Genomic DNA, 221,842 nt, shown 5'->3' with positions numbered 1-221,842 from the left:
AATAGTGGGCTGCGATCCGCAATGGACTGTTGCCTGGCATCGAACAGAGAGCCGGAGAGACGGGGTTCTCACCGTATCTAAACCAGTGATATGATTCCCACTGGAATTTGCCACCTGACCTCTGAGTGATTACCAGCTTCACGGTTTTAGTGTTTATGGGAATCATTGAATCATTTTACAGCCTCGCCTTCTTGACTCACCTGGCGCGGAGTGGGAATGGGTCTCTTCCAGTTACACTAAACATCACTACTGTATTCAGACCCGCAGAACTCCTGTCGGCTTTCGGATCCCATAAATCAACCACTCAAAGAGACAATCAAAGCCTGTTTGATCCTGCGGGCCCCAAGATGACCTACATATCACATGACCTATAAAGGTGGTCCATCTCCGGCCCCATGCCATCTCAGACAGCATAAAACCTGTGTTAAGTTTCTCTGACCCCGAGGGACAAGTTCCAATGAAACTCCCGAGTCAGGGAGGGAAAAGTTATGTTGAATTTAAGGTGCGTTATCTGGCTGTGTCCTACAACGCCATACAATTGTCACTGCGAACAAGTGGATTTTTTTTTTCGTACAAGGGACTCACTATATATCCCAAAATCAATCGATCTTGAATCAAAAGCAGGTTTCGGATTATCTTGAATCAATCTTGAACCCCCCCATCCCCCCTTTTCTCCCCAATTGTATTCAGCCAATTACCCCACTCTTCCAAGCCGTCCCGGTCGCTGTTCCACCCCCTCTGCCGAGCCAGGAAGGGCTGCAGACTACCACATGCCTCCTCTGATACATGTGGAGTCACCAGCCGCTTCTTTTCACCTGACAGTTAGGAGTTTCCCCAGGGGGACATAGCACGTGAGAGAATCACACTATCCCCCCCGAACAGGCGCCCCAACTGACCAGTGGAGGCGTTAGTGCAGCGACCAGGACACATACGCACATCCGGATTCTCACCTGCAGACACGACCAGTTGTGTCTGTAAGGGCACCCGACCAAGCCGGAGATAACACGGGGACTTGAACCGGCGATCCCCGTGTTGGTAGGCAACGGGATAGACCGCCACACCACCCGGACGCCCTCAATCTTGAATGGTCTTGACCCAAAAGCAGATCTTGAACCCATCCATCCATCCATTATCCAAACCGCTTATCCTGCTCTCAGGTTCACGGGGATGCTGGAGCCTACCCCAGCAGTCACTGGGCGGCAGGCGGGGAGACACCCTGGACAGGCCGCCAGGCCGCCCCCACACACACACACACACCTTGATATAACTCGCCCGATATGTTTGCCAATATGTTTGCATACAATACAAATATAAAATTACAGAGATGTGTTATGCGGTGCAAACTCATACAAAACAAACCAAAGGTCACCTTCACACACTGAGGTTCTCCGTATCTTCTCACAGCTGGAGGAGGAGAAAAGATAAAGCGTAACAACTCAGCTCGTTTCAGGGACTGATGTTAACCTTATGCACCACTATTTTCTTACTGCTCTGTGGCAAACACATTGGTGACTGAATAAAGATTACACAACCTAAGTGTCAAATAAGGTAAAACGTGTGATTTACAGAGAATAAGATATGCCTGCGGTGATTTCCCAAGGTACTAGAAACATTATGTTGGGGGTCTGAGTGAGTGGACCGCCGGGTCAGGGCAGAAGATGTGGGAAAGTGAAGTTGCCTCCAGACAGACATGAAGCCTGATCCCATGGAGTCTACAATGGAGGCTCAAACTAACATGACTGATCCCTTCAGCTTTAGCGAGAGGCCAAGAGAGGCGAGCATCAGCTCGGGATTTGATTTTCACATTGTTTTTTAGAACAAAAAACAGGAGGCCGAGGCGTGCTTTTCCTGAAAACAGACTGATTCCCTGATGGACGAGTGAACATCGAAAGCGCATTGGCTCTTCGTGAAGATGGGCTTATACTTTGCATGTGCTGCGCCTGTTGTAAGAACAAAAGTCAGACTTGTTTTTTTCACCCCCCCCCCACCGTGTTTCAGTTTCTGCAAACATTCATTCAACTTCACTAACCACTTACCTTTGCTTTCCAAAGACAAAATTGGGACATAAAAAAAATGTAATGTTTGAAATGTTGGAGAGGAAACATCTAATTGATGGATAATATTACCGTAGACTAAACACTGGGTTTTAATAGGGAGAGACAGAACCATGTTAGACAACAGCAGCAGCGTGGCACTCCTCACTACAGCAAACCACACCCACACATTTCACCAACTTCCGAACTGCATAAAAGTAATTGAAAGGAGAAAGAAAGAGAGAGGAAAAAAAAGGCCGAGCTGCACACAGCCATTCTGGGAGCGAGTGAATATGTGGCAGAACCGTGCGGCGTGCTGGATACCAGGTGTCAATCAACGGTCAGTGGTTGATTATGTTGAGCAAGCTGACAGAGCGTGGGGTTGTTGTAGGGATGTACCTGCTTGGCCGCTCACTAATTGGCAGCTTTCTTGAGCTCCGTTGACCTCGCTCTTCCATTTCTCCTCCCTTCTACCTTCTTTGTCTTCGTCAATCTGGCCTTTCGTTTCGCTGTTTCCACACTTTTGGCAGTAGTTTCCCAACATCTCCAACATCGCCGCTCTTAGGGGCAAACTGGCGCCCTCCCACCACACACCCAGCCCTGCTGAAGAGATGGGGGGTCAGATCTCAGTGGGGGTTGAGTTTGTAGAGGACTGAGTGGGGGTCGGCAGTAGTACAGGACTAGTGTCAGACAGCTGGTCCGGGTTACAGGGGTTCATGTTTGGACACATGCAAGGCGGTGCAACCGCCTCAGCGCTCTGTAAATGCTCTAAGACACAGCCTCTCTCTCTTATTACTACTCTAAGTCATTCCAGCATATCATAGTGGGGGAACAACTAGAACAGGGCCACAACTTCATCGAAATCCATCATGGATGTTACGTTCCATCATTTTATTCCTTGGGAGGCAATGAGAGAAATCCCAGCTGGAATCTGCCCTGTTGTGTAGTGGTTGTTTTGTTTGGTGGGACCATATATGTATGTATATGTATATAATCCAGTGATTCAAGTAAATTCTTTATGAGACAGTACAAGCCTGTTTCATGCCATAAGCAATCATCAGCTGTCAATAAAGTAGACAGCTGATGATTGCTTTTGGCATGAAACAGGCTTGTACTGTCTCATAAAGAATTTACTTGAATCACTGGATTATTTTGCTCCTTATTTGTTGAGCACTTTTCTTACCGTTGAGTGTTTCTTTTAACGAAGTTATACATATATATATACATGTATGTGTGTGTGTGTGTGTGTGTGTGTGTGTGTGTGTGTGTGTGTGTATGTGTGTGTTCAATAAATAAATGTGCACAAATCTTTGTTGAAAGGCTAACTGACACTTTTCCATTGAGGACAAGGCTTCATCAGTGAGTAATTCGACCACCCAGCCTAAACCATGTTAAGGCACAATGCTTACGTGGGGACCAAGCTCTAATGACGACTGTTTGCAAATCTGAGCAGGCAGAAATCGGTGATTCGTTGCATATGACACCTTCAACAAAACCACTGTCTGATCTAAGATAGATTGGGGGGGGGGGGGGTAGAGCAAGACAGGGGGGATGCAAAAGGGAGTGAAAAAGAGCGAGAAAATGGGGTTGATAACAAGAAACAGACCACTCCTGCGTCACAGAACTTCAGCAATTACAGTAAACTGATTCCAGCATTGTGGTATCAATTTATTTCTCGAAGCCCACTCTTCTGCTGTAAATAAGTTAATCAACATTTGCATCACCCCTGGGGTCTTGGAATCATATCAAATTAGATTAGGGAAAGTGTCCTATTTGACAACCAAGCACCAAAGGTACGTAAAAATGCCTAGCCCATGAAATATGTTCAGACTGCGGATAAATTTATTGGGTTCCTATGGTATAAAATTGGAAGTGAATGCATGGCTCTAACTGTATTTCAACCACTGCAGGAAAAAAAAAAGAAACTTGGGTGTGCAAGGCAGGCAGCAATTAGGCCTACATGGGAGAAGGCAATGAGGACATTTTGTTAATCCTTTGGTCTCTGACCTAGAGGAAGTCACGATAACGACATAATGTATTCCCAAAGACAGCCAAAACAGCCATGAGAAAAGCCTACTCAGCTGAAGAAAATTACTTTGGCTTGTTTGGTTTCAATTACAATTTTGCATTTTGGCCACATATCAAAAACCTAGGGTGCCATAAGCGTCATTTCAAAGTGCTAAATGGCTGTTTGTTTGTCGCTTTCATTTCCATCTACCGGATACCAATTGTGCAGAGATTTAACAATGTAACACAATGTGCATGTACTCCAACAAAAACTTCATTTGCAAAGGCCAGTTCTTCGCAAGCATTGGAACAAACCTTTAGGTGAGACCACTTTCAAACCTCTCAGCACTATTAACAGAGCAGAAAAAAATAAAAATAAAAATTTGTTGCATTTTGGCACCGATAGTCAAGCTTCTTACATGGGCCTAATATGGGGAGGACGTCGTATTGTAAAAGCTTCGTCTAGATGGACGGGTCTAAGCCATTTACGAGTCTGTGACTGGTTAAAATCTGGGAGGAAAAAACAAGAGAAATTCTCCTTCCAGAACACTCTGCAGCAGGTTGTCATTATCACACACTTAGTGGCCAGCAACCATCTTCAGAAGCCCACCGGATCATTCGGTTTGATTCAGATAACAGCAGGAATCAGTTCACACCAGAGTTTTGGAGAGAAACCACTTGCTAGGGATCAGCAGTTACCCTTTCCATTCGGTCTTGAGCATCGCAGCAAAAGAAAGGCAAGGCACATACAGTACGACTTTCCTAGGTACTAACTCCAATGGGGCTTTGAATTAAGATTCAACATATTCTAGTTTAAAAAGATCAAAGAAGGTTGAATCAGTTCATCTGGATACAACGCTTATTGACAGATATGTTTCTTCACTCAACCAATGGGCATCTTTAGCTCTTCAGTGACATCTTCATCACTCAACTAAGTGACATCAACTAAGTCATCAACTATATCACTCAACTGAGTGATGAAATGTATCGGTCAATAAACGTTGTATCCAGATGAACTGATTCCACCTTCTTTGATCTTCTTAGCTGGATTATTGAGCATGCATCAAGATAGTTTACAAAGAGTTTTCTGCTTTAAAGGATAGCACAAGGCACAAATTACATCTACATCTGTCAAGGGGAAACTGTGAAGCGAGTCTCGCAACCTCTATCCAAAATCAGACATGTAATAATTCCAAGTATTTTGCAACTTTGCAACATGGTCGTAAAAATACTACCAGATAAGGAATTGCGCTGTTTTGGACCAAATACTCAGTAAAAGCCACGGCAATTCAAAGATTGAGTAAAGATAAAAGAATGTGGTTTAGATGACTGTACCATATAATGTACTGTAGAATTATTCTTTCGACATCATCATTAGTCCAACAACATCTGGTGATACTTAACTTGCCAATTGTGGCTTTTTAGTTTTTCAGTGAATGATGCATCAGAAGGTAATATCATCACAGGGTACCGTCATGTCAGGATGTGCACTGCAAATGGTATGAAAAACAGCAATATGTGTGTTGTGTATATACGGGTCTGCTTCCATGTCTGTTTAAACCTATGGTCCTATAGTCTGTTGCTCAGACTCTCGCTCTCTCAAAAGCATGCACATGAAGAGCAGATGCTCACACATTTAGTTCAAAGCGAACCAGCAGGAAGGCACACTGCTGGTTTTGTATTGCCCTGAAATATATTCCTTCAGTTTCTAAGAGCCTGCCCACTGCTTTACTTCCATACATGTGCTGCCCCAAGCATTAACAGCAGTGTAGCCAACTGTGAGCCAAAGGTCTGGCAGGTAATGCAGTCTGACAATGTTGGACTAATAAAAACAATTAAACTCTTAAGAAAAATTAAAAGAAGTGCTGACTCTGAAAGCCCTTTCCCTCCTCTCCTGCTCTTCTGATGATCATTCAACGCCATTTCATGGCATTTTGAAGTCAATGAGCCAGAGATGGACATTAAAATAATGAGGTAAACAGTACTGCAGAATGAACTTCAAACCCCACTGTTTCAAATGTTGGACTGCATCTCTCAACTTCATGTGTTGCGGTTCTCGTATTCAATTATTTCTAGTGTTAGGCTTAGCAAGAACACTGCAGGTGAACACCAATGGTGGGGGAAAAAAATTACAAATGTCTAGGGTGCTAAACTGCAACAGCCTGAACATGTGCAAGGCAAATAAGTTGTCATCTACAATTTCCATGTATGGCTTACTGACTGCTGCAGCCATTTCAGACATTACAGTGCAAAGCAGCAGGCTGTGAGAACACAGTACACCTAGCCAGCATACAAAGGCTGCTCTGTCCAATTCCAACGCTGTGGTGGGGAAAAGAGCCTTGCAGGAAGACTCCCATCATTTCCCTGGATGGAGCAAATCGTACAGGTGCACATTTTAAGTAAATGACGATGATAAGTAAGGGAATGGAGGTTTAATTGAAGGCTGCCATAGCCATCATCGCTCCCTCACTAGTGGTGGTTACGGTTTCAGCAGAGCGCGCTGCTATCCCTTTGACTTGAGATCACCATTGCTTTAAGGCATTGGTTCTCAACCTGGGGTCGAGACCCCCGAGGGGGTCGCGAGATAATTTACGGGGGCCGCAAGATAATTGTGGAGAAAAAAAAACATATTTTAGACTGAGGAATAGTTTTTACATTACGTCGCCTGTACCAGTGATATAACTTGCCTTAGAATAGATTTTATTGAGGGTGTTTATCAGATTCAAAGTGTGTGTGCACGAGACGCCGTTTTTTCAATAAATCTAAAAATACTAATTAAAGCCAAATTTAATTAGTTGTTCCTTTTTTCTTTCTTTTTTTAAAAAACTTTTTCCCCCCTTTTCTCCCCAATTGTATCTGTCCATTAGCCCACTCTTCCAAGCCATCCTGGTCGCTGCTCCACCCCCTCTGCCGATCCGGAGAGGACTGCAGACTACCACATGTCTCCTCCCATACATGAGTCGTCGCCAGCCGCTTCTTTTCACCTGACAGTGAAGAGTTTCACCAGGGGGATGTAGCACGTGGAAGGATCACGCTATTTTTCCCAGTTCCCCCTCACCCCCCAAACAGGCACTCTGACCGACCAGAGGAGGTGCTAGTGCAGCGACCAGGACACATGCTCACATCTGGCTTCCCACCCACAGACACGGCCAATTGTGTCTGTAGGGACACTCGACCCAGCCGGAGGTAACACGGGGATCCGAACCGGCGATCCATGTTGGTAGGCAACGGAATAGACCGCTATGCTAGCCATATAACTGAGAATAAGTTGTTCTGTCTGTGGGCAAAGCAATGATCTTCCTACATGAGTTTGGTAGCGTTCATGTGTTTTACTACAGTAATCCTTGAACAGTCTTGGGCAGACAGTTTATGAGTGATCAATGTGTTTGCATCGGGGTGTTGCAAGTTAAATGTCCCAGTACTGGGGGGGGGGGGGGTCGTGAACACCAACCTGATTATTCTGGGGGGTCGCGACTCAAAAAGGTTGAGGACAACTGATTTAAGGCATAATTTCATTCCCAGCTACCAAAATTAGATGAATGTAGTTTTCGCAGTACTGAAGAGTAAATACACATTTCATAATTTAAATATCTTCTGCAAGAAGTGCCTGAGACATTTATTACCTAATGTGATTAAAATAATTTCAAAAAGCAACTGATGTCATTCATACTGACCATTTTAAGTTGTGTTGGCATACAGTGTAAAAACAACCCTCACTTTCCACATGCTCAGTTACACATTGGTTTGGACAGTCCATTGGTCAGTTGTCTTAACACACAAAAATCCTTCATTAAACTTTGTCCTTAAACTATCACATTTCCTTTTATTGATTTATTTTCAAATAAAGAGACAGCTTGCATGTTTCTAATCCTCAAATACAAACATCGTAATATGGACAACCATCTTGATATGCATATGGTGCATGGGGGGAAAATGGCAGAGTGATACCTGTGTAACAGTTTTTTTACACGTTTTTTTGACTGGGACTATTTCAACTAAGTAAGACCCATGGGACATCTGGGTAGCATAGCGGTCTATTCTGTTGCCTACTAACATGAGGATCGCTGGTTTGAATCCCTGTGTTACCTCTGGCTTGGTCGGGTGTCCCTACAGACATAATCGGCCACGTCTGTGGGCGGGAAGCTGGATGTGGGTATGTGTCCTGGTCACTGCACTAGCGCCTCCTCTGGTTGGTCGGGGCACCTGTTTGGGGGCGGGGGGGACAGCGCGATCCTCTCATGCGCTACATCCCCCTGGTGAAACTCCTCACTCTCAGGGGAAAAGAAGCGGCTGGCGACTCCACATGTATCAGAGGAGGTATGTGGTAGTCTGCAGCCCTCCCCGGATCGGCAGAGGGGGTGGAGCAGCAAGCGGGGCGGCTCGGAAGAGTGGGGTAATTGGCCAGATACAATTGGGGAGATAAAGGGTGGGTGGGTGGGGGGGGGGGAGTAAAAAAAAAACCTAAGTAAAACCCCAGAAGTCCTCATTTGACAAGGTTTCCTCTTGATATTTCAATAGTTCAGAGTCACCGGTTTGTGGACCATGACTATCAACTGTAAAAGTAACGCTCTTTAGATTTTCAAGTAAGAACTTTACTTCTTAGACTGACGTCCAGATGTCGCATCATACTTTGTCAGGAGGTTCTCTATACTGTACATGAAAAACAACTCCAAAATAGCTCAAACTTTTCAAATATCCAAGCTGACCAAAATCCTAGTTTCTTTCCAAAATCATTTTTAAAACACTTGTTAAAAAACATTTCATGAATATGACATGACTTCAAAAATCACTTATTTTCACAGCAGTAACAACACATGTTTTTAATTACATCAGCAGATTAAAACAATGGCAAAAACAGATCAGAGAACAAAAGCACATTTACAGAACATGAATGAACCCAACAGGAGCCAACAGTCCAGCTCTTCACTGACGTCGAGTTTGGGAGATGAGCAGCATGAATGACTGCATTATCATCAAATTCTGAATGAAACTAGATTCAGTACACCTCTGTGAAAAATCTCGCTCTCTATCCCTCCCCCCATTCCCTCACACTTAATCACACGCTTCTCAGAAAATTACTCCAAGATACTGACCTGAACATCCATCCCGTACATGGGGAGACAGAGTGTGACATTCCTACAGGGATTACAAGACTGGGTAGTGTGTCTTAAAGGATTATCCTGGCAGCCGCCCGCTGTCTTTTAGAAGATGTGTGGGTATCATCAGACTCATAATACGCAGCAGGAGTGTCCAGAGGTCAAAGGCGAAATGGTCAAATGAAGAGCATTTCTTAATCTGAGAGGTCTCCTCGGGTTCATTACTGCCGGCGTGAGGACACATCGTGATGACCCCGGGACCTAAAGCTGGTAGCAGAGGTAAAGGAAGAGGTAAAGGGGAAGAGACAATAAGAGACAATATAATCCTATTAACCCTCTACAAGACACATCTCAGGTAGTTCGGGTCCAGGGAATAACTATAGGGAAAACAGGCAGATGAAAGTGAGGGGAAAAAAGGGAGGACAAGCTGCCCTATATGAGATACAAGATTAGAAATTGGGAGTTATAGAAATGATAAATAATATAGCTTAGCATAAACTGACAGACGGAGATAAACGTAAGCAAAGGCGCATGACGAACAAGCAGCTGAAAAACAGCTTCAGGTCTTGGTGGTGACACCCTCTCTTATGGGTGTAGCCCGCCGTCCCTCAGTAGTTGTTACTCGCTCTATGGTCTCGCACGGAGCAGACGGCCAGAAAACTTGGCAGACGCGCTCTTGCTAAGGGCGAAGTCAAGTCTCCAAAAATTGCTTCCATACCCTGGTCCAGATTCCCCACCAAGTACTCCATTTCATTAGCACCGACACCATCCAGTTCCCGAGGAAGTTGCTATCACTCGAACGCTGACATGTCTGTGGAAGGTCTTCACTGCAGCACAGATGTGAGCAAACACCCTGCAGCATTCACTGAAAGATGGTGTCTGTCAATGGACTCTGCCTTCTTTTCATTCATTCGAGGTGTGAGAGACAAAGCAGTGAGTCTCTCTCAAGAGAAAGAGCTGTGGCATCTCATTATTACCAATCCCAAAAAAACAGTTGAAGTAGCAGAATAGATCAGAAAATTTGGACTTGCACATTACACAGTTCTTACTGAAAATGTTAACTGTGCAAGAATATGTTTGTTTTGGAGCATGTACTTTACTGTGCGAGTCCTATTTCTTTGCTCTACTTTGAGTTCATTGACTCTGCACCTGAAGAAGTTTGGTTTTGTTTTTTTGTCTGTGTGAGTCTTTGGGACACTAAGATGTAGCAACATACAACATGCACTGGATTTCATAAATTGCTTCCAAAATCTGGGATGAAGTCCATCATCATCAACAAGAAAGGGCCTCTTCAGGAGGTTGTTGCTTGGTTGTCATTGTTTTTGTTGTGGGTATATGGGAGAGGGTTGACTGGCCCATGGTATTGTGTCATGGTGCTGGAAAGAAATCAACATAAACTTGGGAGATTCATCGCAACAGAACAAAATAGGGCTTTAATCATGCACATGATGATTCCTGGATACCATCCATCCATGGCTGAAGAGGGTGGGGTGAAGACAGAGACAGAGAGAGAGAGGGAGAGAGTGGGAGAGGGAGAGGGAGAGAGAGAGAGAGAGAGAGAGAGAGCGCATAAAAACAATACAGGGAGATCGAGACCAGTGCCAGATGAAGACAAAGTGATAAAACAAAGGGAAAGAAAAGTACAATGAAAGAAAGAGTGATAGAGAGCAGGAGGGTACAGCAACAAATCACTTATGGCATTCTAGTCAGTGTGCAATACACTAGCCAAGGCTGATTCACGTGGTTCTTGTAACCTGCCCCAGAAATGCATGTTTAACTGTTGGGGGGGGGGGTTTGTATAACAAATGAAATGAGGTGGTCTGCAATGGTGCAAATGAAATGAGTGAACAATGTTTTTACTGGAGCTCACATGCTACTGCTGTTAACGCTTGATGTGGCTGGACTACGCTGCACTGTGGAACACTTGTACCAAGTTCTTCAGTGTTTGCCATGTTTGTTTGCCAGCCAACACCCAAATGTAAACTGTGGGAGAAAATCATGAGTTTCTTAGATTCAGGAGGAGTGTCACCATAACAAATTAGAGCAAGGAGGACAGTAACAAACTTTCCAAGTTAGCCTTAGTTGCCTGGTTATATTGAATTAAAATCTGAAAGTGGAAAATAGAAATTGTTGTGCCAGCAAACTTTCCAAGTTATGCCGAGTTGCTTGGTTATATTGAATTAAAATCTGCAAGTGGAAAATAGAAATTGTTGTGTCTCAACAAAAGACACATTGTACGCACATATTTTAAAACTGACTCTTGAATCTTTTTTTTGTTACCAATTCCATAAAAAAAATCCAATAAATTAATAGATTTGTTGATGAACACAAAAGAAAGAGACAAAGAGAGAGAAAGTAAGAAAGAGAGGAGTTAACTGATTAATTTTTATATGCTCTGTATATCTTACATTTACAAACTTACTGTAACTTATTGTTAAGCATCTCTATTAGAATCTGTTGCTTTTTTGCAGGGAAGGGGCGACATGGAAAAAAAAAAACCCAGGCTCCTTTGGGTGTAACAAGGGAACGCAGCTTGTAAGGTTACAGGGAGTTCGACCACAACTCAGAAAGGTAAGTGTCCGGTACTGACTCATTACGTGAGAGCAAGCAGCTGCTTGGATGTGAGAGTTTCACATCAGAGCAACCTTGCACTGGATAACCAACGCTGGACGCACAACTGAAAGCAGAACTAGTTTTGATAAATATAATATAACATGACAGAACTCTGAGGTGAAGGGTATTTTAAGGGAATGGGGGAGGGAGAGAGACATTTGTTTCTTTGTTTTCTTTTTTATGGTCATTTATTATATCAATACCATAAACCAGTGAAGGGGAACAGTTATCATGCAAAGGAGTGCGGGGACTGTGTTTTGGGATCAAGCATGTGGACTCTGTATCAGGAATCAGGAACACTTTACTTGTCATTTCATTTTCCCCAGCTCACAGCAGTGCAACACAAAGACAAAAACACATACCCAAAAACTACAAGAACTTCAAGAACACACATACTAACTAACAAATATATTTAAACTAAGACATACACTCACTGGCCACTTTATTAGACACACCTTGCTAGTACCGGGTTGGACCCCCTTTTGCCTTCAAAACTGCCTTAATCCTTCGTGGCATAGATTCAACAAGGTACTGGAAACATTCCTCAGAGAGTTTGGTCCATATTGACATGACAGCATCACGCAGTTGCTGCAGATTTGTCGGCTGCACATCCATGATACGAATCTCCCGGTCCACCACATGGCAAAGGTGCTCTATTGGATTGCTTTGCTTTCATGTTGTTGACGCCAAATTCTGACCCTACCATCCGAATGTCGCAGCAGAAATCGAGACTCATCAGACCAGGCAACGTTTTTCCAATCTTCTATTGTCCAATTTTGGTGAGCCTGTGCAAATTGTAGCCTCAGTTTCCTGTTCTTAGCTGACAGGAGTGGCACCCGGTGCGGTCTTCTGCTGCTGTAGCCCATCCGCCTCAAGGTTCGACGTGTTGTGCGTTCAGAGATGCTCTTCTGCATACCTCGGTTGTAATGAGTGGTTATTTGAGTTACTGTTGCCTTTCTATCAGCTCGAACCAGTCTGGCCATTCTCCTCTGACCTCTGGCATCAACAAGCCATTTTCGCCCACAGAACTGCCGCTCACTGGATATTTTCTCTTTTTCGGACCATTCTCTGTAAACCCTAGAGATGGTTGTGCGTGAAAATTCCAGTAGATCAGCAGTTTCTGAAATGCTCAGACCAGCCCGTCTGGCACCAACAACCATGCCACGTTCAAAGTCACTTAAATCACTTTTCTTCCCCATTCTGATGCTCGGTTTGAACTGCAGCAGATCGTCTTGACCATGTCTACATGCCTAAATGCATTGAGTTGCTGCCATGTGATTGGCTGATTAGAAATTTGCGTTAACGAGCAGTTGGACAGGTGTGTCTAATAAAGTGGCCGGTGAGTGTATATCCAAACTTAAAAAAAAAACACTGTCCAGGGGATCGAACACCAGCCAGGATGGCTGTCAGAACTGCCGGTCTGCATGGTTAGCAGTTAGCTTAGCATGTATTTGTTTGCATGCATGTATACGTGTGCACATCTGTCAGAGAGTCTGCGTATTTGCTGTGAGCCCATCAAGAGAGATAAAATGATGAAGTGAAATTCGTTAGCAGTAAAAAGTAATTTAAGACAAAGCAGCAATCAATAGCAGTCTTGCATCGATGCTTAATTTTGCTTTGGGCAACGTAGAATAGATTTGTGCTAGACTTTAAAAAAAAAACAAGAAAAAAGGTAAATTATAGAAAAGAACTCTGAGCCAAGCACATTTTTAATGTTAACGGGTGTTGTAATGTTCTTTTTAACTCACCTGTAGCTTATTTCTGACCAAGAGAAGATTCTGGTTTCTGGGTGTGATGCACGCGACGCCTCCGTCTCGGTGGTGCGTCTTCATCATCAAAGATACTTTCCTCCGTGGACTGTCGCTCACACACAAGGCTCCGTCCTGTACAATAATGTGTATGTGTGCACAAGCAAACACACACACACACACACACACACACACATTCATTTTTGAACTTATCTCTTATACGTATATGTATGTTTGTCTTTGTTTTGACTCCAACATCATTAAAAAGTCATTAGACAAAACTTTTTAATCAGCACTTAATTCGTAAATTTTGAGGCGTTGGAGCTTATGCTGACTACAGGAGGGCGGCACGGGGACATGAATTTGAGGTACTGGAGCGCAACGCAGTTAACTTTGCATTATAATTATAAGCCAAATATCCATCCATCCATTATCCGGACCGCTTATCCTGCTCTCAGGGTCGCGGGGATGCTGGAGCCTATCCCAGTAGTTATTGGGTGGCAGGCGGGGAGACACCCTGGACAGGCCGCCAGGCCATCACACAGGGCCCACGCCCACACATACAAACATAGACACACACATTCATGCCTAGGGACAATTTAATATGGCCGATTCACCTGACCTACATGTCTTTGGACTGTGGGAGGAAACCGGAGCACCCGGAGGAAACCCACACAGACACAGGGAGAACATGCAAACTCCACACAGACGACGACCCGGGATGACCGCAAGGTTGGACTATCCCGGGGCTCGAACCCAAGACCTTTTTGCTGTGAGGCAAACGTGTGGAATATATACTTAAAAACAGAATACAAACCATTAGCATTATCAAATTGTAAATGACAACACACATATATTTGCCTATACTTACCTACTAGGGGATTTCCTACCAGGTGTTCTGAATTTCTTTTACCAAAGAAATTTGAGATGTTGGTTTTCCTCTTGGCCATTTTATGGCCTTTTTCAAGCAAACTTGAGATTGTTTTTTTTTTTTGGCAACGTTTTCACTCACTCACTGACCCAACTTTAGTTTCGATTTCCTTGTTTCCAATGTTTTGGAGCCTGTTTTTCCTTTTCACATCAGCAAATGCAAATCAAATAGGAACTTCTACCTCAATTTTATATTGTTTATTTCGAGTTTTATTTAGTTTATGAACTTTAAATAAACAATTACTATAGCCTATAACAAACATTACATATATATATATAAATCCAGTGAGTCAAGTAAATTCTTTATGAGACAGTACACGCCTGTTTCATGCTGGATTATTTTGCTTCCTTATTTGTTGAGCACTTTCCCTACCGTTGAGTGTTTCTTTTAATAATATACAATATACATATGCAATATACAATCATCAGCTGTCAAACTGACAGCTGATGATTGCTTATGGCATGAAACAGGCTTGTAGTGTCTCATAAAGAATTTACTTGAATCACTGGATTATTTTGCTCCTTATTTGTTGAGCACTTTTCCTATCGTTGAGTGTTTCTTTTAACAAAATTTTATATATATATATATTTTTTTTTTTTTTACATGGACCTGGAGCTCCCAGAACGCAGGTTAGAAACCCAGCACAAATTAAGGCCTGCTTTTAATAATGCAATTCATTTAAAATGGGAAAGTTCCCTTGATGGCTATAATATTTAAAAATCAGAACTTTCTGTAAGATTCATTCATGTACATCAAGCGCTCTATGTAACAACTACATGCATTTGCTTTTACTGCACTTTCTTCCACATATTTATCAAAAAATGGTAACTGGGACTTCCGGTGGAGAGAGGAATGGAGTAGATGCATTTGTCACGCTCCTCCGTCACCTTACTAATTATAACTTGTTAAAACCCCAAACTTAATCTCATCTTTTATAGCAAAGACAGACGCCGTCTTCAACTCGCACCATGGCCAGCAAAGCCAAGCAGACTAAGAAAGAAGATACCAAAAAAAACGAACTGTCCACCCAAGCTAACCAGATTAGCAAACCTGTTCTGACTAGCCAGCTAGAGGAGCACAGCAAGTCTATATCATCATCCCTCTCAACCAAATTCAAGTCGCTGTTCGCATCTATCGAAACTAAATTAGATGCAGTACAGGCCAAAGTGACTGATTATGGCAAGCAAATTGCAAGTCTGGGGACCAATGCCAATTTAACTGAGGACCACATCCAGGCCCTCGAGGCATCATGCTCCACCCTAGCTGATGCATGTGCTCAAATCAAAGCCAAGAAAGCCAGTGCGGAGGAACGAAGCTAATGAAATGATATTAGGATTTGTCGGTCTACCAGAGTCTATTGAGAGTCCCTGGCTCACAGCTTACTTCTCTGAAGCCCTGGTACAGAATCAGCGACCAACTGCTACAGACTCCCCCGGACTGTGTCCATTGTACTGTATCTGCTAAGCTGTGACAAGGAGACAAACCCAGACCTGTGACTGTATGCTTCCATCGACATCAAATTAAGGAGTTGGTTGTTTGGGAAGCCCACAAATGAAGGAATGACCTGAAGTACTGTGATACATTGGTCAGCATCTACGAGGACTGTCCTGGAGCAGCGTGTAACTTACTGCGATGTCATGGCTAAGCTCTACAACCTGGGCCTGCAGCAAGCTCTTCTATACCACGCAAAGCTTTCAGAACACTGACAGAGAAGGCAACAAGAAGTGGTTCTCCTCGGTCGAGGAAGCCACCGCTTTTGTGAGATCATGGCCGCATTCAAAATACTGGTATTCTAACCTGTGCCCTGTGCTAGAGGTCTGCAAGCCACTGAGTCAATTCGGGCCGGGCTCGGCCTTTTTTTTTTTTTTTATATAGATCAGGCTCGGGTCAGACTCAGGCTCGTTTAACTTCCCACATGCAGAGCACACATAGGCCACTGTATAAAAGATTGTTATATTGATTACATTATAAACATTATACATACACTTGTACGCATGCATTACACATGACAGATGACAATGCTGTGTGTGTGTTTGTGTGTGTATCAGAGAAAAAGTGCATCAGAGAGAGTGCGCATCAGAGAGAGCTTTAAGTGATATTGGTGTTTTTATGCATTCTCAATAATCCAGGTAAGAAAATCTCAGAAAGTTGAATCAGTTCATCTGGACACGTTTATTGAGAGAGAAACGTTTCATCACCCATCTAAGTGACCTCTTCAGTCTCAACTGACTGCAGGTATCCCCACCCTTATAAACAATACAGTTGCATAACGACCAAAAACTATCGGTTTCATATGCATAAGGGCGGGGATACCTGCAGTTAGTTGAGACTGAAGATGTCACTTAGATGAGTGATGAAACGTTTCTCTCTCAATAAACGTTGTGTCCAGATGAACTGATCCAACTTTCTGTTATACTGGTCTCGGTCTCAGGTCAGGCTAGGGCTTGAACACCATGGGCCAGGGCCGGGCTAGGGCTGGAGTTTGAATGGGGAAGAAAGGTGATTTAAGTGACTTTGAACGTGGCATGGTTGTTGGTGCCAGACGGGCTGGTCTGAGTATTTCAGAAACTGCTGATCTACTGGGATTTTCACGCACAACCATCTCTAGGGTTTACAGAGAATGGTCCGAAAAAGAGAAAATATCCAGTGAGCGGCAGTTCTGTGGGCGAAAATGCCTTGTTGATGCCAGAGGTCAGAGGAGAATGGCCAGACTGGTTCGAGCTGACAGAAAGGCAACAGTAACTCAAATAACCACTCATTACAACCGAGGTATGCAGAAGAGCATCTCTGAACGCACAACACGTCGAACCTTGAGGCAGATGGGCTACAGCAGCAGAAGACCGCACTGGGTGCCACTCCTGTCAGCTAAGAACAGGAAACTGAGGCTACAATTCGCACAGGCTCACCAAAATTGGACAATAGAAGATTGGAAAAACGTTGCCTGGTCTGATGAGTCTCGATTTCTGCTGCGACATTCGGATGGTAGGGTCAGAATTTGCCGTCAACAACATGAAAGCATGGATCCATCCTGCCTTGTATCAACAGTTCAGGCTGGTGGTGGTGGTGTAATGGTGTGGGGGATATTTTCTTGGCACACTTTGGGCCCCTTAGTACCAGTTGAGCATCGTGTCAACGCCACAGCCTACCCGAGTATTGTTGCTGACCATGTCCATCCCTTTATGACCACAGTGTTCCCATCTTCTGATGGCTACTTCCAGCAGGATAACGCGCCATGTCATAAAGCTCGAATCATCTCAGACTGGTTTCTTGAACATGACAATGAGTTCACTGTACTCAAATGGCCTCCACAGTCCAGATCTCAATCCAATAGAGCACCTTTGGGATGTGGTGGACCGGGAGATTCGCATCATGGATGTGCAGCCGACAAATCTGCAGCAACTGCGTGATGCTATCATGTCAATATGGACCAAACTCTCTGAGGAATGTTTCCAGTACCTTGTTGAATCTATGCCACGAAGGATTAAGGCAGTTCTGAAGGCAAAAGGGGGTCCAACCCGGTACTAGCAAGGTGTACCTAATAAAGTGGCCAGTGAGTGTATATATATATATATATATATATATATATATATATATATATATATATATATATATATATATATATATATATATATATATATACTGCCCCCTTTTAGTTTTGTAAGACAGCAAACACTTCACTGGTGTTTTCATAATTCTTATGTGGGTTGTGTTTATGTGGACTCGACACACAACTCAAGCAGCTTAATGGCTGTTTCTGATGTATGACTTTTTCAAGGTGAGCTGTTACACGAGATTTCACCATTATGTAGTGGGGGGTCTTAGTACCTCTTGTGGGAATGATGTTGTCACTCCCAACTTCAACTTCTCCTACAATTGTCTTACAGGCGATGGGACATCTTTAAAAACTGCCTTACTTGCACAAGGTCTTATGTAAACTTGGTCACTTCCCTTCTGGTGAACAATAGGAAAATGTATGAGATTATGTCTTGTTATATTTATTTGCATTAGGTGTGTTTAAGTTTCTTTTTCTGTCTTTTAGTTTATATTATATATTAATATTTAACATACTCTAGAAGGGGAGGCACCCCCCCTTTTTTGTATTGATTTGAATTCATGAAGGGAAGTTGTAAATTGTTTAAAGAAAGAATGTTTATAGTGTAATGCCAGTGCTCTTAACTAAACAGTTTTGTTATCAGGCCTAGTAGTTACTGAGGCGGTTTCAGCTCTTTCCTTCTTTTTGTAATTACTGTCGGTACTTTCAGAAGGTTACATTATGACTAATGGAAATTCCAACCGAAATGGGTTAGTGAGCATAGAAAAAAGAGGAAGCTTTATAAGGGTTTTGGATTTATTAACAGGGTTGGGTTTTTATTTTTTTTCTCTCTCTCTCTTTTTTTTCCTCTGGCTATATTGTTATGTTATGATCCCACCCCCCAGGTGCCATCAGAACACATGTTTCTTCCACGGCGTAGTGTAAGCAACCTCAAGGGCTGCAGGTTTGTCTCATGGAATATTAGGGGAGTCAATAGAGCCATCAAAAGGAGTAAAATGATAGCACGCACCTCGCTCAAAGGGGATATTTTCTTCCTCCAGGAAACCCATCTCAGACCCTCTCATATCTCATGTATTAAGAGACCCTGAATGAGTCACATATTTCACTTGAAGTTTTCTGAAAGGTCGAGAGGGGCAGCCGTTGTAATCGGCAAAAATTTAACATTTGAACCTTCAAAATCTACTGAGGATCCCGATGGTTGCTTTGTTGCTGTCTTGGGCAGGTTGTTCAATATCCCTGTGATTGTAGCATGTATTCATGCCCTCACTTGGGATGATGACAGATTTATTACTTTTTTTCCCACTCTTCCTGACATTGACAGTCATTACCTGATTTTAGGTGGTGATTTCAATCTTATTCTAGACTCTGATTTTGATACATCTTCCTCTAGATCTTTCACTTTGTCTAACTCTGCCACAATACTGAAAACTTTTATGGACCAGCTCAGTGTAAGTGACCCTTGGAGATCCACCCATCTGTCTATAAAAGCTTTCTCCTTTTTCTCCCACATACATCATTTGTATTCAAGAATAGATTCCTTTCTTATTGAAAATAGACTTTTACATTGGACTAATTCCAGTATGTACCATTGCATAGTGATCTCAGATCATGCCCCCACGTCAGTTGACATACGTTTCCCTAATCACAGGTCTTCATCCTGACAGTGCAGGCTTTCTCCCTATTATTAACCAATACGCAATTTAAAAAATTATTTTCTGATGAAATCTCTCACTTTCTCCGGATGAACGATACTCCCAACATTGTGAGAGGCATCCTGTGGGAGGCGTGGAAGGCTTACCTGTGGTGACAAGCTATTTCTTTTGTTTCCCGCTGATGGGGATATAGGATCAGCTCCAGAGGGTTGATATCCAATATACCACTACCCCCAACCCTACAGCCAACACCTAAAACTTCAAGCTGAGATTGAGCTCTTGTCAACAGTTAAGACTGAAAGACAGTTGTTACAATCAAAGAAACTATACTTTGAAATGGGAGAAAAGGCAGGTAAACTTCTCGCTCACCGGGTCAGAAGAGCAGCAATCTCAAGACTGATCCCTAGGATAAAATCGTCACTTGGGACCACTGTCTCTGACCCAAAAGTTATGAATGACATTTTCTTAAACTTTTACTCTGATCTTTATTTCTCAGAGTACCTACCTGAGGTCTGGAGTGGCCATAACCCTCTGGAGCTGATCATATTCCCATAAAATCAGCAACAACCTCACTAACAGTTTAGGAGCCACGATTTCAAACTTCAAGGTACAAGAGGCAGTCAGACTGCTACAAAAAAGTAAATCCCCCAGCCTGGATGGATATATAGTAGAATTTTATAAAGCATATTCTAATTTAATTTCCTCTCTTCTAGCAAACGTTTACAATGAATCCTTCTTCAAGGGCCAATTACCTCGGACTTTATCCTAAGCCGCCATCTATCTCTTGTTAAAAAAAAAGATAAAAGACCCCCTTGAATGTAACAATTATAAGCCCATATCTCTCTTAAATGTCAACCAAAAGATCCTAGCTAGGGTTTTAGTTTCATGTTTACAACAGGCCCTACCAACTCTGATTTCAACAGACCAAAATTGTTTCATGGTTGGAAGGAGCTCCACTTATAAAACTAGAAGGTTCCGCAATATAATCAGCTCCCCCAGTCCTGACAATCCTGAGGCTGAAAAAACATTAATCAGGGTTGAGTGGAAATACCTTTACTATGTCATGGAAAAATGTGGCTTTAGTTCTGATTTTATTGCTTGGGTTAGGTTGCTCTACTAATCTCCTCTTGCTTGTGTTCTCACCAATGGCATGAGGTTTCACCCCTTTTCTCTCCGCTGTGGCAGCAGATAGAGATGCCCTCTCTCCCCCTATTTGCTATGGCCATGGAACCCTTAGCCATTTGGATTCGAGAAGAGGGGAGATTTGAGGGCATCATCAAGATTGGTATCACTCACAAGCTGTCCTTATATACAGATGATCTACTGTTATATGCCTCCAATCCAGTTTCATCCCTCCCAGTTGTCAAATTTTTTTAATTCCATTCGGCAAATACTCTGGACATAGGTTAAATTTCTATAAAAGGGAATTCCTCCCCATCAACGCTCTATCTAAAAAAATACCACGGTCTCTCTTTCTATTCAGAGTTGTCTTTGAAAGTTTTGAATAATTGGCGGTGTTTATTACAACTTTGTTTGATGATCGCTTTTCTAAAAATGTTCACCCTCTTTTTGAGAAATATAAACTTGACGGTCCTCTTTACTCTTGCCCCTAATTGGCTGTGTTAACCTTATAACGACAGTGATTCTTCCAAAAATTCTGTACTTATTCCAATACATTTCAATTTTTATTAGAAAATCTTTTTAGGTCAGCTAGATCAGATGGTGTCATCATTTCAATGCGCCGAAAAACCTCCACACATTAAGAAAACCATTCTACAACTCCCCAGAAAGTCGGGTGGTCTGACATTACCCAAATTTATTCAGTATTACTGGGCGTGCAACATTGACAAATTATGTTATTGGACCGATAGCAGGGTCAAGATATGTATTTCATGGGCCCAAATGGAACTACTGTCTTCAAAGCCCTCCCTCCAGTCTGTGATTACTGTACAACTTCCCTTTAAAATGCACAATATTTCCCAAAACCCAGTTGTTACCAATTCAATTAAGATCTGGATACAATTCAATAAACATTTCGGGCTGGACAAACCCTCTACTTTAGCCCCAGTTTTTAAAAATAATTTATTCTCGCCCTCTTACTACAACCCCACTTTTCATATTTGGCGTTAAAATCGCTTACTTAATATAAAAGATTCCTTTAAAGAAGGAATCTTTACTGATTTCACAGAGCTATCAACTAGATTTGACCTGCCTAAATCCCACTTTTTTTGTTTCCTTTAAATTAGACATTTCATTAAATCCAAATACCCAATTTCAATAATCACCCTCCTGGGTCCCTGATTGTTTCTCCTCTTGCTTTGGATCCTGTCCAAAAATGCTCTACCTCCATTATTTATAACTCCATTGACTCCCTTCACTCTGATCCAACATCCCATCTGAAGCAGATTTGAGAGCAGGAACCAGTGGGACCATATCCTTGGATCTAGTCCACTCATCTTCTGTGTGTGCTAGGCATGGTTGATTGCAGTATAAAGTTCTTTTCAGAGTACATTATACAAATGCCTGATTGGCAAAAATCTATTCAGATACCAGTGATATTTGCAATAGGTGCAAACAGTCTCCTGGTACCCGTACTCACATGTTCTGGTCCTGTCCAAATTTAACAAATTTCTGGTGTCAAATATTTAACACACTTGGGAGAGTTTCTGGTATGAACCTTAACCTTGAACCTCTCACTGCCCTATTTGGAGCCCCATCACCTGTGGCACCCAATTTCCCACTGATTAGATGACGTGTTCTTGCCTTTACAACTCTATTAGCTAGACACCTCATTTTATTTAAACAGAAACACTCTCTTCCCCCCTAATATGATAGTTGGCTCAAAGAGATCCTAAATCACATCACACTTGAAAAGATTAGATTTTCACTTAGACTCCAGTAAATCCTTTGACAAGACTTGGAAGTCTTTTATTGAGTATCTGAATAAGGCTGCCATCAATCTGAATGACAACTAGATGCCGTACCCCCCACACAGTTTTTTTTCCTTCACTAGTGCATAATGAATGTGCTTACTTCCCTCTTGCTTAATATTTGTATTTCCATAGCCAGTGGCAGGGATTTGGGAATTGGGGTTGAAGGGGTTATGGGTATGTGATTCATCATCAAGATGCCGCTACAGACAGTAGCCTCGGTTTTGTGCTCTCTTGTACTTTTTCTGTTTTTGTTAATTTGTTTAATTTCTAGCACACACTCATTTATTACATACAGCAGGGAAGAAATTTTAAGCATCCAACTGTCCACTGGACAAACAGAACAGACGTTTTTACCGACTTTAATTAAACGTTTTAATTAAAGTTTTGCTGAGGTCTTGATTGGTACAGCCCAGTGCAGACTACGGTGAAAAGACACCAAATGGGTAAGCAAGCTGGAGCACTTGTTACACTGCAACAGCAGGAATTTAGAACCGCGCTCCCATCAAGCTATCTGGCGAATGTCCGCTCTCTGGCCAACAAGATTGACAAACCCCCACTCATAAAAGGAAAAGACTCGGACTCTTCCAGATCTGCCGCTCTGTGCCTCACTGAAACCTAGCTTAGTGAGCATACAATGGACAGTACACTTCATCTGCCACAGTTCCAACTCCTCCAGGTGGACCGCAAAACGGAGCTATTGGGGAAAAAACAGGGTTGTGGCATATACTTCTACATAACAAAGGTTGGTGTACGGATATCACAGTGTTGAAGAAATCATGCAGACCTCACTTAGAGACCTTTTTCATTGACTGTAAACCATTCTATTCACTGTGGGAATTTTCATCATTTATTCTGGTCGGTGTCTATATCCCACCCCAGGCCTGTGTTAAAGAGGCGTTAAAACACCTGGCTGATCAAATTACAAACATGAAGCGCAACTATCCAGACTCCCTACTCATTAACCTTGGGGATTTTAACGGAGCAAACGTCACCATGAACTGCCAAAATACAGACAGCATGTTAAATGTCCCACCAGGGACAAAAACACACTGGATCATTGCTACAAAATATTAAATGATGCCTATCTCTCTCTCCCCCGTACAACCCTGGGCCTCTCTGATCACTGTATGATTAATCTTATCCCAACCTACAAGGCAGAAACTAAAACCTGCAAAGCCTGTGGTTAAAACTGTGAAGGAATGGACCAATGAGTCAAAACTGGAGCTCCAGGCTTGCTTCGACTGCACTGACTGGAGTGTTTTTGAGGCTGCATCTACAGACCAGGATGAACTTACTGACACTGTAACATCTTACATTAGCTTTTGTGAGGACATGTGTGTGCCCACCACAACTTTCTGTACTTTTAACAGCAATAAGCCCGCCTTGGTTCATAGCAATTTCAGGCAGCTTCATCAGGCCAAAGAGGAAGCCTACACAGGTGGAGATAGGATCCAGTACAACCAAGCCAGAAACACACTCACAAAGGAGATCAGAGTGGCAAAAAGGTGCTACTCTGAAAAGTTGAAAAACAGGTTTTCTGCCAACGACCCAACATCAGTCTGGAGAGGTTTGAAAGACATTACCATCCCCCCACACTGCAAGGAACCATCAACTGGCTGACGATCTAAATGGGTTTTACTGCAGGTTTGAAAAGCAAACTTTCACACCCCTCACCCTCTCTGGCCACAACACAAAACCAACAGCACTTCCTGCCAGCCATTCTCCCCTCCCCACCGAACCCCCGCCCACACTCAGGATCTGTGTTGAGGATGTGCGCCAGCTCTTCCAGAGACAGAAGACCAGGAAGGCACCGGGCCTGGATGACATTTCACCCTCCTGTCTGAAAGTCTGTGTTGACCAGCTGGCTCCAAGTTTTAACACTAATCTTCAACAGATCACTGGAGCTATGTAAAGTCCCCTCCTGCTTCAAGAGCTCCACTATCATCCCGGTCCCCAAGAAACCCCATATTACAGGAATAAATGACTACAGGCCCATTGCCCTAACATCTGTGGTCATGAAATCCTTCGAGAGACTGGTGTTGGCCCACCCAAAGGAAATCACAGGCCCCCTGCTTAATCCACTGCAGTTTGCCTAACAAGCAAACAGGTCAATGAAGGATGCGGTCAACATGGGATTGCACTACATCTTCCAACACCTCGGGACATACGCAAAGGTCCTCTTTGTGGACTTCAGCTCTGCATTCAACACCATCATCCCAGATATCCTCCACTCCAAATTCATGTGGCACACTGTACCAGCCCCTATCTGCCAGTGGATTAAAAAATTTCTGACAGACAGGAGGCAGCTGGTGAGTTTGGGGGAAGTCACATCCAGCACCCAGACAATCAGCACTGGTGCCCTCCAGGGATGTGTGCTCTCTCCTCTACTCTTCTTCCTCTACAAAAATGACTGTACCTTAGATGACCCATCCATTAAACTCCTTAAGTTTGCAGATGACACGACCATCATTGGCCTTATCCGGGTTGGTGACGAGTCTGCATATACAGTGCTGCTTGAAAGTTTGTGAACCCTCCAGACATGGTCACTGTTTTTGTAAAAAACATTAAAATAAGCTTATTACACATACATCCAAATCCCAATTTGTAAAGCACACCTTCCAAATAATGGACACACACACAAAAAGTGATATATTTTCATTATTTAATTCAACAAAGGTGGTTTATTTCACAAAAACTGAAAATTTAACATGTGCAAAAGTATGTGAACCCTTGTATTAGTAGCTTGTGGCTCCTCCTTTTGCAGCCATTACTTCAACCAAACGTCTTCTGTAACCACTAACCAGTCTCTCGCATCTGCTTATGGGGCTTTTTGCCCACTCCTCCTTGCAGAACTCAGCCAGTTGAGAGAGGTTGGAGGGACATCTGGTATGTACCAACTTCTTCAGGTCTCGCCACAACATTTCAATTGGATTAAGATCCGGACTTTGACTGGGCCAATCCAGAGTACGAATCCTCTTTCTCTGAAGCCATTCCTTTGTAGTTTTGCTGGATTGCTTTGGGTCATTGTCTTGTTGCATAATCCATTTTCGTTCCAGCTTCAACTCCCTGACTGATGGCAGGAGATTCTGGTCAAGAATTTGTTGATATGCCGGAGAATTCATGGTTCCTTGGATAGTATGGAGTCGTCCAGGTCCAGAAGCAGAAAAGCAGACCCAGACCTTCACATTTCCACCACCATGCTTCACTGTTGGGAGGAGCTTCTTTTCTTCATATGCAGTGTTGGCTTTTCTCCAAACATGTTGGTTTTGATTGTGACCAAATAATTCTATTTTGGACTCGTCTGTCCAGAGAATGGACTTCCAGAAGGCCTCTGGTTTGTCCAAGTGCTCTCTGGCAAAGTTGAAACGGGCAGCTTTCTTCTTTTTTGAGAGCAGAGGCTTCCTTCTAGCAACGCTCCCATGAATGTCATGGCTATTCAATTTTCGTCTGATTGTAGACGCATGCACATTTGTCCCAGATGCTACCAGAGAGGTCTGCAACTCTCTAGAGGTGATGTGTGGGTTGGCCTTTACCTGATTTATTATTTTTCTGGTGCTTCTGGGTGATAGTTTTGATGGGCGTCCACTTCTAGGCAGAGTTGCTGTCATGTTGACGGCCGTCCATTTGTAAATTATTTGTCTTACAGTGGATGGATGGAGCTGGAATCTTTTAGAGATGGTCTTATATCCCTCCCCAGACTGATGGGCTATCACTACCCTCTTCTTCATGTCCTCGGATATCTCCTTTGCTCTCGGCATTGTTGATTTGTATGGGACCACAGTGGTTTGGTTGGTTTCCTCTCTCTTTTAATTAGTGCAGGCCAAACCCTTTCCCAAGGATGTCTCGTTTCATTGGTCTGCTTAAATGATTAATCAAGCACCCAAATGTGTTTCACCCGAGTCTGTTACCTGCTTGACTTAACCAATGCAGCTGGGGGTTCACTTACTTTTGCACATACACTAATTCCATGTTTCATGTAGTTTTTGGGCTACTTAAACAAGTCCCACTAAACAAGTACATGCAACTGATAAACATATATCTGACATTTCATACATAAAAACTGGTGATGATAAAATAAGAAAATCATGGTAAAACAACAGAAACATCTACATTGCTCAAGGGGTTCACATACTTTCAAGCAGCACTGTAGATGGGAGTTGGATCAGCTGGCCCTCTGGTGCGCCCATAACAACCTGGAGCTGAACATGCTCAAAACAGTGGAAATGACAGTGGGCTTCAGGAGGAACCCCCCAACACTGCCCCCCCTCACCATAGTCAACAGCACGGGGTCTATGGTGAAAACATACGTATTTCTGGGTTCCACAATCTCCCAGGACCTAAGCTGGCATCCAACATAGACACAATCATCTAAAAGGCCCAGCGCAGAGGATGTACTTTCTCTGCCAGCTCAAGAAGGTCAACCTGTCTCAGGAACTGCTGATTCAGTTCTACACTGCAATAATCCAGTCTGTCCTCTACACATCCATCACATTGGTGCCAATCTGCCCTCCATTCAGGACTTATACACCTCCAGGGTCAAGAATCAGGCAGGCAACATCACTGCAGATCCATCACACCCTGGTCACAACCTGTTTCAACTTCTCCCCTCTGGTAGGCCGTATAGAGCACTGTACCCCAAAACAACCAGACATAAAAAGACTTTCTTTCCACGGGCTGTCATTCAAATGAACACTTAACACTGTCAATAAATCCAATCATTTTTTATATACTGTACTGTACATTGTACGTATCCGTATACTGGTACGCTCTGTCATGTCCATCTACCTCAGGCATGTATATGTAAGTAACCTGCTAACATCTATTTCAGCACCTCTGATATATTCCCTGCTCAACTGCATTTTATCACCTCTTATTTTGTCTGTATATAGTCAATCCTTGTGTATATATTTGAAGATTGTCATGTTGTTGTGTTGTTATTCTATGTTAAGTACATAGAAAGCCATGGAACCGGAGTCAAATTTCATGTATGTGCAAACCTACATGGCCAATAAACATGATTCTGATTCTGAATGTTGGGTAGGAGTCGACAGCAGTGAGGGTTGGTTAGAATTTTTGTTAATGTTTATGTCTTGTTTGTAAAATCAGAGACCAGTTCATTCAGACATCTTAGCTATGTCACTTTGTCAACAACACTGTTGTAAAAATCAATAAAAAGATTGAAAAAAACAAAACAAAACAAACTGGTAATGGCCATCGAAAACTGGTAACTACGCTCCAATTGAGGTCTTGTCTTACTCCAAATCTTTATTACCAAAATCCAAATCCCTTATCCACAATTCAACACTGACCCCAATTCGCTGGCTAGCAAATTCTTTATCAGAGTCAGTTTTAGGGCATGCTACCTAAGATAACCCCTCGTCACCTTGGCCATCCCTACCCCTGATAGCCAGTGAGGTTTATCTTCAATAGAGATCTAACATTCCTCACAAACCAAATCACACTAAGATTGAGTTCCACATATCAACTTAAAAGGGTCAAAGAGAGACAGTCACAAAAAGACAAACAGACACAAGCCTTAAATATTGTCAAAGGCTTCTTCCAGTTCCAAAATTAAAGATTAAACACTTATGTTATACAAACAGAAATAGTCACTAGCTCCTGATCTGAACTGATAAGGTAGTGAATTAGTTAAAGGGGAGAAAATGAATGCCAGATAATCAACTGTACTCAAATAAATGGATGTACACCTGACACTGCAAAAGTCTGCTGGTGGGCTTGTTGGGTCCAAATCCAAACGTACAATTTATCTGACCGAGAAACAGGAAAACTTTTCATATTTTTTTTCTACTTAGCCTCTATTCGCTCTAGGCAATGACACCTCTCCGGCATTCATGGATTAGTCACACTGCCGCTCGCCTTTCTGCATAGCCGACACCTTTGTCATCATCCGTCTCTTTGTGTTTTATCTTCAAGTCACCCCTCTATGACAGATGTGCTTCCTGTATTGTCGCTATCAGATGCTAACCCAGGAGAGAAAAGGTCATAGAGTGAGAGATTCTCTTCTTCTTTTGTCTCCTCTTTTGCTCTGTCATTATTCTCTCTTATCAGGCCACAGCAATCTAAAAACACAGCCAGAGGCACAAGGGTCAACTGGGGTCAAGTATGTCAACAGCAAGGTATGTAGCCCAAATCATTACAGTACGTTCTCCTATGTAAATAAAAAGAAAAATCCGCACTTGCTTGGAAGCAACACACACACACACACACACACACACACACGTAAATTTCTTCCAATCTGGGTCAAATAATAGTTACATATATTTACAAATGCCAGAAGTTGGGGTTTGTTGCATGGGTCACACTGGAGGGAAAATATATATTACACATAACCTAAACCGTCTGAAAGTCAACTGTAAATACCAAACTACCACACAGCAATGTGCATGAGTAATACTACTGACACACAGACAAATACACAGGCAGATGAACTTTCTCAAGGCTTAAGACTTGAGCGTCACAAATCCATTAGTGAGATGGCAGTAAATTAATAGGTTGCTATGGTTACTCGACCAGGAGCACACACTGTAAACAAATGGGAATAACAATGCAATATACAACCACATACTGTAACAGCCATCAGCAAGGATATATGGCCTGTTTCCACCACAGCGCTCACAGCCAACAGTGAAACGCCCAGAGACTGGATTTGCTGGCAGGATAAGTGTTAACACTGCTAAGATGCACGACAACACACATACACACACACACACACACACACACACACACACACACACACCATGATACTGAGAACACACCCATCAGTTTTAAAGAGCAGCAAGCAAGAAGAAAATACGGGGAAAATTCAAAAAAAAATGTGGGAAATTTGTTCTGACATATCTTAACCTTGGCAAGAACATGTGTCACCCACATTTAAAAGTAAAGATGTGAGAAAATTGCGCTCGATGATATTTTCACTTACATGTGCTGAAAACGCAAGTACGCTATTAAAAAGCCTGTTTTGACAGAAAATCACGCACTCGGGCCAAGACGAGCACAATCTACATTTCTTATACGTCTTCACCAAAGCCAGGGTAGGAAAGAGCACAAGGAACAGGAGAGGAGTGGGTGTGTGTGGATGTGTGTGCGTGTGTGAGTATCTATGAACTGAAAGTGCTGAAAAAAATGGGTAAATAACAGAAAATAACAGACACGCTGGGGGGAGAGATACACAGAAAACCTTTATCAAAACCCCCTGGTGCTACTACAACACCCTTGTGTGTTTTGCAACTAAATTATCCTTTTAGGGGAGCTCGAGTTTGGGGGACTTGAGTTTGGCTTCAAACAAAAAGAGCTATTGAGAAAGGGGATCGTGTGGACACCCCGGTTGATTGCAGTAGTGTAGTAGAAGGGGGGATGATTCAGCAAGTGTGACATCACACCAGCGCTCCATGATGCAGGAAAGGGAAGACCACCTCAGGGCTGCCGTGCTGAAACAATCAGAGTGGGCTCCACTGGGTGGGTTTATGACTCACCGACGAGTGTTTCCCAGAAACCAGCTACCCTCGGGTATATTCTGCATTTGTGTGTCTCTCACAGTTTGGGTTCAAACCCCTTGCCTCCAAATCCATTACACTCTGTCAAGTTTACTGTACAGTTAAATCAGCCTGAGTGATATCACAAGTTCTGAGAGTCTCTCATGGATTCTGCATCACCAGGGAGTCCATAACATTTCCACGAATAGCTGGAATAGGCAAATATTCGCCATGTTTAGTAGTCCCTGATTACTGATGCATTATGGGGCAAAGGGTGGCACGGTGACCCAGTGGTTATTGCTGTCACCTCGCAGCAAGAAGGTCCTGGATTCGAACCCCAGGGTTGTCCAACCTTGGGGGTCGTCCCAGGTCCTTTCTGTGTGGAGTTTGCATGTTCTCCCTGTGTCTGCAGTGGGCTTTCGCCAGGTGCTCTGGTTTTCCCCACCATCAAAAAGACATGCATGTTAGGGTTAATACTCCTGTCTGTGCCCCTGACCGAGGCAATGGTAAGACGAACTGGAGTTGGTCCCTGGACGCTGCACGGCGGCTGCCCACTGCTCCTAGCTACAGAGGTAGGATGGGTTAAATGCAGAGAAAGAATTGCCCCATGGGGGATTAATAAAAGTAGTTAAAAAAAAAGTAATGGAATGGAATACCAGACGTGCATATTCTGTCACTAGATTTATAAACGCCAAAGCTAAACACAAGTGAGTTAGCCTACAGGAAGAGGGACGGCTCCATCCAAAACCCGTGTGATAAAGTCTGCTGTTGGACGACGGGTAGGAGGCTGGACTTCTGTTAGCGTCTCATCGAACTTTAAAGTAACCTTCAGTCTCCTTACACATCATCAGCTGTGAAGCGTTTACAATTTTTGGTTAAAACCACTTTCCCATTTTTAGCTGCATGCATGCTCGTGTTTAGCTTTCTTAGCAACCCATTATGGACATAGGCCCTTATTCATATTGGTGGTAAAATCCTCTATGCTGCAATAATCTGAATATATTCATTAAAATAGTATGGCAGGGGGCATCCAGGTGGTGTGGTGGTCTATTCCATTGCTTACTAACACCGAGATCGCCGGTTTGAATCCCCGCGTTACCTCCAGCTTGGTTGGGCGTCCCTACAGACACAGTCAATCTGTGGGTGAGAAGCCAGACGTGGGTATTTGTCCTGGTCGCTGCACTAAGCGCCTCTTCTGGTCGGTCAGGGCGCCTGTTCAGGGCGCAGGGGGAACTGGGGGGAATAAGGCGATCCTTCCATGAGCTACATCCCCCTGGTGAAACTCCTCACTGTCAGGTGAAAAGAAGCAGCTGGCGACTCCACATGTATCGGAGGAGGCATGTGGTAGTCTGCAGCCCTCCCCAGATCAGCAGAGGGGGTGGAGCAGCAACCGGGATAGCTTGGAAGAGTGGGGTAATTGGCCAAGTACAACTGGGAGAAAAAGGGGGGGGGGCGGGAATAATGCTGCTATAATCTGAGTATAGTCATTAACATAGTAACCCAGCCACTGAGGATGCACAAGCCAGTGCATCCTTAGCGCCGGTCCCAAGCCCGGACAAATGGGGAGGGTTGCGTCAGGAAGGGCATCCGGCGTAAAATCTTTGCCAAATCAAATATGCGGATCATAAATAAGACTTACATACCGGATCGGTTCAGGCCCGGGTTACCAACGAGCGCCACCGGTACTGTTAACCAGCAGGGTGTCGGTGGAAACTATGCTACTGTTGGGCAAAGGAGAAGGAGAGGGGGAAAGCATGTCCAGAGGCAGCTAGAGAGGAGGAAGGGTAGGCATGTGGAGGTGAGAGTTGGAACTTTGAATGTTGGCACTATGACTGGTAAAGGGAGAGAGCTGGCTGACATGATGGAAAGAAGAAAGGTAGGCATACTGTGTGTGCAAGAGACCAGGTGGAAGGGGAGTAAGGCCAGGAGTATCGGAGGTGGGTTCAAACTCTTTTACCATGGTGTGAATGGGAGGAGAAATGGGGTAGGGGTAATTTTGAAGGAAGAGTATGTCAATAGCGTGTTGGAGGTGAAGAGCGTGTCAGACAGAGTGATGAGTATGAAGCTGGAAATTGAAGGTTTATTGCTGAATGTTATCAGCGCATATGCCCCGCAAGTTGGGTGTGAGATGGATGAAAAAGAAGAATTCTGGAGTGAGTTGGATGACATGGTGGAGAGGGTACCCAAGGAGGAGAGAGTGGTGATTGGAGCGGACTTCAATGGACATGTTGGTGAAGGGAACAGAAGTGATGAGGAGGTGATGGGAAGGTATGGAGTCAAGAAAAGAAATGTGGAAGGACAGATGGTGGTCGATTTTGCGAAAAGGATGGAAATGGCTGTGGTGAATACATATTTCAAGAAGAGGGAGGAACACAGGGTGACGTACAAGAGTGGAGGAAAGTGCACACAGGTGGACTATATCTTATGTAGAAGGCACCATCTAAAAGGGATTGGAGACTGCAAGGTGGTGATAGGGGAGAACATAGCTAGGCAGCATAGGATGGTGGTCTGTAGGAGGACTTTGGAGACCAAGAAGAGGAAGCGAGTGAAGACACAGCCGAAGATCAAATGGTGGAAGTTGAAGAAGGAAGACTGTTGTGTGGAGTTCAGGCAGGAGTTAAGACAGGCACTGGGTGGTAGTGAAGAGTTGCCAGATGGCTGGACAACCACTGCAGAAATAGTGAGGGAGACAGCTAGGAAGGTACTTGGTGTGTCATCAGGACAGAGGAAGGAAGACAAGGAGACTTGGTGGTGGAATGAGGAAGTACAGCAAATTATACAGAGGAAAAGGTTGGCAAAGAAGAAGTGGGATAGTAAGAGAGATGAAGAAAGTAGACAGGAGTACAAGGAGATGCAGCGTAAAGCAAAGAGAGTGGTGGCAAAGGCAAAGGAAAAGGCGTATGGTGAGTTGTATGACAGGTTAGACACTAAGGAAGGAGAAAAGGACTTGTACCGATTGGCTAGACAGAGAGACCAAGCTGCAAAGGATGTGCAGCAAGTTAGGGCGATCAAGGATAGAGATGGAAATGTGCTGACAAGCGAGGAGAGTGTGCTAAGAAGGTGGAAGGAATACTTTGAGGGGCCGATGAATGAAGAAAATGAGAGAGAGAGAAGGTTGGATGATATAGGGATAGTGAATCAGGAAGTTCAGTGGATTAACAAGGAGGAAGTGAGGGCAGCTATGAAGAGGATGAAGAGTGGAAAGGCAGTTGGTCCTGATGACATACCTGTGGAGGCATGGAGATGTTTAGGAAAGATGGCAGTGGAGTTTTTAACTAGATTGTTTAACACAATCCTGGAAAGTGAGAGGATGCCTGAGGAGTGGTGAGAAGCATACTGGTACCGATTTTCAAGAACAAGGGCGATGTGCAGAACTGTAACAACTACAGAGGTATAAAGTTGATCAGCCACAGCATGAAGATTTGGGAAAGAGTAATAGAAGCTAGGTTAAGAGGAGAGGTGATGATCAGCGAGCAGCAGTATGGTTTCATGCCACGAAAGAGCACCACAGATGCGATGTTTGCTTTGAGAATGTTGATTGAGAAGTATAGAGAAGGCCAGAAAGAGTTGCATTGTGTCTTTGTAGATTTAGAGAAAGCTTATGACAGAGTGCCGAGAGAGGAGGTGTGGTATTGTATGAGGAAGTCAGGAGTTGCAGAGAAGTATGTAGGAGTGGTGCAGGATACGTATGAGGGAAGTGTGACAATGGTGAGGTGTGCGGTTGGAATGACAGATGGGTTCAAGGTGGAGGTCGGATTACATCAAGGATCGGCTCTGAGCCCTTTCTTGGTGATGGACAGGTTGACAGACAAGATCAGGCAGGAGTCTCCATGGACGATGATGTTCGCAGATGACATTGTGATCTGTAGCGAGAGTAGGGTGCAGGTTGAGGAGAGCCTGGAGAGGAGGAGGTATGCACTGGAGAGAAGAGGAATGAAAGTCAGTAGGAGCAAGACGGAATACCTATGCGTGAATGAGAGAGAGGACAGTGGAATGGTCAGGATGCAAGGAGTGGAGGTGACAAAGGCATTTGAGTTTAAATACTTGGGGTCAACCGTCCAAAGTAACGGGGAGTGCAGTAGAGAGGTGAAAAAGAGAGTGCAGGCAGGGTGGAGTGGGTGGAGAAGTGTGTCAGGAGTGATTTGCGACAGAAGGGTACCAGCAAGAGTTAAAGGGAAAGTTTACAAGATGGTTGTGAGACCAGCTATGTTAAAGGGTTTGGAGACAGTGGCACTGATGAAAAGACAGGAGGCGGAGCTGGAGGTGGCAGAGTTGAAGATGCTAAGATTTTCACTGGGAGTAACGAAGAAGGACAGGATTAGGAACGATTATATTAGAGGGACCGCTCAGGTTGGACGGTTTGGAGACAAAGCAAGAGAGGCAAGATTGAGATGGCTTGGACATGTGTGGAGGAGAGATGCTGAGTATATTGGGAGAAGGATGCTGAATATGGAGCTGCCAGGGAAGAGGAGAAGAGGAAGGCCAAAGAGGAGGTTTATGGATGTGGTGAGGCAAGACATGCAGGTGGCTGGTGTGACAGAGGAAGATGCAGAAGACAGGAAGAAATGGAAACAGATGATCCGCTGTGGCGACCCTTAACGGGAGCAGCCGAAAGTAGTAGTAGTAGTCATTAACATAGTAGTACGGCAGTGGTTACCACTAAGGAGAGATCGAACCATGGTGTCAGCAGTGACCCTGGTGAAAGCTGTTTCAAATCAATGTGTAAATGATGAGTTACGTATTTAATAACCTGCGAACATGCCAGTAAGTTTCATGAATATAAGCAGATGACTCTTTGACGCATAACTAGTCATTGTTCCGTTGACGTAGAAGTAGACATCCTAATCATATCCTCTCATATTCCTCCCTCTCTGTATTAAGTAGAAGTGCCAAGTCATATTGTGTGCTGTGTGATGCACTGGGTTAGACTGGGCCTTATGTTTGGAGGAAAGCCCTTGTTTGTTATTCGATACTGAGAAACGAAGGGAAAAATGCATGATAAATGTTGCAGGTTTAAATAAAAAAGCACTTCAAGCCCACATAGTGAAATAATCATTATCAGTCAGGACTCATCACATTCTCTTACATACTCACTGACTCACTTACACACTCATGACCGCCCCCCCCAACACCCCCACCCCCTGCAACCCCCCCAACTCTACACCCAACTCCCTCAACCCCCCCAGCCCTACACCCAACCCTACACCCAACTCCCTCAAACACCCAACCAATCCCCAACCCTATACCCAACCCCCCGACCCCGTCAAACAACCCCCCAGAACCCCAGGCTCTTCTTTAGTCGAGCGGCAGTAGGAAAACAAAAGTCCATGTTTGATATTTGTCCTGAATATTGTTCTTCCGACTTGAACTTTGATTCATTGGCATTTTCTTTTGTATTACTGGTAACATAAGTTGTACGCTTTCTGATACAACTTAATTTGGAAGCAAGAGGCCTTTCAGCCAACAATAATATTTCATTTAGAATGGTGCTTGATTTTTTTATTTTTTCTTCTGATATGTATGTCCAACTTATGTTTCACATTTAATGACTGGAGTTCTGGTATACACACGTTGGTGCACGGGCACACAGGCGCACACACACACACACATGCACAAACACACACACACACCTGTTTTGAGGATAGTCGGGGCCTGAGAAGGGGTGATGCTCTCAATTGCCTCTTGTTCCTTTCTGTTGTGAGCGCCATCTTCATCTTTTGTGGTGTCATTACTAATGAAGCAAATCGCAGGAGAGGAGGAGAAAGAGAGATGAAATCAAGCTAATAGCGCACATAGTAAAGAGAATACCTAGGTTGAAAATGTTGGCAAAACCTCTCGGTAATCATCTTTCAGCATTTTATGTTATTGACCACAAGGGCCAGGGACACAGCCAGACACATGCCACTGAACGATGGCTGTGAGTAAAATCTTCCACTCATACACACATGTGGACTGCGATGACGGGAGACATAAAACAGGCTTGTAAAAGAAAGAAATTAGCCACTGTCTGTACTATGCCAGGGGTGTGGCTGACACAAACACACACACACACACACACACACACACACACACACACACACACACACACAACTCTGTGTTGGCTCATAGGGAACAACACGGAGCACTTTGAAACTAACAAAGCAAAATGGACTGAAATCCAAGTGATTCCAGAATTAATATATTTTATTTTAATTGAGAAATTATGATGAAACAGATGTTTTAATATCGGCCAATAGCCTGTTGAGGAGGAAATTGTGTGCAGAAGGGGGGAAAAAGTTGAATAAAATGAAGAAGCAATTACGAAAAATGCTTCCAAAGTAAGGCATGCCCAGGAACAATTGCAAAATCTAGGGTTGTATAAGGTTAGAAGACGCCGATGTGCAGTTGATATTAGACCCCTGAACATGAATTCTTTATGGTGAAAGGCCCTTGATGCTGTTGTTACACAGCAAAAACTACTAGCCAGCATTACACTGGACTCAGCATAATCCTTGTTCCGGATCATAATTCCATATGAAAACAAAGTGTGACTTTTTATCCTGTTTCACAATCTCACTAAGCGAGGATGGTGAGGATGGTGATAACCCCACCATCAAAAAAAAAAAAAAAAAAAGACATGCATGGCGTCCGGGTAATGTAGCGCTCTATTCCGTTGCCTACCAGCATGGGCATCGCCGGTTCGAATCCCTATGTTACATCCAGCTTGGTCAGGCGTCTACAGACACAATTGGCTGTGTCTGCAGTTGGGAAGCCGGATGTGGGTATGTGTCCTGGTTGCTGAATTAGCACCTCCTCTGGTTGGTCGGGGCGCCTGTTCAGGGGGGATGAGGAACTTGGGGGAATAGTGTGATCCTCCCACGTGCTACATCCCCTGGTGAAACTCCTCACTGTCAGGTAAAAAAGAAGCGGCTGGCAACTCCACATGTGTTGGAGGAGGCATGTAGTAGTCTGCAGCCCTCCCTGGATCGGCAGAGAGGGTGGAGCAGCAGCCGGGACGGCATGTGTGGGTTTTCTCCAGGTGCTCCGGTTTCCCCCACCATCAAAAAAGACATGGACGTTAGGGTTAATACTCCTGTCTGTGCCCCTGACCGAGGCATGGCAAAACGAACTGGAGTTGGTCCCCGGGTGCTGCACGGTGGCTGCCCACTGCTCCTAGCCAAATAGCTAGGATGGGTTAAATTCAGAGCACAACTTCCCCACAGGGGTTAATAAAGTATATCAAAATCAAAAATGAATGAAGACTAATGGAAAAAAAGAGACATTTTGAAAACAAAAAGGAAAAAGAAATCAGATATGAAACGAACTGATAACACAACTTTCACAGCCTCCGACATGAGAAAGTCAGTCATGTAACACAGCATCATAGAGGCAGCCTCACTGAAACCGTGACCGTTGACCGAAAACCTCTCCACTTACCTTTCCCTGCCCTCCTTCTCATCTCTCTCCTGCTCTTTTGTTTGTTGAAGCTGACGGACAGTATCCTGCAGGCTTCTGATCTTGGCCTTCTTCTCGTTTATCACCATGACAAAACGTGAATAGAGTTGCCTCTCCATCAACTCCTTATCTCGGACATGCTGCTCCAATCTGGTGAGACAAAAATAAAGACATGCATGTGCGCACATGCACCAATGGACGTTTGTGTGCACAAATGTGAGAACTGTGCACGCACACACGCACAGCCACGCATACCCCACACACAAAAAGCACACACACACACACACACACACACACTGTAAACTCAAAAACAAATGCCCTCGCACTCAGTCATGTGCAGAAACACACACACTACCATTTACCAAATGCAGGCGTGAACAAACGTGCACACGAACACACACAAACACATGTACACACAATTTCACAACTGGAGATATTTGTTTGTCTTTAGAGAGTCATTTGACTCCAAAGAATGATGCTGATAACCCCACCCTGTCTAGCCATAAGCCACCCTTCCTCCACCATCCGTGGCAACGGTCCATTCTTTAGCCAACAAGCAAGGAATGAACCAGAAGATAAATAATGAGATGAAGTGCTATTTGAAAGGAAGTCAACTACCAGGCGTAAGGAAAAGGAATACAAGGGAGCCATTTAGAATTAGTTCCCAGAAATCCCAAGCAGTTTGCAACACAGGGTGGAACCCTGAAAACTCTGAAGTGTGTGACCAATGATGAGGTCATCCTGCGTGATTACTGTGCACAAGAACCAGCAGCTTGGGGGGAAAAAAAGGGGAACAGACCTCATATGCAAACACAATATGGGCCTTACGTGTTCAAAAACGAAAATCCTACAAACTGTAAGGATCTATTGTTCTCATTCTTAGATAGACATATACAACACAAATGTGACCGACACAAACATTTCATTTTGATTCACCATGCAAAAAACGAGCATACTCCCCCCCCCTATATCCTTACTCTCTGATAATCCGCTGGTGCTCCTGCTTCAGTCTATGGTTCTCCTCATGTAGTTGCATGTTTTCTGATTCCAGATCAGTGTTTCGTCTCAGGGATTGGCAAATAAACTCCTGGTTCAGCCCCAGTGCATCTGGAGCCGGGTGTAGCTCCACTGAACCCAGGAGCACCTTAAGGAGGGCGAAAAAGATGGAGAGAGGAAGCCAGGTGAAATAAGATAAGACGCTTTGTGGTTTTTTACTAAGAAAAGAATATACTTTTATATTTTACACTTTGGGCAATACGCTGATGCTCTCATAAAGTCTCACAGAGCAAAACACAATTGCACAATGATGTTTTTAGTGCGAGTTTAATCGAGAAGCTTGCGTTTCCCTCCAGTCACTAGCTAACACCTGTTCATTCCACCATGCCATGTCTTCAATCAAAATATGGTGTCTGCTTGTCTGTCCATTTAAAGCAGCCAACGTGGCAATTCCTCCTCACTGTCATTTCAGTGAAATAGCCCCTAAAAATTTATCTTTTTACAATGTGGTCAACGCAAATGTTTGGATTTTCAACAGTTTGATTCTCTTAATAAACGGGCGGCACAGTGGCTCAATGGTTAGTGCTGTTGCCTCACAGCAAGAAGGTCCTGGGTTCGAACCCCGGGGTTGTCCAACCTTGGGGGTCATCCCAGGTTTGTGGAGTTTGCATGTTCTCCCCGTATCTGTGGTGGGTTTTCTCCGGGTGCTCCGGTTTCCCCCACCATCAAAAAGAAGCATGCATGTTAGGGTTTATACTCCTGTCTGTGCCCCTGACCAAGGCACTAGGAAAAGAACTGGAGTTGGTCCCCAGGTGTAGCATGAAGGTGGCAGCCCACTGCTCCTAGCTACACAGATCACAGCTAGGATGGGTTAATTTGCATTAACTGAATTTCCCCAAGGGGATTAATAAAGGAAACTTAAATCTTAAAAATCTCATATGTAAGGGGTCCGCGGGGGTGTAGCGGTCTAAGCTTCGGCTTTGTGTCGATGCAGTTGCCCACTGGGGACCGGGGTTCGCGTACCGGTTTCGTCAGATCCGACTATGGCCGAACTCAATGAAGCAGCAATTGGCAACGCTGTCTTCGGGAGGGGGGTGGAGTTAGCTTGTGTTCATCACATGAATGCATCTCTGGGTGTGTCGGAAAAAGCAGTGGTTCGGCCTGAATTCGCCTTGTCACGGAAGTGGCGCAGTGTCTCCTTCGAGACTGCCAGCTGGAGAGATGCAGTTGGCGAACGCATGCAGTACGAGGGTGGGTGTTTGAACTAAAATAGGGATCGATTGGCCATTAAATTGGGAGAAAATCAGAAATAAATTTATAAAAATAAAAATCTCATATGTATTCTATCAATAAGTTGTGTCTCCTTTGATTGAACTGTATTGACTACTGTGACAGCATACTGAGTGAGACGGGAGCAATTATAAGTCTGCATCATATCAAATGATGAAATAAACAGTTGTAATATGTTCATCAAAAGTAGTGGGGCAAAACCCCAACACCACAATCTTTTGAATGGACACTGATTTTTTTGATTTTGATATACTTTAATGATCCCCATAGGGAAATTATGCCCTGCATTTAACCCATCCTAGTTGTGTAGCTAGGAGCAGTGGGCAGCCACCGTGCAGCACCCGAAGACCAACCCCAGATCGTCTTGCCATGCCTCAGCCAGGGGCACAGAAAGGAGTATTAACCCTAATATGCATGTCTTTTTTGATGGTGGGGGAAATCGGTGCACTCGGAGACAACCCACTGCAGACACGGGGAGGACATGCAAACTCCACACAGAGGACAACCTGGGATGACCCCAAGATTGGATGACCCTTGGGTTCGAACCCAGGACCTTCTTGCTGTGAGGCAACAGTGCTAACCACTGGGCCACCATGCCGCTGTGGTTAGCATGTGCATGTGGTCGCCACGCCGGATGATATAGTGCTTCCCATCAGGTTGAGAGATGAGATGAATTTAGTGCAGACAGTCTAATTTTTCCTTCATTCTTTTCTGCAGCCTTCTACACTGATGAGCAAGTTTTTAAGTTGGGTAAGCCAACAATATTTGGTTTTCAATGTAGATAGGGTACAGAGGCATTAAGCACAGCAGAGTCATTGATGTGGGCTAGGGAAAGGGACATTTTTCCTGACATATTTGTGTTTTGTTGAAAATTCACTTTTTGGAAATTCCATTGTAATCTGAAGATTTGCAGGGCACAGAATAGGGCTAAATTTTGCAATCGCTAAATTGCAATTGCTAAATCTTGGGTGGCACAGTGGCGCAGTGGTTAGCGCTATTGCCTCACAGCACGAAGGTCCTAGGTTCGAACCCTGGGGTTGTCCAACCTTGGGGGTCATCCCAGGTTGTCCTCTGTGTGGAGTTTGCATGTCCTCCCCATGTCTGCAGTGGGTTTTTTCTGGGTGCTCCGGTTTCCCCCACCATCAAAAAGACATGCATGTTAGGGTTAGTACTCCTGTCTTTGCCTCTGACCGAGGCATGGCAAGACGAACTGGACTTGGTCCCCGGGTGCTGCATGGCGGCTACCCACTGCTCTTAGCTACACAACTAAATGCAGAGCATAATTTCCTTATGAGGATCAATAAAGTATCTCAAAATTTTTAAAAAAAATCAAAGGTAGAAAGAAAAACTCATATTCAGAGGACCAACCTTGAAGCATGTTAAGTGGTGAAAGACAGCTGACTCTGTCACAAAACACCCGAAAGACTTTCAAAATTGTCGTGTTGCCCATATTTCCCAAAAACTGCACAATATGTTTTCCCGTTGCTCTTGGAGACACATGCCCAGACCCTCTCTCCCAGAAAGACACAGACCCTCAAGAAGGTTGAGACAGGTTAGTCACAATGCCCCGGGAAACCAGAAGGTGGTGAGGTGCTAAATCTTGACTGGACTGCGTCGGGGTCATCGACCCACTGTAATAAAGCCCCCATCTTCAAACGCTGTCATAAAATAGTTGTCATTTTTGGTCCAGTGCCGACGCTGTCCTGGCAGGCCACACAGCTGTTTTCCTTCCACCGGTGAAGCCGAACATGTTGGGATGAGTGGACCTTTGTTCCTCATCTCTACCTGCCCTCAGCTACAGTAAGGTAGCCAGCATGAATGTCTCTCCATCTCACCACTTCTCCTTGGCCTCTCTCTCTCTCTCACCCCCTCCTTCCCTCCCTCCGTCCCACCCTGAATAAAATTACAAACTGTCTAAAACTTGCAGACTGTGATTGATGAATGATAAATGACTCAATACAACTTCACTCAACACTCAGAGTAAAGTTAAGCCGCATGGTGACAATCCTGATGCAAGAGATTTCCAACACTTCTCAATCATGGTGTCTCTGACTGTCCAGCTGAGTGATGATATCAGTGCAGAGCAAGTAATGCCACGCAGAGTTTTGAAAGAGTCTTTAAAGCAACGAGCCATTCTCGCTCACAACTAGGAAATCGGGGGATTTAATAAATGTTGGCCTAATGGAATTGGGACTCCAAGCAGACCACCCAAGATCTAAAGAAGAAGAGGCTCCCAAGCCATCGTAAAAACCTACAGCAACAAGAGGCTGTCACAGTGATCCAGCGCAGACTTCTCTCTGCGACTTAGATGGAGCAACACAGATCTTGGACAACTTGACACAGCTGTGACTCTTTTTCTTTACAGGGGAGCAAAGATAGTGGAGGGGTTTCTTTCCCCCACAACAGTCCACCGTTGGTTTTTTTATTTTGTTTTTTTTTTTACAAATAATGAAACTACAGCAACTTAAGACCTAGTGAAAGCTGCTTATGCTTAGTTTGTTGATAACTCAATTGTAAATTTGAAAGGAATTATACTTTCAGAGCGATCAAGTCCAAGACCACTAATGCACCAGCTGTACTAACACAGCAGGTATACTATAATGGTATGAAAAAGAGAGGAGAAAGAGTGACAGGAAGAAATTACAAATCTCTTGCATCAGGATTTTCACCATGCAACTGTTTTGTTTTGTTTTGTTTTGTTTTGTTTAGTTTATTAGGATCCCAAATAGCCATATTGCTAGGTAACACTGACCCTTCCTGTGGTCCACATTGAACAAAAAATACACAGTACAAGAAATAAATATAAAAAAATGAAAAGAAAATAACACTGAACAATTTAAAATCACGAACGAGAAACACACAAAACCTAGGTAGTATGGTAAAGAGATGAGAAAGAGTACCATCCCTGATTAGACAATAGAGAGACTAGCTTGTGGATGACAACACAGACAGGACACAGGGGCTCGATAGTCTCTAGTACAGTACACAATAATATTATTACACTAACATGATACAATGCAATATAATATGATGATACATAGAACATTACAATACTATAATATGATGCATCTCACAATACTTGTCAATATAATAAAATCTATACACAATGACCTATATTGATAAATACATTATAATAGCACAGTACTTATCACTGTGATACTGTGATATCATATTGAGTCATTTATCATCAATCACAGTCTGCAAGGTTTAGACAGTGTAATTTTATTCAGGATGGAAAGTGGACAGAGGAGTGAGAGGAGAGAGAGAGAGAAGAGAGAGAGATACAGACAAAAGAGGGCGAGAGAGAAGAGAGTGAGAGGAGAGAGAGAGAGACAGAGAGAGAGAGGAGTGAGACAGAGAGAGAGAGAAGAGAGACACAGAGAAAGAGATACAGAGAGGTGTGACTCACAACAAAGGTCGCTGGCTGGAATCAAACCAGCGACAGCTGCGACCATGTGGCCATGTAATGACAGAACGAGATGACACAATAACTCGTCAGATGCATTTGGTGGATAAGTACACTGCCAATACAACAAACAATGCACATGTCCGCCGCTGCACACTTTTCATTGAGTAACAATATCTTTGCAGCCTTTGATCGTACCTTAACTCGAACCTCATTCCTGTCTACCTCAGAGACTCCCTTTATTTATTTATTCTTTTAACCTCTTGTTACATGTGCCTGAACTGCAGGGCTACGTCCGACAGAAAGTCTTGCAGTAATATATCAGCCACCTCAGAAGGGACAATGTGGGGGCTTGGGACAGTGTCACGCTAACATTTCCACACCGCTACTCTTACTGTAAAACCTAGCAGCTTATGTCTACAGCATAATAAGACAAAGTTCTACTCACAATCACAGCCAAATCTCTGGTTTCGACATCGGCTGTATGGTAAACCACACATACGTATATTTCACCCTGAGGGGATGTGGTGTGTAGTAATACCCCAAGTGTGTTATTACCCTCCGTGAAAGTAACAGTAATGGGTCTGATAGTACACCAATGAAAACAATGTGCCTAAATCTGGGCTTCAATATCCAAACTAGGTAGATCTAGGGTCAATATTTACAGAGCCCCGGCACACTACATGGTGGCTTGTCTTGGGAAAAAAGATTCCATTAAGAAAATGAATCATTCTCTGGAAAGTTTTGGACAAAAATGAAAACGTGGAACTTGAAACGAGTGTCAACACATTCACCTGTAGTAAATATGTCAGCCGTCCATTTTCTTTACCTTCTTAAATTCCTACAGCCTATCCCAGTATGCTTTGGGGCTGGGCAGGGAGACACCCTGGAGAGAGTGAGTCGGCGTCAACACAAATACGCACAATCACTAACATGCACTTATCCTTATGGACAACAATTTCATGGTTCCTGAGGAGAGGTAGTAAACAGATAAACAACAGGCTCTCCATACTGTGTCGTATTATGTACCAGAAACGAAGGGTGAATAAGATCCACTGACTAAAACTGGAAATGTCCGTTTTGTTATATTTTACTATAATCACTGACAAAAATGTGAAATATGTCCACTTTTTTTTGGATTAATTATTATTCCTGAGGAAAATAGAAGTGGGCTAAAATTCTCGAGCCCTGCTTTCTTTTCTCGCTCTGAGACAGACTGATACAGATAAAGGTCAGTCTGCATGCCTGGCCAGCCCATGCCAGGCTGTGGGAGGCTGGATGGGCTATAAACTGCCATCCTGTATGTAGTCCAGGCCCTACTGCCACATGGTTCCACAATGTAGCTGAAACAATGTTTTGAAAGACTTTTTTTTAAAGAACATGTTTCAAAGGAGTTCTGTCAAGCTCCATTTATGTGACAAGTTGGAAGCATGTATGAGATGTGCAAATATGTGAAGTTGAGCGGATGTTACCATATCTGTGCAGCTAGCGAGAGAGCGAGAGAGCAAGGAGAATAAAAGAGCTTTGACATGTGCAGACAAAAGCTTTCCTTGCCTGTGCTTAATAACCTGCTACTGCTGCAGTAGCCACTTTTTCTGCGAGTTTCATTCTTTTAAAGCCACTTTATTTTGTCATTACAGAGTTGTTCAGTTACAATAACATTTGTCTTCTGCATTTAACACATCCTATTGTATAGGAGCAGTGGGCAGCTGCAGCGCCTGGGGACCAACTCCAGTTCTTCTTTCCATTGCCTTGCTCGGGAGCACAGGCAGAGGTGTAAAAACCAAGGGCAGAAAGTAAAAGTCCAAAACATGCATTTGCTCTACTCATGCACTACACCAGCAGATTCTAGTCAACACCACTCCTCAACTAGGTAGGGAACACTAGTTAATGAAATCAGCTGGTTTAGTAACATGGTTGAAGCAAATACACGGTTTGGACATTTACTTTCTGGACCTGGTTTTTACACCTCTGGTAACACGCATGTCTTTTTGATGGCGGTAGGAAACCGGCGCGCCCGGAGGAAACCCACGCAGACATGGGGGAGAACATGCAAACTCCACACAGAAAGGACCTGGGACAGCCTGGGGTTCGAACCCAGGACCTTCTGGCTGGGAGGCCACAGTGCTGCCCTTTCATCTGTTCTGTTCTCAAGTCTTCATTTCTTCCCACAATGTAAGATGGTCCTGCATGCATGCTTGCGTGCATGTGCGTGCATGTGTGTGTGTGTGTGTGTGTGTGTGTGTCTCTCTCTCCAGACAGCTATTCTGACAATCAAGGGAGAGGAGGGGAAGCGTAGGTGTGGAAAACGGAGCCAAAGGAACGTGGCCACAGTGGAAATGTTACTATAGTACACTGTGGGCACAGAGGGAAACAAAACTCTCCTTATCAGCCTGCCCAAAGTTGTGCTGGGATCCTAAATTCACTCTTTATTCCCATGGGTCATGGCACAATCTCCCGTCTTACAATAACCTGCACTATATTTGCCTCTTATTTTACCTTAATGATAAAGGACTGTTTTGCAGTGTAACTGCTGCCAGTCAAGTTTTTTTGCTTAAACACGTGTTCGGCTAATCGGGGATATTTTCACTATTCACTACTAGACGCTGAACTCATGCTATAATTTCAGTGACATTCAACGTTCAAAAACTGGCATTTTAAAATCAGTTTAAGTCCTTATCTTCTGTCTCCAAATTACTATTCTGTCCAACATAACAAGTAGGTTGGTGGTGCTCCTCAGTATGATGTAGGCATGATGTGTTGTATGAGTCAGAGAGAGAAACAGAGAGAAGGGGGGGGGTGTAGAGAGAGAGCACAATAATGCACCTATTGTGCACATCTGTATCTGTGTATTCAATGGTGGGCAAAGGTCCTTAATACTGGAAGCGTGGGCATCAAGAGGAGAGGTTTGCCCTGTCTGCTTCCTCATGCACCGTGCAGAGGCGTCAGGCCAGATAAAGTGCAGGAAGTGAGAGGCGACAGTTACCAGACAGACACTGATAATCTGCATGTTCCCATAAATAGTGGGCATGCTATTGCACAGTGCAGGATGCCAGCTGATACAAGGGACCACATACTTCATTTATTTGCAGTGATATTTATTTGCATGTGGACTGTGTAGCTAAAATACAGTCAAATATCGGTCAACAGCACTGGTAACTAAGTGTGAAAAGCTTAATGATGCACTCGAATAATGAGAAATGACAATGGTGTTCCAAGAAAAAAAAAACCTTTAGTTTTAAAAAAAAAAACAACCTACCAAGAGAAAGACAAACAGTGCTGCAGAACAGGTGGATCAGACTTGCTGTGGTCTCCACTGTGGCCTAGCCAGGATTCAACTCTAGCCTTCAGTAAAACCACAATTTCCCAGCGACAGGAAGAAAAAGGAAAACTTGTCTCAACTGTAAAAATTAAACGTGTAATTATTTTCTTTTTTCATTTGGCATTGGAGCTTTTTTTTGGTTACTGTCTGGATCCTTGCTTGTTCATCTGAAGTCCAAATAACACATTAAATTGAAGAATTATTACCGTTTTGGCCTGTGTAAACCCAAAGAGGTCTGGCAAGGATGTAAAAAAAAAGAGTTGGTTTTATTCAAAATTCCTCCCTATAAAAATCAAATTCACTTGTTGACATTCACTTAACATGGCAAAAACAGCTAAACTCTAAGCCAAGTGATCTAAACTATACCAGAATGTGAGACAAAGATATGCATTAGACTGAGAGATACTCGCTTCCACTGCAGATAATTCAGCATGTGACAGCGGGATGGCAGAGCATGGTGAATACAGTGACTAGAAAGTAGGGGGAGTAAAACAAAACAACGTGTATAATAACTTAATCGTGTTCGGGATCAGGGCCAAAAGGAGCTATACTGAAAAGCTCAAAAACAGGTTTTCAGCTAACGATCCTGCATCTCTGTGCAGAAGCCTGCAGGACATCACCAACTACAGGAAACTCTCCCCCCACACTGTAGAGAACCTTCAACTAAGCTGACGACTTGAATGTGTTTTACTGCAGGTTTGATCAGCCCACTTTCACACCCTTCACCCGCTCCAACTCAGACATCACACAACCAACTGCACCCCCTGCCATCACCCATCCTCTCCCCCCCTGACTCCCCACCGGCACTGACGGTCTGTGAAGAGGATGTGTGTCAGTTCTTCCAAAGACAGAAGATCAGGAAGGCACCCGGCCCCGACGGCGTGTCACCCTCCTGTCTGAAAGTCTCGCAGACCAGCTGGCCCCCCATCTTCACACAGATCTTCAACAGCTCACTGGAGCTGTGTGATGTCGCCTCCTGCTTCAAACGTTCCACTATCATCCCGGTCCCCAAGAAATCCTTCATCACTGGACTGAACCAATACAGGCCCATCACCCTGATGTCTGTGGTCATGAAGTCCTTCGAGAGACTGGTGTTTGCCACCTGAAGGGGGCAAACAGGTCAGTGGATGATGCAGTCAACATGGGACTGCACTACATCCTGCAACATCTAGACTCCCCAGGGACGTATGCAAGGATCCTGTTTGTGGACTTCAGCTCGGTGTTCAACACCATCATCCCAGAAGTCCTACTCACCAAACACACCCAGCTCACTGTGCCCGACCCCATCTGTCAGTAGATATCAAACTTCCTGACTGACAGGAGGCACCAGGTGAAGCTGGCACCTCCCAGGGAAGTGTGCTCTTCCCTCTGCTCTTCTCCCTCTACACAAATGACTGCACCTCAGGGGACCTGTCCGTTAAACTCCTGAAGTTTGCAGATGACACAACAATCATCGGTCTCATCTGGGACAGTTACGAGTCTGCATACAGACGAGAGGTTGAACAGCTGGCCCTCTGGTGTGGTCCTAACAACCTGGAGCTGAACATGGTCAAAACTGTGGAGATGACAGTGGACTCCAGAAGGAGCCCCCTCCCCCAAACACTACCCCCCTCACCATACTCAACAGCACTGTGTCTGCAGTGGAAACCTTCAGGTTTCTGGGATCCACAATCTCCCAGGACCTAAAGTGGGCATCCAAAACAGTCAGAATCATCAAAAAGACCCAGCACAGGATGTACTTTTTGCACCAGCTCAGGAAACTGCCTCAGCAGCTGCTGATTCAATTCTACTCTGCAATAATGAAGTCTGCTCTCTGCACATCCATCACTGTCTGGTTTGGCTCGGCAACCAAACAGGACAGAAATAGACTACAATGGACAGTCAGGACTACAAAGAAAATCATTGGTGCCAACCTGCCCTCCATTCAGGACTTGTACATCTCCAGAGTCAGGAAACGGACAGGCAACATCATTGCAGACTCATCACACCCTGGTGACAACCTGTTCTAACTCCTCCCCTCTGCTAGGCACTACAGAGCACTGTACGCCAAAACAACCAGATGCAAGAACAGTTTCTTTCTGCAGGCCGTCACTCTAATCATCACTTAAAACAGTCATACAGCATCAGAAATGATCCCCGTGCAATATACCTGTAAGACTGAACATCCACTGTACCTACAAATATGAAATGTATTATATATATATATATATATATATATATATATATATATGTGTGTGTGTGTGTGTGTGTGTGTGTGTGTGTGTGGACTGTCAAGATATTGGATCAGTCGAAGCCTGGGTTAACAACGACCGCCATTGGTGCTGTGCCCTCACGGAGTACTGATGGAAACTATAAAATCCGCTGTGGCGACCCCTGAGAAACAGGGAACAAGCCAAAAGAATAAGATATAGTATATATAATTATATATCCTGTAGTTTAAACACAGCTTTAACATATCATCATTGTCAAAAATAAATCTAAGCACGCTGTATATATTGTATATTGTATACATGCATATTCTGTCATGTCCACCTACCTCATGTATATAAACTAACCTGTTAACATTTATTCCAGCATATTTGTACTCTGCCCCATTGCACTTGTCTTCCTGTTAAAACATATTTTTCATAATATAATTTTTATATACATCTATCTGTACATAGTAGTTAAATGTTTATGTTTACGTTGTGTTCTTTGTTTTAGCTGTGTGTCTATTCTGTGTAAGTACATGGAGGGCAATGAAGGAACTGCAGTCAAATTCCTTTTATGTGTAGGCCTACTCACACTTGGCCAAATAAACTGATTCTGATTCAAAACACAACACCAAGACATCATAAAACTAATTTCACTAAGCCTTTGCACTAAGTCAGTAAAGTGTTCCAGAAACTATTTTTATTTTGTGTTTTCTTCTATTTGGAGCTATATTAGCTGACAAATCCACTAGAGCCCTGTATATCAGTAAATTCTAGCAGACATAAACTCCTGAACCTGTCTACCCTACACCCAGGACAATGGCTCAAGTTTAAATGTGGGATGATCAAATTAAGAAAAATCACTAACTTTCTGTTTTCTTTAGCTGCTCTTTACAAAAAAAAGTTTTTTTATTTTGTCTTTGGTTATGGTTTTGGTTTTTGGTGTTGTTTTTTAACACAACAGTTTTGTTATGGTTTTGTTTTTTGGGCAGCACAGTGGCCCAGTGGTTAGTGCTGTCGCCTCACAGCAAGACAGTCCTGGGTTCAAATCCTGGGGTTGTCCAACCTTGGGGGTCATCCCAGGTCGTTCTCTGTGTGGAGTTTGCATGTTCTCCTCGTGTCTGTGGTGGGTTTTCTCTGGGTGCTCCGGTTTTCTCCCACCATCAAAAGAAACATGCATGTTAGGGTTTATACTCCAGTCTGGGCCCCTGACAAAGGCAATGGGAAAAGAACTGGAGTTGGTCCCCAGGTGCAGCATGAAGACGGCAGCCCACTGCTCCTAGCTACACAGATCACAGCTAGGATGGGTTCATTTGCAGTAACTGAATTTCCCCAAGGGGATTAATAACGGAAATTAATTAACAATACACCGTATTCTCGTGGTCGCTGTCAGAGTTCTGAGACCACTTGACAACCAGATGTGATGGTAGCATTTCCAATTACAAAAATCTGTGGGATCTACTGCTATGGGTACTAGGGTTGTACCGGTACACGTATTTGTACCATACCATTTGGTACAGGACATTCGGTTAAGTGCACGTCGTGATCCAAATGAATATAGCCTAACTTTAACCACGCAGGTTATGTGCATAATTTTATGCTCTGATGGTCAGTTGACCGAAACACTGACCAATAGAGTGATACTTGACAAGATACGGTGTGCCCTCTCTTCTAGAGTTCTGTGTGCGGAACTACAATTAAAAACTCAAGTTTCCTTTCTGATTCTGTAACAGAGCCGTAACTTAGTAACTGAGTTAGCACATGTTCAGTGATGCAGCCTCACTGCATAGCGAGCTCTAAACCAGAGCTTGAGGACCCTCTCGTACCCTTCAGGTCTCCTGTTTGGGTACATTTAGGTTTTCCAGTGAACTACAGTAGCAATGGGCAAAGGCAAGTGGGTAAGACAAAGGCTGCGTGCCGGCACTGAAATCGGGTAAGTTGCTGGCAGTACGTCGAACATGGTTACTTGTTTGAGATGGCATCATCCAAATGTGACTATCACCAGTACAAGGAAAAAACAAGAGTACAAACACTGCTCCCCGTGGCATTAAGCAACCTCTCCCTGCTAATTTAGACCAGGCAAAAGCAATAACAAACACCACAGGATCTACAACGATACTCCGTTGTAGATAACACAGGTTTTAAACACATGTTGAAAGTGACTGAGCCCCAGTACGACATTCCCTCTCATATTTTTTTTAATAATACCTAGACGAAGGTATGTTTTTAAGAAACGTTTCGTGTTTTTTTTTGTTTTTGTTTTTTTAATTTTCCCTTTTTTCTCCCCAGTTGTATCCGGCCAATTACCGCACTCTTCCGAGTCATCCCGGTCGCTGCTCCACACCCTCTGCTGATCCCAGGAGGGCTGTAGGACACCACGTATCCTCTGATACATGTTGAGTCGCCAACTGCTTTTTTTCACCTGACAGTGAGGAGTTTCACCAGGGGGACGTAGCGCATGGGAGGATCACACTATTCCCCCCAGTTCCCCCTACCCCCGAACAGGCATCCCAACCAACCAGAAGAGGCGCTAGTGCAGCGACCAGGACACATACCCACATCTGGCTTCCCACTCGCAGACATGGCCAATTGTGTCTGTAGGGACGCCCGACAAAGCCGGAGGTATTTAAGAAAGAAAGGTATGTGCCTTTATGTGCATTCCTTATATGTTCAGGAAATTATGGCCAGTTTGCCACTGTTTGTGCAAGTTTATATGTATAAAAGTTAAATTCACAATAAATGAAAAGAAATTTCATGTTTTGCATGTCTTTTTTTTCCCACTGTACTGAAAATGTTCCGAACCGTGACTTCGAATCCAAGGTACGTACCGAACCATGACTTTTGCATACCGTTACACCTCCATTGGATACCATCATGACCAAACTCGCCAAGTTAAAACAGTATTAATGTACAGGGGAATATTTTTCTATGACTTACTGTGGAGAATATGTGGCAATATGGTGGATTGAAAACACAAAAGGGAGGCCTTTTGGATTTTGTACAGGCCTAATACATATCATTTGTATTCTTTTGCAACATCAACAAAATGTAAGCTTCAGACTAAAACCTTTTTTTTTTATTTGATTAGGTGGGATTAATTTAAGGACTGGAGTGAACCTTACTCAACATGCACATTGACCAGGTGAGCCCTAAAGAGCATCTTGAAGACCTGTTCCAACAGTCTGGTATCAAGATTGAGTGCTGCAAAGCCAGAGATTCATGAACTGCTATGTGTCAAGCCTGAGCTGAGGAGGAGGTTTTCTGAAGACCCTTTCAGAGAGATTCATCTCAGGTTTAACATCAGGAGGAATGCTACCAGGAAAGACATTTGCAAAATACTGTGTGCCAAGCCAGAGTTGAGGAAAGGTATATTGGCTGTGCTTAAGCAGGAGTGGATGGAAAAAAGAGAGGACAAAGGATGGAAGGAATTGTCCTTAAATGACACCCTCAGGGGGAAGGGGCATGAAGGAAAAACAGAAAACCCATATGACAAGGTGCTGGACAGAGCAATGACAAGAAAAGAAGAGGATGGATGAATGCCTACAGGGATCAGGCAGCAGTCCCAGCTGGAAAACTTGAATGGTAGTCAATTTAGAGACCATTTTCAGTTGGTGGGACTGACTGAATGTAAAGCATAGAGAGACACAACAGCAGACAGTACAAGTGGGATTAACTCTGAGGACCTTTTCAGAAAGATTCGCCTCAGATTTATCATGGAAGAATGTTACCAGACAAGAGTTTTATGAAATAATGTGCGCCAAGCCAGAGTTGTGGGAAAGTATGTTGACTGTGCTTAGGCAGGAGTGGACAGGCACACAAAAAAAGGACAAAGGATGGGAGAAGACATCCTCAAAAGACAAGTGGCTGGACAAGTGGTCAAAGAGACGGCAAAAGAAGGAGCGTTTGGAGAGAACGATGGAACAGCGATAGAGGTCAACAAAACAGTCACTGAAAAAACCATAACTACCAGAGTGTAAGAAACATCAAAGGCTATGAATGAATGAATGAATGAATGAATGAATGAATGAATGAATGAATGAATGAATAAATCAAGCGATACAATATGTCTGATGAGATGAGTAATAAGAAAGAGAGAAAAACAGGCGGCACCACCAAGCACAGAGATTAAGCTGTAAAAAGAGAACGACTCATTTGAGAACATGGAAAAAAAAAGAAGATTGGACACAAAAGGCAAATGAACAAGTAAACGTCACAACCAACGGGCAGAGGAGTGGACAGGCAGGAAGTAAGACTCATGCAAGACCATCTAGTGCTTGTGAGGCTGAGAATTACATCATGATTGCAAATGAGATCAAGAAAAAAAGGCAAGCAAAAACAGACAAAGAATGATAGAAAAGGAAATGAGAGAGAGGGAAAAGGTGGAGAAAAAAGGATAAGAGAGAGAGAGGAGGGGAAGAGGATGAAAACTGCGAACCCCAAAAAGAGCAAGTAAAAGTGAAAGTAAGAGGAAAACAAGCAACAGACAGTAAAAGATGGAAGAGGAGGAGAGACGGAGAAAAGAAAATAAGAAAATGGAGAATAGAAAATAGAAAAGAGGAGGAGACACAAGAGCAGAGTCAGATAGAGGAGAAACGGGTAGAGGAGGAGGAAAGACCGGCGGTAGAGAGACTAAGAGAATGAAGAAAGAAACAAGATGAGACAGAGGAAGAGGATAAAATGGAAAAGGACAGACTGAGAGACAGCCATTGAATGCTGAAGACAACCTGAAAGAGCAAAGACAAATGGACGAAACAAAGGAAGAGGAGAAAATGAAGATATTGAGCGCTGATGAGCAGCTGCTGCAGTAAAAGCTAAAGGTGGCAAAGGAGCTTTAAAAGGGAGGTGTTCAGGTGAGTAGGCGAGATTCAGAAAAATTAAGGGCGGGGGCATCCGGATAGCGTAGCGGTCTATTAAATTGCCTACCAACACGGGGATCGCCGGTTCAAATCCCCGTGTTACCTCCAGCTCGGTCGGGTCTCCCTACAGACACAATTGGCCATGTCTACGGGTAAGAAGCCAGATGTGGGTATGTGTCCTGGTTGCTGCACTAGCGCCTCCTCTGGTCGGTCGGGGCGTCTGTTCGGGGTGGAGGGGGAACTGGGGGGAATAGTGTGATCCTCCCATGCGCTATGTCCCCCTGGTGAAACTCCTCACTGTCAGGTGAAAATAAGCAGCTGGCGACTCCACATGTATCGGAAGAGGCATGTGGTAGTCTGCAGCCCTCCCAGATCAGCAGACGGGGTGGAGCAGCGACCGGGACGGCTCGGAAGAGCGGGGTAGTTGGCCAAAATTCAATTGGGGAGGAAAAAGAGGGGGAGGGGGGGGGTAAGGTAAAAAAGAAAAAGAAAAGTTGAGGGTCAGTTTAAATCTTTCTAAAAACCCTGAAGTATTTCCCTCACTACATTTTAAACCAACAGGCTTCTTCTGAGCACTGGACACCACGCCTGAGGGTAGCTGAGTAGTTTGCAAGCCTTTACCTGGTATTTCATTATGACACTTGAATAATTATTTTAAAAACAAATGAAAAATAAAGCACTGCATGGATTGAGCCATACTCTTTACTGATTGAATGAATTAACTAACTAACTAATTAATTAATTAATTTGCCTCTTTCTCTCTTTCTTAATGTCCTGAAATTTGAATTCAGATCACATTAGCTTAGTACACACACCCATCCACATAAACCATACTCCAAACAGCACCCACTAACCAGGTCAGAGTCAGCAGGGCTGGAGGAGTGTGAGTGGTTCGGGTTTGATGAGGCTGGACAACTCACAACCCCACACCCCACCATTGTAACTCTATACTTGACACAAGGGCACATGAAGCACCAGGGGCCTCATTCATCAATCGTTCGTACATACAAATTTGTTCTTACACGCCCATGGAATTTTTTTAGCTCTCAAGATTGTCTGACACTCGGCGTCAAAGCCTGATGGTTATTTGTAATCCCTTCCCCTAAGATCTATTGCCTACCTCTTACAACGAGCCATCACCCAGGCTTGCGAAGACATCAGTGTTAGCCAGTTGGTGTCTAAATTCAGGGGTTACCTGGTTGTACACTGGTCTCTGAGGCAAACTTCAGGGCTACAAATTTCCATGTGTGTAAGAATATATGTTTAAATATGAACAATTGATGAATGAGGCCTCAGGACTACTGGGATGGTGGTTGGCTGCAGGGTGGCCGGGGGGCACCTCTGCCCAGGTGGACTGCTCTGTCCTTAGTGCTGGGTAGTGTCCTGCCTGCTGCATATTGGCAGGGCTGCAGTGAGCACTGCCAGGTGCTTTCTGGTGCCCCTGGTTGGCGGCTCACCATCATGAGCGGGGGCCACGAGCCAGGGGACAGCTGTCAGACTTGCTCCTGCTGTATGGCTTTTCTGTGATGGGCGCCGCAGGTGCGGGGTGCAGTGGGGAAACTGCATGTCTTGCTGTCTGCGGGCACTGGCGGGCCCTGTCAGTCCCGGGTGGGATGCCGTTGGTTGGCCTGGGTCAGGTGTATTCGGCTATGGGGTGTATACTCGGTGTGGTTGGGCAGATGGGGCCTCTAGCTGGCTGCGGTGTGGCAGGCCTGATGTGGATGGGCATGCCCCCTACCCACCAACCCCACCAACCCACCTACTGGGCAGTCTTTATGGAGCATTGGTTTATTGGTTGTGGGGCCTGGCTCCGGGCCGGTGATCCATGCTTGCCATCCGCAGCTCAGGTCCCATGCCTGCGGGCGCATCTGGGGGCCGGAGGCGGGGGTGCATCTCGGAGGTGTGGGCTCGGCTTGTGTTTTCGGGACTGGTTTGTGTTCCTCGGGGCTTTGCAGGGCTGTTGTTCTGCAGGCTCCTGGCCCCGCTGTGGGCTTGGTGTTCCTCGGGGGTTGTGGGGCTTTGGGCTCCAACTGTTCTCTTTGTCATGGTCTTGGTCTGCATGGCTGCGGGTCTGTGGGTGGCTGCAGAGCCTGTCTGCTGCTCGGAGGCACTACGATAAATTGAGGATCTGAGACATCAGAATTAATTGGGATCAATCCCCATGCACTCACAGGTGGACACTTCACATACTTATAGGCAGACATGTCACGTGCACATACACACCACTAGCATCTACCTCATACGATCCCTGGAAAAATCTCCTGGTAACATCCTTCCTCTTAGTCCTTTCTCCCCCTTTCTTTTCTTTCTTACTTGCTTTGGTAGTGGGGTGTGGTTTAGCCTCTGCTGCAAGTGGAGACGGGGGGGGGGTCGTGGGTCGCGGAGCGCAGACGCAATAGCAAGGCTGATTGATGATCAGCCTCAGGTGTGCAAGTCTAACAACCTGCTCTTTATATTCTGCAGTAAAGTTGGGGACTGACACAAAAGAGACACGGCAAGAGAACACAGGAAAAGAGACATAAAAGAGAAAGGAGACCGAGACAAAGAACGATGGAGAGGAGACAGCAAGTCCACAGCACCACTGAGCACCAGCCCATACAACGTGCAGATGTTGAACTGTGTTCTGCCAAACCTGTGTCCATCCTCCACCTGAACATTTCCGTGGCACGAGTCTTTGCCACACTTGTCTCCTCCTTTATCACTATAACTTATCCTAAATTGATATCGATAAGATTGATTTAATTATGTTTTGTCAAACACATGTCAGTGCCTGTTTCTATGTCTATGACTTATCAGATATATGCTGTCATTTTTCGTTACCAAGTTTCCTCGTCTCACTTGTGGTGACTGTCCCTCTCTTGGAGAGGCGATGCTGATTGGTTGATCAAAGCTGATCAAACATGCGGAGGAGGGGACTGGTGGCGGCTATGAATGCATAACAAAAACCCTGTGCTCTTTTCATCCCACAGGCCAGCCAAAGGACGGAGTTATCAGACGTGGTTCTTGATAATTAATAAAGATTGCCTTTGCAGGCGGAGAATATGAACTCCACTTGCAGATTAACTCTGTCTAGGACACATTAGCATACAAGTTCCCTGTGTTGTATGCCAAGACTGATGACGGCACAGGTTTCAAAAAGAAAAGCATTACCATTTTTGGCCTTAATAAAGAATCGGAGCGGATGTAAAAAGAATAAAATACAGAAAACTGCAGCTCCATTACAATTCCAATGAAAACTATCTTGCATAAGGCTGCACAAATTGTGCACTTGTAGGGCATCCGGGTAGCATGGCGGTCTACTCCGTTGCCTACCAACTCGAGGATCGCCGGTTCAAATCCCCGTGTTACCTCCGGCTTGGTCGGGCGTCCCTACAGACACAATTGGCCGTGTCTGTGTGTGGGAAGCCAGATGTGTGTCCTGGTCACTGCACTAGCGCCTCCTCTGGTCAGCCAGGGCGCCTGTTCCTGTTCGGGGGGGGGGGGGTAGCTTGATACTCCCACACACTACGTCCCCCTGGCGAAACTCCTCCCTGTCAGGTGAAAAGAAGTGGCTGGCGACTCCACATGTATCAGAGGAAGCATGTGGTAGTCTGCAGCCCTCCCTGGATCGGCAGAGGGGGTGGAGCAGTGACCAGGACGGCTCAGAAGAGTGGGGTAACTGGCCGGATACAATTGGGGGGCGGGGGGTCCAAAGAAAAAAAATTAAATTGTGCACTTGTAACCTACATTAAATGTAATTTCTGCATGACAAACATTTTAATGTGTGACAAATGCTATATTCCAACAGACCCAAACACTCCTGTGGTCATAACTCCCACAGCTATCTTAGATTAGGCTCAGGATCCACATGTTCTGGTGATTGAAGCTGCATCTTTAAATGAATCAGTCCAATGATGTGCGATCAGCATAACTACAGTATGCTGTTTTAAAACTGTGACTAGTTGATATGCTTGTCCTTTTTCACTCACATTTACTTTTGAGGTGAAAGACTTTATTTAGGCCCTGTGATGGCCTGGCGGCCTGTCCAGGGTGTCTCCCTGCCTGCCGCCCAATGACTGCTGGAATAGGCTCCAGCTTCTCCGTGACCCCAAGAGCAGGATAAGTTGTTTGGATGATAATGGATGTATGGATGGATGGACTTTATTAAAGGCATGATGGAGAAAATCTAAATCATGCCATGATCAGTGCAGACATCCAGCTCATTGCACAATTAATTCATCCCCGCGACCCTGAGAGCGGGATAAGTGGTTCAGATAATGGATGTCTGGACTTCCAGTATCACGGTGTTCTATAACATTCAAGAACTCTAATCCTAGTTTTCTCTGCTTTTTCTGTTCTCAAAAAAAGGTAATATTTAAATAGAAAAGCTTATCTTCCTTAATTGCTGAAGTACAAAAGATCTGCAGGAAAAACTTGGCTCCAGTGAAAGAGAGAAAACAGAAAAATATTGTTACACAAATATATAATGATACAAAGTCTAGTTGATTTAAAACCAAGTTATCTAAACAACAAAGCTATAAACTAGTTTTAATACATTTAGTCTGGGGGTAAAATATCCTGTCCCCCCCTGCAACAGATAATTTGGCCAACAAACCAATACCCCCGTGCAACTCCAAAAGCACTATTGTGTACATGTTCATGTACTACTCACGTATGAGAAGTGTAGAGGTTGTTATGGATTTCTGATATTTTTGCACTATTACATGGCAAACGTTTTCATCTGGAATCAAAACTGATTTGCTGAATATAAACTTCATCCGTCCAAATACTTTTCAGCGGTCAGGGATGGGAAGACAGTAAACAAAAGGACTAGACTGAGGAAGAAAACTGAGAAGTCCTCAACTTCTCAGTTTTCTTCAACAATACCTTTGGATATCCTTCAGATGGCGTTCAACCTGAACTTACCAACTGAACGAGCTAGATGTTGATGACAGCTGGAGATAGCTATAGCAGAAGGAGAGTAAGCTAATACCATATCTTAGTCTTACAACAGACTGTTAACTTTTCTCCACTGGTGGGCTGCTTAAATACGGACCCCACCCCCCACCCCACACACACACACACACACACACACACACACACACACACACACACACACACACACACACACACACACACACACACACACACACACACACAATGTATGAGTTGTATAGAGACAAACAGACACAAACAAATAGGTACATGTGTACACATAAATTTAAAAAAAATGTTTTGGGGGGATTTTTTCCCCCTTTTCTTCCCCAATTGTATCCAGCTAATTATCCTATTTTCCAAGCCATACCGGTCACTGCTCCACCCCCTCTGCCGATCCTGGGAGGGCTGCAGACTACCACATGCCTCCTCCGATACATGTGGAGTCGCCAACCACTTCTTTTCACCTGGCAGTGAGGAGTTTCGCCAGGGGGACATAGCATGTGGGAGGATCACGCTATTCCCCCCAGTTCCCCCACCTCCCTGAACAGGCGCCCTGACCGACCAGAGCAGGCGCTAGTGCAGCGTCCAGGACACATACCCACATCCGGCTTCCCACCTGCACACACAGCCAAGTTTGTCTGTAGGGAAGCCTGACCAAGCCGGAGGTAACACAGGGATTCGAACCACCAATCCCCGTGTTAGTAGGCAACAGAATAGACCACTACGCTACCCGGACACCCATAAATTCACATTTTGATTTACACAAGGCCTATGTGTATGCCTCAAGCAAAGACATTTCTTTAGCAATCGAATGGAACCACTAAAGGACCTCCTACTAAAATATGCAGCTGGTCTAATGAAATCCATCATATTTTCATCACATCCCCTCAACTACAGACAGGGGGGGAATTATCAGTCAATAAGATTCATGTAGAAAGTTAATCATCACAACCGCTGTGGGATTGCCACGGTATTTGTTAATAATATCACTCTTCTAACCAACCTATTGGAATTGTATGGAGTCTGGGGGGAAATCTGGTTTCAAACACAGACGAGAATCCAAATTAAAATCTTTACAAGGATATTTCATGTTTAACCACTGATGGAGAGGTACTTAAAGACATATTAGGGAGGAGCTGATGTCTGAGTAGGTCATCTATAACACCTGCTCAGTGGCAGTTTAACAACAAAACGCCACATTACATATATCATTACAACTTCTGGGGTCATATTCATAAAACATTAATGTCAGGTTAAGTTCACCACCTGTTTTTCCTCTCCTGTCCTTTCTTCTGCTCCCAAAGGAAACTTGCCTCATTTTTGGGTCATTTCTGTACCCTCAAATTATCTGGCTGGGAAGATATGTTACACTTTTCAACTTCACAGTGTGTAACATGTTCAAAAAAAAAGGAATGAGCGAGAGTAAGGTGGGGTTGGGCAGTGGGATGGGGTAGGGGCTAAAAAAGCAGCTGTTTAAGCAACTGTGGTTATTAGCATTCAATGCTAACAATCCCCCCCAAGATTTTGGGATGAGTGCCTACCACACGCAGCCGCCGTCACAGTCCCATGGCGGAAATAAACGTGCAGCATGCACACACAGGAACTAAAGAAAGGGGGGGGGGGTCCTATAATCGACTGTTGTCTAACATTGTTTGATGATGATGGCCGTGTCCATAAATCAGGGTTTTATGGTATCTTTCGCTGCTCCTTTCCCTCTGGCCGGACTAACATGCACAGCAGTCCCAGGACCCCCGGTGACTAGGCCCACAGGGTCCTCCCTCAGTTTGGAATAACTAAACCCAACTCCTCTGAAAGCACTAAAACCTGCACTAAATCAAACCTGCTGCAAATTATGCATGATCGTGGTACAACACACCTCAGCACTGCATCCACGTGTCATTTGAGATTTTGGTCACCGACATATGTTTGCTTAAATCTGGCATGAAACGAGCTTTAAAAAGTGACACTAGAAAATCAAGCTGGCTTCTCTCACTTTTACCATATTGCTGACTTTAAACAGACGCGCAATTTTGCCTAGGAGTTGACCCTCTGTGGACGTAGGACCACCACTCCATGTTGTTGTTAGTTAATGATCGGGTAACAAATTGTCTGGTTCCTATCTGCAGCTTTCCCCCAATGGTGGCCTGAAGGAAACTCGGCCTTCCTGATCCTGCAATAATGTGGAGAGACTGTAAACCTTATCTTTTAAACAGCCCCCTGTAAAACATCACTTCCTTTCTATTCTGTTGTATGTTGTTAGATGAATTTATCCCCAGGGAGTAGTGATGGGAGGGAAGTGAATTATTTGAGCACAAGGGTGAAGTGGAATTCAAAGGTGGACTTCTTTCTAGCCCTGTACGACTGATGAAACTGTCCAAATTTGATCTTAAGTTAAATATTACTTTCAGAAAGAAACCCATTCAGGTAATAGTTATCACATGCCATCGCTCACCAAGATTCCTTTGCAGGTCTTCTTGTACGAGAAATGCCGGTGATCTTCAGTGAGGTGGAAAGAGTACACCTCCTTCTCTGTCATGTTTCCGCCGCTTCCCCTTCCTCTTTGTTCTTCACTTCCAGTCAGTACTTGATGAAGAGCCTCAACATATTTCTGCCTTTCTACTCCCATGTCATCCGATTCCCTTGTCACTTCTTCTTCTGAAACTGTGCAAAGAAAACTGCCTAATTACCTCCCGCTGCTTAAGTTCCTTTGACAGTAAGCTGCACAGCTTAAACATAAACATAAATTATATCAGCGATGCATGGATGCCTGTGAAAGGAGTTCTGAAGGGGAAGTATGCAGAGAAACTGAGGAGTACAGCATCAGCTGTTGCACATCTGCTCACATTGGGCCGAGGCTCCCAATTAACACAAGTTCAAAGAAAGAAATCCAGAGGACCAGGAAGCCGCAAGCGCACAGATGCAGAAAGACAGAGAAACACAAAAGCACACTGTCTTTGTCATACACACACACACACACACACACACACACACACACACACAGGTGAGGTAGAGCATAGGCGCACACATATCTGTCACAAACCCATCGCTACCTGTCAACTCTACAGATGGACAGCAATAGAAAACTATGGAGTAGTTGTGTTCCAGGTGTCTTTCCTGGGTAAATATACTAAACTGCAAAGACAGGCACATGTGCAGATGTGCACAGACACACATACAACATTGAGTTGCATGTACAAAGGCAGGCCTTGTAAAGGCCTAATCCACCTCGTACACCTGTAAGCTGCAGCAAATGTAGAACAGGGATGAAGAAACAAGGTCATGGCTGTCACTCTAGCTGAAGGGCCAACAGTACAGCATAATGAGTTGGGGGTCTATCATGTATGTGCCTATATGTTGTAGAGAGCTTGACAACTGGCACACCTGGTGACAGTGGAATTGTCATTATTAAACAATATGAATTTGTCATAAGCATGAACTTTCCAACTGTGGATATATTGGGCGCAAATGTGATCTTTAAAAATGTCTGATTTCAAAACTGTTCCTTTAACATTTTTATTATAAGCCAAGTCAATTTTATTTGTATAGCCCAATATCACAAATTACAAATTTGCCTCAGTGGGCTTTACAGCAACAAAACAAGATAATTCTGGTTATTCTTTTTTAATAGTTATTATCATTACAAATTGGGTCTTATTTTCATAGTTTTTGCTGTCTTGTATTTTGGTTATGAGTAGGCTTGGGCCAGTATCCTGTGTTATGGGTGTCGGTCTGTGTACATGTACACACCGGTGTAATTTTCTGTGCACCGCCTACACTGGCATTGCTAATGTTGTTACTTTACTGTATGAAAAGCAAGTTTTGATCATCCACAAACAAAATGCACGGCGCTTTTGCAGGAAATTCTGTGAATGAAAGTAGCATCGTGCTAACTACCTTGAATGTGGCACAAATAAGGGGCCTTGCTATGACAGTACCCCTGCTATGTTCGTACCAGATCTCCACGTGCGCGACCTACAGAGGAAAGAGGGACTGTACTAAAAGTTCATGTGAAAGGCTGGTCTGTGTGGGTACATAGTTTGAGTGTAATCCCTTGCCTGTGTTCAAATAAGACATGTAGCTCAGATCTGGTTTTGCATCATTCTACATTGCACCGCGCCACCTCTTCACTCTACCACAGTCAGCGCTGCCTTCTAGTGGTGTAAAATTTAACAACTACTACTGCTTTCATTAGCCTAGTCGGTTTTACCAGTTTACCGGTATTGGAGTGGATGTTACACCGTTTTTTTTTTTGGTTTTTTTTTAAATCCCACAATGGCATGAGCCTAGTTATATCATTTTACTCACCGGCTTCACTACGGAAACTTTTAGAACTGTAGAACTGGGCACAGTTCTACAGTGGTTTCTTATTAGGCAACAGAACATGAGCGTCAGACACGTTTCAGCAAGTTAACGCAATTATCTAAACCACATATTTGGTAGTGAAAATGGAAATGCAAGTTTTTTTTTACTCGAAATGTCCACTATCACTGGTCCGTCATATTGCCAAACTACTCCCTGGTTCAAAATGCAGGAATGACCAGTCTACACTTATCATAGGTAGTAGTATTCATCAGATGACAACCTCAATGGAGAAGTCATAACGGGAAATCATGTACACAATCTGAGGCACTAGGGTTTTGTTGTTGTTGTTGATGTCATTGTTGAAAGGACACGTACAAGAATTGTGTTCAGTTGCCCGATAAGATTCTGTTATAAAGCTGTACCTCACTGTGGTCTCATGTCCAAAATCTCCAAAAGGAAGCTGGTGGGTAAAATGATATAACTAACATGCATGATGGCAAGAACTAGGAAAATAAGACCCAAGTTGTAAAAAAAGCAGAATTATATCTTAAGTTAGGGATGCAAGCACAATGCATGTGTGTGCACATTGCCTAAGTCCTGTATGCTTACGTGTCCATGTGCAATTTGCAGCACCCACCTTCTCCTATCCAGGCTGAGCTGCCATCACTGAGAGCCAGTGTGAACCCAGCTCCCAAATCTACGGCCCAATCCACTCGCAGGAAAAAGGGGGTTCCTGGGTTAGTGGTCACAGTGATCTGGCGGACTACACCGCTCATGTTACTCTCCTTGCCTTCAGACCTGAAAAGAACCAAATACAGGGCCTCAGAGACTCACAGAAGGGGCAATGTGATGTTTGGGATGTTGGACCCAAATCTGGACAAGATCCTTTCCATGCAAAAATCCAACTCTTGCACAAGTCCATTTCACAGTTTGTGTAATATGATACTCTGTCAGCTTATTGTACGTAGTTTGAGGACTTGTTGCCAAAAAAAGCTCTTAAAAGACCTGACGTGTTTATTTCTTCTTGTTGTAAGGAGAGGACTATTAAATCAACAGCAGCAGTTGCATTTGTGTCCTTCATTGTTCAATTGCTCGGGTTTTACTGTAAATACAAGAGCCCAGAAGCATATTTTTTTCAAGAACTTTTGACTGCGCCATGCTGTGAATGGTGTTTGTTGTAATACGGGTCATTGTGGTGTTTAGTGGTAGGAGGATCACTCTGACTCATCGGTACCTCAGGCCAATTTAAGTGTGTATGAGGGGTTTTGTTTGTGTTTACCATTGTGAACTTGTTATTGTGCAGTGGCCACACTGGCCTTTTGCCAAGAGAACTACGGACACCGGATAATAATGTCACTGCGTCCCCGTGGAACAGTTTTAAGGCAAAATAACCACTGCAGCTAAATTTCATTCAAATGAGACGTATTACAGCGAGCTGATCAGTTGCAGAGATGTTGATCTAAGGATAACAAGATGATCCATAAAACCATGCCAAAAACATCTCCTCAGTTTCTTGGCTGTGCTTCCGCGAGTCCAGAAGGCTGCACTCCGTGGCACTTCTTCCCTTTAAAAACCTTGAGAAACTTTTACTTGATTACGGATGTCCAGGCCGCAACACGTGACTCCCACTTCCACGTGAAGTGAGTGGTAAGCTGGACATCTTCCCCGCTTAAATACAGGGCAATGTGTGACAGGACTGAGGAAAAAGGACAGGTAAATTGGCGGTTGGCCAATTTGGACATGTTTGGAAAAAATGAAAATGAGCCCCTTTGGAGAGTGTGCCATAAGTTATGACGTGACCGCACTTTTTTTTTTTTTTTTTTACTTCTTCCAAAGAGGTTGAAAGAGCAGGTGGTCAAGGTGATTCAAAATGAAAGACGCAGCTGAGACCTGACACACAAAACATACCGATACAGCCCCTACCCCCATTCACATACATACATGCACACACTTATATAAGCACAGGAGTCTATGCTGGCTCTCTCTCTCACACACACACACTCACACACACACAGAGTTGACCCTTTGTGCTTCTACGAGGGAGAAGGGTGTGGCTGGACCGAGGGCCCAGATAAGATGAGGGAGCTGAAGGGTTCAACTTTAACCTCATAAAGAGAGTCCAGCTATTCATTAGTTACAGTAACATCTGCTCTGGAGGGACGTTGACCCTGCAGTAATGACAGAAGGACACTCCAATTAAATAAACAGCACTGTAGGTCAGGAATGGCGCAATGTGAAAGGTTTTCAAAGCCAGCTCTGGAATCTTCCAAATATCTTTTATTTCTTAAATTTATAGACTCAAACAATGGCTCCCTAAATCATCACACAAGCCATCGCCCCTCGCTTTTGCACAGAGCATAAGCCGATATTCTCTTAGCTAACTTTCTATGTAATTTTTTTTTGTACCAACGTTGTTCTTCCCTCAGATTGTCCACGTGAAAAATCTAGACATAAAGGGCTATTGCATGTGATATTTATTCACACGAGGTGGCAATTACTCTGTCACATTCACTCCAGTGTGAATTGAACAAGGGTTTTTCAGAGGAGAACTGCCAAGAAAATTAACTATCCTCTTAATGGGATGTGGTCATCAGGGTCGGTCCTTTCACTGAATTTTCACTGGACTTTGAAGTTATCATTTCTCCTGAAATTACTTGGAGCCGTATAAGTAGTTTAAATTAGCAGTACACAAGTTAAACACAAGTGGGGGGTAAATTAAAAATAGATTTGACTTGTTCCAAAGAAATAATCATTGGTATAATGCAGGCGTCCGGGTGGTGCAGCGGTCTACTCCGTTCCCTACCAACACGGAGATCGCCGGTTCGAATCCCAGTGTTACCTCCAGCTTGGTCGGGCATCCCTACAGACACAATTGGCTGTGTCTGCGGGTGGGAAGCCGGATGTGGGTATGTGTCCTGGTCACTGCACTAGCGCCTCCTCTAGTTGGTCGGGGTGGCTGTTCGCGGGGGGGGGATAGCGTGATTCTCCCACATGCTACATCCCCCTGGCGAAACTCCTCACTGTCAGGTGAAAAGAAGCGGCTGGTAACTCCACAAGTATTGGAGGAGATGTGGTAGTCTGCAGCCCCCCCCGGATCGGCACAGAGGGTGGAGCAGTGACCGGGACAGCTCGAAAGAGTGGGGTAATTGGCTATGTACAATTGCGGCGAAAAAGGGGGAGAAAAATTTCCAAAAATAAATAAATAATATAATATATTTATTTGTTTATTTATTTTTGTTTAATGCATCTCTGGCAGTGTCAATTAGAACTGGCCCTGATTTTAATTTTTCAGCCCTTGTTCACGAGGCCTCCATTATCAAGAGCAACAAGAAAACATTTCATAGGTTTGCAATCCATCGATCTTTCTAGCTATCATACATTTGGTTTGTCCAAGCCGTTTCACAAATAGAAACAGCACATATTTTGCAGATAACATTCACCATCTGAAATTAGCTCTTACAGTGGCTTGCAAAAGTATTCATACCCCTTGAACTTTTCCACATTTTGTCACGTTACGACCACAAACATAAATATATTTTATTGGAATTTTATGTGAAAGACCAACACAAAGTTGCACACAATTGTGAAGTACAAAGAAAATTATACATGATTTTAATTTTTTTTTACAAATGAAAAACTGAAAAGTGCGGCGTGCAAAAGTATTCAGCCCCCTTTTCTCTGAGTGCAACCAATTGCCTTCAGAAGTTGCCTGATGATTGCTGAATGATCGAATGTTGACATAATGACTAAATAGAGTCAACCTGTCTGTAATCTAATCTCAGTACAAATACAGCTGTTCTGTGACGGTCTCAGAGGTTTGTTAAGAGAATATCAGGGAGCAAACAGCATCATGAAATCCAAGGAACACACCAGACAGGTCAGGGATAAAGTTGTGGAGAAGTTTAAAGCAGGGTTAGGCTATAAAAAGATTTCCCAAGTTTTGAACATCTCACGGAGCACTGTTCAATCCATCATCCGGAAATGTAAAGAGTATGGCACAACTGCAAACCTACCAAGACACGGCCGTCCACCTAAACTTACAGGCCGAACAAGGAGAGCACTGATCAGAGATGCAGCCAAGAGGCCCATGGTGACTCTGGACGAACAGCAGAGATCCACAGCTCAGGTGGGGGAATCTGTCCACAGGACAGCTATTGGTTGTGCACTGCACAAATCTGGTCTTTATGGAAGAGTGGCAAGAAGAAAGCCATTGTTAAAAGAAAACCATAAGAAGTCCCGTTTGCAGTTTGCCAGAAGCCATGTGGGGGACACAGCAAACATGTGGAAGAAGGTGCTCTGGTCAGATGAGACCAAAATTGAACTTTTTGGCCTAAATGCAAAACGCTATGTGTGGCGAAAAACTAACACTGCACATCACTCTGAACACACCATCCCCACTGTCAAACATGGTGGTGGCAGCATCGTGCTCTGGGGGTGCTTCTCTTCAGCAGGGACAGGGAAGATGGTCAGAGTTGATGGGAAGTTGGATGGAGCCAAATACAGGGCAATCTTGGAAGAAAACCTGTTGGAGTCTGCAAAAGACTTGAGACTGGGGCGGAGGTTCACCTTCCAGCAGGACAACGACCCTAAACATGAAGCCAGGGCTACAGGGCAGTCGAAGTCCAGACCTAAATCCAATTGAGAATCTGCGGCAAGATCTGAAAACTGCCGTTCACAAACGCGCTCCATCTAATCTGACTGAGCTTGAGCTGTTTTGCAAAGAAGAATGGGCAAAAATTTCAGTCTCTAGATGTGCAAAGCTGGTAGAGACATACCCCAAAAGACTTGCAGCTGTAATTGCAGCAAAAGGTGGTTCCACAAAGTATTGACTCAGGGGGGCTGAATACTTTTGCACACCGCACTTTTCAGCTTTTTCTTTGCAAAAAGAATTTAAAATCATGTATAATTTTCTTTGTTCTTCACAATTGTGTGCCACTTTGTGTTGGTCTTTCACATAAAATTCCAATAAAATATATTTATGTTTGTGGTCGAAACGTGACAAAATGTGGAAAAGTTCAAGGGGTATGAATACTTTTGCAAGTCACTGTATAATTTGAAGAGAGTCATCTACTGTATTGTGCTGCTTTACAGACCAAGAGCAGCTATTCTAAAGGGGACTACAGGGCAAGACTGGGGAGATGAACTGTGTAATGGGGGCCATTATTTCAAACATGCAAAAGAGACTAGAGGGTGAAAAAAATAGACGTAGCAAAAAAATTAACTTGCATTGCAACACAGCATGCACCTGTAAAATAAAAACTTTTTCTGAACACCTTTGAAAGTTACTAAATTATAGATCATGAATAGCAAAAACTAGTATTTGAGATTATCAGCTCAGAAACAAAAAAATACTGAGCTCTCACTTGCAGCCTTAACGTATGGCTCAACAGAAAGACAAGGGTTTAAAAAAAGGCCTTTAAGAACTTTACCAGAGGCGATTTTAGTGCTGATGCGCTTGATGTTTGCCTTGCAGAAGGGTTAGTGATGTAGCTGTCAGGGGTCACGGTCATGCTCTGGTTGTCATGACAATGGAAGATGTACAATCCATTACAAACTGACACTGGAGGGCTTTCTTGGGATAAATATAGCTGCAAGAATTTTTTTTTTCCTGCCGGATACTAAAGAGAGATTTAGAGCGCAACAGGTTTTATTACTCATGGTCATGCAATCAGTGAACGAGTTACGCTAATTTGTTGCACACGTGCAACCTGCAAAAGAATTAATCTGTACTGCCCTATTTACCTTGACAAGTTTTGAACATCCATGTCTTGACATAATTGAGAATAATTATGTCACTTATGTCTAGCTGTGACACCTTTTGACAAAATGCCCTTTTGTAATAAGTGGGCTGATGGGGCCGATTCAAAGCTTAAGTGGGGCAAAAGCTGAACCCAAACCAAGAAAAGGCTTGCAAAGTTATGGCAAACAGACATTCTTTGCTGTCAGATTCAAATCTCACCTATCTCAAGCAATGCAGTGTTGCAATGTTTGACTAATCCTAAACTAAATGTACCAATTGTGAGTTTGTGGTCCTTTAAAGTGTTCAATTGAAAGTAGAAAGCATTTCCATCACTCAAGCCAGGATTCATTCTGACAAGAGAGCAATTATTTTGTCAAAAGCAAAATATGTCGCTAGCCTTCCAGGCTCAGCATCTTGACCTTCTCTACTCCCTATGGCTATTCTGTTCTACCCGCAACCTCATACTGTAACCCTGGATAACACCGATACACGAGGGGTCATTTTTAGTTGTCTCCAATATTTACAGAAGGTAAATTACCACCGTGAGAATATGACTGATGCAACATATGAGGTCAGTCACTAATTCAACATGCTTCTTGCAGAGATTTGTGGTTCCCCCATAATACAGACCTAACCGAATGCAGTTATCAACAGCCAAACACTAACAGCATAATTAACCTTCCTTGCATTCCCAAAATGCTCTTCAGTTTGCAGATGTTGGGATTCTTTCCATGGTGGAAACTTGAGAGAAAACCTTCAATGTTATCACTCCCAGTACTCATAGGACTTTCCTTACAATCAGAACTGTAAAAATAAGCATATGCTTCAACAATGCTTGTTTTAATGAACCATAGCAGCTAAATTAAATGTAAATTTGCCGGCAGCTGACATTAGGCTACACTGAAATAAATGATGTTTGACCTATTTAATGTACTGTAGGCTAACAGGACCTAACAGTAAGGAAAGGTCTAAAGATAAAGTCGTAAGGTGTGAATTTCACTGGTTAACCAAAGGAACATTAAGCTGCCAGATTTTGGCATGTAGTTTGACATAACTTTTTTCTCCAAAAGAGATGTCATATAACCTATCAAAGCTAACGTCAACATGGACAAGTTGAAATATGATAAACCAAAGATTAAGCCGAAATGGGATACACTGAGCCCAGATCTAACAAATAACGTGAGCTGTAATTCAACTAGTGAAGGCAAACTTGGTTAGTATAATGTAGACTGTATAATAAATTACATCATAACATCCAAGACAAGCCACTTACATCCATTCATAGAGACCAGCGTCACCCTTCCAGACTAAAGCAACTTCTATTGTGACTAAGGTCCCATCCACTCTTGCTGAGGAGTTTATATGGGAAACGTGATTTACAGCATGTGTGGTTTACAATCCCAAACATTTCTTCTTACATTAATGGCACTCTAGGAGAGCTCGGATGCAATAACCATGGGGATTTATGAAACATGGATTAAATAAAATCAAGATGCTGCCTCTTTTGCGTGATCGGAGGGAGGGGACGTCATTGTGAAAACCTTGCGGGTGGACGAGACCACGTATATGACCTACTGTAACATATGATACGCTGTAAGTGACGACTCAGTTCACTCGCTTTTGATTCACTTCCGCGTAACCCTTTACAGATGTTTTGGAAACTTCAGCTAGCGAGAGGTAACCACGGTCCTGGCTCACCAGTTACATTCAGTCTTGCTCTGATGGGCGAATGAATGAAACCTCTCGAGATATTATATTTTAGCGAATATTTTCCACTTCCGGGTTTTCTAGGTTACTCGTTTGTAAATCTTTCAGCTTGTATGCCTGTCAAGCCGACCGCACGTCGTCCGTCAAGACAAACAACAAACGCAGCTAACACGTGTTGTCGTCAGTTCATGCTGGGGAGCTCCTCCGATTTGATTATGGTATAAAACCGAAATTCACGACACCTTGACCGGCCTAAAACCCCATTAAATCTCTTTTTGTAAAGTGAGTACTTGCTAGGGCACAGGCTAATACACTACCAGCTGCTGCAATGCTACATTAATTCACCATCTATGTTAAAATTATCGTTGCACTCACTTCTCGGAGAGCGTCTCAGATGACTGTCTGGCAGGAGTATTTCACCTCCCAATTCTCCGAGCCACAAATTTACGTTACGTCATCGCGCAAATCTGCGTAATGACGTAAAGTAAATTTCAGGGAGGAGGAGGAAGTGTGAGGTGGCTTTGACTATCAAAAGAGATGGTAAGATTGTCTTTACCAATAAATCTTGTAAATAATTTCCGTCATTTTTTAGCATAGATGCGTCTAATCGTATTCCTATCAGTACGATATAGTCTTACTCGCGAATACATTAGATTTGTGGGAACTGCAAAACGGTAGCAAATGCTAACCAATGTAGCCAAAGCTAAGCGCTAGCCCTTGCCAATCACTCAATTTCCTACTTAAACTACGTATTCTCCGAGCGATATTTAATTTAGCCACATTTAAGTTGCGACCGTTTGCCTTGTTAAATAGTGTAGCGACCACGGATAGCTAGACTCGCTAGCCCTTGGCTAGGCATTTAAACAAGCAGTGCTGCGAATGCGAGCTGACTCAGTTGTCCTGCTTTACTACATAATGCCACGTAGCCGCATAACAGTTTGATGTGCGTGTGTGTGTACGCCTGTGTGCCTGAGAGAGAGAGAGAGAGGGGGGGGGTGGTATTTGACTTACTATAAGGACATGATAAATTGAATGTCTCACGGTCAAATTCTTGAGTTCCAGGTTCACACTTCATGTAGATTTCTTACCTCAGCATCCTTGAATAGGCAAAACAGGTTGGACATCCCCAATGGTAACCGCAAGTGGTCTGACCAGTTCTAGAAATGAAGTTTTGTTTTTTGTGTTTCAGCTGGTTCTACCTACATAATATGTGTCACCCCTTTCTTATCTAAATGTGTAACTTCCTTGTCTTTCCATTTTCTTGCAGTCTGCCATTTTCAACTTCCAGTCCCTGCTAACTGTGATTCTGCTACTGATATGTACTTGTGCCTACATCAGAGCAATGGCTCCCAGCCTGCTAGACAAGAATAAGACTGGGTAGGATTATATTTTTACCTAAGATACTTGACAATATGGCTGACACAGAAGTAGTCCCCCAATTATGCTGCTCTTTTCTTTTCTTTTTTTTCTCTGCATGGGAGAGAATGTGACAACTGCTGAGGTTTGCCTAACTTATCAGCAGACACGTATCTCATCAGTACATTTTTCAAATCATCAGGGTCCACTATTCTTTTTGGCAGTCCACCAAGCAGCACATATCAAACAAAACAAAGAATAAAATGTGTCTTCGGTTATTAATTATTTGGCTCTCTCCCACCAAAATGATTTCAGGTATCACTAGTATATAGTTATAGTTGTCATTTTATCAAAATAAGTGCTTCTCTGTGGATTGGTCAGCAAAACAGTGTGATCTGGTGTTATTTGGGAGAACACCTATGTAGAAGTCTATGTTGTAAGTTAGAGCAAAGAGGAGTTGAGTGACAGCAGATGTGCATTTCACAAGCCCCATACCCATCCCACCACTTCTCTATACACACATAAACACTCACACACACCAGCCTCTCTGCCTGCCTGCCTAACCACCCACCTGCTGACTCTCAGCACTGATCAGATCAGAACTACACTTATCTTTACATAGCTTTCTATCCAGTTCACACTATTAAATCCATATATGTTTTACTGAATCACATTTATGCCAAATAAATGTTATTTTCAACAGCATGCAAATCAATGTGAAACTGCTTATTTTCAAGGAGGGAACATCATTTATGAGGGCTATGATAGAAACAACTGAAATGAAGGAATTACCTTGGAACAGAGGTCCCCATAAGGTGTAAGATTTTTAGAAATGAAAACCAACCTTAAGATAAAGTGCATGCTTAATTGTTGCATGATAATAGGACAACACATACTATCGTGCATTATACAGTAACGTGCAGTACATTAAAGTAGATGTTTGCTAGTTCAGGTATTTACATCAGTAATGTCAAGTAGACCTATTAGTTTACTACTGTATTACCCCCGCGAAGATTATGTCAGCTGATCAACTTGGGGGCTGTAGAGTTGAGATCACATCTTAATATGTTATACTATGATCAGGGTTTTCAAAGATATCGTTTTTTTCATTAAGTGTCACACACTTAATGGCAGAGAAAAGGGTAGAGCGAGATGCATATCTATCTCTCTCTCCATCTCAAACACAAAGTACTGTTATTTTGCCCAGGTTATAATTGTTACTGTCTGTCAATTTTCAGTTGGTAGTTTTGGTTTATTATGTACAAAAAAAGCTTTGTTCAATCAAAAATGTTCTCTTTTGTTCGATAGAAATTGTTTAGCATATTGTTTTTGTATTCTGTGGTGCTTTTCTGCTATGATATCGTATAGCAATAATTTTACTAGTATTGTATCAAAGTGCAAAAGTTTCTTAACCTGTGACTGCTAGTCAAGATTAATTTCATATAATATTGCCATAAGTGCACTGAGGAACAGTACTAAACATTTAATTGTTTCAAATAGTGTTCCACTTACATATGTTAACACAAACACGGACAATCAGTGTATTTCTTTGCAAATTAATTGAATTTTATATATTTTTCAATAATGGCAATGATATAGCAATGAGAATAATCATGATACAGTTTTCCTTGTTAAACACATAATCAAACTATCTTAAATCAAATTAAGTTCTAAATTGATGCAAGCATAATGTTATTAACAGAATGACTGACGATTTTTCGTCAGTCATACAATTTACTATTTACTGTGATTTGTATACACCTTAATCAGAGTTATGTTGGAGAATTGGTTTGCACATACACCAAACTGGAAGGGAATCCCCTTGAATTCCTACTACGAGCATCTGACCTGGAAATAATAGACAATAACATGGCAAAAAACAGAAACGGAGACTTTTTTTACAAAAATGTCTTGTACACAATGTTAAAAGGGGTTCACACACACAATAATAATAACAACAACAACAATAATAATAATCATTACATTTATATAGTGCTTTTCTAGACACCCAAAGTGCTTCACATTGAAGGGGGTAACTCACCTCAACCACCAACACTACACCAGCTGATCTCACTTATTTACACCCCTTCAACCAGACAGAGGAAGGCTAGTCACTGAAATCAGCTGGTGCAATGCTGGGTTGGAAAGATAATCTGATTTCACATGGCCCTCAATGATACGTGGTCACACACCAATGTTATAAGATCCCATTTTCATCTTATAGCATCATACATTGGCACTTTTGCCAAAGTGTCAATATATGACACCCAAGGTGTCCTTCAGCATCTAACAGCATAAGTAACATCATAATTTAAATTCCGTAATTTGATTATCCAACGTGTCTTGGATTATTAAGAGATCGCACTAATTAAAAACAGATGTACACACCTTAATCACACTGGCCTCAATTCAAAATTATTCACCTTATTCCAATTATTGACTGTATATAAATATGCTCACTACCTCATCTGCGTTCTGGCTCGGGAAGAAAAACTGAATTGCACAAGATTTTGAGGATTTTGACGTAAAACGTTTACTGCTTGCCTCCCTGATATATCTGCTTGGATTATGGAGCAGCACTTCCAGCTCATCATTTCCAAAGCTGAGTTGCTGGTCATCCTTTCCAATTTCACCCATCACCGGGGACATATCAGTCAGGCATGGGAAATTATGCCTTTTGGATCCACAAGCAACATTGTGGTGATGACTAATAAAAAACTGTTATTTTCTGAACACATTGCAACATCTCCTCTTCCTGCCACTTTGTTCTGTACAATAACTTAAAGATCCAATTGTACCTGTAGGAACTTGCTGCTGGTCCAGGCTCTCGTTCCTCTTGGTTAAACAATTGCAAGGCAGTTGTCGCTGGTTTTCCAGCCCGAATCAATCCAACTATTGCGCAGAATCCAGAATGATGCTGCACACTTGGTTTTCAGCCTGACTTCAATGCACAGACGTTTCCCCTGTCTTTATCTGTACACTGGCTCCCAGTTGCTACCCACATAAAGTTTAAAACTTTGCCATTTGCTTTCCGTCCAGTTCAGGTAACTGCGCCAACTTCCTTGTGGGACCATAATATTGCTTGTCTTTATTGTTCTACCTCTGAAAGGCTACTGTCAATACCCACTTTAAAATGGCCAAGCTCTAGGTCTGGGCTTTTTTTCCTGCCCTGGCCCCCAAAAGGGGGAAAGAATCAATCAATAAATCAATCAAACTTTATTTATGTAGCACCTTTCAGACAAATCAAATGCAATTCAAAGTGCAAGCAACTGACAAAAGATAGGATGTTAAAAATGGATGTAGAGACTAATGCACACCAAAATGTATAAAAAAGCAGAAAAAGTTAATTGAATAAGACAACAATAAAAGATGGGTAGTTAAGCTAATAAAAGATAAATAGATAATAGATAGATAATACAAGCAATAAAATTATGAAATACTACACAAAATATAGTAAAACAGTAAAGTTTTAATAAGACAAATAATGGTGATTAAATTAAAATAAGTGTAAATAATAAAACCATGAAATTATAAAACACTACATAAAAGCCAGACAGAATGGATGTGTTTTTGGTTTACATTTAAAGATATCAATGTTTTCAGCTCCTCTCAGATCCTCTGGAAGGCTGTCCCAGCATCTCGGAGTGTGGTGGCTGAAAGCAGCATCAGTAAATATTTGTTCGGCTTTGTGTAACAGCTAAAAAGAGAAGAACCAGATGATCTCAGGGGCCTTCATGGTCCATAACCCCAAAAGAATTTCTAAGAGGTAGTCTGGTGTAAGGCCATATAATACCTTATAAACTAATAAAATCATTTTAAAATCAATATAAAACCTAACGGGTAACCAGTGTAAAAACTTTAAAATAGGTGTAATGTGTGCTCTCCATTTGGTCTGCAGGACTCCTGCAGCAGAATTTTGAATTAGTTGTAGCTGATTCATTGTATTATCAAGTAGACCATAAAGGAGATCATTACAATAGCCGAGCCTGCTAGTTATAAAAGCATTCATCACTCTGTCTGTCTTGGTCAGAGAGAGAACTGGCCTCACTTTGGAGATGTTCTTCAAATGATAAATTGCTTTTTTTTTATGACACCCCCGCACATGAGCCTTGAAATTCAAATCGGAATCAAAAAATCACTCCTTGATTTATTGCTTCTTGGCTTTTTTCAGAGCTCCAAAGGAACTCAGTTCATTCAAACAATATACATGTTTCCTATAATTGTCAAGTGACTTTTAAGCTAACTTTTGAAATGTCGCCAAAAAAAAAGAAGGTGGAAAAATAATGCAAATTAGCCGTGTTCCCATCAGCTGGTTTGAAGTTAATAAACTAGGCTAAGCAAAACGGCATTTCATCAGAAGTTAGCAGTATAGGCTGCATTGCACATGGCTGTAATAAACAGAGTAGAAGAAGTAGAGGTTGCAAACCGTAAACAAAACTAATCGCCTTGGCCATCTACAAGACAAAATGGAGAGAGGTCTTCAAGAATTTTTTTCAGTTGGGAATTGTTATTTCATGTCAGCTATTATTGGCCATGATTCATGCTGTCCAGAGATAGAGACAAAGAAATGCGCGTTACGGGAATATCCAGGAAGACGCCGACAGTGGAAACGGCTGATCAGTCATGTGAGCTAAATTTTCGCTATGTCAGAATTTATTTGGAAAAGGTATTTCCATGTCCCATTTAGCAAGTTAACTCTTTTTTTTTTGAAAGGCAAGAACCATTTCAAGCGAGTGTACAAACATTTTGCGAAACTGAGGCAGTTTTTTTTTTCGAATTTTGCGGTTTCCATAAACCTTTTCTAATGTGATACTTCAAAATGCACATAAAAATACATTATGGAGGGGGATCCGGGTAGCGTAGCGGTCTGTTCCGTTGCCTACCAACACGGGGATCCCGGTTGGAATCCCCGCGTTACGGGGAGCCGGATGTGGGTATGTGTCCTGGTCGTTGCACTAGCGCCCCCTCTGGTCGGTCGGGGCGCCTGTTCACGGGGGAGGGGGAACTGGGGGGAATAGTGTGATCCTCCCACACGCTATGTCCCCCTGGTGAAACTCCTCACTGTCAGGTGAAAAGAAGCGGCTGGTGACTCCACATGTATTGGAGGAGGCATGTGGTAGTCTGCAGCCCTCCCTGGATCAGCAAACGGGGTGGAGCAGTGACCGGGACGGCTCGGAAGAGTGGGGTAATTGGCCAGATACAATTGGGGGAAAAGGGGGGAAAATGAAAAAAAAAGTATATAATGGGAACACTGCTGTCTGAAAACCTTTTTTTCAAGCCTAACTTAAACCATATAAGTTCTCTAAGTATGCTGTTTTGATTTACGGTATTATCCAGTTAAGTTTTGTCTTTATTTGAATCCCCTCCTCACATCATTGCTTGTAATCTACCTATTATGCTCTCACAGTTCTTGCACATGACATGTACTGTCAGCTGTGATATGGTTACTATTTAGTGCTCAAAGAGGTTGTAGGCCAACACAAATATATCAGCTAATTGCGGACTCTTGCAATTTGCTTTGGAAAAAAAAACTGTCTGCTGAATGAGAAAATGTAATTATATAATAAGCGCTAAAGTTCAGGGACCAAGAAGCTTAAGCTGTTGTAATATTTCGTGCCAAACTATCTAGATACTGAAGACTTAAGTTTTTTCTGTAACTCACTCTTAATTTACACTGCACTCTTAATTTGCACTGCTCAGTAGCAGTATATTTTCACCATCATTGGATCACTATTATGCTTGGACATGCATCCTCTATGATTCACTACTAATAAGTCTGAGGCAACCGAAGAACAGACAAACACACTGTTTTGCAAAAAGAGGGGCGTCATCCTCAGATGAAGACATTAGACTGGCTGTGAAAGATGAAATGATTTAATATTTTCCCCCATGATTGATTTCTTTGCTAAGACATGAACCAATGTTTTAGTTGTTTTGGTGCCACACATTTTGTATTGGATTCTGGTGTGGTAGGGGAAAGCCCAGATTCCAAAAGGGATTGCAATGGTAAAATGAGTCATTTTGTATATTGTTTTTTACTTAAAATAGTTCCAGTACAATGAAATGTAGACATGCCCTGCCTAAATAACAAGAGAAAATCAACAATACAGTGAAATGTTATCCTGTTTGAAAGAGATGAGTGAAACTAAAAGTTTGGAATAGAACGCTGACACCCGCTGGCCAACGGGAAAGCAAAGACGAACGCTTTCAAACACTCGGGCTCACGCATAAGCACAACAGAAAGGTCTGTCCCTAACCCAAAATTGAGTTCAGATAACTGGGCTCATCTCTTCCCCTGTCCACACTCCTTACATGCACATGGAAGTCTGATGACTGCCGGTGATGCTGGTAGGGGTCCAGTTGCAAAGTTGTGATAGAGACCTGCCTCGCTGATATCTCCCTGCTCAGCCACTCATCACAGCAGCTCAGCCATTCTCAACCTTTAACAGCCCACCCTTTAAGGCCTGCATGGGGGGGGCACTTTCCCAGTTTGTGTGGATTCAGTGTAAGAAAATGACAGATTTTCCCCATTTATCTGCACATATCAGAACGGACATAGTCACATTAGTAATAATAATAACCATCTTGTATTGCAGGTTTTTTTTAAAGTAACATACTCGAAAACAAAATAAAGGCACGCCAACAAAATAGGAAAAGAGTCGGATTAAGGACAGTAAATATTATCATCAGAAGTCTTAACAACGACTGTAAAATGAGAACAAATTTTTAAAGGAGTTTCAGAAGTTAACACAAGGCTCCCTGCCTGCAAAAGACCCAGTCGCCCCTTGGTGAATGTGGGCATGAGGACAGAAAGAAGAGCCGGTCTTGGGGGCCGCATGATGCAGTCAGATTCATTCGGGGTTAATAGAGCTAGTATGTATTCAAGGGCCTTATCTAGGTGAGCATAAAAAGAGATTAATAAAATTTTAAATTTGCCTTAACAAGTGTAAAGAGGCCAAGATAGAGGTGATCTGCTCCTGTTCCTTTGCACCAGTTTTACAGCAGTACTTTGTCTTGCTTTAGTATTCTTAATTAACTGCAGTAGTGGAACTTGCTTTAGACTAATGCAGGAAGAGAGAGCATTTTAGTTGTCCAAGCACCAGGACATAAAAAAAAACATTACTGACATTGATCTAGCCTGGTTTTTTTTTAAGGTTGTCCCCTGGAGAAAGCATGATGGAACAGCTCTTTTCGGCTGTTTATTGAAGTTATTTTTTTCATCAAAAATTCATGATGAAAAGAATAGTATATGTGGAAAAAGATGTGGAAAATGTTTTAATTTTTTTTTCTTTTTTTTTTCTAGGCTTCTAGGCATTTTTTGGAAATGTGCCAGAATAGGTAAGCCACTCTCGGGACTTATCTTGACATAAAAACCTGTGATTTGGCAGATAGTGGCCTGCAAATTGACTCCGTGTTGTACTTGACTCCAGGTGAACGGAAGAGCCCCTGGGTGGCATGCTGTTGCATCGTCATGGCTTTCAGTATATTGTTCCTACAGTAGCATCGGAAGATGAGAACCAGAAGAAGAGAGTCCCTCCGTGATGAAGATGAAATGAGGAGCAAACGGGAAGGCGCGGACAGTGCGATCCTAGAAGCACAACAAAAACTCCCAGTGGTTGTCACTTAGATATTGTAAAAAGGGAGACCCATCACCACTCACCATAGCCATGGAGCGAGAAAGTGTGTCTTGTCAGAGGAGGGGTGAGGAGATGGCCCCAGTGTGTCTAGATCTCTACTGGGACTTCACCGTCTATCCGTGTGTGTGCTCGTGTGGAATGTTTACTACAGATATATATGTGTGGGGCCAATGCTTTCTCTCCTATCTGTTATTTAGTTTTAAGATTTTAAACAAAGATCCATGTTCTGTCACGTGTGGGATATGCTGTAGAGTTGGTCCAGAGATTTCAACATCTGCAAAAGAAGGATTTTTTCCGAATAAATTTCAGTTGTTTTTCCTTAAGGAATTTTTGTCACGTTTTAGTAAAATGAAAGACTGTCGAAACCCAAATTTGCATTATATACATATAAAATTTGAAGAGAAATTCATCTTTATCATCAAATATGACCTGGTTAACGGGTTTACTAACTGAATTGCATAACCTGTGACCTGTTGTGATGTTATATTCAAAAGTGATCATCACATCACAAAGTCAGGGGAAAAAAAGTGTCTACCCATCTGGAAGCTGATTGTAAAATACACATTTGCCTCATGGAGCAACTGATGTTTTTAAAAATCAGTATGGCACTATTTATTAAAGAACATTTTTTTGGAAAAATCAGTTTAAGAAGATCAATTTTTATTCATTTAAAGTGTACGATGGGTTTACGTAAGGGAAATACATAAAGATAAGATGTCATGTCATGTCACCACGTATCCTTGACATTTTTCACCACCATTTTATAGGGCTCAAATACAAATGTCTTCATCTTTGTACCTCTGGACTGCTGTTTGGAAATGCAAATCATACTTTATTTTGTTATCGTAAAACACACTTCTCAGTTAGGGGAGAACCCTTATCAAGCTTCAGAGGACCTGACTCGACTTCAAACCCTGCACGAGGCTGTATCTGACATCAGGCACCGGCTCTGAGCATTCTTTCCGGGGTGAGATGGACGATGAAGAGTCTGAGATGACCTCGTCTATAACCTCGCAGTCAACACTCACAATCGCAGTGATTCATGACAAACGGGACTGTGAGCTGGTCAGGAGACACGACTCGAGACAGCTACTTGTCTGTTCAGTGCTGCTGTGATATTAAATACCAAAAAGATCAAATCTTACTCCAAGAAAAAAAATTTTTTCCCACAAATAAAAGATTTGTCATAAAAAAAAAATATGTTCAGAACTTTCTGTTCGGTTTGTAAGCTGTTAAATGTCACACATAAGTGTTAGTAGGTCAAGATAGCCTTGAAAGGACTGTCCCGATTTTATATTAAATGGCAAGGTTGCTTCAAGTATTCTTTTTTTTTTTTAGTTCTGTGCCAAGCAAAGACGACTTAAAGCTTTCATTTAAGTAAAAAAAAATGCATGCATTTTTATCTTTTTTTAGTCATGCATATTTCCATTTGGGTTCCCAACTTCACTACCATCATTACTGACTTCACATGCAAACACAACATGCACCTTGTGGCTTTGACATTCAAGCCATTGAATTCTCATTGCAGAAGCGATCCCTCTGTCAGGTAGGCTATTCAAGGCATTGGGTTTTGTTAACGTAGGAACTTTAATTTTTTGAGCATCCTGCACACACATGAGGCCGTAGACTTGTTGACATAATCTACCTTTGATACTCTTAATTGACGATGACCGCCCAGACCCCAGCGCTCCCAGCATCCTGCGGTGTTAAAGGGGAAACCGGGGACGCTTGTCAAGCCTGCGCCTGGGTTGGCATGTCATGGTGGAGATGAAGCATATCATCGCGAAGCCTGCCAGTAATGCGGCGATTATCAGGCATCGGCGCAGACAAATGGGAGACAGAGGAGCGGGAGGTTTTCTGTCTGCCTTTATCTTAAAGAGGGGAGATAGTGGAAGGCTATAGAAGGAAAACAGACGTAGTGAAGTGATGGGAGACGCCTCGGGTCATGATGAAAGGGGGACGATAGGAGGGTCTCGTCTTGTGATCTCCTTCCACAGGTGGCGGTAGCTCAGATTGAGGCGAGGTAAACCGTGATGCTGGTTATTCACCGATATATGTGGACACGTTTATGGAGGAAAGTACACCGAGAATGTCGCAGCACTATGATATAACACTAAATCGTGCAGCAACCCAATAAAGTTGCAACTTGTCCTCCCGGGCCTGGGTGAAAGGACATACGAGGACAGTTTTTAAAGAATTTTTGGAAGCCTTTTTCCAACTTTTAATTCCATTTTCAACATTTACCTTAATCTCTCTCTAAAGCCTTGGACAATGCTCTCGAACAGTTACAATGAGGACTATATTCCATCAATTTAAGGACTTGAAGCCCTAAAACAGCGTTTGATATACCGACATTGTTCACAAATTGACGTTCACAAGCCTCTCATGGTTCCTGCTGAGCTTGACTTGGCCGATCGAAGTGTACCCAAGTTGATGTCACATGGCCGAGGACGTGAGAAAGTAGACCTTCTCTCTTGTCCAGTGCGATGTTGTAACGGTGTTTTACTAGCCATCTGTCAAGCAGCATTAACTCCCCGCGCAACATGGCCAACAATGAAAAGCTTCCCGCGTCGACGTGTTCCAAACCGGATGGGCAGCGGAGAAGACTGCGGCGCCTTTCAGCCGCAGTCACATCTGTATCTAAAGGCTGGATTTCGCCTCTCCGGGGGGAACGAAGCTGCATCTGACAGTGTGGGACAGAGCTCGCCGTTCCAGACTCTCAGTCGCAACCTTGAAAAAAGGAACTCAAGACACGACTGGTGTACGCCAGCTAAGAAATAAAGAGACGCGGACATTTGTTTTTATCTTTATTTACACGATCCAACACAGTTTCACGCACGTTGAACAGTAAAGGCAGATCAGACTCAAAATTATACTACGTGCATGTGAGATATTTCTAAAAATGTTTAATTTTGGTTTGTTCTGCACATCCTACAGCAGCGCCCTCGAACGCTGCTCCGTTTGATCAAAGTGGCCCATTACCCAGAATCCCTTTGGTTTGTGTGGGTTTGAAGAGCAGCCCGGGACATGTGACGCTGTGAGGTGAAGACAAACAGGCCTCTTATTTCGAAGTGCTCCATTTAAAAATGGCAGCGTTAGATTATACAAACAGATACGGTTATTGTCGGCAGCGCTGTAATAAATGGAGGCCATTTCCTCGCTGCAGAGAGCTGACTATGATCGATGAAGGCGGTTGTTAGCCGTGATTACTGGACTGGGCTGGTCCCGTTTCTGCTCATTAGCAGTTTATAGTTTTGATTTTCCTACTGATCTGTGGGAGGGGAAAAGAAAAAAAACTAAAAATTAAGCAAGACATATATATTAGAGGCAAAACCGAACGTGCGACTCATTTCACTCGTATGCATTTTGTTTCTCTTGGTCGATCATTTGAAATTCATATGGTATTACTACCGTAGCTCAGTGTGGGCTATCATAATAATCACGATGCTAATAATGATAATAATAGCAATTACATAAATAAGTTATAGGAACTTAAATTAACTCGTGATTCATTTGTTTTGTTGGGAACCATATAAAGCGCATTTCTCTCAATTTATTGTCTGCGTTTCAACGGGATAGTCTCTAGAAATCTGGCATAAAACTCCAGTATCAATCAGATTAATAGAGCCCATCACCTGATAAAAGAAACACCCAAGCCTTTCAAAGTCGGATGAAGCCTATAGGCCAAGTCTACACTAAAATATGTAAGTTTGGTTTTGTTTTTCTCAAGTTTTAGCGTTTTATCCACACTTAGGGTTTGGCACGGTGGTCCAGTGGTCAGCACTGCTGCCTCACATCAAGAAGGTCCTAGGTTCGAACCCCAGGCCGTCCCAGGTCCTTTCTGTGTGGAGTTTGCATGTTCTCTGCGCGGGTATTCTCCAGGTGCTCCGGTTTCCTCCCAACATCAAAAACACATGCTTGTTAGGGTTAATACTACTGTCTGTGCCCCTGAGCAAGGCAATGGAGAGAAGAACTGGAGTTGATCCCCGGGTGCTGTAACTGCCCACGGCTCCTATACAATCTACTACTACTACTACTACTGCTACTACTACTACTGCTACTGCTACTACTGCTACTGCTACTACTACTTTCGGCTGCTCCTGTTAGGGGTCGCCACAGTGGATGATCCGTCTCCATCTCTTCCTGTCCTCTGCATCTTCCTCTGTCACACCAGCCACCTGCATGTCCTCCCTCACCACATCAATAAACCTCCTCTTTGGCCTTCCTCTTTTCCTCTTCCCTGGCTGCTCCTATACCATAGGATGGGTTAAATGCAGGGAACAAATTTCTGTGTAACCAAACAACTGTACAATGACAAAAAACAGAGTGGCTTTCTTTCTTAGTCGGTGTTTTCAACCCACAAGACGAGAGCTTTTGACACTAGCAGTTGCATTTGAAAGCACCGGTCACATCTTGTAGTGTGGATGGGGCACAACGGAGCCTTTTGAAAACGTTGACGTATGATTGTCATGTGAAGCGGTCTGCAGCATGCCCAAAAGAGGTGACTTCAGTGCTTTTCTGTTGTTTTGGTGTTTCAGTGTGGACGGCAAACTCTCCGAGGATGATCCCAAAAATGCAAGCGTGGACGTGACCTGTTTTTGACATGAAAATGACGTTGAACAATTTATCCAGATTATTGTGGATTTCAGAGCATCGACTCTGCTGCTGAAGGGACCGGGGGAGGAGAGGGGAGTCGTTTCCTACATCAACAATGAAGGACAGAGGGGACAGACGGAAGGAGAAGAGGGAAGAGCATCTTAGAGAAAACACATGGATAGAGATATGAGATGCAGTGGATTACGGCTGGAGTGTCTCCGCACCGCACTCGACCTCTCCTTGACCCCCTTGTTCCTCTTCCCCCTCTTAGTCATTAATTTAAAAGCCTGTGGCTTCTCAGCTTATGGATGCCTAAGAGAACAAAGCTTCTCTTGCTGCGGTTTCAACCACAAACAGCTACAAAATGTAACTCTCTCCCGGGGATTACAAGCGGGGATAATACCATCATGGTTCAAAAAAAATTGTCTTGACGTCATGTTTCTACTGTAAGCCTTTGTTCTGTCTTCACTTCCTCATTATGTGCTAGGAACCCCTGTTTTCCGCCTCGGAGGGAAGGGGGACACCATGTCGGGTCAGTGTGCGTCTGTGACTTTATGGCGTGTACCAGATCGCCCTGCCAACACGGCCATAGCCGGGCTTCTCCCATTCATCGCGTTAGCTTAAGAGCAACAGGAACATAAAACCTGAGCTCTACAGGTCAACTTAACTCGTAACACGTGCAATCTCTAACATCAGAAATATTCGAGCTTAGTCCTTTAGACAGCTCCCTGCGGCCACTGAAACTGGGACGCTGCATGCTTCCTTTGAAGGTGGCATTTGCCAGTAGCTCAGAGGATAATTTACTTCATCCTCATTAGCCAAGGCAAGTCCTCCAACACACCAGTTCCCCCTCAGTGCGCTCGGTGTCTCTGCTGACTGGACCTTTTTTTCCAGCGACAGCGAAGCTTTCTAATAGCATACTGTACATGCTGATGTCTTTCTCTCTTCGTTGCACACCTGTGTTCTTCGGACGAGTATGAAAGCGATTGTCCTCACAATCTGGGTCAGCACACTGTTTGCATTATTCAAGATGGCACCTGATCCGGTCCGCTCAGAAAACAGGGGATCCAAACTCCACTTGGGTTATTTTTACCCAAGTAGATTTCAGTAGCACATCTCAGTTACGCCCATCTCTCTCTCTCTCCTTTAAATTTATTGGGCATCTATGAGGAGACCATCAAGATGGACACTGCAGGATCAGGCACGCTCAAATTCACGTACAATATTGACCCCCTTTTTTGGGTGGCGCAGTGGTTTGCACGGTCGCCTCACAGCAAGAAGGTCCTGGGTTCGATCCCCAAGGCCTTGGGGATCATCCCAGGTCGTCCTCTGTGTGGAGTTTGCATGTTCTCCCCGTGTCTGCGTGGGTTTCCTCCGGGTGCTCCGGTTTCCTCCCACAGTCCAAAGACATGTAGGTCAGGTGAATCGGCCGTACTAAATTGTCCCTAGGTGTGTGTGTGTGTGTGTGTGTGTGTGTGTGTGTGTGTGTGTGTGTGTGTGTGTGTGTGTGTGTGTGTGTGTGTGTGTGTGTGTGTGTGTGTGTGTGTGCGTGTGTGTGCGTCTGCGTGATGGCCTGGCGGCCTGTCCAGGGTGTCTCCCCGCCTGCTGCCCAGTGACTGCTGGGATAGGCTCCAGCATCCCGCGACCCCAATTCGGATAAGCGGCTTGGATAACGGATGGATGTTTTGCTCTCGAGATTTTGTTTTGGCTATCGTTTTATCTATTCCTCTCTAACCGATGATGTGTGAAATTGTACCACGAAGCTATCTTCTATAGACTTGTAATCCCATCAGCTAGACGACTGAACTTGTGTGATTTCAGAACTTCGTGGCGTTGATGGTCTGCGAAATGTTTGTCCTAAACCATCCCATCTCTCCAACCCGGTGCATCTGCATTTTACACGTCCATTCGCTCATACAGTGCAGCCGACTCGGGAGCTGCGAGTAACCTTTTCTCTCTCCGTTACTGGGGGCTGGATATTTACTTCACAATCCAGTTGTTTTTACACGTCAACAATAACCGTCCCTTAACGCAAACCACAGCTCTTCAAAAGATCCGCCGAGGTTTTAGGGGACAGATTATTGGTAACCTTATCGTCTTTGTCTCTTTGAAACGACCCCCGCCGATCTGCCCACCAACTGTTTGCGAGCGTGCGCGTGGGTCGCAAACGCGTGCGTCTCCCTCGTTCGGTGTGTGCGCGCGCCGCCCGACCCGCGCGGCGTGACCCCCGCTCAGTGAAAGTGGGACACGGGAGACAAACGGACATGTGCTGCGCGGTGCACAACATGTGGACCTCCTCCCTTTTAACAGGAGTCAGTCTCTCGTAATTAGGGGGCCCTGTAGGTTTGTTGCGCGCTACCTTCGCCTCATCCGGGCCCAACAACTTTCAGCTTTCCGCAGGCGATAAACTTCACAGTGGCCTTTTCCGTACCCGTCCTCAAGTCGTAAAAATGTCCCCTTCTATTAATTGCATGAGAAAATAGCGCGCGGTCTTTTCACAGTGGCTGTCTGTTGCTCGGCTGCCTTTTTGAATATTGCGTGGAAAATATTACTGCGGACAATATCGAATCATGAGATGCCGTCAGCTTTTCATTTTGTAGTTCGCTACATGTCCCTGTGGGGATGGACCTGACATGTTTCAACAAAAAAAAAAATCCAAAAAAAATTAGGAGTTTATTGTATGAGTTCCTCTATCGCTTCCAGGAAGGCCAAAAGAGTGTTTCCACTTAGGCATTTGAGATGGCCATGGCGGGGGTCCCAGACATTAGCTGGGTCTGGAAGGGAGCTGCTGATGTAAAACTGATCAAAAGGTCTCTGCCTTTTTTTTCCACTTCTTTTCTTTTCTCTTCTTTTGAAAAAAATAATCCGTCGATGCTCCCACGGTGAATGACACGGTATGAAATGATTGCGCTCCTACATCTGTCTGAGGCCAACTGATTGTGAAGAATGAAGGCCCGTTCTGGCTGCAGGAGCGTTAGGATCTTCACCCTGTGTGCTTCTGCCAGAGAAACTGTCATGATCTTACATAACACACACACACCTTCCCTGAATGTTTTATGACCTGTCTTGTCTCACCATTACAGTTTGGTTTTTTTTTCTTGCGGGCTGCTTTACCAAAGTCAAAACAGAAAGCGGCCACTTTAGTCCAGTTGTCGCCTCTTCAAAAGCCAAATGATGCTTTTTGTTTCCGCTTCAAATGGATTTATGATGTCTATTGAGTCGTATTTGAAAACCACGCTATGGAAATGTTACAATTGGGGGTTTTATATAAAAGCTTAATGCATGCAATTTAGAAAATCTTTTGTATTCTCAATAAAATAGCATCCGTTTTGTGCACATATAAAAAATCACCACAGGTTTTCCAGGGGTCGCACAGGACAGTTTGGAAGGCCATTCGATAATCCAGCCATCCATTCCATCCATTATCCAAGCCGCTTATCCTAATTCGGGTCACGGGATGCTGGAGACTTTCCCAGCAGTTATTGGGCTGCAGGCGGGGAATAGACACCCTGGACAGGCCGCCATGCCATCACAGGGCACCCCCCCCATACACACACCTAGGGACAATTTAGTATGGCTGATTCACCTGACCTACATGTCTTTGGACTGTGGGACGAAACCGGAGCACCCGGAGGAAACCCACGCAAACACGGGGAGAACATGCAAACTGCACACAGAGGACGACCTGGTATGACCCCCAAAGTTGGACAGACAACCCTGGGGCTCGAACCCAGGACCTTCTCACTGTGAGGCGATCACATTAACCACTGTGCCACCCCGCATTCAATAATGTATGTACAATATATGCATGTACAACATCTTCCTTATAGCTAAACCTTACCTTGTATCTATCATCCCTGCTTGAGATGCCTCTACATTGTGCAGCATTTTCATTATTTGCTTTGTAAGCTCAGCATTGTCTTTGCAGGGACACATTGCTCACTGTCTCCTACTGCCCTGGTTTAACCTGACTGGTAGTGTTTCATTTATTCTGATCTTCTCCGTGAAAACAAGGGTAGCATAATTTAAAGCGGATTTAGGATTGTTTTCCAACTCTTACGTCTGACTTGCGTATGGTACAACAATACTCTACCTCATCAGATATGTCTCTGCATAATGAACCTTTGTTTGACTATCTCCAACAGCGGTGCTATTGGCACTGCTTTGGCACATCTGGATGATGTATGAGCGCCAAGGTGACAGATTTCAGTCTTGAAACTGCTGTCAGATGCCCATCTAAATATCCAGGAAATTACACTCATGACTACACGTCATGTTGACAAGCCTCCCAAGTGAGTGATGCGTTGGTCCAATCTACAATCCAGGCCTAATGTTTCTTGGCACCACTAAGGCAATAGCAGCAGCAATGGCAGGATGAAAGAGTGACATAACAAGCGGTCCCAAACAGATCGTATTCATGCTCAACTGACTCCGGGATTTGGTGTGGTGAAAGGAAAATAACTGGACAGCATCTCTTTCTGTTGTGCAACTAAAATTCTGCCTTGCTGACGCTCTTGGTCGTTCACAATCTGTGGAGGCATTGTGAAACTTTTACCCTCACACAGATGAAGCAAGCTTCAACTGCACCCCATAAATCACCCGTTGATCAGAGCTGGCAATGTTTCTCTGACTTTGTAAATAGTTGGCCTTTGAGGTAGGCTGGGTCTGTCAAATGTGACCCATTCCCACATTAATATTGTGGCCATGCTTTGTTAGGCTTTGCTCTTTATGGACACTTTCAAGCAGCATTCACATGTGGAATTAGGAACATGCACAGGGTGGTGGGCAACGTCTATTAGGACCATTTGTAATCAACAATTTCTGAACCGCTTTTTCGTCACAATACCAGTTACACCCATGGATTGCAGAAAATTAATGGTGGTGGGGGGGGGATTCAACGGAGTCATTAGGATGAAATGCAGAGACACACAAAAAAACCCAAAACGTAATTAGCACGAAGCTAGCTTGAGTCACGAGGCATGATCTGAAAAAGCTTCATGCTGTTTCCCAGCAAACCCACAGCAACATAAACGAAAGATCCTGTTTCAGCAAAACAGCGTTTGATCATCGGTTCCTTTCAAGCTATCGTTTGTTTATTTATTTATTCATTCATTTATTTATTTATTTAACTGTGCTTCAAGGTGTCGAGCATGTCAATCATCATGTGGGGAACGCCAGGAAATGACCTACACTGCAAATTAACCTCTCGGGACACGCCACCCGCTTGCCATGAAACTACCCACTGACCTACAGTGTAACATGGAAAATGATGTTGAATAATGATGAATACAACTGACTCTTGTGCTTTACTGACGCTACTATCGCGCTCCGTCAACACCTGCGTGTCACTGCTGCCGTTACCTCGCGGATTTCTAAGTGGGCCCTCCTCGACGTGTGCAGGCTCATTGTGCACAGCTGACACCGGGGGACTGCATGGCCTGTCTTTAGCTGTTTTGGCTCCACGCTCAAAGTAAATATATACCCATGTGTGGTATGACCCCAAAGCACTTGATTTATTTGACTTTTGACTTCCAACCCCTGTTCAGTCAGAGATGAGAGTCTGCTGGGTTTGTTTGTGCTGAGAAAGGAGGTCAGCATCACACCGGTGGCTGGAGTATCAAGTCGTTTAAAGATATCGAATGAAATAACTTATTTCTTTCTGGCAAGTAATTTATTCTTTTATGGCGATCAACACATGGCAGGCATGTGTTGGATGGTCAGGGGAGGCATGGTTAATTCGCTTGGTAATTTCCCTGTATAGCTAAACAATTTCTAAGAAATAAAACTGTCAGCGTATGATTGATGGTGGGAAACTCCTTTGTATCCATGGTGGTAAGGCAGGGACTTTCTGACATACTGGGAGCTCGTCCACTTCCACAAAGGTCTCATTAGGAATAAAAAGTGTGAACAACAAATGTTGGTCAATAGAAGGACTGAGCCACATTCACTGTCGTTTACAAAAGTGCTGCTTTCTATGAAGTGAAACTACTGTTTTGAGGATATGTGGTGGATATTTCTGAGGGAGACATTTATTTTCCAAGGCTTGGAAATAACAACAACAGCCAACAACAACAACCAACAACAACAACAACCAACAACAGCAACAAAGACAACAACAACCACTAACAACAAAGACAACAACAACAACCAACAACAAAGACAAGAATGATGACAACAACAAAGACAACAACAGCAACAAAGACAACAGCAACCACCAACAACAAAGACAAGAATGACGACAACAGCAAAGACAACAACAGCAACAAAGACAACAGCAACCCCCAACAACAAAGGCAACAACAAAAACAACAACCAACAACAACAATGACAACAACAAAGACAAGAACAACCAACAACAACAACAACCACCAATAACAAAGACAACAATGACAACAACAATGACAACAAGCAGTGTCCACTGGCGTCTGGACACTGCTTGACATCCTGTGCATCATATTCTTCATGAATTGTATAAGTCCATCATAATCCTCTTTCAATGTTGTATTGTGTAAATTGCGTAAACACTACATCTATTGCACGCTGTCCGTCTTGGGAGAGAGATCCCTCCTCTGTTGCTCTCCCTGAGGGTTCTTCCTGTTAAATGGTTTTTTAGGGAGTTGTTCCTTATCCAATGAGAGGGTCTAAGGACAGGATGTTGTGTTGCTGTTCAGCCCACTGAGGCAAATTTGTAATTTGTGATATCGGGCTATACAAATAATACTTAGTTGATTTGATTTGATTTGAAAGACAACACCAACCACCAAAAACAAAGACAAGGACAATAACAGCAACAAAGACAACAACAACCACCAATAACAACACCAACCACCAAAGCAAAGACAACAACAAAGACAATGACAACAACAAAGACAAGAGGAACACAAATATAAAAAAAACATAGAATATCCATTTACACGCTACGCTGTATCGTTTTATGCGTCAGTTGAAGCACATTTTGTGGCCTCGATATTTCAAGCTACTTCATCACTCTTCTCCAGCCATGTGCCTGGTTCCATCCCTCACACTTGGAGGTTGTTTTTTATGGCGTATTTAGTCTGTAAAGGGCTGAACCACTGTTTTCTTAACCATATCATATTCATCATCAGAAGGCTCCCGAGATGTTTCATCGCCGCCTCCTCCATAGATCTAACAGGTTCTACCAGACCTGTTCACCCTCCACTTTATCAACTGATCAATCAGAAATCAACAGAGGATTTCGCAGATTTACTACCGAAACATATTCACATGTGCAGTTTCTAAGCACTGAAATTGTAGAAGTGGTGAAATCAGTCAAAGTGAAAGTTGCATACTATGCTTCCGTGCATAAAGTAAGTCACGCCAGATAACGACTAATCGTCCTTTGTGTTCTTTCCAATATATAAATCCATCCATCCATCCATCCATTATCCAAACCGCTTATCCTGCTCAGAGTCGCGGGGATGCTGGAGCCTATCCCAGCAGTCATTGGGCAGCAGGCGTGGAGACACCCTGGACAGGCCGCCAGTCCATCACAGGGCCGACACATTCACACCTTCTCTCTCAAAGTCAAAAATAAATAAATGTAAATATGTAAATATATATGATATAGTACAATATATAAATCAAATTCTTGAATAGTTGATAGTTTATCGCCATAAACATGTAAAAACCCGTAATTTCCACTGCTCATCTTTTAATGTCAGTTTTGTTTGGTATGATGAGCACTTACTTATTTGGTTATTTCTCAACAACGCGGCATCTTCCAGTTGATTTGAATGCGTGAGTAAAAAAAAAAGAGCCTCCCAATTTTGTGCAGATATATTTGTCTCCTGCTAGGATGCAACAGACATGGGCGCAAGTCCATGAATACTGGGATGGCATCCAGCGCTTTACCTGCGCCCCTCATCCATAGGGTCCGTGGCTGCGTCAGGAAGGGCATCCGATGTAAAATTTTGCCAAATCATTATGCAGACTGACAAGACCATACCAGAGCAGTCGAGGCCCGAGTTAACAAGGACCGCCATTGGTGCTGTGCCCTCATAGGGTACTGACGGAAACTATAAAATCTTCCGTGGTGACCCCTGAGGGACAGGGAACAAGCCGAAAGAAGAAGAAGAACTCTGTCTCCTACTAGGCTTCCAGACATTACGTGTATACATATCGGTGTGCACGTCTAATATACGCGTGTGTGCGAAAGTGTGTGTACGCCTATGTAACTGTTACTCCTCTAATGTGCAATAAATATTAGTAATCTGTGATGTCTTACTATTCACATTCAAACTTGCCTTCTACCAATCACCTTCTTGCTCGCCTGCCAGGAAAACGTGGGTGAAAAGTTTCCCAAATAAATCAAAGGAGCGACACGCGGCTATAATCTTATGCACTGTAATGAGTCATAACGAGTGGGCCAACGTCACCTTTTGAAAATAAACTTAAAACCCAGGCTACAGGACCTAAAAAAAATAAACTTTAAAGTGCACCTCATGCGGTCATTAATGATTTGTGGAAGTGTTGCTCGACAGGCCGAGATAAACCGAGCCCCGGCGTTGACTAAGTCACTCTCCAAACACCTCCCCGGGCCTTCAGGCGGGCCGTCGTGATCTCTGGCGAAAAACGATCAGTTTGGGTTTACAGAGACCTCGGGAGATAGTTTGTGTTCAGCTCAAACATTTGCAGAGGGATTGTTAATTTTCCTCACTTTGAAATTGTTTCCTGTTCCTCTTTTGTTTTACTTAAGTCATGAGGATGTTTAGGTTCAAGTTTTACTGGTTTGTCCATTAGCCCGCTCCATTTTAGGAGTCGTGTCGTCTTCGCCTTGAGCTCTTCCGCTATTTCAAAGCGGGCAGATGAAAAGTACAAACTGCTTTTTTTCGAGAGAAAAGAAAAAAATCAATCATTGGGTGTGTTCAGACATCACTTTTTTTTTCGTTTAACGCCATCCCATCATCCCACACCCATCCTTGAATAATAAGTGCAGTTTGAAAGGAGAGATCAGCGGTAGGGGTCAATTCCGTTGCCTGCCAACACGGGGATCGCCGGTTCGAATCCCCGCGTTACCTCCTGCTTGGTCAGGCGTCTCTAAAGACACAGCTGGCCGTATCTGCAGGTGGGAGGCCGGATGTGGGTATGTGTGTCCTGGTCGCTGCACTAGCGCCCCCTCTGGTCGTTCAGGGCGCCTGTTCAGGGGGGAGGGGGGAACTGGGAAGAATAACGTGTTCCTCCCACGCGCTACGTCTCCCTGGCGAAACTCCTCACTGTCAGGTGAAAAGAAGCGGCTGGCGACTCCACATGTATGGGAGGAGGCATGTGGTAGTCTGCAGCCCTCCCCGGATCGGCAGGGGGGGGTGGAGCCGCGACCGAGACGGCTAAAAAACGAAAGGAGCGGTCAGTGCAGAGCCGTATTAGGGGCAGTATTGTGTTCCCTCGCAATACCTTATTCACCAGTGAAGAAGAAGAAGACGCCAACTTCCGGCCGGGTTCTGCGTTCATCGTTTCCCCCCCCCTCACCATGTCCCTAATTTGGCTCCGTATATGACGTTGAGACAGGCCCATACATGGAGAACAATATTTATATATTGCACATCAAACGGGGGCGCCGTGCCCACACACAATTAGGGGAGTATACATTCAGCGATATGATGCGAGTCGTGTTAGCTGTCAGGACGTCCATTAGGATTGTGGACGTTTGCAGACTGTGCATCATCCCCTTCAGGCCTGTGACATCCAGTGTGTATGAAGCCTGTGGGAAAGTAACAAGGTCCATATGTGGCTACAGTCCTAATGGGAGGGGGGTAATACTAACAGGTTGTCAGTGACGGGGAAACCTGTTGATTTACCCTCAGAAGGAAGAAGAAGAGGGACATATTCATAGAAGAGGAGACGTACCACTTTCTGTGCACGAAGAAATGCAACTGGTGATTTTTTTGCCTCCGATGCCACAAACAATAATGGGATGTTGCTATGTGGTTAGGGCTGACCCAATTCAAAAAAAATAATCTACAACTGCCCTAAAAATAAAAAGACGGGGAACGTTGACTGTAGTGATTCCAGAGTACTTAAGGGTTGGTGCCGTCGAGTACCAGAAAAGAGAAAGAAAACCCTGCAGGATCCCCTGCAACACAGCATATCAGAACTGGATACGATCTCAGGGCTGTGCTTTATATTCTGGTTTGGTGGAGCAACTGATTATGTCCGCCATGCCAGTGCATAATTATGCTTAGATTGCAAAGATAGCGGCCACAATCACGCTCGCTGAGTCATTTAAGACTCCATTCAGCCTCGTGCCCATCAAAACATTTTACAAGGCAAACTGATGTGTTTACTTTTATGTATTTATCTTCCGCTAATGCAGCCCGAGGCAGACTAACGACTCCATCTCGTTTCTATTGATGAAAAACTGAAATTACTTCTTTTTCTTTTCAGTTTGACGACGAACGTTGTTGGGTTTAAAACTCCGATGGATACGCGCCACCCCCCTAAATTCCCAGACATGCGAGTCATCCGAGATCAATCTTCTCCCTTTAAAATGTTTTATGACATCCTAATGATTTTTTATCAAACTTGGAGGAAAATAAACTGGATGTGTGTGTGCGAGGATGACTGCGCGCTTCATGCGCAGCAGTGATTACCGGGGTGATGTTGCAACGCGCGGCCGAGAGGGGGCGAACACGACCGCGCCATTGTGAGGACAAACAGCCGAGTGGCAAAATGTAATGCGATGACAAAAACAACACACAAGAGTGGCACACAATTAATATGTGCAGGTGAGATGGAGAATTACAATAGAAGTGCAACAGGTTGCAGAAGTGTGAAAACTTTAAAGACGTATTTTGGCTTTGGCTTTGCGTAAAGATGCGTCGTTCTCCTGCCGTACAAGCTCGACTCGAGTTCGTCTCGTTCAGAGTCATGCGTCCTGTTGAGATATAACACCAGTGTATTTGTATGACTATGTGTTACTGTGTACTATTATTTTGTTTACGACTTTGTTTGTCCACAAGTGGGCGGTGTTGCGCTTGCATGCGTGGATTGATTACGTCACTGAGACGCTGTTCATTTTCTTCTTCTCCCAAAACGACCGAATAAACGAAGGCTGCATTTTTCCCTCCAGCAGAAGTTCGGTAGTCAGTACGATTCTTTATAACGGTTTAATAATCCACTTCATCTGCGCAGAGATAGACATAAAGTATTAGTCTAGTCTTCTAACAGGTTATGGGCCCAGATAACGTTGGATTATTTAGTAGCTTGATAAAAGAAGTACACAAAGTGTGATAACCTCGGATGGCGGGATGCGCGCAGGTTAGCACGGAGTAGCAAGTTAGCAAGTGTGAAGCTAGTTAGCATCGAGAGAGGCTATCGGGAAGCTAACGGAACGCTAAGCTAAGCTAACGCTACCTAGGGAGATGGAGCGAAAGAAGAGCAGGTGGCCCACATTCAACGTACAGGCCGATGAGTATGAACTGTGGGAAGAGCGAATGCTCTGTTGCATGCATGGTGTGGGGCTGAAAACCACCATTCTTACCGAGCCCGTGGGACCTTTGACAGTGGAAGAGCAGGCCCTAGACGAGGAGCGGAACGCGGACGCCTACTGCGCATTGGCGCCTTTATTGCACAACACAAGCTTGGGACTGATCTTCAGAGAAACGAAGAACAAAGGTAGAGAGAGTCTACGGGTGTTACGGGAACATTACATTGGTAAGGGCAGACCCCGGATTGTCACTCTGTATGTAACATTGACTGGGCTAAAGAAAGCTGATAATGAGACGATAACCGAATACATTATCCGAGCTGAACAAATCATTACGGCTCTCAAAGGGGCGGGGGAAGCACCGAGTGAGGGACTAATGATGGCCATGGTGATGAGGGGGTTACCCGAGAGATATAAGCCATTCACTCTAATGGTGACACATGGCGACAGTGAGTTGACATTGGGACAATTTAAGGCCAAATTGAGAAACTTTGAGGCGGCTGAAGATGTAGCTAATGCTACAGCATTGGACGAGACGTCCGAGAGGGTGATGAAGGCCCACGCAGCGCCTAAGAAAAAGCCAGTGAAACGCTGTGAGGGAGATGATGAACAAACAGTGTGCTGGCGATGCGGTGACAAAGGCCATCGGAAATCGGACTGTTCACGCAGCGTGTGGTGCAGCTTCTGCCGGATCAAGGGTCACACGGACAAAGTGTGCAAGAAGAAGGACCGCGCTGATGGAGCCAGGTGTGCACGCGAGCAAGGTGGCGGCGGCGGTGGTGGTCACGGAGCAGGTCGAGGTCAGGGACCGGGGAATGCTGCGGAAGAAGAGAACTACATCTTCAGAGTGCAGGCTGGAGAGACCAGCTCAGCAGGACCAGGACGACGGCAACAGTTCAAACCAGGATTGATTGTGGACTGTGGGGCTTCTTCCCACATAGTCAATGATAAGAAGAAGTTCAAGAGCTTTGACAGCTCGTTCGAGCCAGAGAAACACTGCATGGAGCTGGCGGACGGTAAGCGCACCTTTGGTGTGGTGCAGGGCAGGGGAGATGCTACGGTATGTCTGCTCGACAGTGAGGGGCGACGGTGTAGAGTGACACTGCGGAACGCACTATATATTCCATTGTACCCCCAAGAGCTCTTCTCTGTGAAGTCTGTGACAGCACACGGAGCCAGTGTGTTCTTCAAAGAGGGCAGAGGTGCCCTGATGTCACCGGACGGTACCAGGTTTGACATTTTTGTACAGGGGAAAATGTACTATTTGCAAACTGAATGTGTTGTTGAAAAGTGCCATGTGAGCCATGATATAGAAACTTGGCATGAGATAATGGGCCACTGCAACTATGACGATATCATAAAGCTACAGGATATCACTGATGGTATGCATATAAAGGGTAAAGTGTGTAAACCTGACAAAGAGTGTGCAGTATGCATAGAAGGGAAGTTTACCCAAAACAGAAACAGGAAATCCACAGACAAAGCCAAGACTCCACTGGAGTTGGTAAACACTGATTTAGCCGGTCCTGTGGCAAACGAGTCCATTAATGGTTTCAGGTACATGCAATCATTTACAGATGTGTGCACAGGGGCTGTGTGTGTTTATTTCTTAAAAACAAAGAGTGACACAGTGCAAGCGACCGAGAAATTTCTGGCAGATGTAGCTCCCTATGGGACAGTGAAATGCATAAGGTCAGATAATGGAACTGAGTTTACAGGCAAGGAGTTTCAAACCCTGTTGAGACGGAACAAAATAAGACATGAGACGTCCTGCCCATACTCTCCCCATCAAAATGGCGTTGCAGAGAGAGAAGGACGCACACTATTCGAGATGGCAAGGTGTATGCTAATAGATAGTGGTCTACCAAAGAGCCTCTGGCATTATGCTGTACAGGAGGCAGCCCACACCAGAAACAGATGCTTCAACAAGCACACAGGCACTACGCCATACACGGCAATGACAGGAAAAAAGTGCAACATGGCTAGAATGCAAAAGTTCGGGACAGAATGCTATGCTTACCAGCAGGACAAGGGAAAGTTAGATTCTAGATGTGAGAGGGGGCGTTTTGTAGGACACGACAAGAACAGCCCGGCCTACCTAGTCTACTACCCTGACCAAGAGAAAGTACAGAAACACAGACTAGTTAAGTTTATACACAAGGCAACTAGTGAAAATGAGACTCAAACACCAGGTCTGCACCCAGAAGACTGGGTAAGAGAGAGAAAGTCTGTTGAGACAGCTGCAACTCAGCCTAGAGTACAGAAAAATGTACAGACTGACGGTACACAGTCAGCACCCGAGGATGATGACGAGGAGCACCCAAGGGTGACATCACAAGCCTCAGCCAGTGGGAGGTACCCCCAAAGGGAACGCAACCCTCCGAGATACCTGATTGACTATAGTCAGGGCGACAGTGATGACAGCTCACTCACTACTATAGATTATGCATACAGGGCAGTGTGCGGTGTCCCTCTGACCTTTAAAGAGGCCATGGAATCGCCAGAATCAGAAAAGTGGTCCAGGGCAATGGACGAGGAAATGGAGTCTCTAAGAGACAACAAAACATTCACCCTTACGAAATTGCCAGAGGGCAAGAAAACAGTGGGAGGAAGGTGGGTGTATTCGATAAAGACAGATATAGATGGACACGACAAGTACAAGGCTAGATTTGTAGCAAAGGGATATAGCCAGAGAGCTGGGGTGGATTATGGGGAGACATTTTCGCCAACAGCCAACCTAACAAGTGTTCGAGTGCTTCTACAGAAGGCGGCTCAGTATGACTTGATTTTACACCAGATGGATGTAAAGACGGCCTATCTTCATGTCCCCATAGACTATGACATATACATGGAACAACCTGAGGGTTATATTGAGAAGGGAGAAAAACTAGTGTGTAAACTAGAGAAGTCAATCTACGGCCTCAAGCAGTCTGGCCGCAATTGGAATTTACTGTTACACGAGTGTTTGACAGGTGATGGTTTTACACAAAACCAATCAGACCATTGTGTGTACTCCAAGGAGTCAAAGGAAGGGAAAACGATCATTATAACCTGGGTAGATGATCTTATCATAACATCAAGCAGCACAGAGATGGTGAGTAAAGTGAAAAAGATGCTGTCCACAAAATTCAGGATGAAAGATCTGGGCAGGTTAAAGTGCTTTCTTGGGATGGACTTCACTCAGTCCACCAACTGTGTAACAGTTTCACAACAAAGGTACTCTGAGAAAATATTGGAGCGTTTTGATATGCAGGAGTGCAGGGTAAGAGAAACCCCATGTGAGCAGAAATTAGACTACTCAGAAGATGCACCAAAAATGTTAGATGTGAAAAAGTACAGAGAGGTGGTCGGGAGCCTAATATACTTAGCTACATGTACACGTCCAGATTTATGTTTTGTTGTGAGCAAGCTATCTCAGCATTTTGCAGAGCCTACTGAAGAGCAATGGGTGACAGTAAAACATGTGTTTCGTTACCTTAAGGGCACCACAGACAAACAGCTGTTACAGGAAGAGCGACGAGAAGCTTGGCTTACAGGCATATAGTGATGCCGACTGGGCTTCAGATACTGCGGATAGACGCAGCACATCAGGTTACTGTGTGAGCATGAGCAGGGGAAGTGCACTTATCTCTTGGAAAGCCAAGAAACAAGCTGCTGTGGCACTTTCTACGTGCGAGGCGGAGTATATGGCTCTGGCTTTAGCCATCCAGGAATGTATTTATGTTGAACAGTTACTGGGAGGTATTGATTCATATGAATACAAGAGAACAGTGGTTTATGAGGACAACCAGGGGACAATAGCTTTAGCGAAGAACCCGGTGTGTAGGCAACGCTGCAAACATGTGGATATCAAATACCACTTTATAAGGTCTACCATAAGAGAGGAAAGGATGTCATTGGTGTATTGCCCTACAGACGAAATGGTTGCGGATGTAATGACGAAGCCCGCATCCAAGGTAAAACTGAAGACATTTGCTAAGGCAATGTTTGGTGTGTGAAATGTGAGTGGTATGGGTTATACCAAGTTTTTTTTTTGTTCTATAAATATGAAAAGGTATACAGTAAGCTCATGATTCATAAGTGGGAGTGTTGAGATATAACACCAGTGTATTTGTATGACTATGTGTTACTGTGTACTATTATTTTGTTTACGACTTTGTTTGTCCACAAGTGGGCGGTGTTGCGCTTGCATGCGTGGATTGATTACGTCACTGAGACGCTGTTCATTTTCTTCTTCTCCCAAAACGACCGAATAAACGAAGGCTGCATTTTTCCCTCCAGCAGAAGTTCGGTAGTCAGTACGATTCTTTATAACGGTTTAATAATCCACTTCATCTGAGCAGAGATAGACATAAAGTATTAGTCTAGTCTTCTAACACGTCCTAAAATGAAATATTAGTGCCAGCACAATGTGGGGTAATCCACCTGACACACGCCACAAATACCTACCCCCAAAACTAGGAGAGTCCTTTTTTGATAACGTACAAATCTATAGGGTGGCGCAGTGGTTAGCACTGTCGCCTCACAGCAGCAAGAAGGTCCTGGGTTCGAACCCCGGGGTTGTCCAACCTTGGGGGATCATCCCAGGTCGTCCTCTGTGTGGAGTTTACACGTTCTCCCCGTGTCTGCGGTGGGTTTTCTCCGGGTGCTGCGGTTTCCCCCACCAGATTTTCAAAATCCCAAAACCGGGACCCTTAAAAGTGTACCGCATATGCACGCGCTCACAAGCTTGTCTGTCTCGCCGGACATGATGGGGGATGGATGTTGAAAACCGGGACATTTTACTATTTTACAGATATTTGTCGGGACTCGGGACACCCAGCTTGAAACCGGGACAATCCCGGACAAACCGGGACGTCTGGTCACCCTACCCCCCACCATCAAAAAGACATGCATGTTAGGGTTAATAATCCTATCTCTGCCCCTGACCGAGGCATGGCAAGACGAACTGGACTTGGTGACCGGGTGCTGCACGGCGGCTGCCCACTGCTCCTAGCTACACAGCTAGGATGGGTTAAATGCAGAGGAAGAATTTCCCCCAAGGGGATCAATAAAGTATCTCAAAAAATCCACCCATCCATCCATTATCCAAACCGCTTAAGCCTATCCCAGCAGTCATTGGGCAGGTGGGGGAAAATACAAACCCGTATCTACGGCACCGCGAGAGACATCGCTAACCACTCAACTAAAGGGTCCGACCCGTCAGCCAACGTGTCTACTTATCCATGTACGTTACACTAGCCCCCCCTCCTTCGGGAAAGCGTGTCCGCGCGTATCCCACTTCTGACACCAATGTAGCGAATTCGGGAGGCAACCACAGGGACTGCCGCGGCCGGGACGTTAACCCGTATCTCCCGCACCGCGGGCGACATCGCTAACCGCTCGACCCTTTAGTCGACTGGTTAACGTTGTCGCTTGTGGAGTGGGAGACACGGGCTCGCGTCCCGGCTGTGGCGATGGTCTCCCAGACTGCCACCCGAATCCGCTGCAATATATTCCGTTCACAGGTAACTCCGGCTAGTAATAGAACAGAATACTACGTATTAGTCATTTTGTACATACATAAAAATGAAATTTACTCTGTATTTAACCCATCCTAGCTGTGTGGCTAGGAGTAGTGGGCAGTCGCCGTGCAGCACCCGGGGACCGACTCCAGTGCCTCAAAATCAAAATAAACAAATAAATAAACACACACACACACACACATATATATATATATATATATATATATATACATATATATATATATATATATATATATATATATATATATATATACACTCACCGGCCACTTTATTAGGCACACCTGTCCAACTGCTCGTTAACGCAAATTTCTAATCAGCCAATCACATGGCAGCAACTCAATGCATTTAGGCATGTAGACATGGTCAAGACGATCTGCTGCAGTTCAAAGCGAGCATCAGAATGGGGAAGAAAGGTGATTTAAGTGACTTTGAACGTGGCATGGTTGTTGGTGCCAGACGGGCTGGTCTGAGTATTTCAGAAACTGCTGATCTACTGGGATTTTCACGCACAACCATCTCTAGGGTTTACAGAGAATGGTCCGAAAAAGAGAAAATATCCAGTGAGCGGCAGTTCTGTGGGCGAAAATGCCTTGTTGATGCCAGAGGTCAGAGGAGAATGGCCAGACTGGTTCGAGCTGACAGAAAGGCAACAGTAACTCAAATAACCACTCATTACAACCGAGGTATGCAGAAGAGCATCTCTGAATGCACAACACGTCGAACCTTGAGGCAGATGGGCTACAGGAGCAGAAGACCACACCGGGTGCCACTCCTGTCAGCTAAGAACAGGAAACTGAGGCTACAATTCGCACAGGCTCACCAAAATTGGACAATAGAAGATTGGAAAAACGTTGCCTGGTCTGATGAGTCTCGATTTCTGCTGTGACATTCGGATGGTAGGGTCAGAATTTGGCGTCAACAACATGAAAGCATGGATCCATCCTGCCTTGTATCAACGGTTCAGGCTGCTGGTGGTGGTGTAATGGTGTGGGGGATATTTTCTTGGCACACTTTGGGCCCCTTAGTACCAATTGAGCATCGTGTCAACGCCACAGCCTACCTGAGTATTGTTGCTGACCATGTCCATCCCTTTATGACCACAGTGTTCCCATCTTCTGATGGCTACTTCCAGCAGGATAACGCGCCATGTCATAAAGCTCGAATCATCTCAGACTGGTTTCTTGAACATGACAATGAGTTCACTGTACTCAAATGGCCTCCACAGTCACCAGATCTCAATCCAATAGAGCACCTTTGGGATGCGGTGGACCGGGAGATTCGCATCATGGATGTGCAGCCGACAAATCTGCAGCAACTGCGTGATGCTATCATGTCAATATGGACCAAACTCTCTGAGGAATGTTTCCAGTACCTTGTTGAATCTATGCCACGAAGGATTAAGGCAGTTCTGAAGGCAAAAGGGGGTCCAACCCGGTACTAGCAAGGTGTACCTAATAAAGTGGCCAGTGAGTGTATATATATATATACACTACCGTTCAAAAGTTTGGGATCACCCAAACAATTTTGTGTTTTCCATGAAAAGTCACACTTATTCACCACCATATGTTGTGAAATGAATAGAAAATAGAGTCAAGACATTGACAAGGTTAGAAATAATGATTTGTATTTGAAATAAGATTTTTTTTACATCAAACTTTGCTTTCGTCAAAGAATCCTCCATTTGCAGCAATTACAGCATTGCAGACCTTTGGCATTCTAGCTGTTAATTTGTTGAGGTAATCTGGAGAAATTGCACCCCACGCTTCCAGAAGCAGCTCCCACAAGTTGGATTGGTTGGATGGGCACTTCTTGCGTACCATACGGTCAAGCTGCTCCCACAACAGCTCAATGGGGTTCAGATCTGGTGACTGCGCTGGCCACTCCATTACCGATAGAATACCAGCTGCCTGCTTCTGCTCTAAATAGTTCTTGCACAATTTGGAGGTGTGTTTAGGGTCATTGTCCTGTTGTAGGATGAAATTGGCTCCAATCAAGCGCTGTCCACTGGGTATGGCATGGCGTTGCAAAATGGAGTGATAGCCTTCCTTATTCAGAATCCCTTTTACCCTGTACAAATCTCCCACCTTACCAGCACCAAAGCAACCCCAGACCATCACATTACCTCCACCATGCTTAACAGATGGCGTCAGGCATTCTTCCAGCATCTTTTCATTTGTTCTGCGTCTCACAAACGTTCTTCTTTGTGATCCAAACACCTCAAACTTGGATTCATCCGTCCACAACACTTTTTTCCAGTCTTCCTCTGTCCAAAGTCTTTGTTCTTTTGCCCATCTTAATCTTTTTCTTGTATTGGTCAGTCTCAGATATGGCTTTTTCTTTGCCACTCTGCCCTGAAGCCCAGAATCCCGCAGCCGCCTCTTCACTGTAGATGTTGACACTGGTGTTTTGCGGGTACTATTTAATGAAGATGCCAGTTGGGGACCTGTGAGGCATCTGTTTCTCAAACTAGAGACTCTAATGTACTTATCTTCTTGCTCAGTTGTGCAACGCGGCCTCCCACTTCTTTTTCTACTCTGGTTAGAGCCTGTTTGTGCTGTCCTCTGAAGGGAGTAGTACACACCGGTGTAGGAAATCTTCAATTTCTTAGCAATTTCTCGCATGGAATAGCCTTCATTTCTAAGAACAAGAATAGACTGTCGAGTTTCAGATGAAAGTTCTCTTTTTCTGGCCATTTTGAGCGTTTAATTGACCCCACAAATGTGATGCTCCAGAAACTCAATCTGCTCAAAGGAAGGTCAGTTTTGTAGCTTCTGTAACGAGCTAAACTGTTTTCAGATGTGTGAACATGATTGCACAAGGGTTTTCTAATCATCAATTAGCCTTCTGAGCCAATGAGCAAACACATTGTACCATTAGAACACTGGAGTGATAGTTGCTTGAAATGGGCCTCTATACACCTATGTAGATATTGCACCAAAAACCAGACATTTGCAGCTAGAATAGTCATTTACCACATTAGCAATGTATAGAGTGTATTTCTTTAAAGTTAAGACTAGTTTAAAGTTATCTTCATTGAAAAGTACAGTGCTTTTCATTCAAAAATATGGACATTTCAATGTGATCCCAAACTTTTGAACGGTAGTGTATATATATATATATATATATATATATATATATCACGGATAGTACATAACAAAGCATTAAATCCAAAATCAGTTTCCTGAATATTTTCCTTCTCTCCAACAATCCATTCGGATCTAATTAGGAGCACATAAATAACCAGTTCTTGTAATTTGAGCGACCTCTAAACAAACAGACAAAAACAGATTTATTGACAGCGACAGGGGGGATTAAACCCACGACGAGTACTCAACACAGGGTGTGTCAAGCGTCTCATCCACACAATAGATAAATAGATAAATTGTCTCTTGCAAACCAAACAGCCAGCTTCAGTTTCCCATAAACACAAACAAGGGACGGAATCATTGACACATGTTGGAGGGCCAGAGACGGACCCTTAATGGCAGCTGTGGCATTTCTCTTGTTATTTGTCTGCACACTATTTCGATCGTGATGCTGTTGCAGGCCGATAAAACTCTTCTGCACCAAGTCCAAACCTCTCGTATTTCGTGCTCGTTTATGAGGTGTCGTGGGACTCTGTTGGTGGGACAGACGTCGTGTGACGACAATAACAGTGTTTTTATGTCGAGGTAAAGCTGAGACAGCTCGGCGATTAACCACCAGGAGGAGCTGTAAGAGACCCCCGAAGAGGGCGACATTGCGCAAGAGCCAAAGACAAACTTATTCCCAGGCGCGATAATTAGCCGAGAGCAGTGAATATTGTAGCGTGCATGGATAAGTAGACACGTTGGCCCTTTGCTGACGGGTTTGACCCTTTTGTCGAGCGGTTAGTAATGTCTCCTACGGTGCGAGCGATACGGGTTCTCGTCCCGGCCGCGGCAGTTCCTGTGGTTGCCCCCTGAATTCGCTATAATATTATGAACTCCTTTACTTCCTGCACCTCCATCTTTTTTTAAAAAATTATTTTAATTTTGATTTTATTTTCCCCCTTTTCTACCCAATTGTGCTTAGCCAATTACCCTATTTTCTGAGCCTCTGCCGATCCGGGGAGGGCTGCAGACTACCATATGCCTCCTCCGATACAACTGGGGTCGCTAGACGCTTCTTTTCACCTGACAGTGACGAGTTTCACCAGGGGGACGTAGCGCGTGGGAGGATCTCGCTATTCTCCCCCCAGGTGCCTCGACCGGCTGATCGACCGACCAGAGGAGGAGCTAGTGCAGTGACCAGGACACCCACCCACTGGTAACACGGGGATTCAACCCGGTGATCCCCGTGTTGGTAGGCAACGGAATAGACCGCTACGCTACCCGGACGCCCCGACTCCCTCATCTTTGTTAGTCAGATAAGGTCAGTGTCTCGTAAACGTGAAGACGTCGCCGATGATGAAGGGCACATGAGTCATGTGACGTTAACGTTGTTCACGTATCAAGGTTGGGCATGGAAACATGCGATTCCAAGTTCAATTTATTTCAAAATCGCACTTAAACTACTGGAGCTTCAAAGCAAAAAAAAAAAAAAACCAAAAAAAATCTTGAGATTCAAAATAAAAGAAAGAATCCAAAATGTGTTGAGAAATAGAAATAAAAGGGTCACTGACAACAAAATACAACCGTGACAGAACTTGCAGAGAGGCACGTTTGAATCAACAACTGTGGATGTAAAATAAAAAAAAGAGAAACCAGGTTTGTTAGACTTATCCGTAACTTTAAGATTATAACAACCTGGAGCTTTTATAATTGCGTGTTGCATCAGTAAATGTAGTTTTTGTGTTTTGGTTTTTTTTTAGTGCCATCAGTTTTGCATATGAAAATCTTAATTTCCCCATTTTGCCTTTCACTCTTTCTTTTTTCACTTCATTTCTTTCCTTCCTTTCCTTCTTTATTTCCTTCCTTTCCTCGTCTTATTTTCTCTCAGACTTTGCATCTTTCTACCCCCCTGCCCCACTCCCCCCCTCTCATGTAGCGCTTGCTGTTTGGCACCAGCAGCAGCTGTTTGAAACTTTATTCTGCAGGGATAATAAAAAGGATGAGTGGTCGATTCCAAGGCGGCACAGAGCCAGCTGGGCTGAGGGGAAACGTGTTAACATTTGGTAATGGCAATTTCATTGCCCATAATCTTCCATTGATTGTGTTTTCATTAAACAGTGTTTACACATGCTGGCAGGGAGGACTTGAGGACAGCCTGTGTCCCGAGATTCAACACATCAGTACAACCTAGTCTCTCCGGTTTGCGTACAAATAACACGACTTTACACTTTCGAGCTGCGTGCAGGGCATACGCCAAAGTCAAATCTTGCAGGCAGGTGATAAACCGATCCTTCCCGTTACCTCTGTGGCGCGGACGCGTGCGAATACCAACACGGGCATGACGTCACCAGCGAGGCTCCGTTTGCCCAGCTCACCAGATGCGCGACAGCCCAGTCGCCAGGGTAAAATATTGGCGTTCCTGAACCTAATATACATATCATATATATATATATACACACATACATATCAACCTTTCAACTTCTAGTCAGTGGTGGGGGAGCCTGCCAAGTCACGTCCCAGTCGACGTCGTCTGCGAAAAGAAAAGAAAAACATGGCTGACACAACAGCCCTTTTATTCTCAGTGGGACAATTCCATGTTCTCAGATCCTTTCGGCATTAAATCCGTTTTGATGAAGTTTCTAACGAGAAATGTACCTTTCATTTTCATAATCTTCGTTCAGTGAATGTATATGATGTTTAATTTGTTAGTTATTCGATAGATTCTTCCAGGTCTCGCCAGAAAATGGTTGGAATGCAACGTTTCCGATATTGAACACAACCCCAAAACGTGTTTCTACAATGCTTGCTAAAATATCATATACATAAATAAATAAATCAACATTTGCATGTTTTTGTTTTAAATGAACCACCTAAATGCAGTGTAATTCATGTTTCGGCTGCAGGAAATATTTCATATATTCTACAGATATATTTTTACGACCCTATTCACAACACTATTTATAATCTGATAGTTTTTCTCTGACTATTGACAATTCTATAGCTCCTCCATCGCCTCAGGTTCAGAGTCTGGGTGTCATCCTGGACAGCACATTATCTTTTGAAGCCCACATCAACAACGTTATTCGGTCTGCATACTTCCACCTACGCAATATTAACCGTCTTCACCCGTCACTTACACCCAACAGCACCACCATACTCACTCACACCCTGGTTGCATCCCGTATTGACTACTGCAACTCTATCCTCTTTGGTCTTCCCCTCAGGTGTCTTCATAAACTTCAGTTGGTCCAGAATTCAGCTGCCCGTATCATTACCAGAACTCCTTCCATAGATCATATTACTCCTGTTCTTCAGCAACTCCATTGGCTCCCTGTTAAATACCATTATTGACTTCAAGATCCTGCTCCTCACCTTTAAGGCCCTTAATAACCTAGCTCCTTCATATCTTTCTGAATTCCTTCATATCCACACGCCCTCCCGCACTCTCAGATCCTCTTCTGCTCTCCAACTCACTACACCATCGGCTCGCTTGACTACCATGGGGTCTAGAGCCTTCAGGCGTTCTGCCCCCCACCTATGGGACTCTCTCCCACAAGACATTCACAACATTGACTCTCTTTCAACCTTCAAATCCCATCTCAAAACGTTCCTATTCAAACTGGCATATTCAGTCCGATCCACGCTTCATTGAGTCTTGTGCCGATGATGATTTTCTACTTATCTGTTGTATTAACTTTTTATTGTCTACCCTGCTTTGTTTTGATTTTATGCTGTCTGATACAGTGCTGCTTGTATTTTTTTACTGTGTTCTGTAAGGTGTCCTTGAGTGCTATGAAAGGCACCTATAAATAAAATTTATTATTATTATTGTTATTATTATTATTAATGCTATTTTGCAAACCGGAAAGCTACAACAATGGAGATGAGTCATATCAAGCTGCATGGCGCAGCTCAAGGGAATTGTAGTTTTCAAAAATATAAGCGCATTTCCTATAAGTTGTACTGGAAGTTGCAAATACTGAATTGAGAGTGCACTAGGGGGTTTAAGGGGATGGGGAAACACATTTGTGTGATCAGATGTTAAATATCTAAATGCATGAAAATTGATTTGACCATTTTTGACAGCACCCCAACTTGGTGATTATACCCATATGAGAACGGTCACATAGCTGAAGTCGAGCTCTCTATAAGAGTTGTTCCCCTGTTTCCCTTTCTGTTGCTGAATGAAAATGCTCTGAGGTCAAAGTTCAGAAGTCAATGTTCTCAAAGCAGGATCCATTTAAAAACCTTTGGTTGACAAAATTTCACTCTACAGGTCGAGATCTTTCCGACGATGTATTTGGTTTAGTCCTACGACAACGTTTTAATTTTCACATTTCATGGACACAGCCCAGGTTTACTTTCAGAGAGCCCTTTGGAGGCCCAACACATAAAATGAAAGGTCTTCTTTTTTTGTTGTCTTTTTTTGTAATAAACATCATTTAAGGTAATCTTTTTTGACTAATTTACAACCAAACTAGTAGTTTCGGCCTACTGTGAAGCTTATGTTCCTGATGAAATACAAGAGCTTTCTTTTCAGACACAAGCAGTTCAGGCCCCATGCCTGCAGTAATGCCCTGCATGGTCAGCAGGATGTCAATATGTAAAGGTACTCATTTGAAAAAGAAACAAACAAAAAACCTTCATCTCATTTCATGGGCTGCAAAGGGCTCTCTGACTCTATAGGCCTGTGCCAAGGCTGAGCCCTTTGGAAGCCTAATACATGAAATGGAAGTTAATTTGTTTTGTTTGTTTAGTCACCTTGGACTTTGGCATATGCACTGCGCACAATTTGAAAGTGTAACGTCGTGTTATTTGTATGCAGATTAAGGAGTCCGGCTTGGTGGGGCGTCCGGGTAGCGTAGCGGTCTATTCCGTTGCCTACCAACACGGGGATCGCCAGCTCGGATCCTCGTGTTACCTCCGGCTTGGTCGGGCATCTCTACAGACACAACTGGCCGTGTCTGCAGGTGGGAAGCTGGTTATGGGTATGTGTCCTGGTCGGTTGGGCTGGGGGGAATAGCGTGACCTTCCCACACGCTACATCGCCCTGGCGAAACTCCTCACTGTCAGGTGAAAGGAAGCGGCTGGCGACTCCACATGTATCAGAGGAAGCATGTGGTAGTCTGCAGCCCTCCCCGGATCGGCAGACAGGGGTGAAGCGCAAAACTCGGAAGAGTGGGGTAATTGGACAGGTACAATAGGGGAGCAAAATGGGAAGAAATCCAGGAGAGAGAGAGAGAGAGAGAGAGAGAGAGAGAGAGAGAGAGAGAGAGAGAGAGAGAGAGAGAGAGAGAGAGACCAGCTTGGCACACCACAGGGCACTTTGACATTTTTTTTTTACATAAGGCACTTTTTTTTCTATTGGTGAATTTGTCTTCATCACCTTCTTTACAAATTCACACTTGAGTGGACAATCAACACCACGTCTCTTTTCTGAGGCGAAACAACTGGCAGCGTGAAGGCGTATTTACCCAGAGTTTCCACTTAATTGGTAAAGCTGAAAATGACTAAGACTCAAGAAGACAAATTTTGAGACGGAAGAAGATGAATTACTGTAATGATCAGGATTAATCATAGATTGGACATAGCCGTGTCCAAAGCTAACAGAGGCCATGACAGTGTGCCAGGTCCAGAGCCCGGCCAAAGTCTCCCTGACCAGATCCGTCAGTCCTGGCCCAGCACAATGGACGTAATGAGGAACACATGGTCTAACAATGAGGAGCCAAATTCAAAATTTACATGTGTTCATGAGCAAGCTTTCACCAGTGTAGATATTACATCCACCGCCGTGTTAACAGGACGTTGAAAGAGGGCTTCAAATATAATACAAATTCAAGTCTGAGCTGTTTTAAATGCGACGCACATCAAACTCTTCGGGACAAATCAGGTCCTCTCCTCCATCTGCATGACGTTTCCATAAATCAGCTGAAACGACTCCCCTGTGAAGCCTGTGTTCAAACTCCATCTAGTGGTTGAAATTAAGAAAACAAATCTTCAGGGTTTTGTTTTTTTGTTTTTTTTTCTTCTTTTCATTATTTGTGCAAGAGGAACGTGTTGCCTACCACACATTTCTCCCACCTTGGTACGAGTTACAGAAAAAAAGACCTAAACAACCATTTGCATGTGTGTGAAGATGGGAGGGGGGGTAGGTAATTTGAATACATAACTATATGTCATTTGCTTATTATTATCTATATTATATTTCACTACCACACAATGTAGCTACTGTGTAAACTTTTAAATTATGATTATCAGAAGGAGTAAAAGCATTAGCTGGCAAAACAGCTGCAGGCTGGTTTGGCCTTGCATCCTGTCTTTATATTAACGTCAGTCATTGTGACGTCTCTGACGTCTGACGTCACGAGGGAATAATCTGAAGGGATATTTCAACGTCCCCAGTTTATAAAGGCTGTCACGTCACAAAAGAAACGACGTAACCTTTGCTAGGCCACATTTTTCATCAGAGATCGTGAAATGTCCTTCAATGAAGTCTAATCTGACGTAATAAAATCTAGATTACCAAATGGCTGCTGAGTAGTCACTTTCACCCGATCACCACAAGAGGGCAGTGTGTCACTCTCTATAAAGACGGAGCATCTTGGCTGAATGTTAAACAAGGTCATGATTGGACCTCAGATACATTCGCAATAGGAATGTGAGTGTGATGTGGTGTAATTTGAGTAAATTAGACATTTCTTGGCACAGAACATAAAAAAAGCGAATCATAAAAAGAAAAGCTTGGGCAATTAGTATGAAGGATCCTGAGAATGTGCAGTTGCTATGATAATGCATTGCAAATTAAGCCAGCCTTCTGTTGCCTTAGTAATTGACACAAATGAAGTCCACGATCAAGTTTCCCTTTTTTATTTCAGTGAATTAGACAAATGCTCCCAAACAAGTCTACACTTGCCATTTTAAGCATCTTCTCAAATCGAATCTCAGCTAGTGTGGTGATGGCATCACTGTTAGAAGGCTTCTGGCTGTAGATGAGTATAAGCTTTCAAAATATCATTTATAATGAACCAGCAACCATACCAAATCCCCATGCTAGCTGCATGTAAAAATTATACATTTAGTAAATATGACTTTATTTGTTGTTTGGTAGAAGGAGAACGATGACCTCCATCAAAGAACGCTGGGCTTTGCTTGCCAGAAGGGAAAAACAGCACCAAGAAAGAAGGGTTGGCCTGTCTTTAGCAGCGGCTGCAGCGGTTGCACCATTCACTCTCATACACACACACACACACACACACACACACACATGTGCATGTGCACACATGTGCATGTGCACACATACACACAAACGCAGGGATCAGCTCTGAACTCATCCATGAGCGAAGCATCTGAGCTCTGCACAGGCTGAGTTAGCCGCACAACCAGATACACACACACACACACACACACACACACACACACACACACGCACGCACGCACGCGCACAGAGAACGTCTGAGCCCCCATTGGTCGGCGTCTCTCCACCCCACCGCAAGAGTCTCTGAGGGGTCTGCTGCAGTGCTCTGCTCCAGGGGCCTGGAAACACTGGAGTGAGCCATTTTTTTCCCTCCCTTCTATTTTTGGGTTAGATATCTTTAAGCACAGGAGAACCACAGTATCCCTCATTTTCCAACAAACTGGTTCCCAGTGCACACTCAGAAGCAGAAACCCCCGCTCCCATCTCTGCAGATAAAGACTGCAATAAGGCCTACGACTGAGAAGCTGTATGACACTACAGAGAAAACCAGAATCTGTGCAATAAGCCAGTAAGGAAGGACACATAAATCATGCCTCCGCTGCAAGGCCCTGGAGCAGCAACCCCAGCGCTCAGCCAGCCATGCAGAGTCAGGCCGCAGCTGAAAGAATTTGGAAGGATCCCTTCCTGGAGCCCATCCCCCATACAAGAGGACATGATTTAACCGGCCTCCTCCCTAGAGAGCGAGGAATCCACAACCAGAGTGTGTTCTTCTTCCCTAAGTCAAGCACAAAGCACCAAGAGGAGCCTTTTTAAACTGCATGCAACCTCGTCATGCAATGACAACAATGCTGATCTTTGGTTGTGATCAGTTGCGTGCGATCAAGAGCACTGCAACAGGGCTCATTCAGAGTACGCGATTCATAATTACACTGTAATAACAGAAAGATAAACGCCACTATATTACAGGACTTAGCCTATTATTGGGAATTGATGTTTGATGTGTTGTACTAGATATTACATGGGCTGCTCACTGCTCCCTCTGCTTATCCTATGGAGACACTACACCTGAGATGGGCATAGTCTGTAAAATGAACCTTAGTTTCCATGTAATAGCCAGAATGTCATCTGGCCACTGATAAACACAGACGTGCTTACAGTCTCTTTAAGCAGCGGCTGGAATAAACTTGTCATTACTGAAGCCAGAGTGATGAACGTCTGCGTGGCTTGATTAGCGCAACACAAAAGGAGCATTTAGTTTCATAAAGGGCATTCAAATGTGCTCACATTTTCCAGTTTTGAAAAAGCCAAACAGCTCCGTCAATAATCAGACCATAACAAAGTCACAGCGCACACAATCTGGGCCTACACGTGATCCACGGATAATCAGATCTCATCAGCCATGCTCTTTAACTTGAGTCCTTGAGTAAAATATAAAAAAAAAAGGATCTGCCCACATTCATAGAATAGAGGGAGGTCCCTAGTTCAACAATAGCCTATGGGGCTTCAGATTCATGTAGGAATCTGTCAGAGGGAAAGAAGCATGTTTATGAATGAACCAGCTCCTTACTCTTGCCACAGTTCACCGTGCAGTCTGCTGGGCGGACGGATGAACGTGCAATGTCTATCTGATGTGGGGGACATCCATTACTGTGACTGACTCACTGTGCATCTCATTTGACTGATTATAGGCCTGATTTAAAGGTTTAACAGTACACACAACAACAACAACAACAACAACAACAATAAGGTGGAATACAACTTCATTTGCAGTTGAGAGGGTGCGTGCGTGAGCGTGCGTGCGTGTGTGCGTGTGTACACAGCGGCTTTTTTAAAAGTTGTTTTTTTTGGCTCTTCAATTACGCCCCTAAACATGTGCACAAACAACCGATTATGACGAGATTATGATGTCTGAGCGGCATAAACGGGTTTAAATTTGCGCAGTGTTTTCTTTTTCTCCGTGGCTATTTTTTTTTCTTTCTTTTTTTTTCTTTTTTCTTTTCCTTTTTCTTTTTTTTTTGTCGGAGATGGGTATCCGGCTATTGATAGTGGCGAATGCCAGCGGGCATTAAGAACAGCAAGCGGCCATCTGCCAGCCTTTAGCGAACTAGCAGCAACCCCACCAGCTGCAGTCGCAAAACGCCCTACAAAGCAGGACATGCATGCAGCTTCTGACGTCTGCGGCCACACTGCGCTACCAAAAACCCCAGCAGCGGAAACAATGAGAAATCCAGCTTATGGACACCGCATAGGTTAAAACGACCGGCAAGTTTTTTTTTTTTGTTTTGGGGGGGGCCATGGGGTGGCCGTTTGAAGTGCACGTCGGTTCATTTGGAAACGGCCGGTTTCTGCGTTGAAATACCAATCAAAAAAGGACTCATGCAGGGACACTTTAATACCCCGACATGGCGACGGCAAGAAAAAGGAGAGAGCTTTTTACTATTTTGGAAACTAGCGCGGACGCAGAAAGTAGCTCGTTTGGCGGCGGCCAGGAGGAGTCTCCGCTAAATCTTTCGGCCGATGTGAAGTGGTTTGAGATTCCTTTCAGAAAGCCAGACTCGGACGAGGAGGAGGACGAAGAGCATGAGGAGGAGGAGGAGGACGACGGCGGCGGCGGCGGCGGCGGAGAGGGGGAGAATGGCTTCGCAGGCACGGCGGCCGCGGCGGACGCGGCCAGCTTAATGGCAGGAGCCGGCTGTAACATTATTCTGGTCACCGGCAACGGAGTCAAACACGAGGAGGAGGAGTACGCGGAGGACTGCTATTATTCCACCTCCACTAACTGCTCGGACACCACCTCGAACGACTCGGATATTGATTTCTCCGATTTGGAGGAGGAGGAGCGCACCAGTTTTTTCAGCTTTGAAGAGGACTTGGACGAAGACTGCACTTCTCCAGACTTCTGGGGTGAGCCGGACCAGGTCATCTCCATAGAGCCGTTCACTGCCGTCAGCGGCCCGCAGCATTCACTCGGGGACGATGCTGACACCCGCGACTATTTCCGGATACTCTTCCCAGATTCTCTTTTTGAACACATGGTAGAACAAACAAACAACTACGCCCTCTATCGGCAGAGGAGGAGTGGAAAATCAGACCCCAACTGGCACCCCACTGATCTGAGAGAGATGAAAGCCTATGTGGGCCTGAACATACTGATGGGCATCAATCAGCTGCCGGACTCTGGCATGTACTGGGCCAGTGACATTTTCATCGGCAACGCGGGCTTTAAAAAAACAATGACTGCCAGGCGTTTCGAAAAGCTCACCCAGTATCTGCAGCTGTGCGACCGTGAGTCTGAGCCCGTGCGCGGCGAGCGCGGGTACGATGGCCTGTTTAAAATTCGGCCTCTCCTCGACGTGGTGGACAACACCATGTGGGATGCGTACGTGCCCAATCGCTGCTTGACCGTTGACAAGTGTGCCATTGCCGTGAAGGGACGTTTCTCTCCTACCCAGTACATGCCCTCCAAGCCCTTAAAGAAGGGCCTGACGGTGTGGATGCTGTGTGATTCGCGGTCAGGCTACTGCCACCGGGCCCGGATTCATGTGGGCAAGCCCAGCGAGGATGCGGCGGCAGCTGCTCTGGGTTACAGGGTCGTGACCTCCCTCGTGCGTGGCCTGGAAGGCCAGTACCACCACCTTTTCATGGACAGCCTCTTCACCTCTGTCCCCCTCCTTCAGAGGTTGCTAAGGGACGGATTGTATGCCTGTGGTCCCACCCAGCCGGGTCGCAAAGGCTACCCGGAGATTCTCCGCCCACGCAACGTTGGCAAGCTTTCCCCGGGTGAGTTCTACCAGTGCCAGCGGGGCAACCTGGTTGCCACGGTGACACGTGACCTCAAGGTGGTCAGCTGTCTGTCCACCAATTCGGCGCCGGGGATTCTGGGGATCAGCCCGGGGCGACAGCAGCGTGCAACCGATGAGGAGGACGACAGCGACGGTGCGGATAGCGTGGGAGGTAGCGGTTCGTCGTTCGGCGTGCCGCGGCCCCTTCCCCTGTTGCTGTACCAGGAGAACATGAGGGGCGTGGACCTGTGTGACCAGCTGAGGGAGTGCTACCAGGTGGGCCGGCCATGCAAGAGGTGGTGGCGCTACTTCCTGTGGTTCTACGTCAACCTGTGCATCGTCAACGCCTATGTCCTGCTGAGGGAGAGCCGCGGGGGCACGCCGCCGGCGGGCTTCAACGGCAAACAGTTCACCCAGCGCCACTTCCGAGTGCGGCTGGCACAGCAGCTGATCGGGGACTACCAGGGGGCGAGAGGCATGGAGCGGGCCGCTCGCAAGAGACATGCAGACTCGCCTATAGAGTATGGACACCGCTTGGAGCGCATGTCGGAGCGCTCTCGCCGCTGCAGAAATTGCACCAATAAGGGACTGCGACATGAGAGTGTGTTCGGCTGCAAGATATGCAACGTCCACCTATGCAGAGGAGGCTGTTTCTCTGAGTTTCATAAATGAACCTGAACTGGGTTTTGCTTTTATACCTTTGTGCTAACAAACTTGTGTCGAAGGATTTTTCTTTTTTTTTTTTTAAAGTAAAAAAGATTTGTAAACCAAAAGGTTGCCACAACAGGTGCACAATGTAGTCATACACTTCATGTAGAGCTTAGTTTTAGACTAGAAGAAGTATTATTGCACGACTTGCTAGAGGAAAGAAACTGTAATACTGTAGATTTCAATTAGTATAGAATGTTTTGGCAAATCGCCTTTGACAACACTGATGAAATTGCCTTGTGTCACACTTTTTTTATATAGTGAAGTTATGACAAGGATTTTATATGAAACAAAAAAAAAGACTTCTGCACTCACAATACATCAGCATACATTTACTATGGGAAGTTTATTTCTCTCTTTTTCCAGAATAAATACTTCAGTATGATGTATTACAGTGAGTCACCTCTTCTTTTTTTTTCTTTCTTTTTCTCTTTTAATGTGGTAGAGACGAGAAAGACTACAGGCTTGGGATCGATGCTACTCCTAAAGAAGATTAACGGCGGTGGTTAAATATTTGAGTTAAATTAATTTACAATAGTTGGGAGACAAGTTTCGATAGGACGCTCCCCTTGATCCCTCAGACATGCACGCAAATCTATGAGTCCGTGTGTCTCTCCGCAGCATGAAGGGGACACAGCTTGGAGCAATTAGAGGATAGAAAAAGCCCCTCAGTACTTCCCAGCCAATGGACACAGTGATGCCATTTCGTTCTCTAACCACACCATAGACACAACCATCTGTGGCCCTAGTACACCAAGTCCAAACCCAAAAAAAAGAGGCGATGCTGGTCTGAAATGGCTGGAAGTGGTGGGAAGGATGAAGAGAGATGCGTTCACTTTGAAAGGGGGTATTATAATGAGCTTTCCCAACACACTTAAAGAGTGAGCCAGAAAAAAAAAACGTATGGTCATTTCACTTTTTGAGTAATTCGACATCAGGATTTACACATTTAAACCACCTTATGATGTCCTGAATGAAGGTTTTTCTGCCTTTCAAAAGCCACGAGAGCAACTGGGTCACTTGCAGAGTTTTAGATGTTGGCGGTGATGCGTTCACGTATGTTCACCAGCGATTGTGTATCTGCTCTGTTAGCTGGCATTGCGTTTAAAGCCATGGGGCTGGTAGGTTAAAGCCCATGTTCAGGCAGTAGTGGAGCTTATTCTGCGGGTCTGTTTTCGTAGTTCAGACTGCCGGTCTCCTGTGTCTTCCTTCTGGGGTTCCTGTCTCTCTTTTGCAGGCTCTCTCTCTCTCTCTCTCTCTCTCTCTCTCTCTCTCTCTCTCTCTCTCTCTCTCTCTCTCTCTCTCTCTCTCTCTCTCTCTCTCTCTCTCTTGCTCTGCCTCTCGCTCTCCTCTCTGCTCTCAACTGTGCCATCTAGCACACTCTGCTGTGTTCTGGGTTGCTGCGTCTCTCCCTCTTCAGGCTCTGCTGTGCCATCCTACACAGACGCACACACACACACACGCTACACCAACACGCTACATGGCTACACATGCACACACACACACACACACACACACACACACACACACACACACACACACACACAAACCTCCACTACGCCAGCCCCACCCCCCCCTCTTTCGCTCTCTCTTGCTTTCCCTCAGCCGTTCCCCAGCTGGGAGAGGGTTAGTCAACTGGACGCCCCTCCCGCTGATCTGCGGGAGCCCCACGGGGAGTCGCCATGGCAACTGCGGCCGGCGAAGACAGGGAGTCGCCAGCAGGCCCGCACGGTTGTCATGGTACTCTCGCCGGCTACAGGGGGTGGGAGGCACCAGAGGCCACACCTCCCTACCCCTTCTCCAAAAAAAAATCAGGCAAGGCTGTGGCGTGCTTAGGGAGCCTGCTGGCCGAGGGCCTACACGCTCTACGTGGAGCCAGGCTGGTTACCAGGCAGTTTCTGCTTCAGGCAGCAGCCAGCACACCAAGGACCATGCCAAATATGAGCCTCGCTGCTGGTGGTTGCGGCTACGTCCTCACACAGGTGTAGGAGGGAAGGATTAGAGAAATAGGCCATACGCTCTACTGTACCACAGCTAGTAACCACGCTGCAGATTTCTGTTGTATTCCATCCTTTTCTGCGCTGCTATGAAGTTACTAACTAGTCCTTGTTTTCACAATATTAACGGTCTCTGCGTAGATGCTGTGCTATGGCCGCCGCTGCTATCCGCTCCATGGCGTTTCCTATTTTACCCTAGTATCAGTTATGACAGTATGACAACTGAAAACTTATTTAAGCCTTTTTTTATGTTTTATGGGAACAGCATTGTGTTATATACTGCACATGCAGGCTAAATAGTTGTCTCATAAGAGACTCGAGAAACACACCAGTAACCGCAAAATCAGTCACACCCCTCTGGGGTGCGAGTTGAAATATGAATTTAATATTTCAACTCCCACTTTGGCACACGCATATTTATCTAACATAGTCATACAGCATAGCCCCAAGTTAATGCTCAATGTTTGTGTTTTGCATAATTGATTTTGTGATTAAGTTTGTTTTTGTTTTTTTTCAACCATGGTTTTTTTTTTGGTCGTCACTCTTTATATTTGAGTTGTTCGGTTCCATTTAAGAGCAAGGGTACATGGTCTTCCTGCTGAGTCAGAACCAAACACAGCTTTTAACATTTTTTTTTGCTCTCTTTCATTCCCTCTCTCGCTCTCTTTCTTGTGTGTGTGTGTGTGTGTGTGTGTGTGTGTGTGTGTGTGTGTGTGTGTGTGTGTGTGTGTGTGTGTGTGTGTGTGTGTGTGTGTGTTGTATTTGCATGGCTGATTGGACGGACAGGTGGGGTTTGCTGTATGTGCTGCCACAATAGCTGGGTCTGATGATTCCAACATGGATCTCAACCATGAAATACCCAACTCTTAATATTCTCTCTCCTTCTGGGCAGAGCAAGAGCCCTGAGTTGCTGTCAAGACACGGGCCTGGTTTCACTTAAGGCTCTTTGATTGTGTAACACACTTACTGTTAGATTCATGAATGTTCTTTTGTTTCATACTTTCCTTGGTTGTCATTAGGATCAAGGGGCAGAGACGAGCACGACAAACTTCCCATCAAGCGTAACTCGGTACTTACTGATTCCTTGTTAGACTCTATACATTTTCGGCCCTGACGGGCCACACCGCCTATCTGAGCATCGCATGTGTGCCGCGGAGCCTCTTGCTGGTCATTTGGGTGTCCATGTTAACAGGTTAGAGAAGTCACATAGCATGTGTGAGCAGCGCGGCTCAGGCACGTCGAGCCACGCTGCAGCGACGCAACTCTAGAAAGTAGATGTGGCGCCTATTCATTATTCTCCGCATGAGGCGTGCGGTTCAGCGAAAGATCTGTTGATAGTCATATTGACATCATACCAGCAACATTACATACGTAACTGACACCTTTCACTACTACTACGACTACTACTACTACTTTCAGCTGCTCCCATTAGGGGTCGCCACAGCAGATCATCTGTTTCCATCTCTTCCTGTCCTCTGCATCTTCCTCTGTCACACCAGCCACCTGCATGTCCTCTCTCACCACATCCATAAACCTCCTCTTTGGCCTTCCTCTTTTCCTCTTCTCTGGCAGCTCCATATTCAGCATCCTTCTCCCAATATACCCAGCATCTCTCCTCCACACATGTCCAAGCCATCTCAATCTTGCCTCTCTTGCTTTGTCTCCAAACCGTCCAACCTGAGCGGTCCCTCTAATATAATCGTTCCTAATCTGCCCTTCTTCGCCACTCCCAGTGAAAATCTTAGCATCTTCAACTCTGCCACCTCCAGCTCCGCCTCCTGTCTTTTCGTCAGTGCCACCGTCTCCAAACCATATAACATAGCTGGTCTCACTACCATCTTGTAAATCTTCCCTTTAACTCTTTAACTTTAACTGGCACTTCTCACTAAAGTTTCAATATCGATATATCTGTAGAATTACAGACATAGACATGAAAAATATATATATTGTTTTTTTATAACCATTTTAGCAATGGCATATTAGGAGAAAGTGGAGGCTACATATGTACTATATAATCATAGCAGAAACCCCATGTAGGCAATAATAATAATAATAGTTATTATTATCATGTTAATAAGTTAACAGAAATTTAGGGTTGTGTCTGAAATGAAATGAAACATTCTACTATTGATGGCTGTTATCGAAGGCCAACTCAGTGTAGAAAGATAGACCTGGCAGCAGCAATGCTGTCTGTGTGGACACGACACGCACAGGCAGAGGTGAGCGGTGTGGACCAGGCCTTCGGGTTTACAGAGACTGTGCTGTGAGCAGTAGGGACATCCAGCCTAATAATAAGTGTCGTGCAAACGAGAAACATCTTTCATCCTTCATTCGTTATTGGTGTCCCATTATTATGGGGAAGACCACGCCTTATGTGATGTAGTCGATACATGTACAATGTCCACCATACACCAGAAATGGTGAAGTCTGGGTTGTTAGAAGAGGGTTGTGCATTTTTTAGGCTAATTTACGTAACTATCACCCATGCACCGAGTCCATCTGTGTGTTATTTAGTCGGACTTATCCAAACAATAAAACTCCTCCATCGACTTGTTGCAACTTCATCGCCATCTAGTGGTGAATAGGAGACAGTGTCCCCCCCCCCCCGACCCCACTCACCACTACCGTGCCGCCCAACGATAAACCAGACCATCATGACACAGACGTAGCCGTTGTGATGTTGCTGGAATGTCTTTTTTAACGTCACTTCCGTTTGTCTTACGACCCGTATTTAACTCCAGGATAGTTAACAATGTAGGATATCGTGAACACACCAACAAGCTGCTTTTGGATTTAGTAGACTTTAACACAGCAGAAATAATGTTCAAAGGAAGAAACAATCTACTACCGAGTAATATACAAAAAAAGTATTCTCAGATAGAGAAGGAGAATATAATCTGAGAGGGAAATTAAACGTCAAGAAATTATGTGTTGGTGCAGCTTTGAAGAGCACAGGCATTTCAGCCTGTGGGGTAAAATAGTGGAACACAGTCTGAGCATGGAAGAGGTACAGAGGACTGATTATCAAGAGATATAAGTAGGGACGATGAAGAGCTGTGTTAACTGTTAAAGTTTTACTTATCTCTAAACATTTCTTATTACTTTTTGTTTTTCTATGACACCGAGCGGATATTTGGGTTGTATGTGGCATTGAGATCTGTTTATTCTTGGTACATGACATTAGGATGTGTTTTAATTTTTCTATTTTACTTTCTCTCATGTTCTCTCATGTGTTTTTACGTGTGTGTTTTTGTTCTTTTTGTTCTTATTGTTCACAGTGGTTGAGTTTGTGTTGTGCAGCACATCTTGCATTGAGCTTGAACTATACAGTGGGGATTGAGTCTGAAATGTATAGTAGCTGAATTAATTTAAGAGTAGGTGAGAAGGGGTAGGAAAAAAACAAGTGTATACTTCCTCCTACTCCTTTTCCAACATGTAACAAATAATCTGATGCATACGGAGATTTGTTCACTGAGTTTGATGTGTGGATTTGTTGATCACTTCAGATTATTGGCAATGGTTTATCTATATGTTATATCCTGCTTGTTTACAGGTTCGAAATTAATCAGCATTCATTCATTCACTATTGACCACACCACAATGTGCTGTTACCTTAGCCAGGACACTATCTCGGCCAAGTGGATCTCTTCTTCTGCTCCTGCTCAGGTGGTTTCGGGGAGCCCAGCAGGGTGATCAGGGGTAGTTTGATCTCGGAGTTTCTTGCCAGTGGGACATCAAGAGTAACCTACAAATACATACACTCGATATTTAAATTTGTTGGTCTTTAATACAGTCTATGTTCAGTGCAGCATGAACGGCAGGTGCTGTCTGCAGGTGTAGTTAGTCAAACCTATATATATATATATTCTTTTGCGGGGAGAATGTAAACGAGGTAACACTGACACTGCATTCGAATACACTTTGATATAACAACCGGACATATCATGGAGAGCCTATTTTCCTCATGGACATTTAACAATAGGCACAACAGTTGTCTTGATATGTTTGTTTTTCTCTGTCAGTATTTTGTTTCCCCCTCAAAGCATTGACCTGGACCTAATCTGATTCGGCGACAGGATAGAACCGGTTTGTCTGTAATCTGACGCCTTCTTCTACTTGTACCCTCACTGGTGTGTGGACAAGCCTGAAGACTCTCTCTCTCTCACTCCCCCCACCCTCCCCATACACGCAACACATATAATGTACAATATTTGTGGCAGGCAGGTGGTGATGGCACTCCCGCTATGCGCTCTCATTTGGCTAGCTGAGGCCCTCTTGGGCACAGACGGTCATTGTGCAACGATGCTAAAATTTTAATTTGTGCAAATTAATCAACACGTCAAAACGAGTAAAATGCTTTGAATCCCTCCGATTCTCTTTGGTTTGTTTAAAATTAAAATTTGTGTTATTTCAATGTATCATTTTAATTGTTTATACTTTTACAGAATGGTCAAATAATGGAGTCTAGTATTAAAGTAGATGTCCACATGCATTCTCAGTAATCCAGGTAAGAAAATCAAATCTGTAAGTAAATGTTGTGTCCAGGTGAACTGATTCAACTTTCTTTGATATTAAAGCAGATGATATTACATCAGGTGAGGCTCATTACGTTGGTCAAACTGTAAAAGAGGACTACCTTGATGCTGTACTCTAGCCTCATCATGGGACAGTTGAGGAAGGTGGGAAGAAGATGTGCAGGGAGACTCAGAGCTCTGGTTATAATCTGACTGCTCGCTGCTGGGACGGCGCCTCCTGTTGCAAACAGGATGTCATTCGTGTGTACTATCCTCTTTGACTGAGCAACAAACGTCTGCTTCTCACATAGGTAAAATGTAGGTGTTACTGGGTAGGCTGAGTTGTTCGCCACCTCTGCACTCACTTCCACTGTTTCCCCTATAAAAGCAGAGGACAGGTTCATTGAAGCTGTGTTGGTGTGGTGGTTTGGCCATCTCTCTTGTATTTATCAAAAGCTGCCCAATAAGGATGTCCTCAATGGGATCACTTACCTTGTTTTACGCCCATTTTCCCTGAGGTAACATGCATCGTGACTTTCCCAGAGCCACAGAATGAAATCCTGGTCCCATATTGTGCCTCCTACCAGATAGCAGAGATTAAGATGCCGATGCAATGGTTATTCAAATAGTGTTCCTGATTATTTAATCTGGTATGAATCACAGAGAACAGGTAGTCATGATAAGGTCTCAGTGGTCTCTATGTGCATTGCACATGTTACTGATGAAGTGAATGAAGAACTTTTGTCCAAGTTTAAAAACAACCCTACCTTCAGTTGCACGATGATCATTTCAGACTTTGAAACAAAGGGGAATTCTGACTTGGTAAGAAAAGGAAACTCAGTCCTGGCTTTGTGTACCTGCCAAATTGACTTGGTCAACTTTGCTTGCAAACTATACGTGATTTTGCCCCATTTCCCCTTGTAAGATGACGGCATCTCTCTGTACAGGGAAAGATTTAAGTGAGACAGAGAACATTATTTCAAGGCGGTTGTGGAATGTTCAAGTATTTGTGTGAAATATGAAGTGCAATTGTACCAAGTGCGAATGAATGGCACACCTACCGATTTGGGATCTCAAAGGTGAATGAGTACACATTTTTCCCTGCGCCAATGATTTCAGAACCTTAGGAAAGTAACATTTTGGTGTTCATGGTAGCAGCAGGTAACGAGCACAAAACTTTACAAAAAAATTTTTACAGAATTTTTGCCAATTTAAAAAAAAAAGTTCAATTTACAATAACCTTATCTATGTGTCTTGGCAAAACAGGAAGGCTATACAAACCATCGCCTTTTTTATCCTGGAGTAGGATGCATTCATAGTAAAAGTATGTTTTCTTGTCACTGTGGATCAACTGACTTTGCCCATCCTGTTCATACCACTTCACCTCGGCTTTTCCTTTTGCTGTGACCAGCAAACGCTGCACTTTGGTGTCGCTGCTGCTCACTACCGTGACTCTCCCTGAGATGATCTCCCCGGGAGAGAAGGTCCCTCGCTCATTCTTCCTGTCATACTCCACAGAGAGGTGCTTTATAGTCATGGTAGGCTTTTAAGTGCTCTCACGGGTGCTCTCAACAATGAGCAACAGTAAATGATCTGGCCTGAAGCAACTGATACGACAGCATCATGCGCACGCGCCCGTAAACTGCAAAAGAAAATCCTTCGCGTTGACCAGACACGGGTTTGAATCCTTTGAAGGCAGTCTTGTGCTGAAATGAAGCTTCTTGTCTAATGAACCGCGATGCAGATAAGGATGATATGTCCACTGCAACCGTGACGCTCTCCGGAACATGTATCTGTGTCACGCAGGATCATGTGACCAGGGCTGCGGGTGTCCCTTTCACACTGGTAACCCTAGCCAGTTAAGTTTCCAGCTATGTGGGCCTAATGAGGCATAAAGGGCGGCTTTATGCATGCATGCTTATTGTTATTCTTGGGGTAAAATTTATTTTAAAAATGATTCACAGCAAGTTCACAGCACCGGAAAAACAAACTGGCCGTGCAATGTCATTAAAGTACATTTGCTTACATGTTATAAGTTGCATCTAATTTACTACAAAATTGTGAATTGCATCTGATACCTATCTCAAATATGACATTAGTTAAAATATTGAAGTATCAGCAAACATTAGGATTACGGTGCACCAAACAAATTCATAAAAACAGACAATGCATTCAAATAACATATTATACAGTAAATCTGTGGTACACAATAGTGTTTGAACAGTAGCCACTTTGCACAAGGCCAAACTAAAGCTTTGATAATCAAGGCAGGTCTTGCTCGTTTCATAATCTGAAAATGCTTATGTAAAAATAACTTTACGTTTTGGTCTGGAGGAAGTCAGGCTGGTATTCCTATGTATCTAAACTTTTGTTCCAGTATGCCTCCTGCTCCTTAGACGAAGGTCCATTCTTGTGAGGGATAATGACAATAGGCAGTTTAACCTCAGGATCTTTGGTCATGGAAACATTGAGAACCACCTGGAAACAGAGAAAAATGTCTTCATAATATGGGCACGGACAGATGTGATTTTACATCAGCCACATGCACATGTATTAAATCTAAAATTGTGCATCACCCACTTAACATTACCCCATAAGAAAGCCGTCAATCATGAATATCGTTTACCTTCAGCCTGTACTCGAACTTGATGATGGAGCAGTTCAGGATGGAGGGAGGCAGCTCTGCAGGGATGGTGAGGACCTTGGTCACAGTCTGTCTGTTAGAAGGTGGAACAGGCTCTCCCTTCTCCTTCAGGATATCGTTTGTGTGTACTCTTCTGCGACCCTGGGCAAAGAAACTCTTCTTTTCATAGAGGACAAATTTTGGCTTCACTGAGCGAGTTGAGCAGTTGCTGATCTCTGCTATGACTTTCAGTCCCTCGCCTGTAAGATGGAGGAAAGCAAGTTTAGGATTTTCTGATCCCAGAGTAAAAAGCACATGCAAATAATCGGTGCTATCCTCATCACGCATATATATATACACTACCGTTCAAAAGTTTGGGATCACCCAAACAATTTTGTGTTTTCCATGAAAAGTCACACTTATTCACCACCATATGTTGTGAAATGAATAGAAAATAGAGTCAAGACATTGACAAGGTTAGAAATAATGATTTGTATTTGAAATAAGATTTTTTTTACATCAAACTTTGCTTTCGTCAAAGAATCCTCCATTTGCAGCAATTACAGCATTGCAGACCTTTGGCATTCTAGCTGTTAATTTGTTGAGGTAATCTGGAGAAATTGCACCCCACGCTTCCAGAAGCAGCTCCCACAAGTTGGATTGGTTGGATGGGCACTTCTTGCGTACCATACGGTCAAGCTGCTCCCACAACAGCTCAATGGGGTTCAGATCTGGTGACTGCGCTGGCCACTCCATTACCGATAGAATACCAGCTGCCTGCTTCTGCTCTAAATAGTTCTTGCACAATTTGGAGGTGTGTTTAGGGTCATTGTCCTGTTGTAGGATGAAATTGGCTCCAATCAAGCGCTGTCCACTGGGTATGGCATGGCGTTGCAAAATGGAGTGATAGCCTTCCTTATTCAGAATCCCTTTTACCCTGTACAAATCTCCCACCTTACCAGCACCAAAGCAACCCCAGACCATCACATTACCTCCACCATGCTTAACAGATGGCGTCAGGCATTCTTCCAGCATCTTTTCATTTGTTCTGCGTCTCACAAACGTTCTTCTTTGTGATCCAAACACCTCAAACTTGGATTCATCCGTCCACAACACTTTTTTCCAGTCTTCCTCTGTCCAATGTCTGTGTTCTTTTGCCCATCTTAATCTTTTTCTTTTATTGGTCAGTCTCAGATATGGCTTTTTCTTTGCCACTCTGCCCTGAAGCCCAGAATCCCGCAGCCGCCTCTTCACTGTAGATGTTGACACTGGTGTTTTGCGGGTACTATTTAATGAAGATGCCAGTTGGGGACCTGTGAGGCGTCTGTTTCTCAAACTAGAGACTCTAATGTACTTATCTTCTTGCTCAGTTGTGCAACGCGGCCTCCCACTTCTTTTTCTACTCTGGTTAGAGCCTGTTTGTGCTGTCCTCTGAAGGGAGTAGTACACACCGGTGTAGGAAATCTTCAATTTCTTAGCAATTTCTCGCATGGAATAGCCTTCATTTCTAAGAACAAGAATAGACTGTCGAGTTTCAGATGAAAGTTCTCTTTTTCTGGCCATTTTGAGCGTTTAATTGACCCCACAAATGTGATGCTCCAGAAACTCAATCTGCTCAAAGGAAGGTCAGTTTTGTAGCTTCTGTAACGAGCTAAACTGTTTTCAGATGTGTGAACATGATTGCACAAGGGTTTTCTAATCATCAATTAGCCTTCTGAGCCAATGAGAAAACACATTGTACCATTAGAACACTGGAGTGATAGTTGCTTGAAATGGGCCTCTATACACCTATGTAGATATTGCACCAAAAACCAGACATTTGCAGCTAGAATAGTCATTTACCACATTAGCAATGTATAGAGTGTATTTCTTTAAAGTTAAGACTAGTTTAAAGTTATCTTCATTGAAAAGTACAGTGCTTTTCCTTCAAAAATATGGACATTTCAATGTGACCCCAAACTTTTGAACGGTAGTGTATATATATATGTGTGTGTGTGTGTGTGTGTGTGTGTGTGTGTGTGTGTGTATGTATGTATATATATGCATATATATGTATGTGTGTGTGTACATATATATATATATATATATATATATATATATATATATATATATATAGTGGATAGCATCATTTTTTACTATGAGTCTATTTAAAATAATACATATTACTAGTTGTGCCAAGAGCCCCAAGTCACAGGAAAAAGGTGACCAGATGCACATGAGAAACATGATAAACAACAGAGGATACGCTCCATCTTCTACAGGCTGCCGAAAACGTCACCCAATGAATTTGCAAATGAGAAAGAAAATACCTGCATTTGTATAACGTAAGGAGCATAATTCAACTCCTTGCCCTATTTAACTAAGAAAACATGGCAGCATAGTATAGTCATTTCTTATTTTAAGCAGTAAGACTGAATATTATGTAGTATCTATGAACAGTGTAGACACAGAAGATACGAACTGGACATGAAAGCTTTTCAAACACCTTGCACGTTGATTGAGAAATATTTCCCCATAAACAAACACATAGTTTATACTTTTCCCCCTTTATGTTTAGATATCAGATATCAGATTGGCGGCATGAATTCATGTTTGCAGTGGCCTCACCCAGTACTACCAGTGTGGGGAGATGGCAGTGCAAATTCACGTTTACGGCAGCCTCACCCAGTAACAGTGTCTTTGTCCACGTCTAAGTTTTGTCTTCATTTGATGGCTGGGAGAGCTGGCGCTGGATCGGCTGGGAGAGCTTGAGACCACAGCCCTGCCTGGAGCTGTGCCCGAAGAGATAACACCGAGGGCAGTTTGACGCGGAAGCGGTGCAGGCTAAGCTAACTGCTAGCCTATGCAGACCAACAGTTCAGATACCACTGAGGGTGGTTTGGCGGCGGCCTCGCCTGGCATTGACTGTGGTGTTTTTGATGTTGTCATGTGGAGTGTGAGGAGGTGTGTCGAGGGTGTCTGGCTGGGAGAGCTGGTGTTGGATCGGCTGAAGGAGCCTGGTCTGCTGCGTCCGGTAGGCCCAAGGACCACGGCCCTGCCCAGAGCTGCGCGGGAAGAGGAAGCACCGAGGGCGGTCTGACAGGATGCGGAAGCAGGGCAGGCTAAGTTAACTGCTAGCCCATGCAGACTGGCAGTTCCGCCAGTCATCCTGGCTGGCGTTCCTTCTCCTGGACAGTGTTTATTTGTTTAGTTTGGATATACGTATGTGTTAGTTTGGATATGTGTGTTCTTGTAGTTCTTGTAGTTTGTATGTCTTCGTGTTGCACTGCTCCGGGCTGGGGGAAGTGATATGTCGTTTCATTTCATATAAATTGTTCCTGATTCCTGATATCAGCCTATACAATTAAAAGGAAGTAAGAAGTGGCAGCCATCTGTTTGTCTATTTGCATATACAAAGGTTCGTGCAAAAATGGCATGTTTTACACAGTCACACCAAAGCTCTCACTGGGAAACTGATTTTCACTCTGTGATGCCTTCAGTTCGCAAAATATTTTCAAACAGCATAATGAATTCATTTCAGATTTATCATCCCCAAGGGGACGAGTAAAGTCTTGGCAGCCAGGTGAATAAAATCCTTTTATACACAGAAAAAAAGAAAAAGAAAGAATATTTCCAGACTAACCCAAAGCCATAATAGTGAAATAAAGGACTAAAACATGGCATCTACATGACTCATGAGAGCCAAGGAACTGGCCACACTAATGTGACAGTCTAACCCAAACTTAAAGGAGTATCAAGGGCCTTTTAATGAGAAGATTTTTTTTTTGTCATTTATTTGCAAATTTTCTACGATGACCGGATTTTGTTCAAAACAGTATGCAGGTTCGAGGACAACCAGACGGACAGTCGGTTATATGGGTGAGATTTTGCTTGCACGCGTGCAACTCTCAACAAACACCTTGTGGATGAAGCACGACTTGCAGTAACTCAGCAAGACACAAGTGGAATTTCCTCTTGTCAAAATGAGTCACGTGTGTATGTTTCCCAGTGACAGGAGAAAGTGGAATTCAATGACTCTTATTGTGGAAAACTCATTTGCATACATGTAAGAAGCACCGTAATGGTGCAAGGTGCATCACAAGCTAACCACATTATTCTTCCTCTTTCATAAGTTTCATTTACTAACCCTGGAGTTACTACTCTCCAAATAGTAGAGAAGTTTGTTCCACTTACGGACAAAAGAGGGGGAAGACGATGACAATACAAATCAGGTTTCATTTGAAGGATGAAATTAAGTAGTATCTCAGCAAGACATCATTACCTTGCTGGTATCCCATCCTCTCTGTGTGAACGTCCATTGAGATGTTTCCGGAAGCAAAGAAGGTGACAGGTTTGTCCTTGCACCCGTACTGGGGTTCCTAAAAGACAAGTTACTCAATCCAGATGATGTGGTCAGAAACAGATGTCCAGTCATGTTAACGTACCAGACTGCTTTAAACTTTCCTACCATGAGTCCAGGAGTGTCCATGTCTGCTTTGGACACGAAGGTGAAGCAGGTTTTGGTTTTTTTGGTGAGTCTCATTGACTGTTTCAGCTCTGCCCTCAACTGATGTTTAATTTTACCTTCCCAGCCTTTGAAAGACGATGGTATTTTTCTAATAAATGAAACATTTTTGAATTAAATTACAGTGACAATCAATTGAAACATATCCAGCACATATGTGAATATAGATGTGGTAAGACGAAAAAAAATGCACCTATCAGGAATCTTGAAGGAAAAGGGGAAAACATGCCTTCCTCGACCGATAACTTCTGTTCCTGAAAGAGTTTTTGTTAGTAAGTCTGCCGACTGTTTATGAGGGGAGCGTTTCAAGGCAAACATAAGGCTTGTCTGTTTTAATACATTACCATCTCTTCTCGCCTCCCTCAAAATGTGATGCTTGACTTCGTAATACTTCTCATTGGACCAGAGCACAACATGCATATTTTGTCCATAATGTTCGGACCAGCACACCTTAGCGTTTCCCTTGGCTATGAAAACTAGAGACTGGATGTGTGTTTCCTTTGAAAGCTCCACAATAATTCTCCCAGTAATGGTATCTCCATTGGTGAAGATGTTTTTACTGTTGATGGCATCATAGCAAATTGTGAAATTCTGGATGGTCATTTTCGTCCAGGAGGCGCCGGAGGGCGTTGCTGTGGGAGAGGGACGTCTGGAGTGCCCTACTTAGCTTGCTGCCACTGCGACCCGAGCCTGGAGAAGCGGCTGATGTCCAGATGAGAAGAGATTTTCGTCCAATTGGCAAAATAAAACCCAAGGAAGAAAGAAAACGTCCTGTTCTGTGTTACTTCGAAGCTATTTCAATTCAACCAACTCCAAGTATGCCAGTCCGGTTCAGCCAGTTGTTCTCGTACAGCAGCTTATAGTCATCAGTGCAGGAAGCAACAAGTTACAGCTTGTAGTCACGAATGTGGCCCTCCAAGACAAATTTGTAGTACGACCATTCTCTCAAGTTGTAATGGATGGGGAAAGATTTTATTTTATTTGTTCAAAATCAACAGCAGTTCTATTACCTGTTTTCTGTATGTTCACAGAATATTTTTTTTGTAGGAAAAAAAAAAGCTGTGAGAGACATATGACAAATTGGCTACAACTATGTCAGTCATGTTGGTCATGTGACCACAGGCGCTGTGGGGGGAGACTACTACTCAGGGCCCCAATGGGGGGGGGGGGCTAGAAAAGCCTGTAATACAAAGTTCGTTTTTGTTTGCAATTGTTCTTATTTCTAATTAATTATTTACATAAATAAATCCAACTTGGCTGAATAAATCGGTTGAAAGAAAAGTGGAGGCTCTCTGAGCTCCCTCTCACTCTTTATAAAAGGCGCATAATGGTTTAGTCCACCCTGCACTTGGATTCGTTTTAAGTTTTTTTTAAGCTAAACTTTATTTGATACCATGTCCATCCACAGTCAGAATATATGGTCATGAATCACAATACAAACATGCCAGGAGAGTTAACATATAAAGAGACACTGATACAGTAAATAGTAGATATTCAAACAGATAACAAGTAAAAAAAGTACACAGAGATAGAGCGGTCATTCACAGAGGTGAAAAGAGTTCAGCAGGACAGTTTTTATAGCTTCAGGGTTTGTTGGGGTTTGAAATGTGCTGTTATATACCTTTATATCATTGAGGAATATAGAGTGGCTCGCTATTATTATACTTGCATTTGTGTATAAAGTATTTCTGCTAAAAAAGATTACATTGATTTTATAAAATATATATTTTTCCTTGGGACTGATGTCATGGAAGCCAAAATAAAACATGTTTAAAGGAAGATTCAAATCATACTTAAAGCTGGTGCATAATAATGTTAGTAGAGCTGACCAGGATTGTTCAGTGTGGCAGCAGAAGCAAAATAAGTGTACTGATGTTTCTTCACAGAGAGAACATTTATCATCTAGATCATTTTTTTCATTCTAAGAATACAAATTTTAGCAGGGTAATATCTATTTATAAGTTTATAAGACACCTCTCTCACTTTATTTATTACAAGATATTTCAAAGGTAGGGTCCAAACACTCCTCCAGGGGATGAAACCAGTCCAATGGGAAACCACATAAGGAACTGTCACAATATCTTCCTGGAATAAGGTCCTGGTAGAACCTGGTTATTGTTCCTACTAATCCTGAGTGAGAAGCAAATCTGTCCTATAGCTGAGGTACATGGGTCCCAGTCTGGTACATTTGGCAAAGCAGCAAATGATTTTTGGCTCGATAACAACATCACAACCCCTCGAGGTATACCATCAACAATGGTGTTAAATTCTTTGGGTGTCACTGGTAAGATGAATTTAGATAAGAATTCAAAATATTTAAGGAGAAGACCATTCTGATTCAGAAGTTGAGAAACCAGCAGAATGCCATGGTTCATCCAGCTTTCTAGGTGGAAACTTGTTTTTATAGAGAATATCTTTGTTATTCCAAATTAAATACTTCAGTGGAGAAAAATTATGCTTGTAAATTAAGGACCAGGCTAAAAGCACTTGTTTATGAAAGTTGGCCCATTTAATGGGAATTTTATGAACGACAGCCCCGGTCACTGCTCCACCCCCTCTGCCGATCCGGGGAGGGCTGCAGACCGCATGTCTCCTCCGATACATGTGGAGTCGCCAGCTGCTTCTTTTCACCTGACAGTGAGGAGTTTCACCAGGGGGACGTAGCGCATGGGAGGCTCATGCTATTCCTCCCAGTTTCCCCTCCCCCCCTGAACAGGCACGTCAACCAACCCGAGGAGGCGCTAGTGCAGCGACCAGGAAACATACCCACATCCGGCTTCCCACCCACAGACACGGCCAATTGTGTCTGTAGGGACGCCCAATCAAGCTGGAGGCAACACGGGGATTCGAACCGGCGATCCCTGTGTTGGTAGGCAATGGAATAGACTACTACACTACCCAGACGCCCAGCTATGCACTTTTTTATCCTTTTCTGTAGGATCTTCCACCTAAGGAACTTCTTCCCTATCTGGACAGACACATGCGTAGTTCCATTGAAATACTTTAGTAGAGTGCCGTTAAACAATTCAAACGAAAATGTATGTCACCCACAAAGGACCCCAGTTCCTCATACTGGCTGTAATGTGAGTCATCCATCAAGTCTAGACTGAATGACACATTTTAAATAACTCAACTCAAAACTTTATTGCAGACTCAGGGTCCATAACAGACAAAGACAAGGTAAAATAGATTAGATAGATTAGATAGATAGATAGATAGATAGATAGATAGATAGATAGATAGATAGATAGATAGATAGATAGATAGATAGATAGATAGATAAAGCCATAAAAGATAAGAACCATTGGTAAAAGATAAACCCAAGACAATACATAAAGTAAACACAATAAAAGAACATAAAAGCAACAAATTAGTGTGTTATAAGAAGGCAGCTATACCAATGGTCCAACTGGCATAGCTGCCTTTAAAAGAGACTACCCACCACTCACAAGGGAGCCTGCGGGGGGGGGGGTTGCTAAAAGAGTGCTCACACAGTGAAGTGTGCCCTCAGAAGTGCACTACGGAGGTCAAACTACAAATAAGCAAGCTTTTTTGTAGTTTGACCACAGGCATGCAGTATAAAGTGGTGTATAATATGCTCTGAATAGACTATACTATACAAAACCTCAAACTGAATAACAAACTTCTTGAGTACCATTTCCGCCACATTAGTATCACGTAAACTAACAGCTTCTTGAAGAAGTGCACAGATGTCAAAAACTAGAAGAAAGAGATGATTCCAGTATTTTCTCAGTAGAACACCATTTAGAACTGGTAGGGAATAGAAAAGGAGAAATGATCTCCATTCTGATGCTTTCCAAAATTTCCAATCATTTAATGACTGTGGTGCCCTACTCAGCTCTACCGGGGGTTGGACTGCAAGCAGTTTTTTGTCGACCTCTTTTTATTTTTGTACCTATGTACCACTCTTTGGTGTGATTGAAGGACTCAAACCACAGATGCCAACTGTTGAGTCACACCAAGACATACACTATGCGGATATTCTGGAACAAAGCCGTTAATCATCTGAAATTTATCTAGCTTTATCAGTACAGATGGGCCTTTAACTCCCATAACTGGCTGTTCAGAAGTTGATTTCATAGCATGGTCAAAGTGCTCTGTTTCAGATCTGGGTGGAGGCTCTGGTATGTGATAGGGGTAAGGATCTACACTTGTATGACAGCAAAAACCACATCCATACATCCCACTGAATAGCTTGGTATTTCAGCAACTGAGTCTGAACTACATATACACCATGGACACATGCTCTATGCTTTGCAGATCTTTCCAGGTAATACCATCCCTTTCAAGACTCAAAAGATCATTTACAAATAGAGTCAGCAGCACGGGCATGTTTGGTTTCCTCTCATCATACCAAATACATGGCACACAGATGGGTTTTGTTTTTTCGATTTCTGATTTTTTTTTAATTTTGATATACTCTATTGATCCCCTTAGGGAAATGATGCTCTGCATTAAACCCATCCTAGCTGTGTAACTAGGAGCAGTGGGCAGCTGCCATGCAGCACCTGGGGACCAACTCGAGTTCATCTTGCCATGCCTCAGTCAGGGGCACAGACACGAGTATTAACCCTAACATTCACGTCTTTTTGATGGTGGGGGAAACCGGAGCTACCGGAGAAAACCCACCGCAGACACGGGGAGAACATGCACAGAGGATGACCTGGGATGACTCCCAAGGTTGCACAACCCCGGGGTTTGAACTCAGGACCTTCTTGCTGTGAGGCAATAGCGCTAACCACTGGGCAGCTGTGCCGCCCGTGCCACCGTTTGTCCCTGTCTTTAGGCTGCAGTTCAATTACCTCACAGTGGGCTACACTTGGTACGTTGAGCTTCTGAAAACTGGAACTCCATCGCAGTTCCAAAGTGAATTTATGTCATGCTCGCTCAGTTGCCCACTTTCTCTTAAATTTCTATACTGATCTCCACACGGTCAACCAGAACCCCACCATCAGTTCCTGTCTGTCTTGATAAATGTAAATAAGGATTTCAACCATGTCTTTGATCTGGGAAGACAAACTCAGCATCGGAAAGAAGCAGCCATTTTAATACTAACATCTGCGTCAAAGTGTACTTGATGCTGATGTGGATTTTTCTCTATTGGTCCTATGTATTTAGAGCATGATGAACAGTAAAAATGTGGATCATAATACCCATACTCTCCGTAAGCTTTAATAAACAGGTACACTGTTTCTGGCACAAGCCCAGGAAAATGTGAAATACATATTTTGAGGAGATACAAGTTAGCCCTTCTGTGTTGTGCCATCCATCCTCTTTGCCAGTATCTATTTGGTTTCCCTAATGTACAAGTACAATGCTGTGATTGCAACTATTCCCCAATCCTCTTTAAATAGTACACATGGCCATTGAAACTCTAGTTAATGGTCACAGCAATCTGCATATGAAACCAATCATTGGTTTTGGTCATTATGTAACTGTGCTGTATATAAGGTTGGGGGATACCTGGAGTCAGTTGAGACTGAAAGATGAGTCAAGTCAAGTCAAGTCGATTTTATTTGTATAGCCCAATATGAGTGATGAAACGTCTCTCCCAATAAATGCTGTGTCCGGATGAGCTGATTCAACTTTCTGGGATTTCCTTACCTGGATTATTGAGCACGCATCACGACATATCTAGAATATATCTTCTTTATAATGTCATTATATTATACTATGGTACAGTAGGTGGCAGCATCAACCTTTAACGGTTTGTAGTCCACCAGTAAAACCAAAGAAGAAGAAGATTGGTTAATTCTGAGCAGCCACGTCCCCAATTATAAATGGGTGTGAACACTTGTGCAACCAGGTTATTGTAAAATTTAAAAAAAATTCTAAAAATTTTCTGATTGTTTTCACTTTATTTTATAGGTTGCAATTTCACATTAAGGGTGGGAAAAGTTTTGACATAATTTAAGTTGGTTTCATTTTCTTACGTCACAAAAACCTGCCATTTTAACAGGAGCGTGAAGACTTTTTATATCCACTGCAGATGTTTTACCATTTTCAAGTAGTATGCCAGCAGTGAGCACGAATACAATGTGCATGTCATAACTACAACTACAGTATGTATCAAATGTTCTGATTTTTGTAGTGTACATTAGGTATAATCTGCAGAGAAGTTTACAGAATTGACATACCATGGGTTTTGTCACATCAGTGTGGGCTTGTCTTACCAGCAGATGTGGAATGCACATGTCTGCCTCTGAAACCATAGTGAACTGGGTCTGGTCACTTTAGCTTCATGTAAGTGCACTATTTTACCATATCTACCTTGGAAAGATGATGTAAGATCCCTGAAGGAGGTAAAATGGGATAATGAAACGCACTATAAATCATATAAGCCAATGTAAGTGGACGAAAGGTATGGCCAGTACAAAATAAACTGGGGAGAGGTGTGATATATGGCTGAAGGGGGCCTTGGTAAGCGGGCAGAAAATTTGTAGTTCTCCAGAGACATCTGATCCTTTTGAACATGAGTGTGTGTGATTAATCTGTCATAGAAACACTCTGAAGGGATTTGTGTATTGCACAGTCATATCAGGTAATGCACATTTGCTGACTTTTTCAAGTGTTTACACAAAGGCAATCGATAGACTTTGCTACAGCTTTGAATACCACAGCTATAGGTGCACCTCATTTCCATCACAGTGAACTTAAACAAGAGGTGCTGTGTGCCACTTTTTGAGAAAACAAGACTAGGGAGAAACAGACACATGCAATTGCTTCTTGTTTCTTTTTTCCTTTGTACATCTGAAGTCTATCTCACTTACAGATCAGGCATTTCAAAAGAGAAAGGACTCACATACCTCCCTGGACTCAGAATTTCAGAGCCTACATCAGTGGGAGACAACAGTCATGGCTGATTTATGCTATTATCAACCTAAACGTACATTTGGTTGAGTAGATCTTGGGGAAAATAAATGTTTGATAACCAAAACGTTTAGAATTATTTGTTATCTAAAAAAAATAGGCTCACCATCTCCTCTTCCTTCTTGCAGAATTGTCTTTTCAATGGAGAAGAACTTATTTTTGGCATGATATATGTGTACTCCACATAAGGGAGCATGTCTATGTTCCCTCAACCCTATTTCACTGACATTATCTAAACTTAACCTAACCTACTTTAACCTGATTTAACCTCTACCTAACCCTAACCTTAACCCAACGCTTACCTTAACCGATTGAGAAAATGGTGCTTGGTCCACAGCACATTAGCTTTTCCTGTAACCTTCACAGAGAGACATTTGATTTTGGGTTTGTTACAAGTACAGTTCTTCCCATTATTGATTCCCTTCGTGAGAAAGAATTCTCCATTTATTTATTGCATCATATTCAATTAGAATACTTTCAGTAATCATTCCTCTAAAACAAGATCAGAGAACAAGAATTAAGGCTAGAAAAGAACAAGCTCTCCTCATGTGCAAAGTGTACCCCCATGGAGCAAAAGAGCAGTAGGCCTCATAAATCTATTCTTGGTTTATGACTGTGACTTAAACATGCTTTCACAATATTTGCCATGACGTTTCTCAGATCATGTGTTTTCCAACTGTATCATCATCTGTAAACTGCATACACTAACTGCACCCCCCCCACACACACATACATTCTATCTCAAGACCTTGTCAAAGGCCAGAGTATTGAGCAGCAGCAGCGTGACCTTGTTTAAGCAACGACAAATTTTATTACGATGTTGGAGATTTTTAAGTGGAAGTATGTCTACAGCTTTTTTTTTTTTGCTTTAACTTATCATTATGAAATAAATGTTGATTTGATTGCAGTGTAATGGCTGTAGAACAATGACACCATCGGCGTTTAGATTGGTTCCCTATAGACCCCTTATTGCGTGACGTAAAAGCTGCGGCGTAAACAAGATGCGCGCGCAGAACGTGTGGCAAAATATGCCGAGAAACAACGTGCGTGCCTATGAAACTCACAGATGAAAGCGTATAAAACTTAAAATGAACAGAGAAAAGTTAGAAATTTGAGAAAATGGAAATCTCCGAATATGTTGAAGGTCTAGGAAGACAGAAAGCATTACGAGTCGAAACTTAGGCTAAGCACAGGAGAAAAACTTCCCGATCCGTTGATGCTTGCTGAAGCTCAGTGAACAAGTGAGAGGAGGGGAGGGGATAGTGTAATGTGCACAGATCGCTAGCCCTTGTCTAATTGGTCGTACTCTTTAGTCGAATGGTTAGCGTAGTCGCCCGTGGAGAGCTGGGTTCGCATCCCGATTGCGGCGGTTCCCGGGCTGCCCCCCGAATTCGCTACAGTATGTTCAATCTCAACTCATTCGTGTAAGAAACTGATACATTGTGGAGTTAGAAAACAACGAGACAGGAGACGTGAGAGTAGACGTAGTCGAGGTAGTTTACTAGCTCCAACTTTACATGTCATATATTCGACAACGACACTGAACTCTCTGGACCGGAAGCGGAAGTGCATTCTCTCTTAGGTGAATGTCTCTAGTTATATAGATGTGGGTCACCACACAGGCCCCCCCAGAATTCACCTACACAAAACAATGCAAAACAGCAAAAGCGCAACTCATGAACATAAAAATAGACTCTACAACAGAACAGCCAATGACATAGTGCAAAGTCACGGGGAAAACAAGTGACGAGTCGGGGGGTGGACCCTGCGGCCATAACGGCTGCGCTTCACAGGAGGGGAAACAGATGGGGCCGAAACCCGGGCCATAGGCGGGGCCGAAGCAGGAACAGAGGCAGGTGCCGGGGCCGACCTAGGAGGGCGTCCCCGCCGCGGGGGTAGGGCCAATTGCATTGGCTCCCCAATGTCCAAGTGAGCAGGCTTGAGACGGTCTATAGCGACCCGCTCCGGCCTGCCCCCCATGTCCACCACAAAGTTCTTATCCCCCGCCTCCAGGACGCGGAAGGGCCCGTCGTATGGGGGCTGCAGCGGGGACCGATGGCTGTCGTGCCTAATGAAGACGTACCTCGCCGATGGCAGATCCTTGGGGACGTAGGACCGGGGGAGGCAGTGTTGAGACATCGGAACGGGAGCGAAGGCACCGGCAGCGCTCCGGGACGCACTGAGGTGAGAGGCGGCCGACCAGGGAGTCGTAGCATCCGGAAGAAACTCCCCCGGAACTCGCAGGGGCTGGCCATACACCAGCTCAGCGGAGGAGGTCTGGAGGTCTTCCTTCGGGGCCGAACGCAGGCCGAGCATGACCCATGGGAGCCGGTCCATCCAGTCGCAGCCAGTGAGGCTTGCCCGCAGAGCGGCTTTCATGTCCCGATGGAACCGCTCACAAAGTCCGTTGCTCTGCGGGTTGTACGCCGTAGTGCGGTGGATCTTCATCCCCAGGTGCTCAGCGACCGCCGTCCAGAGCTCCGAGGTAAACTGGGAGCCCCGGTCGCTCGTGATGTCACCCGGTGTGCCGAAACGGGCCACCCAGCAGCCGATGAACGCCCGTGCTACCTCTGCTGCCGTCGTGGAGGACAAGGGAATAGCCTCTGGCCACCTGGTGGCCCTGTCCACAATAGTGAGGAGGAACGTATAACCACGGGAGGGGGGCAGGGGACCCACCAGGTCAACATTGACGTGGTCAAACCGCCTCTCTGGAACCACAAACGGCGCCAAAGGGGCCTTGGTATGGCGGTGCACCTTGGCGCGTTGGCACGCCACACAAGAGCCGGCCCAGGCTCTAACATCCTTACGGAGCCCAGGCCAAACAAACTTGACGCTCACCAATTTGGTCGAGGCCTTCACTCCCGGGTGGGAAAGGCCGTGGACTGTGTCGAAAACTCAGCGCCGCCAGGAAGTAGGCACCAGGGGGCGCGGTTGACCGGTGGAGATGTCACAGAGGAGGGTGGTGTTGGCCGCGTCGAACGTCACGTCCTCCAGCCGTAGCGCCGTAGGGGTCGACCGGTAGTCTTGAACGGTCGCGTCCTTGGCTTGGTCCGCTGCCATAGCGGCGTAGTCGAGTCCCAAGTGAACGGCGTTAACAACCGCCCGTGAAAGGCAGTCGGCGACGGAGTTATCCTTGCCCGACACGTGTTGTATGTCCGTGGTAAACTCGGAAACCGCCGCGAGATGACGCTGCTGACGCCCAGACCACGGTTCTGAGGTTTTGGCCATACAGAACGTCAGCGGTTTGTGGTCCACGAAAGCGGTGAACTGTCGGCCCTCCAATAGGAACCTAAAGTGTCTGGTTGCGAGGAAGAGACCCAGTAGTTCCCTATCAAAGGTGCTGTATTTGCGCTCGCTCTCACGGAGTTGTTTACTGAAGAACGCCAACGGCTGCCAGCCCCCCCCCACCCACTGCTCACACACGGCCCCCACGGCGTAGTCGGAGGCATCCGTTGTAAGGGCTATGGGGGCGGCAGGCGACGGGTGAGCTAGCAGCGCAGCGTTGGCCAGCGCGGTCTTGGCGGCCACAAAAGCCTCGTCCATCCCCGAAGACCAGTCCAGCTCGTCCTTAGACTTCTTACCCCGCAGGGCCTCATACAGGGGACGCATGATGTGGGCGGCACGGGGCAGGAAACGGTTATAAAAGTTCACCATGCCCAGGAATTCCTGCAGCGACTGTACAGTGCGGGGGCGGGGGAACATGGTGACAGCCTCAACCCTGGCAGGGAGGGGAACGGCCCCCTGTGGAGTGATGTGGTGCCCGAGGAAGGTGATGGACGACTCCCCGAACTGACACTTAGCTGGGTTGATGATGAGGCCGTGTTCGCTGAGCCTGTCAAACAGCTGTCTGAGGTGCGTCATGTGTTCCTCCGCCGACGCGCTGGCCACGAGGATGTCGTCTAAGTACACAAACAAAAATGGCATGTCACGGAGCACAGAATCCATAAGGCGCTGAAACGTCTGCGCCGCCCCTTTAAGGCCGAAAGGCATACGTAAAAACTCAAAGAGCCCAAAGGGTGTGATGACAGCCGTTTTTGGGACATCCAGTGGGTGGACCGGCACTTGGTGATACCCCCGCACTAAGTCGATTTTGGAATAGATGGCAGCGTCCGCCAGGTGGGTAGAGAAATCTTGTATGTGCGGTATGGGGTACCGGTCGGGGGTCGTGGCATTGTTTAGGCGACGGTAGTCCCCGCACGGGCGCCAACCCCCGTTGGCCTTAGTAACCATGTGAAGAGGGGAAGCCCACGGGCTGTCAGAACGGCGGACAATGCCGAGGCGCTCCATAGTCGAAAACTCCTCCCTGGCTATTGCGAGCTTGGCCGAGTCGAGGCGTCGGGCCCGGGCGTAAACTGGGGGCCCCACTGTGGTGATATGATGTTCCACGCCGTGCTTGGCCACCGCCGAGGAGAAGGTGGGTGTGGTCAGCTCGGGGAAATTTGCGAGCAGGCGTTGGTATGGATCCCCGGTGGAGAGTGTGTTAGCGAGGCACAGCGCTCCAGCGCCCCCAAGCGTGCAGGGGTATGACGCAAAAGAGACGGCATCAATCACGCGACAGTTTTTAACATCCACCAGCAGGTTGAAAGCACAGAGGAAATCCGCACCTAGGAGCGGGGTGGATACAGCAGCCATCACAAAGTCCCAGCCGAAACGTCGGCCGCCAAAACACACGTCCACATGTCTGATACCGTACGTCCGAATGGACGTGCCGTTGGCGGCGTCCATCTGGGGGCCGTGACTGTCGGTCATCGTGTCCACAGCTTGTGCTGGTAGTATGCTGCGTTGAGCGCCAGAGTCAACCAGCAGCCGCCGGCCCGACAAGGAGTCTCTGATGAACAACAGCTTGCAGTCACGGCCGGCGCCCATAGCCGTTAACGAGCGCCGGCCTTGGCGTTTCCCTGAACCCTGTAACTGCAGGGTTTGCGACACCGTTTTGCTTTTGCCCCAAACCTGGCATGGTAATAACAGAGCCCGTCGTCAGGTTGGCGGCGGGCTGTCACCGCAGCCGCGGTGTCCATATAGTCGTACACAGGTGGTGGTGGGGCGGTCTGGTGGGGTAGCAGGGCATGCACAAACTGTTGCCGGTTGGCCAGGAAAACCCTGTCTGCTTCAGCAGCCAGAGAACGGTAGTCCTTGGAGGCGGCGAGAGGAGAACTGGCCAGTGCTGTGCGTACAGGTGCGGGGAGCTGCCTCAGAAAAATGTGTGTGAAAAGAAAGGCCGGATCAGCCGATCCCAGCACAGACAGCATTTTTTCCATTAAATCAGACGGTTTGCCGTCGCCGAGGCCATTCGGGGACAGTAAACGGTCTGCCTTCTCCAGCTCCGACAGTTCAAATAGTTTCAGGAGGAATGTCTTTATAGCATCGTACTTGCCAGCAGCTGGCGGAGCTTCCAACAGTGTCATTGCTCGCGCCGTTGTCGATGCGTCTAACGCCGCCACTACGTGGAAGTACTGCGTTGCATCCTGCGTTATCCCTCTCAGCTGGAACTGGGCTTCCACATGTTGAAACCACGGCCGTGGATTATGCTGCCAAAAGTCGGGTAGCTTCACAGTAGCGGTGTAAATGCTAGCGTTAGCAATAGCCATGTTGTTAGCACCGGCGTCGTCGTTGTCAGACATACTCGTATTAGTTGTTCGATCACGTCGGGGTCACCAATGTGGAGTTAGAAAACAACGAGACAGGAGACGTGAGAGTAGACGTAGTCGAGGTAGTTTACTAGCTCCAACTTTACATGTCATATATTCGACAACGACACTGAACTCTCTGGACCGGAAGCGGAAGTGCATTCTCTCTTAGGTGAATGTCTCTAGTTATATAGATGTGGGTCACCACAACATACCAGATATGAAAGGTTTTCTGCAAATCTTCGCGTTTTATATTTTGCTCTTCTGACCACGTCTTCCAGTCCTCCCGACGGATCGCATGAATCCACGCCTGTCTTCTTCGCTCTTGGATTGGAGTTTTCCCTTTCGGCATGGGATAAAAAAGGTGATGCTTGTTTTTCCATCTTTACGATTTGTACAACCGACAGCGCAACAACTACGAGGCATTTCGCTTCGTTTTAAATCAATTTCTCGGTGACGATCTCTTCGAAATGAACGTAGTAATGTTTACAAACGTGGCCCCTTTTAGCCTTACAATCTGCGCACGCACATTCGGCGCGTGTAAATAAGGGAACACGTCTTTTTTTTCTTACTTTATTGATACTTCAAATACATTCAAACAGAGCAAAATAGACACACGAGACACCACAAAAACAATAGATAGAAGATAAAAAAACAATAAAGACACAAAAGAGAAAGTAAATTATAAAAAATAAATAACAGAAAAAATAAGTAAATAAAGGTGAGATCATATTTTACGTAAACAGATTCAGAGATTTGCAGATGTTGATAGTTTTTAAAGCATTCGTGTTTTTTGAAGTAGAGATTGTCCTTATATATTGTTCAACTTCTTTTTTAAGTGCAAAGAGTTCAGACTTCCTGTTGGAGAATTTACATTTATGTATATGAAACTTGGCTAAAAATAAAAGCATATTTATAAAAGAGAATGCATCACCATCTTTGTGATTAAAATTATGAAAACCAAAAATAACATTCTTATAGTAAAGGTGAAAATCAGAAAAGACAAAATCAGCGATAAACTTGTGGAAGTCTCTCCAGAATTTATAAGTGAACTGACATGACCAGAATAAGTGGACACATGTTTCAGGATGCATTTGGCAAAAAGAACATTCAACATCTATATCATTTTTAAACTTTGATAAATATTGTTTTGCAGGGTAGAATTTGTGTAGCAATTTAAATGAAATCTCTTTGACTTTGTTTGTTAAAAAAAATCTTTGTGGTAACGACCAAACTTTCTTCCATTCAACATCATTCACAAAGTTGTTCCAAAAAAATGTTGCTGGTGGGACGGAAACTAGGCTATCCTGAAACATGGCTCTTATTCTGGAGTTCAGAAGTTTACATGATGAGAAGCAGACAGTACCAAGAGGAGACTGTGACACATCAGGAGGGTTGAATGATATGAGAGGAGAGCTGCCAGAGGACCTGAATAACATCCACAAACCAGAAGGGATAGCATCAAATACCACCGAAAATTCTCTAGGCGTTACTGGTACATTATATCTCATTAGAAATTCAGAGTAATTATATAGCAGCCCATCTTTTTTGAACAATTGACCAACTAAAACAAAACCATTGTTAAACCATCTGTCCAAAAACAATGTTTTGTTCTTATAAACAATATTACAGTTGTTCCAGATGAAACAATTCTGTGGAGAGAAATTGTGTTTGTATATCAATGCCCACGGTTAAAGGACCTGTTGATGGAAGTGAGAGTTTCAGATGTATTTTTGGAATGCTATAATTACATAGCAGCAGGAAATTAAGGCCGCCTAAGTTTGAGAATACATGATGTGAAATGAAATTCCAGATAGATGTGGGATTTTTCAAATATTTTTTTATCCGGTTTATCTTGAAGGTATTGTTGAGTGCACCAAAATCAATAAAATTCAAACCACCTTTGTCACATGCGCTTAAAGTAACAGATTTTCGTAAATAGTGGGTTTTGTTTTTCCATAAAAAATTGTTTAACATTTTATCAATTGATTTGCAGATTGTGTTATCGACATGTAAGGACTGAGCAGCATAGGTTAGACGAGAGATTCCTTCTGCCTTCGAAAGCAGAACTCTACCCCTTAGAGACAAGTCTCTCTGCAGCCAGTGATTAAAGATTTTTTGGGACTTTTCTATAAAAGGGCTGAAGTTTACAGAGCTTCTGGATTGCCTATCTTTAGTGATTTGAATACCGAGGTATGTTACAGAGTCTTTCACAGGAATCCCATGAATTGAGGTCGCCAAACAGTCTTTAACAGGCAAAAGTTCACATTTATTAAGATTAAGGAAAAGTCCAGAGGCTTTCGAGAAGGATTGGATACTGTTGATAGCGACAGAAACTTGCGAGGCATCTCTGAGAAAGAGAGCCGTGTCATCTGCCAGTTGACTTATAAATATTTCTCTGTCAGCTACGACCATACCCTTTAATGAACTGAGTTTAATATGTAAATTAAGGAGTTGTACAGAAAGAAGAAACAGATACACTGAAAGGGGGCACCCCTGCCTCACTCCACGTTTCAAAGAAAATCTTGGGGAAGTACCACTAACAAGTTTTATGGAACTATTACTATTGAAATATAAAGTATGAACTGCATTGCAAAAGGATTGACCAAAACCAAATTTCTTCAAAGCAGTAATAATAAAATCATGTTCTAAGGAGTCAAAGGCCTTATAAAAATCCAAAAGAAGAATAAAACTCTCATCCTGCACAAATTCTGGGTAGTCTATTATATCTAAGATTAGTCTTATGTTATTTGAAATATGACGATTCTGCATAAACCCGGACTGACACTCATCAATAACAGTATCTAAAACAGGTTTTACTCTATTTGCAAGAATCAGCGCTAGTATCTTGTAATCGTTGTTCAATAAGGAAATTGGTCGCCAATTATCTAAGAATAAGCGGTCCTTTCTAGGTTTGGGAATCAGGGTGATTAGGCCTTGAGATAAAGTGGGAGGGAGCGCACCCCTATCAATACTTTCCTTAAAGACTTCCACAAGAAATGGGGCTAAGCTGTCAGAGAACTGCTTATAAAGTTCGGCAGTAAGGCCATCTGTACCAGGAGACTTAGTAACTTTTAGACACTTTATAGCATCTGCGACCTCATTCAGAGAAATTGACCTATCACAGAGTTCACTGTCAGCCTCACTCAGCTGAGTAATATTATCTATGGAGTTAAAAAAAATCAGAAGCAGCTTGAGGGCAATAACTGGAAGAGTATAGTTTACTATAAAAATCAGCACAATACTTTGCTATGGTATTCTTATCGTTAGAAATTTTCCCATAAATATTTAGTTGTAGAATAGAGTTAATGCTGGATTGGTGTTTCTCGAGTCTGAAAAAATATGCAGAGTTTTGCTCTCCTTCTTCAAGCCACTTTTTGCGAGACCTAACAAATGCTCCTTCAGCTTTGCGCTTATAAATCTCATCCAACCTATGCTGCAAGTCAATTAGTTCTGCCTTATCATAGTCGTTGAGAGCCTCTTTTGGTTTGGATGTTAAAGATGTAATCTTATGTATTGTTTCATTCTCGTCAGCCCTTCTTTTCTTTGCCAAACAAATGCTATATTTACGAAAAAAATTGCCAAGTTCATATTTCAAAAGCTCCCAGTTGTTACAAAACATATTTTCAGCCCGAGCTTTGCTCCAGTGAAGCCTTATTAAACTATGAACTTCAGTAACTACTTCCTTATGCTCAAGGATAGTATTGTTAAGCTTCCAATATGACGCTTTAGCATCAGAAGACGATGGCAAAGAGATATTTAAGTGAAATGTTTTGTGATCTGAAAGCAGCATAGGAAAAATGTCAGTTTTAACTTCTTTCAAGTCTTTTGAAATAAGCCAATAATCAATCCGTGAGTGACTGGTTTGTGTCTTATTGCACCATGTGTATGCTCTTTGAGCTGGATGAGAATCCCTCCATGAATCTAATAAATCAAATCTTTGTGCAAACAACTTTACATGTGAGTTAGAGAAGTCTAAACCCCTAGAAGGCCACCTATCCATGCAATTATCAAATACAACATTAAAGTCTCCACCAAGGATTATAAAAGAACCTGGATATTTGGACAGCCAGTGCAGTAAACGCTCTTCCAACCTGTCAAAATAAAGATTATTCTCTGTTTGACTGTTAAATCCATACACATTGACTAAAATATAGAGTGTGCAACCTCAAGTATCAGAATAATATAATGACCGTCTTTATCACAGTCAGAGATTAAGATTTTTCCATTAAATCTGTTTTTCAGTATACAAACACCAGCAGAACGCTCTGTACCATGGGACAACCACAAATCATTTCCCCACTGCGACCTCCAGAAACACTTGTCTTGCTCAATTGAGTGGGACTCTTGGATAAAGCAAAAATCTGTGCCAAACTGCTTACAATATAAAAATATGGCTTTACGTTTCACATTACTTCTTAAACCTCTCACTTTTAAAGAGATAATAGACAACGACATAAGGATAGAGCAAGGAAAGAAAAAAAGAAAAAAGGACAAATAAGTGAAAGCTTAGACCAAATAAGTGAAGAAGTGGTTAAATTGAGAACTTGTGGTCACTTAAGAGAGTACTGTTGAAGGTGAGAACTGCAAACCCTGGATGAAGGACCAGTGAACTTGAGCCATAACAAAACGTATTTATAATAAAATACAGCCAAAGTAACATATAGCTCACCTCATGTGAGTGTGTGAGTTTTGAAGGCAAAAAATGAAATCTCTCACTCGTTTTAAATAGTCCAACAAAAATAGCTGCTGTTCAACTCACACAATACTCAGTGTATGCATGAGTGCTTAAAATAAAGTGCATATTCAAATTATAAATAACTGAGAAATATATGGCAGCTTAAACCTGGTTAGCGTTTGAGTGCAATTACACCTAATATCAAGTAACAAGAAAAAAGAGCAGTCAATGTAAGAGATGAATAGAAGGCAGTTGAACCGTGTATTACTTCAGTATGTACCTTGTGCTGCCTCAGAAAACGTCATTGAGGTGGAAATATTTCTTTCCCATTCACGAACGCGCGTCCCCCGACGAAAAACGCTAACTCGTTTTCCTTGCGTGCTTTATCCACGGCGGGCCAGAGTCGGTTTCTCCGGTCGCGGTCATCAGCTGACAGATCCTCTGCCAGCTTTAAGTTGTTGTCCTTCAGGAAGGCTGACTTCTTTGCGGCCCGCCAGACAGCATCACGGTGGACCCTGGATGTGAACTGCATGATGACGCCTCTGGGTTGGTTGTTGCTGGGTTTCTTAGGACCGAGGCGGTGCACCGTATCCACGACGTCTGGTAGTTTATCCTTCGCCTCCGGTAAAACAGACTGGCACACCTGGATAACCTCTTGCCGCAAGTCTTGCGTCTCCTTCTCGGCCAAGCCGTATAGTTTTAAATTCCAACGGCGTGAATAGCTCTCCAGGTGAGAGATCCGCTTCTCCAGTGTTTCAGCGTATGCCTTGTATTTTTCAAGCTGTGATTCAACGTTGACAACTCTGTCCTTCATATCATTTATCTCAGCACATACAGCATCAAATGACTCTTTCACGGCTGTGATTTGTTTAGTGTTCTCTTGAACTGCCATTTTCACCTCGGAGATCACTGTGGTGTTGCCACTGACCATTTTTTTCCAGCGTATCCGACCTCGAGTTAATCAGGCTAGTAAGAGACGAGAGCTGGGAGAGAACAGTAGTTGTCTCCGCGTCCCCAACTTTTCTTAGCTTACCGGCAGGAGAGCAACATGGTGTGAGAGGAAGCGAAGGAAAGTCTTCTTCCATCAGGGCAAATTGTGGTGGTTCGGGTACCGCTTCGAGATAGTCATGCATGGAGTCGAGAAAAGTATGTTTACCGTCAGCAGGCTTATCAGGTGTCGAAGTTGACTTCTTGGGTTGGCTAACGTTAGCAGGCTTGCTAGCGGGGTTGATGTTAGCTGTAGACTTCCTAGGTTCGTTCTTTCTTTTCTCAAGTTTGCTCATTTTGGTTTGTTGGTGTCAGCAAAAGTTGCGGGTGAGTAGTAATTGTCCAATAGGCACAAATAAAGTCCTTGATTACCGTATTTAGTTAAAAAAAAACAACAATTAGGTTTGCAGAGCTCACGAAAACGTCACAGCTCAGAGCGCCATCTTGGCAATCCTCAAGGGAACACGTCTATCCACGAGTTTCCTGGCCGGGGGGGTCGTCACTGGGGAAACGATTATGGGTAATACTTCCGGTGTTCGGCGGAAGCAGTATCACAGACCGGCGGCAGATTTGGCTGAAAAACTGTTAGCTATTGCTGTTTGTGTTAGAAAAAAAAAAAGACGACAAAAGTTGCTAACCTACATATAAAATGTCGTCACGGAGCTCGGGGACAACATGTGCTGTTCGTGGTTGTACGTACAACCAGACGAAACTTAATGAGTGGCTTAAACGGGAGTGCTTCGATCATACGCCTAAAACTAAATCAGACTGTTGCTGTCGGCGATGGTACACTTTACATCGCCTCCCGCAAGACGACGAGGCAAAAAGGAATTGGCTAAAGAACTTAAACTTTAAAAAAGCCCCCGTCAAACTCCTTGTTTCACTTTGTTGATAAGAAGCCAACGCTGGATAAGCCTTACCCAACACTTTTTCTTGGTTACGAGAGGCCACCTGACGAGAACAGACGCCGACTGATCAGGACTCATAATGTCGCATCATCAGCTAAGTTAAAGCGATGTCGACTAGTTTGCTAGTTTTGTTTACACCACGTTTTTTCAGTTTTCAGAATCGGACTATCCCTGACTATTCTTAACTTAAGCATTGTTTTTAAAAAATATTATTAGTATAAGAAAGAACCTGTCATGGTGACCTGGAATTTGTACTTGCCACGGAGATTGAACGTTACCCTTTATTTGGCAGGTGCTAATTTCATTACCCGTTTTAACAACAGATACAGAATATTTATTTTGAGAATATCAAACCTAGGCTATGTATCCTGATGTCTGTGTGCAATTTAGATTATGATTATCCAACCCTAGTCCCCCATACAACACCACTTTGTTTATAGTGCTTATTTGCAGTAGAGTAGTCTGACAATAGCTATAAGTAAGGCACAGTGTTTAAAATTGTTTATTTAAAGTAGCCCTAATTTTTTTTATTATTTGCCTTTCCAAATCCTTAACTGATAATATCATTAACTAATCACTAATTCATATTATCTGAACATTATACCTTAAATTTGTGTACATTTAATTCCGTCAGTCTTTGTGTACTTTTCCATCTGCTTGAATTGGTAACTACTGAAGCAATACGTTTAATAAGGTTTTTTGTTTTTTTTGTACTGATCAACCTGTCTGTAACTCAGTGTTGTATTGTATTGTTTGTTTGTTCCAGGACAGGTCTGTCTTGAAAATGAGACCCCGTTGTCTCAACGGGATTACCTGTATAAATAAAGGTTAAATAAAAAAATGTTGTTACCTAAATATGCACTTTATGTATTACCTGTAGATGAGTCTGGTGAGATGGAGCCTCGCTTTCCCTCGGACGGACATCCGCTCCATGGAGAGAGCTCCGGGACTTGAGAGGATTCATTCTCTCTATTCGAACAGTAAGTAACACAACCTGCCTACTTATTAATGCTACCGGATGTTTTACTCGGCCTTTATCGCTGCACTGAGATGGGAGTTTCTAGTTCAAATTGTGGTTCTTGCGGTTGTTTCTTGCTTTGGACAGTAGCCATGCTGCTAATAAACGGAAAGCGATCCGGTTATCTTTGCGACAGTGGCGCAAACAACGACAATACCACTTGGAAACGCTAGGGGGGGTTAAAAGTTTTCTACTTCCGCTTTAGCGAGTTCGGCGTTATTTTCCTGCCTTGTGCTGTCCTTTGTGTTTGTTCTTGATTTGGCATATTTATAGATCACCATACTACACCATGAGGAAATTCAGTTTTTTTTAAAGTTGTAAAAAACATCTGTCCTGTAAAGAGAATATCAAACATTTGCAAATGCTTACATTGTAAATAAAACACTTCCTTTTAAACCTTCCCTCTTTCCGGTCACTGAGAAAAAAATGAATTGTATGCTAAAAACCGGTTCATGTATTTATAATCATGTCAACTAATAAGTCACTTTCTCATCAACATCTTTATTGAATGACTCTTTATAGGCACTGCAAGTTTGTTTGTATAGCACATCTACTCATATATTTTCGGCATGTGTGTGTGTGTGTGTGGTGTTAGTGTAGATAGCGGGACCGAAAACTAAAGCATTTATGATCTTAATTCTTTTTGGAGGTGGTAGGTATTGTCTCAGAGAGTACGGGGAAAATCCCAGAAAATTAAAATAATGCATAATTATGCATAAATATGCAAAATATGCATTTTTCTAAAAATGGCTAAAAACCACTTTTCTTGGCATTTCAGATGATTCTGAGTATTTTTGATTTTTTCACCTAAAATGTTTTTTCTGGGACACCCCCCCCCCCCCTTAACCTGGAAAATGTGACCCTCTCCCCCTTTAATGTTATTGTGTATGCAATGTCATGTATGTGAAATATGCTTGGTGACCATCGTCTACTACTTGCCATTTAGCCCCTTTCCACCCCCACTTGAAGTGGGGTACCGCTACATTGTAGCGGGGTTCTTCTATTCATACATAAAGGCATTTCATAAAGTGCTTTAAATAAAGGTATAAAAACACATTAAGAAATACAGATGATATAAAAATATTTTTAAAAAACGAATTAATTGATAATGTAGAGGAACAAAACTAGTCATAAATGGTTAAACATTAAAAGGTTAATCTGATGGAGCCTCCAAATAAAACGCATTGAAATTCAGTCCACAAGTGCAACTTTTTTAACTGGAGAAAGCTCTCTGTTTACACGTTTACCTTGTCCAACCAGGAACTGTCATTTTGTCTCAAAGTTCACAAAGCAAGTCAACCTACCCTTTACTAAGATTATGAGTAGGCTAAAAGATGACAGTCAGTTTGAACGACTGTTACCAAATCACCGTATTCATTTGAGTGATACTAGATAACAGATTTCACAACTTTGTATTAAAAAAGCACAAGATAGGTATTGAAATTATTTTGCACAGAACTCAAGTTCAATAAGTATTTCTTAAAATGAAATGTCAGGACATCGCAAGTACACTAAATCAAAGATTTCAAAATATCAATGACCCCAAAATACATTTGCATTAACAGCAGCCCCTGAGCTATATATTTTATATAAAACCAGCAAAATTACCCGTGGCAGTCTTTGGATCCCCATTTCAAAAATCACACAAACAGTCCAATAATAGATTAAAGTAAAAAAAATGAACAAAACTGTACGGGGGATCGTCGTTTCAGTCTGGCTAATACAACAAAATTCAAGGTGGCCACTGGAATAGATTAAAAACTTTCAAAAGTTTTTGCAGTTTAGCACTTTTTTCCAAAGAGGCAGTGTTCCAGTACTTAGGTAGAAAGCGATTTTACTGGAGCACAGCATAAGACTGTCACACAATATGTGCAAAAGTGATTACACAAAGAGAAAAAAAAAAGTTTTACAGTCTGACAATTTGATAAGCAAAGAGGCCTGTTGGAATCCTGTCCTACCTGTGTAATTTCTTCCTGCACTGGAAATGCTCAAATTATCTTTTTGAACCCCTTCAGGGATATTTATTACCAAAATCAGAGGAGGAAGGGTACATCCCACATGTGTCGTAGGGAGGTGGCGGTTCAGCAGGTTGGGGTGCCGCCGAGAACTGTGGTGGAGCGCTGCATGCTGGCTGGTTTGAGGTCCCTGACGTTTCAAATCCAAAACCAGCATAAGCCGGGGGTTGCTCAAGAGCAAGTGGCTGCGTGGCAGGCAAAATGACTATTGGGAATTTGATCTCTGGATCAAAGGCATATTTCACATCCAGACAGACCTGTGGAAAACACAACTCTGTTGAAAAATCTGCATAACGTGTCCAGGACAACATGTCCAGGACATGTCTTGAACACAATCTTATCTTTATGACTTGGGATTGTCTCAAATTGCCATCAGATGGAAGGACCAAAATGCATTTGAAACAACTTGCACCTCCGAAGATTTTGAGAAGGCATGGAAGGCAAGTAAAAAAGGATTTTGTAACCTTGGTCTGTTAGGAATACTCTCAAGCTAAAATACTTTTAAAAGACATTCATTCAGTTTACAGTGATTAACAGGTAGCCCATTCCTTTGCTCAACGCTGATAAGCCCTAGACCTTAAAGTTGAACTTATTACAGGTCTGCAACTCCCTCACACCAAAGAAGAAAAGGGTCTTCACAAGAACTGTGTGCAGGCCGTGGATTCTCAACTAAAGTGTACTAGACATGCACAAATTTAGTCATAGCCTTCTCACACATGACTGAAACTGCCTGACATGAAATCACATCATGAAATTAATTTTGCTACTCTGACATCTGACACACACGTGAAATGTTTTCAGTGGTTAAAAATGGGAGACCTGGCAAAAATAGAGTAACACAATATTTGCTTTTGTCAGTGTACGGGTAATCAATTCGTACGTAGAACAAAGTAATGGGATGCAAATACTATGACCTGGGTTCTGAGTAAGATATCAAGGAAGGAAAATGCACTCAAACCGCTGAGTGTTGAGGTGTCACACTCTCCACCTTTTGCTGCATGCATGCAGTAACACGAAGACACAAATGCACAAAAGTCCCCACAAATCAATATTTAGACATACATGTATACTTGCAGTATTTGAAGTGTGATTCATGAAAAAAAGTGTAACAAACATTGGCTTCAGTATTTTGACTTGAACTCTGACTTAAGAGTCCGATTACGTTATTATAACACTCATTTGATAGAAAAACAGAAGGACCGAAAGTCGTTTTTTTTGTTTTTTGTATCCTGTGAGAATGCAATTAAATCAACTTCCAGGTGCAATGTAGGCTTAAACTCTTGCAAATGTGCTATCCTGGCAGACACAAGCAGCACAAACACAAATACACGCATGCACAAAAGTCTGTCATATGCTTACCCTGATTCTGTACTCCACTTTAATAATGCTGCAGTTGAGAATAGATGTTGTTATAACTGGGGGGATGTGGATGATACTGGTGACAATCCGGTTTGTTGAGGGTGGGATTGATTCCCCAACCACTTTAAAGAGGTCTTTGGTGCAAAGCTTCCTCTTCCCATTTGCAAAGAAGCTGTGCTTTGTGTATATACAGCACTTGGTCTTGATTTCACGAGACGACTTATTATGAACTGAGGCCATAATTTTTATTCCTTCCCCTACAAAACAGACCAGAAAATATTTCATCACAACAGCCCTCATTGCAAAAATAATAGCTTGTGCCTATGTCTTTTACGGTATATGATAAGTCTCACCTAGGTGGTAACCCGTCTTCGCAAGATTCACGTCCATCCCTACACTTCCGGAGGTAAAGATCTTCATTTTCTTATCCTTGGACCCATACTGTGGCATCTGCAAGGAAACACAGATGAACTCGCTGAATGAACCATTAGTACTATTAGCAACATAAAAACAAATACTACAACTAATAACACGGCCTTCTTCCATAAAACAAGCATGGCTCTCCTCTTCTTGAGGTTAGTCTCAAATCCCCAAATTAAGTACCTGCATGTTAACCCGTTAAAAGTACTTCTTGGGGAAACAATCTGTGGCAACTACTTTTCCCCCTTTTCAATTGACATTTAAAGAAAAACATTACAATTTTCAGTGCTTAGACATAATAAGTTCAATGTGTACATCAATAGCAGTGTTCCATTAATTGTCAAGCGAATTTTAAGGGAATTTTTGAAATGTTGCAAAAACGAATGCGAATTAGGTGTTTCCATCAACTGGTTTGAAGTGAATAAACTAGGCTACGCAAAGTGTAGTTTCTTCAGAAGTTGGCGGTATAAGCTACATTACACATGGCTGTAATAAACAGAGTAGAAGAAGTAGAAGTTCTGAACCAGAAACAAAACCAGTCAACTTGGCCATCTACGAGAGAAAATGGAGAAAAGTCGGGCGTCCGGGTAGCGTAGCGGTGTATTCTGTTGCCTACCAACACGGGGATCACCAGTTCGAATTCCTGTGTTACCTCCGGCTTGGTCGGCTATCCCTACAGACACAATTGCCCGTGTCTGCAGGTCGGAAGCCGCATGTGGGTATGTGTCCTGGTCGCTGCACTAGATCCCCCCACATGCTACGTCCCCCTGGCGAAACTCCTCACTGTCAGGTGAAAGGAAGCGGCTGGCGACTCCACATGTATCAGAGGAAGCATGTGGTAGTCTGCAGCCCTCCCCGGATCGGCAGAGTGGGTGGAGCAGTGACTGGGACGGCTCGGAAGAGTGGGGTAATTTGACAGGTACAATTGGGGAGAAAAGGGGGGGGGGGCATGGGGCGAAGTCTTCAGGAATTTGTTTCGATTTTTCTTTCATGTTAGCCATTTTGGCGATGTTTCATGCTATCTGGAGATGAAAACAAAGAAATATGCGTTATGGGAATATCCGGGAAGACGCCAACAGCGGAAACAGCTGATCAGTCATGTAAGTTAAATATTCCCAACATCAGATCTTATTCGGCAAAGGTATTTCCATATCCCATTTAGCCTAGTAACTCTTTTTCAAAAAAGGTAGACCCCCTCAAGCATGTGTAACAACTTTTTTGTGAAACTGAGGAAGTTTTTTCACAAAATTTTCATTACCATAAACCTTTTCTAATGCGATACTTAAAATGCGCATGAAAATACGTTATGGAAACACTGCTATTGTTATATGTAATTGTGATTATGCAATAAAGTTACCCAAACACAGCTAAAAATCAATACATACCATTAGCCCAGGGACACTGTTCGGGTCTACCTTTGAGACAAAGTTGATCTTGGTTGAGGCTTTGCTGTTAATTCTCATCGATCTGCTCAGCTTGGCTTCGAAGGAGTACACAATTTTACCATAGGTACCATTATAGGAGGAAGGCATGTCTCTAATGCAAAGACAGTAGGTCCATTATTTGATCATAACTGAATCAAGGACAACAGAGAAGAGAAAAGAGAATCACAAAATATGGTGCGATTTAATGAACAGACAGGATATCCAAAAACAATAATATCCAACAATGTCAGTAAAAATAACGTGCATGTATGGATAAAATATCATGTCTAAGCAAAACAAGAAAAAAAAACACAGAAAATAAGAATACATGTAATAAAACTATGAAAAATAGATTATAAATGTTTAAAACAGTTAAAACAAGAGCAAAAATATTAGCAGTATTGTTAAAACTAACTATGACTTAACGATTATTTAATGCTGAAGAACAGCTAGGTCATTTCAGCCGAGACACATTTAGTGTGTCTATATTTTCAGATAGCAATTACACTAGCAACACTTGTAACTCAGAAAACAAAACAAAAAAAAAGTAAAACAAAAAATCCTTTTCAGGACAAAATATATAAAATTAACATTAATGCGAATGTAAGTCCATACAAGAATTTGTCATGGCTTCAAAAAATGTACATCTTGTAAATATGAGCATTTCCTGTAAAACAATTGCTGCAAGACTCATTGCCTCATCTACAAGTATGTATTTTATAACTCTATGGTGTATGTAAGGGTCATTCAAACAGTATAGTTTAAAGAGACGGTTCACCCCAAAATAAAAAAAAAGAAGAAGATATTTTTACTCTTACCGGTAGTGCTATTTATCCATCTAGATCGTTAGGGTGTGAGTTGCCAAATTTTGGAGCTATTAGCCGTAGAGATGTCTGCCTTCTCTCCAATACAATGGAACTGGATGGCACTTGGCTTGTGTTGCCCAAAGCGTCAAAAAAATACATTGTGGCAGGATGAAGAAAAAACACAGGAGACGAAGGCGAGTTTGCTGTTTATTCCTCAGCTCCAAAACCAAACTACAGCAGGAACAACCCTGCACCAGCAAGCCCGGGAACGTAAACCATGCCCCCAGCTCACAGTCCTGCTAGGTGAGAGGCATAGCCCCTAGTGTCCGCCACACAGCCCCCCCCCCCCCCGAACACCCAGAAGGGACTCCTGGAAAGAAAATTAGTGTCTCACTGGAGGCCTGCCATAACGGCTGCGCCGTCCCTCAGCTGAAACAGTAGGTGAAACACTGTCCAAAGTCGGCTGAGAAGCAGAACGCTGAACCCGTGAAGACACTGCCGGGGTCCTGGAAGGAGGACGACCCCGACGGGGAACCTGGGCCGGAAACACAACTTCGCCTGTCACCCTGTGCGCCGGTTTAAGCCTATCAAGCGTGACACGCTCCCTACGCCCACCCATATCCAGCACAAAACCCTTAGGACCCGTCTCAAGAACCCGAAATGGGCCATCGTATGGGGGTTGGAGGGGTGAGGGGTGAGCATCATGCCGTACAAAAACAAAACGAGCCGACATGAGCTCCACAGGCACGAACGACCGTGGAAAACAATGGTGAACGGGGCCTGGAACTCGAGTGCTGTCGGACAAAAAAGGATAAACGGCCAGACGGGGTCGAGGAGCGGAACTCCCAGGCAAACGTTCCCCAGGGACGCGGAGCAGCTGACCGAGCACCAGCTCAGCGGGCGAAGCGTCGAGGTCCTCCTTAGGAGCCGAACGCAACCTGAGCATAACCCAAGGTAAACGGTCCACCCAGTTACCATCCGAGAGCGCAGCACGCAGCGCTGCCTTGAGCGACCGGTGAAAACGTTCACACAAGCCGTTAGCCTGAGGGTGGTACGCGGTAGTGCGGTGTACCTGCACACTCAAGGATGCGCAAGTGCCGACCAGAGCTCTGACACGAACTGGGGGCCCCTGTCTGAGGTGATATCTGACGGAGCGCCGAAACGGGCGACCCAGGAGGAAGAAAAGCGCGTGCAACATCCGAGGATGTTGTGGAGGACAGAGGGACAGCCTCTGGCCACCTGGTGGTCCGATCCACCATTGTGAGCAGGTGCGTAAAACCCTGTGAAGAAGGTAGAGGGCCCACCAGGTCCACATGCACGTGGTCGAAACGTCTGGCCGGGATCGGAAACGGTTCGAGAGGCGACTTGGTGTGCTGGTGGACCTTAGCGCGCTGGCACGCTACACATGCAGCGGCCCACCCCTTTACGTCCTTGCGGAAGCCAGGCCAGGCAAACTTGGAACCGACCAACTTCACCGACGCCCGAACTCCAGGGTGCGAGAATCAAATCGAAAACTCGACGGCACCAAGCCACTGGAACAACAGGGCGGGGACGGCCGGTGGAGACATCGCAGAGGAGGGCAGGACTGCCTTCCTGCATCACAGCGTCCTCCAGCTTGAGGCCGGTACGTGTTGACCTAAGGGCAAGGACGTCCAGGTCGCTGGGCTGGTCGGCAGCCATAACGGAGAAATCCACACCGAGGTGCACAGGACACACAAGCACACGCGACAGACAATCAGCAACAGGGTTGGACTTCTCGGCCACATGCTGAATGTCCGTTGTGAACTCGGAGATTGCCGCTAGGTGGCGCTGCTGACGAGCAGACCACGGCTCAGTCACCTTGGACATGGCGAAAGTCAGCGGTTTATGATCCACATAAGCCGTGAATGGGCGACCCTCCAGCAGGAAGCGGAAATGCCGGGTTGCAAGGTGCAGTGCCAGCAACTCCCGGTCAAAAACGCTGTACTTGCGCTCGCTATCTCGCAGTTTGCGGCTAAAAAATGCGAGTGGCTGCCACGCATTCGCCACACGCTGTTCAACCACAGCCCCCACGGCTATGTCAGACGCATCGGTTGTTAAAGCTATGGACGCCGTGGGTGTGGGATGGGCGAGGAGGGCAGCGTTAGCCAGGGCGCACTTAGCTCCGTCAAAGGCCTGGACCCGTTCGGGAGTCCAGTCGACTGGGTCGTTAGCCTTCTTAAGCCGCAGGGCTTCGTAAAGTGGCTGAAGGAGGTGGGCAGCGCGAGGGAGGAAACGGTTATAGAAATTCACCATGCCCAAGAATTCCTGCAATGCCTTAACAGAGACCGGGCGGGGAAATTCCGCCGCCGCTTGCACCTTAGAAGGCAACGGGACCGCGCCTTGCGGCGAAATGCGGTGACCCAAGTAGTCAATCACCGGCAGTCCAAACTGACACTTGGCCGGGTTAATTATCAGGCCGTGTTCGTCCAAACGACGGAAAACCTGTTTCAGGTGCGCCAGGTGCTCTTCAGCTGATGGACTGGCCACTAATATGTCGTCGAGATAAACGAACACGAAATCAAGGTCACACAACACCGAGTCCATCAGCCTCTGAAAGGTTTGCGCAGCCCCCTTCAAGCCAAAAGGCATGCGCATGAACTCAAAAAGCCCAAATGGGGTGATCACTGCTGTCTTGGGCACGTCCTCTGCGCGCACGGGAACCTGATGATAGCCGCACACCAGGTCCACCTTAGAGAAAATAGTGGTACCTGCCAGGCGTATGGAAAAGTCCTGTATGTGTGGGATGGGATAGCAGTCATTGGCGGTGACGTTGTTCAGGCGGCGAAAGTCGCCGCAAGGCCGCCACAACCCATCCGCCTTGGGCACCATGTGAAGCGGCGAGGCCCACGGGCTGTTGGAACGCCTCACTATACCCAGACGCTCCATGATGGCGAACTCCTCCTTGGCTGTAGCCAATTTTACTGTGTCGAGGAGCCGCGCGCGCGCAAAAACTGACGGTCCCACAGTAGGAATGAAATGTTCTACCCCGTGTTTAGTAACCGCGGTGGAAAAGGCAGGTGTAGTCACCGATGGAAAATCCGCCAGCAAACGCTGAAAAACATCCCCTAATGCTAAAAAGTTAGCGTGTGTTAACGGCCCGGCTCCCCCTGTCTCGCACGGAACAGTGGCGAAAGACACAGCATCAATTAAACGGCGGTTTGCAACATCAAACAGCAGACCATTAGCACACAGAAAATCCGCGCCGATAATAGGAACAGTAATGGCGGCCACTACAAAGTCCCACTCAAAATGGCGCCTGTGGAAACAAACAGTCACCAACCTTGTGCCAAACGTCGCAATGGACGAACCGTTAGCTGCACTTAACTGTGGGCCGCCGCCTTCGGTCGACCTGTCTGTCTTAGCAGGAGGGAGTAGGCTCTTTTGCGAGCCTGAGTCCACCAGAAACCGTCTTCCTGACATCGTGTCCTTAATGAAGAGCAGCTCACTACGTCCACCAGCGCCCACAGCTGCTACTGAGCGCTGGCCCGGGAGTTTCCCGGCGCCTCAAACGTGCACGGAGGGACGCAGCGCCTCGCCTTACCGCCGAACCGCTGGTGGAAGAAACAGAGGCCTCTCCCGCAATGTCTCCGGGCAGTTACTCCAGCCACCAGCGCCGGGTCCGCATCCTCCGACGCCGGCTGCAGAGGCTCAGATGCCACACTCCGCACAGAGAACCGTCTGGTAGCCAGCAGCACCCGATCGGCCTCCTCAGCCAAACCTCGGCAGTCACCAGCGGCCAGACACGGGGAGTTAGCCAAAGCCGCGCACACAGGAGACGGAAGCTGGCGCAGGAAAACGTGCGGGAAAAGGAATCCGCCTTCGTCCGAGCCTAGCAGCGACAGCATATTGTCCATGAGATCCACAGCCATCCCGTCGCCCAAACCGGATAGGGAAAGGATTCTATCTGCCCTCTCTGCGGCAGATAGGCTGTACCTCCGGAGCAGAAGATGTTTAAGGGCCACGTATTTATCGTGTTGCGGAGGGGCGCACAACAGCTGCATGGCCCAGTGTGTGGACTGCTGGTCCAGCGCAGCGACGACCAAATAATATCTGGAGTCGTCCGCGGAGATTCCACGCAGGTGGAACAGCGCCTCGACATGCTGGAACCACGAAGCCGGGTCGCTCTGCAAGAACTCTGGGAGTTTCACAGCCGCAGCGAGAACGGCCGGCTGTGAGAGTTGGGGCGGCGTGACCGAAGTGGATTCACACTCATCTTCTGCTCCAAACGTGTTCAATTCGGGGTCACCAATGTGGCAGGATGAGGAAAAAACACAGGAGACGAAGGCGAGTTTGCTGTTTATTCCTCAGCTCCAAAACCAAACTACAGCAGGAACAACCCTGCACCAGCAAGGCCGGGAACGTAAACCACACCCCCAGCTCACAGTCCTGCTGGGTGAGAGGCATAGCCCCTAGTGTCCGCCACAACATTTGAAAAACTCAGCAGCAGTGTCCCTTTCCAGAAATCATGACACGGTTACTCAAGATAACCCACAGATCTTGTTGTGAGCAGTTTCATGTAGGAACTATTTTTTTACACTGAACTACACCTACATGAAACTGCTCACAACAAGGTCTGTGGACTATCTGAGTAACCGGGTCATGATTTCTGGAAAGAGACATTGCTGCTGAGTTTTTTTAAAAAAAAAAAAAATTTTTTGCCGCTTTTAGCAACACAAGCCGAGTGCCATCCAGTTCCATTTGTATTGGAGAGAAGGCAGACATCTCTATAGCCGATATCTCCAAAACTTGATAAATCGCACCAAAACAATCTAGATGGATAAATAGCACTCTACAGGTAAGAGGAAAAGCATGTATTTTTGATTTTGGGGTGAACGGATCCTGCTGATGGAAACAAACTCATTGACTAGGATCTGTTATCTACATAACTAAAACAAGTCAGTCAGTAAAAATATATATATGATTATGTTAAATTAATAACGACAGGATAGACAACTTACTGGTCAGGAAACTGAAAGGTGAATGGGTAGACATGGCTACCTGTGGTAAGAATGTTGCTATCTGAAAAAGAACACAACTTGTTAGCCACTTTTAGGTTTACTAGCTATAGTATTCGCAAAGAACAGTAATGACATTATGACGATCATTCTCTGTTCACTAGTCACTGTAGTCTTACTTGGCCTTGATACACAGGGTTCCCTTTTTCGGCATCATCTTCGTGTCAAACTGCACACTGTAATTCTGTAGTCTAGTGTGTCATTCTTCAGTGCTACTATGAACTACCATCCATCCATTATCCAAGCCGCTTATCCTCATCAGGGTCGCGGGGATGCTGGAGCCTAACCCAACAGTCATTGGGCGGCAGGTGTGGAGACACCCTGGACAGGTATGAACTACCTACGAACTAATATCAATACCCCATAGAACACAACTTCAGATCACTGCCAAATCCACACGGTCCACTCTTCCCTCTGTACACATCCTATTCACCAAGTAATGCTTGTTCTGATTAAAATGTCAGCTTCTCACAATCAGCCTCGCACAATGTACAAAGTTTGGTTATGGAAAAATTAACCAATTCTGAAACTAGTGATCTAAAATTTTTTCATATAAATTAATATCCATTTTGTTACAGTCTATTACCAACTATGGTAGATCAATAATGATTCATTTACTGTTATTTTAAGGGCACGTTATTAATATAGTAAGATGCACAATGCGCGTACACTCTGCCTGTTACACACACAGGGACGCACAGCAGTGCACAAACATGCAAAAGATTACAACTAAAAGCATTACAGTGTGTAAGATTATTATTGTGCACATCACAATATTCTAAATTGGTTATATTCATCAGAACTAGCTAATTTCAGTAATGAGGTATGACATTGGCTAATTATTTGACCAATCAGGGCAATACACATAGGTATTCAAATGGATCCGTCAGGTTGAGGGTGTCTGTCAAGACCCATCACATGAAAGACCCTTTCTAAAACAGATCAGAGACTGATCGACTTTCCTGCAACAGTAATACAAGACCATTTTAGTTGAACAGGGAGCTTTGGTGGATTGCTGTTGCTCCCGTAAATGGCGTGCTCACGTGCTTTAGCTTAGCGCTCAAGCAGATCCGTTTCCTGAGCAGAAAATTTTTTCCAACTTGCCGATTCCGCCATTTATGTTTGTTTGATATTTGTTTTCACTTATTTATACTATTTTTATTTTTACTCTTACTGATTTGGTCTTACTCTTATTTTTGCCTTGTCTGGTTTTATTTCTTTGTAAAATTGGAAAGTGCTATATAAATAAAGTTATTATTTGTAGCAGTAGTAGTAGCAGTATTTAAATAGCAATGCACCAAGGTGTGAGCACACCTGGCTTTTAAAAAGAATGTGAGATGACACTGATTGGTTTAATTCCTGTTACACTGAAAACACACCTGTGATTAATTAAGAGGCTAAGTACAGCCCTTTTGCGCCTTACTTTGTATCCAGATTATGCACTGTTTAACTAGCAAAAGTGGATTTGGACACGCCCTAAATGCACTTGGGCAATGAGCTATACGTCATTTAATGCACTATAGTCATTTAAATAGGGCCCACGGTGTTTGCAGCACATCAAAAATACAAAGTGGGCGCTCTGTGGCAACATTCGCCCAATCACTGCCTTCAGTCAACAGTGATTGGGCCACCAGAAAGGATGAGGAGGAACCTTCTCTTTCATGGACCAACCACAGAGAAATGTCAAAGATAGTCAACTAGCGGGGATCGCCGGTTCAAATCCCCGTGTTACCTCCAGCTTGGTCGGGTGTCCCTACAGACACAATTGGCCATGTCTGTGGGTGGGAAGCCGGATGTGGGTATGTGTCCTGGTCGCTGCACTAGCGTCTCCTTTGGTCAGTCGTGGCACCTGTTCAGGGAGGAGGGGGAATAGCGTGAGCCTCCCGCGCGCTACGTCCCCCTGGTGAAACTCCTCACTGTCAGGTGAAAAGAAGAGGCTGGTGACTCCACATGTATCAGAGGAGGCATGTGGTAGTCTGCAGCCCTCCCCGTTTTGGCAGAGGGGGTCGAGCAGTGACTGGGACAGCTTGGACGAGTCGGGTAATTGGCTAGATACAATTGGCGAGAATGGGGGGGGGGGTTAAAAGCAAAAGTTTGAACCATTGCACCAAAATTGAACATGAAAAATATTTTGAGGCCTTGCTCATGATTCATTCTGTGGCAGCACAATGACCAAACAATATATTGTATGTGAGGTTCCTGATCTTATCTTTGATGGTGACACTGCTGAGGAGAAGAAGGCCAGGGAACTGACAGTGAAGATGCTTTAGAGGAGGAAGTGTCAGAAGTTGAAGACGACACAGAATATTATCCAGAACAAGAGACAACCAAAGTGGAACAATCCAGTGATACTTAGTTTGTGATCCATACTCTTCTAAGAGGATGGCACATTGGCCCATGGTGGTGTTCTTCAACATCTAAGATTTGTCGGCCTACTATACATTTGTGGTGTGGATGGAGGTAAATCCAGGCTGGAAGCAAGGAAGATTCTTCAAGAGGAGACTGTTCCTACAAGAGTTGGGGAAAGCCATGTTGGCACCCCTCATTCAAAGGCACCAACACCTTCCTTGAGCACCATCCTCTGCTGGATTGGTGAGATACAAGGGCCAAAAGCAAGATCTACAGCTGCCAGAGACAGAAGAGACGAAAGGAAGTAGTGCAATCTGTGTGCACCAAGAGATTCAAGAGATGAGCATTATGTGCCATAAATGCAGTGCATATATTTGCAAGGCACATGCAACAACCACATATTGTCAAACGTGCATGAGAACACACAAAATGTAACCACCATTGATTGACAGATTGTGAACATTTTAATGTTTTTTTTATTGGTAGTAATGCTGCTATTATTACTGTTGTTCTTTAATGTGTTCAGACATTTATTTTGGAATATGGTTAAGTTTTCAAGTGTAGTTTTAGGCCTGTGTCAATTCTTTATTAATAAAATCATACCAGTCAGTTATGACCTGGAACACAACAGATGTTATTTTGAGCCACTATTTAAAAATGTGAAATGGTTTCAAATCAAATGTCCTTATTAAACTTTGACACAAAGTAGTCTGTGATAAATGGCACAATATGTTTCATCTGAGTATTTTTCATAATCAAAATAATCCATAACATTATGCTTTTTTTTTACTCAAAAACGATTTGTATTAGCTCAGACCAATCAAGCCTACAGGCTATAAATAGCAGATAGAAGTTCAAAACTTGTAATGTTCACAAGAACTTTGAGTTGATAAAAATATCTAAAACAACATTGGGTGATAATATATGTATTATTATGGCTTTAAAATCAGCTATAATGGGGTGGTCCGGGAACACATGAAACGAATGCAAGGGTTAAGCGGTGCGAATAGCTGAATAGATAGTGTTTACGCGCTCAACTGTTAAAATGCTCGTTTACCTAATTAAGTGACATGGAGGATTACCCCCACCCAGAGATACAAGTTTTGGAAGACGAAAAACAACAACAACCCCAAGTGTACCTGGAGGCTGTCAGTTTTCTTCCACTATCCAGTGTTTGGACGCGCCCCTCGCATGGACCAACCCCTCAGATTGTTTTGAAAGTGCGGCTGATCACTTACATGCCCTCCCGTTCACATCCGTCAACAGTGGCATATTGTCCTCTTCTAAAAAAAAACATGAAAAGAAAAATCAATGACGTAATCGTGTCGACGCGAAAGTCGCATCATTTGAAATATGAAGACGGTACACTCACCTGGGCCCCTTTGTTGTCGAATGAAAAACTGCGTGACGCTGAAGTACTTGTCTTTGGAGCGGTACACCACCGTAGTTTTGCCACTCCTTTCCGACCACATCACGCTGGCTTTCCCCTTGAATTTAACCGACAGACAGCTGACCTCGCAGTCCTTCGCCAGATCCACGGTGATTTCGCCCGACACGCAATCGCCGCTCGTAAACGCGTCGGTGCCATTGGCGGGGTGGTGGCGCACCGTTATGCTCCTCACGGTGAGCGGCATGGTTGGACGTTCAGCTCAGCTCAGAATACAAAGTTTGAAAAAGAAAAAGCGGTAGGGAGGCTTATGGGCTCCGCTAACCGTTTAAAGCTGCAGTAGGTAACGTTGAACATTCCAATGCAAATCCTTCCGCCTCTCTCCCCCTGGTGTCTCCTATCACTCCGGTAAGTCCCTCCCACCAAATGACCTCTGCCTCAGCCCCCTACAACTTGCGCACAACTAGGAAATGTCAAAGGAGACTCGGCGAGCTTGTACTTGATGTGGGGGGGGGGGGGTCAGCGAATCTCTTAGTTGCAGTAATAATGTTCATGTGAAGCAGCCATTTCGAGTAGGTCTCGTTTATTTTTAGGGTTACGCTGCATTCACGTGGCATCCGGTAAACGACACACGACAAACCGGAAGTCATTGTGGAAGCCAGCAGAACGGCATAATCAAACGACGCCGGCAAAGGGTTACTAGGGTGGTGAGTTTGGAGGATTGGGAGGCGGTGGCAGTTTTTGGAGGAGGCGGGGAGGAGTTGGAGGTGTTCTCGCTGCTCCTCAGTCCGCCACCACGCCCTCCGCGCGGAACGTCCGGAACCACACCGTTTCGAGTCGGATTTAGATTCTTTGGGTTGTCTGTTGTCTCAATATCAAGACAGGTGAATCCATAGATTGGAAGTGAATTATGTACTGTAGCGTCTTCAGTTCACCAGAGGGGGAAGTATTAGTTGTACGTAGTTGGTTGGGAGATGTTTTGCAGTTCCCGGGGGAGGGGGGAGGTGGGTACACTGTTGCCGGGTTAGTGGGTCGGGACTATGTGAGAGTGAGACGACCTGTGAGTCGGGTTTAATGCCGGTGTGTACAGCGTGGCTGTGGCCGACAACAGCCGTGAATAAAGCAACGCTCAGTTGTAAGTTTTGAAGTGTGTCTTTAATAGCGGTGAACGCTACAATATTATATATTATTTGGTTAGCTGTCTGTGGGCTGCCCCCCCCCGGCACACTTTGAGAACGTCAATATGAACACAAGACCTCGCCCCGCCCCACCTCAAACAAGGACACGTGACATTTTCGTATCGCCAGTACAGGTTCTGGTGAGAGATGAGCTTTTTTTTCATGATATTTTTATTTCTAGATATTATAATCATGGTTTTAGCTATTCACACCGTTATAAATCATCAATTTGCAACTGCATGGACGTTGTCCCAACCGGATGGATACAGGAACCGTGGGACAGATATAATTTTGATACACTAACTCGGTTAATCCAGACATATTTCTTCATTTGTTTTCTTCACATTAGCATAGTTTTTTAATCATAGTATACAAGTGGTTCACAGTAAAAACTAAAGCCATGATTGAGCATGGTAAAAACAAATACAAATCACAGCTTAATAAGGGTACTGATGGGAATATAAAGGGGGAAATTAATCTTTGAAAACCATAATCACACGTCTATGAAACAACAGATTTCACATGCAATGCCTTCCAAGTTAATATTTTTAAACAAATCCTCCAAATTTCAACTAAACCACACTTGGCCAATAAAGCTGATTCTGATTCTGAAAAGGACAATCCATTGAGAGCAGAGGGGTATATACAACCCCCATATGGTAGAGGGGCATGTACAATAGGCCTCTTCCTCTTCCCCATTCCTCTATTTTATTTGTTATTAAACATGAATAAAGTAGCTAGTAACCACTTACAAGGCCTTTATTAAGCATGTCTTATTGTAAAAGTGTTACCATATGGGGATGTCCGAGTGGCATGGTGGTCTATTCCATTGTCTACCAACACGGGATCTCCGGTTCAAATCCCTGTGTTACCTCCGGCTTGGACAGGCGTCCCTGCAGACACAATTGGCTGTGTCTGCGGGTGGGAAGCCGGATGTGGGTATATGTCCTGGTCGCTGCACTAGCGCCTCCTCTGGTCGGTTGGGGTACCTGTTCAACGGGGAGGGGGAACTGGGGTGAATAGCGTGATCCTCCCATGCGCTACATTCCCCTGGCAAAACTCCTCACTGTCAGGTGAAAAGAAGCGGCTGGCAATTCCACATGGATCGGAGGAGTCATGTGGTAGTCTGCATCCCTCCCCAGATTGACAGAGGGGGTGGAGCAGTGACCGGGACGGCCCGGAAGAGTGGGGTGATTGGCCGGGTGCAATTGGGGAGAAAAGGAGGGGTGGGGGGGTAAATTAATCCACCACATTTCAGCTAAAAGGACTTTCCATCAAAACCAGACAAGGAGGGGTGCGTTCCATACATCCCATAGGGTGAAGGGGGAGCAGGGGGTTGAAAGGCAGTTGGATTTTGTAAAGGGCTGTTCCAGTCTTACTGGCTGGGGTTTCCAAATGCCTCAAATCCAAAGCCGCCATAAGCAGGGCGTTGCTCCACATCAGGCTCCTGTGGGGCAGGCAGGATGACAATCGGGAACTTGATCACTGGATCTCGAGCATACTTGACATCCAGATACACCTGTGATGGTGAAATGGTCAGTGTCTAGCATATTTGTTAAAACAGGTCACTTTTTTATCCATAGTAATTGTTATCGCTTACTTCGCTCAAGGGATATATGCAGGTGAGGAAATGATAGGAAATGCACTGTCTCCAGGAGAAAGATACACACCCTGAGCCTGTACTCTGCTTTGATGAGCTTGCAGTTTAAGATGGACACGCCTAGTGAGGGAGGGATGGTGATGATTCTGGTGACAGTCTGACTTGAAGAAGGTGGGATGGGTTCCCCAACCTCTTTAATGAGATCTTCAGTGTTGACTTTTCTCTTGTTTTCTGCAAAAAAACTATGCTTTCTGTAAACACAGTACTTGGGCCTAATCTCACGGGACGAGCTGTTCAGGATTGAAGCCATAACCTTGATCCCCTCTCCTGCAAAACAGAACAGAAACCATTGTAAACTGAAAAGAAAACATAATTTCGTGTTTTCAGGATAAAATTCCTCTATTTGGTCTATTTGCGCTTCATACCTGCATGTGATGTAAATGTGATGTTGATTGTTGGAAAAGAAGTCTTTTTTTTAATGTTCTTTGGTGATTATTTTGATGGGGGGTTCATAGAATGCAATCTCTAAGCAAATGGCCAGATTTGTTGTTGGAGTCCAACTCTTTGCTATTGCTTCATGTCTAATCACTACTTTTCTTATCTTAAAACCATAAAAGAGGAACTTTGTGCCATACAAGGATCAACCATTAAGTGTTCCTTTTTCCACAGGCTGATCTCAACGGTGATATAAAATACAAATAAGTAAAATGATAAACCATTAATAAAATGAAATGGCCAGACATTTAAAAAAAATCTGGCAGACTTCAATGATTATAAATTATCTAGTGTTTTCAAATGTTTACTTAACATCTATGCAGGTAAATCCTCCTGAGATTAGAAATATCTTTTTCAAAGGAAAGCTGGCCAACATGGCAGCAACATAGAAAGTTGCAGACAGAAAGGACCACACATAACCAAATAACATAATTTAAAAATAACACATTATTTCTAAAGAAATGGACCAGTGAAGCAAAACGGGAACTGCAAGACTGGTTTGACTGCACCGATTGGAGTGTATTTGAAGCTCCAACTGGCAACCTGAACGAACTAACCGACACTGTTACATCTTACATCAGCTTTTGCGAAGACGTGTGTGCCTACCAAAACCTTCTGCACATACAACAATAACAAGTCATGGTTCACAGCCAAACTAAGACAGCTTCAGTAAGCCAAGCAGGATGCCTACAGTAGTGGGAATACTGCCCTGTACAAGACGGCCAGAGATTCACTGACAAAGGAGATCAAAGTGGCTAAAAGAAGCTACACTGAAAAGCTAAAAACAGGTTATCAGCCAATGACCCTGTGTCAGTGTGGAGGGGCCTGCAAGACACCACAAACTACAGAAGACCATCCCTATATGTATATGCTGAGGCAAACAAAGACCTGGCTGACAACCTGAATGTCTTCTACTGCAGGCTTGAGAGGGATAAATTCACATCCCTCACCCACTCCACCCCAACAACAACAGCCCCCATCACACCTCTCACAACCCCCCTACCCCCGATACTCAGGCTGCACTCAAGATACTTGTAGAGGATGTGACCAGGAAAGCACTGGGTCCAGATCATGTCTCCCCATCCTGTCTTAAAGCCAGAGGGGTTCCCCTAGGGACCTCTAGGACTTCAGAGAAGGCCCAACCTATCAGCATTTTAAATGCTATATTTAAAATATTTCTTTTAATAATAATTATCTCTTCTAATTCTAATTTTAGCCCTAGTTTCTATCAAGTTTGCTTCAGTAATGAAGGGGTTACTGTCCTGAAACCATGAAAATCGAGTTATCCAATCAGATTTTGTTGTTGATGTCTCTTGGCAGAGAAGGGGTTAGCTGGCTGACTCCCTCATTGGTTAGGACTGCTAGAAGTCCTTGTGCTTGTGTGTTTATTCAGAAAGTGACAGGTAAATCAGCCAATCATATTTTGCTGTTGTAGTGGATGGGACAAAAAAATATCGCCCTAGGACTTCTAGAAGTCCAGACTTATCCAGACGCAGGCTCACTCATGAAAGAATGATGTGTGGTTGCTGAGGAGTCATTACTTGGGATTGACTGACTCTTTCACATTGACGACCCAAATCAAACCAATCGAACTGCACATCACTAATGTTTGTGTATCAGATGAGTGCGATGAAATTTAGTTAGAGAAAGAAGTTAAAGATGAAGCATGGCTACAGGAGGAGGCAAGAGCGACATTGTAGCTAGCTTGTTAGCGTTACCCTTCTCAAGACATGTTTCAGGGAAAAGCAACAAATGATTGGAAATGTTGACCATTCCCGTATCCACCTCTTCAGTTGAGCGGTCTTTCTCAGTCCTGAAGCGCATCAAGACGCACACCAGAAACACAACAGGACCGGGTCAACTGGGAGCTTTAGCACTGATGTCCATAGAAAAAGGCCTTCTGATGGAACTTAAATCCAAGGACAAACTGCATGATGCTGCCATTGCCCACTTCACAAAGAAGGACCGACAGATGGACTTTATATTCAAGTAGCCTAATAAGGTCAGCCGCCTAATTTTATTTTAATCCAAATCAGCGCTGGCGTATTCATTTTACGTATTGTGATGGCACTTCATGGCTGGTTAACACCACACTTTGCTCATGTAACGTTAGGCCTACTATACTCAATATCATGGCATAAGATTTGGCATATTTTGCATATGATTGTATTGTGATTTAGCTCATGGCATAGTCTGCATGTGAAGGTTGATTTTATCGTTATTTCTATTCTATACTCATGAGTTGCTTTGACTTGGTCCGGTCAGTTTGTAAAGAAGAGGTTTTATGATGCTGCATGCTAGCGCTGTCCATGGTGATGTTGTAGACCAGAAGCGGAGGCCATGTCATGTGCCTTTTCATTGATTTCTAAGTATGGAGAGAGACAAAAGCTATTTGATATCCAATGGATCTGATTTTGGTGGATCTTGAGGCAGGTTGCTGTGTGTGTGTGTGTGTGTGTGTGTGTGTGTGTGTGTGTGTGTGTGTGTGTGTGTGTGTGTGTGTGTGTGTGTGTGTGTGTGTGTAGGTGAGCTGTGTGTGTCGAAGGTTTTCACCTGGGGTGCTGTGATGGATGCACTTTGTGTGTGTGTGTGTGTGTGTGTCAGACAGCAGGGAACAGTTTTTCCCCCCACAGGTCATCTCTCTCATGAACACTTAACAGCATGGTGCAGGAATAGACACTTACTATGTAAATATGACACATTGTAAACAGCCTGGTCAATATGTCTCACTTACATATTTACGATGTGCACTACCTCTTTTTAAACCAAATGTGCAATACAAATGTACAATTGTAAATACAACTGCTGTACACTGTATTATTATTGTTATAATTATAACATAAGTATATAATATATTATACAATTATATCATTCATTCATTCATTCATTCATTATCCAAACCGCTTATCCTGCTCTCAGGGTTGCAGGGATGCTGGAGCCTATCCCAGCTGTCATTGGGCAGCAGGCGGGGAGACAATCTGGACAGACCGCCAGACCAACACAGGGTCAACACACACACATTCACAATTTTAGTACGGCTAATTCACCTGACCAACATGTCTTTAGACTGTGGGGAGAAACCGGAGCACCCGGAGGAAACCCACACAGATACGAGGAGAACGTGCAAACTCCACACAGAGGACGACCCGGGATGACCCCCAAGGTTGGACTACCCCAGGGCTAGTATATATTTTAGTATATAATATTAGTATATAATATAATACTATCTAAGCAATATATAAGCATAAGTTATTAATTATTCAACCATAACAAAACTCTGTATAGTAGTGACATACCTGTTGTGCGTACATACTTACCTCAGTATTCTATTTATTATTCCATTTATTTCTTTTGTTTTTCTTTTTTTGTGTGTGTGTGAGTGATATATGCAAGTACTAGAAGCTGGTGTAAATCGGAGTCAAATTCCTCATGTGCATAAGCACTCTTGGCCAATAAAGTTGATTCTGAGAAAAGTACGAGGTATGCTTGTAAATAAAACATGATAGAAAATTACCTTGGTAGAAGGCCGTTCGGTCAATATGTACATCCATGGACACTGATCCTGAAGTGAAGAAGTTCATTTTCTTTTCTTTGATATCATGTTGTGGCGTCTAAAGGGAGAGATGGATTCGTTATTTGTTTTAGAGCTGTCCTCTTAAGATTACAGAGGTACCACAATGTATGTTATCCACGCTGTGATCTGCATGTTTTAAGGGAAGCTTCGTCCATTTTGGATGATCACTCTCATCCCCTTTATGCAGAGTCTGAGATTCTACCATCAGCTAGGGTCTAGAGTCGGTATAGGGTTCCCATCTGGTAGAGCCAGAAGGTCCTGTAGAGCCATTGAAGCTGTTATTTGTGGGCTGAAACAACCAACTTCCTGTGATTTAAAGTTAGGACTTGCAGTTATAGTACCATTAGCAGTTGTATTTGCATTATCCATCCATCCATTATCTAAACCGCTTATCCTGCTCTCAGGGTCGCGGAGATGTTGGAACCTATCCCAGCAGTCATTGGGTGGCAGGCGGGGAGACACCCTGGACAGGCCGCCAGGCCATCACAGGGCCGACACATTCACACCTAGGGACAATTTAGTATGGCCGATTCACCTGACCTACATGTCTTTAGACTGTGGGAGGAAACCGGAGCCCCCAGAGGAAACCCACGCAGACACAGGACGAATGTGCAAACTCCACCCAGAGAATGACCTGGGATGACCCCCAAGGTTGGATAACCCCGGGGTTAGAACCCAGGACCTTATTGCTGTGAGATGACCGCGCTGCACCACCGTGCTGCCCTATATTCACATTGTGTAGTTTTATATTATTTTACTCTCTGTTCGTTATGCAGAGTTGTATTGTTCAACCAATGTATGTCATGTATTTTTTTATATGTTGCCTCTGCTGCACAAAAATTGCCCCCCGGGGACATTAAAGATCTACTACTACTACTACTACTAGTACTACCACTATTACTACTACTACAAATACCACTACTACTGCTACTTATAGATGGGGCCACATCTCAGCAACATCAATAGTACATCTGAACAGACCTGTTCCCACAGCTCTGAAGAAGAGTTCACGTTTGTTTTGGAGATGAGGGTGAACGGAGCCTTTGCTTTGCTGTTTGGTCTCATAGGTCTACACAGGATTGCCTCCAATGTATACTGGATTTTCCCCGCGGTGCCTTTAAAGGAAGGCGGCAGATTGCTGAAAGAAGTGAAAAACAGTTAAAAAAATAAAATAAAAATGGAGTACTCGTGAACTTTGTGCATTTCGTGTATCTCTTTCTGTCATTTTACTTGAATGAAGTTGCTAATCCACTTCCGGTGTGGGAAGATGGCGGTGCGAAGTCACGTTTGCAGTGACCTCACCCAGTACTAGTGTGGGAAGGTGGCAGCGCAAACTTATGTGCTGGATCGGCTGGGAGAGCTTAGTCTGCTGCATCCTGTGGGCCCAGGGACCACGGCCCTGTCTGGAGCTGCACCCGAAGAGAAAAAAACCAAGGGTGGTCTGACAAGACGCGGAAGCAGGGCAGGCTAATCTAACTATTAGCCCATGTAGACCGGCAGTTCCGATAACACCGAGGGCGGTCTGGCTGCGGCCTCGGCTAGCATTGACTGTGTTTTTGGTGTCTTCATGTGGAGTGCAAGGAGGTGTGTCGAGGGCGTCTAGCTGGGAGAGCTGGCATTGGATCGGCCGGGGGAGCCTGGTCTGCTGCGTCCGGTGGGCCTTCGCTGTCTTGAACAGTGAATTTTTCTTTTTGGATATGTTGGATATATGTGTTCTTGTAGTTTTGGATATGTGTTTTTGTCTTTGTGTTGCACTGCTGTGGGCTGGGGGAAACGATATTTCCTTTCATGTACGCACGAGCATGAAATGAAATGACAAATACATGTTCCTGATTCCTAACCAACAATGTACCACAAGTATGAGATTCAACAACGATCTTGTTAAGAGGTTTCAGACACTTTGCAGATGGTCAAGTTGCAAGGCGGAGGTTCCACTTAACAAGGTCAGTTGCTTGTTAAGTGGAACTGTATCCATCCATTTCAGTTAGAAAGGGTGTTTGATGTTTGAACAAGTTAATCAGATATGACGCGGACGATTTATTATCCGTGAGAGATCATGCCAGGTATAATTGACTCAGATAACACTTACTGTGCAGGGATCTGGAATGTGAATGGGTAGACGTGGCAGCCTCTGGCAACGGTTTGGCTATCTGGAAACAAAAAATCATCTGCTTACATTCAACAAACTTTTTTTTAAGACACGATTAATCTGATTACAGTTAGTAAATACATAAGTATGATAAACCTCACAAAAATTGCTTTTTTGCGTCAGTTGTCTGTTTGCATGACTGCAAATGCAGTCTTAAGTCTCCTAAGAGGTATTAAGTGTCCTAAAGAGTGTAACCCTTCTTTTCTGCATTGGTAGCATCCCCCAGTTCTTCTGGCATAATCGGCCCCCTATGAGCAGGAACACAACACTGATGTGGCGATTGATGCCAATCCAGTTTTGATATCCGTGCACACCAGTTATTATGAACAAATGTATTGTAGCGAATTCGGGGGGCAACCACAGGAACTGCCGCAGCCGGGACGCGAACCCTTATCTCCCGCACCGCGGGAGACATCGCTAACCGCTCGACTAAAGGTTCTGATCCGTTAGCTAAGGGCTACCGAGTCTATTCAGCCGTGACCGTTACATTAGTCACGGCTGAATAGACTCGGTAGCCCTTGGCGGTTAACTTTGTCGCCCGCGGTGCGAGACATCCAAGTTCGCGGTCCAGCCGGGCTGCCCCCCCCCCGAATTCGCTACAGTATGATGCAAAGAAAGGTGAAATTAGCAATTGTGACAACGCAGATGACAAGAAAATCCAAGTGTATTCATAAAACAGTTTATAGCATTAATGGCAAAAAAACCTTTTTTTTCTAGCAGTTGTTTTTGTCCTTAATTTACAATTTCATTTAGCAGACGCTTTTATCCAAAGCGACGTACATCTGAGAGTTAATACAACACAAGCAAGGCTCTAGTCAGGGGACAACAACGCAAGTGCCAAAAAAAACAAAAAACAGGTTCAGGTCCGATAGCACATAGGTGTCAACAAGCAATGCACAAGGGCAATGCATTGGGTATATAGAAGCGGGTTTTTTTCCTGTTTTTATATAATGTTGTAGCAAATTCTGGGGGTCGCTGGGAACCACCGCCGCAGCCGGGAAGCGAACCCGGGTCGCCCACACCACGGGCGACTGCGCTTACCAATCAACTAAAGAGTCCGACCCGATAGTCCAGGGCTAGCGAGTCTTACAATGCGTGGTCGTTACAATACCATCAGGTGTGAAGGTGTTCGAGAAAGAGCTGGGTCTGCAGCTTCTTCTTAAAGCTGGAGAGGGACTCAGTGGGTCGAATGGCGTTTGGTAACTCGTTCCACTCCACCACCGGGGAACTACAGAAGAGAAGAGTCTGGCTCGTGACTTAGGGTCCCGTTGTGGTGGAAGTGCCAGGCGCCTTTGAACAGGACCGGGGGAAGACCTGAATGGGGGAGTTCAGGTAGGCGGGAGCCGTTTTAGTTGCTGTTTTGTAAGCCAGCATTAAGGTTTTGAATTCGATAGCTACGGGCAGCAACTGGGAGCCAGCGAAGGTACATGAACCGCGGAGTGACGTGTAGTTTTGGGTTGGTTGGAGACCAGACGCGCCGCCGCGCTCTGCATCATTTGCAGAGGTTTGAACCTGCACGCAGGGCGACCTGACGGTAAGGAGCTGCAGCAGTCAATGCGTCATCTAACAAGAGCCTGTACCAGGACTTGTGCTGCATGCTCAGACAGGTAGGGTCTAATTTTCCCTGATGTTGTACAGGGCAAATCTGCACGACCGAGCAATCGAGGCCACGTGAACCTTAAAGCTGAGCCGGTCACCAATCTTGACACCCAGGTTTTGGGTGCTTAAAGTAAGGTCACTGTGGTCACCTGCCTAAACAAACGTAAGCAGCTCACTTACCGTGGGTTGGCTGGCCCTTGATAAGAAACTGCGTGATACTGAAGTACTTCTCCTTGTCCCGGTAGGTCACACGTACTTTGCCGTACGTTTCAGTCCATTTGACCTGCGCTTTCCCCTTCAGCTTCACACAGAGCGAATTGATTTTGCAATCACCGGCCAGCTCCAAAGTGATCCTCCCCGTGAGGCGATCCCCGCTGGAGAACGCGTCGCTGTTGTTAATGGGACTGACCCCCACGGAGAAGCTCTTCACCGTCTTTGACATGATTTGACGCAGGCACGAGCGATGAGAGACTCGCAGACAAAAAATCCGAGGAGGGCTGCCGGCGAGCCGCTAAGCAAGGGAGCATTTAAGATATCTGTTAGCAGGTGTGTCCTCGCAAACTGAAGAGCCCTCCTTCACATTAATCATTAAACGATATTATCTCAGCCATTGCTCCTGCAGGATGAAGCAGCCACTATTAAACCACGGTTTTGTCCCGTTTGATGGAAATCTGAGACTCAAACATGGGACACACGTTAGTACCACGTTACGTTGCCAAATCACAATACCATTTATACGAGACACATATGTAGAAAAGTATCGTGATGGGCAATCCTTCAAGACGGCCTCAACTGACATGAAGAACATGAAGCGTTAGATTTAGAAAATCAATAGAAGATAGATCACAGTTTTGAATCCATCGCACACTGCAGTGACACTAAGAAAATATGCAGCTTTGCAGGCAATAAGCAAATAATGAGGAATTTGTCCTTGGTATGAATCTTAAACTCTGTGTTCTCCTTCAATCTTACAAAATCATGTTTATGTCAACTCTGATTTCTTTCCGCGTGTTTAAAAGGAAATTATTTGCAGCACCAAACCCAACTGTCAAACTGTCTATTATGGGTGCCGAGACGTCTTGCATGCAGGGGCTCAGGTGTGCTTTGAAAGGCCATATGGAGAACGACCCCTGTTGCTGTCGACAGTGTCAGGTTGACATTGTGTCATGCTGGTTGTCTGTATGTGTGGGCGGATCAGCCATTTAATAGCCCAAAGTATAATGAAAATAAATCACTGTTTTGCTAATGGGGCTGTACAAAATGGCACAAAGTATTAATGTACAAACGTAGGGTGTAGGGTGCATCTGCAAACCTGGGAATTTCTGTGTGCTTATCTGTCACAAAAAGTCACCCTGACATGCAGAGAAACCTGCATGAAAGCATGACGCGCTAACATAATCTTGAAAACTGACATTCAAAATTGTAAATTGAAAATTGTAATAGTAATAGGCTCCAAAATTATTTATTTATTTATTTTTATACCTGCAAACACGTGCAAAACAGTGGTTAAACAAGTTGACGAAGCAAAATGTCACAAGGCCAACAGCAACCTTCATCAGCAACTCAACAGTCTTGGCACCCTAAAACACACTCAAGCGCGCACGCGCGCGCACACACACACACACACGTCATACTGGTGCTCGCTTAGGTTGACGTCATCCCTGAATCAAGGTCGGGTGATCAGTTTTCACTTCACAAATATTTTGGCTGTTTCTCCTCGAAGGCAGTGAAAGGTGAATTTCCATGGGGAGCGCATTCGTGGAACAAAAGCAAGTTTTAGAGACGTCTCCACTCCACATACAGAAGAAATAACCTAGCGTAGCTTTTCACACGACAACCGTGAGCTTTGCTGCCCCCTGTAGGATGTTAGATGGAGTGCAACAAATTTGCAAGTCAGAACTTAAAAGACAGTGATGAGGTCAACAGGGAATCTTCAATTACAGCAAATTTATTGTTACAAGAAGAAGTCTGGAAACTTAATCCACATATTCTAGTTTATTTAATATATGGTATCTTGATCCAAATGCACAAACACACACAAACTGTGTAGCTCAAAAATGGGCCTTAGAATAAACTTGACCGATACCACATTCTACCACGTTGGCGAACACTAGACATGCAGGTTTGAGACAACAGAGAAACTCAGAAACAAATATAAGCCCTCGCTAACATGAATATTTTTGCAGCAAGACCTTGCATGAATACTGGCAATAACTTGCAAAAATAAACTGACACTGGAAAAGGCCTTTAGGCGGATGCTTTTAACAATTTCTCAGGCAGTTAAATGACACTGAATCCTAACAAGCTTTTCCATTCTGGATGTAGCCTATCACCATGTCATCTTTTACACAAACACAAATATTTGAGGATACCGTGGTTGTATTTGTCTTTTTAGTGTAACTCGATTTGCCTGACGACCCTGACAGATGTTCTCAGAAACAAGAAATGGCATTGAGACTGCCCAGTAAAATGTAAAACTACCATTAAATCACAAGTATGGTACAAGAATCCTTATCAACTTAAACAGTTAAATGTCAGGGCCAAAAAAAAAACAGCCAGCCAGCTTCCAGTTACTACAGCTGAACCCACACAAGTCAAACTCTGATAACTTGGAAGACCCCCGCTAGTTTCTTAAAAGTACCCCCCCCCCCAAAAAAGGGTACAATAACCTTTTTCCATACTAATCTGGCCTCGGATAAATCGAAGTTGGATTAGTCGGAAATCTTCTTGACTCAGCCCCCCCCCCCCGTATTTCAATACTGTTTAACTCGATTTAGTGATGTGCAAGTTAACTCAAAAGTTTACAACCAATCACGAGGCATGTATCCGTGACTTGCCAACAAAAGGCATTTGTCTGAAGGGAGAGATTTGTAAACGAGTAAAAGAGCATATTCAAGAATGTGTGGAAAATGAAATGACATGGAAATAAGGGCGCTTTGTTCAGTCTGCGCAGAGGAAGAAATCAAGAGGCCTTGGATGGAACAGTCATACAAAAAAAATGGAGAATACCAAAGTAAATTAAAAATGAAGAAAAAGGATATTACATTTACAGATGCCATATTTCATGACATAAAAGGCATCCTACCCGAGCAGGGGACGAGACAGAGGGCACCGTCATGTCACATCTGCCCAAACCACATTAGTAAATCTTAGATAGAAGCTGTATGTGTAAACAGGGACTGAGTAACAGAACAAAGAAGCCCGAGTGAAAAACAGACATGGCCACTGCTACATGACATCACGTCACATTTAAAAAAAAAAAAGTATATTTAAAGGAACAATCTCAAAGATTCCCACTTCTGCAGAACTGAGGCGATACAGTCTCAACCCGGCCAATCCACCTCTGACAAAAAGCCCTTGCATTTGCAGTAAAACGGTAACTAAAAATGTCAGATGACATTCCTGTCAAAAAAATCCAAGTGTCCCATGGGTAATGATGCATCCCCCCCCCTCTCCCCAGTTGTACATGGCCAATTACCCGAGCCGTCCTGGTGGCTGCTCGGCCCCCTCTGCCGATCCGGGGAGGGCTGCAGACTACCACATGCCTCCTCCGATACATGTAGTCACCAGCCGCTTCTTTTCACCTGACAGTGAGGAGTTTCACCAGGGGGACGTAGCGCGTGGGAGGATCATGCTATTCCCCCCAGCTCCCCCTCCCCCCTGAACAGGCGCTCCAACTGAGACCAGAGGAGGCGCAAGTGCAGAAACCAGGACACACCAACATCTGGCTTCCCACCCACCGACATGGCCAATTGTGTCTGTAGAGATGCCCAACCAAGCTGCAGGTAACATGGGGATTCGATCCGGTGATCCCCGTATGGTAGGCAACGGAATAGACCACCACGCTACCCAGACACCCTTTAATGATGCATTTTCTGTGCCTCCAGCAGTGGTTGATCCCCTGGAGAAGACAGGCAGAAGAAATCATGGGAACAAACGCTCTTTGTTCTGGTGTGGGGGTGGACAAACTAGTTATTGGTGTATGCCAAAAAAAGAACGCAGCCGGAATCTTTAAGATTGCCACTTTAATTGATAAACCATTTTTCAAGTTATGGTAAATATAACTAGAAACGTGGTGCTGGTGGTATATGTACCTGCGGGTGCCAAACAAGCTAATGGTTAACCCGAGGTAGAAAGGCCAACACGGAGGAATTAACCAGCTAACCTCTGCGGGTGTGCGGTACAGCTCCACGAGGAGAGGAGAAGAAGTCACACTGCAGCATTTCATGCTGTCCAGTTCCCACCTGGCGAGGTGCATGGAGCGCCGAGGAGCATGTTCATGTCCATTTCCCCGGTAACAGTATAACTACGATAAAGCTTTAAAATCAAAAACAATATTTTAAAACTTTTTTTGACAAATACAGTTTCACCAAAAAAACAAAAAAACCCTACAAACTAGACAAGAAATCTGGGAAAATCAATGTAGTCACCATATATCCTATAGCTATTTTGGCATTGACAGGAGTCTCCCCACACTTTAAATGTGAATGTGTTGAAATGTAAAAAAAATTTCAGTGCGGGTCGGGGGGGGGGGGGGGGGTAAGTGATGGACAACTTTTCCCCAGGTGACCTCATTCTGAAACTGAACTGATTTGCTCTACATGCATTTAGTATTAATTACTACATACAGACACACAAAACACTGGTAATGCCAGTCAAAATACAGTGGCAGTGTATGGCTCTTATATAAAATATATCAAACATAGAAGAGGAAGGCAGCACATTAAAAAAATAAAATAATGAAATAGTAAGGCAGAATTAAAACTTTGCTCAATTTTACTGGCATATGGTGGCATTGGCGGTGCAGTGGTTAGCGCTGTCGCCTCACAGCAATAAGATCCTGGGTTCAAACCCTGGGGTTGTCCAACCTTGGGGGTCATCCCAGGTCGTCCTGTGTGGATTTGCGTGTTCTCCCCGTGTCTGCAGTGGGTTTATTCCAGGTACTCCGGTTTCCCCCACCATCAAGAGGACATGCATGTTAGGGTTTATACTCCTGTCTGTGCCCCTGACTGAGGCGATGGAAAAGAACTGGAGTTGGTCCCCGGATGCTGCACAGTAGCTGCCCACTGCTCCCAGCTACATAGCTAGGATGGGTTAAATGCAGAGCATAATTTCCCCATGGGGATCAATAGAGTATATCAAAATCAAAAAGTAAAAAAATAGGGCGTCCGGGTAGCGTAGCAGTCTATTCCGTTGCCTACCAACATGGGGATCGCCGGTTCGAATCCCCATATTACCTCCGGCTTGGTCGGGTGTCTCTACAGACACAATTGGCCATGTCTGCGGATGGGAAGCCGGATGTGGGTATGTGTCCTGGTCACTGCATTAGTGCGTCTTCTGGTCAGTTGGGGCGTCTGTTCGGGGGGAGGGGGAACTCGGGGGGAATAGCATACTCCTCCCATGCACTACGTCCCCCTGGTGAAACTACTCACTGTCAGGTGAAAAGAAGCGGCTGGCGACACCCCATGTCTCGGAGGAGACGTGGTAGTCTGCAGCCCTCCCTGGCTCGGCAGAGGGGGTGGAGCAGCGACCGGCAAGGCTCGGAAGAGTTGGGTAATTGGCCAAGTACAATTGGGGAGAAAAGGGGGGAGGGGGGGGACAAAAATAATGAAAAACTAAAAATACACATAACAAAATAATGCTGTCACATTCTAGCATAGGCTGAAACACGAGCATGGGCCGGGTTAGATGAAACAAGTCAGCATCATTTTTTGTTTGTATGCGAAAATAAAATTTAGTAAAAAGGGAGTATTCTGTCATGCTATTTCATTCTTGGACGTGCGGCCTTCCTCTTCTAAGTTTGGTGGTTTTTGGTGGAACGGTCCAAAGAAGAACCTCTATGCTAAGGCGCACTGCAACTTCCATTCCTGATAGAAAATATTCAGATGTGGTTCTGGGACACGTTTGGTACTTCTGCTATAGACAAGCACTAATGGTGGTTCGAGCCCTGCTGTAATGTAAACTTGAGGTAAACAACGACAAAGTATTTGAGTAAACTTTATGTAAACACGCATCTCTTCTGAAAACTCGAAAGGTTTTTGGAATAGGTTTTTCACAAGACATGTATAGAAAAGGTACACGCAGTATTAAAATGTGGACACTAACCTCTTGCATATAGTGATAACTGAGCAGTTAGGAGTGACAATCATATGCTAAATAAAAGGAAAAGTTAATTCATGCTACATGGCACAGGAAAAGGAGGAGATAAATACAGTACTGAACCCTTATAACCACAGTAAGATCGGCAGGATTTCCTGTAGGACACAGTACAATATGGATTTCTTTTAGAAAAATGATCTGAACATCAAGAAAATGTCTACTAGTTGCAACAACTGAAGAGCACTTACAGTAATGAAGTATACAAAACAGTAACAGATAATTCCGTAACATTAATTGTGCGTTTAATTGATATATTTACATCTTAAAAGTGTTTTCAGGTGAGCCTTTTATGAGAAACCCTGAGAAAAAAAAGGCTGCAGCACAGAGCTATTCAGAAATTATTTTGTGGTTGTACTTTTGTGTTACACCCTTGTTCTAATAAAATATTATAAAAAAATAAAATAAAAAAAACTTGAGAGGCACACAGCATGCAGCAGTTGCATATCAGTTCGTATTACCTTTCTTAGCGCAGTAGATGTAGCCATAAAGTAAGGAAATTCATTACCTTATTTTCAGCACCCAAGTAAAACCAAATAAGTTGCACCAACTTCGATGCATTTCGATTCAAAATTTCAGGTGATGGGGGCTACCACTGCAAAATAATCCAGGACTTCCTGCTGAATACCTTTGAGATACTCACAGATATGGCGGTGGAGCAGCATATGAAGGCATATCATGCAAGACAATAGGAAAAAGCACCTTCAGGGCTGGACACGCTCTAACAGAAAGGCTCACCTGTACAGGGGTTGGATGTGGAGAGGAGACAGAAAGAAGACGATATATAATGACAGTACTATGTGGATTTTATCAGTTATGTTTTTAAACACCTTGTCTGGCTCTCGTTTCATTCGTTCATTCATTATCTTAACCGCTTATCCTGCTCTCAGGGTCGCAGGGCTCTTGTTTCATTTGATCTAATTCTTATTTCATCTCTTTAAATCTTTACTTCTCCTTGTTCAGGAGTGTTAGCTGAAGATGCATACGCTTCACTTTACCAGCAACCCCCCCTTTTTTTTCTCTCCAGTTGTATCCAGCCAATTACCCCACTCTTCCGAGCTGTCCCAGTCACTGCTCCAACCTCTCTGCCGATCCGGGGAGGGCTGCAGACTACCACACGCCTCCTATGATACATGTGGAGTCGCCAGTCGTTTCTTTTCACCTGACAGTGAGGAGTTTCGCCAGGGGGAAGTAGCGCATCCCCCTGGCAAATAGGATCCACAGGATCACGCTATTCCCCCCCAGTCCCCCCCCCCCAAAAAAAAACAGGCAGCCCAACTGACCAGAGGAGGCGCTAGTGCAGCAACCAGGACACATACCCACATCCGGCTTCACACTTGCAGACACGGTCAATTGTATCTGTAGGGACACCTGGACCAAGCCGGAGGTAACATGGGGATTTGAACCAGTGAGCCCCCTGCTGGTAGGCAACGGAATAGACTGCTACACCACCCGGATGCCCCACTGCCTGTGACATTTCTTCTCCGTGAAGTGGTTCAGGGAAATACATGCACATCAGCGAGATAAGCGTCCTAACTGTGTCTTTATTGGTTAAGTCATCGAAGAAGCTCGGGCGCACAGCAGCGTCTCCAGAAATCAACGTTTAACATTTAACCGCAATTTACACCCAACCCAGAAAAACTGAATTTTCCTTTAACCATTTCTAATCTTATACCTAAACTTAACCATCACTTACCTCACACCTAAAACTTCACCACATGTAAACTATACTCACCATATGTCTTGACGCATGCTCAATAATCCAGGTAAGAAAATCAAAGAAGGTTGAATCAGTTCATCTAGATACATTGTTTATTGATACTAATGTTTATCTGTCAATAAACGTTGTATCCAGATGAACTGAGTCAACCTTCTTTGATATACTCACCATACTAAAATCAGATGATCTGAGCAGGTGTTCTCAACAATGTCTTTATTCATCAATATTTTGAAATACATCGTATGAATGTAACAGAACGTGATCGGTGGCTGTCCCCATGCTCAGGTTCAGACTCAACCAATGAGTATGAGTTGAAGACGTGCATCTCATCAATATGCATATATTGCCCCAAATCATTTTCTTGGAAAAGAAAAACTTAGGCCTGGCCTTGCCTCACCTCACCTCAAGAGTTCCAGACAACTGACAAAGTTACACACTTGGAAGCTAAAATGACACACTAGAGCAGTTGATGGATTCAGTGAGCTCAAGGACACCTCGGCGATTGTTATTCTGAGAGGACAGTACTACTCTATCACTTTCCTAAAGCCGTTTTTCAGAGAAACTGAAATTTGATCAGTTGACCCGTCACTCACAAGCCTGCTTTCCTCAAGGCTCCTGCCAACCCCAATCCTCCCATCCTTCAGTCTAGAGGATTCTCTTCTCTACTGCAAATCAAAAACATGAGACTAGATTTCTATTTTTCCACACTGTTTACATTTAACATGCACATCAAAATAAAAACGTTTGAATTTTAACCCAGGCCATGTGATGGCCTTGCCGCCCAATCTCTGCTGGGATAGGCTCCAGCATCCCCGCGACCCTGAGCAGGATAAGCACTTTGGATAATGGATGGATGGGTTTAACCTAGGCCCCGGCCAAGATGAATGAACTGCTATCGATACTCAAAACAACTATTCTGAGTGGCTTGATGCCATGGCTAAGGTCACAATCTGAAAGTGCCTTTTATTAGCAAGTTCTCTTGGACAAACTGACAAATGTGTCAAATTACTGATAAGCAACAAAACCAAAGACAAGACATAACCTTGGAATGATAAGTTGTTTTTCAAAACTATCACCCCACAATTGATACCTACCTTAATAATGTAATCAACTTCCAGGATGCTGCAGTTGGAGATTGTGAATGGTGCCGTGGGAGGGATCGTGACCATGATCTCGCAGTACACATCAGAGGTGTGAGAAGTGACAGGCTGCCCAGTCTGTGACACCATGATATTTGAAATCTCCCTCTTATGCACCTTGTTTTCGGTGTATACAACCTGTTTCTGAATGAGGCGTACCTTTGGAGTTGCTGTCCAAGATGATGTATTGCTGAACCAGCACATGACTTTGACGGTATCCCCTAAAACAAGGACCATGACAGAGCTTCAGTGTTTTGAATATATATTGACTGTTTTCTATCTGTACACTTGGATGAAATTATCTTCGGCACCAGAAAGGATGAGAAATCGAGCGTGTGAGCCCATGCAAACGGGTGCAATCTATGCACACACAAACACAGTAAAATAACTGTCTGCATTTCAGTACCCGGGTTGAATAATTTCTTCTGCGTCTTGACGTTCATTTTGATAAAACCTGAGGCACACCACAGAGAGCAAGTTGACATACTATTTGATCCTTCTAAGGGAGCCTGTGTGGATAAAAAAAAACAAGACAGGGTGAAAGAAGGACCATAAGAGTGGAAGACAGTGCAATAGGCAGTAATCTGTGACGTGGTTAGTCAATGTATTCTTTCTTTTTTTTCTTTTTTTTTTTTGGTGAGCTTCAACTGTTAATTTTATCCTCATCAGTTGTCCATCCATCCATTATTCAAATTCGGGTCGCGGGATGCTGGAGCCTATCTCAGGAGTCATTGGGCAGCAGGCGGGGAAACACCCTGAACAGGCCACCAAGTCCATCACAGGGCTGACACATTCACACCCAGGGACAATTTAGTACGGTCTATTCACCTGACCTACATGTCTTTGGACTGTGGAAGGAAACCGGAGCGCCCAGAGGAAACCCATGCAGACACGGGGAGAACATGCAAACTCCACACAGAGGACGACCTGGAATGACCCCCAAGGTTAGACAAACCCGGGGTTCAAACCCAGGACCTTCTTGCTGTGAGACGACCGTGCTAACCACTGCGCCACCATGCCGCCCTTCTGATATTGATAATGGTTGTAAAGATTGGAGTAAAACAGGCCCATATTTTAATTTTGACTGGCTGAGAACTAAAAATGCTTATTTTCGGGTCTAAAACCCAAATTCTTCAATTATGTTTGTGAATATAGTACCCCAATTCTGTATGGTAAAATAAATCACGGATTGAGCCTTTAATGAAACTGATGAGGATATAAGAGTAATAAAATCGAATGATATGATTCAGAACACAATGATTAAATTATATTTGGAGTGATTGATTGAGTCATCATTTTTTATCTATATTTCATGCATGTAAAGTTTGGCTTGGGTCACTGCCAGAGTAAACCCCTTGTTTTAGTGTTTTGGTTGAGCCCTGTTACCGTCTGTGGTCTGACTCGATGGCACCACGGCCAGCCAGTCAGACCAGCATCAGTTAGTTACCCATCCACGGGATGCTGGAGCCTATCCCAGCAGTCAATGGGGTGGAGACACACCCTGGACAGGCCGCCAGGCCATCACAGAGCCGACACACACACACACACACACACACACACACACACACACACACACACACACACACACACACACACACAGGCGGCAGAGAAATAGTGCCAATACTTACCAGAAGCTCTGCATTAACAGCATGGCGGCATACAAAGTTTAACGCAGTCTCAAAGTTCTTTGTCAAGTGCCACGGTCTGTCGATACACACCACCAAAGAGTACATTACCCGACCGTGCACCCCCTGGAAGGAGGTAGGGAAATCTCTGCATGGACAGTGGAGAGTGAAATAATAAGTTGGCAAGTTGACAAGAAAAAGTCTTACAAAACTCGTTTAAGAGCCTGCAATAGGTTGTACACACCCATGAGGAATTTGGCATGTAAACTGATACACATGCCTCCCTGGTCGAAGTTTTACTGGAGCATGAATTGCTGAAACATGAATTCAGAGCGTTATTTAAAAAAAAAAAAGCCCTTTATTGAATTCAGCTCGGTGGATGAGCACAGCCGGTTGTGATTCCCTCACCTCCGTTTTCCCGCAGGATGACGATTTGCACGTTGAAAAACTCCAACTTCGCACGAAAGTGCTGCGTTCTCCGCTGTTTCCGACCCCCTCGCCTAACTGCCCAGTGGACCTTGGCTTTGCCCACCAGCGTCAACGTTATCGACGTGATCTTCGTCATCTTCGTCAGCTCGAACGATATCTGACCGGTAATCGGGTCGCCGCTTGAGAAAGTACCTTTCTCGTTTAACGCGTTAAAATTTATCTTGAAATTCTTGAACGCTTCCCCGAACATCGTTAAATTTGTATAAACTTCTGAAATGCAATAAAACAACGACAAAACAATCAAATCGAGTTTATGTTACAACTACATCCAAGTCTTTGACACAAGCGGAAACCCGTCGATGAAAACAATCATGATCGATCAGACTGCGCAAGCGCACAACAGTCGGGTGTGGCCTTTTTTCCTTTTTAAAGGCCCACACCGAAGTTTTGTTGCGCATACTTGACTCCCTGCCATTTATTTATAACAGGCAAGTTTTTTGCTGGGAGGGGCGTAGTTGTTGTTGTTGTTGTTTTTTTTATGCGTTTCATTTCATTGCAGCCAAGTTGTTTTTTTTTTGGTTTTGTTTTTTTGGTTTGCATTTATTTCAGTACAGTATATAAAATGCAACTTGCAGAGACTTGAGTTGAAACTTGGTTTAGCTTATTGTTTATTTGACAGGGACAACGCACAATTTTACAATTGCACCAGAGTTAGCCGGCAGCTAATTTGCATCTGCAGTCCCTGGGCAGGCAAACAAACAACAATTAATACAGAAGTAAAAACACTAACAATGCATAAGAAAACTATTGGACAGGCAGACAAAGAACAATCAAGACAAAATAAAAACATGACAATACATCAGAAAACCAATCTCGAAAGTTATAAATACAATCTGATCCATTTAAAACAGTGGATATAAATAGCAATCTGGCCTATATGACAACAACATAATATATATGGATTTCATCTATTCAGCAACAATAAATAAATAGTAAATCTGACCGGAAACATCAATGAATAACAATCTGACCTAAACTATAAAAACAGCTATAAAAATCAATCTGGCCTATTCAATGGCAGGAAATATAAATTACACACAGTCTACGGTCATGTTGCACCTGGGCTGGTTCCCGCCAGAACCCTAGGATAGATAACACTGGTCTACAAAAATATAGTTTTTTTCTTGCATGGACTTTGGAAACTGTTTTTGGCTAATTTTGGGCTGCTGAATCCAAATCTGTGCTCAGATTTGCTCTATCACATCAAGTTTTTGTGCTATCTGTATGCTCCTTATTCAGGATTTTACAAAAGTTGACCATCTAGTCTGGCAATCTTGGTGGGGATAAAAATGACCCCTATTCATTTCGTAAATAATTTCATGCTAGGCTGAGTGCTTATTTGTCATATCTTTGAAATAAATGTATTTTATCACGTAATATCACATGTATTCTATAAATATATTGCTTTTTCATCACAAATGACATTTTTACTACTTTTTTTTACTAGTGCTTCTTGCTGGGATCCCAGTCAAAAGCAGCCACCCTTTGCAATTTTAAGAGATGGAACTATTTATTTAGTTCATGTTTGCATGGGTCCTAATTTAAAGTGTCACATGAGGGGTTGGGGGGGGATGTCAGTCATTTTGAATGAGTCAGCCACAGATGCAGCAGATATAATCCGTTAAATACAGTGAACGTTTACATTAGTTGCCTTGTCGTTGCGGGGGGGGGGGGACACACAGGTTGACATATTAGAGGACGTCTGGAAATCGCATTATTTCTCCAAAAAAAAAAATCGGTGTGCTTTGGAAAATTGTAAAGTATTGTAACGATCACAGAAGAATAGGCTCGGTAGCCCTTGGCTGACGGGTCGGACCCTTTAGTCGACTGGTTAACGTTGTCGCTTGCGGAGTGGGAGACACGGGTTCGCGTCCCAGCTGTGGCAGTTCCCTCCATCAGATGCGCTTCCCGAAGGAGGAGGGAAATGGAACGTTGTCGCCCGCGGTGCGGGAGATACAGGTTCGCGTCCCGGCTGTGGCGACGGTCTCCCAGACGGCCCCCCGAATTCGCTACAGTATATTGAAATCGTAGCCAAGTAAACGGTCTAAGGGCTAAAACGGTAGAGTTGGTCGCGGCATCTGAGAACCGTGGGATAGATTGTTTACTGAACATAATGATTAAAATCAAGCAGTGTAGTAAGACAATGCATTAAGCATCACGTTGCTATGCTTTGATGGTCCGGTTTGAGTGACCGTTTCCAGTTAACTTTTTAATTTTAGAGGTGTATTCAACTTTTTCTTTTTCTGTTTTCTTTTTTTTGGAGGGGGGCTGCAAAAATAACAATACTTCTGACATCTTGATTTCTTTTCTACATCTCTTATCAATCCGTGCAGGGTTGACCATTTAGCATTTTGCAAAGCACATCTCAGCAAGGTTTGTGATAGGGGATAATATAGACAGTAGGTTACTAAATACGGTATAGTTGTATTTAGAATTGAAGTTCACCAGGGCATCGCTCAAATTTTTTTTTTTGCATATAATTTTCAGAGACCTGAGAGAGTGTGGACTGATTCTTTGACATTCACTGATCCTGAGATAAAACATAATCTGTCTAGCCTGTGTAACCAGGTTAAAATTAATGTTTTTATTTTATTTTGTTTGAGTATGAAATATCACCAAATCCTGTCTGTGTGCTGTTATTTGTGTTTACTACATTTTATTTTATGTCATTATTTACTTTTATGTATGTTTTACAACGACCGTCATATACGTGTACTGTCGCTTTAAGAGAGAGGTCTTGTGGGTACACGGAAGAGGGAACGCGGGAGAGGCCATTTTGTTTTGTGGGAGGAGTCTCAAGCAGCAATCGAGCCGAGCCACACGTGTTTCTTACCGTAGGACAGTTCTTTTTGCTGGTTGAGGAGAACGTAACCTTGAGTATCCCTGTAAGAAGATACTGCAAGCTGTGGGATAAAATACTTGTTTATCCTTTCTTACATCGGAGTCCCGTGGACGGTTTCTCCTTCTAACGCACACGAGTGAAGTCCGGGTAGTGGTTGAACTTCGACCCCCACGTCCGTAAGAAACACCGCTCCCGCTGGAGGACTGGACGTTTGTCGAAGAGTTTGAAACCAAAATAAATGGCAAGGTGGGCCAAATAGAGTCCTGTGTGTCCCCCCTCCTTCTTTGATCATGATGATGATGATGATGATGAGAAACTGAGGGCCCCCACAACACCTGGGACCCCACCGAAAATAGAACACAACGCAGAGCTACTGAGAGTGACGGGCGTGCAGCAGGCTGACCAGCAGAGAATAGCATAGGACTGCCCCCGTTACATTGGTGCCGTGACCCGGATTCGAACCGGGGTTGCTGCGGACACAACGCAGAGTACTAACCACTATACGATCACGGCCTGGGTGAGCTTAACAGTACCTATCTTCTCAGGAACTGCACCACCCCTCCAGCGCTCTACATTCGTGAACATGGACAAGAACTGTTCAACGTCAGGACTAGACGGATGTTCCTGTCTGGACGCGATGTCCCAGTACTCAGTACCACTCTTGAGTACATGGGCCACATGTTTAATGACGTTTGTGCCGACTATCAGATCATCATGCTGACCGGGCACGACCAGAGTGGGTATGACAAAGGAAACACCATAAAGCTGCATGTTGAGGTCATAAAAACCATCAGGCCTAGTCTCCAGACCACCGCAGCCAATCAAAACAATGTTCTCTTCAGGCTGCTGCTTCTCAGGTAAAACACCCCCAGAGCGGAGCTTCTCTACTGCATTTTCACTGATACTGCATGACATAGAGCCAGTATCCAACATGCCATTAAGCTGCACACTCTGGTTGATAAGAACAGGAGCATAGAACAAGTCACTGAAAGCCTGAATCCTCTGTGTCGCCTGAATGACCATACGCGAACCCTGAGGTGCTTTGGCACACTTGTCTTCATACAAGTGAGCCAGGTCGGAGACATCAGTGAGGGATACATCTACATTACCCACACCATCCCTCTCTAGGTGTGGGTTTAGTAGTTTAACGGACGAGACTGATGACCAGCTCTTCCACCAGGCTGAGAACGGAGCTGGTTGGGCGGCTGAGGGTGAGGACAGTCCCTCTTCCAATGACCAGGAGACAAACAGTTTATACATCGGTTCTCCCGGCTGCAGTGGGAAAATGTGGAGTGATCCGGAGACTTACAAACCCTGCACAACCTCTGTGGTGCGTCTGGCACCCGCCCTGCGGCGCTAGCTGGCGGTTGAGTCAGCGTCGGTGTCCGGACTGCAGCGCTAACTGGAACCTGAGTCTGCATTGTGACCAAACGGTCTAGCAAGCTCACCAAACTCCTCATATAGTCATCACCGCCAGAGACAGGTGCGGGAGACGGTGCGGGAGACGGTGTAGGAGACCCTGCACAAAATGGTATAGGAGATGACGCATGAGCCGGGACGGGAGATGGCACCACCGGCACGGTCGTGTTCAAGTCGGGAGCCATGTCGACTACAGGGACATGAACCTGTGAATGGAACCTACGCTCTACCGCGCCTGCTTCACGTTGTCCACCTGCAGCAACACGGGACTTCCTCTCCAGCATGTGCTCATCAAGCCTCTCCTGGATCTCGCTAGCAGACCATTTCCCTGCGGACTTGAACTTAAAAACATTGGCAAGAGACTGATCTGGACAGTGTTTGATAAACATCATGCTTACCTCGTGGCTTGGCTCTTCAATACTACGGCCCTGCCACTTCAAGCATTCGTCAGCCACCTCCACTGTTTTATTAAGCCTAATCCAATACTCCATAGCGTCCTCACCTGGCTTGGGCAGCGTACTGTAAAAGTCCGCCAGGGGCATGCTCGAGTATGTGAAGTCACTAAAGTGTTGCTTCAGTACATCAAAAATAATGTGGGGGTTCGCTATGTGGTCGACAGATGTGTTGCGCAGCTTTATCCTCACCACGTCCCCTGCTTTCCCCATAAGCTTAGCTAGAATCTCATGTGACTGCTCACTAACTGGAATGGCTCGCTTCCTCAAATACAAAGTCATAAGGCTCTCCCACTCATGAACTGTAAACTTATCAGAGCTATCGCCCCTGAAAATAGGAGGCTCCCTAGCGTCTGTCTGCATTACTACTCTAACACTAGGAGCTGTCTCCGAACACTGTTCAGCAGACCTAGCACTGTCTGTGTGTGTGTTTCTAAGCATTTGTGTTTCCTGCAGCTTAGCAGTGATTGACTCTCCTATCTTCTCTGCTAACCGAGTAATGAGCATGGCTAACTCACCCACTGGCTGCTCGCTGTTACCTAGCACAGCCCCTTCGCTGATACCTGGCCTGGCCCGTTCTACGTAGCGTGTGGAGGTGAACTGAGGAGTGCCAAATGTGGTCAGGTCTCTAGGTCCTGGTGCTCTGGTGTCTGGTTCCCCGCCCTCTAAGAGCTGCCCGAAACTCCTACCTACACCTAGCCGTAAACCCCCACCCACATCTAACTGGTACCCCCTCTCCATAGCACACTGGCGATCCAAAAGATCCTGATCAGCAATGTTACCCCCACCTACGTACGAACCACCCTCTGCCATGTTCCTACCTCTAACACTCAGATAAAATAAAAAATAAAATAAAAAAGTGAAAAGCTCAATTCATTTAAATAATTGAATCTAGAAATCACTAAGAGATTGAAACAATCACACACAATCAACAAATTCACCAATAGATTAATCACATATGCACATATCCAGTAGTTTAGATCAATAGATTATTCACACGAGTCCTTCAATCACATCAACATTAACCTTTTTTTCCTTTTTTTTTTTCTCGTGTGTTTTTCTTCCTTCAGTATATACAAATGTCCTGTTCACAAGCCCAGTCCATGGTAACCACAGCTATGACTGTCCAGTGTCCACACAGCTCAACTCCAGTCCACTGTAACATGAGCGTACAGTCTATAGAAATACCTGAGGACGTCTGGGGCTTGATGACGACAGCAGCCTCCCGCGGCGAGCAATTGATGTCGCTCTCAGGATCCAGGAGGGTCACGGCACCAATGTAACCGGTTATTTTCTTGCCCGGTGCGAGATTCGAAACGGGGTGTACTGCACCACAAGGCGACATCACTAACCGCTCAGCTAAAGGGTCAGACCCCAATATCCATGTCTACAAGATTCAGGATGCAGAGGGGCACACCAGGGTGGTGCACAGGAACCGTTTGTTGGAGGTCAACTTCTTGCCCCTTCCTGAGTTAGATCAGGGTGAGGAGTCCAGTACAACCAGTCAGTTGCTTGACTGCGCAGAGTCCGATGAGGAGGACAGTGCAGATGGCCTGACGGTCTCAGGGGATGCAGTGGGGCTAGCAGTCTCATCACTTGGAGACTCGCCTAGATCTGAGTGGGCAGAAGCGGAAGAGTTCATTCCGTCTAGTCTGGTAGTCAGTCCTGTGGGGGCCACTGCTCAGACTCCACCCAACACACACGCACCACACAACACACATGCACCACACATAGAGGCATCACCCTCACTCGATGTAGGTGTTATATCTCACACTGATTCGCACACAGAAGCACCACACTCACTCGATACAGATGTTGCAGCTCGCACTGTCTCACGCACACAAGTAGAGAGCGATCGTCGGGTTAGGACACGCACAGGGAGGGTGGTGAGGTCAGTGAACAGGTTAATAGAATCTATGGCTCAGATGCCATTTCTACGGAGTGTGAGGGTTTGAACTTTGATGGAGGTTGGAGTCATTCAAACTAGTTTAATGTGAGTTATTAGGTGTCTATCAGACAGGGTTGTTTTGGGCCAAGTGCATGGTGTGGCGTATCAGGCGTCACATTGATCTAGGGGAATACTGAGACTTGATCAACCTCATTATTTTCTGAACCTCGTAACCGAGGTAGCTCCTAAGTTGACTGGAGGACTAGGTCCTTCTTTTCACTTGTGCCAGTAGTCAGTGATGGGCTTTTCCTTTCCTCTTTCTCTTTTTATCCTGCTGTCAGGATGTTGGTGAATTTCAGGAGGGGTGAATGTAACCAGGTTAAAATTAATGTTTTTATTTTATTTTGTTTGAGTATGAAATATCACCAAATCCTGTCTGTGTGCTGTTATTTGTGTTTACTACATTTTATTTTATGTCATTATTTACTTTTATGTATGTTTTACAACGACCGTCATATACGTGTACTGTCGCTTTAAGAGAGAGGTCTTGTGGGTACACGGAAGAGGGAACGCGGGAGAGGCCATTTTGTTTTGTGGGAGGAGTCTCAAGCAGCAATCGAGCCGAGCCACACGTGTTTCTTACCGTAGGACAGTTTTTTTTTGCTGGTTGAGGAGAACGTAACCTTGAGTATCCCTGTAAGACGATACTGCAAGCTGTGGGATAAAATACTTGTTTATCCTTTCTTACATCGGAGTCCCGTGGACGGTTTCTCCTTCTAACGCACACGAGTGAAGTCCGGGTAGTGGTTGAACTTCGACCCCCACGTCCGTAAGAAACACCGCTCCCGCTGGAGGACTGGACGTTTGTCGAAGAGTTTGAAACCAAAATAAATGGCAAGGTGGGCCAAATAGAGTCCTGTGTGTCCCCCCTCCTTCTTTGATCATGATGATGATGATGATGATGAGAAACTGAGGGCCCCCACAACACCTGGGACCCCACCGAAAATAGAACACAACGCAGAGCTACTGATGAGAGTGACGGGCGTGCAGCAGGCTGACCAGCATAGAATAGCATAGGACTGCCCCCGTTACACCTGCAAGGATAGTGAAATGTAAGAGCTAACCGGAATGACTCTTACTTGTGTTAATCGCTTATGCAAAAATATGTTGTCCAATCACAATCCCTGGAATTATGGCCATAGCCTGGGACCTTGTTTCCTCCCAAATTTCAAAACTATTTTCATCTCAACGGTGCCCTTTGAAAGCCCTGTGTAATAGAGCGAATATATAGAATAATCAGTTTAACAGTGGTCTTCCTGAATGACAATATCAAGTCTGACGTCAATAACAGGGTGTGCCGTCAGATTGCATTAGAATAAAGTATACCAAAACAAACAAAATAATGACAAATAACGTAGGCGCTGTCACAGCACTATTACATTTTGGCAGATAATTTTCATATTTTATCAGTCATCTGACTGTTATCGCCATTACGATCACCCTTCCAACGCTACCTTACATTGGAGGCGGACAGGAGCAAGCAATGAAAACATTTGTTCAAAATGAAATTTCTGCTGTAGAAGCACCGTGCTTTTTATGCCGGCTAACATTGTTTGTTCGATATAACGCCGTTGTTTCTCTCATCTTAACTCTTCTCCGTTATTCCCTTGGGCGGTACGGTAGCCCAGCGGTTAGCGCTGTCGCCTCACAGCAAGAAGGTCACGGGTTCGAATCCCGGGGTTGTCATCCCAAGTGTGTGGAGTTTGCATGTTCTCCCCGTGTGTGCGGTGGGTTTTCTCCAGGTGCTCCGGTTTCCCCCACCACCAAAATGACATGCCTGTTAGGGTTAGTCTGTGCCCCTGACCAAGGCAAATGGGGAAAGAACTGGAGTTGGTCCCCGGGCGCGGCATGAAAGCGGTAGCCCACTGCTCCTAGCTACACAGATCACAACTAGGATGGGTTAACTGGCAGTAAGTGAATTTCCCCGAGGGGGTTAATAAGGAAAACCTAATTAATCAAATTAATTAGCTTGCTGCCACCGCGACCCTACTCCGGAGAAGCGACTGAAGACGAATGAATTAATTAATTAACTTAATTATAACTTGAAGATAATGTGTCCACTCGGCATGTCTGTGGCCCAGCTGGTTGTAAAAGTTGTTGCTTTGTGATTTCAGTGGACAGGAATAGCATGTTACTGCTTCTCAATAAATGCTGCGCTGAGACAAAACGCTCAGCTTTTTGCTATTGTTTTTGTTCAATTCTCACACCTTGGGTACTGCAGCTATACTATCTGCCTGGTTATTGAGCCATGGAACATTTCCATTACTTGATTTTTTTTTCGCTACCATGTTTTAAAGTCTAACAGTGTGTGGTATCTAAATTTGTCATATGCTGACAAATTGTTGGGATTATTAGAAAGTTGAATTTGAAAGGAGGGGCAGTCATAGGCTGAACACATATTGACCACTAGATGGCGCTGGTTACCCTTGCATCGTAGAGTGAAACTAATTTCTGCTTGTGATAGGTTCCTGTTGACTCGAACATATGGCCAGAAACACGAGTTGACCCCCCCCCCCTCCCTCCCCAGCAGTAAATCAACAGTCTCATGAATATTCCTTGGATTAGGCACCATAAGATCATTTCCAAACATGAGGCTTTAGAAAATGATTGGTTCAAACTGCCCCCTTGATGGGTTTTTGGGGAAACAATCCAGCCATAACATTTTGATAAAGAATAATTATGGTAACACAGGGCATATAACGAAATCTCATCACAAGTGTACTTTGAGCCTCCCTTGAGCACATGGCTGCAGGAGGGCGGCGAGGCATAGCATTGTGTTTCGGCTGTGTGTGAGACTACGCAGGTCTTACCGCTGGCCGAGCGTGTCCAGTTGCTGTGAGAATTAGGGTCGCCTCAGCCTCCCAGCAGTGACTGTGCAGAAACGCATGGGTTCCTGTACAGAACTGTCAGAAGAGATGGATGCTGATGGCCACCGAGCCATCACTGGACACGAACCCGTACAAAAGCGCACCTTACAAACGCAAGGAGATTTACAACTTAATGTTCACTTCACATTTATACAGAAATGGGAAAAAATCGGGGTACTTGGTGGGCAGGGTCACTTGCCTGACATCTCATCTAATTTCCATTACACCTTCATTAGCCTCCGGCAAGAGAAGATGTCTTCGCACTGGCGTCGACTGAGACTCGGTAAAATTGCCGTCCCTCCCCTCATTTTACAGCTCCATTTCTCTTTCTGAGCGTTTAAATTCAATTTTGATTTTTTTTTTCATCCGCTGAACTGTTTGACCAAAAACATTTCGGTATGTTTAGAACAGGAGCCTTCACACGGCCTCGCAAGTCCATCTTCAAAGCGGGAAATCCCTCAAAAGTGGAATTCGGCTCATTCGACAATTTTTTTTTTCAACTCCTACTTTTAATCTGGCAAACTATCCTACTGATAAACAAGGATTTAGTGCTCACCATGCTTATAAACATTTGAAAGATTTTAAGCTTACAGTTGCACATGGATTTCTAGACTGTGGCTCATCCAAAGTGTCATGCTCATCTTCTGCAACCACCTGCGCTCTCCCTGTTGGGCCCGCCGGGATGCTGCGGAGGGTTCCCGTTCCCAAGTCTTCAGCTGCGGAGCCTTATTTTAAGCTTTCATTTGTCATCTCAAAAACAGACAGGGTGCATAATTTATGATTTTATATGGGATTTGTTTCATCAGAAAATCTTCTGCTCGTCTGTCTAAAAGCTGCCAAAATTAGCCCAAAAAGTGGTTTTATTTAATTAGCACATTTTCATACGCTAAAAATTGCCGCTCTGATGGCCGAGCGGACTAAACCGCCGTTCTTGCAGTCCGCTTGTCGTGCAGCTGGGAGGTTCGTATCCCAGACTCGCCGTAACCGGTCACGGTCAGAGTGTCCACGGGGTAAGGCATTCGTTAGGCCACTCATACCCGATGAATAGTGGGTGTAGCTCGGTATAGTGTTCAGCGACTCGTCGTTCTCCAGCGACCCCTCTGGCCCATCCGGGCGCCTGCAGCCGAGGAACTGGAAGCGTTCTCCCTACGTCTCCTTCGCCGCCTGAAGATAACGCAATCTATGCGAGGCTTCAGCGTGTGAAATAGCGAGAGCAGCCGACACGAGTTTGAAGGAAGCTGGTGTTACGATTATCTCCTTCCTGTAGAAACGTGAGCCAGGAGAGTTATTCGACATGAGTTCCGGCCATATGCCATTGGGTTAATCGGGTGGGATAAGAGCGAAAACTACAAATAAATTTATATTAAAAAAAATAGGGCCATTCACGAAGATCCCCTTATAGTGACTTTCCAGTGAGGTTCTTTTATGCAAACATTGGGTTGTGAAAAACAAATGAAAAGAAATGGTTTTCAAAGGTAACTCTACTTTTTGATCACATACTAATCCTGCAGCAAAGTGGAAAGGCAGTCTGGTTGATGTAAACTTGGAAACCTATTTGTCGTGGGTGAGTGCTTGGCAGGCTCCGCTACCGAGTTACAGATTCCAGGCAACAGGATCATTGACGCTTGTTGGACGTGTAGAGTGAGTTTGCATGTGTATGTGTGTGTGTGGCTGTTAGTGTATATGACTAACCACGGGCGCATGCGCACACGTTTCATGAACACACAAAACACACACACACACATACAGCATTTATAACAGGCCTAGACTTTTGCTGGCCCTGATAAGGGCACCTATCAGGTTCAGTCAAGCTCACTGTGTCTTGTCTTTGTCTGCCAACTTGGTAAACCAACCACACAGTGCAAAACCGGCACACAAATGCATACACATGCACATGTGCATGACCTACACACACGCATCCATCTTTCTCTATCTAGCTCTTTATCGCAGTGAGATCACATCACATTGCGAAGTAGATCACGCAGACAGTAGCGATTGCCATTTGATCCAGCTGTATCCAGTTTTACTGCCATGTGGGCGACAGTGTGTTGCCAAATTTGTTTTTTGTTTCATAGATAACATCTTTTCTCTAGCTTACCTGAGTTTTTTTCCGTATATTGAGTTTGTATAAATTACTACTACTACTACTATTACTTTTGGCCATACTTTTTCTTTTAATTTTTAAAAACTATTTTAAAAAAATTAAAAAATATAAAAATTTGAAATTAAAACATGTTGTATAAATCAATATATTTTAAAGAAAAACAAACCCTGTCTTATTTCTCTGAATCTGTGCAGAGGCCCTCATCAGCCCCATAATGAGGCAGCAGGTATGTACAACAGGATTCCCACCTTCACATCTCTAATAATCAAAACTCAACCTTTTCTGAAACATTTTTTTTGATGTGTGACTGAAAAAAAAGTTGCACGTTTTTTGTGTTTTGCTTTATGTTCATTTTAACTTATGTAATAATGTCTCTGGGTACTCTTTAACGTGTTCTACAAATAAAAATGTTCTATTGTTATTGTTTGTTGAATAGGAATGTAGCAGACATTTAAGTTCGTTAGATCTAAATCCTAAGTGAAGTGAACGAACCCAGAGGGTAAGCTGGGTTATTGATCTGTAGTTTCTACACACCGCCTCTCTCCTCTAGTTAATCCACAGGGTCAGCTCTAATGACATTGAGGAGTTCCTTTGGCAGTCGGCACTGCTGCCATTTGCAATTTAGATGGAGGGGAAAGGGGAAGATGAGGAGGAGGAGGAGGTGATGGTGGTGTTGGGGGGGCATGAGGGTAAAAATGAGTGGGGATAGTGAAGGAGAAGGGACCCAGGAAATGCAGCAAAGAGCTGAGAGGAGCGATAGGGAGAAGGACGTAAAGGAGATGAAACAGGAGGCAATGAAGGAAAGTGGGGAAAGTGAGAGAGGCGGAGGATCGCTGCGCTGCTGGAAAACGGTTTTGAAAAGGGAAAGATATAGGATGTAGTTGGTGGATTAGAAGGGAGGAGAACAGGGTGGAACATTAGTGAGAGGTTTATGTCTGCCAATTGATCATTTGAGAGGTTGTGTGGGGCGGCACGGTGGCCTCCCAGCAAGAAGGTCCTGGATTCGAACCCCAGGCCGTCCCAGGTCCTCTCTGTGTGGAGTCTGCATGCTCTCCCCGTGTTTACATGTGTTTCCTCCGGGTGCTGGGGTTTCCTCCCACCATCAAAAAGACATGCATGTTAGGGTTAATACTCCTGTCTGTGCCCCTGAGCAAGGCAGTGGAAAGAATACTGGAACTGGTCCCCGGGACCTGCAGCTGCCCACCGCTCCTATACAATAGGATGGGTTAAATGCACAGAAGAAAATTTCATTGCAAGAATACAATTCGTTGTAAGAATACAATGACAAATAAAATGGCTTTCATTGTGTCACACATAGTAAATACCACATGTCACCTTACACTTACACATATACAGCAACATTGAGCCAATATGAAAAAAAATATTAAGGTTTGGAATAAGACAACATGCGATGTGTAAGCTTAGAGAGAAACAGTGCGCATCTCTATGCAAAGAAACATATTGAAAAGGATGAAAAATGACATATTGAAGAACAGCTCCATCTAAACGGTGATTACAAAGTGCTAATCCTCGGCGTAAATATCTGCAAGTTGAGCAGTGCGCATGTTGAGAGGAAAGGGTTAACCATGTCAGATTTGAATGGTTATGTGCTTTTTGCACCCACCGAAAGAATTCCTGCAACAAAACAGGAAGCCACAGAGGGAACAGTTGGCAACTCTAATCTTGTGCAGATCCTCTGATAGCTTTCTTCTCCACAAACAATGCTGGTCGGGGCTGAGGGGGCTCTGGAGGGGTGTTGAAAGACCCCAAAACCAGGCAGAGCTGGCTTCTTTGTCAGCTTCTGAATGATCTGTAGTCACACGTTTTCATGTAATTTCCATGAATAGACAATGTTTAATCATGTTAAAATGGCCATTTGTCCGTGTCTCACCTCCTTCAACCTCCCCTTCTCTAGAGCTCCTTTTCCTCTGCTTCTCTCCTTCTTTTCCCCTCTCTTTCAAACACACCTATATATATACACTACTATCCAAAACCACAACAACTCTAGCTTTCCACCAGCAGTCCATCACTGTCTGTCTGTCTGTATGTATGTCCATCTGTCTGTCTGTCACTCTCTATCTGTCACTCTGTCTGTCTGTCTGTCACTCTGTCTGTCTGTATGTATGTCCATCTGTCTGTCTGTCTGTCCCTCTTTCTGTCACTCTATGTCTGTCACTCTGTCTTTCTGTATGTATGTCCATCTGTCTGTCTGTCCCTCTTTCTGTCACTCTGTCTGTCTGTATGTCCGTCTGTCTGTCACTCTGTCTGTGTCACTTTGACTGTATGTCTGTCACTCTGTCTGTCTGTATGTCCATCTGTCTGTCTGTCACTCTGTCCATCTGTCACTCTGTGTGTCTGTCACTCTGTCTGTAAGTCAGTCTGTCTGTACATCAGTCAGTCAGTCAGTCTGTCTGTCTGTCACTCTGTCTGACTTTCTGTCTGTCACTCTGTCTCCTTGCCTGTCTGCTGTCTGTCTAGCAATGGCCTGTCCATGTCTTTATGGCTGCAATATGAGCCAAACAATAGAAGAAGAAAAACTGTCTGGGGTTTCCTGAAAAGTTTACCGCATTATGAAGTCAGAGTGAAAGAATGCCTTTCTTAAAAGGGCACTACAGTTTGCTTACTCTGCGGTCAGGCTTTAAAAGCTAACACTGCCACCATGATGTCATAACCACAGGGCCTGCACTACTGTTAATGAGACTTAAGCACAGCATGGAGTCCAGTAATGTGCATGGATGGATCGATTTCTCGTCTGTCTCTGCGTTTGTCGGTCTGTCTCTTGCTCCCTTCTCTCTCCTTTTCTTCATAAGCACACAGAGACACAGACATACCGACAAAAAGGCGAGAAAGAAAATAACGTGCTATATAGTTTGTGTCTGAAAGTCATGTCGTCAGCAGTGTACCAACTCATAGCGTAAGAGTTACCTCAAACAAAAGAGGTGCTTTGTTCCCTCATCAGGCTAAACCCTCCCTCAGCAATTACCGGTCACCTTCCAAAGACCTCGGCGAGGAACAGAGCGGCACTCTCCCTCTCTTTTAAAAGAAGCAATGAAGCATGAAGACATGGACACTCTACAGGCAAAGCCAAATCACCCTTCTTTTCAAGTCAGCTTTCCTGTAGAGTCTGGGCATAATGTCCTGACTCTGCCAGTCTATGAAACTCTGCAGCAGCTTGTCGGTATTGTAGGATATCATTATTATCCTAAAGGTCTTACAGCTATAGGTCTTAAGTCTGCCACTCTAATTGCTAGCTGCACTGATATTTCCCAGATGTTATAATTCCCCTTTAGTGGATTTGAACCTCCAGGTATGCAACAAGCTGGGATTTTAACTAAGTGTGCACCTGTGCATTTGCATGTAATGATACAAGTCACGACACACAGAGCTATCAACCTAAGGTCAAATTTGGCACTAGAAAAGCTATAAATAAAGATCCCCCCTTCTTTTTGGCCTTCCTTGTTGCGGAGATGTGCTGTATGGATAACTTTGCCTTGCCTTGGGTTTTAGCTACTATGCAACAAAGAGCTGGAATAAACTTCCAGAAGATTTGAGACTTGTTCCAATTCTGACTACTTTTAAATCCATGTTAAAAAACGTTTACGGGGCGTCTGGGTGGTGCTGCGGTCTATTCCGTTGCCTACCAACACGGGGATCGCCAGTTTGAATCCCCGTGTTACCTCTGGCTTGGTTGGGCGTCCCTACAGACACAATTGGCCGTGTCTGCGGATGGGATGCCGGATGTAGGTATGTGTCCTGGTCGCTACACTAGCGCCTCCTCTGGTTGGTCGAGGCACCTGTTCGGGGGGAGGGGGAACTGGGGGAAATAGCGTGATCCTCCCACGCGCTACGTCCTCCTGGTGAAACTCCTCACTACCAGGTGAAAAGAAGCGGCTGGCAACTCCCTGCAACCCTCCCCGGATCAGCAGAGGGGGTGGAGCTGCGACCAGGATGGCTCAGAAGAGTGGGATAATTGGTCAGGTACAACTGGGGAGGAAAATGGGGGGGGGGGGGGTCCAAAAAAAAAGAGTTTGTTTTGCCATTGCTTTCTGCTAAACTGCAAACCTTGCACTTTGACTTTTGCAAAGCTGTAAATCTTGCATTACATTTTGACTTTATTCTTTCATTTAAATGTATTTTTATGAATTCCTTTGTAAATCCTTTGTCAATGTATAATATGCTTTTTTTGTGTTTATATATATATATATATATATATATATATATATATATTTTTTTTTTTTTTTATGTGATGCACACTGAGTCTGCCTTGTGCATAAAATGTGCTATATAAATAAAGCTGCTTGCCTTGTTGGAAATGCTTCGGAAAACCCAATTATGTTAACATCTGCAATCTTTTTTTACTCTCCGTCTGTCAGAGGGCAATATTCGGCTTTCCATTCTCCAGTGTAGGAAGTGGCAAATTTCTGGAAACCTTGAACACATAAACATGCACATAAACAGAAAGCAAACAAGATGTACCAAACCCTGCGTCAGCCTCGGCTTGGTTTCTCTGTGTGGCAGCACAACTTGTCACTTGATTTGAGGTGGACCCTAGGCTGACTGCACGAGTGTGTGTGTGTGTGTGTGTGTGTGTGTGTGTGTGTGTGTGTGTGTGTGTGTGTGTGTGTGTGTGTGTGTGTGTGTGTGTGTGTGTGTGTGTGTGTTCCTGTACTTCTATCTTGTGAGGGCCAATTAAGAGTTTTTTAACTATCAGCGTGGGGGCATTTTTCCATAGAGAGGAGATTTTGTTCGGTCCTCACTTCTTTAAGGGTTTATTTTAGGGTTAGGACTTGGGTTTCGGGTTAAGGTTAGAATAAGGGTTAGGTTAAGGTTTATTTAAGGATTAAGGTTAGAATAAGGGTTAGGTTAAGGTTAATTTAAGGGTTAAGGTTAGACATACAGTTCTGATGGTTAAGGTTAGCATTAAGGGCTAGGGGATGAATGTGAATGAGAGGTCTCACAAAGATAGAATTACAAGAATGTGTGTGTGTGTGCGCGCGCGTGTGTGTGTGTGTGCGTGTGTTAATGAAATAGCTTAACGAGATAAGGGAGAAACAGCATAACGAGATAAGTGTGTGTGTGTGCGTGCACGCATGTGTGTGTGTGAAAGAGAAAGGGGGGGGGGGCGAGCCAGATGATTTGAGGGTAAAACTACACCAAAAACCAATGTAAATAGTACTATAAAGTAAATTACTCTAGAGTAATTGACACTTAGGAAAGTATTACGAGCCCAGATTTAGGAAGGTGTCTTCAGAAGTTGGGTCAAATATTTGCCTTGAGCTGTACTGCCGTCTCAAAATAAAGCTGCTCGCCCCCGGATCGGGATCCTTGTAATCAAATCCAGTTGACCTTTTCTTTCTGACTCCATTTTATGACTCAGCGAAGAAAGAGGCGGTTTCACTCACGATACTTTCACTCTACTCACACTTGGGTTTTTACTCATTCCCACTTTTAGATGCATTTCAGGTTAACTGTATTAAAATTCAATGAAATAAAAAAGTGTAGAAGAAAAAGGTATTATAAATGACAGTAAACTAGACAGCACCAGGTATGTAAAGTGTCCTTGGTGCGGTTCTTTCTTCTCATCTACCGCACAGCCATTGATGCCCCTGTTGTTTACACCAGGGCCAATAGGAGGTCTCACAATCCATCAGCGGAGGGTAGTTAAAATGGGTACATAACCTCCATCCTGACCTTGATTAAGGTCCATCCATCATACGGGCCCAGAGAAGGGATGAGGGTGAGAGAGGTGGCCAGATGAAGGCGACTGTAACTTAGCTTATACCCTCCACGTCATCCTAAAATCCTACCAGTGTCAACATATTCATCCATCCATCCATTATCCAAACTGCTTATCCTGCTCTCAGGGTCGCGGGATGCTGGAGCCTATCCCAGCAGTCACTGGGCAGCAGGCGGGGAGACACCCTGGACAGGCCACCAGGCCATCACAGGGCCCACACACACACACACACACACACACACACACACACACACACACACACACACACATATTAACACCTAGGAACAAACTGGAAGCTTCCGCTTCTGGTGTGGGAAGATAGCTGCGCGAATTCACGTTTGCAGCAGCCTCACCCAGTGCCGGTGTCAGAAGATGGCGGCACGAATTCACATTTGTGGCGGCCTCACCCAGTACCGTCCATGCAGTGTCTTTGTCCATGTCTATGTCTAAGTTATGTCTTCGTTTGATGGCTGGGAGAGCTGGCGCTGGATCAGGTGGGAGAGCGGGGCAGACTAAGCTAACTGCTAGCCCAGGCAGACCAGCAGTTCTGATCACACAGAGGGCGGTCTGGCAGCGGCCTCACCTTGCGTTGACTGTGATGTTTTTGATGTCGTCATGAGGAGTGCGGGGAGGTGTGTTGAGGGTGTCTGGCTTGGAGAGCTGGCGCTGGATCAGCTGGGAGAGCTTGGTCTGGCGGGCCCGAGGACCACGGCCCCTGCCTGGAGCTGGGCGCAAGGAGGAAATGCCAAGGGCGTTCTGACTGGACGTGGAACCGGGGTGGGCTAAGCTAACCTGCTAGCCCATGAAGACCGGCGATTCCGACAGTTGTCCTGGCTGGCATTCGTTTCCTTGGACAGTGATGTTTTGTTTAGTTTGGATATACGTGTTGGTCTGGGTATGTGTGTTTTTGTAGTTTTTGGGTTTGTTTTTGTCTTTGTGTTGTACTGCTATGGGCTGGGGGAAACGGCGTTTCATTTCGTTTCATGTACGCAAGTGCATGAAGTGAACTGACAAATAAAGTGTTCCTGATTCCTGGATTTAGTACGGCCGATTCACCTGACCTACACGTCTTTCGACTGTGGGAGGAAACCGGAGCACCCGGAGGAAACTCACGCAGACACGGGAAGGACATGCAAACTCCACACAGAGGACGACCCGGGACGACCCCAGAGGTTGGACTACCCCGGGGCTCGAACCCAGGACCTTCTTGCTAACCACTGCACCACCGTGCCGCCCGTGAGCATATTCACTCATTCATTATTTCAACCCATTCACTATTTACTTGGATCAAAGATACGACATCCCTATCCAGTGAGGATTATGCCAAAATTCCCGTCAATGTATGTGCACCCCTTAAAAAAAATAACCCTGGTATATACTGCTTCCTTGCTGATGTCTGGCTTGGGGCCCTTTCAAGTTTTTGTTTTTTTGCAAATCACAGTTTTTTAGCCAGCAGCTGAGAAAGTGTTCCCTGTCTACGAAACAATTAACACACATGAACACACATGAATACACAAACACTCATGCATAAGCACACACACAACACACGCACGCACACACACGCACACACACCCCAAAACAAAAACATGCATAAGCTCTCATCCAATCTAGCCTCTCCCATCTTGTTTTTCATGTCGCACTCATCTGCAGCCTTATTACCCGGAGTCCTGTGCAGCAGCCTAACCAGAGCTCCGTTGCTGGGGCATTCTGTCGCATCAGCACCCAGTGCACGCTTAAACCAGCTCAGATCATCAGGAATTTCACCGATGGAAAACCTGCTCAGAATTCAGAAAAAGGCTCTGCATACATCTAATTGTAATGGAGTTTTCCACCTCTACTCAAGAGCATTTTTTTTCTTTTCTAAGTCTCACAACAAATGAGGTTTCAAATCTCCAGTGTAATTACTAACCAAAGAAATGAGTTTGACGATAACCGAAAAAGCCTATTTTGCATGTCCAGCACAGTTAGATTGTTATATCCGACTCATTCTGAGAAACTAGTGGCTTCAGACTTCAGTACTGTAACCTGGTGGTGATTCCATTAACAACACAATGTTTTTAAGAGTTACAATTTTGTGCTGAACAATATCGCTGATGCCATTATTTCTGACTGTATTTAAGCTGTATCGTTTGCGTACAGCTCAACTACATCTAAGTCTGACACTATGGAAAGGAGAAAATCATGAGATATTTCAACAGGTCAGTCATCAAACTAAAGTTATATCATCTGCATGCATAACTGAACATCTGCTGAGCAGAAATGCCAGAGGCTCCTTCACTTAAAAGCCATCAAACAGATGTCTGATTATTGAATGAAGTAGCATCATACACCCTAAACGGTCCTAAAAACAAACACAAACATACATTATGGCCTCATGGAGAAAGTGAAATATATCACTTTGGTTTTGCCCATAAAAAAAAACAACTATGTGACTATCCAAATCTACCATAAGATGCTGTGTTTATTTGTGTTGTCCATCTATTCATCCATTATCCAAACTGCTTATCCTGCTCTCAGGGTCGCGGAGCTTGTGGAGCCTATTCCAGCAGTCACTGGGCGGCAGGCGGGGAGACACCCTGGACAGGCAGCCAGGCCATCACAGGCCCAATGGTTCCGTGGTATCAGAATCAGAATACTTTATTCATCCCCGAGGGGAAATTGGGTATGGCCGTGGTTCCATAGTGTAGTGGTTATCACGTCTGCTTTACACGCAGAAGGTCCTGGGTTCGAGCCCCAGTGGAACCACTATTTGTGTTGGAGCAAGAAACGGATATCAGAGTCATCGCTTCGAATCCAGCTACGTTTTGTTTGCAAACTATAGTTTTTTGACTGTACAAATCTAAACACATATTAATGTGTTACAAAACAAATAATGGTCCCACTGGGGCTCGAACCCAGGACCTTCTGCGTGTAAAGCAGACGTGATAACCGCTACACTATGGAACCCTGGTCATGCCATGGAACCATTTGGCCCTGTGATGGCCTGGCGGCCTGTCCAGGGTGTCTCCCCCGCCTGCCGCCCAGTGACTGTTGGGATAGGCTCCAGCATCCCCACGACCCTGAGAGCAGGATGAGCGGTTTGGATAATAGATGGATGGATGCATGGACATTAATATTTGTTAAGATTTGCACGGCCAAAAAACTGTAGTTTGCAAACAAAACGAATAACATGTCGCTGGATCGAAGTTTTGACTGAGGAAACTCTAGATTTTGCAGATTAACGGCTTTTGCATGGGAGCCACATGCCACAGCTGCCTCTCGCCTGTCTGTCAGTGATTCTGACACCCATTTCTCGCTCCTCTGTATGTTCAGCCTCAGCAATGATATCGTCCCCAATTTTTTGGCAATACGCTTGGTTTTCGTTCTTTTTCTTGGCAAACCTAGCCCCTCAGCAAGTGATCTGTAATATTGAGCACAGGTTTGATAATCACACACCACACTCTATTGCACATTGCACTGAAAGGCGATTTTGCCTTCAGTCAGTTGGAGGTCCAATTCAAGTGTATTGGTTTGTGGAGTTTAAGACTCAGCGGTGTTTGCTGCAAACGCGCGTTATCCTATGAGTCAACTAAAAACAGGACAGAAGAGTGAGTAAACGGGGAAAATATTTTTGGCAATACTTACATGCAGAAACCTGTTAGATGGAAGAGACAAAGGCTGGGAACAGGCAATATGTCTGTTAGGGTGTTTTTACATCTTGCTTTTCTATTACACCGGTAATAGAAAAACAAAAACTGTTTTCCTGAATGCCCAAGTTTGTTTCAGGGCCTGTTGGATCTTGGGAATGATTTTTAGTGTAGATGCTCGCTGGTTAAACCATGATTCTCTAACCAGTCCATTTAACAGTTGTCAGGGCTTACGTGACTCAGATCAAATCGTGTCCTGAGGCCATTGTTTATAGCAAATAATGCTATGGGTCATTGTGTTCATGGCAGGGATTTCTGACGTTTTAAGTTGCAGTCATAAAGGAGGCTTTGTAACTTTTTCCGCCTTTAAGAAAACCTCCAGTCGGGACACCCTCTTCATCGGTAGACAGGAGGGGGAGGAGGGAAGGCGAGGATGAGGGAACAGCAAATGTTGTTTGGAGCAGGCAGTTTCAAGACGCCCCTGGACCAAAAAAACTGGGACCACAGTTTTATTCTTTCTCCTGTTTACATGTACTGTAAAAGTCTGTGCGCACAAAGGAAGTGCGTGTGTTGTATCTGCATGTGCGCGCATGCAGTTGGGTGTGTGTGTGTGTGCGCATGTGTGTGTGTGTGTGTGTGGGGGGGGGGTTGCATGGACTACTCTGATACATGTTCATCCATATGCATCCACAGAACCGCGAATAAGACTATGAGGCCGCCTCTTAAGGAAGGTTTCCCGGGTACTCTTGTAAAGGACAGCACTCTCCACAAGGGAGAGAAGCGTGGATCACTTCTCACCAGCTCTACAGTTAAGCTGCTGGTGATTTTGGATTTGCCCTCTCCTGCCTGAGTTCTATTGCAGGATATTGCAGCAATATGGGTTGTGTGAGGCAGAGTCACACGTACATTCAGAGTAGACGGTGGACCGTAAAAAAATCCACACAGGCCCCACACAGGCCCCCAATGACCCCCCCCCCCCCCAAAAAATGACCCCTTGTCATTTGCGGTATGCATGAGAACGTGCTGCGCGCGTGTTACAGGACCGGGCTCAATGGCCAGTCTCAAGATAGTTCATGCGCGTTACTAGACTAAAGGTAAAGTTATGCCCACGCGGCAGTCAGCATTCATACTTGTGCGCTGGTGTGTCGCCTTCCCTATGCAATTACACTGCCAAAACGCTAGTCGGCGGTGGGGTTTCTTTGCCACTGTGTTGAGTTTCTCATAGACAGCTGAAGAAATTTCTTCGTCCGCTTCGAACAATGGCGACTGAAACTGAAGGGATCACGTTGGCGTTGGAGCTAATAAATGTTGAACAACAGTTACTTTTACTGAAATTCATGCAACGCAGAAACGAGAGAAGCTGTCGGAGGAGATGGAGAGTACAAATGTGCATATTTGCGAACTTCCTCAACTAGTCTCTCCTCGATTTGGTCCATGCCCCCCCCCTTTCTCGCCAATTGTATCTGGTCAATTACCCCGCTCTTTTTGAGCCGTCCCGGTCGCTGCTCCACCCCCTCTGCCGATCCGGGGGGCGCCCTGACCGACCAGAGGAGGCGCTAGTGAAGCCACCAGGACAAATACCCACATCCGACTTCCCACCCGCAGACACGGCCGTTTGATGAAGAAGGAGCAGGCCTAGAAGAAGCAGCTGGAAATGCGATGCTACCAAGCGGACCAATCACAATTGTTGCGGTCTGCGTAGCCGCACGTCGCTGCGACGTGTAGTTACATTTTTGGAGAGATGCACGATCAGGCCTCGTCGTAGCTACGCTGGACCCTCACATGGATCTCAGGTCTCTGCGACCATGGATGTATTAGTAGAACTGGATACGGCGCTGCCGGTCAGCCTTGCAGCCAATCCCCCCCCCCCCGCCGCATGTACCCGGAAGTAACCGGAAGCCAGAAACTTTTCCGGCGTGTGCGCCAGGCGAGCAATTGACCTTTCGCAAAGTACCGCCCCAGAACGGTGCTTGTCCAATCCTACATTAGCAACGGTTTCTATGTGAGGGAGGTCCGTCAAGCTTTCAAACACACAGCAAAATGTTGAAACGGTGTGCCTATGGGATCTGCAAATCGGATACTAGATATCTGAAAAGGTTGGAGGGGGTGTAATTTTCTTTCCCTTCCCGAAACCCCGAAGGCAAGAAGCGCAATGTCGGCAATAGATTTCGCAGTATAGCAGACCCCATGGCTAGCTTAATCCATCCAAAATCAACAAAAATACATATCTGCTCCAAGCTAAGCTTGTTTCTAGCTTGCAACTAGCTGATAACGACTCCAAAGAGGATAAATATCTGAGTTTCATCACCAGCCAGTCAGACTAGCTTGGTCTAGTCAGAAAGGCACAAACTGATGAAGCCTCTTGGATGAGAGGCGAAACGTCTTCACGGATATATACCAAGTCCAGTTGCACTTGATTCAATTCCTTTGGATAACGATGACCTGGATGAATGAGAACATTCACAGACACCTTGCTACTAGCTATTATTGATAGCTAGTACAGCTAACGTATTATTACTGTTGCTTTTACCCACACAATGATTATTGCCATTATTAACATATCAATGTATTACTGACTAACAAAATAATATTATTAATGTACTGATGAACGTAACCAGCTTAGTCTGTGTCCAAAGATACCTAGTTTAATGATAGCTAGCCCACTAACATAACTTTGTTATGCTAGTCACAGGTTAGCCAGGTTCCACCTTTCATTTCAGAGCATAAAGACCTGCGGGGAGGGTCGGCTGGGATGGTCTCTGGCCAGTCTGACTGTGGTAGACCAACAGCGCTACCTAGTGGTGGTTAAGCTAGGCTCTCATATACCCCGGATGTTGACTGCTGCGACAGTAGGAGAGTTACAATAACGAGGACAAGACGGTGGGAATTGGTCTCTGGCTCAAATCACTGTTATGGATATATTAGCAGTATAAGACACATCCAGATAATATAGAGAATATATTACAGTGGCGACGAGGATGGGATACCTTTAATGTGAGAAGGTAATCCCGGTAGTTAATAAAAGCGGACGAAGCAACGTGACGCTACAAGCTAGCTTACAGCCAGCTAGCAAGAAAAGACTAGCTAGCCAAGCCAAGCACAAGCATGGCGCATTTCATCGGCAATATTGCTGAATACAAGGAAGGTAAAGAGGACTTCGAGTCGTACCTTGAAAGATTGGAGCAATGGATGATCGTTAATGAAGTGGAGGACGGTAAGAAGGCCAATGTTTTCCTGTCTGTGATAGGAGCAGAAGCCTATGGCCTACTAAAGAACCTCTGCATACCAGAAAAACCGAGTAGCCTCACGTATGCAGTACTGAGCGGGAAACTAGCATCCCATTATAAACCCAAGCCACTAATCATAGCTGAACGTTTTAGATTTCAGAAAAGAAACCAACTAAATGAGTCAGTGTCTGATTATGTGGTTGCTTTAAAGCACCTGTCCACACATTGTGAATTCGGTCAGCATTTAAATGAAGCACTGAGAGACCGATTTGTTAGTGGTTTAGAGGTGGAGGCTATTCAGAGAAAGTTGCTCGCAGAACACAATCTGACTTTTGCAAAAGCATGTGTATTGTATTTTTAAATCACGTCAGGACACAGCGCTGTCGCTCGACACAACCTCTCCGTGGCATTCTTTATTTAGACTGACACAGCATCAAAGGCAGACCCGATCAAACAACCCAGAGCCCACAGGCATCACCAATCGATCCCAGCACAATAGAACAGCACCAAATCAAATGCAGCACTGTCGATGTGTGCAGACATAACATTCCCCCCCCCCCGGCAGGATTTCAAACATGAAAGGTTGACACAAAGTCCTCTAGGTGGCCAGGGCGTAAACGTGTGCGAACAGGTCGCGGGGCGGCCTGAGGCTGGGCAGGCCGAGGTGGGGAGGGAGATGGCAGGGGAAGCTGAGGCCCAGAAATGTCTGGGGCCCGTGTAGGAGCTGCATGAAGCCCCGGGGCGTCTCGCCATGCTGAGGGAATGGCTATGGTTGTGTCCCCAGCTGTGTGTGGCGGAGCTGACACCTTCCGTAGACGACTGGAGTGCCACCGAGTGCCATCGCTGAGGAGGTAAGTGGCTGGGCCCAGCTGACGGGTGACTTGGAGAGGAGAGGACCAGTATGAAGCCATTTTATTGTCCCTGTGGGGCCTGCGGACCCTGACCCAGTCTGACACATTGATGTCTGGCATCCTGGTTCGTTTTGACTGGTCAAACCGTTGCTTCATCCGCGTCTGCTGACGAGTGACTGAGGCTCTGACCCCAGAGGGAGGTGCCTGAGGTGTGGAGGGGCGGAGCCTGTCAAGGGGCATGCACAGTTCCCGGCCTAGCATGAGAGAGGCTGGGGAGACGCCTGTGGTCGAGTGCTGTGTGGCCCGATAGTGCAGCAGAGTGTGACGGATGGCCTGCGTGAAAGAGCACCCTTGGGCCATGTGTGCTCTGAGGCCGTTCTTCAGTGACTGGTGAAAACGTTCAACGCCGCCATTGGCCTGGGGGTGGTAGTACGCAGTGCGTATATGACGGAGGCCCTTGCTTTCGAGATAAGCAGTGACCTCAGCAGAGACCAGCTGAGGGCCGTTGTCAGTGGTGATGGCCTTTGGGAGGCCCCAGCGAGAGAAAAGAGAGTCCAGGAAGTCGATGATGATCTGTGAGGTCACAGTGCCGGAAGTGGTGAGTTCAGGCCATTTTGAGTGTAGATCGTAGGCGACCACCATGAAGCGTTGGTGGTGGGGAACTCCATGGATCTCACCACAAATGTCCAACTGCAGGTGTTCCCAGGGCTGAGAGGGCCAGGCGAGAGGTTGCAGGGGTGGGGGAGCCTGGTGGCCAGTCTTGCCACTCACAAGGCAGGCAGAACAGTCCTTCACCAGAGCCTCAATATCTCTGTCTATCCCCGGCCACCACACCAGGTCTCGGCAGCGCTGTTTCAGTTTCACAATGCCCAGGTGGCCTTCATGCGCCGTATTCAAAACACGTGCACGGAGAGCAGCTGGGACCACTGTGCAAAACCCACGTGCCACGCAGGTGTCGTTCCAGCAGGAGAGCTCCTGTCTGACTCGGGCGAACGCAGCCAGCTCCTCTGGGACCTTGTGAGGCCAGCCGTTCTGGATGTAGGTGCGGAGCTGGGAGAGGACAGGGTCCTGTTCGGAGGCTGCCCTCAGCTCCTGCAGAGAGACAGTGGCCTGGAGGGGTGTGTGTAGCATTTGGACAATGTCCTTTTCCACACAGTCAGTGTCCGTCTGTGGAGCTGGGGTGGAGACAGAGCGAGAGAGCAGGTCGGCGACAACATTGTCTCTGCCTGGGGTGAACTGCAGGCTGAAGTTGTACTGGCGGAGGCGGTCAGACCAGCGGTGCAGCCTCAGGGGTTTGTGGCCTGTCCCAGATGTGGACAGCAGCGCTGTCAGGGCCTGGTGATCTGTCCTGAGGGTGAAGGAGCGGCCATAGAGGTAGAGGTGCCACCTTTCACAAGCCCAGATACAGGCTAACGCCTCACGCTCACCCACGGAGTACCGCTGCTCGGTCAGGTTGAGGGCACGGGAGGCGAAGGCAATGGGCTTCTCCACACCGTTCTGGGTTTGAGACGGCACAGCCCCTATCGCTGTGGCTGATGCGTCACAGGTCACAAAGGTGGAGCTGGAGATGTCGAAGTGAGCCAACACTGGTGGTGAAGTCAGTTGAGTCTTGAGATCACGCACAGTGTCACTGCATGCCTTTGACCACACCCATGGCTCGTCCTTACGCAGCAGCTGGCGCAGGGGGGCTGTGGTCGCAGAGTATTGGGGAAGAAACCTCAGGTAGTAACTTGTCATACCCAGGAAGGAGGCGACCTGGGCGGCCGAGCTGGGCTCAGGGATGGCCTGAATGGCGTCCACGTTGGATTGTAGTGGAGTTACACCGCTCGCTGACAGCCAGAACCCCACGAAGTCGATGGCTGGCACAGAGAGGACACATTTCTCAGCATTGAGAGTTAGCTTGTGCTTGGACAGGGCTGCGAAGACCATGTTAAGGCGCTTGTCGTGGATTTCACTGGTGGGCCCGTGTACCACTATATCGTCCAGATAAATGGCCACGCCCAGTATGCCAGCCAGCACGGAGACCATGATTTTCTGGAAGCAGCTAGGGGCGGAGCTGAGACCGAAAGGCATCCTGGTGTAGCGAAACACTCCTGCATGTGTCACAAAGGCTGTGAGGTTTCGGCTGCTGGGGTGGAGGGGCACCTGTGAGTACCCCTGTCTGAGGTCGAGCTTGGAGAACACCTCAGAGCCATAGAACTGAGCAGTGAGTTCTTCTGAGGTGGGCAGTGGATACTTATCAGGGACCACTGCCTTATTTACTGCACGTAGATCGACGCAGACACGCAGGCCCCCCGACTTCTTCTTAGCCACCACGAGGTTTGAGACCCAAGGTGACGCGTCCACCGGTTCAATGATGCCAGCTTCCAGCAGTTGTTGCAGCTCGGCGGAGACCCCATCACGGAGAGCCAACGGGATGCGGCGCAGTGGTTGGATGACAGATTTCACAGCAGGGTTGAGGAGAGGTTGATGGGTGAAGGCGGAGAGGCAGCCCAGCCCCATAAACAGCGATGGCCACTTCTGCTGCCAAGATGTGGCGACAGTCAGGATTGCTGCCCCCCTTGTGTCTAAGAGGGAGAACCCCAGAGCGGAGAACAGGTCCAGGCCCATCAGGTTGGCCCCACGGCGTGCCACATGAAAAACTGCATTGGGCACCAGCTTGGTTCCATAGCGGACAGTCACTTGGAGAGAGCCAACCAGATCGATTTTGGAGTCACCATACCCACAGAGGACAGCTGAGGGTGCGGACAGTGGCAGTGAACCGAAAAATTGACTGTAGGTATCAACATTCAGGAGAGACACACTTGCACCGGTGTCCAACAGCAGGGGGATGCACACATCATTAATGTTGACTGTGCATGATTTGAATGACACTGGCCCAGAGCTCACCTTGTGAATGACGGCGGTTGAAGACTGGGGGGTGTGGCCCTCTGACCCAGCCGGGGAAGATCGACAGACATTGGCGAAGTGATTGTGCTTACCGCAGCTACGGCATGTCTGGCCACGGGCAGGGCAGTTCTGAGCCCTTGAAACATGAGACCGAGACCCACAATTACCACAGGACTGTTGAGGGCGGGGCCGAGAACGCCGTCGTTGCAGTTGCAAGACGTCCCCAGTGGAGTCGGCGCCCGCCTCGCTCTGGTTGGGTTGCGTCCCGAGGGGCAGCCGTGAGTAGAGGGAGGAGTCGTTGGCAGCTTGACTGGAGGTGGCCACTTGCTGTGTATTTAGCATAGCAGCACACTCAGCTGCTCCCTCAACCTGTAGTGCGATGGTAATTGCTCTGGACAGCAGCAGATCGTCTTTTTCCAGCAGGAGAGTCTCACGCACCTTTGCGTTGTTGGTGTGTTCGATTAGCTGGTCGCGAACCATCTCGTCCTGAAGCGCGCCAAACTTGCATGAGCTAGCTAGCCCTCGCAAATTAGCTACGTACTGCTGCACAGACTCACCAGGCAGTTGGTGTCGCTGACGGAATATAAATCGCCGAAGGAGGGCACTCTGTGGAGCAGCGAAATGGGTGCTCATAAGTCCCACAGCTTCGGCAAAGCTTGTGACGTTCCCCAGAGTCCCGAGCACACGATGACCCTCTGCTCCCAAGCAGTGTAGCAACAGAGCCGTCTTCCTAGCCTGGCTCACGTCGTCGAGCCCTGAGGCGATGATGTAATTTTCAAAACTATGTAGCCAGCGAGTCCATGGTACCGAAGGCTCGCCAGGTAATGCCAGGAAGGGGGCAGGTGGTGGGAGAGAGATATCAGCCATCCTCGTCGCCAATATTGTATTTTTAAATCACGTCAGGACACAGCGCTGTCGCTCGACACAACCTCTCCGTGGCATTCTTTATTTAGACTGACACAGCATCAAAGGCAGACCCGATCAAACAACCCAGAGCCCACAGGCATCACCAATCGATCCCAGCACAATAGAACAGCACCAAATCAAATGCAGCACTGTCGATGTGTGCAGACATAACAATGTGAGCTGGCCTTATCTATGGAAATGGCGTCAAAGAATATGCTGGAGTTTGCCAGCAAACCAAGCGGAGCTGCAACTGTGAATAAGATAGACGAGAAGAGAACAAGCAAGGGTGCGTGGAGAAGCAAGTCGTCCACCAGCAAGTGGAAAAGCAAGCAACCTACCAGTGATAACTCTAGACCACAGAGAACAGAAACGCACCAACCCTGTTACCGATGTGGAGGTAACAACCATGCAGCTCAAGTATGTAGGTATAAAACCGAGACATGCCACAAGTGTTCCAAGGTAGGGCACATAGCAAGAATGTGTAAAACTAAAAATAGACAGGGACATACACAGTATGTGGCTGAAGACCACAGTCCAAGTGAGAGAGGAGATGGAAATGAGGATGAACTGTTTGGTGCGTATACGATGAATACAGTGTACTCCACGAATACAGTTAGTAATGGAAAAAAGGACAAAACAGCGGGGGAGAACAGCATTTTTTATTTCTCATTAGTAGATGAGCTACCCGTGCAGGCTACAGAGATTGCACAGAGCACTCTCAAGGACCCAGTCCTATGCAAGGTACTGGAACTGACCCGGTCTGGATGGCCGAGTTACATCAATGATGACACACTGAAACCATACTTCAACCGAAGGAATGAACTGTCTGTGGAACAAGGATGCATTCTGTGGGGAATTCGAATTATCATCCCACCAGCACACAGAGAACGACTACTGTACGACCTACACCAAGGGCACCCCGGAGGGTGCAGGATGAAAAGTTTGGCGAGGGGCTATTTATGGTGGCCTCAGTTGGACAGTGATATCGAACGTGCAGTGCAGCAATGTGATGCTTGTCAGAGTGTGAGGAAACTACCAGCAGTAGCACCACTACACTGCTGGCAGTGGCCTACGAGAGTGTGGCAGAGGCTACATATTGACTTTGCAGAGAAGGATCAGCAACACTTTCTAGTGTTAGTAGACAGTCATTCAAAATGGCTTGAGGTGATCCCCATGGCAACAACTACCGTCGCCAAAACGATCGAAGTGCTGCGGAGCATCTTTTCGTCCTACGGTCTTCCTGAGGAGATCATCTCGGACAACGGTCCACAATTCACCTCGCTGGAGTACAAAACATTCCTGAAAAGCAACGGCATTAAGCAGACCTTGGTGCCAGCTCACCATCCTGCTTCTAATGGTGCCACAGAGAGAGCAGTCCAGATGGTGAAAGCTTCACTTCTGAAACAGCTGCTCGATGAGAAGAAACAAAACGTCACTATTACAGTGAAACACAGGCTTGCCAACTTCCTGTTGTCATACAGGACCACACCACACAGCGTTACAGGTTGCACACCAGCAGAACTGTTCCTCAAACGTCAGCCTAGGACAAGGTTCAGCCTGCTGAAGCCAGACCTCGCTCGAGTGGTGGGGGACAAACAACAAAAGCAGAAGGACTATCATGACCAACCCGCCTCGAAGCTGAGACATCTGTCAGAGGGGGACTCAGTACTGATCCGAAACTTCCGTGGAGGAAAGGAGAGGTGGACGAAAGGGACAGTGGAAAAGAGACTCGGACCAGTCACCTACCTGGTGTGGAATGGAGTGAACCGATGTTCAGTCCACATTGACCATCTGCTGTTCGACCGACCCTCCAGTCCTCCTGAGGCATTTCAGTTTCAGGATGACCAGATGGGTATCAGCAACACCTACCCTGCAGTTGCGGATTTGGGGGGGAAAGGCACACCTGGAGCCGTATGTGCTAGCCCGTACTCCCCTGAAGATACACCCGTTCCAAGGATGCAGGCTCCGGAGAAGCTTGCAACACCCTTACAAGGTTCGGTGGGCAAGGCCGTGTCGCCTCCTCACCGAGCATCCACTTCCCCTGAGGTGGTTGAGCGCCGGTACCCTCAGAGAGAGAGGGCACCTCCAAAACGACTGTCTTTGTAAGATCAGCCGAGTTCCTGAATAAAAGAGTTCCTGAGAGACTAAATTGTTCAACTCCTGTTCAGAAAAAAATGTGAAAAAGAGTTCCTGAGACTGATATGTAAATGGGCAAATGTGGGTCGAAGTGAGTTGTGTAACCAGTAATGACCAAGTAAAAGATGTTGAAAGTAATTTGCCATATCAGCATGTTTTAGAGTGATAATATTTTATTAGGGGAACTTCATAGTTTAAGGAGTGTAGTAGACCAACAGCGCTACCTAGTGATGGTTAAGCTAGGCTCTCATATACCCCGGATGTTGACTGCTGCGACAGTCGGAGAGTTACAATAACGAGGACAAGACGTTGGGAATTGGTCTCCGGCTCAAATCACTGTTATGGATATATTAGCAGTATAAGATACATCCAGATAATATAGAGAATATATTACACTGACCTCCTCATATCCGGCCTATTTTAAACGTTTCTCCCCCTCTGTGAGCTCCAGGTGGGGGCATCTCGTTTGCCTTATTTTGTTGAAAATACCGGTTCTGGTCCAAAGGTAAAAAAAATAATAATTCATGGGGCGGTTCCCCCGGCCCCGGGGCATGTCCCTGACCGCCCTGAGACCACCAGGAGCCTATACAGTACCCCCGAAAAAGCCTTGATAAAAGAACGCTATGGGGAACCTTGGCCAAAACCAACACTATAATATGGTGATGTTGACAATGGATTATTAAAAATATACCAATAATAGCTGAAATATGTAACTTACCCTACAGTGCAAGAGCACAATTGGTCCACAATGTGTTTGAGAATTAGTTGATGGGGTTTCTCATTTTTTGATTGCGACCGGTAAGCTTTACGCTCAACTACAGTCGCACCCGGCAGCCCGGAGTCCACGCAAGTCAGTTTTACTTTTAATATTCTGAATGTATCCCGCCACCGCATACTGTAACCCCTTCTGCCTTTCACGGGATGATATTAAGGATAAATTACTCCAAAATACATCACTTATTTTCTCTGGGAATACGCTGATTTCTTCCTTGTTAGAAGACTAGACTAATACTTTATGTCTATCTCTGCGCAGATGAAGTGGATTATTAAACCGTTATAAAGAATCGTACTGACTACCGAACTTCTGCTGGAGGGAAAAATGCAGCCTCCGTTTATTCGGTAGTTTTGGGAGAAGAAGAAAATGAACAGCGTCTCAGTGACGTAATCAATCCACGCATGCAAGCGCAACACCGCCCACTTGTGGACAAACAAAGTCGTAAACAAAATAATAGTACACAGTAACACATAGACATACAAATACACTGGTGTTATAGCTCAACATTCCTTCATGTTTTGGTGTTTTCCGGCTACTTCCTGGATGGTTCTGAAACACTTGAAGGGCATAGCAACAGTAACTAAGGGGGGCGGGACTTTGCGAAAGGTAAATTCTAATAGGAATTAACAGGCGCCATTTTTAGATCCGTTATCCGGTTCTACTAATACATCGACCCTCAACATCGATTCTGCGCAGAAGCATAAATCAGGCTTAATGCAGTAGAAGCGCGCAGCAGTGAGGTGGCCAACCATCCATCCGTCCATCCATTATCTTGCTCTCAGGGTCGCGGGGATGCTGGAGCCTATCCCAGCCTTCATTGGGCGGCAGGCCGGGAGACACCCTGGACAGGCCGCCAGGCCATCACACAGGGCCGACACACACACACACACACACACACACACACCTAGGAACAATTTAGAATGGCCTATTCACCTGACCTCCATGTCTATGGACTGTGGGAGGAAACCGGAGCCCCCGGAGGAAACCCACGCAGACACGAGGAGAACATGCATACTCCTCACAGAGGACGAACCCGAAGGTTGCACTACCCCGGGGCTCGAACCCAGGAGCTTCTTGCTGTGAGGCGACCGCGCTACCCACTGCGCCAACCAAAGCCAAGAAAATGTCAAAAGGTAAAGGAGGGGCTGAAAAAAAATAGAGTAAAGGGATGCAGGCATTAGAGTCACGGACTTCCAAATGTAAACAGGTACGAAACCGTCCAGACACACGGCGCATCTGTGTGTGCACCTGTGTTTGCAGCAAGACAGTGTTCAATGAGAAAGGCGAGGGACCAGCAAATAGCGATTATGTTCCAGGGATTAGTCGTATCCTAGAAGTGTTACGAGGACAAGCAGGCTAGCTAGCTTTGGCATGTCCTCACCTCTGTAACATTATTTGTCGTCCACCGTATGTCCATGCATCAGTCTTGTGCTAGCTATGGCATGTCCTCACCTTTGTAATGTTATTTTGTTGCTCTCCGTGTGTCTATAAATCAGTTGCGAACGCGTCCTACTAAACACCCCTCTCAGGTCTTTGCGACGCATAGCGCCGTGGGGGGAAAAAATCTACATACTGTTTGGGCATCGGCATCCTCTAGTGGCCAGACAGGGATGGGCAACGTGATCCAGAAAGGGCCAGTGTGGGTGCAAGTCTTTGTTCCAGCCAAGCAGTTACACACCTGATTCTATTAGTCAACCAATAACCTTTGCTAAGGACCTTGATTTGTGGACTCAGGTGTGTAACTGCTTGGTTGGAACAAAGACCTGCACTCACACTGGCCCTTTCTAGATCATGTTGCCCATCCCTGACTGAAGCGGTAAAATTGATGTTAGGCAAGGCTATATCCATCCATCCATTATCCGAACTGCTTATCCTGCTCTCAGGGTCTCGGGGATGCTGGAGCCTATCCCAGCAGTCATTGGGCGGCAGGCAGGGAGACACCCTGGACAGGCTGCCAGGCCATCACAAGGCAAGGCTATATGTTCAGTTAAAACTGCTGTAACTTGTGGTTACAAAATGATCCCATTAATAGGCTACTTGTTTGTATTTAAGACAGGAGACAGAGCTGTAGGTGGCAGAGTTGAAGATGCTAAGATTTTCATTGGGAGTGACTAAGAAGGACAGGATTTAGGAACGAGTATATTAGAGGGACAGCTTAGGTTGGACAGTTAGGAGACAAAGCAAGAGAGGCAAGATTGAGATGGCTTGGACATGTGTGGAGGAGAGATGCTGGGTTAAAACAAATTTACGCGGCACTTCCGGTCCATTTCCGCATTCGGGCCACCCTACGCTTTTCTTTTCCGGTGTAACGGGTAGCTACCAAGTTACTAGTTAGCTATCAAAAGTTGTTGCTAGTCCCATGTTTTTATTTCTGGAATGCAAGTGAAATGGGAACATTCATCGACTTCTCTGTCAAGGGAAGGTGTTGTGACTATCCCACACCCATATACCATACACACCTGGGAGGATAATATGACAGAATGGCCCAGCACCGCATACAGCAAGATTTGTCCTTACTTTGTGGACTCAATGGCGAAGGACGGTAATGCAATAGAAAATCTAAAAAGCTCAGAAGCCTACCAATATCTCCACAGCAACAAAGTTGGTTGTCGGCAGGTCGATGGGCAACACACTCTATCCAACCACTCATTCAGGCGTTTCCATGTATTAGTTCAGCCACGCACTGGACAATGTGTCCCTGAACCATTTTTTGATTTTCTAATGTCCATTTTTAACGTTTAATGTTGTTGAAGATATCGCAGATCTAGGCTTTCATGTTTACGTCCGGTTATGGATGTTTAGACCGGAAGAACAATGCACCCACCCCGGCGCCCTAGGTAAGCGCGAGAAAACTCGTCTATATTGGGAGAAGGATGCTGAATATGGCGCTGCCAGGGAAGGGGAAAAGAAGAAGGCCAAAGAGGTTTATGGATGTGGTGAGAGAAGACAGTAAGAAATGGAAACGGATGATCCGCTGTGACAACCCCTAACGGGAGCAGCCGAAAGTAGTAGTAGTAGTAGTAGTAGTAGTAGTGGTAGTAGTTAGTATTTAAGCCGTGCTGATGGTGTGTTACAATATAAGTTGTGCCTGCTGAAATATAAGTCTGGAATCGGCATATGCAACTTTCCATTGCAAAAGCCTTTGAATACGTTCAGAATCACCTGTCAACAATAAAAGACTATCATTACTGGCAAGGACTATGGTGCTAAATCTAGTGGGCTATGTCCTGTAATTACATTAAACCCCGTCCCCCCACCCCCAACTGTAACTGGCTGTTGTATACACTATATACTGTGGGCCAGCCCAGTGGATAAGTCCAGGGCTGAATTTCTGTCCAAGTACACCCCTGGGTACAGCTCCTGAAGAGCTTTGTTATTGTTTTACTTACTTGACGTCTACGGTGGTATGTGTTAGTTGCAGTGGTTTTTGAGAAATAGAAATCTGACATCCATTCAAAGTGAGTCATCAGTGCTGTGACGTCAGCCTCTTTTCCACGACTAAAAAAAAAACACAAGACAAAAGCACATAGCCGAACCCGGGTTTTAGCCACTGATGTAACATTTGCTCGTAAAGTTCTTTCATCAGCTTGTTCTGTCATGTTTGCTTGCTAGCCACACAAACTTTGCCTCCTTTTCAAACTTGACAGTATCTGCCTTCTTCCTCAGCATTTATCTGCTACAGTGAAAATGTAAATCTTTATTTGGCCATTACATTTTTCGCAGGAAAGTCTTACCTGACAGCAACCAAGGAAAAACGCAACTACAAAATCATTCATAATTTGAATATTTGTCAATTAGATGTTGTCTTAAATGCACCGGCATGCAAATTTCTTTGCTTTAGGACTGTAACTTTAACTATTACTTCTGCACTTCTGTAATTTTAAATACAACTTCTGGAGTCTGTGCTGTCTGGATTTGAACTATTTATCTCATGAAAGAGATGCAAAATTAAACACTGAAGATAATGCAGGACAAGACTCGTTATGTTGTCATCACTGTTAGTATATGCCACACTGTATACTGAATGTTATGACCAACAACCCCATAGGTCCTTTCATCAGCACTTAATGATTTGCATAAGAAGACACAGTGTGACAAGGTGTAATATTGTTCATACTAAATTATTTGCTGAGCCACAAGCTTTTGTAAACTTCATTGCCAATTAATCTCAAGAACCTCTTTTGTGTGAGAGCTTAATCGTTTACTAATTAGCGTCCTTGCTAACAGACACTCTCAGTGGAAATATACGATTACATAGCCCA

General features: G+C 44.6%; 7 protein-coding genes and 3 non-coding genes across 11 annotated transcripts; 3 read left to right on the top strand and 7 right to left on the bottom strand.

Moving 5' to 3' along the window:
- Positions 1-8,847: 8,847 nt before the first annotated feature.
- xrcc4 (X-ray repair complementing defective repair in Chinese hamster cells 4) lies at positions 8,848-70,701 on the bottom strand. Of its 2 annotated transcripts, XM_056273093.1 has the most exons (8): positions 70,597-70,701; positions 63,412-63,572; positions 60,925-61,133; positions 38,471-38,637; positions 37,476-37,643; positions 35,690-35,790; positions 13,498-13,632; positions 8,848-9,403 (listed from the first exon to the last, which is right to left on the bottom strand). In XM_056273093.1, exons 2-7 carry the CDS (start codon positions 63,548-63,550, stop codon positions 13,505-13,507), a joined length of 912 nt encoding a protein of 303 aa, XP_056129068.1. In that variant the 5' UTR covers positions 63,551-63,572; positions 70,597-70,701; the 3' UTR covers positions 8,848-9,403; positions 13,498-13,504. The 2 variants fall into 2 exon arrangements, with proteins under 2 accessions (XP_056129068.1, XP_056129886.1); XM_056273911.1 differs by lacking the exons at positions 8,848-9,403; positions 35,690-35,790 and having other exon boundaries at positions 13,505-13,632.
- tmem167a (transmembrane protein 167A) lies at positions 70,694-80,418 on the top strand. The gene is made up of 4 exons (XM_056275989.1): positions 70,694-70,761; positions 71,489-71,598; positions 78,881-78,915; positions 79,008-80,418. The coding sequence occupies exons 1-4, from the start codon at positions 70,759-70,761 to the stop codon at positions 79,076-79,078; spliced, it is 219 nt and encodes a 72-aa protein (XP_056131964.1). The 5' UTR covers positions 70,694-70,758; the 3' UTR covers positions 79,079-80,418.
- LOC130107912 (arrestin domain-containing protein 3-like) lies at positions 75,130-123,582 on the bottom strand. Its single transcript, XM_056275080.1, has 7 exons — positions 123,327-123,582; positions 123,107-123,167; positions 122,813-122,984; positions 122,538-122,625; positions 122,168-122,424; positions 121,144-121,276; positions 75,130-75,230 (listed from the first exon to the last, which is right to left on the bottom strand). Exons 1-6 carry the CDS (start codon positions 123,580-123,582, stop codon positions 121,157-121,159), a joined length of 954 nt encoding a protein of 317 aa, XP_056131055.1. The 3' UTR covers positions 75,130-75,230; positions 121,144-121,156.
- Positions 113,723-115,498, top strand: LOC130112495 (piggyBac transposable element-derived protein 4-like). Its single transcript, XM_056279883.1, has one exon. The coding sequence runs from the start codon at positions 113,723-113,725 to the stop codon at positions 115,496-115,498; it is 1,776 nt and encodes a 591-aa protein (XP_056135858.1).
- Positions 123,583-124,291: 709 nt separating the features above from the next.
- On the bottom strand, positions 124,292-129,937 carry LOC130124754 (arrestin domain-containing protein 3-like). Its single transcript, XM_056294098.1, has 6 exons — positions 129,517-129,937; positions 129,366-129,426; positions 129,116-129,263; positions 128,930-129,026; positions 124,672-124,928; positions 124,292-124,523 (listed from the first exon to the last, which is right to left on the bottom strand). Exons 1-6 carry the CDS (start codon positions 129,773-129,775, stop codon positions 124,398-124,400), a joined length of 948 nt encoding a protein of 315 aa, XP_056150073.1. The 5' UTR covers positions 129,776-129,937; the 3' UTR covers positions 124,292-124,397.
- Positions 129,938-149,770: 19,833 nt separating this feature from the next.
- On the bottom strand, positions 149,771-164,484 carry LOC130120566 (arrestin domain-containing protein 3-like). The gene is made up of 7 exons (XM_056289169.1): positions 164,063-164,484; positions 163,929-163,973; positions 160,285-160,345; positions 154,461-154,611; positions 153,009-153,105; positions 152,656-152,912; positions 149,771-151,553 (listed from the first exon to the last, which is right to left on the bottom strand). Exons 1-7 carry the CDS (start codon positions 164,322-164,324, stop codon positions 151,293-151,295), a joined length of 1,134 nt encoding a protein of 377 aa, XP_056145144.1. The 5' UTR covers positions 164,325-164,484; the 3' UTR covers positions 149,771-151,292.
- Positions 164,485-166,206: 1,722 nt separating this feature from the next.
- Positions 166,207-186,091, bottom strand: LOC130112487 (arrestin domain-containing protein 3-like). Its single transcript, XM_056279871.1, has 12 exons — positions 185,721-186,091; positions 185,557-185,626; positions 185,316-185,460; positions 184,094-184,196; positions 183,643-183,908; positions 178,936-178,989; positions 178,838-178,901; positions 173,014-173,074; positions 171,906-172,062; positions 170,865-170,961; positions 166,926-167,182; positions 166,207-166,774 (listed from the first exon to the last, which is right to left on the bottom strand). Exons 1-12 carry the CDS (start codon positions 185,989-185,991, stop codon positions 166,631-166,633), a joined length of 1,689 nt encoding a protein of 562 aa, XP_056135846.1. The 5' UTR covers positions 185,992-186,091; the 3' UTR covers positions 166,207-166,630.
- A 2,993-nt stretch (positions 186,092-189,084) lies between these two features.
- Positions 189,085-189,156, bottom strand: trnah-gug (transfer RNA histidin (anticodon GUG)). Its single transcript has one exon. It is a non-coding gene; the product is annotated as a tRNA-His (tRNA).
- Positions 189,157-205,842: 16,686 nt separating this feature from the next.
- trnav-uac (transfer RNA valine (anticodon UAC)) lies at positions 205,843-205,915 on the top strand. Its single transcript has one exon. It is a non-coding gene; the product is annotated as a tRNA-Val (tRNA).
- A 128-nt stretch (positions 205,916-206,043) lies between these two features.
- trnav-uac (transfer RNA valine (anticodon UAC)) lies at positions 206,044-206,116 on the bottom strand. The gene has a single exon. It is a non-coding gene; the product is annotated as a tRNA-Val (tRNA).
- Between the last annotated feature and the right edge of the window lie 15,726 nt (positions 206,117-221,842).

The sequence above is a fragment of the Lampris incognitus genome, chromosome 1 (genome assembly GCF_029633865.1).
Source record: "Lampris incognitus isolate fLamInc1 chromosome 1, fLamInc1.hap2, whole genome shotgun sequence".
NCBI lineage: Eukaryota > Metazoa > Chordata > Actinopteri > Lampriformes > Lampridae > Lampris > Lampris incognitus.
This window is presented reverse-complemented; position numbering and strand designations above follow the sequence as displayed.

Bases quoted from the DNA above. Each gene is read 5' to 3' on its own strand.
- LOC130112487 (XM_056279871.1), bottom strand. From the start codon at position 185,991: ATGTTCGGGGAAGCGTTCAAGAATTTCAAGATAAATTTTAACGCGTTA. The intron at 172,063-173,013 runs GTAAGTGTTATC...CACTTCTTTCAG, and splicing joins ACATTCCAGATCCCTGCACA to CAATCTGCCGCCTTCCTTTA. The intron at 167,183-170,864 runs GTAATTTTCTAT...TCTGTTTTGCAG, and splicing joins CCGAACGGCCTTCTACCAAG to GAGAGGGGATCAAGGTTATG.
- LOC130112495 (XM_056279883.1), top strand. From the start codon at position 113,723: ATGGCAGGAGCCGGCTGTAACATTATTCTGGTCACCGGCAACGGAGTC.
- LOC130124754 (XM_056294098.1), bottom strand. From the start codon at position 129,775: ATGACCATCCAGAATTTCACAATTTGCTATGATGCCATCAACAGTAAA. The intron at 129,427-129,516 runs GTAATGTATTAA...AAACTCTTTCAG, and splicing joins GAGGGAGGCGAGAAGAGATG to GAACAGAAGTTATCGGTCGA. The intron at 124,929-128,929 runs GTAATGATGTCT...TCCATCTTACAG, and splicing joins GAGGATGGGATACCAGCAAG to GCGAGGGACTGAAAGTCATA.
- xrcc4 (XM_056273093.1), bottom strand. From the start codon at position 63,550: ATGAGCGGTGTAGTCCGCCAGATCACTGTGACCACTAACCCAGGAACC. The intron at 61,134-63,411 runs GTGGGTGCTGCA...TTCTTTGCACAG, and splicing joins CTCAGCCTGGATAGGAGAAG to TTTCAGAAGAAGAAGTGACA. The intron at 35,791-37,475 runs GTAAGTGGAGAG...TTGCTTCATTAG, and splicing joins GAGAAGGAGGGCAGGGAAAG to TAATGACACCACAAAAGATG.
- tmem167a (XM_056275989.1), top strand. The intron at 71,599-78,880 runs GTAGGATTATAT...TTTTTTTTCTAG, and splicing joins CTAGACAAGAATAAGACTGG to GCTTCTAGGCATTTTTTGGA. The intron at 78,916-79,007 runs GTAAGCCACTCT...ACTTGACTCCAG, and splicing joins TTGGAAATGTGCCAGAATAG to GTGAACGGAAGAGCCCCTGG.
- LOC130120566 (XM_056289169.1), bottom strand. From the start codon at position 164,324: ATGCCGCTCACCGTGAGGAGCATAACGGTGCGCCACCACCCCGCCAAT. The intron at 160,346-163,928 runs GTAAGTGATCAG...GTTCTTTTTCAG, and splicing joins GGATGTGAACGGGAGGGCAT to ATAGCAACATTCTTACCACA. The intron at 152,913-153,008 runs GTGAGACTTATC...TCTGTTTTGTAG, and splicing joins GAAGACGGGTTACCACCTAG to GGGAAGGAATAAAAATTATG.
- LOC130107912 (XM_056275080.1), bottom strand. From the start codon at position 123,582: ATGACTATAAAGCACCTCTCTGTGGAGTATGACAGGAAGAATGAGCGA. The intron at 123,168-123,326 runs GTTTGTATAGCC...TACTTTCCTAAG, and splicing joins CCAGGATAAAAAAGGCGATG to GTTCTGAAATCATTGGCGCA. The intron at 122,425-122,537 runs GTAAGTGATCCC...CTGCTTTTATAG, and splicing joins GAAAATGGGCGTAAAACAAG to GGGAAACAGTGGAAGTGAGT.